Source organism: Gymnogyps californianus, chromosome 4, assembly GCF_018139145.2.
Source record: "Gymnogyps californianus isolate 813 chromosome 4, ASM1813914v2, whole genome shotgun sequence".
Lineage (NCBI taxonomy): Eukaryota > Metazoa > Chordata > Aves > Accipitriformes > Cathartidae > Gymnogyps > Gymnogyps californianus.
Window position 1 is genome coordinate 36,920,349 of NC_059474.1, and position 273,234 is coordinate 37,193,582.

The 273,234-nt window shown below is 43.4% G+C and overlaps 4 protein-coding genes across 6 annotated transcripts; 2 read left to right on the forward strand and 2 right to left on the reverse strand.

The window, feature by feature from the left end:
* The first annotated feature begins 13,330 nt into the window (after nt 1-13,330).
* On the forward strand, nt 13,331-45,160 carry ENPP6 (ectonucleotide pyrophosphatase/phosphodiesterase 6). Its single transcript, XM_050896127.1, has 8 exons — nt 13,331-13,681; nt 24,845-25,024; nt 31,256-31,367; nt 35,807-35,948; nt 36,968-37,147; nt 40,143-40,280; nt 43,954-44,077; nt 44,902-45,160. Exons 1-8 carry the CDS (start codon nt 13,426-13,428, stop codon nt 45,123-45,125), a joined length of 1,356 nt encoding a protein of 451 aa, XP_050752084.1. The 5' UTR covers nt 13,331-13,425; the 3' UTR covers nt 45,126-45,160.
* Nucleotides 45,161-65,471: 20,311 nt separating this feature from the next.
* STOX2 (storkhead box 2) lies at nt 65,472-210,365 on the reverse strand. 2 transcript variants are annotated; one of them, XM_050895825.1, is made up of 4 exons: nt 209,990-210,365; nt 80,299-80,451; nt 70,833-73,098; nt 65,472-66,257 (listed from the first exon to the last, which is right to left on the reverse strand). In XM_050895825.1, the coding sequence occupies exons 1-4, from the start codon at nt 210,363-210,365 to the stop codon at nt 66,062-66,064; spliced, it is 2,991 nt and encodes a 996-aa protein (XP_050751782.1). In that variant the 3' UTR covers nt 65,472-66,061. The 2 variants fall into 2 exon arrangements, with proteins under 2 accessions (XP_050751782.1, XP_050751783.1); XM_050895826.1 differs by lacking the exon at nt 209,990-210,365 and adding an exon at nt 134,579-134,835.
* An 18,755-nt stretch (nt 210,366-229,120) lies between these two features.
* Nucleotides 229,121-258,501, reverse strand: TRAPPC11 (trafficking protein particle complex subunit 11). Its single transcript, XM_050896236.1, has 29 exons — nt 258,224-258,501; nt 257,044-257,213; nt 256,538-256,608; nt 255,565-255,679; nt 250,129-250,228; nt 249,296-249,369; nt 248,375-248,471; nt 247,413-247,546; nt 246,921-247,068; nt 245,963-246,056; nt 244,520-244,599; nt 244,351-244,429; nt 244,201-244,255; nt 242,602-242,747; nt 241,414-241,475; nt 241,180-241,312; nt 240,420-240,550; nt 239,761-239,916; nt 239,045-239,232; nt 238,221-238,369; nt 236,555-236,676; nt 235,768-235,887; nt 235,359-235,424; nt 235,101-235,257; nt 233,926-234,034; nt 233,120-233,211; nt 232,084-232,217; nt 231,531-231,698; nt 229,121-230,092 (listed from the first exon to the last, which is right to left on the reverse strand). The coding sequence occupies exons 1-29, from the start codon at nt 258,425-258,427 to the stop codon at nt 230,048-230,050; spliced, it is 3,399 nt and encodes a 1,132-aa protein (XP_050752193.1). The 5' UTR covers nt 258,428-258,501; the 3' UTR covers nt 229,121-230,047.
* A 577-nt stretch (nt 258,502-259,078) lies between these two features.
* RWDD4 (RWD domain containing 4) lies at nt 259,079-267,174 on the forward strand. 2 transcript variants are annotated; one of them, XM_050896053.1, is made up of 8 exons: nt 259,079-259,128; nt 259,486-259,566; nt 262,562-262,671; nt 262,782-262,926; nt 263,697-263,811; nt 264,795-264,844; nt 265,014-265,016; nt 266,158-267,174. In XM_050896053.1, exons 1-8 carry the CDS (start codon nt 259,105-259,107, stop codon nt 266,188-266,190), a joined length of 561 nt encoding a protein of 186 aa, XP_050752010.1. In that variant the 5' UTR covers nt 259,079-259,104; the 3' UTR covers nt 266,191-267,174. The 2 variants fall into 2 exon arrangements, with proteins under 2 accessions (XP_050752010.1, XP_050752009.1); XM_050896052.1 differs by lacking the exon at nt 266,158-267,174 and having other exon boundaries at nt 265,014-265,962.
* Nucleotides 267,175-273,234: the final 6,060 nt, after the last annotated feature.

Genomic DNA, 273,234 nt, shown 5'->3' on the forward strand with positions numbered 1-273,234 from the left:
TTTTGTCTAAAGCCGTAGAAACGGGCTTCAGGCTTACAAATACGTGAAAGAAGAGGAAAATGTGTTCACGCTCTACTTTTCCGGCATAACAGGGAGGGTGTCTAGTGCAAGAGGGCTCCCTAAGCGCTGTTGGTCAAAGCCAGTGGTGTTTACACAGGAGTTGGCTTTTTGGCACTCTGAAAGGGCGCAGATGGAATCAGGGAGCAGATCTTATCGTGGTGACACCACAGGCACCCTGCCATTGAAGTTTCGAGCTCAGGAAGTTCCCTGCTACTGCTTAACCTTTAAATACCCAGTCTTTCCTTTCAGATTCCCCATCAAATAGGCATTTCAGACAACCAGGGAGTTCATACTTAAGCTCAGATGGTGCAGGGCATCTTGTCCAAGCAGAAAAGATTTGTTCTGTACACACACTTGAACTGCAGAAAGTACATGGGGATAATTTATATAACTTTGAACCATTTAAGGACAAAGTATTTCCTCGTATTGTTTTAGCTATAGTATATTGTACTTCATGCAGTGTTCAAATATATACATGTCTGCATTTATGGCCACTGTTTATATTTGATACAGTCCCTCTCTTTTTCTTCATGACCACATTAATGATATTCTTTGCTGCCTTCATGTCACATGCAATCCCCTTCCCCAATATAAAACCAAAATAGCAGAGAGTTGATCTTGGCACATAGAAATGGCCACTGCAAACAAACGCCTGAAGAGGAACGAGCCCTACACCAACTGCTTAGTTGTTGAAAGCATCCATTATCAACAGACCTCCCCCTGGTTCAGCCCCGATGCTAAGGGGTACATTACTATGACGGTGGATCCCCTGGGGAGAAACGGGTCTGACATAGCATGAACAACATACATCAAGGGTAATATCAAGGCCTTGGGGTTTCATAATACTCTTCCGTTATACCAAGGCCATCTTAGCAGTCGAAGAATTAGAGCCAAAAGCCTTCTTCCTGAGGAGCTCTCGTGCCAGACAGCTGCTGCTGGAGGTGCCCACTTGGGCAAACACTGCCTCTGTCACGGTGTCGTGATTTAACCCCAGTCAGCAACTAAGCACCACGCAGCCGTTTCCCCCTCCCCCTCCCAGTGGGGTGAGGAGGAGGAAAGGAAAGAAAAAAAAAGTAAAACTCGTGGGTTGAGATAAGAACAGTTTAATAACTAAAGTAAAATATAATACTAACAATAGTAATAATGAAATATAATAATAATAGTAATGAAAAGGAATACAACAAAAAAAGGAAGGGGTGGGGGGAAGAAAAAAAACCAGTGATGCACAATGCAATTGGTCACCACCCGCTGACAGATGCTCAGTTAGTTCCCGAGCCGCCATCCGCCCCTCCCGGCCAACTCCCCCCAGTTTATATACTGGGCATGACGTTCCATGGTATGGAATAGCCCTTTGGCTAGTTCAGGTCAGCTGCCCCGGCTATGCTCCCTCCCAGCTTCTTGCACACCTGCTTGCTGGCAGAGCATGGGAACTGAGAAGTCCTTGGCTTAAGATAAGCACTACTTAGCAACAACTAAAACATCAGAGTGTTATCAACTTTATTCTCACACTGAATCCAAAACCCAGCACTGTACTAGCTACTAAGAAGAAAGTTAACTCTGTCCCAGCCGAAACCAGGACACACGGCAAACCACAGCAGAAGGGGCTATTCTGAAAGCACACCTCAACTATAAAATTCAGTGCGTTGGCTCAAAAGAGGAAGACAAAAACCGCTTCTCTGTTACAATGTATGCTTTTAGAGCAATTGCTATAAAACACTACTGGTTTCGTATTTCATAAAACCGTATAATGCTTTTGTTTTGAGGAAAGGGATACTAACAGCTGCACAAGGGCCACATAAAACACAACAGCTTTGGCTGAGTAATCATGAGTTTCTGCCTATGGGCGATCCAGAATGAAACTTCGTTCAGTAACTGCCGCTTCTCTTCTTCAGAAGAGCTTTCCTGAGCTCTTCTGATCAGTATCCCGTGGATGAAGTTGCTCAGCCCAGTGTTTCAGCTGCTGGGAGATGGTGACTTGCTCCCAGGGCGCTTTTGACTCTTGCCTGTTGGCTGGTGGCAGCGATGCTGTTGTGTGAGGGACCCCCTGCATGGATAGTTTCTAAGGAAACCATCCCACGCTGGGGTATGAGCCGCCTTTCCCCTCCAGTTTCCCATGTTCGGCTTCAGATGTGCTCAAAGCGCTGTCACTAGGAAAGTGTTTAATGGCTCATGCAACGTATCTTTAATTACTATTCATCCAGTTACTTCCTGACAGATGCTCATGTCATACGTTTTAAAATAACACGCTTGTAATTCATCTTCAGGAAGTATTGGTCCAATTTTCCACTCACACGTTACTCCTGTGGCATATTCCACCATGGCAGCAGGGCTATCACTGGCGAGGACTGAATGAGTGGGGGGCGGTGCCCGACCCCACGGCACTCCCAAGGGATGTGCCTGACCCCCATGCAATACTAATTCCCAAGTGAGAACAGAAATTGGAAATCACCTTCCCAGTCGCCATGGAGGCAGAACCATGAAGGATGCTGGAGATGCTGGGCACGAGAGACCGCCTGGGGAATGGTGCGGTGACCAGCAAGGGGCAGCGGGAGCCGCTGGCACATCAGATGAGAGGAGACCGTGTCAGGGAGACCCGAGCTGGTGTCACCCACAGTGACACTGACCCTTTTCCCCAGGGAAAAGAGCGGGTAACTCCAGTGCTGTGCACAAAGCATGCAGAGCGGCTGGGCACAGGCGGTGCTTCCACAGCAGAGCACCATCTCCTGGATTTGGGCCTCGCACCCAGGTGTGGGGACCACGGTATGTCTCCAGTCCAGCTGAGGTGGGGGCAGTAACATTTGGACGCAGTTTGGGATGCCCCATTAAAGCACCTTGTAAATCCCTGCCTGCAGTACTGGAAATATTCCCGTTTGCCCTGAGATTCTGCTGCCTCCGAGCGGGTGCAACCATTTCCAGCATGTGGAGGGAACTGCAGCTGTGCAGGAGTATAGCAAAATAAGCCAAACTCCAAACAAGTGGAGCAAACAGGCTCTTAACCTTATTTCTTGGGAAAAAAAGATACCAGTTTTCAAATGTTTCTTGCACCTGCTAAATGCATTACCAGCAGTGTTGTATCTCAAATAGGCAGTCGTGATGAAATAAAAATAGCTTCTTTGTGGTGATCTGGTGTGCTTGTGACAGCCATTCAGGAGATGATTTACTGCTCTGTGCTGGAAGCTGGACAGCCACACTCAGTGCTCATATGGCATGACGTTGCTCTCCATCGTTTCCAAACTTCCTTGAAAGAGCTAAGTACTTTGCCACCTATTTTCTCTTTTAAAAAACTATCAGAGTGGGGTTTTGCACATGTTGGCCATGCCAAGGAAAATAAGTCCTTACTGGGAACTGGAGGCAGCGGGCCATTGGCCCTGGAGGTTATTACATGGTGTCCAGTTCCAGCAGCTGACAGCACTGTAGGAAATTTCAGAGTTTTTTTTGCTGCCACGCAGTGGATTAGCACATCAGCGTAATGTCGGGAGGGAAAACATAGAAACTACGACCCGTGTGCTATTAAAACAGATTAAGTGGAGAGCTTTACTGGCGTCAGGCTGCCCTGGGGGACTGGTGCTGGAGGAACAGCCTATGCTTTCCACTTCGGGGCCACCAGCTGCCTCTGCTCTGCCTATGTGGCCTCGGCCACGCTTTCCCACTCCGCTTCATGGGGCGTAGCCAGGGACATGCCAAACAGGATGCAGTCCAGAGCCTGGTACCGCAGCCCTGGTCAGCCCTGGCCTGGGGTGAACAAGAAGCAATTTTTTCAAATAGGTTTGGACTCAAAAAAATGTAGGGGAGCCACGGCTACTTCTGACGTGGTACCACGAGAGGAGACAGTGGTGGCCTCCAGCACTTGCAGGGGCAGCCCGCGCTTCCCTGGAAACAAGGTGAAAGTGAATTTGGGGAAGCATGAACTTCTCCGCAGAGCGAAGCCCCCAGCTACAAGGCCTGGGATCAGACCTTGGTTTTGGTCAGTCAGGCAGCAAAGGTTTCGTATTCAGTGAAGGATAACCACCACTTTGCCATGCCTTTCCATGGTGGCTGCTGAGGGTGAATGGCACATCATCTTGTCAAGATGTATGTGCTGTTTTCATGTGCTATTTGTTTTGGTGCTAAAAGAGGAATGATGAAAGAGGAAAGTTTTTACTGGTTAGCCTGAGCAGTGGGAAGGGCACGTTTCCACCTACCTCTCTCTGTTGGTGGTCAACATGGTGCCTTCCAGCCCACCACCACTCCTCCCTGCCCCGTGTCGGCCTCAGGTCCCCCAGTGTAGCTACAGGAGGCAGTATGGGAAAACAAGCCCCTGAAGTGATTTGGGTTCATGACAACCTTCATTGCCCCCTGAAAGGGTGATTGATCAGGCAGCTGAGGTCGGAGGAGTCCCAGAAGAAAATCATCTCCTGAGGGAAGGATCTTGAAGCCAGAAAGAAAGCAAAGCACTGTGGGTTCTGAGACCCACTGGGAAGATGGTTGCCCAAGAAGGAGCAAGCCTTCCTACTGTTTATTTCTCTTCATTTCAGGTGATCAGAGCTTTGTTTAGCTTCTTCTCAAAGAAAACCAGAGAGCCACGCAAAACTACCTACATCCTTAACTCCTCTGAGTCATTCCGGCTAAAGGGAACAACTCAAGATCAGCGCACTGCAGTGGCCGGCTGCTCAGGCTAAAGGGCGACAGCATACAAGTACAGCCGTGCTTGACACATGCTCTCCCTTTGCTTGTTTGCCAGCGTACAGATGGGCTGAGCCGGGCTAGAGGAAAAGCTGTGCTGCCAGAAGATGTGCAAACAGCGGCACAGGCAGGATCCCCTCCGCTGGTCTCTCCGCAGGCAGGAGACGGCCCCAACAGTTCAGAGCCATTCACAGAGCAAGGGGAAAAGGAGAGCACAGGTCCTCCAGGTTCCCAGCTTCTCCTGGCAGCACGAAAGGGAGCAGGGAGCTTTAGGTATTTCTAGGAAAGGTGGGGTCGGTTGCAAACATATTGACTTGAGGATGTCCATAGGAAGAGAAGAGCATTTTTATGTTGGCTAAAGCTGGAGCATTAAAGAGAAGCCTCCACACTGGGGACAGATTTCAGGGAAAACAGAAGTATGATTTCACTTGAGTGTATGATAAGCTGCTTGAACAGAGAGGAGCAAGATGTCAAATGATGGATTGTCTCCACTACTGGAATTGGAAGATGTGATTATAAATCTCAGGACTGTGGCAGAAGAGCAGTGATCTAAAGCCACTAAGTTGAGGCAACTCAGAAAGAGGATACGGACCTGGCATAGTGAATTCAAAGCAGACTGAAGTCACTATGCCACGTCCTCATCCCACTGAAGTCCTGCTGAAGTCTGCTTTGGGTTGCATTAAGTCAGAGATAAAGGGGACAGGAATCAAGGCAATTTATCTCAGACAGAGACCTGTGAAGTACCCAGATGGAAAAATCAGATCCGGTCCCCCCAGGGCCGAGGGCTGTCCTAGCTCCTGTCCTTAGATGAAAGATTCCTGCAGTCACTGAGACCGGCTCAAGCCATAAGCGACACATTAGGATTTCATAACCTGAGCACTCAGCTAGTGAGAGAAAGTAATGCTGACCCTGATGTAAAGATATGACCTTGCCCTCCTATAGGGAAGGATGTCACCGATGGTATTTAGACAGGGATGGGACCTTACCTGTAAGAAAATCTGATGCAGATCCAGCTTTGCTTGAGAAGTTGTAGCCTGCTGATGGAGAAACACCCAAAGCTGGGAAACAGATATTGTGTAAATATTGCTCTACCCAGAGCACGGGTTGGGTTGTAAAACAGCTGTCTCTTCTCTGTGGGAGCAAACTCTCCAGAGGTGACTCAGCAGTCAGCGGGATGAGAACCAGACACTCATTGTTTCTGCACAATGGGCAAAGCCGAGATTTTAATGTGTGTCCTCCAGGTGAGGACTTCAACCTCCAGCATAGCCTTACTGATAAATGAGATACGGTAACTAAAAGCCGGGATTGATGACATCAAAAATATGAAAGCCAAAATGAACAAAGTGCAGTGGCACATGACAAAAGCAACGGCAACTGTAGGCAGCAAGTTGGGAACTCTGCAATACAGGGCATGCTCGCTGCAGGCAGCCTGGCAGAAGCTAGCCTTTGGGGCCTAATTATAAACATTCTCAGGTTAGCTTAAATAACTACTGTCAGAATAAAGGCCTTTTTCTTCATTAGGTCATGCTGCAAGCCCAACTCCCACAGTCCTTAAGCACTGATGTCAGAAGTTAAAGCTGAACTCTGTATAACCTCCAGGCTATAAAGGATGCCAAATGCAAAATATTTGGGAGTTTTAAAATGACATTTTATGCTAGCCCTGGATAGTTTACTTTGTACCTATACTAAGTTCAAGCCAACGTTGTAAGTCTCTTTTGTGCTCCATGTAGAAGTGTAGCAGAAAGATCAAACATAGAATATTATTTTATTCTTGGAAAGTAGGCACATGGGCACTGACTCGCCAGATATTTAGCCTCTCAAATTACCCTCATTTAATGGGAAAATCTGAAATCCGAATACTTTGCTGAAATAGGTCTACATTTGGCTAGCACTAGATGACTATAAGATTGTGCAAGATCGTTAGACTTTAAGCTCATACCTTCATCTTTTAAGGCTGCTGCTCAAGCAAGGTAATAAACTGGCAGAAACTGCTGTACCAGGCGCTGGTGGATGTGCAGAATACCCTGTTGTTCTCTTGGAGGAGCCACTGGCATATGAATGGATGTGTTGAGCTCAATGTCCCGAGGAACATGTTAGTGTCACGGCACAGCAGGATTAGAAACACCTACTTTATTTTGCTGATTATGGCTTTATTTTTTATACTAAATAAATTAACTTGGTCAACTTGCTTAGCTTGCCAAGTTTCCGTCCCCACCCACACCATTGCACGTTGACCCCTGTTTCTAGAATAGCAGTAAAATCCTTCACCACAGTCCCCCACCATACAGGGAAACGACCAGACAGCAGAGATGAAGCAGAAAACTCAGTATCCAGTTACTTAGGACTATCTGGTTTTGCCATCTAGCAAACTTGACTAGGTGATTTTGACAGAGAAATGCATTGCGCAAGGTTTCCTCAATGAGGTAAAAACTCCTGCATTACAGGACACCGGCATCCAGGCAAGCACGGTCTTGGGCTAATTAAGTAATAACGTTGCAGGGACATGAGTTAGAAACGTTGGGGAGGTACTGAAGGTGGAGATCGGTTGATATCCAAGCAAAACTCAAATCTTTTGGAAGGAGTGAAGACTGGTTTCAGTCCAAGACAATGATACCCTCTCCCTGAGCCAGACGGTCCTGTGCTCAGGCCAACACACCACAGGGTGAGGGAGGAGGTGGTCTTCTGCCGCATGCAGCCATGAGATGCCATCACCTGGTGCAGGCTTCCCAGTCTTTCCTGACATGAGCTCCTACATATCTTCCAGTGGCAGACACTCACTGCATAGTGAGTTTAAGCCCACTGGTGATTAGCTTATTTTTCTTAATTGCCTTCACAACCACTAGGAAGTAATTCATAAACCTCCGTGGCTCTGCAGGGTTCAGGTTAGAATTGTTACTCCAACCCACATTAGCTATATGAAACGTGCTTTTCCTTAGGGCAATCTTTTGGGGGTTTATTCCACGTGATGTTTGCAGCCTCCTTCCCACCTCAGCCCTGCAGATGTGCAGCCTCTCCTGCTGGGCAGCAGCAGCTGGCAGATTTAGGGCATCGCTGACCATGTTCAGTCCCGTTGGAGTCACGTCACTCCCTGCTGCCATCCCCCCAACCCTTTTCTTCTCTCCTTCACTATGAATGTCCGCTGCAGTAGTTCAGAGAATTTGTGTGTTTTTGAACAGGGGAGAATGAGCTGCAATTACTGTCCAAGAAAAACCATTAAGAGAAGATGCTCTTGGAGGCCTGTGTGCTGGTCATATAACAGCTGGGTTAAGAGAGGTACTAAGCAAAACACTTAAAAGGTTCTCCCACTGAATAAATACTCTTGTTCTTCACCCTCCGTAAGAACACAAAATGCTAGGATGGCTGGAGCCAGTGCTCTTTGTGTTTCCCAGCCCCAGGTGCACTTTTTTCCTGTGAATTTGTCCCACTGATGCTTTTAACAGTCACGGTCTTCAGGGACAAGGCGTTGCACACCTGAATGGCACTTTGGTGAGAAGAGCCACCTCCTTTGTTCGTTCTGAACCTGATTTAGTTTCATTTAATGGAAGCACAACCTGTTCCCCAAGGGGAACATTGTTGGGGAGCATTCACAGGGAAGGGCAGTGCCGGCGATGATGCACCAAGCCCATGCGGTTCCTTGCAAAGAAACTGGGAGCCACTGAGGGAACTCCACAGGTTCGTTAAGTTTCTTCATCTCCACTAGATTTTTCTCAAATAGAAAAGTTATTAATATGACTTGTGACTGTTGCAGTGGAGGATGGAGTAAGAGATCTGGAGAGCTGCTCTCCAAACATCACAATTGCCTGGACTGAGACACTTCAAAGAACATTTAACCAGCCCCTGGCTGTCCATCAGGGCCACCACTGTCCCACTTTGATGTACTCATTATCCAGCATGTGGATGCTTCCAGTAAGGCAAGTCTCATACCAGCCAGGTAGGTTAGAGGAAAACTGTGCCTCAAGAAGCTGTGAAAGATCACTGCTTTTCTCCAGGAAATCTGGAGTTTCTAGCTTTGAAATTCTCTGTAGCTAACAAGTGTGTGACTTTATCATATACATCTGTACATGACTGACAGCAAAAGCAACCCATTTGCTATGTCTTGAATTCCTCATGACTGAACTACTGCACACCAAAAGATCGCAGAAATAACTGACTTTACGCTAAATGTCGTCTAGGAAGATCTGATGGAGCAGCAGATGCCTTGCCTAATGTGCCCCTCCATGCAGAAGCATTGGTGAGAATGCACAGTGCAGGAGCAAAGAAGCTGATATTAAACTTCTGCAGCCAATGACTTCTACCAAGGTAAGCCCTTCTGTCAGCTCAGAAGGCAGATACATGCGTTGCCAGAGGTCTTCAGTGGAAGTCAGCAGAGGGGCTGGTACCAACTGTGAAGTTTTCAGCTTGGGTTTGGTCGGGAGAAGAGGAAGAAGGACCTCAGTCGAGCAGAGTTCTGACCTTAAAACTTCAGACTGGCACAAATCCTCTTCCTCTTCTTCAAAGAAATGCAAGCAGCTTATCATTCCCCTCAAGGCTGTTATGTCTGGAGGTGGCCATGCCTTCTTCTCTAATGAGAGAAAAGAAACAACCAAACAAGTCAGTCAGGCTGTGTTGGCCCAAAGTGTTTAACTGCTGTTGTGTACGAAGGAGAACAGGAACTGAAGAGGAATTACAAGCTGACAATGAGTCATGTTATGCCTTCTTGTCTTTCTTCCAGAAGAGAAAGAAGGACAAGTTTCCCCTTTAGGTTCTCTAATTCACTGGGGAAAAGGGAAACCATGTTTTACTTTTAGCAGCTTTCATTCTTGCGTGTGCTCCTGGACCTAAGGGCACAGATAGAGCTGCGCTGCCGGGGAGGCTGGCACATCTGACAAGCCAGACTGAATCATCAGTGTGAGCCCAGAGAATTTTCTTTCATTTCTGTTGTCGTGCTCGTGATTTCTGTGGGACCAAAAAAAAAAAAAACCAAAACATTCAAGGACACTGGAGGCAGTTTGCCAAAAATGGAAACCTGCTTTTTGCCAAGAGGATTTCCTGAGCAATCTAAGTGGTTGAGGATATTGTCTCAAACAATGTTTGGATCAGTGGGGTATCTCCTCATGCACAAATTGGGCTGAGGGAATTTCTTTCCTTTATGCATGCTTCTTCCTAAACCTGGTCTTACAGCTAACTAGTGAGGACTGTTGTCCCTGGACACCAGCTCAGGCTCTGATAGCTTTTGTAAGAGCATTTGTATCAAAATATTGTTGTGCTGGAGTCTCCAAGGCCATCTGGGGCTTTGTGCAGACAGGGTGCTTACAAATGAATGTGAACCAAAGCAAATCAACATTGCTTGGCAGGGATGAAATGTATTGCTAGGGTCTGTCTCTGCCAAGCTAGACTGTTTGGCTTCAGTCCCACTCTTCGGGGGGATTGTCTGTCAAAACACAATTTGGTATTGTAAGGCATCATGGTTACATGGCTCACTACTCCTTTAACCCCTCTCAGGCCTTACGCTCTTGTTATTTGTTGAGTGGAAACCTGTGAATCTCCAACTCCTAAAGCAGACCTTGGGCTCTAGTACCTTGCACCAATTGTCTCTCGTGCCACTGTGTTGGTTCAGGTAGAGCTTTCCCTTAGGAGCTGTCAACCAGTAGATTGCAACCCTCTTGAAAAGAAGGCATTATTTCTTAATGCCATGAAAGGATAAGAAGACATATCTTTGTACCATCTCATGATGGAAGCCTGGCTTCTTGGCCTAACCACTTCAGAAACCCGGTCATCCTTTCAAGGTGGGAGTCCAGCTTGGACACTTGATTGACTCTCCTTGATTATCCCATCCCTTCATGAGCGGCAGCTGCTGCTTCTGCAGAGCCTTGCTGGCAAGCCCAGAGGCCACCCATTAGAGGACAAGCCAAGACATCAGTGTGAATGTCCTCATGGGTTTGCCAAGAGGTGTATAATCAAATTGCCCTCCCCACTTCTGGACATGTTTCTGAGTTCATTCAACGTAAGTATGGACATAGTAAATTACCACAGTGGCTTGGCCAAGACACGACACTACAGGCAGCTCCAAGCCCATTGCATACAGTTTTTCCTGTAGTGAAAATCCTCAGTAAGCACTGGTAGAAGTGCTGTCTCTGAGCACAGGTTCTGCAGGGCCACCTCTCGTCCTGGAAGCCCGGCAATGGGCAGCAGGAGGAGGATGTGCATATTCCCTTCAGGAGGCAGGTGAAGAGGCAGATCCTCAGCTGAGACCCTGCCGAGCCTGGAGATGGCCGAGAAGAGCGGTGGATCTCCATAGGTATGACACACGGCACGTGCCGTCCCGCAGGCAGGCAGCTGCCCACACCACTGCCCAGGCCGTCACGTCGTCCGCCAGTCTGTCATGCAGCTGCAGCCTCGTCCCCGGCGGGCCGGGCAGCAGCAGCCTTGCACAGGCTGGGACGCTGGTGAAACGCAGCCTGGCTGCCCGGGTCACGCAGCCTTGTGGCTTTCCCCTCGCGCTGCAGGATTTGGGTGTTTTCCTTCGAAGTTCAGGCTAGAGCATGCCGGTACTGCCCAGCTCTCCCAGGTGATGTCTGCTCCAGGGGCTGGGCTGGGGGTTTGGGACCTGTTATTGTCCCAGCAGACTGGGGACCGCAGTCCATCTGTCCTTCCCCTGGGCAGGGGGCTGTATGGATGGCCCCAGGGCTCAGCTGTCTCTGACCCGAGGTGCAGCACAGCTGTGTGACCCTGGGTTGGTTTTGCTGAGAAAACTGCTGCTGCACTGCAAGAAAATACGTGAACTGAAGCCAGGCAAGATAAGAAAAGTCAAAACATAGGCAGAATGAACGTTGTCGAGATGATGATAGCTAGCAACGCAAAGCTCCAAAAGTAAATGCTATGTGAAAAGGGATAAACCCCTGAAGGGCTGGTTCAGTCGCTATCTTGCTCTAAAGATCCCTGGGCTGGAGCTTAGAAATGCTCTGAGTCCTTGGCTCAGGTGTAACTCTGATGTGAGGGTACGTCCCAAGCGCTGGGCTCCGAGATGGGGGACGGAAAAAGGGGCATATGAAAAAAAAAGGAAGGAAAAGAGTGGCTGGGCAAGTCGTAGAGAGGGAGATGTCCACGAGGAGTGCATTTAGTCCACTGGCAGGGAGGAAGTGACTGAGAAGGTGAACACGAGCATAGCCAGCTGAAGAGCCTGAGCAACCCTGCTCAACTGCAGGCTCCCCCTCCGTCCTGTTCCACCTCCCTTGAACGACTCCCTCCTAGAGAAAATCCCAGCACCCCTTCGCCTGGCAGGGCATCTTCTTTCTTGAGCGGGAAGCCCCATGGGAGAAGGGCAGGGACAGCACCTCTCCAGCCGTGTCCCGGGAGCGGTGACCTGCAGACAGCTGCTCTGGCTCATGGGCACCAGCAGCCCGTACAAAGCTGTGCAAAAGGCAAGCCAGGACATGAGGGGGTTTTGCACAGGGGTAAATAAGCATTTGGGGCAAGGGAGGCTGAAAGCCGTCTTGCTGAGCTTGCGTCAGCCCGGTGTTTGGTAAGAGGCGACTAGACATGCTGGATGTGCAATTGGGAGCTTTCTAAGTAGCAAACAGAGGTTCAGACATCCATGTCGGGGTGGCGGCCAGCTGTTGCAACCTTCCCCAGGTGTAAACATCTGCAAGGGGCCATTCCCACGATCAGTGAGACAATGCTATGAACTTCTTTTATTTGGGAAAAACAAACACAATTCAAGTAAAGTGAGTTAATATGTAATTATAGTGTACAACAGGCGCTGGCACTGCATTAGAGGTATAGTTAGGCTCCTGTGGCTAGCAGGAGAAGAAGCTGGTGGTGACTCGTGACTAAACTGTGAACAATTTTTCATTTTTAATATGAAATTTGGCACCACCCAGCTCTTAGTATCTTAATAATATCAACCACCAGAAAATAAATGTGTAATTTATTCTGTCTGATGCTGAAAGCTAGGTTTTTCTACTAGTGCATCAGGAGCTGGATTAGTGCCACGGCAGCACAGAGCAAATGGAGAGGACAGGGTCCTTTGCAGGGACACGGGTCCATGTAGAGGTGAGCTTGCTCAGCCGGTGCTCTGCCGTACAGCCGTGCCATCGAAATGCCGGACCTCTACTCACATACTCCACCTCGCGCACTGGGGAGATGCTTTGCCTTAATCTCAGTCGGAGTTTCTATCACAAGCCACTGCCAGAAAGATAAGAAGAAAGTGCACGTTCACGTGGCTGGAGACGTAACGCTCTCTTTTAAAGAAAGCGGCCCCACTCTGTTGAGACCTCTGCAAGCCGGAGCCCCAGCGCGGAGCTGGGCTGGCCGGCGGGAGGGCTCTGCTCTCGGGAGCGCGGCTGGGCGCTGCGCTCCCTCCTCGCCGGGGGCCAGCGGGCAGCGTTCCCTCGCTCGCCCTCCTTCGGGCGGGTCTGTGGAGCGGCCTGACAGGCTCCGCTTACTTTCGCACCCTGTTTTCCCCGTCGCTGCGAAGCATTTTTTCTGTCGCTGGGAAGTACCGAGCTCTTCCCTCCGCTCGAGGTTAATCATCTGCTCGCAATTAACCTGTGACCCTCCCACGCCCGCGGCGCGCCCGGGGCAGCGCTGTAGCTTTAACGCGGGCGGTGGCAGCGGGAGGGAGGACAGCAGTGCCAGGTCCGGCCCCGAAGCTGCTGCGGATCCCTCGCTGCTGCCCGGCCCCGGCCCCGGCCCCCGGCCCCGGCCCTGGCAGCGCTGCCCGCCATGGGGAGCCGCAGCCTCCTCGCCGCTCTCCTCGCCGCTGCCCTCGCTTCCCTCCTGCCGCTCCCCGCCGCCCCCTCGGCCCACCGCAAGCTCCTGGTGTTCCTGCTCGACGGCTTTCGCTTCGACTACATCGATGACAGTGAGCTGGAGGGTCTGCCGGGCTTTCGGGACATTGTGAACATGGGGGTGAAGGTGGATTACATGACACCGGACTTCCCCAGCCTCTCCTACCCAAATTACTACACGCTGATGACAGGTGAGTACTTGCATTTCTGTGCTGTGATGCTCCTCGGAGCTGCCAGCTCCCCGTGCCGAAGTGGAGAGCAGCTCCCCGTGACTTTTTCCTCCAAAGACAACGTAAAAATAACACAAGTCGTGCTTTTAGCTGGGAGTTCAAAAGCGCTGTGGCATTACAGCTCAGTATTGCGTGTCTAACACCTGCTCTCAACTTGGAAACGCCGCTTGGAGCTGATTTTTGAAGTTCCCCTTTGCTTTCCCACGGTGCTGCTGGGTCCCTACCCGCTGCCACCGCAGCAGCATGGCCATCCAGGGCTCCCTGGTGGGAGCACTGATGGGGGCTACTGGATATAGAACATAAAAATGAGTGGGAAATACACAGAAAATGAATACAGAGCCTGCTCAGACCCTTTCCAGTTAATAAAAAGGCGTGTAAACTGAGGGTGGATAAGATAAGAACTTATTTTCAGTCAGCAGGTCTGTTTTGGCAAGTTTAGCATTAAATTTCTTTTTACACTTAACAGACTTTCTGCTTTCACAGGTCCCTATCTTAACTTTGCCCTAAGTCCTCATATCTGTAATAATCTGAAATAGCCAAATAGAAAAACATTAAGGATTTTTGCTTTTGCTCCCCTACAGTTTTTCTGAATGCCCAGGAGAGGCTTTCAGAATATTGAGAGGATGAGCAGAGTGACTCATGATTACAGTGACCCTAGGAAGGTGCACAGAGTACAGCTGGGCCATTTCCATCAGAGAGAAACACCCTGGAAACAACAGTTAGGTAAAAAAGAAACAAACAGAAAAGTTTTTCTGGAGTTTCCAATTGGATTTTTCTCCGGAGTTATTTAACAAACAAGACCTTCCACCTAATGAGGAGGAGTGAGAAAATCTGTCCTCTCCTGAGATATGTGGCATCTTCTGCTGTCCTTGGAACAATACAATGCCCAGCAGTCCATATACCGCTTGCTGGGAAAGCAAATAGATGCCATTGTAAGACAAAAATCTGACATCAGTTGTGCCCAGCTTGTTTTGAAACCGCTTAACCCCTTCCTCCCTCTCTCTCAAGAGAAATGCCTTTCTCTTGCTCATCTCTGAACAGAGAAGAGTACAAAACTGCGCCAGTTTTTTTCATTACTTGGTGCAAATGCATGAATGCAGAGCAAATGTCATGACTGAAAATAGAGGTATCATTCCACTCCAGACCATGTTCTTTAGGTGTATGTAGGCAAACCGGCTTAACACTTCATGTGTGCAAAAACCCTTTGGATGGAGTTGTTAAAGAGAAGAGGGAAAGCGACTGCTTTCACTCCTTCCCACATTTAATCATCACTCCTAATAAGTGTGTATGCATGGAGTGAAGTCTATAATCAGCCTTTCGAGGAGTTTTGAAAACATCCTATTTTGTACTCACAAAGAAGGAGTTTTGTTTTAGATCATGAAACACCACTACTAGACTCTTCACATTTTTAGGATACCAGAGTTTCTATACCCCAGCCTGAAGCAATGAGACAATCTATGAGATCGAGCTCAACTCTTCTTGCAAGCCTCCTGGCCTTCAGGATATCTCAATGCAAATACAACTTAACTGCAAATAACAATTCACCTTCATAACACATGAGTCACAGCAGCGTTAAATAGGTCAGGAACCAACCGAGGACCAAGTTCAGGTGATGAACATGCCCAAAGGAAGATCCAAGACTGCACTTGAGCCCTCAGGGTGTTGGTGTACCTCGTGGCTGTGTCCTGACATGACAGCAGGGTAAATCCCATGGCTGCACTGTTCTTACTCCCAATGCCATGGTGTAGCCTTCACAGAAAGGTGATGTCACATTTTAGGTGATGGTGGGGTTAGGAGCATGGGGCACGTGGCAGACGTAGCATGGGGCACGTGGCAGACGTAGCATTAGCTGTGTTCAGCATGTGCATGTTCGATTCGGAAAGCTGGGACAGCTTTTGGAAAAAATGTGGCCTGGCAGGGTGACAGGAGCATCACACTGTAGCAACCTGCTTAGGGACGGGCAAGTTACTGTCTCCCCATTGCTGCTGTACGGGCACGGGAAAGCTTACATCGCATCTCACCGTTCATGTATCTCCGCTGCGGGGGGGCGGCTGTAACTGGTTTTGCTTCTGTTTGCAACTGGGATGTGTGGGACTTAAAGGTTGCCACAGTTTCTTCTGGGAAATCAGGGACTACAAGGAAAGGCTGTTCTTCACGTCTTGTCCTGAACTGCCACATCATGAGCTGTTAAGAAACTCACATTTTAACCTCCAAATTGTCGTATTTTAGCATTTGTGAGTGCAGTTTCATGGTATATTGGCTTTTTTCAGCTAAATCAGCTTAAAAAATTTCTGGCCCCACCTGCACACTCTCACCCCTGACTTGTTCATTATATCCCACCACTTTTCGGATAAACATTCCTGTCCCTTCCTTATCTGCTCGTTCACAAGGTCTTGTGGCCCCGCATCCATTCAGGAGCATACACGGCTGCCAGGTCTAGGCCAGCGTGTGCATGAAAATGCTGTGGTTGGGATGTATTTCTCTCTTGCCTCTATCCATTTGTGTGAGCATGGCCTTTCCTTTCTGCATACCATCCTTCACCCAGCATCTGCACAAGCTTCATGACTCTGGAGCAGGGTAGTTACTACAGGGGATGTTCTCCCTCATTTCAGTGGCTTTGGAGGAGAACAGTGGGCTCTGCTCATCGGACACCATCACCATTGGGACAGGCCGGTCCCCTCAAATCTGAACTCACCTCCTCCTCCTGCAGGCAGAGGTTATGGAGGTCAGCAGCATCTGCCCCACCACATCTCAGTGCAGATGCCAAACTGCACCCGTCAGCCCTGCCAGAAGGTAGCTTTCCTCTGCAATGGGCAACTAGGAAGCGATAGCACGCAGCATAGCCACCTGATTATCTGCAGGATCTTTTAGTCATTATATTTTACTTTACTGATGTTTTCAAGAGGGCAGCCTGACTGAATTTAATATTCGCAAGAAATAGCAAGTTTACTGAGCTTTTCAAGCTATAACCAAATAGATGCAACCATAACTGATGATCAAGAGCCATGGATTTAAAAACAACTAACTAATGTGTGTTAATGATGTGAAGCATACCCTGTTTTGCTGAGACTAGGTGCTAGGCGAAGCACAGACAGGGTGGGAGGAATGGGGCCCAGCCTAGGTAAACAAAACAGATGAATTTTGGAAGGGAAGCGAGGGGAAGGAGGTGACTTGCCCGTGGTCACGCAGTGCTGCAGGGCGATGGCAGAGCTCTCCGTGGCAGAGCCCCTTCCTACTTAAATCTGCTGCTGCTGCTGTTAACCTACGACAAAATATTTGCTGGAGCTTCCCGGAGTGACACAGAAAGCCTCAGCCCAAAGCCCGGGGCCTGCCTAGAGGTATTTTCGCTTCCTCCACGTCTACAGCAATTATGAGAAAGAAAAGCAGAGCATAGAAACAAGAGGAATGTGAATGGTTTGTCTTCACGTAGTCACTGAGTGATTCAGAGCACGGGGAAGGGCTCCCATCTCCCTGCGAGCCAGGGCACTGCATCATGACCCTCTTCCCCGGGGCATCCCCCCGCAGGCACCCGGGCTCCCCGCTGCACCCACCATGTGGTCCTGGGTCACATTGTCCTCCTCCAGCTCCCCTCGCTCAGCAGTGGTAGCACCCAGTGTAAAGACACTGGGTGTCACAGCTGCCACCCAGCACCCTGCAGGGTCTCCCACCAGGGACGGGCTGGGGTGGCACTCACAGGTCAACAGGAAGGCAAAGCACCACCCTGAATTAGCTGAAAGACAAATGCTATTTGCTTGAAGAAGCACCAAACATCAGCAAGTCATTGCTGGAGAAAAGGCATCTCGCTGACACACAACTGGAGAAGTTATTTTGTTACAAAAATCTGGTGGTGGGCAAGGTAGCCCAAGGATGTACCAGCTTAAAATCCTACTCTTTGAAAAGCAATCTTCTCTAACAACTTCATTCATGCCACCTTTCTCAGTTTTGGCTTCCACAGTGGTGTAAAGACTGATTCTTGAGCGATTGGGTTGTTTTCTGAGCTGCCAGGCTGAGTCCTACCTGGTGTCCTAGCTCTCCATGCTCCAGTTAGGATATTGGAGTTGTTGACCTAAAAGGCGTGACATAAAATGGTGAATTAGGTAAAAGGAGCTGTTGCTGCTGACACGTGTGTTTGAGAGAGCTTTGCAGGGCTCGACGTGGGCTTGGCAAGGGAGGGAAGAAGGAGTCCAAATACGTGTATCCCAAAAGGCTCACTTAAACACACCATGTGGTGTTTGTTTTGCAAAGAAAGGAATTAAGAGCACGAGCCACCTCAGGATTTTATCCTGTGGGGAGTTTTTAATTTTTCCCTTTCCCTGCTGTGGCCTGGCTCTGCAGGGAGCTCTCACACCAAGCTAAATGGAAAGTGTGAGGTCTCCCCCATAACGGCTGCAAGCATGAGTTATTGCTTCAGAGCCCTTCGTGCCAGATCTCTCAAGAAAAGCTGCTCACGCTGAGGGGTTTGGGTCTTCCTCACCCGCCAACCCGCAGGCGTTGGGGGGGTGCTGGGGGACCTCCTGCACCCCAGCTCCCCTGAAGCCCCCCCAGCTCAGGGCATGCAGGGGCCCCTCACATTTCCAGCCCCAGCCAGCATAAACACGGGCGGACGGTATCACATCTGAGCTGGAAACCCAGGGAGGATTTCTTTTCCAAGATCCTAACAACAAATGAGGTCTTTTCTGGCAGGTCCTCCACGAGGATGTGCCAGCCTCCCGGTCAGCTGTGCAGCCCCACATCCAAGAGCCGTATTTCTCTTGGCCTCCATGGGAAGCGGAGGGAGTCCCTGCTCGCAGAGGTGGGTGGGAGGGGGGCTGCTCAGAGAGAAGCCAGTGAGGGGCCTCCATGTCCCTCTTTGGACAGGACCTGATCTTAAATACTTGACAGAGAGGCTGCAAGGTCCCATGAAGCTTGCAGGATGGAGGAGGAGGTTGAACAGAGGACGTTTCAGTCTCCTGCACCCAAGGTGAGGGCTGTGGTCTTTGCAGGGCTGTCCCACACTTGCCGTAACTCAGTGACGGCACGTTTGGGGCTTCTCTAAAATACAGGGGTGGTGCGTGGTGTTTTCCCAGCTGCTGTGGCTCAGCCCTGCATGTGCCATCGCCTTCTCCTCTGCACGGCAGGAGGGAGAGGGAGAACACGGCAGAGGTCCCAGGGATGGGTGACGGTCAGGGTCTGCTCTGCCAGACTGAAGGTTTCACCCATCTTCCACATTTCTACTGTCCTTCGTCCACTCCTCACTCTCAGTGTTGGCATACTTGACTGCTGAGGGCCTTTGGTGGATGATGTTGCTGTCTGATAAACAGCCAGTCTGCTTCTGTTTTCCCCTGAGCACAGCAAATCTCTACGTACACCACACCCCATTTATTCCATGTTTTCTGGGAGCAAATATCCTTTGGGCTCCCACCCCTGGAGTCCTCTGGAGTCTGGCTGATGTGTACACGTACTAGTACATTGATTGTTTGCTGTGAGAGGTCTCCAGGTTTACAGCACAGCACTGTAAAAACAGTGCTAAACACACTCTCCGTCCACTCGGTACCCAGAGGAAGCCCCAGCTGGTGATGGCTCTAGCGGATGCTTCTTTTCTGCTGCCCAGTTAACGGTATCCAGACTCCAGCCTGGTGCAGGAAAGGATGCTGACAATTTCTGTTTAGCGGTTAAGCAAGTTTTTAACTACATAAACAATACCTGCATATTGTCTGAGGCATAAAAAATGGAGGGATAGGAGTACGACAGGGAAATTTATTATCGGTACACGTGAACTGAAACTATCTCAACTTCACTGTCCAGGCTGAGAAAAAAGCCAGAAGGACACAAAGAGCATGATGAGTGACAAGGGGATAGGATTTTTTCTTTTTTCTCCTCTTTTAAACACCACAGATGCCAGCAGCACCAAAGATTTAAAAGATTCTGTTCATGACATACAGTTTTTAAATCAGTAGTCTCTTCTTTTTCTTGGATTCAGTAGCTTTCCATTCCTAAAATTGTATGTTGGGAAGCAAAAGAGCATGAAGAAGTCTGTGGTAATACTATTAAATGGCAGGGAAGGGGTACTATCCTAGCAAGGACAGGCTGGAGAAGAGAGTGGGAACCGGGAGGGTTTTTCATTTTCACATTCTTCATCTTGCTTTGTTTACTTGCCGCCTGCAGAAAGGCTGCAATGCCAAGTGCCAAGATTTTTCTCTTTCACACATACACAAAATGTTGTAAAAATCTGTGTTTGCTTTCTACCAGTTAAAAAAATGGAAACACTTTCGAAGTGGAGAACAGAAAGTTTTCTCTAACACAAGTTCATATGCTACAAATTGGAGCACAGAGTTTTTTCCTTCTTAGTAGCTACAACCTCACAGCTCACAACTAATATGCCTGCTACCAGCTATCAGCAGCAGTAAGCGGACATTCACGTATCAAGGTATTTCTTTGCGCAGAGCTGAAGTCACAGCTGATGAACAGAAAACTGCCAGAGGCTCGTACCCTCTCTAATGGTGCAGGCAGCAGCTTTGCCCATCGTTTTGTTCAGGCCCTCTGTAGTGCTTGGAGCTGCGGTGCCCTCGAGCCGTACCTAGCTGTGGGTGGTCAGGGGTCCCAGCGTCGTCCCTCAGCCCACTGCTGCCACTCAGTTCAGGAGACCAAGCGACAGCTTGGAGCACCTACTCTCCGGGGACAGAAGACCTGCCTTCCCGCGCAAGCAAGCATCTGCAAAGCCTAAGCTGGATGCTTTGGAAGCAATTTTCATGCTCCCCAGCCCTGGCCCCATTATGAAAGCATTGAATTAAGAGTTTCACGCTCTTATTAAATGAATCCCCTTCAGGAAAAAAAAAATAGTGCTGTGTATAGCAGAGATTTTTCTGTGTCTTTTGATGTGATCCTACTTGGATTGCAAAGTCTTGCCTCACATAGGCTAAGGTGTTTCTGCTTTGGATCTGTCTGGTATTGGAGGTCATAAAAAATTGGAAGGACTTTGCCAGCAAGCTCTTCTGGGAAGATAAATTATCTGTGCACATCTTGCAGGTACTGTGTTTGCTTGGGGGCCTGCAGATGGCAGGGCCACTTTGCCCAGACCAGCACTCTCCACCCTGATTTCTCATGAGCCCTGGTCTTCTCCAGGCCACTTAAGGTTTAGCATATGGGTTTTGTTTTTTCCCTGTGGTCCTTCTTTTCAAAGCAGGGCAGATGAGACCCAGCAGGGGAAGAGCAGAGCAGGGCATATATCAAAGCAGGCAGAGCTGAGCCCTTCAGGATGCTCTGCTCACAGCAGGCTGGGCTCAGTCCTTGGGGACGGCAACACCACGATATCAGCTCCAGAGCGGGAATATGGTGCTGGTGACTTTGAAGTCCTGCTCTCTTCCTCCTCATGGCAGGCAGCGTGAGCAGAGCATTTCCCAGGGCAAGTCATCCAGCCTGTCTCCAGGGGGATTTGAAGTGGGGTGAGGAGCTGATAAATGAGCAGGTCTGGGTCAGCATTTAGGCGACTCTTCAAGCAAGGGAATAGTGGAGGAAAGACATTGTGGGGAGGGAAGGAAGGGGAGAAAGGGAACTGCGTGTCTCACTTGGGCTGTTAAAACCCACTTACTTTACATGTGCGCAACTGTTTGCATGGAGGAACTTAACTCTTCCCCAGCCTATATAGCCCCACAGCAGCCTGTGCTTGCATCTGCCCTCCTGGCTCTTGTCACTTCCCAGGAAGTGGGGACGTCATGCTGGGACATGGGAGGAAAGGTCTCACCGTAGTGGCAAGGCATGCATGTAATATTACATAGTACAGTACATTTAGCTGAATGCATGTACTTATGTTCGTCATCACGTGGATACCGCGTGGGTACAGATTATGGTACCTTTGCTGCATTGGCTAATATACGCACCGTGGGTTCTCTGATAAATCTGATTTGCTCAGTGCAGAGATGGTTTACCTCTGTTTTGTTGCCCGATGCACCAGGTATAGCATTGCGCATCTGCCACACGCTGCCTCTCTTAAAAAAAAGATCACTGAGCATCTCAGAAGAGCATTTTCTCTTGTAGATTCAGACGCAGGTGGTCTCTGTATGATATATTGTGCCTACTGGTGATCCTACGCGCTGTTCCTGCAGTCAGTGAAAGACCACCAGAGAAAGAAGAGGTCATTCCTGTAGCAAATGCTACAGGAGCACACGCTGTGGTTTCCAGATCTCACCTACGGTCAATGTAGGGTGCACAGCGCTCAGCATTACTGTGCTGTTGTTGTGGGTGGCCAAGTGGCTGCATGTTTTGTTGGTTTTTTTTTAATTTCATCTTTGTTTTGCATAGATTCATTTGAATGCTGACAAAAGTGCCTGGAGACATGGGAATGTGCTTTAGACAAAGCCAATGCTGTAAGAAGTGTAGTGTCCAAGTAAGCTGTAGCACACAGACTTGCAAATGCTTTTGCTGGCTCTCTTCCAGAAGGATACAGCAGTTATCATATTCCTGGGAACTATACCCTCTTTGTTTTCCTCTGCTGCTTGAGGAAGGGGTGCTTTTTACTACAATTGCAGTGAGTTTAAATAATTACATCTCTATGCTGAAATTGCTTTTTGCCCTGTTTCTACTTTTGAAACTCTTAAGATAATGTTTGATTACAGAGGAAAGCTGCAGTAATGGAAGCAACAATAAATTCAACGTGTTATGGTGACTGTCTAACACTAGGTTGCTATTTTGATAATCATTAAAAAGATCACCAAAGGTCATTTTCTCAGGCTGGAGAAAATAAGTTACAACAGGGGATATAAAGAAGCGGGGTTGTACAGGTGACCAAAAAGAAATTTCAGATGTGACCTTAATTCTGTGTACAAGTGTCTTTGGAGGGGCAAAAATGCCAGCTATTGCAGGGCTTTTTAATCTAGTGAGCAAGGCACAGAATAGCCATGGTTGAAGACTAACAAAGGTCAAAAATAAAATTAGAGACGAGGCATACTTTTTGAACAGTGTTTACTGATGATAAATATTGGGATGAGCAACCCAAGGAAGAGATTGTTTAGTTGGTTATTGATGTCTTCCAAGGAGGTCCGGGGTCTTTCTGGGACACAGGCTTCAGGCAAGCAGACGTGAATGGCTCCAGGCAGCATTAAATGGTCATGTCTTTTGGTCTGTCTGCTCATCTGATCTTCCCTTCTGGCCCTGTGAACCGGGGATGTCTGCAATGAAAATTGATGCCTTATAGTCTTCTAGGCCTCTTTTTCAATGTAAAAAAAGAGAGTTGGAGTCCACAGAAGAATGAACTTATCTGATGTGGAGATCAGAAGAATACTGCCTCTGTATTAGTGCACACAGTTAATTAAACTTCCCAACAACGCTATAAAGAACAATCTCCGTTCTGTTCCTTAAAGAGGTGGGCAAACTGACAGCAGACCTTAAATCCTATAGGGAGCTCACATCAGTAGCGGCTAGAGCTCATTGTTTCTATATGAAGACTACACTATACATCACATAAATACATAACCTAACAGCTTCAGCACCAACCTGCAGGTTTCCCAGGCTGGCACCAGTTGCCTGCCTGCAGGTTAGCAGGTTGATATATGCTCAGGAGTACATGGACTTCAAGAAGCTGAAGAGATGGGCTTGTCCTCTAAGTAGAAAGGCTGTGTTTTCGATGCATTATAGGGACTTCCTTCTAGCTCTTTTGAGACTCACAGCGAAGAAAGCACTTAGCAGCCTAAAGAGGACAGATTACTGCCCATCCAATCCACCAGTTCTGCTATATTAAACCTGTTTGGTTTAATATGGTAAATAGTGACTGCCACAAACTGGGACTGCTTTTCTCCTCTGGGGAGGAGGAAATGTTCTGCATAATTGAAATACTTCGTAGTAGGGAAGGAGAGTTCAAAATCCATTTCAAGGTCACATGTGCCCAAAGTATACAGAGTCCTCTGCTCACAGTGATGCCTTTTCAAAACAAGCATACCAAGGTTATTTCAGTTCTAATCACCACGCTCAGTCTCACAATAATCAAAGCCTGTTATCTGGATCCTTGCAATATCGTGACTCACCAGCTTATGATGACAGTGTCTCACACATGCATCAGTTGTTTCTTTTTAAGATATGGAAATCATGAACTCCCAGTACAACTCGATCTTCAACATTTCTTTTCCCATTTTTGTTAATTCACTTGCAGATTAACTCTTAAAATACAGTATCTTCTCTTCTGACAATGACAAGAAGTGAAAGACATCTCTCGGCTATTATATACTAGTTTCTTGTAATATAAAGTTGCCCAAGGGCCCCCAAGATGCAGTAAGAGGGCTGAAAATGTCTGATGAAATGATTTCTGTCCCCACAACCAAGAACAAAGTGTGTTCATTAAAAAAAAAAACCCACTAACAATAACGGAAAATAAAAGTAATATATAAAGGTTTTAGCCTAGTTTTTGCTTGTTTGCAGAAAAACAATGTGCCCTATGGAAAAAGGAGAGGGGAAATGCAAGTTTCCCAAACTTTATTCTATGTTTCCAGATCGTGCTCTTATCCCTTGCCGTTCACAGATTGCTTCCCGCAGCCCTCTGGGTCTGTGCGCTGGTGGGTACCTTAAAATGGCCTCAGACTTGGAAGATGTTGCATGTGTAGGAGCCAGGCATCAGCCAAACATGTGGCACCTGCGCGGGCTGCCGCTGCCGTGGTTTGTGTGTGTGGAACTGAGTATGGCATGTTGAGGAGGCCACGGGGTGCAGGATTTGTTTCTTCTGGCCTCAGCTGTCTAAAAGTTGGCTGTCTGAAGCTAAGCGAATGATGTGATCTTTCTCTACCATTAACAGAGAGCAATATGCACCGCGAGAGGATAACTCCTCCCAGATACCTTAGATGCCTATCTTAGGATGGCATGAATTGCTTTCTAGAGGTGCATTGACTGTGAAGGGAACACAGGTGGCTGACAAGCTTCAGCAACTAACTTTTAGGTGGCTGAACTGGGGGATAGAGCGAGCTACCTAGAGGACCTCAACAAAAGGTAACAGAGTCAAGAATATCATATGAGTGGTTGCAAGGTAAGAGGCCCCTGAGTTCAAATCGGGGCTTTTCAGCTGTTTTGCTGGATGATCCAGTGGTAGCAGTGGTGGTGCTGGTGGCATCCTTCTGCTGGAGAACACCAATCTGATTGTGCTGGTTTTTTTCTCCACCCCTGAAGGTCGCCACTGTGAAGTCCATCAGATGATTGGAAACTACATGTGGGACCAAAAGACAAATGTATCTTTTGATATTGGCGTGACTAAAGAAAGCCTGCTGCCTCTCTGGTGGAATGGATCGGAGCCTTTGTGGGTCACCATGATGAAAGAAAAAAAGAACGTTTCCATGTACTACTGGCCAGGTTAGTATGTAAAAAATTGCTACCATCTTAATGGTGCATCTTCACATTTAAGCATTCCATACGCTGTAGGACAGCTCTTTAATACAGTTCTGAAATACAGACAAGAATTATGAGTGCTTTACTAACCACTCATAGAAATGAATTATCTTTTCTTAGGCCATGACAATTTGCATATGCTTAGAAAGGAAATGACTGAAGTGTCACTGGAGGTAGCTTTCCACCAAATGTTACCTTTAGGGGGGCGCTGGCTTGCAGAGCATCCTCTCCTCCACCAACTGCTCATTCCTCTTGCCCACCTGTAGCTTCTGCTGTGCTGAATGGTTGCTCCATGAATGGTTCATGGAGCAACACTGTAGACCATGTCACCGATCCACGTTAAACAGTAACCATCCTCCCCCAATGCTTATTTGGTTTTAACCTGGAAATTAGTAGCTGAGAGCTGAAGACGATCTACTCTGCGGGGACAGCAAAATCCAGCTGAAAGCAAAGCATCCTTTGGTGAGCTGGAGTGACCACTCTTGCCCTCCTTCATCATTAACTAACTCAGCTGAGGTCCCAGTTGCTCTGAGTCTGAGCCATTCATTTGGAGGGACTTGGCCTTTCCATTCCTCATTTGTTGGATATTGGACCACTGAAATCACTAGGGATGTATAATAACAAGTCTTTTTTAACAAATAGTAGTATACCCTTAGGGTGTCCATTTCAGGACCCACATGAAAATAAATGTTCCAGCTGTGCAGCCAAACCAAATCCCTTGCAAGGTACCCAGCTTCTCAACTTTTTGACCTTTTACCTCTGCTACCTAAGCAGTATGCAAATATCCTCGTATGTGTAACTACAGGCCAGAGGACCACATGTTAGAAGAGCTGTGCTGAATACAGCCAGTGCCAGTGGGTAGGGCAGTGGCAGCTGACTCACGCCGCGGGCTCCCGGCCAGCTCGTTTTCTGCATCCCAGCGCACGTGTGCCCGGACACAGTCTTTCCTTGCAGTGTGGCTAATGGCATCCCAGAAAAAAGGCCACAGTTCTCAGGAAAGGGGAAGAAAGAGTGAACCAAGATGAAAAACATTGAAAAGCCATCCAGACTGTTTCTACAGTACTGAAGAGCAAAAAGATCTGAGGGTGACAATATTGCCTTATGGACTCAAAGGCAGTCCAAGGGACTGGAATTGCAGACTAGATATAATGGTTTGGATCAGCCCTCAAAAAACCGCTGCTTCTTATTGGAGATCACCCAAGTGACCTAACAGCAATGCACATAGTAGGATATAGAAATTATACAAGAATGTGGAAATTCTTCTAAAGATTTACAAAAAGACCTGTTTCTATAGACTATTCATTTTTAACTACTAATGTAACTGCACTGAATAGGTATAATTATGTACTGAATAGATGTAACGGTCTACAGAGAGCTACTGAAATCCAAAAGAATAGTATCACTTTCCGTTAAATGCCTTTGGACTTTACCTAGCTCCTTCATGTTGCCCTTTGAGCAGAGTCTCCCGGGGAGAAGACATATGAGGTGCATATGTATGTATGCCTGTATACATATCTATACCCTTCACACTTATCTACTATTTCCAGTGGAAAATTGCAAGGAACAATAAAGCCTCCCTTTTCCCAGTGCTTATGCTGCCAGGTGTATGCATTGACTCTCTTAAGACACAGAGGGGGATTTTTTTGCGTGGATCTGGTATTTTAGCTGTGGACTGTGACATGTACATCTGTCATTATTTATCTATCTGTGACAGATGACCTTCTGCAAAGTCATCAGTGCCTCAGTTCAGCAAATGCTTAAGCACGTGCTTATATTAAGGGTGTTCATGGTCTCAAAGGACACATTGGCTGTACAGGGTCAGGCACAGGGCAGGAAGCGAGGTGAAACATAGAACTATTGAACTAAAACACAGGGCAGATGGGCTGCAGTAGGAGTCCAGGTGTAACTGGAGTAAATAGAAGTCACCCCAAATGCAATAGTATTTATTACCTTCTCCCTATATGATTTTTTGGAACTGTTTTCTGGTTCCATAGTAGGGATGTAATCCTTTCTAAAAATTCTAGATCTATTATTTTAAAGCTTTAATTCTTAACAAGGCATTTGACTGGGGAGCGATGTCAAACAAATGAAAGAAAAAATAAGGGTTTAGTAACCAAGGTGGGTAGAGGTCCCACAGACATTTGCACTGCATATGACGTGCTATTAGTGACGAACTTTCCAGCCTGAGGATATACTGCTGCTTAGTAATGAATCTTGCAAATCTGATAAAGATCCGAACAGGAAAAGTTTGGGAAACTCTTAACAGAAACAGCAATGTACAGTCAAATTCATCACATCTTTGTTCTGGAAGATGCTATTTTCTCTCTAGCCAGCGGTGAAGACAAATGAGACCGATCAAACGTAGCAGAAACGCATTGTGAATGCCAGCAAGCTGATTCCCAGGGTTAACTTACACCACTGCCATTTCCTCCTCAGAGCCAGTTCCAAGCTTTGCAAAGTCTGAACCCAAAATCTGCCGCTTCGTATTCTTCCCTATGTTCCTCTCCCATGCGTAGTTAGTGCTTAAAGGAAGAAAATCCAGACCCCAGCAAACAGGGACACAGAGCAGGAGGGCTATCGGGTGCGAACACGCATCCATCACAGCTTTATCTGTGAGCCCAACATAAACACAGCAAAGACAACTCATGGGCAGAATTCATCTGGGCTCTCCTGCCTCTAGAAGTGGAGGAGTCAAAATACCACCGTGCCGGGGGTCCCAACCGCCTCTTCTGCCAAAATATAAGCACTTGGCTTGTAGGGGCATCTTTCTCCTTTCTTCACGATGTTTATTAGGCAGTTTTCTGCTCTTCAAGCCATTCCTGGGGAGAAAGTCATGTATCCTCTGACTGTTTGATCGCTAAGTAAAACACAACAGCTAACACCATACGTGGGGTGAAATGCGCAGCCTCAGGCCCAGGTTGCCTCCCTGAAGCACTGCTGCTCCAGCGGATGGAGAAGCCCCAGAGGAGTGCGAGAGCGTCCCGGTGGTACCACCAAAGTCAAAGCTTTATAGCGCTCCTCACGCTCAGCCCGGTGGGTGATGTCACCCCAGACCCTCAAACTCCTTCATTTTCTGGCAGCCTATGCAACTGCTTCAGCTGAAGTGAAGTGACGTCTTTTCTAAACACTGAAATGAGAGAAAGGGGAAAAAAAAAGACTCTAAACCCAAGTTTTTGCCATTTAAACACAACATTTACCAGACCGTGGAGCTAGCCTGGAAAGTTTTCAAAACCTTCTGTTATGACATGAAGTGTCCGACTGTTAAATCAATGTTTAGAAATGCAATTTAAAGCTGGCAGAGGTTCAGGTCTCCATGTCAGATAGATAAAGAGGAGCCTATATATCACTGTGAAAGAAGTCCTTATTCCTGCTCCAGTAGTTCAGGTTTTTAAATAAAGGTTTAGCGTAATACAAAACTACGCGGAAAGGTGTCTAACATTACATCTTAGTAAATACAGCTCATCTATTTGTAGTTTAACCAAGAAAAACTTAACATTCCCTTTGTCTGGCTCCAAATCTTTTTAAATTTCCTTTCTCGTAATATTTAAATGAGAAAATTTACCATCTGTCCTGGCCTCTACCAAAATGAAATTTAAATATTAAAGGGTCTTCATGGCCAGTATTTTGGAATTGTAACAAGCCTTAACATCAAAAATCCAATTTTAAGTTCTGTTCATCACAGAGGCTAAAAAAAAAAAAAAAGAAAAAGGAAGCTCTTGGTATCTAAGCAGCCTGAATTTTCAGTGTTACTGCCAATGAAGTACACACTTGAAGACCGATACTTAGTGGCCAAAATGATTTCTAATTGTTGCTTCCTCTGTAGTCTTTTATGTCATGCTCATCACTTGACAATCTAGAAATAGCAAAGATATCTCAGCAACTAAAATATCCCAGATCCCCAGGAGGTTAATGCTTCCAGTTAAAATTATCTTGTGAGTAATTCAGAGGAATGTTATCTGAGAAAATTATAATCTGATGTCAGTATCTGAAGAGGAAAAAAGAGGCAAATTCATCGTATTAGTCATTGGCTATGAGCAATCATCCACCCGAGCTAAAATACTAGGCGTTTCTAACACGTTTCCAAACGCGTCCTTAAATTCTTGCCTGGCTTTGGAGCCAATCTTTTCGCAGACTCAAGCGTCAGAGGAGAAATTGGCTCTGAAGTTCCAGTTCAGTCCTGAAATACTAGAAAAGCCCGCAGAGGACTACTGCATCACCTCTAGCACACAAGATAGCTGAAATCCCATGTTTTGCTGCTGGTAGCACCCAGGACATCATGCAAATGATGCAAAAGACTGAAGCTGCAGCTTCCTGGAGATGACTTCAGGTCATTCATGGAATACATTTTTTTGATGATTTGGTTAGGTTGCAGCTGGGACCTGTCTCAGTTGCACAACGTAATTTCTTAAAGGTGCTGTGTACAGATGTATAGAAGTTTTACTGTGGGACGGTATGGAGAGTCAGTTCTTATCAAGTAATCTGCAGGCCGTTCATCCAGGTTGCAGATTACTTTCATGGTGGAGAGATAAACACTAAAGTATCTCCATGCAGAAAGGGGAGGATTCAGTCATATGTTTGGGGCAACAGGAGAAGAACAAAAAGTGAGCACCATCACACACTGCCACAATTTTTATAAAAACAAATATTAGATAGAGGTTCAAAATGATGTAAATATGTTTTTACAGAAAAGTAAACTAGTTGACTACATTTTCTGTTTATTATTGCAAATAATTAATTCTTACAAACAATTAATCATAATAGATGGGGTTCCTTGAAACACACAAAGAATGTGGAGACCTGGGAGCCGCTACCATGGACCACTGGGTGAAGAGACTGAATCTGTCATGTGTGCTAGGCCTCTTTAACTTTTGGAAAGGGTAACCTCCATCTGACTTATCTGGCTTTCTGTGAAGATTTTTAAAAATTTCCTAAGCTTAAATACTTAAGTTTTTCTAACCTTTCATGGTACTCCTGAGAAGTCATGATCAGAAGCCTCTTAGCCAGCTTAGCCTGCAAGCGGTGTGCTTTTCCCTGTGTCACAGTACTGCACCTCAGTGATGTGAGCTCATTTGGGCTGAGATGCAAGACACTGACAAATTCTCTTTACTGAGTGTCCCAGTAAGCAAACCACTGTAAATCATCTCTGAAAGTAGCTCTGCTTGCTCTAGTGCCCTCTCTGTACTTACACCTCCTGTGCAACCTTCTTCCCCCCCAAGCAAAGAGTCATCTTATGACAGTCCTTAATGCCTATTCCTTTCATCCCGAAAGAGAAGTAAAGGGACCCAAATGTAGGCAGATTCAGGCCATGCCTTAGAGTTGCCTTTTTGACCTGACTGTATTGCTGCATACAGAGGCCATTTTGCAAAAGATCTCTTTTTTTTTTTTTTCCTTCTGCCCCAGGAATACACCAGAAAATGCCTAACTGTGATGGGAGGACTCCGGGGCTCTCAAAAGATAATTTGCATGAATACAGTGTTTCTGAAAGCACACTTCTTTTAAATATTAATGTTATTCAGCAGCATAGTAACTGGAGAGCAAAAGGGCAAAAAAACCCACAAAAACATGTTTTTATGTGTTCAGGGCCATGTTCTCCTGTAGGATTTGTTGCCATAAATTTCTGGGCCACAAAACAGACTGTATTTTGCAAGGAAGACTGCAAGTTACCAAGAGAGTTAATTGGTTTATACTGTTTTAATAAGACCTCCTGGGAAACAGATTTAATAGTGGAGTGTCAGTATCACATAATAAAATATGGTTTATAGAGGATATTATGACGTAAGATACAGCGTGTCTAACTGGAAAGTATTTGCTGAATTTTCAGGGAACAATATCTAAATCTTTTATGTTGGAAGCCTGGAAAGGAGGCTCTGTGGCTGCAGTAGTTAAAATGAAAACAAGCTAGCAATTTAGGTGGAAACCGTCTGCCGTGAGGGAATCAAGAGTTTTATTGTGGGAAGGTCGCACAGAGACCTTCCTTTTAGAGAGGGAAATAAAAGGATCCAATGTACGGTTTGCTACAAGCACTTGTCAAACCAACCTCTCTCCCCTTTTCACTTCCCAACCACAAGGTTTCCTGGAGGGAAGGTGTAAGGTAAGTAATGTCACAGGGAATTTATAAACCTGAACTTGGACCCCACGGTGTGGGGTCTGTGATCAAGGCGAAACAGCAGAGCTTACCACATTTTTTGCTTGTAGGTTGCGAGGTCGAAATCCTTGGAGTCAGACCAAGTTATTGCCGCGAGTACTTCAGCGTCCCAACAGACAAAAACTTTGCAGATGCCATCAGTGATGCTCTTGAGTCTTTGCGGTACGTCACTAGAGTTCTGCAGTGTGGGATTTCCTCTCTCAAGGATGAGTATTTGGGTTTACTATCAGCCTTGCTCTAGGGAAATTTTCAGGATTGGCTCCCAGGTAGGAAGATGGGGGCTGAGACTGCTTTATAGTACTGTCATAGAAACATGACCATAACAGAAATAGGCCCTTACATTAAGATCGGAGGGAAAGATGTGCTCCTCTTTTCATGTATAGGTTACAACACAGAGGAGACATCCTGACTTACTATTTTTAATTTGCTGTTTCAAAAAACTTGAAGATCAGTCTGTGAGTATCTGTTCACTGACCTGCAAGAGCAGACTTTGAAATGCTTGGATTTAGAGAGAGCTCCTGGGAATCTGGGAATTCTGAAATTCAGCTCCAGTCACTTGTTTACGAGACCGATGCTTTGGCTCCTTCTGCATTTTAGAACATCTCAGGCACAATGATTTTGGAGCGGGCATTCATTTTGTGCAAATATGAAAACAGAATAGAACAGAACAGAACAGAATAGAACAGAATAGTTCAATTCAGTTGGAAGGGACCTACAACGATCATCTAGCCCAACTGGTGGGAATGATGGGAATATACCTCTCAGACAACTCCTAGGAAAAACTTGCTCTACACCCAGCTTTCCAGTTCCACCGTCTCTCATCCAAACATTAACAAGGGACAACTCCACATAGGTTGTAAAATCAGGGAAGATTGCACTGCCATGTGCGGAGCCAATGCCTTACCTTACCTATAACTAAGCTTCCTCTTTTAAAACCTTGTTGGTTCCATAATTTATCCAATCCTAGGATACATTTCTACTTTACTACTTGTGAACTGCCATAGCGATTTGAATCTGAAGTTTCATATTCAGGTACTGAATGTTGATTGTCCTTGAAATTAAGGCTCCAAAATGATGAGAGCGTTGCTGGAGATGTTGCTCCCGGTTGCACACTGGGCCCTGCTGCACAGATGCTCACAAATCACAGTGTTGTTTACAGCATGGGGCTTAGAGAGAAGCTGTCTCGGAACATGTGAGACATTTGATCCTGAAATGATTTAGCTTAGATTTTAAGAAAGTTATCTGCATGTGACATGAGGAGGTTATATGTGCCATAGGAGTCTTTCTGGAGCTTCTGCGACACTTTTAACTCAGGGAATAAAAAAGAGAATGGAAAACTGAATACAGACACCAGCTCTGACTTCTGGTGGAAACCCAGAATTACCATAGAAAGCTTTTTGGTCGGGTATCATTTGGGGATGGGTCAAGATACGCTTGAAGCTTCCTGCCTGGTTTCTATGAAGCAAGGTGCATAAGGCTGCTCAGGACGGTTTGCAGCTTTGTAATTGTGAACATGATTAAAAGCAAGGCACAAACTGTTAAAAGCTCCAGCCCTTCAAGCTGCTCTTTTGGGTAGCTGGAGCCCATTGAAAACGTTTCAATAGCTAATTCACCCAGAGTCACAAAGCTGCTTGCTGCTGCCTTCGGTGGAAAAGAAGAAAAGGGCAGGGACACGACAGTGTCGGTGGGGCAGCTCGCAAGAGGTGAAAGCTGGTGATTTGAAGAAAAGAGCAAATCCCTGCCATCACGATGTCTGCCATAAACACCACCTACAGCCTGCTGAAGAGCCCAAATCCTACAGATCGTCCTGGAGCTGCAGGAGGTCTGGTCTCTGGTGTCCATTTACATACCATCCCTCTTGAATTTCTGCCTGGGTTTCTTTTCTTTAAACTAAAAGTGCCCTGTCTGCAGGAAGGCAGGAAAGAGGAAAAAGGAACGATCGTCAATAAAATTAATAATCAGTTGTGGGTGTGAATACTGCAGGGACTTACAGTAAGAAAGGAGCGTAGAGGACGAACAGATTAAAAATCAGGTAGGTTTTCCATATCCTTTCTCTCATTCATCCTCTTTGTTTAGTCCTTTAAAATTTAGCGAACAATCTCAGTGCTGCTGGGCCAGCCCATAAGACGTAAAGCCTCTGAAATGCCTTTATTGTAGGCATATTCATTTAGCAGGAGTTAGCATCTCTGAGTAGAACAGTCTTGAGCTGCGTTTTATTGTCATCTACATCTTCAAAGGCTGGCAAATCCGGCATATTTCATTTCCACACCCCAACTAATTGAAAAAGGCCATTAGGCTGAGCCTGGCACTAGCTGTATGTGGGAAAACAGCCTGTGGCAGTGGCAAGGGCAGTCTGTCGCCTGGAGCAGTGCCTTGCTCAGTTGCCCTAATGGCAGGTATCAGTAGTTAATGAACTGCACTTATGCTCCCACCATTAGCAAACCTTACAGGGACTTCAGAGTAGAGAGAGTAAGCCCTTTATTGTGGCATGGTGGCCTAGGGGTTAACTTGAGTTTGGGCACCGGAACGTCCTGAGCCATCTTAACTTCACCAGGGTCAAAGGAAGTTTTATCAATGCCCTCTGCAAGGGCAGGGGTACCTAACTCATCAAGGACCCACTGAGCAACTCTTGCAACCAAAGGAAACCATCCTTCAGGAATATTCTCCAGTCTCTTCAAACAGGTGCTTTGAGACCATTATTTAGACCAAAAATATTCAAAACTAAGTCAAGCACCCTTTTTTGGCAAGTAAAACTAAAACCTCCCTTATGTCTTTTCCACAACTATAATTTAAGGGCTGTTGTAATCTACCTACTTTCCTGGACAGGTGTCATGAAGTTTGCATGGTACTTGCAAAGTGTGCTGATAAAATATAAAACCCTTTTTTGGTATTGCCATTGATGCCGTCCAGCTTTCTTCAGCAAGCTTTCCTTAGCCATTTCTTTTGAAAGTTACTGGTGATGGGAGAAGACAGGACTCGCACAGTTAGAAAGACAGATTACTTCTCCCATGGAAGCCATGATCAGAGATGCCTAGTTTTCTTAGGAAAACAGGCAAAAAATGGAAACAAAGTCAAACTCAATCTTACAAGCTCTGGATGTGCTGTACCCAGTCCTGCAAACTCCTAAGCATGCCCCATAACTGGAGCTTGTCCCATTGAAGTCATGTGCAAAGTTGAACATTCATCCTTACAGCACTGAGCCCTCACTGAGAAATCTCACCAGAGCCTAAATAAGACCACTTGGTTTATGCAATAAATCTCTTTCTTAGCTTCTATGATGTTGATCAGAATGATCCTTTAGTTACAGGTGAGAAGACACAAAGCAGTCTAAGTAGCTAATACAGGCACTGCAGCAGAAGAAAACAGTTTCAATAGGTTCAGTGAGTGTGTATGCAATATAGAAATTACAGGGTTAAATTTTAGAAATGAATTTATGCCTAATACAGATGGAAAGTAATGCTTAAAATGAAACTGGGGGGAGGGAAGGGCTGCTTCATTTGAATGATTTTAAAATCATGAAGAGTGAGAAAGAACACTGTTGTGCAGGGCCAGCGGTGGAGAAATTCCCACCCCAGTAGAGACCTTGAGCTTCCTACAGGACTGCTCCTCTGAGGCCTTCAGCAAACTTACAAATGCAAATGACAGACCCTAATTCAGTTCCCTCACCTCTGATTTTTTATCTTCTGTCTCACTCATTACACCAGACTACTCGAGTGTCTTTAATCAGAGAAGCTGGACCTGTCAGGACATCACACAAAGTCTTTTTGTAGGGATCTTGATCTGGATGAGGGCATGTATTATGGATGACACACCCTGTCATATATTAAGTACAGTAGAAGAAGACTGGGTTTGAACTTCATGAGCATAGATTTGCGATTTTATCCACACGACTGCTCTCAGGGAGCTTTACAGTGAATTGTAAAGTGGTCATGAAAATGTAATTAAGCACTGATGTATGTGCAATCCCCACTAATTAGGCTCAGGGCATTCAGTGCAGAAACATGTGATCAGCTGAACTTGTGCAACTCTGAGATTACCTTAGTTTTCCTTTGGTCATATTCCTGAATAAAAACCCCATCTAAAATCTCACCTCAGTTCATACCACTCGGGATTTTGCAAGAGCACGTCCTGAGTTGACCTCGGTGGTTTGGAAGACCTCACACAGGAGAAAGCGAGAAGTGCCAAACTTTAATTAAAGCACATTTAACTGGTAATTCCCACAATACTTTTAATAAGGGCATTCAGCACAGAAATCAGTATTTCTTCTGGGTCTTTCTTTGCCATTAAAGGAAAAGCTTCCTTCCTAATTCAAAGAGGTAGTAGAGGGCTGCCAGGCCAGCCTGTGTTTGCACATGGCAGTCTCTACCTGGCACCTCTGATGGGAATCTCAAGCAAACCCAGGTGACTCTGGGCATGAGTAACAAGCCCAGCCATGTGACAGCAGGTAGGAAAGCCCAGGCTGGAAGCAGAAAATGTTCCTCTGTGGTTTTGTGGCTCTGCATGCTGATGAGGGCAATAACGCCAACAGCCAGGAGGGGAAGGTGCCCGGGTGGTCCCCATGTGCATCAGCCTCTCACTCCTTCCCCTCCTCCCACCTCCAGCAACGGCAGTGCTGAAATGGCTGCGGTGTACTACGAGCGCATTGACGTGGAAGGCCACCACTATGGCCCTTCATCCCAGCAGCGGAAGAACGCTTTGAAGGAGGTGGACAAAGCCTTGAGCAACATGATCACGCTCATCAAGGTGAGTGGCGTGCGAAAACACAGCTCCTGGGTGTGTTTGGAAAAGGCTTTTAAAACTGCTCTTTGTGGCACTGCTGAGAGCTTATTTAATGCCTGTTAATTGGGTGCATTGGCTGTAAACTTTTATTTCCTGAGAAACAGAGGCTACCAAGATCACATGGAAGTCAAGGCACCATTCCCCTGATTTTTATTTTCGTTGATGGCATTATAATCCTCCTAGTGGATTATTATACCGATAGCCCCAGGAAGCCATAAACCAATATACGTGTTGCTCTGTTTATAACTTGTGTTGCCAACTGGGCTTTATAGTAGGCGAACAAATCAAAAGTGCTCGCTTCCTAAGGTTTGTGGAATAAGACAATTAACTTTTATAGCTGTTTTTATGGCGCCATTCAGAACTCTGTACTTTAAATTTGTTTTAAAAAACATTATCTAAATGATTTTGCAGTGAGAAAAGGAGGATACCAGGCTTTTGGGTAAATGTCAATTCTATGAATATTTCTGACAATGATAAATGCACATTGGAGTTTTTTATGTGTTTCAGTGAGGAGAGGAGTATGTATTTCCAATTTCACTAAATTATAAAAGCTCTAATGCTAAGTGCCTGTGTTTGGGAGGGGAAGAAAGAAACACTGCTGCCACAGGTGGTACCATGACAGTGTTGCTCTTCCCCAGCCATTTTGGCCTAGAGATGAAGAACAGTTGGATAAAATCCTGTCTAAGACAAACTGGGACAACTGGTTTGTGGGACTGGGATGTAGCGTCTAGTTATTTAGCAGGTGGGTAGATTTATTTTGGCAAATCTCTCTTTGGTGCTAACCTCTCAGACTCTTCCAGGGCAGCAAGAGTGGACGTCCACCATTATGGGCGGTGGCAAAGCACACTGCAGGGCGTTTGCGACCGTGCTCCTTCTGGCCAACTTCCACTAAATCAGTGGAGGTCAAATGGGAATTTGACTTGCCAGCAGGCAAAGCAAAACCGTTTCCCAGCTGTAACGGCTGTCATGCACTCACTTCACAGAGCATGGGCCTTCAGCATGACGTCAATGTCCTCCTCTTCTCCGATCATGGGATGACAGACATCTCTTGGGCAGACAAAGTGATTGAGCTGAAAAACTATATTAATATGAGTGATACCATACAAATGAAGGACCGAGGTCCTGTTGTGAGCCTCTGGCCAGCTCCAGAGAAGCACGCGGAGGTAAGTACAGCTTATTCGTATTTATCTAGTTTTGTGTTTCCTTGGTTTTTATGACAATTGTGTCTTCTGTTTGCTTGTAACATCCAAATCCTGCTCTCAGAGATGTGTCTAAATACTGCTCTAAGAGATGTGTCTAAAAATCAGCCTGAGGCTCTTATCGGGAGTCAGACTTGGATCCTGTGACACTCTTGTGATGCTGGTTTCTGAAGGAAAGTCACACCAGGCAAATTAAAAAGCATGAGCTTTCACCATTATTTGGCACAGATGCATGCTTTCAAACCCCACCACTATGTGCTTCTGATAAATAGCTAAAATATTTTAGCTCAAAATCCATTTTTAGGATTTTATATATATATTAATCAATTTATTGACACTCTAGCTGGAATTTTCAAATGATCTGGAGCAGGTCGGGCATTCATATTCCAGTAAACTCCAACAGAGTTTGAGGAATTACCTCCATTTGACCAGAATTACAAAAAATAATTCTTTTTACAATGTTCTCCTTTGAAGAATTTTGATGAATAAGCATGTTGGATTGAATCAATCATAAAAGCCCAAGGCTAGAACTGCAGGATTTTGAGAGACAAATTAAAACAATACAGAAAAAAATTTGGAAACCACTTGAAAAGAATGAAAATGCAGCATCTGTAACTAATAGACTAGTACATTATAGTTTAACCAGAAACCAATGCTTGAGAAGTCATTATTGCCGTCCTCAGAATATAGATGAGTGGATGGACAAAATGGGCAATCCATGCTCCAAGTGAATAATTTTGTTTTCTGTATTATATTTCAGCCAGTTCCAGTATATTGTAGCTTGTGCAATTTTTTTTTTTAAGAGAATATTTGCTAATTTTTGCACCCAAACAGGCTCTCCAGGAATTGTACAGCTGTGATATTGTGAACATTTAAAATTAGTGCCAGAATTGAAAGTTGTCTTAGAGGCATGCGTAAGCAATCCACTCAAAGTTCCTGCAGGGGATCACAGCATTTATAGATGTTCTCCTTGGCCTTAACTCAGAGATCCCTATTTCTGTAGGCCAGACTTTCAAACAAGGGCAAGTATAAGTTGCAACTTCAGGCAGACATGGGGCTTCATCTGACGAAGCTCTTAAGCACATGCTTCTCTCTCATTAAACAGCCTAATATCCCTAAGGAGAATAAAGTACAATGCCTCGCACCATGGTTTTGTTTTCTTCCTTCATTTCTATTTAGGACTTCTTACTGGAGTGCTGCTTTTTTAAGTGAAATAAAGTTGATATTCTGTTTCCCAATAGCCAGATTCCTCTATTCGTAATTCACTTTAAAGAGCTGTGTTTAGGAATTAGATTGTATCATAGCATAGTGGTTATCACCTTTAAGAGTTATCCCATTTTGAAGCACCAGAATTACTGGTGAAACACGAGGACCACTTGCTAGTCCAGGTCATGGTGGGAGGGTCTGGCTGAGTCGCACCATCACACCCTGGTGCCGTCCTTATGGCAACTGCCTATCAATGTAAACCTCTTGCAGACATATACACACAAGGGGGACTTAGCTAAAAGTGAGGAGGACTTTTAATAGTGAAGGACCTTTCATTCTTTGCAGAATCGAGCTATTTATTCCTGAAGATTATTTATATTTAAGCAAAAGAGCAATATACATTCTGGGGACTCCAATAACCGCCTTCTTTGTGGCATATGAACATCTTCTTTAGGCATTTAAAATATTTGTCTGAATAATTTGGGGTTTAACCACATTTGTGTGATTATATTCCACAGTATGATTAATATTAGTAAACCACTTGTACAGCATTGTGCAGCTTCAAAGCCACAGGCATTGTCTGATTAATCTCACGGCATCCTTATGAAGCAGATGATAACTAAGCACTATCAATCCCTTTGATAGGCATTGACTGGTTAAGTGTAAGAAACACAGGTGAGGTGACATTAATGGTTCACTCGAGCATGAAGAGGGCATGAGTGGCAGAGGCCAAAGGCAATATCCCTTTTCCGCATCTGTACCCAGTCCATATGGTGCCTTTGAGCATCTTTCACCACTTATCTTACTGTCTCCTGTGATGGTTTGGCTTCTGCTGGTCTGTCTCTGTAGGCTGATATACTCATGTCGTGGTTTAACCCCAGCCAGCAGCTAAGCACCACGCAGCCACTTCCCCCTCCCCCCTCCCAGTGGGGTGGGGAGGAGGAAAAAAAAAAAGGTAAAACTTGTGCGTTAAGATGAGAGCAGCTTAATAACTAATAAATAAAATATACTACTAACTAATAATAATAATAATAATATAATAATAATAATAATAATAATTGTAATGAAAAGGAATATAACCAAAAAAAGAGAGAAATAAAACCCAAGAAAAAAACCAGTGATGCACAATGCAATTGCTCACCACCCGCTGACCGATGCCCGAGCAGCGATCTGCGCCTCCCGGCCAACTCCCCCATTTATACACTGGGCATGACGTTCCGTGGTAGGGAATACCCCTTTGGCTAGTTCAGGTCAGCTGCCCCGGCTATGCTCCCTCCCAGCTTCTTGTGCACCTGCTTGCTGGCAGAGCATGGGAAACTGAAAAGTCCTTGGCTTAAGATAAGTGCTACTTAGCAACAGCTAAATCATCAGTGTGTTATCAACATTATTCTCACACTAAATCCAAAACACAGCACTGTATCAGCTACTAAGAAGAAAATTAACTCCATCCCAGCCGAAACCAGGACAACTCACATGCATACATTTGTGAGTGCATGTATTATAAATAAATATAATACATGAACTCATGCATTCCTATGTGTTTATGATCCAAGTTTTCAGAATCTCCTAAACCACATAAGCAGGTTTTGCATAGCCGTCATCTTTGGACTGGCAAAGTCCCAGTTTCAATGTGCTGATGATTAGCCATTAAAGGGGATTAGCCGTTTTACAAATTCAGGTGTTTCCATGTACCTATAGGTACGTATACGCTCTTTACAGCCATATGGTGTCCTAACATCTGTTTTCTTTGCAGATATATAAAAAATTGAAAGCTGTGGAACACATGCACGTTTATAACATACAAGATATTCCAGACAGGTTTTTCTACAAAAAAGGAAAATTTGTGTCTCCTCTAACTCTCGTGGCTGAGAAAGGATGGTTCATAGTAGAGGTAAAGTATAGAAGCAAAATACTTAGACATGAATGTGAAAAGGTGCAATATATGAAAACAATAAGAAAAATGTACAATTCTATGCTGGGCGCTGAGTTAAAGTGTTACCTCATTTACTTGGGCTGACTACAAAACTAATGTCAAATATTGCTGTGTGCTTAAAAGAGCCTAAAGGCATGGCAGCTATGCTGAAGGTGGACAAAGGTAACTAGTCAAGACAGTTCTTTTTTCTGCATTGTCATAAAGCAGGAGGAGTTTTTCTATTTCCCATTCCAGTTCTGTTGCTTTACTCCTCTTCCCCCTGCCCATCTACCTTCATCTCAGACACAAAAAGAATGTTTCCATTTCAAGACCTTACTATTCCTCCCTTCAGCAGTACTTTGTGGCAACTTTTCCTTCTGCCTGGCTTCCCACCCACCAGACTCTGCCCTAAAAATGCCCCGTTTCTCCCAAGCCCTCTGGTCTCAAAAGGGTCAGACTGGGGGTTTACTCCTCAGAGATACCCAGTGCACACACTGAAGTCTGAGAGCTTGTTAATCAGAGAATCAATTAGACTTGCACATGAAGAGATTTTTCACACCAATTTATTTTGTTCCTATAAATTGTTGTTGTTGTTGTTGTTATTTTGCACTTGTATCGCTACTGAGCATCTCCACATTACAGATATTAACTGCACCTCACCACAGCTCAGAGGGTGAGGCAACTTACATATCTTCTAAGTGGGTAAACTCAGGAGCAGTACTAAGTGATTTGCCCAAGGCCATACATTAAGTCACTAAGCTGGCAACAGAACCAAGGAGTCTTGGTTTTTTTCAGTGTCCCAGGATAGTCATTGCCCATCATTGCCTTGCAGATTATTGTAACTCAGTTGAGCATCTTCTTTCATGACCCTCAGAGCTACTGCTCACCAGGCTTTGCTCAGGACGGTCCACACCACCACATTTCTCAATAGCCAACCTGACTTTAGCATAATAATTTCTACAGCTGAATAAAAATGCGCCTCTAAAAAAACCCAATTGCTTTTGAGTATGGATGGGTGAGCACCACATTTCTGGTTAAAAAAAAATATTAAAAAGCCAGAGTTAAGATTCAGACACATAAAGTAGGAATCTGAAACATTTTTGCCAAAATGATTTTAAAAAATTACAACTAAACTCTTTTGTACAGAAGTTCAATGCAGAACATTTTTACATATTCTGTAAAAAAAAAAAGGCACTTTAAAAAAATCATTGAAACTCTGACAAACCTTAATAACAGTGCAGCAAACACTGCTGCTATGGTAATTATTTCTGTCTCTCTGCCCATTCCTTCCCATTGTTTCTGATTTTCAAGAATGTCCTCTCATTAATGCTGTCAGATTTTCCTTCTCCTCGGTACATTTTCATTATCTGTGAATAGGATGTGAAAATGAAAGTTTCCTGTCATATTTTTAAAGCAATAATTGAGCCTTCTATTATACGTCCTGCCCAAACCACTGAAGAGAGGATGTTCAGCTCTTCCCTATCATGCTTACGGGGTATTTTAACTCTCTGTTGGCTAGTGGATAGCTATAAGCTGTTTGAAAAAGGGTTTTGTTTTTTGGGTTTGGTTTGGGTTTTTTTGAGAGTCAAAGAGGATGTATCTGGAAAGTTGGTTTTTTTCCCAGCAAGGAGCATAGGAACAAAAGCCCGTTCACATTTCAGTTAAAGTGGGATGAGGAGGGATTTCACTCACCTCCGGCTGTATCGAAGCTGGTCTACTAATATTATCTTGTTCCCTCCACATCCCATAAGGTCCCCATCCTTTGAATAGAATTTCCCCCAGCTGCTCTCTTGCGTGCAACAACGGCATTAGCCCTCAGGGCTGCATGCTCACCCTGTACCCATCCCAGTGTACTTTCCCAAGTTCTAGGGAACAATTGCTGTACAGCTTCTAACCATATACGTGCAGGGAGAAGTCCATTGTCGGCAGTCCCAGACATGCCTGCTTCATCTTTGAGGAGCAGTGCTAGCCCAGGCTTAGGCTGAGCATGAAAAATTAATGTGTTGGTTGAGTCCTCTGTCCCATTTGGGCTTGCCAAGGCAGGCACGTCGGGGTGCTGCCGGCGCCCTGGCCCCAAAGAAGCCCCAGGGCTTTGTGGGGTTTGCTGTAAGGCAGAGCCTGATGCTCTAGAAGGGCAGTGCTGAGATGCTTGCACAGCCCTTTCCCTCAAGCTACTGCTGTTAACGGCTCCGTTTCACGAGCTCTCACTTCAGCTGCAGTTGTGAAAGAAAGTAGTATGTTTTCTGACCCAACTAGCAGCAAAAATAATGGAAATGACTGTGCCTTTGACTGCACATATAGCTGCAAGTAGGTGTCTCCTGGTGTCTGGGTGGCTGATGGAAAGGCACACTACCCCCTGCGTTTGACATTGCTGGGGAAGCAGCTGAGTCCATGACATCTGACAGGACCGTGGAGGGGTGTAGCTTTGGCAATGTCATGATACTGCCAAAGAAACACTGCAAATTAGATGTGACTTGGCTTGTCTGGAGCTGATGCTAACAAATGCTGTACTGGTTGCCTAATGGTGAGCAGCCCAGTGACAATTAGTCCCCGGGAACCACAGTGAGCAGAGCCACAGCGTAAGGAGGTGCTATGGTAGGAAGAGGGCAAGGAGTCTATTTTCTCCTTGGCTTGCTCTGAGCGCTGTCAGTGAAATAGATGGGGACAAGGAAAGAGATTTAATTTGTCAGCTAAAATTGTTTAATTATCTGGTACATCTGCTGACTATTACATATGAAGAAATGCAAGGGATACTCCAGGGGTTCCCCTGGAAAGCAGTCGGAAGAGCTACACCTCATAGCCATAATCATTGCCTTCCTCAGTGTTCTTGCACATGGTCAATTTTCTTCTTGAGCAGAGGAGGAAAACAAAAATCAGACAAAATAAATGTTTGTAAAAGGAAAGGGATCGTCGGTCAGTCTGCTTCACCATCTGCAGGGGTTGCAGCACCACTTGCCCAGGGTGGGAATGTGGAAGACTCTGTTGGGGTATCTTCTGTGCTCCTGTGACAGAGTGTGAAGCCCAGACCTGGCCGCTTTAGGCAACTGTAGCTCCTTCTCTGTAACCAGCGGAGAAATTAATACCAGGGGTCTAACGAACTGTCAGCTGATGCTCTTTGTCTAAGTGAAATTCCTGCCATAGTTCTGGAGTGTCACGTCTGCTGCCATCCCTAGGGAGCATGGGACAAGAGAAACTCACGGAGAGGGTTGGTCCAGCATTTTGAGCAGCCCCTAGGGACTGCTGCTCCTGAGAGGGCCAGGATATGGCACTATTGTAGGTAGTCTGGTAAGAGTTGTTAATATGGAGCAGGAGAAAGTAAGGAAGGAATTTAAAAGTACAACTTAAGTCCAATATGGGCCAGGAAAAACTAGAATTATGATGACAAATTATTAAAGCATGGATGCTCACAGCAGAAATTTAGATGAGTGAGAGGCAGAAAGTTGTCCTCCCCGCTCAGCTGGGAGATGGCTACTCGCTGAGATGACAAAGCTGGGGGTCACCCCTCCTGGTGATGAGCCCCTGTGCAGCTGATGGCACAGCGCGGGGGCCTGATAGGGTGGGACCATACACGGAGACACAGCATGGCACACCGTGGCACCCCACGCACAGCCCGGCAGGCGGGCACTAACCACGCTCTGCTGTTGTCGCCCAGAGCAGGGACAAGCTGCCCTTCTGGGAGAACGGGACGGGGAGGAAGGAGGCCTGGCAGAACGGCTGGCATGGCTACGACAACGAGCTCATGGACATGAGGGCCTTCTTCCTCGCGTACGGACCAGGTACAATGCCGCCGTCCCCGGTGTGCTGCTCCCCCCGCAGCCCCATGGCCCCTGCCCCAGCATCCCTGCAGCCCCTGGCACGTCAGGACCCTGATGTGGCACTCTGCGATGACCAAAAATTAGAAATAGATGGCAGGATTTCCTCACTATGGCTGGATGCCGGGAAGGTTTCTAGCTCTATATCTGTTTTATAGCTGGTGAAACAGGGCAGAGAGATGTGAAGGGATTTGGTCAGCCCCATTCCGACGTACCAGCGCAGTAACTCTATCCTTTGCCCTATTTTCCTAAATTTTGGCCTGAATTTTTAATCCTATTTGAAATGCATGAATTCTCCTTTTTTTTGGTGGATTTGGACTCACTAATGCAGAGCACTTTCTTTGGGAAGGTTGCAGCATACCTCACCCACCTGTCCGATGGGCAGATGCGAAACCCCTCGTTTCCACTTCTTCAGGCCCTGTAAACACTGCTGAGCACCAGGCTGCAACTGCAGACAGGAGCAAAAGCAAAGCAGAATGTGCAATACAATTATTTCAGGCTATTAAATCTACCAAGCACACACAGTAAAGTAGCTCCTGTACTTAATAATTTTTTATTTTTTTAGTTTTTAGAATAAAATTGGACTAGAAGTAAAAATAATGAATAAAAACGTTTAAAATGTTTTTTGCTGAGCTATGTTGTAAATTGTATAGCATGCCACATCCCAGCCTGCTGGGTAAGTCCCAGGAAAGGCAGAGGAACCCTTGCCCCGCAGCGCCCTGTGTTTCAGGAGCTGAGCTCCAAGCCGTACAACACCAGCTCCTCTCTTTTGCCTGTTTTCCCTGCAGATTTCCGATCCAACTTCCGAGCGCCTCCCATCAGATCTGTGGATGTTTACAACATCATGTGCAGCCTGGCAGGAATACAGCCGTTGCCCAACAATGGCTCCTGGTCCAGGGTGGAGTGCATGCTCCGAAACACGGCCCCCTTGGCACCGCTCCCCTGGTGTGGCAGCTGCGCCCTGGCGCTAGCGCTGCTCTCCCTGTTTGCCGAGCAGATCTCCTTACTGTGATCCCCGAACAATGTCGGTCAGTGTCACCAGCAACTCCATCCTTCTCTTTTTTTTTTTTTTTTTTAAGTTCTTAATTTGAATAATAGCTTCATTAATAGAGTGCTGTCCCCCACTCCTCCGTCGTGCTTCACCAGGCGTGAATCTGACCCATCCTGCATTTACAGCGGTTATAACACAAAGCCAGGTTTTGTGCTGCTCCAAACACAGCCAGGGAAGTCCATGTCGCTACTCTAGATTTACAGCACTGGCAATGAGAGCAGAATCCCAGCCGGCTATCCGCAAAATTTTCTGGTGGGTGCATGTGGAGATCTCCGAGCATCAAATGCATCTTACGCCAGCATCTTTAACTGAGAAGGTCAACCTGGCTCCCGGTACTGAGAAGCTCAGGGGTGGAGATAGACCTCTGTGCATTTAACTGGGTTCTTTCCGATTCACTCCTTCACCTCCAGCTCCATCACCAGCAGAGCCTCACCTTCTCCTTACAGTGCCTTACAAGCCCCGTCTATGCCAACCCGTTCTTCAAAGAGCCAAGTGCTTTGCTGAGTGATCATAATGCCGAGAGAGGTGGATCGGCGGGAAAGCAGTGAGAGCATCCTACTTCTCCCATCCTTTCCTTCTTCATTTTCCCCAAAGTGAGCCCTGGCCCTGCACGCCTCCAGGGTCGGGCTTTCCTCACGGACCACAGCGGGGGGGAGGGCTGGGAAAGGGGAGAGCGACAGAAATCCTCCACTTCAAAAACAGGAGGAAAGTGAAAAGGCATCTGGACACACGGATCAGGAGAAAGTAGGATGAGGAAGCCTGGCATTTAACAGCCTCTCTGCTTTTCCTGGTGAAGATAATATCATGCTCAGGTTTTGGGGTTTTGTACCCAATTGCATTTCTGAAGGTTTTTCAACACTGATTTTCTACCAGCTCTTGCTCTCTACACCCCTGCCCGGTGAGCAGCACATTCCCCTTATTCTGCAGCATGGAGAGAGGTCTACACTGATGGATCTCCCACCCTCTCAGTTAATCCTAGCTAATATTTCCACCACAGGCTATCAAGCCCAAACAAAGTTGTAACGGTAAAGTTAAATAGCAGGAGAGGATAGAGCTGTTGTCAGAGGTGCCTTCGGGAGTGCTCAGCGCTTTGTCTGGTGTACCTCTGAACCAGGAGCTTTCAGTGACAAACTGCCTTTGGAAGGATTTAGGTCCCTCCCCATGCAAAATAAACCTCTAGGACTTACTATTCCTATGGATCCAGAGTCAAGCATGATCCGGGTATGTGTGGTACATTGAGTTTCAGGGTGAATGATTACACCGTGGAAAAAAAAAACCAAACACCAAATTAAACTTGACAAAAGACTTCTGTAATAGCCGTAAAGATTTATGTAATGTGTTTTTAAAGCTCAAGTGAACCATCAAATCAATTGGGAAAAAAAAGGGAGAAAATCAGTCTTTGTTATTAGACTGTTGAGTATAAAAGGCAATTTAGTGCTTTCAAAGCATTTGCAGTAGCTATAAAACAAGCACCTATTGTTCAGAGTTCCCTGTTGCTCTTTAATGGACCAGGCTCAATGAATTCACTGGAGCACATTTTTAAAGTGAAAAAAATATCAGTATACAAGATAACCAAATGACTATATTACCAAGTTTTGTTTGAAAATCGACAGTATAGATACAGTCAGTGCCTGCTAATCCCTCCACAGCCTGCCATTTTAACTCTGACAGTGAACAGAACCCAAGGTCCTCTTACAGAAGAAAAGACCCTAAAAGTATAAGGGTATATTCAGCTTCTCAATTATACAAGCAGAAATTGGAAATAACAAATCGGGTTCATTGAGTTGTACCAGGGATGGGCCATGACACATGAAATGGACATTGATCCTTGTGAGTACTTTGTGTAACTCATTTTTGTCAGTGTCCACATGCAAATACTGCAGAGTAAATCTTCTAATTGCAGTATGATTTGTTTGACCTTAATGCAAGCATTGTGTGTATGGCAATACAAACATATTTGATCTGTAAAAGGGAAATTTGACGGTAGGCCTACAAGAAGCTTATTAGCTTCAGGAGAACTACAGCTGATTATTTTTTGAGACGTGCATCTTTCTTCCTCAGAAATGTTGTACCTCTGAATCAGTTCACATTCTCATTCAAAAATCAAGTGTCTTGACTCTCGCCTGTTTTTCTGTATACTATGCAACGGAGGTGGGTGTATTTTAAAACCTATTTCTGAATGGTGTTTTTATACAATGACTGATTGTGAATGAGTGAATAATTCTAAGAATGGTGTTAGAAAAAAAATATGCATCTTTTTGTAAATATTGTAAGATTTGGGGGGAAAAAAACCCAACCCACCCCTGCAACACCTTGCCTTTCTTGTTTGATTGCTGCATCAAAGTGTGATAAACAGTGTTTGAAGCTTGTACTGATTAATCATCAGAAAGATGAATGATAACATTGTTTAGAAATGGCAAAGTTGTCAGCATGTAAATTAGGGACATTAAATACATCACACGAGATACTGTAGCTTGTATATGCAGTCCTTTTTTCCAGATGTATTTCAATATTTAACTTTTTGAACATCCATCCAGGGACATGTAATCCACACTAGCAAATGGACATGACAAACCATTTTGCTCTCCTTAAGAAGAGAAGTGAGCCCTGGATGCTCTCTCCAGACCCACTTCTGCAAGCCCACCATGTTACCATCACATCAGCTGCTTGCACAGAAGTCAGGTGCATTGTCACTGGTACCAGGGTTCAGTTGGTTCGGGCTTTCCGGAGCCCTCACGGTACACCCTACTTCCCAGCATGGGACAGTGCAAATGGCAACGAGACCTCAACAACCAACACCAAGGGCCTCAAGGACAAGGGGCTCTACTCTCGCTTTAAGCTCCACAAACCAACAACAATGTTCATGGAAGAGACTGATTTAATAGAAATAAGTCTCCAAACCTACACAGTGGAATTTATCTTGTTTTCCTTACATTAACTGACCGCAGGGGCAGGGAGGGGATGATGGAGGAGAAGCAGTGCAGGTATACCAATGAGTCCTTCAATTCACAGCAGGACTCCCTTTGAACTGGCAGCACCGCCAAGGTCTGCCCAGAGATGCTCCCCTCATGTCCCATGAACATGGGTCCCGCAAACAGGAGGGTGCTGAGGGACTGCTTACATGGGGACAGCACGGGAATCAGTCTCAGTCAGCTCCCTGTGGCAGTGCCAAAGATGGCAATTTCCCACCTAAATAAGCTGAGCCTTTTTTTAATCAATGAGCTTGGCGGCCGTGTAAATGGCACAGCTGGCCAGGGCTCGGCGGATGCGTCCGCCAGCATCCCTTGGGATGCAGCCCACATAGGCTGCAGCCTCATGGAGACACTTTCCCATCGGCCCAGATGTTGGCCAGAGCCCCCTGCAAGCACCGGGACTTCACAACTAAGGGGTGAATTAAAAGATTTTGTGCTGCTGGCCACCTTCCTTGTCTCCTAACTGCTCAGTAGAAGTCAAAACATCTGTCAGACATTAAACTCTACACCTCAGGGGGAGATGCAGAGTGAATGAGCTCTGGGCACTGCGAAGTGAAAGGCATTGGAAAAGCTCCATGTAACATTTCCCCCTCCTCCTCTTCCCTGTAAGGCTGTGGCAGAGAGGGCAGGCGGCTGCAAATCCAATGGGAATTTTTTAAGAAAACATGGCCTAATGAAGGGAAAAGTTTGAAACCCTCCATTTTAGCATAATGAGTCTTTAATAGCTGTTTGGAAAGACAACTTTCACCTACATGGAAAAACGTTTTTTGTGTAGGTACTGAAACACATTTATGGTTAAGGGAAGGTTATTGAGGAGTGCTCAAAACTAAGAACATGTCAGAATTACAGTTGACTGGACACTGTAATTCTCAAGCTTCATACAGAATATAGCTGTACAGATTATTCTGACAAAATTCGAATCATATGGAAGTCGCCATGGACTTGCAAACTGGTATAACATTATCCCAAATCTGGCAAGTCTGTATCAACGACACCGTTTCCGCTCTACCAGCCCAATTTCATCAGCAAATCAAAGCGAGCTGCCAGCAGACCTGCCCTGGTCTCTCCCTAACCTTGCCTGGCGTCTGTTTGATGGCGCTCCCCCCCCCCCCCCCCGCCCGGTACGAGGCGAACGCCTCGAAGCCACACCACCACACCGCAAGGCCGCCTTTTTCCACGGCCTCCACCGGTTTCCTGGCTGGCTGGGAAGTGTCGCCCACGGGGCGTGCAGATAAGTTCCCGCTCCGGGCTGGAAGACATCCATCAGCGGCAGCACTGAAGGAACAGCACTTCCTCTGCCGGCCGGGCGGGCTGAGGAGAGGAGGTGGCAGCCCGGCCCCCGTGGGGGAAAGGCCCTACGGGGCCTGGAAGGGGAGATCGCCCCACACGCCGCTTGTACGGCCTTGTTGGCCCCTTTTTTCGGGTCGACCGCCCGCAAGGCGGCGGCTGCAAAGGCTGCGGCCCCCTAAATCGCGGCGGGGCTTGCCAGGGCAGGAGCCCCCGTTTAGGAGGGCGGGGGGGGGGGGGGGCTGTCGGCGGGGACCCCGCAGGCGACCCCAGCCCCGGCCCCGGCGTGCCCGGCCCGGCACGCCCCCTGCCGGCCGCCCGGCGCGGCACAGGCAGCCGCGGGGTCTGGGGGCGCCCACCGCGACCACCCTCCGCTTCGGAGCAGAGGAGGGGAGACAAACGCAGCCTTTCTGCAAAAAAACAAACAAAAAAAAAACCGGGGGGATTTAAGTAGGCAGGGCTGAGGTGGAAGAAATCAGTAAATTTTAGGCAGGAGGGTTGCAGCGAGCAAAGTAAGAATTGGGACTTTTCTTTCATTCTGTTTCTCATTGCAGTTTTTTTCTCCCCTTTAATTCTCTTTCCGTTACCCTTTACGGCTGATTCCTCCTCCCGCACCACCGAGCGCCCCCCCCCAAACCTGCTACCTCCGTGTAGTTTCCTAAGTGAGCCTCCTGCCTGCTTCCACCCTAATTTCAATAGGAAGACAAGCGGCCTCAGAGAGGTGTGGTGTTTACGTGGCCCTTAATGATCGTTGACAGGAATCAGCTGGATGTACTTCCAAATACAGAGGACTTGGGCTGCATCTAGAGCTGCTTTTGTTGTTATTAAAGCCTGATCCCACTAGTGGGAACAAAATATGTATGCAAAAGAGGGGAGCAGAGGGCGGCAGGGATGAGCGACACAGCTCCTTGCTCCTTGCTTCGTTACTCGTTCTCACTCGCAGCTTCGCTCTAGGTTAAACGTGGCACCCTCTGGTTCAGCAGCCCCAGCAGCGCTGCTCAGGAGGACTCTGAGCCTTCATCAGCGCAGTGGGACTCTGATTAAAGCAATAAAAGACAGCAAGGAAACAGTGAGGAGGGCTGAGGAGAGTGGGCTGAGGCAGGGGAGACGTGGTGTGCACCTCCTGCGCCAGCAAGGATCAGGGCTTAGCTGAGCTCTGGGGAGCTTGTTTCGTTCCTCCCTTGGCTGCAGCAAACAAGGCATTTTAATAGCAGGATTGTGGCAGCCTTCGAGAGCAAGGGGCACTGGTGTGTGCACAGGAGCTGCCCCTGTGTTCCACACTGAGGGGTCACAGGCAGCCGGCCCCTAAACGTCAGCATCCTCTGCCGGGACCGTATAGGCATCTCATACATGACTGATTTTCTGTGATTGCAGGAGTGGACACTGGCGGCTCTTTAGCAGCCTTCTGTTGTTCTCAAGACATTAATAATACGTTAAAACATTACTCAGCACTTCATATATATCACTTGGTGAATATTAATTAATCCTCAAAATTGGCTGGAGACACTGGCATTGCTTCCTTGCCAGATAGAGAAAGGGAGGCTGAAGCAGCACCAGCCATTGCAAAGGCTGAGGAGCGCAGGCAGGGCTTACAGGGGATCAGTCACAATCCCCGCCGAACGCCTGGCCGACCTGCCACTTGCACCAGGCTGCCTCTGTGCGAGGGCTCCCAGCCATGTAAGTGTATATAATCGAGCCACGTGTCCATAACAGGCAGTTTTAGCCTTTCTTCAGTGGTCCAATGTGCTGCTCATCCTATGGCACTAAAACAACCAGTGCATTGGCAATCACTGTTTTGTGCTCCCCTACTCAGGGTGGTTTTGCCCCAGTCGGCCATGGCAAAGTGACTCAGGAGGGGCCTGCTTCTGATTTCTGAGAGGAGCCTCCCACCCTCTGCATGACCCCTGGGCAGAAGGAGGCTCTGGTAAATTCAAAATTAATTTTTTAAAAGTGCTTATTTGCCTGCCATCCATCCATCCATCCATCCATCTGTAAATCTCTCTCTCCCTTGCTACTCCTTCTGCGTCTTCCCCATAATGGTGGGACTTTTGGGGGCAAAAGTGTTTGTTTCTGTGTTTGCCAGAGTAGGTAGCACCGTGGTTTTCAGCTTGCAGCTCACTGATTGTCCCCAAGGATCTGAGGGGTGGGAGAGGGGTAACCCATGTTGGGTGGGAGAGGGGTAACCCCAGCCAGCCATGTCTCGTACCTCGCACACATCTTGGCTGAGAAGACGCTGTAAGAGAGGGGGAAAGCACCCCTTGCCCAGCCATGGAGGGCTTCTCCAAGCATGGATATAATAAGGAAATCACTTTGGGCTTAAAAATAAGGTTTTAAAGCAGCCTTCCCATAGCAGCTGTGAAGGAGGACAAAAAAAAGCTTAATATTTTTTAAGGTGGAGTTCAAGCAGTTTATGAGCTGGATTATACAACCTGCGTGCTTACACTGCTGCAGGGGCTGGATGGGATGACCTGGAACATCCCCTCCTGCCCTAATCTCAAATGTTTCCTTATAAGAACAGTTTTGACAAAGAAAAATAACTTTTTTCTTTCCCTCTAAACAGAACAAACTTGAGAGAGCCCCAAGCTTGCTTTGCATTTCATACAGCCTCTTTCTGCAAGAACAAATGGGATGAACGAACGCAAGTCCCACTGACAAGAAGATATTTAATATCCATGATGTGGGGAGCTTTCCAGCAAAAGACAGACTCTGTTTTATGCAGAAATAGCTGAATGCAGCCTGTAAAGGCCCAGCAATTAATCACACATTTGAAGAAATACAACACAGTCATAGAGGCTGAATTTTAAATGCTTGCTGCTCCAGTTTGGACAGTGACAAATTAAGGCCCATACAAAAGCAGGTGTGGCTCTTGAAGAAGCCCTCTGAGGGCAATTAAAAATGGGAAACCAGCTGGTAAGTGTGCAGATGTGACAGCTAGAACAGCTTAAGAAATGAATACAAAGGAGGAGGATGGAGGAATTAATAGTGTAGGAGCTTAGGCGAATGAAACAGGACCTGCTCTCCGAAGGAGGTTGCTCCATGGCGGGTGAAGTGCCTCGTCACGTGGGGTGGGCAAAGCTGTGACAGCCACGTGTCCCCGCTGCCCTGGAGAGCTGCCCTGTGCCTGCCACAGACGGGGTCCAAACAAAACCCCCACCAAAGGACCCCACAAACCGCAGGAGCTGCTGCCTCGCATGTCCCACGGCTTCCCCCGGTGCCCAGGGGAGAGCTGCGGTCGGGGATGTCTGAAGCCGATGGCCTGAGCACCTCCGAAAATGCCTGCTGTACCCTGTGATGGAAAAGGCAAGGGGCTGAGATCAAGGGTGGGTTTTCCCAAATCGGCTCCAACGAGAGCCAGGTCTGCTCCGATCCAACAGGCAATATCCAGCCAGGTTTCACATACAGTGCTTCATCATTCCCAATCAGTTCACTGTCTCCAGTGTTTGCGGGTCTGAATCAGTCAAGAAAACAGTTATTTTTCCCATTGAAAACACATAAAATAATTCAGATACATGTCAAATTATGAAGGATTTGCAATTTGCCATAAGGGTTACCATTTAGGAACTGTTAGCGGATTTGTAAATAGTGCCATGAAAACAAACTATGAATCGGTACAAGCCAGAGCTCCTCATCCCGTTTGGAAAAGGATGCCACCATGATTGTCATCGCAATTTCTCCGTGCTGTTCCTCCCACATTTACTCCTACCCTGCCTCTCTCCACACAACCAGCGGGTGTGAGGTGTCACTGGGACAGCATTTTGTAGCAATTACCTTCGACCAAAGTGCAGGCTGGGGGACTGGTCCCATTTGCCTCATCAAAGTCCGTTCTTCCGAAGTAATTTGTTGATACAAATCTCTTTCCCGCCATGAATTATATGGACTATTTCTCAAAAAAAGCTGTCAACACAGATCACTATAGATGACTTGTTTGGTTTTTCTACCCCCTTGTCCATAGGAAAGGACTGCTTCCGCTAACGTTAAGCTTTGGCATACAATAATCCTTCCTGGAAGCTGAGCACAACAGTGCTTCATTTGAGGCTGCCGATAGCATGGCAGAGTGGACAATGTCTTTATCAGTTTCAACCTCTAAATAAAAAGAAAAAAAATCTCTAGTGAAGAGCTGCTCAGCCCCTTGCCTGTCTCTGTGAAGCTGAGTATTTAAGCCACTTCTTTCTTGAAAAAAAATCTTATTTTCATTGGCCTTATTTCTAGCATGGTGTTGATGAAGCATCGGAAATTTTCTATGCAAGAGGAGTTCTCTTTCTGCATTCACCCCCCCACTAGCCTTGCTGTTTGTCACCAGCATGGGTAGTGACAGCCCTAACAGTGCCGTCCTAGCCAGCATGCCAAATAATAAAGCAGGTAGGGAGCTTCACCACGGGAAATAGCCATTCACAGTGCCTCTATGCTTGGCCATAGGTAGTCATTGCAGCATGGAGACCCTGTTTGGCCTAACAGCTTTCATATAAAAAAATGCATCCTAAGACTGAATAATTTCTCTTATAATGAGCTTGGCATCCAGGGCCTCGGCCAGGGAGGAGGGCCCCAGCTGGCCAGTAACAAACCCGGCCTCAAAAAGCAGTCCCTGCCAAAAATCCTGCAAGGCTGGGAAAAAGGAGGCAACCAGAGAGATCCATGAATGCAGCCCGAGGCTGTACTGAGCACACGAACAGCAGCTGCAGGGCACACACAGTCTCAGCCAGTGCTTTTCTTCTGTTTGAAGGGACAGGAATGGGCTAATTTGTAGCTGGCAGTAGGTAACCAAAGAGAAGATATAAGATGAATCTTACATAATGATCTGAAACTGTTCTGCATCCCCCTTCCAGTTCCCCATGACAACCACGGCTAGAAAGAGAGATGCCTCCGAGTGACGTTTAAAAGGTTTCATATACCAGTGTGGTAAATAGAGCCAGCGCCAAAACTTCCCTGCCTCCGAGAAGGGGCACGAGGAGAAGCAATTGCTTGTTGCTTATCCATCTCCCTCCCATAATCTGTTGTGTCTGGAGACTGCTGCCACGTGCAAACATCTGGGATGCATCACGGACCTTCTCCTGCTGGAGAGAGGAGATGGTTTTTTGGACGCAAACTAAGCTTGGAGGCGCTCTGCAGCCTTTGGAAGGGAACAAACAGCAAGTTATTGCACGTACGACAGGAATGGAGGGGAAGAAGGGAGAAGGTTTTATTCCAAGACAAATGTGGGAGCCCTGAGGGTGAGCAAAACCTTCACGAGCAGAAACCTCCCGCGCACACGGGGAGGGGGAAGGCTGATGGGTTGAGACAAGCAATTATGACTTGTGTTTTAGGGGGCTGCCTGAGAGGAGGGAAATACTGCAAGGAGCACCAAGCACCTCGCCGGTTTTGCAAGCTGTGCCTAGTTCCTGCCTAGAGGGTGAAGGATGGCAAGTTGTTCTTCAGGCCAGGAGTTAACCAGGAGTAAGGAGGGCCATTGCGTTCAGGCAGCAGAGAGGAGGAGCACCTGTGGCAGCGCTGCCAGGCAGGCCCTGCCGGGATCCCTCTCCATCCCTTCCTGCAGGGCCTCTTCCCGGATCCCACTCTGCCTGCAAATGGGGCACCTCCGGGGGAGCCAGCCCCCGCTGTCCTCAGCGGCTGCGCTGCATCCCGGCTCCTGCGCTGCATCCCGGCTCCTGGCTGGGCATCGCTCAGGGACACCACATCCTTACAGCACAACCACAGACACATGTCAGAATATTCCAGTATCGGTTGCTCATTATTTTAGGTCTGCATAAACCATGAAGGCAGGCACATGTTGTTCCCCACCTCAGCTGGCTTTTGGGAGTCCAGGATCCTTTGACCTCCATGTAAAGTGAAGATTTTTTTCTTCTGTCTTGGGTTGACACCTTTCTTCCCAAACTGCTGGTCCCAACAGTGACTCTCTTGCTACTGAAGTACACCCTCACGTTCCTCTGCCCTCTTGGAGTTTTCCTCTTTGTTTTAGTGAAATCTCTCAAGTTTTTAAGCCCTGATACTCTGATTCCCTTGTTCTCCTTCTCAGGAAAAGCATCCACCCGCCTTCTCTTCCCCTCAAATTGCAGAGACCCCAATCTGGAAGAAATCTGGGCAGAAGCTGGTCACCTGCTGACCCATCTGTTCATGGAGACCCATGCCAGGGCTGCACCACTGTCTGCATTATCCATGGCACAAGGCAGCAGTCAAGAGACACAGAATTCACACACTACATGTCAGTATAGTCTAGAGATTATTTTCTTCTTTTTCACCAAAAAATAAATGCCAACCATCTTCCTTTTTAGCCTGATGTGGGACTAACTCAGTCGCTCTGCTCTGTCTTGAGACTGAAGCTGGTGGTCTCAACTGGCTGGACCTGATAATTAGTTAGCCCTGCTACTAATCCGGTGTCAAAAAGGCAGCTTCCTTCTCAGCAACATCCCAAGCAGCTCATTTTTAGAAAGACAAACAGTTCCGAAATCTGCAATGGTCTAAATATTTTAAGGCAATAGTCTTTTATTAGTTTCTAGTTCAAGGAAAGTCCACTCATCTCCAGGCGAACATTTTAAATGCAGCAAAAGAGCTTTTCAAAACTGTTTGTCATGCTGTAAGGCTTTCATTTTCTGGGATTTTTTTTTTTTTTTTATTTCTGTCTTCAAAAATAAGTGGGTTTCTCATTTTGTTTTTTCCGTACAAGCTGTGATTTGGTGAAACTGTTATCTGCTGTCTAACAGCAAAGCATGAGAAATACTGTCTCTCCATACTGGATTATATGTAATAATAAAACCGTAACAGGCAAAGGCTCTACCTTGAAGGAGGAAAAATAAATATATTGGCTGCCTTAGGTCTGAGGACTCTCGAGTTTCTTCATCATGAATGAGTAATAAATCTCCAGGGTCCACTGGCGACTACTTACAAATAAAACACCACGGTTGGAAGATAAGATGACTTCCTTCAGAAGTAAGGGGGGAGGAGAAGATGGGATGCTAGTAGTGCCCGTCCTGCCGGGGAGGGCTCCTGCGGGGCTGCCAGCCTGCTGGGTGCAGGAGCCAAGGGACGGCAGAGCAACAACAGAGCTGAGGAGCTTTTTGGGCTTCCTCTCCTACTGTGTGGGCTGGCCGTGTCCTTCCCCTCTGTGGGACAAGGCAGGCGGCCTGGGCTCTGATCGGGGTCCCTCTGTGGGCTTTGCACCTCTGTTCCTTGGGCTGGGTACCGGGGTGGCCTTGTGCGCTTGCACCACGATGGACAAAGTGGCCCCTGCCCCTCTCCCCGTGGTGCCTCCCGACTGATGCTTCTGCCATAGACTTCGGCTGACAGCGAGACCTCTGCCTCAACCCAAAGTTTCCTGGGAAGTTTCAGGCAAGGTGCCTCAGCACTCCTTTAGAAGAAAAGAAATAAATATACTGCATTGTCTAGGTTAAAAAAAAAAAGTGGTTACTGTTTTACTGAGAAACTCTGCCAGGGCCATGCCTTAGATGAAGGTTACAGCTGGCCTGGTTACAAGCATCTGAAAATGATCACCAGCTTGTGTCCAGCAGAAGCATGTGAAACTGCAGCAGCTGGATGCTAAATAGGACTTCTCTGGCAGGTTCACTTGGGGCCCGAGCCAGAGGCAAGCTCTAAACTGGACAGAGAAAAGCCTCTCCCCCCATGGCCTCCCCGTGCTGGAGGCGAGCGGCAGCAAGGGGCTGGGGCCCCGCGGCTCACCAGGGAGGGAGCCGAGGCTGGGGGTTTGGTTCAAGGCGACTGGGGTGGGCTGGGCAACCGGCTGCAAGGAGCAGCAGTGCGGAGGGAGGAGGGGGGCCTCGCCACGGAGGCAGGGGCAGCATTCACCTGCCGTACCCAGAAAGGCAAATGCCCTTCTCTGCTGTCCCCATCCCGGTCACTGCCCACAATCCTAAGGCACACCCAGCTCTGAGGTTTGCACTTCTGAGTCCTCAAGTTTGCAACTTTGATGGCTGCTCCTGGCAGTCACTGCCCAGTGGTATGTGTGTAGTGGTGTGCATGTGGTGGAGACCACAGCTACGTAGCGATGGCAGGCTCCAGGTACATGGGTCACGGGATGTGGTTTGCATTCAGATCCCTTCGATGCGCAAGCTGCCCTGCAAAACCAATTGCCTAGGTCCTTGTTTTCAAAAAAACCCAGCTAATAGGACCCAAAAGGCCTGCAGTGCCGTGGCTGTGCTCCTGATGCGCATCCTCTGGCGCCGAAGTTTCATCAGCAAGCGGTGCAGCCCGCATGCGCGGAGACTGCTCTGCAATAGGAACTGCAGCACAGCGAGCATGAGCAACCAGGAGAGCCCTTGCCAGAGCACAGTCCCGCTCGGAGCTGGCACTGTGCTGGCACTGGTGTACCCTTTCACTTCTGCACGAGGAAAGCCTACACACGTGGGAGAGGCCGCTGGCTCCCGCTTGTTTTCTCACTACTGGTGCAAAGTCTGAATGCATTGCAAGCTGCTACTTTTGCAGCTTCCTGCCAGCCTGACCCTCTTTGGCACTTATTAGACAACCAGTACAATTTCACCAGTGACAAGCAGAGGGACAAGAGGAGAGAGATGCAAAGAACTCAAAACAAAAGGCTCCAGGTTTCCCTAAGCAAGCAAGCAAGCACAGTACAGAACTATTTTAGTGTATGCACAGACATGCTGGTAGATTTATTTACTGTGTTTGCTTACTTTCAAATAGCTGGCAGCATAGGGTTAGGTTTTCTGTGCTTATTAGGATGAGAGATAAGATGTAAAAAAAAAAGTACTTGGGATTTCCCACTCCCAGTCCCCATTCATCACTTCTGTGACAGTTGGGCTAAAAATACTTTGTTAAACATGAGGACCTAAAGGCGTAGAAGGAAGTTGCTTACAAATGGAAGCTCAGGCATCTCAACACAAAACCACTGGCGGCTATCGAAGTCCCAGCATCTTTGACTCTGCTACAAAACCCTTCTCCCCTCATGTACCAGCTGCGGTGAACGGGAATGTCGGAGCAGTGGGCTCCCTCCTTGCAGTTCAGGAAAGGCTGGTAAGATAAGGCCATTTTCCTCGTAGCCATTCTGAGAAGCACAGCTGGATATTTTTATAATTGCTTTTCTAAGCATTACCGGGGGCCTTGCTTGGTGCCCTGAGGAAGACAAACGTGACCTGTTGTTCTAACGCTGTTCAGGGTTTTGGGTCTCCTCTTTGAGCCCTCAAAGCACAGAGATGCTGGGCAGAAAAGCACGTAGTCAAAAAAAGGAGCAGCAGTCAAAAGGAGGAAGAAAACAGAAGGGACTAAAAGCGGGGGCATATTTACACTCCTCAACTTTTTTAAAATCAGAAACCTGCAACAGCATGGCTTGAAGGGAAGTGCTGACAGCAACGCCTATCCTGAAGCAGCTGAGGAAGAGCTTTTCTTCTCCGAGGTCTTCCTGATAAGCGGGGAGAGCGAAAAAGAGAAAGTAATGGAAAAGTGGGGAAACGGCACTATAGGATTAGGATGACACTTTGAGAGAAGAGGGTGAGAAAAGGGGCAGAGGACATCTCATGTCAAGTAATGTGTGGAAAAAAAAACCCCAACCTGAAGGAGAATAAATGTCAAAAAGGAGCAGAAGAGGAGGGGACTCTTGAGAGATGGAAAAAAAGATAAAATGGAAGAAGGACATTATAGAAAATAAGTTGGGAGGAAAAAAACAGACTCTAAAGAAACAGTTGAGAGGCTGATGGAGGGAAAGTCTGGAGAGAAGGAGAACTGTCAAAAATGTTATCTTATAGATGTAAGATATCTGTAGATATAGAGGGATGGAAATCTGCTGTTTTGATTCTGTGCTCTCAGCAGAAAGGCACGATCTAACAGCAAGAGAATAGTTCTTCAGCCAAGCAGTGGCCCTAGACGTTTAAGTATGTTATACGCCACGTTTCACCAAAAAGATGTCACTTGCTTAAGATCTTCAGTTTACCCGAGTATAAAGAGAATTCAAGCCAGGTTTCTAAGCAAGTTTTAAAGTGCAAGGTGCAATGGGTTTGGACAATACTAGTTTCTTTCTAGATAACCATCAGCCTAATCTATAGCCTAAAATACGAGCCCACCATCAGGACAGAAACAGAAACAAAGCTCTCTGTGAGGGGGAAACAGTGCTTGCAAACTTCTCCAGCAATACTGAGAAGACCTTGAAAGTCTGATTCTGACCACCATCCAAAATTGTCTTTGCCTGTGCAAGGCACTACGTCAGTGCTGGCATAAAGCCCTAACCAAACCCTGCCTGGCTTTGGCTTCCCCCCCCCCCCCCCCCCCCCCCAGCGTAATTCAAAATTCACAATTTCAAGGAGATGGATTACAAAGGGAGGAGATGGATGAAGGGTAACCAACAAAGACTACAAATAGCATGGTAGTAGTATGTGCCACTAGCAGGTGACAAGCCAAGGCGCTTATGACAGCACCTACTTCCAATAGATGCTGCTTTGTTTTTTATCTTGTAAATCTGGAAATACTCATAGCTGACCTTGGCAAACAGCAGTTCTCAAGGCAAAACTCTGGCAAAGCTCCTGGAGCCTAAACCTTCTCAAAACCTTCTTCCAGGTGGTGGCAGAGGGCAGGAAAATGGCACCTGCATGTTACATTGTCTACTTGGGCCTTTCCAATCAGCTGTTCTCACAGTGTGGAAAAAAAAAAGGGAATATTTTTTTGAAGAATGTGAAAAAACCTCCTTGCTAAAGCCCTTTCTCTTGGATGTGTGCACCAGGTCCTCCTTTGGCTCATGGAGAGGAGAGGAAAAGAGGGACCTGACACCTGTTGCTCTTGGCATCAGGATGCCCTAATGGACTTCTTATTTCCTGGAGCTCGGGTGCACCTCAGCTGGGCGCTCACGTGTTCAGTGGGCATCACACTCCCCCTGCACCCATCACCTTCACGTCCAGTCCAAACCAGGATGTTTCAAAATCAGTGAATTTTCTCCCTTGCGCTCTGACTAGAATGGCTCAGAGACCTTTTACGAAGCATACACAAGCACAGCAAGCTGTTATGACCCTTGTTTATCTGAGATTTCTGGTTTGTTGTGCAAGGTTTCCTAAGTGAAGGAGAGAAAGAGCGGGTTAAATGGAAATGTAAGTATTTTCTCTAAAAAACACCGATGGGTGCAAATAATCCACTTAAAACATATAACCAAATGTTATTTAATATCTTAAAAAGTAACACAATCCAAAATGGATATTTCACACAACACTACATAAACAACATGAACACAATATTACCATATGGAGGGACTTTCAAATATAGACTTACAAAAATCCCTGTCCTTTTTTTTCCTTTAAATTATTATACTAAGCATGACAAGTAATCATCATTTACAATATGGTACACTGACACAATAAAAACCATGTTACAAATGTGCTGTTATAAATCAGTAACGTTAGGGAAGACATTTCATGAACTGCAATTATTTCATATGAAATACTATACAATATAAACAGAACATCCATCTTGGATGACCTTTACAGCAACCAGAGACCAAGTAATTTTTAAATTTTTTTTCAGTGCAAACACATTTATACAAGGCAGTCTTGGCTGCAAAACTCCCTTCTAACATACAGTAAGTCCCACTTGCATTTATTAACTCATTTAAACCTAATGCAACAGCCACATTCAGTCACTCACAGAAAATTACCTGCAGAATTACGATCCCTTTCAACTTAAGTCTCCTCCACATACAAAAGTAACATCTGTGCCAATTACTCCAAGGGCCCTTTCATACTGCTGGGTGGGTATCCTTCAGGTGGCTCTAACCGCTATACAACACGAGGGCAGTGTACCGCACGGAAAATCGCCCTTCCGAGGTGGGAAACGCTTGGTGGCTGTCACAGTATCCCAGCTGGGTGGCCGTGCGTTTCACCAGGGATTCAACCCAGGCTGCCCTTCCAGAGCCAGGTGCGTGCGTGTGGCCTTCTGCTCCTTCTCTGCATTTAGTGTCTCGGGGCGGGGGGAGGAACACGGAAACCCTCAGCTCAGAACTGAGCTTCAATGGAGTTAACGACCCATTCCCATCTCCGTCAGATCCGCGGGAGATCAGGGGAGTTACGCCAGATTTACACCCGCATAACTGAAACCAACGTTTAGAGCGCCGCTATAAAAGAAGCGTGATAGTCTCGTTTTCTTCTAGCACCAGCGTGGCTTTCGGTGGGTCCACTGCATGCTTCTCATGCAGTAACGATGCACTTTACTTATGCTGGGGGGAACATTTTAGATATATACTTTTTTTTTTAAAGAATTTCGTAAAAAATAGAACTTTTCTCTCTAATACTGTACAGTTTTCTTCAGAAGAGCAAAGAGAATTGTAAACTGTGGGTGTGACACCAGATTAGGAGTGCTATTTGCTTTCTCAGCACAACAGTTTGAAGAATTGTGTTGGGAAAAGCTCTGCGAAATGTATTTGAAAAACAAATTTTTAATTAACTGTTTCTAAACCACCGCTGGCAGTACTCAGATGGCTGAAAACTTGGTTGGTTTTGGCGCTGCTAACCCAAGAGTCTCTGCAGGACCACAAAGCAGTTTCTCTCTTACTTAAACAAACTGAATGCATCAAAAGAATAACTTCAGAGTATAAACATGAAACGCTTTGGTTAACTATTAAACTTATTCCAATAACTTTAAGAAAGCAACTGGTTAACAAATTAGCCTGCAGACTCTTAGCCTTTGTTTTTTCCAATGTGCCTGGACATAAAGCAGGGTCAGTGAACTCTGCCCACCTCACAGGCTCGCGAGGCTTAGCTGGTACCATGTCAAGTGCTTTGAGGCCCTCGGGCGAAAAGGCGTGATTTAAGTGCAAAGTATTATCCGTGTTTACGATGGCCTCTGAATACTGGTTTGCTTGTTCTCTTTTCTAAAAACGACCACTGCTGGCAAGCAATTAGGCCATGGTTTTCATTAAAATATTTGTTTTCCAATACATTTTGCTTTTTAAAGTTGAGTGAACATTGTTTCGCATATAATGGACATTTTACAGTGGTGCAAGGAGTCCAATGGCTAATGATTTCTTATAATTTTTAACTGAAATACTTAAAACGGCAAGATTAGCTCAACTGCTGATTGTATATTACTTTGCATCAGGATAATGGTACTAGGTTTGCTGAAACAGGTGTTCATAAATCGGGATTTGTATATAAATGTGATCTGCTTAGGTTCAACTGCCACTTTCTTCCTTTGGTTTTTGGAAAAATCTTTCTTCTCTCTTGAAAGGTGGCTTGTTGCAGCTGGCTACTTTTCAAAAGCCAGCTTCATTCTTCTTGGAAACTCGCCCACGTTCTCTGAACAATAGGCACATACCTCGAGTGGGGACCCTAATACTGCTCCCAGAGAAGTCAATTAAAGGCTGTTGGTAATTTCTATAGGAGCAAGTGTTTCAGATGCACACAATCTAAAGAACAGAGTGCGTATCATTAAAGGAAGAACTGTTTTAACACCCTTGCCAGTTCAGAGAAACGATGACCTGATATGTTGACAAAGATGGAGGCAGAATAGGGCCCAAAGTATTTGAAGGCTGCCAAGAAAATACCCAGAGTGTCTTCTGTTAAACCCCAAATTGTCAATCATATTTCACAGACTGTAGATGTTCCTAATTTGCTAAATTACAAATACATTTTCAAGTTCTACCAGGCAGAAATTTTAGCAGTAACTGGGGAGAGGATGGAAGGTTTCAGCCTCCCTTTCACTTTTATCCCAATTACACAGCCTTGTCAAAGTCTTTAAGTGACTCATCTGAAAGCCAGATTTTTAATATTGTACAAGGAAATTGTGGCAATGGAAACATGATGACTTCATACGCAAGCATTGACACACAAGAGAACGCCATGACCTAATGCTTCAACGTTTTTAACCTTGCTTTGTACAATACACTTTTCATGTTGCTGCATTTCATCAAATTCATGGAGGTAGTTATATGTGTAAAAAAAATTACCATAAAAGTAACATGTTGTATTATAATAATACATATTAAGTGTGCAAAATGCCGACAGATTTGTGTTGACCCTTTACAGTTGAACACAACACAGATTCAACCTAATCTAACTCTGTAAACCTTTAAATTGATACATTAGAAGAAGAACAATAGATAAGCAACCATGTAATACAAGGCTATGATTTCATCAAAGGATTAGGGTGACATAAAGCACTCAAGCTCCACTCTTGTGGTTTTGTTACCAGAACCTCAAGATGGAATTTCCTTATATTCCATTGTTGATTTTAAAAGGAAAAAAAAAAAAATTCAAGATTAGAACGTTTCTATTTGAAACTTCTGTTTACATTCCATATTCCAAGAGTCACATTAATATTGGTACAATGCCATGTCAACATTAATATGACATTTATGTTGTCTGCTGGTCTCTGGGAACTTTAGAAAATAACATACTATACAGTTTATAGGTATGTACTATCATATTTTGTTGCAATTATGTCTTCTGTACAACCAGCTGCCTGCATAAATTCTGATTAGTTTATGACAAACAAATACTTCCCCCAAAGGTGAAATCTGTTTTTGCTGTTCACATTTTAATACTGCCATTAGTACTTCAGATCATCACTGTAAATTTTTTTACTGTTTCGACATTTTTATTTACTGAATTGATACATACTACTGATGTCAGAGCTCATCTCGGAAACAAAATCACAGTCAGTCACTGCATAGTATATGACAATTCCCCACAAAACCTCTGACTCTACAGTTCGCATGGAATAAGTACGGCTGGAGTTACATATTGAATAAAAAGATGCATCATGCAAAGCATTATATGGTAATTAGAGCACATCTTGGAAGGTATGATAAGGCAGAAGGCTAAAGGCCAAGTGACTTTGACAACCAACCAAAAGCACAATAATTTCCTTTATGTGCACGAAAGGTCTTATTGCTCCTATGAAATGGAAATTATACACTGAAACCAAGGAAAACAGATCTGTGCATTGACTGGGTGTTCTTGACAGAACTGGAAACTGATTGTGTCCAGTTAGAAAGCCGTTTTATACGTAAATGAACTATATCCAACTGTGTAACCTAAGGCTGAATCTTCAGTAAAGACTTCTGATGACAATAGAGAACATGAGTGAAGCTCAAATGACTTTGTGTACAGAGTAATACATGTCACCAGAACCTGATGAAAATACTGGGTTTTAATATGTACAGTTGGGTTTCATACCTGCGTACTACAAGAGCTAGACAATGTGAACGTCCCTTTTCTATGCAACAATTTGGGCCGTTGAACATCTTAGTATCTTTGTTATTCTTCCACCAATTCAGCCGTTCTGATAAAAAAAAAAGTTAAATTTGAAGTCAGTTTGTTGCACTACCAGGTTGCATGAGTAACAGAGCAGAATGTGACCCTATACCTAAAAATTACTCTTGGAGTTTAACTATCCTTAGAAGTTACTCTGCAGTAATTAGCATAATTCTAATTACTTTGGAGTAACAGTTTAGGGGAGAGCAATTAGGATATACCATACCTACAGAATTCAGATTTCTACTGCCAACCATGTGGACACATTTAATTTCTAGAAACTAGATATGTCCATAAAATGCTAAATTGCAAATCACATCCACTGAATAAAAAGGCCAGAAGTTTATAATTCTCTAAATTTTGTTCTCTGATAATCACTACAATGTATGCTATTTTCAATAGCCTAATTTAGGCACTCTATTTAATAAGCTACATAAAATAGATTTATGTCCTTCCACTAGAAAGAAATCAATTCTTCAGGCCATACTTGTCATTTATATCATAAAGAATATTTTTGTTCCAAGAAATTAGTTATCCTGATTCCTATATTAATGGCAAGTTACAAAACCAGAAGTGACACAAGAGTTAGATTATCTTTTTTAAATACTTGATTTATACTGAAGACATTTGTTATATTTTGTGTCACTCCATGTTGTGGCTCCATGACAGTTATAACTTTCCCTTCCCTCCCCACTCCTCCCTCCAGGCAAAGGCCCACCTCCTCATTTGTGACTATGGAAGGTCAAGTAGCAAGTCTCAGTAAGTAAACATCTCTCATACTTTTGAAACACAAAAGGAGAAGCCGCCTCCCTTCCCACCCTCCATACTTAGAAAAAAACCAAACCAAAACAAAACTCAAACCTCTTTTTACTCGCTTAAACGGGTATTTGCAAAATTGTGTCACAAAAATGCACAGTGAAAATGACTGATTAGTATTAATAATTCACAGATAGAGCTGAGGTCATCACTTGTCATGTTTGGCATTGTTTTTCCTCATGGTGATCCTGGCTGGTTACTTTCAGCAGTGGCTCAGTTTTTGAAGTAAAAAACGATCAACTCTGCAGCAGAGTTTAGCCTCTGACCAGGGGCATCACACATCTGTGGCATTTCTTTAAATGAAGTTGGCAACTGCATGGACATTGAAAATGCAGATTACACTTACAGTGTCTAGACTTTCATATATGTGCTCAGTTACAATTAAGTGAAGCAAAAAGTGTACATATTATCCCTACTGCTATTCTGTTGCTACAGAGCCGCAAATGTGAAAAGCAATACCTCGAAATAAAGATTTCTTTGTTGCCCCTAGTCTACATAGCAGCACAGTTTAAGTAAACACTAAAACTGTGGTTGAGATGCTTTTTTAATTTTTCCCCAAAGATGTAAACATCAGTCCCAGTGTCGTAAACTTTGCTGTATAGGATGAGACAGAAGATCTGAGGCAGGATGACTATCAGACACTAGTGACAGAAGCTTGCAGGCAGTTAGCAGGTTTCTGCAGTTTCTCAGCTTCACTTGTCGGTGGGTCTGCAGTGGCTCGGAAGTTGAATGTTGGGCCTGCGCCACCATGTGCAGGGCTCAGAGCAGGGTTCTGACGTCTGTTGCTTTCAACAATACTTGAAGTGTTGGATGCCAGGCTCTCACGAGTACTAGAACGGAAAAGAAATATATATACACACTCATATATGACATGCCTATATATTTATCCACCAGACAGGAAAGGAGAATAGAGTGTTTTATAATAGGCTTCCTGTGTTTGTATGTAATGTCACATCAATGAACCATCTCATTTTGACGGTACACATATGTTGCTCCAAAACGGATTCCAGAGGTACTCAGCAGTCATCATACTGTAACACAGATATAGTACTAAGCAGAGCTGAAGCTGTCACACAAACTGTAAGCTGAACCAGTATCAAGCATCTGGATTTTTCACCCAAGGAAATAGCTTCCATCTTGCACATGGAACATAGTGATTTTCTTTCCTGACTGGTGCATTTTTGTACAAAGTAACTTCATCAAATCAGCTCTGTGACTAGGCAGAGCTAGGAGAGCAATCATGTAACGCAGCTTCCTCTCGTTTCCTCTTCTACCTATGTCTTTGTACACAAAATATTAACTAAAAATGCTACTTTACATTAAACCCACAATGCTTCTGAACACAACACTTCAATTTTGCTTTGCAGCTGAGACAATTGCAACTTACAAGACGCTGAGAAATCTTAACTGCCTGGTCTGTCATCATGCCCTAAACAACAATTAGTGCTGCTATTTCATTCCTAAAATGGACAACATTCCTTTAGTTCTAACCTATCGTTTACCGACAGGAGTGACAGGACACTTGGCACTTTTAAAGACTAAGCCTTTTAATGATACATCTAATTATGAATGCAGAGGAGCCTGCGTTTTAGTCTACAGCTTTTAAATGCTCAGCCAAGATATGCTAAGGCTAGTTTTACCACTTCTACTCTTTTTGTTCTCTTTCTGCTCTTAATAATTTTTGATCTCCAAATAATGTGTTCCTGTGCAGAGAGAGATTTGGTTTTCAAATAGCCATGTGGCCCCTGGTTATGTATCCTTCACCTATATCCCTACTTCTTTGCAAAATGACATCACCACTTGCTATGGAGATGTTTACAGAGTACATTTAGAGGACTGAATGGGTTTGTTAAATAAGTACTAGAAGCAAAGATACTAATGACAGAGTTTCATAGTCAGTTTAAAGTCAACCTAAATTTACCTGCTACTGAAAGGGGCAGCTCTTGCCTGCCTTGTGTGGACCTGACCCTGCCACATGTTCCTGCTGCTTCCCTGATGCTGAGCCTTGCAGCCAGCCAGATCAGGGACCGCTCTCAGTTAAATACTAGCCCTAAGAAAAAAAAAAAAAAAAAAAAAGATTAGTGCTAGCATCAGGGGAAGAGTAGGACTGCACAGCTTTGGATGTGGCAGGGGAGAGATGTGTCAGTGCATGGCATAGGGGAAGGAAGAAACACCTTGTTTAGTTGCAGGGCAGATTTAAATCATCTTAAACTGACTGAATCTGGAATATCAATGATGCTTTTAGGAAAACTCCCATAGATCTTTTAAATTGATAAAAATGGTACTGACCATCGTCTGCCAATTATCGCCTTACTGTCAGTAGTTCCAAACAGCTATGATGGGTGACGCACATAGTAAGAGATCTCTGTGAGCTGCAATGATGTATGGTGCACTTCTGTTGCTCATTTTTTGATTCCTCTCCCTCTGCTTTTTAATGAAAATAGATGCAACCTTTGTTTTTCAGAGATCATTCAGTATTGTATCATTCTTTATGGGACCACCAATTCCAGATCTTCAAACATTTTCAATTCTGATATTACAAACTGACTATTACAACACGTATACACAAAGATTGCAGTGAGAATTTTGCATGCAGAGTAATGCCAAAATTAGCTCTTTCTTTAGGTGACAAAAGAGCAGCAGCATTATATAAGCTCTAAAAATAAAGGAATAAAATTGACAGCTAACATTTACTATATACAACTTGCATAAAAGCAATGAACAAAATACTGCGAGGCTGTTTTCCCAATGATGATATGTTCACGAATTTCGCACACAAAATACTTTTGAAGTCAAATGACCATTGCAAATCTCTTTAACTACATCCTGTTTGGTTTTTTTTTAAAGGCCCTTTTTTCAACTTGTGACACTTTAAAAATATACTTTTTCTTTCACAGTGTGGAATTGGTAATTTTGATTCCCCGAGCAACATTGCACACTTCAGTTTAAACGAAAAGATATCACCACACCTCAGGAAATCAAGAGTTACAACATCGGTGGAGGCTAGAAGAGTATACCTGAGGAATATCACTACATGCACGTCCTGTTCTCATGCCCTTCCCTAGGCATCTGCTAATGGATCTAGGTGAATCTTACCAGATGGATGCTGGATGGCTTTTTTGTATTTCCTGGAAAAGGGCTGTGGAGTACATTTTTTGTTATAAGGTAGGAAAGTAATAACAGCATGGTAATTATAGCCAAAGGGCTGAATTCACCCTCAGCTCAATTTATTTTTATAGACTTATACCGAGGAGTGGCCAAAACTCAGCAAAATCATCCAATTTAATTATCTTGATGCAAAGCTCATGAAAAAGCGTTTGAAATATCCAGACTATATGCTGGTCTTACAAAACAAATACAGGAGAAAACCCTACAGAATGTTGCCTTTTTTTTTTTTCCTTAAAGCTTACTTTATGTGGCCTTGCCAAAAAAAGACATTTGTTAATAAGTAAACAGTAAAATAAAAAAAAAGGGATATGTGGAACAAAATCATTATTAAAAGCTGCTTATCTGTTTCCCTTTTGAGCTAAACAAAGTGGTATAGCAGCACTAAATCCAGTATGCTCGCCATGTTCTGTTCTCTTGCTAGCTAAGCTTAAGATTAACATCAACAGAAATTTTAGCTTTTGTGTAAATAATTAGGGAAGGAAATGTCTGCCTTTGCATTAAGCAGAAATGCAAGCCTGATATTCAGCTAGCATACAGCTAGCAAAATTGTAGTCTAAGAACTGATTTTTATCCAGTTGACATCCTATCCTGGAGGTGAAATGCACTCTGCGGAGTGAGACAGGCTGAGCTAGAAGCAAACACCAGCATCTACTCCCCTACAAGAACTGACTGCAAGTATAGTACTTCAACTAAAAGAAGAGATTACATTTAAAAAAGAACAGTGCAAATAGCCTCATACAACAGTTGTATGTGAGAAAGATGCCAAGCATCTGCAGAACAATCAGTACCAGTACCAGGAACAAATGCAAAACCTTCTTAAGTTTCTTTTTTAAGCTGCACTCAGTGTAAGTGGTACAATTTACCCAAATTATTTTTCAAATTTTTTACTCAGAGAAGTTATACATATGTTAAAAGCCTGCTCTAGTTTGGTAATCACTACATGCTGCAGCAGGTCCAATAATTGCTGCCTTGTCATTAACATCAAGTGGGAGTAGCCATCAAATCCAAAGGAATTTATTCCAGAGTGACATGAATTTAACTGAAAATGAAATTTAGTCCCGTGTAGAAGCAGGAAATCCTTCACATGCCTTTCTAAGAGCCTTCGCTATAGATTTAAAAAAATATGTAATTCTGAGAAATAAGAACACTTTTTACAGGGGGGAAAAAACCAACCAACCAAAAACAAAAAAAAAAAAAAAAACATTTTCTTTCACCTAATACAAATCCAGTCTTGGAGGTTTTATTTTTAAACACAGGCAATAAATAATTTAAGCTTAAGTAAGACACTATAAGAGAACTACTATTGTAAATTATTTCTGTGTTCTTGGAGTCATTGTTCTGAACTCTGATGGGTTGCTATCCAGGGCAAACAAAACCAGTCAAGCTCCATTCCAGCAGGGACCTAGGACTGTCAAAGGTCAGAGAGAGAAGGAAGGCGGCTCGAGTGAAGGATTCTTAACCTGGAAATGAACTTGTGAAATCTCCAGGGCAGGGAACACACCAGCAACTCTCTCCTCCCTACGCCTCTAAGACTACTAGCACACTGAGACTTCCATGATGTCTGAGATCCCTGGAATGGAAATGACTAACCAGCACCACCACACGCAAACGTCTGGACTCTTTTCCCAAGTATCTTAGGCAAGGCACTTCTCTCTCTGCTGATGCAGCGCTGGGTCACCTCTGAAGTTCAAATATCCTGAGCACTTTCAGCCTTGTGGGGCGAGTGGCTGTTCCAGTCTCACCAGTTTGGAATGATGATAGATACACTTCCAAAATTTTTGCAGAAAACAAACAAAAAAGCCCAAACCCAAAACAATTATTTGGTTTTTTTTGTCTGAGCCAAAAATTATGCCACCTAGTCATGTCTAGTCTTCCGATTAGTCTTGTTGATGGTATCTTAGAGGGAAAGGGAAGAGGGGGAGTATGCAGGAGCTCATCCCTTCTATTCTAAATGCAAACACAAGTTTAATACAGAAAAAAAAAGATACAGGGAGGTTTTCAGCAAACAGAAAATGAACTAATACAGAGTCAATGCCGCAAATGGTCATTGGTTGCTTACGGTATGGTGGGAAACCCACATATCTGAACAGCAGATTCCAGAGCTGTAGAAAACACTGTCTGAAAACGTGTGAAATTGTTTAATACAGCCCTATGTTCTGTCACCAGTATCACACACACATATAACTATAAACGGAACTTTCTAGTCTGTAAAGCTGCAATGAATGTGACAGTCCTACCGTGGAGAGTTGAACCCGCTGTCCACAGTAATGCTGCTGCTGTCCATGCTGTCCAGGCGGGCTGAGTGGGTGGCTCTCTGGTTGTTGCTATTTTCTGTTTCCTTCGGGGTAAGAAGAGTAAGATTCTTCTCAAACTTTCGCTGCAGATCCCTCTCCTTTTCTCTCTCTAGGAGCCACTGCATTGTACCAACATCATCCCTGTTCTTTTCTTCCTCAGCATTTTTGTTGGTTCCTTCCTCTGAGTCGTCGTCATCAGATACGTTGTAGTAGTCAAAGGAGGCCTCCTGGTTCCCAGTTGTCTCTTGCTGTCTCTGTGAAACGGGCATGACTTGTGTGACTGAGGTTACTATCGCTTGTTCAAGTTTCTCACATCTGACTGGCAATGTGTCAGAGGGGGTCTTTTGATGGGGCTTTAGCAGGGGTGTGCTAGACTTATGGTAACTATTCACAGAGAGAGTGTTGTGCAGAGGTTTAAAGAGTGTATCCTTGCTAAATATTTCTTTCCTTTTATCAAGGCTGCTTGATTCAGCGCTATGGTGTTGAACCAGCCGCCCGTTTGCGATCACCTCTGGAGTTTGGCCAGCAACTGCTGAACCACTGCTTGGGCCCTTTGGGGACTCCTCTTTGTGCACCCCTGGCTCCCTAGCAGTATGTTGAGACTGTCTTTCTGTGGGAGTCATCTTTTTGAGCCCATCTGTCCCTGTCAGTGTATCATGATCCTCTTTATTCTTTCCCAGTGGTGATGGAGCAGTAAGCACAGTCTCACTGGATGTGTTGCACTGAAAATAGTCATCGACTGCAGATTTTGTTGTGCAGGAGTTGAGCTCGCTATATGATGGCAAATTCTCTGTAGGCTTGCTTTGTTCCAATAGGCTACAAGAACTGGGGATTTCTACGCTGCCGCCAGCTATTTCAGAGATGCAAGTCTCTTTGTAGCTTGCAGATGAAATCAGAGCCCTTTGATGACTAAGCGACTGAGATGGCCTTAAGGTACTATCGTCAATGTAAGTTTGGCTAGTTGTTTGGTCATCTGGGCTACAGCCTTCACCTATATCTTCAGGTGTGCCTAAAGTAGCTGAGCCCAGAGGTCCCTTGGAGTTATCCATAGATCTAGACCTTTCTTTAGCCTTACTGGACCGCTCATTCCTCGATCTTCTATCCTGTGTATGGCTGTGGCTCCGATGCACCTTGGAGTGGGAGCTTCCCCTGGAAGGTTCAGGGAAAGGCATTTCAGTTCTTCTTTTGGCCAGCTCACCAGACACATCCCACTCTGGTGTCATGGGAAAGTGAGATTCAATCATGTTAGGATTGCTGTGCATTATAAAATTATCTCCCTTGTGTTCTATTATAAAACAGCCTTCCCGTGGGGATCGAGTCAAGGGATCATAGAAGTCATACTCCCTTTCAGCAGGTATATCCAAGTGAGAGCCATCTGATGGGTCTCCTTTGGACACCCGAGTCTTGCTGTGTGACCTCGATTTCCCATGAGACTTTCTGTGATTCCTGCTCTTTTTACTTCGTCCACTGTGGTGAGCTGAAGATCCTGCTTTGCTTCGTTGAGCTTTTTCTTCTTCAAGTTTCTTCATTAGTGCAGTGTGCCTCATGACATTTTCCACAGTCAAGTCTGGGTTAATGCGCCTGATAATCTCCATTTCTACCTCTCTAGGTATAGTGGTAGGGGTGTCCTCGTCCCTTAGCGGCCACTCCTCTGGAGGAAACTGGGCAGAGAAATTTGCCAACTGTTTTGTCTTGTCCTTCTTAAAACTTAATCGGAATAATTTGAGTCCAAATTTCTTAGACTGCTTTTCTACATCCTTAGGCTTCGTGAGTGTCTCAGCTTTATAAGAAAAATTGACAGTACTTTTACTTTTCTCAGTAGGTGGGACCTGACATAATGAAGGAGGACAGTATGAGTCTTTACAGTCTTTTGCTGATTTCCTCTGTAGGGTAGATGCATGCATGCTGTGCATGTCTTCTCTGCAACAATGGCAGGAGTCGCAGTGGTTTTTGGGTAGTGTTCGGTCCCTGACACATCCCGAGGCGGAGGGAGTTATAGTTCCTTGTTGCGGAGAGGTACATTGAGACCTGTCAGGTATCCTCTCATCCAAATGGTACCATTTACTGTTAGTTCTTATGAGAGATGGTGTTATAAAGTAAGTCTGCGGGGTTACAATGAAATAACCATCCGGAGTTGGGTATATTTTCCTCTCCCGTACAAGCATATTCAAGGTATGTCGAAGGATTTCTGGACTGGGTGTTGGAACTCCTAGAAATGACAGTAAATGCATATCAGGGAGTGCATAAAACCATGCAGGACTCTCTGGCTCCCCCCTCCCCAACAAAAAGCTGTTTTTTCCAATGTGCAAGCTGGAATATGCTGAACAAACAACTCCAGTAAAGCACTTTGTTAGGCATTCTCTTGTCTGTTTGTTTTTCCACTTATCTCCTACACTTCAGACATATCAATTATTAATTAAATAGAAAGGAGGCCATTAATAGTGTTAAAAAAAAAAAAAGAGAGAACTTCTAGTCACTTCCATTGCGCAGGTGACCTTAAGCTACAAGATGGAATCACTGGAAATCAAAGGGTGTCAGGGGAAACATTTCACTTTTATTCTTCTTCCAACTAAATATTTATATCCCAGTTCACCAGAACTATTTATTATAATGTCCAGTCATGTATAAAACAGCGGTTATTTGTTACTTTGGATGCCTAAGTTGTTTTTCCACAGAAGAATACTACACAGAAAAAAAAGCATTCCCCTGAACAGCCCCTTTATCACAAACTTGATTGAACTGACTTGCTCTCCCATTAAAACATGTTTCCACTACATCAGCTGCTCCAAAAAAGACATGCCTTGAATGATACAGTTCATCTTACCCAAACAGATTTTTCCACTATGCTGGAAGTTACAGATTTAGCTCCTAAAAATTGGCTTCTCAGAGTTCCCTACCTTTCATGTGAGATGTGAGGGACATTACCTAAGTGCATATATCACATACTGAGAGAGCGACAGGTATGACAACCCTGCATCAATGCCACATTAGCCACATGGTAGACTTGGCATTGTGAGCCTGGTCCTTCCCACTACCAGTACTTCTGCGGGGTTCAGTGGTGCAGGACCAAGTCTTCAATACTTTATTAGATAAAATACCAAGTTAGCGTGCTGTGCATAGGAATAAGTTCCATCTAGAGCTAAGGAAACAAGAGATTTAGTTCACAAGCTAGTTTAAAAAAAAAATCTATTTATGCTGAATAAGAAATAAAAACCCTTCAAAATTTTCAGTGGAAAAAGCTACCTTCAATCAATACATTTTGTTGAACTAAAATGCATTTTAATTTTAACTTAATGCTGGGTACTGACCTGGTTTACATTTTTAGAACTAGAGAAATTTTTTTCAAAAGTTCAGATGGTCTATTTTAAAGTAAAAAAGTTAATATTATTTACTCTGGGTCTTAGTTTTCTTTTCAACAAAACTAATTTAGAAAAAAAAATAGAATCAGAGAGTAACTTAGGTTGGAAGGGACCTCATGAAGTCATCTGGTCAACACCCCTACTCGTAGCCAGGCCAACTTAGATCAGGTTGGTCAGGGCCTTGTCAAGTCAAACTCTGACTATCTTCAAGAACAGAAATTCCATGGAATCATGTATGCAAAAACATTTCAACAAAGTATATGCTTTTTACAAAAATACTTCATGGAAAAATCTCAACCGGGTGTACCTGCCACAAACACAGTATCTTCAGTAGCACATAGTGTCTGGTCACCAACTCTTTTCCCACATGTCAAAGGCTGGAGCCTGCAAGCTCACTGATCTCCTTGTGTTAGCAAACATGAGGATGATAGCAAGGGCTCTGGCACTATGACCAACACCCCATCAAAAGATTAGCAACAAGAAATAGAGAACTAATTCCTTAACTCACCCTCTTCCTTCCTACTGGGTTGCAGGCAACATAGTAAGTATTCTTATGTCTGGCTTTGAATGTTGTTTGAATTTAGAGACATGACCATGTTGTTTGAATTTAGAGACATGACCATACTGCTCACATCCAGTAATATCTGTAACTAAAAATCTTACAATGGAAACAGCAAAGTGTTAGGAATAACGTGGACTCATGAGTGAAAGCAGTTACAACAGAGAAGGTGCCAGGAAGAAGTACATGGGGACAGTAAATATATTTTATGCACAGTCCACAGAGCTGAAAGATTGGGGCCGATCCAGACACAGAAGTAAAAGAGGTAAAGAAAGGATATAATTTAACTGAATAAATGAGACTGAAAACTGGAAAGAATACGCAAATGAAATGGAGAATCAGGAACGTGCATTTTCCCCCCTTTTCATGTGGGCGTCCACAATTTATGTGATAATCCTAGAGAGAGTAACGCAGACCCCCAGAATTGCTGGATGAGCAAACATGCCAGAAGTAGCAATGGATGGGAAAAGCTGAAATCCAGAGAGCCAGGAGAAAAAAGGACTACCCCTCCCTAGCCCAGAGTCCTGAATCTCTCTGGACTGAACTGAACAATATGCCGAGCTTCCTCTGGATTGCGAGGCAGTGGCAATTGGAGAGCAGGCTACCCTCCCCATGAGCTTTCAGTAAAGCACAGGAACATGAAGAGTGATTTCAACTCCCATAACAACCAGTGGTCATCATCTAACCTCTTCTTTCCTGCGGTGGAGCTGCTATGTCTGCTTGGGTAACACCACCCCTTTTACATTATGCCTTGCATCACCACAAGAAGTGGATGACCCCGAACTCAAGCTCATGTGCTTCTCCATCCTGTGCTGAAAATGCACTGCAGGGTCCAATCCTGGTCCAACTGAGATGCACCTGCTGTGCAGCAGCCAATCTCTCTTCCTGCGTCTACATAAACAACCTGACCGATCCATTGCATTTTCCAGGAGCTTACACATAAATACCTCAACACATACCTACCTTTGTCTGCGAGAACTTGGTTCTTCATCCTTATTTTACTTAAAGACTGTTTTTAACATACTGTTTCAAAAACATCAGAACAAAAATAAAAGAGAGGAAAACATTCTCCTGGGAGTTTACAGAAAAGTTAGGGAAAGAGATTGAAATGGATCTTCTGATGTTTTACACTAACTTAGGCAAGAATGCACTGCAAATACATGATAAAATTAATAATATGTATTTTTCACCCAGTAAACCATAATGACTACAATGTGTTGGGTAAATGAATCTCTAAACACTGGATGCACAGTAGTTACATTAATTGACTAAGTCCTGTGAATAGAGAATGTGCAGATAAACACCAAGGGGAAAAAAAAAATAAAAAAATTAGTGTGCCTGGGCAGTCAATGATGCTGTAAAGTTAATCGTGTCAGCCTTCTCTCTGGAGTTGGAGACTATCACTTTTATCACTCCCAGCATACAGTACATCCCTGTGGTTCACTAAGCCAGCAGTGACGATGGCAGATGCAGATCTTCAGAGCTCAGCACTGCCAGCTAATGCTAGCTATGGGTTTTCTTCAGATCTCTTTCAGGTACTTACAAAAGCAGAAACAGACCCAAAGTTGAATTAGGCTTTCCTGCGTGGTGGACAGGAGCAATGACACTACTCTGGCTCCCACTGTTGCTATTTTAAATATAGATTTCCTGGCTTTCTCAAGACTTTTCTCTTTACAGCAACCTGCCCACATCATGCCTATATGTAACCTACCCCACTGCATTCAGAAGTCTCCTTATGGTCTCCCTTCCTCCATTAAATAGGAACAAGTGGAAAAAAACCAGTAGTTTAGAGACTCTAGCATATAAAATATTGCATGACAGCAGTGGTGTTATTTAAGATTATGTAGTAGTTTAATAATTCAAAAGCAGAAACTGTCTGGACACTGAATCATCAGACATGTACATTTTCTGCATCTCAAGAGAGTCTAGTATGCCATCCACTGAGCTTCCAGACAGAAGATTATGTCGTGTTTGCTGCTCACAAAGAACACTGACCTAGAGTGAACTCAGTTAATGTAAGACACTTATTTTAAGTGCTACATATACATTTCACATATTTAAAGAGTGAACAGTTATGAAGGTGAACATCAGAGGAATTTGCCAGCTTTCAGAAAACTGTTTGCTTCAGAAGCAACCTAGACCAATACATACGTATTTCCTACACTGAAATTTTGAACACCTTAAAATGATTTTAATAAGTACGTGAACAAAATTGGGGAAAAAAAAAAAAAGAAGAAAAAATTCCTTACTAAAGGCAGCATAGACTAAGGCTTGATGTTTTCTTCAGCCAGGTTCATACAGATAAGAGGGTCTGGCTGCCAAACACAGGAACAGAGGTTACATTCTTAGCTCCTTATACTGGATTTCAAAGATTTACATTTAATGTATGGGATTTAAACCATGGTCAATAAATTATAAAGTAGCGTTGTACAAACATCTCATTGTTTAATTCTAAGTTAGAATAATGGGAGCATGTGCAGCAGGAGCCCTCTTGCTTTTTTAAAAACCTGACAAACAACAAAAGTCACAAATAAGATGTGCATTATCATTACAAACTTTTTCAATAAAATAAATTCATGAAAAATGCATCTGAAGTAGTATTTAAATGGTGTTAAATCTGCTAAAATGATTTTCTCCTGAGCTGATGCTAAGGCTTAACAAGGGATAAAAGAAATACTCTGATTGGCTCATGAAATACTAGTTAAGGATGTGGAGTGGTTGCTATGTGATGTTATAAATAATTAGCATACCTTATTTCAGATAGAGCCATGGCCCAGATTTATGCCTGCACAATGGCTCAGCAAACTAGAGGGCTAGACTACAACTGTAAGATCCGGCACTGAGGAAAGAGGTTTATTATTCTTAGGCAGTTTGAGAATAGCATCTGGGGTCTTAGGAAATTTATACATGCCATGAAACACACTGAAGCATCTGTTCATTAAAACACAAACAACACAGGCAGACAAGTGCTGCTACAGGGTGAGATACAGAGAGGTTACGTGACAATGACAGATACATGTACACTGGTAATGCTCTCCTCTCTCTCAGAGCATCAGCACCTAATTAGGAAAAATAAACTATCAGAATATGGGAGGACATCAGATATTTTAAAATAGCCACAGTGAATAAAAGGGCTCAAAAAGCCACAGCTGATTTATGAGACAGTTTGGGCAGACAAGTGAAAAATATCGCTCAGCACAAGGAGAGGTTCTGTTTATTGGAAAGGACAAAATTTTTGGATAATCCTCATACATGGATTGGACAACAAAGGGTGGGTTTCTGCCCCCCCCCCCCCCCCCCAATAATTTTCTTTACATGTTGGGAAGTGAGGTAGGAAAAACAAGGCTCTCCTTTTTTTAATCTCAGACTTGAGAAATGCACATGTTTATGGCTAGTGGAAAAAAAAAAAAGAGGCAGCAGGAGACCGTGTGCTAACTTGCCTCAGGCTTCTTCTGAGCAGAATCTACAAAATAATCCAGCCTGTTGAATTATTTTTGATGTATGATTCTGTCTAGCAAGAATAGCACAACACACCGAGTCAACTGATAATCATGCTCCCAGGAAACCCAAGGGATGCCACCAATAAATTAGCATTTCCACCATGCAATAATGTTTATATAAAAATATTGATAGAATCATTGGAAAAATACTTGCAATCTATGGAACTCTTCTAGTACATAGCTATATAGAAAATGTGACTTGAAAAAAAAACATCAAAATGAATTAAACTGGAATTACAATTGTGAACTTTGCCTTCTTTGCATTCTATCCCTTACAACTTTTATCACTATTTTCAAAATCAGCCAAGTATACCGAAAAAAATCCCTGATAAACAAAACCACAAATTGGGACAGAAAGCTAGTATTTACAAAATATACTTGCAGTAATTTTTTCCAAAGTGCAATTACTAAATGTCAGACAGAATTGTTTATTGCAAACACAGCTCTCAATCCAGAATTATATTTTAAAATCTCGGAACTTAGTACCAGTTACAGCAAAAGCCATGTAACCTTCAAGGCTTTAAGTAACTCTTGCTCTGAAATGTAAACAAGAAAATTCAAGACATCAAAATACGGCTATGGTTAGGCTGCCTAGATGAAGCAGATGCATCAGTAGTTTTCCTACTGAAGCATTTTTAATTAGCTACTTTTTACAGCTGTAAAAGAGGTAGAATACAGAAGTTTCTCAACTAGTTTAGAGAATTGTAAACTCAGGCACAGAACAGTTAAACATCTTGACCAGGATCATCCAAAGCACAAGTGAAAACGTTGTGCTCTCCTGAGCAGTAAACCTCTGCCCAATGCTTTTACACCACACTCTTAGATGTCTCTACAAGATGCATTTTGCACGATTCACCATCTCCAGATACAGACTGCCAGTAGGGAAGCAGCATATTCAAGAGTACATTCTTAATACAGATTTCCTTTTTCTGATCTTACAGTATCTTTAATCTAAGACATTTTCATTTTACCATTTAATAAATATTATCAAATGCTGAGAAGAATACCTTCTGAACAGTACCCCAGCATTTATGAACACAGCAAGTGTATCTATGGCTCTCCAAACCTTTTAGTCATGGAGAGAGTTGTCAAGTTAAAAAAAAAAAATGGTTTTTCAAGCAAGGGCAATACAGAAGCAAAAGCCAGAACTGTGTCCAACAAGGGTCTGAAAACCCCTGTAAACCAGGCTGACAACCTCCTTTCATTTTAAATATAACCTCTCCCTGAAGCAGGCACATCATCATCATTGGACTCCATTACTTGCATCAGGCCACACCAGTTTTGAGAGCCTGTCCTAGGTGGAGGAAGACACGCAGTATGTGGGAAACCTGCTCTTTAAGAGAGAATGCTCTACACAGAGACCTCCATGAGGTTATCTCTATGGAGATTGGACAATGACACTTGAATTGGTTGAATGATGTCAACAGAGCTCTTAGGAGTTAGCTTAAAACTGGCTTGAAAGCCACAAGGTGGAATAAGTCTGCTCTGGCTACGACACACGCTTTGTTCTCTGTAACTACTAAAGTAGTCCTAAACTCTTTTGACTATGATAATAAAGAAGGTTATTTTGTGAGAAAAATCACAAACAAGCTTATTCTGATACCAGTCTGAAAAAAGAAACAAGCCAATGCAGTTTGCTGTTTAGTACCTCAAGTAATTTTTAATATTTACATAAAGTCAGGAATTAACCCTGCAAAATGCATCTCACATGAATGGCCCTGTCAAAAAGAACTCAACTCTCTGTATGTTTAAGAATAAAGAAAAGGTTATAAGATTAGGACCCAAAGCCTCCTTTTACTTTTGGGTAGCATCTCAGGATTAATCAATATTCCCATGCAGAAGAGTGAAGAAAAACAGACTACCAAACACTGAAACTCCCCCTTTTAAGGAAGGCAAAAAGATAAGCAACCTTTTGGGCAGGGATTGGGGATTCAACTGCCCTTTTACAGACATGCGCCCATCTGACCAATGATTTATTAATGTCCAGTTACCTGGGAAGCAGGTTGTTAGGTGCTCCATTAGTGCTTCTTGTGTGACTTGTTTTCGGGCAGAGTTCATTGCTGAGATGGCCAGGCAAAGGATTTCCCCAAGTGGAATAAACTGTGACTGACTGATGGGAGACATGCTGATGGGTGATACATCACCTGTAAAAAGACAACAGATGTGCAGTGAAGCATTTTGTTGAAAAATCTGCTCATAGAACAAGGATGTAGAGATACAATCGGAGAAGATTCGCACAGCGCTGTAGTCTTTGTACTGAGCTGGGGATAAAACTCTTACAATGGAGAACCATCCAACAGCTTATTTCAAAACTTAGACATGGTGAACTTCGGAAAATGGGAGATATACACTATGCAGACATAGTTTTTCTCAAAGGGTGCAACAGACAGATTCAGAAAAATGCCAACAAATTAGCACTTACAGTTGCAAAACCTCATGCTTGGATATCCTACTAGATAACTGCACAATCAAAATAGTTGCATGTATTTCTCTGGACATAAAAGGGGAGATTTCACTCCCCTTTCAAAGGCTAGTGGTATGGATCACCCACCATTTCCACTTGATAGAATATTTTTTCTTAATAGTAACAAAGATCAGAAAAAAATGTTGCTAAGTTAATGAACAACTTCTTCACTCAGCTGATAAAGCACAGAACACTCTTTACAGGCACAAAAGCATCAAACACCTTAAGACTGATACCCTGAATAAATCTCTCCTAGATCTACATGTCAAATGTCTTTGTACGGACTACATATTTTTTAGAAGAGAAGTTTTGATGGTTCCAGGATGGCCTGAAAATTAACTTGGTTGTAACTTTTCTCATGTTGTCTTTAAAAATAATTCATTAACTCATACTTAAAAAAATCACTGAAAGATCTTCAAAATGAAAGTTATAGGAGAAATTATGATTTGATAATACTAGCATGACTACACGAATACACATATACATGTGCATTTTAACATACTTTATATAAATACAGAAACGCTTTTAGATTCTGCTCTGTACCTCCTCTTGAAGTGGCAACGGTTCCCCAGTGATCTCAAATAGAGGGAAGCAGCAGGCTAAAAGATTTCCTTTGCCAGTGGAAAAGGAATAATAAAGAGTAACAGACAGAACAACGGGTGCTTGACTACGAATCCTTTTCTGGCCACAGGTCAGTCAACAGCCAGGGATTAAGGTTTACCTAAATGGCTCTGAAATCTCAGGAAAATCACCCTATTTCTATTGTCACAGAGCAATACCTTGTGATCAAATCAGGAATCAAATTACTGGAAATTAATTCAAATTCAAACTTTCCTCCACAATTTAGAGGATCTAATATTTGCCCTATTAATTCTATATTCCTATTATGTCTACTAAACAGGAACAGCAGTTTCTAAAACTGATTATCAAAATGCATTTAATCTTGCATTATACTCAGCACTTTGGAAGAAAAAAAGAATTGGTGGGAGTAGCAAATTGCATAACTGCTTCAGTGAGACTTATGAGCAACATTTTTCAATACACCAGCTCTGCAATCTGTTGTACAACAGTGACACACATTACCCAAGACACAACAATGATTTAAAATACACATTTGTGCTATGCTGTCTCCTGATTGCTTCTGCTTAATCAGGCCTGACCAGATCAATGCCGCAATCCCAACACAGCAGCATTCCTCCAGCTTCAACACAGTGTACCCCAAGATCCTCCTCATTCTTATCTGACCACAGAGTGACGACCTTAAAATATAACCTTTTCTGGACATTTTTTATTCATATACACCTGAAAAGTTCCTGCCACATGCTTTACAGACAATGGCAATCAAGAAGATCATAGGCAGCTTACAGGGAAACGTGAGAGATATGCTTTCACATGACCTGGGAGCAAACACCATTTGTCCCCTCATCTGAGAATGGATAAAGGACATCACAGTTGTTATATTTACTAATAATTATACCTGCTGTCAGCTTAAACTTGTTCATAGACGAATCTTTGTAATCGGACACTTAAGTTTACCAACTTTGATCAATAGTCACCATGCACTTTGTGTAGGGGATCAGTTTATTTAATGATTAGTTTCATGTCTAAAAAGCATCAGAATTATGATAAGAATTAGGCAGATTTAGCTAAGCAATTTAAGAAATTACCATCTTTCACACAGAGGTTATCTGTGTCATGGGTATCCTTGTGAGCACTACTAAGTTCAGCTCAGTGCAATGTCAAACAGATTGGCATATATTGCCCTCATTTGAGGTTTAACATTATAGGTTCAAATGGGCTCTGTGGGTAGCTTTAAGGGCATCCAGGTGAAGGGCAGTAACTTCCTGAATTGATTTATCTAGATCATCAAAGACCTGGCAATTTCTTAAATCAAAGCACCATGGCAAGCATATCCCTGTGCCTACTCCCAGCCATGTACTCACACTGCCACCTACGCAGGCTCCAGGATGGGAGAGCGGGAGGAAGACCTCTTTCTTTCCCTTACACCCGGACCGATCCACTCACAGCTAACTAGAACGATATTTAGGATGTAAGGAATGGGCCTTAATACCATCATCAGCTTTCTGAAGTGGGAAAGGGACCTGGGGAGGGTTATACATGAAGCCTAGCAAGTGCTGCTAATTTATGTAGGTTTGTTCTGCAGCCTCCCAGCTGCCCCCAGAGAGATGCTTGGACAAGAACTCAAACCAGTTACTCTGCTCACCTCCGGGAGCAGCCCATCCCTCTCCCCTGAATGCCAAGAGCCTACAGAGATCCACCTCTGGGATCACTCCCAGTCGGGACTTGTTAACTTAAAACTGGCTAAGTACAAGTTAAGAAATAATAAAGTTTGCCTGGATTTTAGTAACCTTGCACTTTGCACAACCTTTCCTTTCAAAGCAGACCTCTAGCATGGAATTGCTTTTCTAGGTTAGTGTGCAGAAAACATTCGGTCTGCATATTTGACCCCTGCCAGTTGGGCTCTTGTCAACAGGAACAAGCCAAAAGGATCCACTGAAATGCTAACTATACTTCACATAACTCATCAATATAAAACATTCAGTATCAGTTCCTTAACATTAACACAATCTCTAGCAAAGCATGCTATAGTTAGTATGCCAGGGTAACATACATCCTGCTTGCAAATATTTGGGAGCTTAACAACCATTTAATTAACTATAAAGACTACTATAATCATCCATAAAATCATAATTTAAAAGGCTTTAAATGCAATAGAAATGGCCAAACATTGGTTTATGTTAGAGCCTTTCTTTCTGTGTTGTAAGGGACTACTGCCAGTTAAGCCTTATTCTTTTCCACTGAGTGCTTTTCAACCTTCTTCATTATGACAAGGGAACTCTTGTTTCACCTCTGTTGTGCCAGAATTACCTCCACAGCTTGTTGTCCATAACTGTCTGCTGGAGATAATTACTGGCTCTTGGTTTAAAAAGGCTAGCACACATCTGTAAAACTTTGAGCAGACCTAGTGATAGAAAGCCAAAACCCCCTCACTCAGGGAGGCTCTAATTTGCCAAGTTTTATCTTAACTATCCTGTGGTTCTGGGAAATTACAAGCACTCTGTGGTTATAGTTAAGTCAACAAACTTCTCTGATGCACAACAACAGAAAATATCTTGTGTCTACAATTTAATACATTAACATCAATTACATGCATAAATACTGTTTAGCCTGTTGAACAGAAGGTTTACTACAACTTGTTTAGGAAAGATCTGCTTAAAAAAAAAAATCAAATATGCTTTTCCTAATTTTTTTTTTGAAGACCACATCACTTACATAAAACATCTAGCATATGGCTCCTGTTAGCTCTGACTGATGCTTGTCTCAAGCAGCTTTCTTTTGATATCAAATTACTATCCTTAACTTTCATATGTTTATGTTCCCAGTTAAATGAAAACTGGAGCTCAGAAAGCAGTTTTCACCAGCTGACTGCATGTTTTGTTTAAATATGATATATATATATAGTTTTAGCTCTGTTCCTGCAGTGTCTTTCCAAACTTTTCTCTAAAGAATTTAAAAAAAAAAAAAAGTTTTCCAGACTTCTTGTTTTAAGTGGCACTTAATTTTCAAAAATGTCTAAGCACATAACAAACAATGAATGGGATTTGTCCTCATTTATGCCTTGGCGATTCGTAGCACTGCCCTGTGGGAAAAAAATAATTGTTACTTAGAACAAAAGATTATGCAGCACATTAACACTTAGCTCTTACATAGCACATTTCTTCAGTGGATTTCAAAACATTCCAAAAAACTCGGTAACCATAACTATCCTTAACATACAGATGAGGAAGTGATGGTCTGTAACAGAGCTGGGAATGAAAATTCACACATCCTGAACCCATACCAGCCAGAACCTTTCCCGTGCCAGCTTATCTATTGTCTCTGTTCTCTGAAAGTCTGGGTACCACCATCTTGGGAGAAAATGAGGTAGACTACATTCTGCACCATGTATCAGCAATTAAACTATCAACTACGTACTGATGACAGAATTTTATTAGTGATTCTGCTGCTGGAAAGAAGTGACCTGGAAGTCAAACTCGCTGTCTCATGAAGTTTGCATGAAGATTGTTTGAAAAATCACCTCTTGACTTATAAATGGAATCAATTCAGTACAGCCATTGTGAAGGAAAATTAAGGAAATTACAGTGCAAAGCCACACTATATTAGAATTTATACACACTATTTCCCTGTAATGTGGAATAGACCCTCTGATTACACTCTGTATCCTGTAAAATATAGGAAGCCAAAGCCCAGTTTCTCTTCTCCATCCAGCCTCTCAACACCTTTTTAAAGTGTTTCCTACAGATCAAGACAAACTTTAAACATGATTTTTAGCCTGGTTTCCACAGGAAATGAGGCTTGTACAATCACAGTCTGTGTGTGTGCATGTGCCAGAGAGGTCGAGCCTTACTAGACAACAGAGATTCTAAACCGACTGTTTCCTATGCATGCTCCATCTGCACAGAGCTTCAGGCATAGCCACCTCCCACTAGACAGGAGAGAATCCAGTCAAAAAACACTTGTCAAGGGAAATCTGACTTCACTACTTTTGCTGCTTACAGAACTACGTTATTAATCAGAAAACATCAAACTAGAGTACAGTAACTTCATGGCACCTCATGATTATAGTGGTGATTGCAACAGAAATCCCCTACAAAAATTTTTTTGCCAACAGCTTGTTCTGGTCAACACTCACCTATGATTTCACTCTGGGAAGAACTACAGAAAGGTCCTTTTCAAACAAAAGGTAGCTAACAAAACCAAAACTACTGGTAATGGGCAAAAAGAGGGCTCTTCAGCCTAGAATATTATCACTTTTTTTCAAGAATACCGTAAGTGAAAAGCCTCTTCTAGAAAAAGCACATTTTCAGATTTACTTAAAGAAGGGACAGATGCTGAAGAAGTTACATGTCTGGCCTGGGTTCCACGTTACTCCTTTTTCCCCCAAACCCCAACGTGACTGAATCACTCTAATTATAGAGTACTTACATAGATGTAGCAAACAAAACCTTTCTTATGTGAACTCACAACAATGATATATAATTGCCATTTTAAGCCAGACAATGTTTCCATCTGATTAAACAACAGGAGGGAACAGGAAGAATATGCAGGTTTCTGTGGTACTACCCAGATTACTCTGAAATACCTTGGATCTGCACTAGCACACTAATACAGAAAAGAACACATTTTACTGGCAAAATCTGAAATAAAGAAAATTAGAAGGTGTATTGCTTGCGCTGTTCTCAGCCATAGCTAAATCCTCCTTTTAAATCACATTTCCTGGAGCGTTTTATGAACAAAGCTGCAGGTTGTGTTTACTAGACAGTTACACATATCAGAGGACTGATAACAATAAGAAAAAAATACATTAAAGATTTGTCCATTTACTCCTGTTTAAGAGCAGCTTAAACAAAGGCTCAACAAATGCAGTAACACACATTTGCTAACCAGCAAGCTCCTTCTGCACCTCTGAAATGCATGCACACCAAAACATACCTTCCCTTGCAGACACAGATCATGAATGCTTCAAGAATGTGACCTGGCAATGTGACCACTCCAATTCTAGCCAGCCTGAAGAAAACACAGCAACCTTAGTAACGACTAACCATATGACAAACACTTGCCTCTGAACAAAGTCCTAGTCGCTTGCCAGTTATTAACTTCAACTATGTAAATTGATCTTTTTAATTGTTTGGACCCAGCTAAAATCATGATCTCCAGGTTCACCAAGTGGCACTAACTTTCAGAAACAGGTGCTAAATTGTCCACAGCCAGCAGACTTGTCTTACATGCATTCATCCTGTGTATTTCCTGTGATTTAAATCTCCTTTTCTCTGTTCATGTCCTGTGGCCAGCTGCCTCCTGATCCAAAGTGATATCCCAGCACGTGTTACAACTGTGATCATAAAAAGTTTCTGCTGGAGCAAGGAACTTTCCCAGAGGATTCAGTTGAGGAGATTTTGGTGGTGTTGCTTATCCTGGGAAGAAGGAGGGTGGGACTGTGTTTTTTTTAATATATTGTGTGCTTTAGAATGTGTTTCCTCAAACAGTATTTTTCAAATGCATCTTTTAATAAACGTCCATGTCTATATTCCTGGCACACAATATGTTAAAAAAGGGGGACTTACCTGAACCCCTATGGTCTGGTTCCATGCTCCAGTACAGTATCCAGAGTAGCTGTGATGTAACAACAATGTGCATATTGGGGCTTTATATCACTGTGGAAGCTGGCTGGCTGCAGCATAGGTCAGTGCCACAGGACCTGAAAGAAGAAAAACAAAGCATGCTTTTAGGCAGTAATATGCTGAACACCCACCTCTTAAAGCAAGAAACAGGGGCTTCCATAAAATAAAAAATGATGCAGTATCTATGCAGGTCCACTGAAAGGAATGCTATTTCACACAATTCTCACATAAGCACGATAAATAAATGGTTAAGAAATGACAGGGGAGGTGGAGGTAATGAATCTAAAAGGGACTACAAATATAACTCCCACACAGTGTTTTGAAAACATCTCTCTCCTTTTGCCCTATTTCCATGGAATGGCTGGAATCACGTTCTGACACCACCCCCTGTTCCGAAGGCACTCACAGTCTTTGCAAAGCACCTCTCCACTGCAGTGCCTCAGGATTCTGCAGTGTCACTCCTCTTCTCCCTGGCTCTCTGCAAAGTGAAGTCATAGGAATGGATCAGCCAACCTGACTTCTCACTACCCTGCCCAGAATCCTTTGTGAACTGAAATGAGTCATCGCTCTGAAAAAATCCACGGCGCAACGTTCCAGGTTTCTCCCTACGTCTGCACTGGCTTCTTTGTCTTTGAAAAGAAGTGCCTCTGCTTCTGGAACGGTGCCCAGCTGCATTGTACAGGATAACAAGCCAGCCTCCTCATTAAGTGGACAAGAAAGCTATTTACATGCATTAGCAAAGACAAGTTAAAGCTTTAACTCTCTAGTCAAGACAAAAAATTTACCCCTAACATATCTTCCTGATGTAATACACAACCCCCAATACATAAAAACACAAATGCACAGACATACACGCGCGCGCGCACACACACTTACACAGAGTAATATTTTCTTAAATTATTCACTATTTACCATGACACTTACCAGTTTTCACTCTATTGATTAAAAAGAAAGATTTACTCCTCTGTCAGTCCTGAAGAATGCTGCAGACCTGCACATAACAAACAGCTCTGCTGTACACCGGATTAAAGTTGTACTGCTGCAAACTGTTTATCAAAAAATTAGAAGCAGTGGACAAGTTCTTGCAAGCTCATTTTTCATCATCCCATTCACCATTTGGGCTCACAACAAAGTGAGCCCTGAAACCACGCCAGACAGAAAATGTCAAACTGCTCCAAGTGCTGAGAGCCAGCGGAGCTGCTTCAGCTTCTGCTGCTACTGACAAAGAAGGTAATGCTCAGAACGAGGTCACTGTGTCAGGATCTCACTCCCAGTGCTAGGTTTTCCTTTGCTTGGTGAGGATATGCTAAGCTAAAGCATCAGGAAAACACAGAAGAAGAGGTAGGAATAGTGTGTGATAAGACAGATGCTGCTGTTTTGGAGAAACATTTGTAGTTGTTTGGGGATTTTCTTTTAAGAGAAGGAAACATTTAAAATTGTCTTTACTGCAAAAGAACTATTTCTAGTCGTGGTCTAGCCGTCAAAAGACGACCGATATGCAGAAACAGAGGGGCAAACAAAAAAAAGGAGTGCTGCCATGAGGCACTTCTTTAAAGGTTTCTGTATCCTAAGCACTCTGAAATAGTTTGAAGCATAGTAGGCACATAATCCATAAAATCCTGAAACACAGCACTTCAGGACTCACCTCTGCTGTGCTGGAATAGGCAGTTCTCTTAGGTTCTCCCCTAAATGAACACACCAGGTGTTTAGGACTGAATGAAATACAAAGGTCACCACCTCCCTATGTTGCAAGCCCTAGCCTTACAACTACCGTGACAGTGGAAGAGTCAAACCCAGCCTAAAATAGGTCTACGTAAGTCTTTCAAGAGGACAAGTAAATAGCTGGGTTACACAACTAACAAACATCACTTTTGTTTACAGGTCTATGGCAATCGTTATGCAGCAAAGCCGTATTACAAACAGGCTACTTCACAAGTGTAAGCTAAGCTGCGTGCTTTGCTACACCTGTAGTTACACAGTAGCCAAGATCTCAACGTTAAAAGCTGGGCTTTTGCTATACACACAGTCATCAATTTCTGTGTTCCCTGAAAGGCCTCATTCCAGGAAATCTTCCTTCAACTTTACAGGAGTTTTGGCTTCCCTGGGGCTGCAGGATCAGCCGCAAAGCCTCTAATGAATCCAACTTGGCATTTGCAATGTTTGGGTCCCCCAGGATCATCCTGCGGAAACTCTGGTTGTTTGTCTGCTAAGCCCACACCCACTTTACAGCAACGAAACTCATTCCAAGAAGAAAAATTTCTGTGGGCTTAGAAGTGAATTACAACAGGCACCTACAGAAAGAAAAAACGACAGCTCCAATCTGCTTTTCCTTTGCACCAGACAACATTCATGCAAAGCTAAATAGCTGATCTTGTGTGTGCAGTACTGTTTTCACACATATGCACAAGTTCTTGCAGCAGTAGTCACACTACTATCACCAAAGTTAAAATATTGGCAGAAGAAAGATAAAGGTAATACCACAACCCAAATACCCTTTCTCTCTAACAAATTTCTCTAGCACTTGAACCCAAATTACATACTCAGGACCAGCTTGAATATGAACAGACTAATACAACCGCAAGCTCTTTGAGTGAGACAATTCCTCTTGCACATGTGACACCCTAGAGACACCTAGAATGCACTGAGCATGCACGTGTATCTAGGGTGCACATACATCTCGTGTGCACATGCACTTAGGCATGCCTTTACTCAAATTCATCAGCTCACAGCACCATTGCACAGCCCTTTAATCAGTATTAAGAACAGCAAGAAGTGCCTGATACCTCACGCATGGCAGAGAGCAAAAGTGAAAGGAGAGACCAGCAGTGGGGAAAACGTAAATGAGAACATTTAGAAGAGCTGAAGTTGAGGGATAAACCAGTGCTGCCATCATCAGTGATGTTACTGCAGCGTGACCTCACAGGAGGAAGGCCCAGCCAAAATACTACATGCACTTCCCAATCAAGGCAGCTACTCTGTTCCTTGATCTCACATCTCCCCCCAGCACATGACAGAAGTTGGTACTGAAACAAAAGCTGCCTTACTGACAGTGTACTGCACGAATATACCATATACTTCTCTCTGTATAACTCCATGCATGCACGTGCATCCCAATAGACCAGTACCAAATACAGCGTAGCATGAGATCGATCTCCATCATACACTGAGAAAGCAGATGATGTAAAGATCCCATTTTCTTCCTTTGCACATGCATTGTGTTGGAGTTGAACACAGACTCCTTTGTCAAACTCCACATGAGCTTGCACGCAACCTTGAGCCCTCCTGAGCCAGGGCCTGGGATTCCCTTGCTTTGCCACAGCCCCTTCACCATCACCAGAGGGAAACTCAAGAAGAGATAAGGAATATGCTCAAACGGGGGGGGGGCAGAGAACAAAAAAGATTAAAAAAGAACATCGCCAAAAGATGCCAAGAAGGTTGTCAAGAGCATGAGAAAATTCAGACTAACCTGTACCAGTTTCAGTGGATCCCGACTTTCAGAGGCTAAAATCAGCCATCAGCACTCAGCATTCGTAGTCTGTAGCTGCAGAGACTATGGTCATCTACCATTATGATTACTTCTATAAGAACCAACTTCACAAAGCAGGAAGCACCCAAACACCGGACTGTGAACACAACCCATAAACCCTGTGGCCCCAGAAGAAACCACACTAAGGAACATCAGAAAGATACAAACTTACACTTACATTTCTTTAGGAAATCTCTTCATACTAAAAATTTTGGCATATTAGTGCTCCACTAATAACAACTTACTTGCAGTATGCTAAGTTCCACTTGGCTTACCTGAACAAATCTCCTGTTTCTTTAAGAAATCACTTAAGAAAACACAAGAGGGAACATGATCAGGGTATTAACTTCAGCAATATCCCAACAAGTAGTGCCCATCTGTTTTTGCGCTAATGTCGTCTAGGAGCTGAAATACTCTCTTTTTTTTCCCTCCTGCTGCTTACGCCCCAATGTATTTGCAGAGAACACACCTCCCCTCCTTCAGATCTCATTCCACTGGCTTTAAAAAAGGCACACTCTTAGTGTTCTTTCGTATGTCTGCCCCTCCTGTCCCTTTAATGTTTCTAGTGGACTTCTACATTTACTCTAACTTACATAACTTTCCTTTAAAAAGCAACAACCAGAATTCTGCACCATATTGTAGTGCTGCAGCTAACCTCTCACCTGCGTCAGGTACAAGGAAACTGAAATTTCCATACTTTTAGTGGAAATACCCTGCCCTATATATAAAAAGAACGAAACTTGCTTTTTTCACAGCTGTACTACATTGGTGGTTCACTGTCACCCCACAACTGAACAACCGGTTCCAGATATCTTTTTTTATGCTGCCTGCAACTAATGACTTTGAAGCAAACATTCCTGGGTTTGACTCCCAAGACCATGATCTTGCCCATTACACTTTAACAGCTCACTCTGTGGATATGATTAAGGATGTTCGACCATCCAATTCTTCTTATTTGTTATCCATCTTTTAAGCATCTCCACTTTATCACATGCTGAAGAGAGTCACAAAAACGAAAATGAAAAACAAACAATACTTTAAATGTTACCTAATGCAGAACAGAACCATAACCCCATGCCACACTTGCTAATACAACAACCCTGTAAACAGCATTTGAATAAACCCATCAAGTCTTAACAGGAAAAAAAAAAAGCAACCCACAAAACTATCTCCCCCAAAAGCCCAGTAGGTAAAACAATCGTCTTTTTAGAATTCGACTACTAAAAGAAGCTTCTTTAAATTATAGCTCACTAGAAAGTATGTGATATTTTAAACCATGCAGATGAATTCTCTAACACATTTTGTAGCTAGGACCATGGGACAGGAGGGGAGGAGGGTTTGGGTTTTTTTTTTTTTGCATAGAAACCTGTTACTATTAAATTAATTCGATTAATGTTAGAGCTATATTGTCATCGACCACACCATCACCCCACACCCTCAAAAACAAAGCCTGCCTGTTTTCTGGCAGCAAACAGTAAATGCAAGGAAAGATAGAAGCATTAAAAAAATCTGACACTAGAGGAGATTTGGCAAGAGAGAGTGAGCACATGAGAAACAAAAGGAAAAAAACGTACAATGATAAACCTAGATGTTTTCTTTCAGGGTGGAAATTTTATAAAGGCAGAGAAAAATATTCCTTTACAAACAATCCTGAAAGCACAGAACACAGCTGTTGAAACATAACAATCAGCCTGTCTTAGCCACATGTTCTTCACTATCCTCTTCAGTTTAGGCAGAATACATTTTCAGTGCAGCTGGGGATGCTGCAGCAAATATTCAGCAAGAGTCTCGTCAGCAGCTAAAATTCTTTAAAGGTGAAGGGATGATCAGCAATACAACCCATATTGTATTGGAGAGATAGTGCACCCTCTCTCATTTATATTGACTGCTGTAACTATGGAAGGATTTTCATCCCAAAGATGACACTGCGGTGGTTACAGCTTTTCAAATAGTGATGACTGGCAGATAACTTCAGGTTAAAATAAGAACCTGCAACACTGAACACAAGTCCCATGGTACTGCGGCAGACTTTAACAGCCCAGTTCTTCCTGGTTAGAAGAGAACTGACGAAAAGGCCAGGCATGGAATCAATTAAAATAGTGCCGAAGTGGTTTTAAAAAGAAAAGGTTAGACACTCCAAAGAGTTAGCAGTTGAGAGTCTACTGGGTCATAGTTTTCCCTGTGGTAGAAAGCAGAGTTTTCACTATGGATGGAGTACATCTAAGAAGATGTACTTTAATGCTTATGAAATCAAAATGTCTTACACCCTAATACATGAAGTAGCTATACTAGGATATTCTGCCCCTATGCTCTGCCTGCATGGGGTAGATGCAGTGGCCCCTGTTTCCCACAATGGCTCAAAATACTTTCAAATTCTGTCCTTTGGTCTCCCCTGCATGGCGATCAGCTGTGAGGATGGGAACACGAGAAAAGCCATGGCACAACAGTTCAGCAACTCACTAAATCTGCTGCCTCTCTCATGCTGGTCAAGCATCTTAGAGGAAGCATTAGAAAACCAACTACACACATTGCCACCAGTGCATACTGTATCTTAAAGGGAAATGCTCTTGTTTCAGACAGAAACAGTTCTTTTGAGATCCTCAAGGACTGGCAGGTTTTCATTTTTTCTCCCAATTAGCATGACTGTCAGCAAATGCAGCAATCAAAAACTACCTCCCCAAAAAAATGACAGTACCTGGAACCAGGGGTTCCTGCAATTAAACAACTCACTAAATTAAATATTTCCTCCTGTCCAATTCATGTGGGTTTTGCTTCTTACTTTTATTGAGCACTTGTTTTGTTACAGGAAGCAGTAAACCAAAACCTACAACAGGCATTTTACTACTATTACAAGAGTAACACATCCCTACCTCCTGCTCTTTTCTTTTTTAAGTGAAATTTCAGGAATCTGAAAATCTCCCTGTACATGAGCCATAAAACCGAACACAGTATCCAAAACAAGCAGGAAATTATCAATTTCACAGAGAGCGCTCTCTTGCGTGACTTCTTACATATCTCCTAATTTACAGTCTTGTGTTTAGACTTCTAATTACCAGCCCCCCACCCATCTAACACATTCTCCACTGACTCCAGCAATGTGCAGACCGTGCCCCTAAAAAAAGTATGAAACCTAACATATTTGAGCACAAATTTTTCAGTGTTCACTGCATTGCCTTACACTATGTTGCTGATGTCACTATTTTGCAGAATTGCTCAGCTGTTTTACTCAGCTGTCGCTAGTGCCTTCTGAAGTGCTCCTCAGTAGTCTTAATGAACCTGAACAACTGTGAACTGACAGATAGGGTTACTGCTTCATTATCCAGTCCATCCTTCAGATTTCTAATATAGCTATTAAAACCCAAACATTTGGTATTGATCCCTGCTGCACAGAACACTGTTAACCCTTTCCAGGGACCAGAACTGGCTGTTCTTTTTTCTCCTCTGTATTCTAAACTGAGCTTGACAGGACTTTTCTCTTGGACTTTCACCAAGCGTTTATAAAGCACTAGAGCATGGAAGAGTCCTTGTGCTCCCCAAGTGTCACTATGACCCAGTTTTCTGAAAGATGAAAGCACATAAGAATAGTTGTGTCTTTGCCCTCTTATTCAGTATAGAGACCTAAACTAGAATATCAAGACTAGATTCCTGAGACGATCTCAGGAGCTGATGATGATCTCAACTTACATTGAACTAAACCAAAAGGCTAGCAAAAGGAGAGATCTGGGATAATTTCTTGAACAAATTTGGCAAGTAACCACTAGACACAGAGAAAATCATATAACAAGATTTTGAGATCAAAGCATAGGGGATGTATAAATCCAAGCTCTGAATGACTACATTTTATGCCATAGCAAGATAACATTTTCTTAACAAACATTAAAACAACAACAACAAAAAGTCTTTCCTTATCTTGTCATTATGTTGTCATTCCTTATTCTGGACCATAAGAAAAAAGGGCTTAAAGTTACCACCACATTCTTTCAAGGAGCTTCACAGGCAGTACTTTAACTCACCCAGACCTTATGGGCCCAAGGGCACATGACTCCTATTTAGAAGGGTAAGAAGTGTCTCTGTCAGAGCTGGAGCTGGACAAGGCTCTCTACTTCAAAAGCATTTCAGATAATCAGTAAACACTGCATTGCACATGGTGAAGGGGATGGTGCATGCCCCTCTCCTCACCTGGCCACCCTCTTTGGGAGGCTGGAACTGCTGCACAGACCAGCCCTTGGAAACGCCTACAGGGGATGTAAGTAGCCCTAAGAGCATTTTTTGAAACCTCTGCTGTTCCTCCTGCCTGTTTGGTAGCTACAAGTTTTAGTCTTAAAGAGCTCATGTAGAGGCTACTTAAAGAAAAACCTAGGCTATAAAGATTGAATTAGCAGCAGCAGAAAATTGGGCAGAAAAACAAGAAACAATATAAGAAAAAACACAGGAAAGGTTAAAAGGAAATGTGAGGAAAAAGATGATTTTTGTTTGATTCCTAAAGCAGGCGATGCAGCATATGTGATGTTAATGATGAAAGAAGACTTGTTAAAAGAATCCAAATGCTTAGCAGGGCTAAACGGAAACAGGAATAATAACCAAATGGTAAGAAATAAAATTAGTACCTCCAGCTGTAGGAAGGCTGGGAAACTATAAGGGTCTATAGGATTGCTGGAATAAGCAAAGTGGGAACGGCTGAGTGTATCAGTGAAGAAAAAAGTGAACAAAAGGACAGTTGTTTTGTGAAGGCCGATCTGCATGTGCTCTGCATCCACTCGGTGCTTGCCTTTGTTTTGTTTTCTAGGCTGACCTTCACCCCATGCCACACAAAGGACTCAATGAAAGCCTCCGTTCAAAGTCTCAATTAAAAGCCTGAAAGAACAAACGCTGCAGCCCAAAGCCTGAGCCCAAGAGCCAATGACCCAGCAGAGGGAGCACCCCCGGCAGCTCAGGCATGAGCCAGAGCGCCTGGCTCTGGCCGAGGGAACCTGCATCTTACAGTGGCTTTGAATGAGCCCTGCCAGTGTTCGGAACAGGCAGAATAGCTAAAAAGAAACATCTAGCTTGCTCTCCAAAGGGTTGCCCCTAAGCTTTTATGATGAAAGATCAAAGCTAGGGGAAGGATGGGAGCTTACAGGACAGTAAAGAAAGTTGAAAGTAAATTAGTAGTGTGGATGCTAATAAGGCACACATGCAACATCACTCCACTCAGGGAGCATGCTAATGGTTTGGGCAGTTTGAACCAAAACATGTGAAAGCAGTTAAGCATGTCATCACCAATACTGTCTTTAGAAGTGTTCTGCTGCTTTATGAGGGGCTCTTCAAAACACAGATGCACATGTAGTTTCATAGAAAGAAGGTGTAATCCACAAGAACTTGAAAATGCGAGGCTGCCCAAGTGCATCCTGCATGCCAGGTGTGGTCTGCAGAGCCTCTGCATGAGGCTTGCCATTTTTTTCTTTAAATTGTGGTGTTTTATTTTAATTCTGGTACTACATTTAATTGAGGTATTGCAACGTAGATTTGTTACGCAGCATCCAGTTCGGTACACTCTCTGAATACAGTTTGGGGAACATCTGTGTAACAGGGATAAGATGGAAACTGACCTCAGGGCTTTGGTCTAAAAGACTAATTTACTGCCAGAATTATCTTGGTGTAATTATACCTATGTAAATCCCCATTTATTCTGGAATAAGAGCAGTTTTTTAACCTGATTTAGCTTATACAACTTCCAAAAGTTGTATCAATGGGAGCAGTTATACATGCATAATCCTGCTAAATTCCTCTGCATGACCTTTCATATCACGCATAAAAAAGTGAAAATTAAAAATGGAATAACCAATAGTAAAAATAAAATACTAATTTTATTAGAGGCAAGAATGTGTCTTCCTGTTGTTCAATCATATGCTCCCTAATGTATTCAAAAAGTAAATGTTAAAATAAAGGAATTACCCTTTTCTTTTACTAATATTTTTTCCTGGGTTCCGATAGCTTCACTCTTGAAGAGCAGATAACTATTGATATTTAGAGTTGCAAGCACTATTTCTCTAAAAACTTCCTGTTACGGTCAAAGGCAGAGATATTAAAGGAGCCAAATTTGGTTCCTATTGCCATATGTTCTAATAGTCACAGCTTGAGTTTCAAAACTGATGTAGATTTGCACTTCCCTTTATCTCCATTGAGTGCTGCTGTACTCTCAGTACTTCTGAAAATCAGGAGTTACTGAGGAGCTTAATTTTAGGCACTCATTTCTGGAACCTGGCATAAAAGCTCAGACTCAAACATGAAAAGAATCCATGCACATAAGCTATCTGGGAATATCTGAAAGTCTCAGACACAATGCCTAAAGTTATGCATCTCCTTCATACTACCATTTATAAAGAGCAGCCTAAAAGTCTACTTTAGGGCATAAAAGTTTGAATGCGATTTACACGTCTTTTGCCTTGCTCCTGACAAACTTTTTTTGATGGAAGTTTTGATGTAATTAGTGCTTCCAAGAAACGTTTTGGGTTTGCAAAACGATATTCTTAAGATGAAGAAAAGAGGGATACAGAGTAAGGAGTTCTTGGTTTTAGAGAAAATAATTCCAGCATTCAGAGTTATTTCCTCATGATATCTTTGGAGACTGGGGATGCAAAAGCCTTGTGTAACTTCCCCATGACGTTTTCCTCCTGATAACATAACTTCTTTCAAGAGCAGGAGTAACCTTGCCAAACATAATCACCACAAATTTTTCCCTCATACGCAGCCTCTGACTGTATCATTCATCACCTACGCAGACAGACATTATGCAAGCCTGTTTGCCAGATGCTGCTCCTTAGGAAGTGCTTGCAGAACACCAGAAGTACATAAACTCTCCCTCAGGCCTCCAGAGAGTGGGCCATCTCCTTCAACTATGGCTTCCACCAACAGTGAAGTCACAGAGCTGGCTTTGTGATATCACAGCATTCTCCATAGCAACAGCCTATGAGGTCACAAATAAAGGATTACCACTTTGCTGCAGGATTAAGGGAACTAAGAAGCTGGTCTGTCAGGAAGATGAGTTTTACTTCAAATAATGGGAATTAGGAGAATGCTGAAAATAAATGGGTTGTAAATTGTCGTTGTCTAGCATGCACCCTTTTTTCAATAATACTGTAAAGTAAGATATCGCTTTCTTTGACAGCTCCCAAGTAACTGAGTGAACTGCAGGCTGCCTCTTGAGCTATTACATGGGAGATGAATCCTGAAAGAACTTCCGTATCTTTTGACTCCTCAGTCATTTGATTTTGCAAGTGCAGACAGCAGTCAGACCACTCTCCCCAAATTGTCTGCTGGTTAGTTTATTCACAGATGTTCAAAGCTAGCAGTAAGTTCCAGAAAGGGACCAAAAAAAGAAATAGAAAAGGAAGTCTGGAAACATCTTGCCTTAGCCCACCTTACTTTTTAGGCAAGGACTTGTGAAGATGATTCCAAACTGGGAGTCTATGTTCCTAAGAAAGACGGAAAAAAATATGCATTGTAAGTTACAGTGCTTTAAATACTTGTTTAAAATGCAACAAACAGTGATTATTTAGAAGAACCTTCCCTGAAAAATATACTTGCAGTCACAGGAATCTTTACGACAAAGATTACTGTTAGAATAAAACATTTGTACTAATAATTTCATTACACTCTTAGTGGTTCATTTTTTTCAACAATACCTGGTTTACTCCCCAATGAATGCCCCGTTTAAAAGTTTTGTAAAATACAGAATTCCAGAACCTGTCTGAAACTATTCCAAAACCTTTATCTCCCCACTTTCCCACCATGGAACAAATCAAGAATAGCACAAATACAATCACCTGATGAATGTTTCCTGGCCCCTCAAGGAACCACTGAGGCTTCCACGCAACTATCCAGAGCACAAATTAAAAGTTAATTTGGTTTCAGCTTTTAAAGGGAGTTATAGTCCATCAGGGGAGGGGGGAATGAAAGGAAGGATGATACCAGGTGAGAACAGACTTACTAAATTATTCACAGAAATCCTATGCTCCATGCATGCTTGCACATGAAAACACTTTTCCCATATTTTTTAAGTAATTGCCCACTTTTCCAGATGCCTGACAACTCAGGCTGCCTGATGTTCAGAAACTAGCTACTGCATGCGTATAGACTCATCTCACATGTGCAGCAGGTCCAACACATCAGGTGTACTATGCATGCATAATTTATCTGTCAGGGACCGTCCCAGATTTTAAGATTAAGATCTAAAAATCCTAACACAGACGGGTTTGTAATTTGCAACCTGAGCTGCGATGCAACCGGAAAGCAGTTGTACAGTGTGAGAGCACCTTGCAACTTCAGGAAAATTTTGAGTAAGGGTCTACTTGCAGCTTACTGGAGCTGGAAGAAGAGACTTCCAGTATTATGAGCGTAGGCACTAATACCAATTTCCATTCTACGACTGGAAGAAAACATTGGACAACTTTGCAGTAGCTGATCAAGACTTCACCTGGAGTCTCACGCACCAGTCTGGAAAATTTCGATCTCTATTTTGCAGCTGGACGACTGTTAAAAACGTTGAGAAGAAATAACATAGGCAGACTGATAAGATGTTTCACAGTGTTTTAAATATGCTTTGAAATTTTGTAACCTATTTAAAAACGTTATTTGCTTCTTTGCCCTCCAGCACTAGCAATAAAGAATCTCAAAGGAAGTGCTTAGATATACCAGATTTACTCGCTTTGCCACTAACATCTGCAGCTTTCTAGGCCTGTAAATAACGGCCTATAAGACACTACTGCCTTCAAACGAACCGTATGCTTACACCAGAGCCGGGTTTGACCCGGACCGTCTCTTTAAACCTGCACTGAAGTGAAACACACCACCTAGAACGTAGTTTTACAGCAGAACGGTAGTTTTCTAGCGGCCCGCTACAGCACAATGCACGTTCAACCGCCAACACACCCCGTGCTAATCCCGGACACAAAGGGCAAGGCACCATCCACGCTTCCCGGGGCGGGGGGAAGAGCAGCCCCGCCGGTAAAACCGGCCCGCCCGCCCGCCGCACCAACCGACACCCGTGCGCGAGCGAGGGTGGGCGCGCCGCGCAGCCACCCACCGCCCCGCACTGCCGCTGCTGACCAATCTTTTATCGTGCAGCAAAGCAGGTAATCGACTCAAACGGGGAAGAAACGCTCCCCGGTCCGGCCCTGCCCGGCCCGGCGGCCTCCCGGCGACGCGGTACCTCACCGGCGGTACCTCACCAGCGGCACCCCCCGGCGGCGCTGAGGCGCGGCCGCCCCGCCCCCATCCCGGCATGCCCCGCGCGGGGGCACGGCAGCCCATCGCCATGGCAACGCGTGGCGGCAACGTCCAGGGCCTGACCCCAACATCTCCCTTTCCAAATCTTTAAGGAAAGCTGGCAACGTTTCAGGGCCCCCAAAACAAGGAAGAAAAGCAATATTCACCTAATGCGAAGATGCGACTTTAGCCCCACCTTTGCACTACACATTTTCACATTTTCAACCAAAACCAGGGGCAGTGTTTTCCTTCAGCCAGGGTCACCCATGCTGCCGCCATTTTCAATGTGGGAGCAGTCCCCACAGGACACGCACCTCTGTGTGCTGCTGCTGCCTCAGGAACCGCCTGGGTCTCAGCCAGGTGGAGCTCAGAAACAAAAATAAAAAAGTTTTTTGTTGATTGGTTTCTTTGGGCTTGGGGTTGTGGGGTTACTTTGTGTTTTCGTTTGAGGTTGGGGATTTTACATGGTGGTAAAGCAGATTTCCATCCAGTTCCTGTATCAGCACTCCGTCCTCATGAGACACCTTCCCACCTGAAGCAAGGGTGTGGCAGGGGCTTGGTACTCCAAAAAAGCAGTAAAGGCATGAAAACCCCTTTGCCTCCCCGAGGGCGGTGGCGTGACAGGACGTGTGCTGCTGACGCCAGAAGTAAATCTCAGTCACCACAACTAAATCCACCCCCTTCTTCAAAAGGCTAAACCCTTCAAGTATTCTATGCAACTTCTTAACTCAACATGGCTTCACAATTGATCCAAGGTTTTTGTTGGTTTGTTTTTAAAGTTTAAGAAGGTAAAACAAAGGACCACAGCAAAATACTCTCCTCTGGCTGCTACTGAGGTAGAATCTAAACTTGTACAGAAACTCAGGCCCATTTTCCACCTTTTTAAAAAGAAGTTATCATCTAAAAAGACAACCATAAAGGAAATGTTTTTGCACAAGAAGGGTAGAAAGACTCGCTACCTCTATCTTGAACAGATGCAGGAAGTTCTATGACCCAAACATGCTTTGTAAAAATAGTGACCAGCACACATGCTGAAAACCAAAGCTGTAGAGCAAACGTGAAAGCTAAAACAAACCACATTCTCCATCTCTCTTGGTTCTCCTTATAAAATGATGTCTGACTATATAGTCTTAAAAAAAAAACAAAACATCAAAAGCAAGGAGGAAAATTAGTTTATAAAGGCAAACCACAGGGTAACAAAAGGTGCCTGCTGTGGATCCTGAGGATGAATTTGAACTTTGCTCTGAATCTGGGCCGAAGGCTTTCTTCACAAATGTAATGGGCATCTTGGTTTTTAGGGCTGGTGTGTCTCATTGTCCATAGGCATCAGTGACACGTACAGCCTAACCACACCAAGCTCATGGATGTTTAGGAGAAAGCTAAAGCAGTATTTGTGTCACAGTAACTCAGTGTTTGGGATGCAGCTGATGCAAGCCCTAGTAAGACACGGGAGGTCTGCAGCATGCTGTGGTCAAGAATCAGCACCATGACCTCATCCTCCTCCAGCGCTCAGGCACGAGGGAAGCTGAGATCGGACTACCAGCCTATTAACCACTGATTCAGCCTGAATTTCAATGTTCTTCCCTTTATGAGCTCACTCATCATTTGAATTACTTGAGGAAGCTGCACAAATGCTTTTATTCCAGACTTTGACATGCAACCCATTACTGGAGCTGGCTAACTTGAAAGAAATGGAAACTTTCTGCTTGAGCAATGGAAAAAAAGATCAAGAAGGTAACGCAGCAGAGTAATACCAATTTTGAAAGACAACTGCCACCACTCTAAGCAAGACTGAGAACTGCTGCATGGCAGCACAAGTGCTAGGATCTCCCTCACCCTGCAACTACACACCAGAAACGCACACACAATCCACAAGACCACTGGCACAGCCCTTTCATACTAAACAAATAGCTGAAAGAGTGGGGGGAAAAAAACAACAACAACAAAAAAACCCCACAAAACAAACACCCCTCTGTAAGTCCAATTTCCCCATACCAGGCAGTGTAAGAAAGCAACAGTAGGCAATTCCTACGATCATGCAACCCCTGGCATACAGGAAATCCCAGGCCAAGGCTCAGCACAGAAGCTACAAGCCAAGACAGTGCAAAGGTTTTTAAAAAGGCATACCACCATATTGTGTCCAAAGCATTTTCTTGCCTATACTTCAATTTCCCATAGTATTGCTTTGGCTTCTCTGTTTGCCATTAATCTTTGAGACCTTTAAATGCTGGCAATCGTCTTTCCTTCACTAATGCCACTGAAACCCATCACTTCCTCTACAAGTCAGGTATGAGGAAATGGTTCTTTAGCGGGTGACATCAGCAGTGTCTGGCATTTTACAAGATCTGGAAGAAGACCGGCCCTGCCCCAAGGAGTTCACAGCCTAGTTCAGACAGAGCCAGCATGTTTCAGATACAATCTATGAGGCCATGGAAGCATGAGATCACTTCCTCCTTGTGATCTTCAGCTTTACATACTTACCAATTACTTGTATTTAAAAGGTTCCTTTGAAAAAAAAAAAAAGAAAAAAAAGGCTCATAATGATTTTATCAGTTTTGGTATTTGGCTTTAGGACCAACCATGTACCTTCAGTTATTAAACATTCATGATTTCCTTTTTCCTCAAGTACAGGAGGAAGAACCTGGCAAACAACCAGGGAGGACAAGATGACTGACAATAAATAGCTTACAGCTCCACTAGCAACTGCTCAACCAAATTGCACAATCCGTAGAAGATATGCCACGACTATTAGCTTAAGGATGATAAGTTTACAATCAAAAGCCATCATTTCTATTGGCATCTCATTTGTATTTAAAGAAAATAAGGAAAAATCTGGTGCTCACATATTTCTGCAGTATCTGAAAGCAAAGGACTCCTTAGCTTTCTCCACATAGTTTCTGTTAACTGGAAGCCTGGAATGATCTAACTACTACCTCCACATACAGGATTTGCCCAGACACTAAAATTCTGGATTTTTGCTGGAAGCTTACAGATGTTTTTGCTCTTTACTCCTTCACTGCTAAAAAGGAAAGATTATGGCAAAGATTAAACTAGGCTAGGCACTCAATTTGTTCCAACTTCCCACTTCTCTCCGATGCAGGTTCAAAAATGTCAACCTGAACTGAACTAACAGATGATCATCTAGCAAATTAATTACAGCAAGAACCAAATTTGAGGCCCTGCACTGACCAGTAAGAACTCCAGGAGATCCTCAAACAGCACACCTGGATTCTTCCAGCCACCAGGAAAAGCTCCAGGACAGGTCCAGCACACTTAATTCCTACAGGCTAATCGTCAGGATTCCCTAAACGGCACCAGGAAAACAGCTTTGATTCAAAAGCAAGGGGTGGTCGAGATGACAGAAAGCTACCTGACACATTTGTGGTGCATTCAGTGCTGTGACTGTAAATGACGGAAATGTGCCTGCGTCAGCTTCATGCTACCCATGTGGGGTAACTCCCTAACCATTCAAACAGTTTTTACAGTCTGTGTTGAACACTGTGGTGCAGCAGTCACACTGCTTATGTTAATAGAGCTGACTAGGTCAGAGTTAGCTCTGGCCTGCCTATACAAAATGAAGACATGCTTACAGCCCCTAGTACTCAGCATATCCTAGACATATGTTCAGCCTTTTTAGACTTTTTTTTTTTTTTTAATTTTGAAATCTAAGCATCTGGAAAACCTTACTGAATAGTTTATGCAAAATGGTCTCTCCCATGCCAGATATCTTCCATTTATAACAGAGAGACAGGGTTAAACAGGCAATAAAACATACATACCCATATTGCCCTTGAAACACTCATGTCAGATGCATACATTAGAAATTATATACTCTTGTCTGTGCTTAAAATCTTACTAGGAAATCAGGTGCTTTTAATATGCAAAACATCTAAGCTGGCAGTGGAACTAGAACCAAACTCCCTTCAACAGCTCTGGAGAAAGCAAAGCTGAGCTGCACGCTCAAAATCAGCTCACAGCACACAACCCTTGTTCAGCCATGCTGCCAACAGGTACATTTGGGTAAGTCTCAAAAAGACCAAACCATCCCAGCCCGACCTACAGCGGAAAACAAAACCATTGATAACAACTATTTTCAGCTAGATCCTCTAGACTAATACTGAAAATGCTGTTGACTGGATGTCATCACTGCTACTTCAGATGGCATGAGGAATCCATCACTACGCTGGTGGTATTTTGTGGCATTTCTCCTTTGTTCGTAGGAATCTGGAAGCCCTTACACAGACAAGTCATTGTTTGCCAAAGCATTCATCGATGCCTAACTGCACAATAGAGCTAACCAATCTAAAGGCTAACCATTGCTCTCCTCATCCATCCCAGGACAGCCAGCATTTATGGTTGATCCTCCCCCATGAGTGAGTTTAGGGAGCTAACCCAGCGGAAGGCTAGTCCTGCCAAAGAAACCTGAATATTTGATGCCAAACCCTGACTGGGTGCCCTGGGTGACAGAGGAGGCCATGCCTCAGAGCAAAGTAGGAGGCAGTAGCCCACAGGCAATGCAGGTATGGAGAAGCAGGACCTCCAGTTCTGGGGGCCACTAGTTATATGTAAGAACTGTTCCGTTATCATGAAACTGCATTGTAATATGGCCACTCACCACAAAAATGACTGACACAGTCACCACCCTGACAACAAGTCCACGTGACAGCTGAAATTTTCAAAGGGCTTTAAAAAGGTTTACTAAATTCCGTCTGTTTTGATGGCATCTGGGTTCAGGTCTATCAGCACTGGTGTTATCTACAAAGGGCAAGTTTTGCAAAAGCAAGCATAGTTTGTCATATCCAATAGACCATCAAGACTTGAACAAAGTAAGGACACATAGCTGGAATAAACAAGGATATAAGTAGCAAGTGCACATTCCAAGAATGTGTTTAAAAATAGTGCTGTTCTGACAGAGACAGCATGTACCCATTTTCATCGGTAGTACCAAGGATCTGTTAAAAACCATCACCAGCAATAACTGAGTTTCCCAAGGAATATGGTCTATTAGACATCAGATACCGACCATTCTAGTGGAAAATAACAGGCAGGAGAAGATGGACAGAATCCTGCATTTCTCCACCCACTGCGGGAGTACCTCCCCAAAACACAGATGACAGTCAGAAAGAATGGCTTCACATGAACAACATCCTACTGTGCAGAATACAATTCCACTAATATTAAAATGTATCAGAAAACCATACCAATATTGTGAAATATTAATTTTGGAAAGAGGGAGAAATATTTTGACAAATGTCAGAACTTCCTGTTACTGCATTCCTACATGAAGTGTTTCTTTCTCTCCCTTCAAATTAGTTTGTTCTGAAAGGCTGCATTAGGTAGAGCAATATTCAAAACATTTAAGCAGTCAAATTTGAAACAAAACAGTCTGATCCTGCTGGAAGTAAGTATTTCACCTGATCTAAAAATACTGGGTTTAGGATTTTCTTCCACGTGGAATTTGACTACTTTGGAGCTCTGTTTCAAATCAGAAAACAATTTCCTTAGAATCCAAAAACCTCCACAAAATAGAGCTTCTGTCTACTAGTCAACCATATGTAAGCCTCAAGTTTTATAACACTAGTTTCAACATATGTCCTTACAAGAATATCCAGTATCATGTATTTCCTCATCCGAAATTTGAGAATCTTAACACATTAGTTTCAAATGAAAACTTTCATTCAGTATGGGCAGGATTTGAACTTGAAGCCTTTTTGCCTTGTTCTGCATCTCAATCCCTGTTTTGTTAGTTTATCTTGTGAATGCAATACTTGATTGATTTGCATGTGTTTATAAATATGTATGTACAACTCAGAGCAGGAAAGCAGCAACACCATTACATCAGCCTCAACACCTGCACCACGTTGACTGAAGCAGAGAAGACAGTCATTGTTTCCTCCTTATTAACATCTAACTTCCCAGCCTTACAAACTCTTTACTTCTCTGCCAATAACAGAAACCATGTTGATTCTATTTGACTTGTAATTTCCACTGTGACTGGAGAGGCAGGTCTTAAAGAAAAAAAAAAAAAAAAAGCAGTGAAAATATCTAACAAATATTCTCACAATTTTTATAATGACATTTGCCCCAAGTGCCCATTTGTGTGGAAAATGTTTAAATTGTTCCATTTAAAAAAGTCTACAGTCCTAAGGGAGCTTTTAGAGTTATATACAAAACATTTTCATGCAGATTGAGGGCATTAAGCACTTCATGCATGCATGGCAAAAAAAAAAAAAAGAGCAAGAGCTTGAAGAAATGTTTCAAAAAGAAAGCAGGAATATTTTAAGTCTGAGACAAAGATCTTGTCCATCACACTCACAGAGAAAACAAACTGAAAAGAAACCAAAAGGAAACAGCTGATAAACTACAGAACAGATTCTTTCCAAAGACTTAGTCAGCATCTAATGTAAATGACTGTCACAATAATTCTAACCTGAAATGTAAACCTTAAAACACACCTCATTTTGCACCACGGAAGTTTACCACTCCTTATGCAAAGCTATGCATTTAGGCAGAACAGACAGTAAGGATCCAAGACAGCCAATGCTGTGGGAGACACTCCCCATGCGTCACCCAGAAAACAGCATTGTTTCAGCAAACAGAAAATTCAGACAGGAACTGAGACCAAGACTGCTGGCCACGACAGCAGTGGGGCAATGGCACAGCCTTCTAACAGGAACAGTAGGGACAAAATCTGGTTTTAAAATGGATCTAGAGCCATTTGTGAAAAGGTTTAACAGTCATCTGCAGCAGTATCAAGAGATGGCACTCAAAGACCCCAAACACATCTGTCTTCAGATTCAGGCTGCTACCAGAAGGCAGCTGTGGGAACAGTGTTAGCTGGAGAAGCATCTGAATACCTGGAAGACAGGCTACAAAGGAGCAAGCATTAAGACAAAACCCTGCGGGGCAGCAGGACTGCTTTGGAAATGTTTATTTTTAATTTCAAATCTTGATTCTGAAGTGATAAAGCCAAGCCCCAAGCAAAAGAACCAGAACAACGATGTTGTCTAGAGTATGATTTCATCCTCCCCACCTTGCAAGTTGCTTATCAGCTCAGAAGGACACTGTCAAGCTTAGCAGCCCAGGCTTGCTGCTGGAAGAATGTGGAGGTAGCAGGGTTTTTCAGGTCAGGCCAGGACCTGGTACAAGGCTGCAGATTAAGCAACTTGAGTGAGGCAGGAGTCTCAGGAGCAGACAATTTGCTCCTGGGAATAAGATTTGGAGTGCCTAACCAAGCATTTCTGTAGGAAGGGGCTGCCAGCCCTCAGTTTGTTCCTACTTTGATGTTCAAGGGATCAGAAAGGGTAACCTTTCTGTAAGTGAACAAATCATACTAAGAAAACATTCTGTGTCACCAGTTTCTAATGCATACAAAAAATACTCTGGAAAAACAAGTTTTGGTTGCTGCATGGCAAAAACTCCAAGACTGTTTTAAAGATCTGCTGTGGTTTTGCCTTAAAGCTCATCAACACTCAAAGCCCATGAAAAGCTGGCATTTTCTCAGTGCTAGCGAACATACCAATAGCAATAATAAACAAGCATTGTGAAAAGAGGATCTAACTGGTGGACAGGTTCTTGAAACCTGGACACAACATTCAGGCATTTGTCTGTCATCTCTGTGATCTTATGCCTGAGCTCTGTGGCCAAGAATATAGATTATTTGCAAGTCTTTCTACTGTCTCTTATTGGAGCCCAGATCCTTAATAGCATCATTTAATATTAAATATCTATTACCAAGATGTAAATGAGAAAGTCCTATGACATTCTTATTGCCTCTCACAAAGATGAGCACCTAACACCAGCTGTTTTAAATGGAAATTTAATGATGGATAGTGTCTCACAAAACAAGGCAGACATACCACTGGGAATGTCCCCATGCCTCTGCTGAATTGGATGCATCATTCTGGTAACAGTCAGGGCTATTCATTAACCAGCTATTAGCTGAAAAAAATAAAATGTCCATTAAAAAGTAGCACCAACTTTTTGAAAGTGCAATAAACTAAGACACAGCTAAACTTTAAAAGGCAGAAAAGGATTTTAGCTGGAAACTTCATCCTGAACTTCTACTTTACCTAACTGGATCTCATACCTTGTAGAGAGCTGCCACAAAAATCCAGGTAGAGTCTGAGCATGTGGAAAGGAAGGAAGGGGAAAAAAAAAAAAGAAAAAGAAAGAGAAAATTATGATCTTTCAGGAATACCATGGATGAAGCCATGCAGCCTCTTCAGAAGAGAATCCCTCATCTTGGGAGTTAATTTTGTGCTGCCTTCTATTACAAAACCAAAGGATGCACACAAAACTGTATGGGTGAAAGTGATTTAAAATGTGTTTCTAATTATGCTTGAATGAGGAGCTGCGTGTGGAGTTATTCACACAAACTATTTCCGTTTGTTAAAGCCATTATCCTGATTCTCTGACTAATCCCCCTGCACCCCTTAAAAAGCAAAAAATAAAACAAAAAAAACCCCCCAAAATCAAAAAGACAGAGAACAATTTAAATGTTTTAATGTGACAAATGCCAGACTCCAAAACACGTAAATGTGCTCAAACAATGCACTTAAGACTCTCATCCCAGTACCTTACCTCTTCAAATAAACCTCCTGAGCTCATTCAAAATGCAAGCACTTTAAATGTGCAAACACAGAAAGAACTTTCCAGCTCTCGTAAGAAGATAATGAATCACAAAGTTAACTTTTTGCTTTCAAGATGACTCTCAATCGTTGCTTCAGTGATTTTGCTTTCAGCCTCACCCTGTCCCGATCCTGGCGTGTTCTGCTCCAGAACACACACAGAGATCAGAAAGGCTTTGCTTAAGATTCAGAAAGAAGATAAAAAGTACGGGTGATTAGAAGCATACTCTATCCTGCCTGAAAAGATGGTGGGGAGGGCTGATGGTGATGAGGGGGAGCAAAAGAGCACACATGATATAATGAGAAAAGGGAAACACTCTTCCAGAATGAGATGGGGGGGGGGGCCAGTGGCAGGAAGACATCTAAAGAATTATGAAGGGGGGAAAAAAAAAACCCGAGACAAACAGCCAGTTTTTAAATTCCTGAGAGAAAAAAATGTCTACAGCATTAGGGAAATGGATGCAATTTTTAAAAACTTAAGCTAGAAGACAAAAAAAAGATTTAAAGGAGAAACTGAGAGGGAGATATCTATCCTGAGGGGGGGTCCCAGTAGATGCTGACACCACCCGTTATGAAGCCCTGGCATTTAAAGGGGAAGATGTCTGGAAAACGCTTTTCCTCCAAAGAAAAACTGGACAAGTCTATGATGGGGGGGAGACCTATAGGCAAGCAAACAACATCAGCACAATGGTCCCGTTGGCTACCCAGACCAAAGAGACAAAACTAACAAGCTCGTTACCTGACCACGGGAAATGAAGGGATGGCCCTTTCGGGATGACGCATGAAAACCACAGCAGAAACCCTAGGCTGGCCTGCATCGCTAAACAGGCTGAGCATCCTGAACACATTTTCCAAGCATCTATTTGGATACAGGCCTGGGCTGCTGGCCTGCGGGATGGCAGGACTGGAAGCAGGGTAGAATCCACAGCCTCCAAATGCTGCTCAGCACTTCCAATCACGGGACAACCTGGTGCAGAGAGGAAGGATTTCTACCCAGGTTACCGCAGAAGTCAGAATACCTTCCAGGCAGCAGCACCCTCACTTCAACCCCACAACCTGCTATCCAAAATTGATTCCCAAGAACTCTTTTTTGGGTTGGGGCTTTTTTGGGGGGTTTTGGTGGGGTTATTTATTTATTTATATTTATTTTTTGGTTCACTCTCCATTCTCAGGATGTAATTAAGGTTCAAAGTGAAGAAAGAAGGGGAACCAGCTCTGTGTCAGCAATTAGCTCAACATCCTGTTAATATCCACCCATAATCTCTCCCAGTCTAGGCATGTATCACCTGAGAACTCTTCATTAAGAAGCTCAAGACAGTTTATGAGACCCCAGGTAGATTAATTTTCCAGTGGTTGCCTCCGTGGGTTACCACTCTCCATTTCTTGTTATACATTTAGTTACACAGGCAACAAATAACATCTCCTGTGAATACATAACCAGGTGTTATACTTTACCTCCATGAACCCTATCCTCCGCATACCAGGGCCTGTACCCCCGACATGAGGAATATAAGCTTAGTTAGAAATGAGAAGCCCTGTCTTCCCATGAACTAGGACATCCCTTATTTTACATATTTAAAGCACAATACAACTGAGTACAAGCAGCTAGAATGACCTCAAAAGTTTTATTAATTTTTTTTCCTTCCAGTTCTTTTGCTTGTTAACAAATGGGGTTAGTTTCACAGTCTATGGGTGTCAATGCTCAGAAAAAAAAGAAAAGATCAGCAAGTTATAGTCACACCTTTTAACGAGTTCTCAAAGTTCCTTAAAACCCCATAAAACAAGTATCACTTATGTCTCCATCACCTAGCACAGTGATCCATATTGAACATGTGCCACAACAGCATATGCACACCATTTCCCTTACAACACTTGCTCAGTCAAGTCAAGCTGACATGCGAGAATATGGCACCCCACATTTCCATTTTTTCCCTTTTCCCAGCTTCAGTGATGACAGGTAGCAGGTCTGCAACCCAGCTTTGTCTTGAACATCCCCCAGGCAAACATTACTGAGTCTAGCCTTGCAGACGTTGTGGAGGACTTCACTAGCCACTGTGGTAAGACAATTCTGGCTATTCTGGTAGCCACAGTGATTTGGAGGCAAGCCGGCAATTCCCAATTTTGCCTTCTGCTTTCCCAATGTCTTGGGAAAACAGAAATTAACGTCAAATCAGTAGAGAGAGGTGACCTAAATGCTAAAAAAACCTACTACATCCTTGCTGCTGACAGGACTATTCATTTCAGAATGGAGGGGCTCTGTCTATCTTACCAACAGTTTTCTCCATTTATATACATACTCCCTAACAAACACACAGGTTCTCATTGTCAGACAATGGTTGAATGACAGAAGGTTAAGAATCACTCCTATCTTTTTTTTTCTTGTTGATATTTTTTAAACAAAAATCAATTTAGTTTATGCATCATTTATGGAGGTTGTTTTTAAATCAGCTGTTCTGCACATAACTACAAGGATAGGGAAGGTAATGGCTCTGCTGCAAAAAAGGGAATAAAAGCTCCCACAGGATGATTTATTCCACACTCCCCAAATTCCAAAGTGAAGTCTCTCTTGCAAACTATAGTTAATAATCTGGATTCTTCTTTGCTGCATTATTATTTCACTGACAGAATCTACTGGCAGTATAAAATGTCAGATAATATTTTACTCTGCATATATTTTGCATCTCACTTCTCGGACTACATTGTTTAGAGCCTAAGGCTTCAAGGCATTTACAGTCCTTTATTTTCTGTGCCCAGCACAATGGGTACCCAATTGCAATACAAATAATTACAATAAGTATAAATTCGCATTTTCTCTTCAGCTGCACACCGGGCATGTGAACTTCGGTGAAGTCTCTGTGCTTGTAGAGCCAAGACTTGAATTTCTGGTCATGGGCAGGTCACTGTCAATAGAAAGGGAGAGCTGGGTTGGGTTGGGATGGGATGGGGAAGAGAGGAAGGGTCAAGTCCAAGACTTACCCAGCAGAGGTCAGGCTAAACCAAAATTTCACCATCATTATGGGTCCTAAGAAATTGTCTCCTTAGGTCCTTCCTACCGTTTCCCCTCAGAATCAACCAACAAGTATTTTAACAATGCAACAGATAACTTCTCACAGTAACTCGTAGGTATTTAAAACAGCAAAGGCTCAAGTTTGTTGGCCAAAATACTCTTGAAAAAGACTGAGACAAAAGTATCTGACACCAAATATTTGAAGACCTCAATATTATCATTGGGCAAAAACGTATTAATTCAATGAAATAAGAATGAAAATCCATGGTAGCAATATCAACAAAACATTGCACTTGATCTCCAAGAATATTTCAACTGAATTTTGCTCAGAGACATGAAGCATAGTAAATGCTTATAAAAATATGTATTCTTATGAGTATTCATGACAGTGTTCACAGGGAAATCACGAAGGGTCTCAGAGTTTGGGAGTCATCTGTCCACAGAAACAAAACAAAACCATCACGTATGTGATTTACCCCGTAGCACAAAAAGCAAGCAAACAAGAGACAGAAAACACTTAAAGCAAGACTCATGGAGATAAAGTAAGCATGCATAATGTGCTCATATCCACGACAAAGAATCTATATAGGCCCCCACAGCTTTCACTTGCAAATGTAAAAACACTACAAAAATCTAACAAAGCAGATGCAGACAGTGTTCAGTACCACAGTACGCTGCATTGAAATAAACTAAATGGTACAGAACAAAAAAAGCACAGAAAAGTTTTAAAAAGTGCAGAATCAAATATGTCTGTGTATTTGTGATATATACACATATATTCAAACATGCATCACTTGTTGAATAAACTTTTCTTCTACAGACAACATAAGTGTTGGGGGGGAGATTCAGAGCAGGTGAGAAAGACTTTAGCACAGGTAAGATGTTCAGTACCATTTCTTATGACAGCTAATACTAGAATGTTGCAGACAAAGCTAATTACGCCCTGAACATTGTTTACATCAAGGGGTTTGACACATCATCCAACACTAAGTATGCCAACCTGCAATATTGCATTTCACAGGGGAAGACATCAGAGCTGTTACGCAGCCACTACCTTAGGTACGTAAGGAAGCGAAGCACCTTAAGTTTGACTTGGGCAGAGTGGGTGGGCAGGGGGTTGTTTGATTTATGTTTAAAATATATAAATTTACAATCCAGGACACTTTTCTTGTTGCAGCACAGACGTCTAGCACACTAGGTTATGCTCTGGTCTCCTCTCGTTGCTGCCTACCAGAGAATGCCAAGCCTGGCGAAGGCAACTATGAATCCCCTTTGGGCTTCCCCTCCTTGCCCTGCTCTGTGGTCTCAGTAGGGTTTGATTACAACCGTCTCCCTGAAGCTCCACAGCATGCAGAAGTCTTATCCAGGAATATACCTTCTTTTTTTCCCAACAGTCACCCTACTTAGGGGCCGTGCACTGTCCTCTAAAGGCATCCCTAAGATTGCTTTCCAGTCTCTACACTGAGGACAGTCCTCCTCCAGGCAGATCAGGGGCTTAAAGAGCTGCCCCTCTGTTCCTCTTGCTCCACTTTAAGTGGACATGTGCAGTCTAAATGTTCTCAATGACTATATTTAAAGCACAACTATAACTGGCTTGCAACCTGCCTGTATTGATATTTACGCTTTGATGGAGGGTTGCTTTCAAGTCTTGGCTGTGCAGAAAGTTGAAAAGTACCCACTTCAAGGAAAATGTATAATGCAATACAAAGTTCCAAAATCACTGCTGCATTATTACAGGGCACACAAATAGTTTTATCCATATAACACATGCATATAACACATGCACAAGCCTTTCAGCTCTGAGTAAGAAAATAAAACATGGTCATGTAAAAGATACTGCAAGGATGCCAGAAATGGTTCTTTCCTAAACGGAACCCACACCATACGCAGCTTCTTTAGCATGCAACTCCTGGGAGCACAGAAATGACTACATGTGAAATCCTAGACAAGTAACTTACAAACTGTTACATTTATTAGTTCAGCAACAATTTCAACTGAGGCTGAAATGAAATACAAAATGCACTGTGGAATGACTAGTAAATACTACTGTTACCCTTTAAATACCTCTTCTGCAAAGCAAGAATCAATTACAGTGATTGCAAAAGCTGGAGCAGTCTCCCTCATGACCCAAAAACCATCTACTAGAACTTGGGATGAAGTCAAAAGGGAGATACAATTCACGACATGAAAACAAGACAGACACCACCACTGCTCCTCCAGACACAGCCCATTCATCTGGGCGCCCAGCAGACAATTTTGCTTCTGTCTGCTATGCCAGCCACCCTCGTTCCATCTCCCGGCTAGTGATGAATCACTCTTCAGTGCAGCGATTCATCCAAGGCAAACCTTGGAAACAGAAAGACACTGTGGGAATCCTATGCTTCGCTTTTTAAGTGCTTTCCTCTACTGGTGAAACTGAAAGTAGTAAAGCCACGTGGTATCACAAGATCGTATTTCTGACTGCTGAAAGATATCCAAGACCTTGTGGTAAAGAGAAAAAAAACCCCAACCCGTTATGCATCTTCATATTAACTACTTAGTTGCCACTGAATACTTATCACATCATATGTATAGTTCAATGAAAGTTTCTTCGATGGAAGAGAAACGCTTTTCAAAACCAAACCTACAACAAACATGTCGTACAAGCAACACTCTGTTCTGCGACGATGTGTGCTGATATCCCAGCTCAGCCCTGGCTGCACTTTGCCAGCCACAGAGCTGCCTCCTTATATTCTGCTTTTCCAGTGTGGAATTCATTGCACTGCTGCTATCACCATTTTGTCATCTTCCTCCATGCTCTTTTTGACAGCTCTTGTTAAAAACCAGACAAAATGTAAGCTTGGTTTAGACAGGCAAATTACCTCACTTGTATGAAGGCAATCACCAAGCCTGCCTCAGTAAATTAAATTTACAACAATAATAAAATAATGAGAACCATTCTCATGGGCACATCTGAAATTTGGTGCTAGCTATGAGATGCAGCCCTGGCTAACTCTAGCACAGGTCCACCTCAGGAGGCAAAATGCACAGGATTTGAGAACATTTATTTTTCCTTCTGCTTTGTTCATTCTTGATAATGTCACTACATGCTTTCTTGGGTTATTCCATCAATTGGACACAAAACGGCACAAAAAATGAGAACAATGATACAGAAGTATTAGGTAATCAACAAAATCAGTATTTTTGCAATTAAAGCAAGAAATGGCATAAAACAAGCCTAGATTAACAAAATGCACTTCTAGGTAAGATCATTAATGACAAAAACGGGTAGTCCTTGAATTAGAGGTGCAGTTTATTTTAGCATGGGCTTCAAGCTTTTGCTTAAGGCCAGTGAGATTTGCATGTACTATTCCCCAACTAAATTAACAGAATTTACTTTAATTTAAAAATCATTGTTTGTGCACAAATATTCAGCTCCACTTGAGAGGAACAGCTTGTATTCACGAGGAAGAGGTTGGAATATAATCACCTGAGATCCCTTCCAATCTGAATTTTCCTATGATCTTGACCCTCCAGGTGTTCAGACGGATGCCAATTTGTACAGGCTACTGGGATGACTGGAGACAGGGTCTGGAATCCAAGACCTGCACACTCCTATTGAAAATATGTATCAGTTCTCATGCTAAACTTCTGATGCATGTCATGCAACAGTCAACAGCAATCAGTATCGGGTCTCAAATCTGCAAACTCCCATATACCTGTATCCTGTGACTCGTACCATCACCTTAGATGTGTTAGCAACAGCAGTTCAATTAACCAAAAGTGCAGAATCTGGGCCTTAATCCTATCAACTTACGTATATTTTGAAAAGAATATTTATAATGAAAACTCAACAGTCAAATCTAAGTAGAGTTCTTGTTATCTTTCCTAATGCATCTTTAGATTTTGCTGATGATGCTATGGGTTTTGTACATGTGTGGGATTTTCTCCTTTGTTTTGCTGGCAGGACCAAGGAAGTCCCAGGGCTGAGACTGGTGGAGAGGCAGTGTTCCCAAGGACTGTACAACAGAGCAGTGTTTCCTAAAGTAGGTTATGTGAAGGACGAGCAGAAAGGCACAAGAGGGAGGGGTGACCGTGGAAAATATGGATGATGTCATCCTTAGGACAAGCAGATCTTTGAAAATATATGGCAGTGATTTGTTTTCTAGTGGGAGTTATGCTTCCAAAAGTTGGGGAAAATGCAGACCTATCCCAGTGTTCCCTTGTTTAACTGAATCCTTTTAACCAACTAGTTCGGGAAATGTGGACAACCTGGTTATCAATGGCCACGTGCTTAGCCTTTGTCTTAAGCCTATGCCCAGATGACCCATTTTGCACATTTCAACCAAGAATAAAGTGACCTCATTTTCAAAAGTGCTGAGCACCAGCTGTTCCTATTGTGTTCACAAGCAGCACTATAGGTTCCTGTTTTCAAATTCTTGACCTCAAAAGAATTTTGAGGCAGCAAAGTGATTACATGTTCTTCCACTTGCCATATGCCTATTTATTTTAGTTCAAATACAAGTGTCTGACTAAACTACTTTAAAATACTGAATGCTGTGAATTAGAACAAGTACTCTTGCCACTGGAATGTTAAGTGCAACATAAGTGAGCCACGTGATTTAAAAAAAAAAAAATATTTTTTTTGCACAGAAGAGTGATAGACTGAAGGTCATAGTATTTCAACCTTAACTCTTAGTTTCTTTTTTCTTTTCCTTTTTTTTAATGAATGGCTTAAGAATGGGGGAAAGGTAGCATCCCAGATCATTTAACACCTGAATTTATATTTCTGGGATGAAGTTTCTTTGCTACGTGCTATATAAAGTTAAGACAACAAATTCAAGATCATTTTACTACAGTTGTCAGCTAGTGACTTTTACACAACAAATATGTATTTGCCTCTAGTTTTAAACTGTTACTTCAACATACCACTATCATCTTGGAAGCCAAAATATCACATTGCTTGTGCAAAAAATAAACAGTTACCTTCTCTCTCCCCAAACTCTAAGGCTTCAGAGCAGCAAAAACAACAAAACAACTTACCCACAAATAACAAAACAAGCCATGCCAATTATCAGTGCACAACATTTGGTTTTGATCTTTAAATTAAGCTGTTTTTTAAATAAAAGGTAGCAAGAAAAACTCAAAATATATCCAATTTGCTACGACTTCTTGTTGCATTTTTACTGAGAAGATGCTCTGATTTGCATTAAGCTTGGCCTGAATGCACTGTATAGATCCCAGTAAGACATCCTGACTAGGTGTGAGCGAAGTACCACTACTTTTGGGCGCAAGTAAATGTATCCGTATAGAGACAACACATATATACACGCCACCTAGTAATAAAAAAATCATAAATATTCTCTCTCCAATTACAGTATTTTAATATTCACAGTAAGTAACTTGAAGAGCAATTGCTAGTACCCCAAAATCCAATAGGTCTTGATACCTTGCTTATATTGAATAGTCAGAGCTCTGTTTTGATTCCCTGGAAAAACAAACCTGGTCTTGCTTCCTGAAACCTTCAAAGTCTCATACTTCAAGCTCTGCCTACACGGTATGATAGCAGAAAGCAAAGCTGTGGGAAGGAACCTTTCCTGAAAGCAGGGTCATCAGTTGGGGGCAGAGACCCCAGAAGAGGTGAGGGTGAAAGAAAAGCAGGAGGGTCTCAGGGTGAAGGCCAGGAGCAAAAACGTCTTGCTGCTGCACAGATGGACTCTCATCTGAGAGAACCAGAGGTAAAGCAGATGTGCTGCTAGCTCAGAATCAGCAGCTTAATCTGGTTTTCTGAAATTCTCCTCATACTTGCTGACATTTTACAGGTCAAACTTCCTACAAATGTCACAGGAAACTATCTGAAAGTTGCTGGCAAAGTGCAGAGGAAGAGGTAAAAGCTTTATTTTGGAAATAACTCAGAATAGTTCATTCTGCCTGCCATTCACTGTCAGGACACCAATGGTCCTGGGATGTTTGAAGGTGTTTCAGAGGACATTTTAAGATATCAATAAAGGAAAGAAATAAAAACACAGTCTCTTTCTCTTGGTGACACAATCTAAAATACAACTTGTTTTCTTGGCGTGAGGAAGGTTTGTCAGTGACATCTGGAGAAAAAAATGGCTATAAATCCTGCAAAAACACAGTTTATAATCCCTTCACACATCAGTACTTTCACCTTCAGAGTTCCTCAGCTATTTCTCCACTCTCACTTGTCTGGCTGCTCCTCTAAGTACCACAACTCAGCTCCCTCCAGGCAGACTCAACTCCCCTTTGTAAAACTGATGCTAAGCTGTTTCTCTCAAGAGCCAGGGCATGATCAAAATTTCTAAAATGTCATAGTGGACCTGACGTCCACTTGACCAATGCCTGGAGAGGCAAGGCTAGAAGGGCAGTAAAAAAATCACAACATGGAAGCTGGCAAAGTACTGCTAAACATGAAAGGCAGCATTAAGAAGCTACGGACCAGCGCTTAAATACCACCAAGTTGCTGGGTTCTCTCTCTCTTTGGCTACAAAGTACCACCTGCTTCTTTGGCTTCACTGGTCCCAACACGGAGTAAAATTCAGGAATTCTGACACTGAACTTTCTACTTATTCCCAACTGCAACGTGGGGAGTGAAAGGGAAGAGTGAAGAGACTGAGAAGTAAGGGAAGGGAAAAAAAAAAGTGAACCTTTGATTAGTCAAGATGAGAAGCATAGGAACTTCAGGAGTGCTAGATGTGAAATCAAAAAGAAACCACTTAAAAGCATGTGCACTTACTGTTAAGACCATAAAAACCACACCTCCACTTGTACCGTACTGCTGATACTTTGAGAACCACCACAAAGCACATCCCACCTTTGACCTCCAAAGCCAGACCGCAGTATTTCCGAGGTTTGCTCTACTGGTGAGCCACACAGCATTTGGTAATGTCACATGCAGAGCTGGCTGGTCTTGTTTGATGAACTATCCTAAGAAAACCTATAAAGCCAATATTCATTTGTTCCCTAATGTTATTCCTCCATGTAAACTATAGCTGCAATCACAATGGAGACATCATTGCAAACAAGAGATGATACTGTCTTCTGTAATCACGGAAGTGATGACAAGCAACGTAAGATTCCAACTTTTGTGGTTCACACGCTAAAAGAAAAAAATCTCTGCCATTTTAAACTATACAGCAAACATGAACTTCTTATCTGAACACAAGCAGGTTATGGCTTTTGCTCTTCACAGAACAAAACCAATACAACGAACCCGCGTGTACCAAGAAAGATCTGAGCATAACTATGATTTCTAGATCTCTAAAAACAAGCCATGCCTTGATATAGTCTCAGTGCTGCTCTGAGCTGGTTTCAGGCAGCTTTTACAGGTATACAACACAGCAGGAGCCATGAGACATCCAACATATTAGCTTACACTATTCCCATCCATTCACAAACATTTGGTCAGAAAGACTTGGTGGCAGGCCATCAGCTCCTTCTGTACCACCCTGCCCCTGACCATGGGAACAGCAACCCCGCTGTCATCAGAGCCCTTTGTGGCTGTGAAAGAGGTGACAAGAGGGGGGCACAGGATTTACACTCATATAATATAAATACTTCTATACAAAAGACTTCCAAAAATGGTGAAGTTGAGATGCAAATGCTAAAGAGAAGGTTTAAATGCAACTACGAACGTCAGCTCTTTGCAATTAAACTCATTAGACTTCGGCCTTTTCCTTCTGACTACATTATTTTTGTGTCTTCAAAGATAAAAGTAGTCAGGCCAAAAAAAATACCCAAAATGCTCACACATAGAACCCAGCTGCTTAGCATATTTCATTACCACACTGACTTCAAAAATACTGAGCAATTGAAACCTGCAAGCCACTTGGCTTTAGCTAGAGATTAAGTGCCTGAGATAAGAGAGGTATAATTGTTCAATGTAATACCGTAGCATGTTTTATATAAACGTTTGCTAACACTGCACTTCATATACTTCATTTCAGAGTTGTGAAATGCTGCTGAATGTTCCAACTTTATTTGTGGTCCGTTCCTTTAATATTTACACATGCAGGGTTCCCCTTGATGCTGAATTAAATAAATTATCCTACCTCCAAAGTAGAAAGGGGCACTTATGCTTTGCAACAAAGAGCATAGCCTACAGGTTTCTAGCAGTTACCCAGCTTATTCCTCTCCACTGCTGAAGAGGCAGGGGGAAAATCTTAAAAGAATTTGTTAGTGAAGAGCTCTGAAATTGGGATTAACAAGACAAACCTTTGGCTCTTAATAAAATGCTTTGGGTTTAACCATATTTTCTCTATAATTTAACTATTAAGTAAATTAAATATTCTGAAGTTAGGGCCCCCATATATTTCTAGGAGACATGTTTGTAGACTTTTTGGGGTGTCTGGTTTCATGATGGAACGCATGGTGTGACACTGCTTGCTCTCTCAGTCCTGCACTGTCAGTTTTTTCACATTGTAACTCTTGGACAGTATCAAACAAATTTGACAGAGCGCAAGCAGTCTCAAAGGTCTTATATATGTCCCCACAAATTTTGGTGACCCATCACAAGGTGTACTGAGGAAAGACTGAAGCCAAAGCTCAGCCATACAAAGAACCATCAGAGTACCCACAAGGGAGAGAAGCTCTATGAAAGAAAGTGATGGGAAAACACAGCTCACAAAAACTTCCTGGCCTTCTTCGCTTTAATAGTTAGTTGTGAATAACTACCAGGGAAAGTCCTGCAGCCTCCACGCAGAGAAATCTCCCTTTGAACACTTGAGTTTTCTGCCTGCTTCACTCTTGCTTCACTTAAATATGAGCCTCTGGTCCAACTCCCTGTCCTCCAAACTGTCGGTAAAATCAAGGGGAGGGACGGTCATATTGCAGTGACAGCGAGGTGCAACTCAGGATCACAGGAGGGAAAGGCAAACTCTATGGTGTCACACCATAGCACGTTTCAGCAAGGCATGACATCTTACCACAAAATCTGGCACCTTGCCCTGATTTTAGGATCGTCTGCAAGTAATACTCAGCAATAACCTCTTTAGGCTCCAGTTCTTCCCCTTCCCTCACCTACATGCTTTTGCTGCAAGTGCCCCAGGGTCTTCTCCTTCGCCTCCACCTGAGCACCAAGAGCTCTAGGTCCCCTTTTGCCCCTTGTGCAAGCAGGGGATCACCAGCCTACATGCACATACAAGACCAGACTGAGACCACCACTGTCACAGTAGTAACACCGTTCATTTCGGTGACACTACTGCAAAGATACGGTATTACTCAATGTGAGCGCTAATATCTCCCTTTAAACCAGACAGTTAGGAATAAACCAACACCACTAACGAACAGAGGACTAAAGTGTGCTGATTTTCATACTGCAAATGGTCCTTGGTCTTCCCTGACCATCAAGTGAAGTCCAATTTTGTTGCCTGGTGCTCTGTCTAAAGAAACTATTCTACCGTTGCCAGCAATGGACTCAAAGGCCTTGCTTTTGCTCTCACGCTACAATAAACTAGCAACAACTCAGTTAAAAATCAATAGAATTGCACTGGTATACAAAGAAGAATCTGACCCCATGGTCTATCAGGTCATTTTCAATGATCCTACAATTAGAGAAGCCAAATTAAACATTTAACATTTGACCTTTGCTGTTGCTTCTAGATTAGCTAATACAGATTAAAAGCACATACTTTTTTCAAGAGTTCACAAAATAAAGGTTTTAGGTCTTGTAAGGGACATTTGGTATGTTCTTATTGTGCGCTAGAATTTAAAATGCTAAATTTTTTAATATGTAATAGTAACTTCAGACTCTAAAATCATCTACTTTGTAGTTACTCTGATTAAGCACCCACTAGATGGTCAGATTAGATCACGGACTGGAGTGGACAAAAATCAATCTCCTGTGAGAATCTCAGTGCTACAACAGTGGTTAACAACACTTCTGCAGATGAAACAAGGAGTCACAGATTCAAAGACTGCTGAGAGTGAATTCTTAATTTTTTTTAAACTGGTCTATTACTAAAATTTCATCACTTTTTAATAATTTTTACTGTTTTGCATCCTATGTTTTCTACCATTCGCATTGTTGTTACGATGTGTATATTTTAGTCTTGCTAGGAAACACATCTGCAACATCAATTACAATTACTAACAGCATGCACACCTAAATTAAACACCTGCGGACGTACACAAACCATAAACAAAATACACTCACACTGGTATACAATATAGTCTCCTCAAATAGAATATATGAAATGGATGTGCTCTGATGCTATATTAACAAGTGGAATATAAAAACTTCAGCAGAAGGGTGGAGATTAAAGACAGCAGTCTTAAAAAGAACATAAGTATAAAGTAAAATTATATATAACCTATATATTATGCCACTCAGCACGTGCAGTAAAATTATTTTGCATGTACACAGCAAAAAGATGATTCCCAGGAGCGTCACTGAATGTGCATACAGCGTCCCTTGGGAGGGCTGGACCGCGTGCGGCACACACACAGCATCACTGGAAGAACCACCACATGCAGCCGTCTCCATCCACATTTACACAGCACACCTGAAATCTATTTCAGAAAACATATTTCTATGATGGTGGTCTATGAACTAACACAGCTTGGGGACATAAGTTTGATCGACGCTTTGGCAGCTCTGGAGAGAGATGATGGCGACCGGACAGGTATTCAGCTCTACGCTCTGCCACGGTTTTCAAAGGCAGCCTGTTTGCCAAGCACATGGATGGGGTCAGTTCAGGCCCAGATGCAAATCCAGATATGTGGATTTTGAAACCTGCACAGTCCAATTTACCAGCCTTCAGAGATGTTCAATGTTTGGCTCCTGTGAAAACCAACGCTTTCACTGAGACACCCAACGTGTCACAAGCTCAGGAAGCCATGCTGGAAAGTTATGGCCTTTAGCTATTAGCTGAACAATTACCTCTCAACCAGGATTAATCTTGTGAGCCAGCCAATGCCTCCAAAATAAGGAAAGGGGATACGTTGGAGACATGAAACATTAGGATCCACTTCTGCAGTATTTTCTCAGGACAACTCTGTCTTGAAACAGCAGTTCTGCCTTCTTAATAAGCGGAAGACTTGGAAACGACTAATGTCTTGGCACCAGATCCTGCCTGCAATGTGAATCAGGAGTTGACATTTTTGGAATGTCGAGAGTTTGATATAACAAGAAACTCCTGCTTAATGCAAGCCTTTCATCTAGGCATGTGTCACCTTCAAGATGAGACGGCTCACGATGCCCAGAATTCAGAGGGGAAGGAAAGGCAGGAACTAAGGGAATAAAACTAAATGAAAGACGGAATAAGTGGAATTACAGAAATATTAACAAATGCTTCTTTCATGACTTCAGAAGAGAATGTGTGATGACGTGAATACTATTAATATCCCAGTTAGAGGAATCTGGAATTTCTGTGTGTTCTATTTGGAGAGAGAGGATTGATGTTGCCTCTTGACCTAACAGCTGATCTGCTGCTCTTCCACCACCAAAAACACCAAGAGCCTCTAAACCTTCTTCACATGTGCGTATATTCCTCATTACCGAGAAATGCTGCAAAACAGGACAGGATGAGACCTAATGCAAGTTTAGTACTGATAATGCACACAACTTGGGTCTGCCACAGGGCAGCTCCTTGTATACCAGGTGAGCAGCTGTCACTCCCCTAATATTCCCACAGGTACCACAGAATATAGCTGCAAGAGAAACTTGTTGAGGATTGCTAAACAAACCGTATTGCCTGAACCAGCTGGAGGTGGGGAAGCATGCCAGGGGAAGCACCACACACACTCCTCTCTTCTTCCACTTCCCTGGGCACCTGTTTGTGGTCACAGTTGGACACAGCAGAGCGGGCAAGACAGACCTGGGTCTTAACTGGCACGGCCACTCTTGGGTTCTCACTTCTGGTAAAAAAAGGAAAATTTTCCACACTCCTTCCAGGTCTTGCTGGAAAACCATCATCCAAAACTGTCACTGCATGGCAATGTATACCAGAGCAGTTTTTAGATTTTTTTGCTCCTTGCTGCTCCCCCATAACAAAATAGCCCTCCCAACGTTATGCACAGCAATGACGTACACACATCCGTTTAGGAGTACAAAACACAGCTCAAATGCTCTGATGTGAAAAGCTGGGTTTGAAGTTAATTTGCCACCAGAGATAAAATGACACTTCCCAAGAACAGCTGCACCACCAGACAATTTTGCCACACCTAGTATTGACAGAGCTTGGTTTGACACCAATCTATGAGTAAAATCCAACATTAACATAATTGTGTATGCTTTCTCATTGCTTGAAATACACCACCCTATTCAACTGCCCCATCAACTAGTGAATGAATTATGATGACACAGGCAGGTAAAGCTTTTTTCCTCAACTTTTTTAACTTACCTTTTCATGATTTAACTCTAAATGCAAGCTACAGTGAAACACTTCATTTTACTTAGTACATTTCTTGTAGATGTGAAAAAGGGAACACTGTTAGGATAAAAAGGGGTAACGATGAAAAACTGAGTGCACTGTACTGCTGCGTGCCTATTGCTCTATTTGGAACAATCAGCACTGGGATGAAAACTGAATGAGATTATCATCTGATAGGCAGAAAAAAGTTTTATCAATTATTAGCCTTTGAAATGAGCTCAGACACACGCAAGTGAAGGAGCAATGGTACTGATTTAAATCCAGTGAGTTAAACGACTTAAACTGAAATGTAAAGGGGAGCTGGGGAAGCATACTTCTCATGGCCAGGACGCAAGAACACAAGCCTGCTCTGACAGAACAGCAACTCTGCCCACAACTCCTCTTTTTGTTCGCTGCCATGACACCCGCCCTTGTTTCTGGTAAGCCTGCCCCAGTTTCTCTAGCTGTCCAATCTATGGCCCTTATTGAAAGGCAGACTTCAATTAAAAGGGAGCATTACTCAGCAGTTACAGCTATGCCCTCCTCAGCCTTTCCAATTCCCTGATGTAGGCAAAGAATAGGTGCAAGAGAGACGGGTACGTGCATCATTCAGGGAAGTAGCACGGCTGGGAATTAAGGTTTCCTACCTGAACAGTCAATCAAAAATTTGTGCACTTTTCCCACTAAAGGACAGAATCGGACCCTTGGGTACTTAGCGTGCATGTATAACCATGAGCACACACGCACAGAACACAGGTTTGCAACATACAAAATTTAATAAACGTACATAAACTATGCTTTACTGTGCTGCATAGGGCAATATGGCAGACCATGTATCTGATGAAAAGTTATTGCACATGGGTCTAAAATAAACAATACCTTACATAGCTACTTCACCCTCTTGTGAAAAGAGGTAGTTAAAACAGTGGTTTTCAAAATGAGGTTTCCAAAACGTGCCTGAATTTTACACTCATGGTTACTGGAGAATATTTCTGCAATTAAAATAATTATACAGACTGAACCTAAGATTGACTCAAAGGAAAACACCTCGTGATTTTAGTAAAAAAAAAAGTTCCGCAAAATGTTTCATTTAGAGATGGTTATATCTCCTTCCAGAGAAGTTCTAAAAAGTTGTTCAGAAACTGAGACTTCATTAGAGCTGGCTGGAAAAAAAATGCAGAAAACCATTTTTTGCTTCTGTGTTCTGTGAAAATATTCCAGCTGGATCCATTCTTATGTAGACATCCCATGCAAATATGATTTCAAGATTTCACTCCTGAAATTCAATGCCTATGGAAGGACTTGTCCCATACGGAAGCCCGAATGATTTTCACTGAGCTCTGGTCTCACAGTACTTCCATACAATGATCCTATTGACTAAGTGTATACATATATACCACTCCCCATAATTTCCCTAAGATTTTTCATAACTTCCATCACAAACCAATATAACATGTACAACTGTAAAACATTTGTATCTAAAGAGCAAGAAAGTAACTACATCCATCCACAATGAAAGCAGAGACTAAAGACCTAGGAACGTCTTAGAAACCCCTAAATATTCCCCAAAGGTGGATTTCCTTTGTTCATAATTTTGGACTGGACTAGTGCAAAGGGAGGGAATCAGCACGTGAACTAACAGCGGTGAGCTGTGCTGCTCCCACCTGTGATCCCGTCCCTGCGTCAGAAAACCTGCCCTGAAGTTAACACCAGAGGCTGAGGGACCACTTGGGCCTTGGGTGAACTTCCCGTGGCCAGTGGTATCTGCCTTCTGTCTCTCAAGAGGTTTGCTGCAGACATGCCCAATTTACATGTGGGGGTTGCAGCTATTTCAAACGTAATGTTAAAGCCAATAAATCCTTTCCTCTGAAGTTTTTGTTCCCTTTACTCACCCAGCCAGACAAGCAGCATTTACACCTAAAAGCACACAAATCTTAAGAAAACCTTGTAAAAAATATTTCCGCTTCACCCTGTTTAAAAAAATATTTAGTTTAAGGCTTACGTGTAGTAAAACCAGGTCACTGTATGATCCAATGTAAGTTCTCAGGAGAGCAGAATTTAGAACATCCTATGAAAATGAAGAATGGTACTTTGCTCTAAAACGCTGTGAAAATTTAAGAGGCAAATTTAAGTACCACAATGAAATTTAGTACAGCATCTTTACTGGCTTATAAGATAAACGGTCCAATTTATGGCATTTAAAAAGTTATCACATTTGGCGAGAAGTTCATCTTTGAAACTAGGTCACAGGTCGTCAACAGGAAATTCATAGGAAATTATGGAGGAAATTAAAAGAACACAAATGGGCAAGAAAACTAGTTTATATAATCTAGGTTCTCCCAGCACAGCTTCCTGTGTTATGATGAACTCAGCTTTCAGACTGTACTTTGTCTTTTCCAGGCCACATTAAGTAAGTATTTCTGAATTGTCTATTATACTCTTCGGGCCTCAAAATGTTGAGGTCAAATTCACTACAAAGGGCCATTCATTTTTTTTTCTTTAAACAATACAGCTAGGAAAGAAAATAGTAGCTGGAAAAGGTGTTTTGAGATCACTAAATGCAGATTTCCACTCGCTATCGGCACCTCAAGAACGGGTGTGCGAGATGCTTCATGGACACGCTGAGCACAGTACCCAAACTGAAGAAGAGATTCTCGTATTGCTTCAGTTCCACCATCCCAGCCAAACTGCAGCTGCATTCTCCATCACGTTTGGGAAGATGACGATTAGTGTCCAGGAGTCTATTCTACTCTACTGTTAGACATACTTTTCAAAATAAAACCCCTGGTTAGTAAGGCATAAGGAAGAGAGAGGGCTACAGTTCATCTAGGCTATCTGGACAATTTCTGTAAAGAAAAACTGCTAAACAGAAGCAGTTACTGCTTAATCGTTTCAGCTGAAAGCTAAAGCGTGCAATGTACTGCCTAGCCACCAATACCTCTAATGGATCACACAGAAACAAAAGTTAGGAGTAACTTTACAAGACAGATACAAAATGGAAGACTTACAAGATGCCTCTGCTGTCTCTCTTCTTGCTACTTTCATTAAATAAAAAGACCAAGTATAAATATGATCAACTTCTCATTCATTCTTTCTCACAATACCCGAAATCCATGTGCAATATGCAGGCCATCCCTACCCTCAAGAATCATAGGTCCACATAAAAGCCCACAAATTAAAAGCAGTTCCTCAAATAAATTGTTCATTCTTCCTCTTTTGTCTTCTGCTTTCACACCCTATCAGATCCAATAAAACCATCGAGATCTGTTTTTTCAACACCACAACTTGAAATTTCTAATAAACTGTGCATTTGCAGCTATCTCCTGCAGATAGCATTTCCCACTGAAGTAACAAGAACCACTCGTATGCTTTTAAAAATATAGGAATCACATCATCTACAATTTGATGAAAAACAGAACTATCTTTGGGTTGTGAGCAGTTGGTTGACAAGGTAGAAGTGATAACAGTACTGAATAACAATCATTCCGCATCATTTACTGCTGGTATTATAAACAGGCTTTCTTTTTCAGCTTGCAGGAAGGCGAGATGGAAAATTCTTATGAACACTGTGGCTTCCAAAGGTTGGTCTGAATGCAGGATTTCGCTTGCAGAATGAGGACTGGTCTGTTCACACTGAATAGACTTATTTTTGGATCTTCATTCTTACCCACCGTTACCAATTCAAGGCCTGGGTTGAGATAGGACCTTTTTGTGATTGGCAATATTACAGTACAAAATAAAGGAGAGAGTTCTCCTACTGAACAGATTACAATCTAAGTGTAGGGAACTGCAGAAACAGTTAAAGCGCCCAGGAAAACGAAGATGACCACTGACACAACTGGGAACACCTCCCTCACCTCCTGACTTTCAAACCCAGTGACTTTAATCTCTCTTTGGAGGAAGGAAAAGGGAAACTTGCTATCCTTTTTATAATGAATTCAAGCCTGTTGAAAATCAAGTTTTCTTGTTTCAGTTACCTTTTGCAGACTGCTTAAAAGCTGCCAGTAGAGCCCAGGGCTCTGTCTAAACTAGACTGCTCTACCCACTCCATCATGCCGCACGCTCAAATATGCTTCCTGTAAAGCCCGGTCTTCCTTTTTTCTTCCCCCCCCTCACCCCGCCCCAAGCAAGATAATTCCAGCACCTATATCTTATCCAAGAGTGAGATACAAAACAGCATCAGTAGAGCAGCCAACTCGATAAATGTGCTGAAAAAAAGCAAGCCAGTAGGTATAAACAACTTTCATACACTTCCCCCCCCCCCATAGAAAAGAAGACCTACAACTGAAAGCGTTCTGGTTAGGTTCAGGCATTCAGGTCTCAGTTTCAATGGTTACTACTCCTTCTCCTTTTTCTGGTGAAAATTAAACCCAGAATTGGCAGAATTGCATGAAGTATTCATTACATACTTCTTACAAAGGGCAACCCATATTCCTAGGCTCAGATTTACATCTACTCCACCAAAACCATCAAATATCCCATTTTGATAATTTGATGGTAGCTTTATAATTTAAAATAATGTAATGTATCACGCTTTTCAAGGAAAAAACCCACAATTAATATTGCACTATTTAGCAATTCTTACACAAGTTCTAAATAAGCTGACAATTTTTGATCATGGCTTTAATACCGTCTGGCCTCTTCCAACCAGGTAAAAGCACGCTCAGAAGGAGCCAAGAGTAATTGTATCTGAAAATTTTTTTCAGCACTGCTTTACTTGAATCATGGCCCAGAGTTTAGGTGATAGGATGTTGATTCGGTTTTAATGCTGTTCACAGAGATATTCTAAAACCTGCTACGGGTTATGAAGCAGTCACACTAAAGAAGCTCCCCAGAACACTGAAAAGAAACCCCCAATTTTTTGAGGACTTCTACATTGTGTTTAGCAAAATATCATCCTTTTAGTCTTCATACCTGATTGTACTTATACCTCTTTAAACTGTGCAAAGAATGTTACAAAGATGGTAGTTTACTCTGGGATGAACTCTCCTGCATACAAATGAAGGTCTATTGTTGCTCACAGCTGAGCAGGTCACTGGGCTAAACCAAGGTGATCTGCAAAATCCTCACATTTCAGCCTCCTCCAACAAGTAATGCATTTTGCAAAGATGTGGCTGCTATTCAATTCCAAAATGGCAAGATATTCAACACCCTTTGGGTTTATCAAATGTTGCCAACAAAGACAGAGTATAACTTCCACACTTGTGAAAGACTGGGAGCTATTTGTGATGAATTGGTACTGTGTTTGTTCTGAACCCTTGTCTATTCTTGAAAGAGGAGCTTCCTTTATCTTCAGCAGGCTATCATGATGTCTAGCGTGCATATAACAAATTACTTCAACCACAGGACTACTGGAAAACTCACCTAGAAACGTATTCAGATTCAGACTGACACCTCTGCGCAAACGCCAATGAGACGACACCCTTTGGTGACCTGATCCTGGAGCACCTCTGTGCACCCCGACCTGGCCAAAGGTCCAAGCAAACCAGCATAGAACACAGGGACTTTGAGTGCAAGCAGCGACAGAGGCTGGGGAGGAAAAATAACCTGAAACTTAGCCCTGCAGGGATGAGTGCTTTTAACTGAGACAGAAACATTAACAGGTCTAGGTAAGCTAGGCACACACAGAGACTTCTGTTTCTTTCTTATATTCATACCTCTTTGATTTTACTTCTAATGCCATGAACAAAAAAGGCACTCTGGATCCCCTTGCTCATAGGTCACAGCAGCCAGGAAGACCAACAGGTACTCAAACGCAGTTTGGTCAGCTGAATGCACAAGTACACAGGACACTGTCCACAGCTTGGTCTAAAAGTGAAGTCATGGATATGCAGAAAATATCTTGGTATCTGGGGAAAGGACCAGGCGTGGAGACAGTGGTGTAACACACAGGCATGGGCACAGCCCTGTGAGTTAATACTGCACAGGCAACCGCAGGAGTGAGAACCAGGATTCTCCAGAAGGAAGAGAGAGAAGATTGTCTTTTGTACTCTTTCAGGCAAGAAACCAGGGGGAAAAACAAGACGAGCTAGAAACTACGCAAAAGTGACTGGTCCATGAACCTGGACCAAGTCTGTGGTCTGAAGACAGTGCACACTTAGACCCTCTCCCCAGACCAGGATGCAGTGAAAAGTTCGTATTTCTCTGTCAAGGTAAGTGGATGCCACAGAGGCCAAAAGGGACTGGAAGGCACACCGAGCCCAGGAGCAACTTCCCAAGCAATAAAGCAAGCATAGCCCCTGAAGTAATTGACCGGAGTGACCCACTTGGGGTTCACCAGGTCAGCACAGGCTGAAGCAAAGGAGACGGAGCAGGAGCCAAGAGGCAAAGCTAGCCCTGCTAGCCATTGACACCTAAACACTCTCAGTTTTTACTATCCCATTAATGGGTCCGGTCTAAGACAGCCTAAAACTACTCAGAATTCAGGGAGGCAAAGAGATCACATTACTGTTAAGCAGGTGAATTGGAAGGTGTTTCTTAATACCACACTGAGAGAAAAAGAAGGTGATGCAATACTGATTATTCCATTAAATATTAATTACAATACAGCTACTTTCAAGCTAGAACATATTCCTTTAGATAACTGAATTAAAGGACAGGAGAACTGAACGAAGTTCAGGGCTTTGCATGCATCTGTCATTTCTCAGTTACGTTAAACTGAGTTCTTCAGATCATGCATGGTTATCTCCTAATACTAATTTTTATTAGAGTTAGAGGTTCAAGCTAAAAAAAAAAAAAAAAAGAAAGAAAGAAAAATACTCAGGACTCTCAAATTTGCTCAGATGACTCCCAAGATCCTTCTTACTGTTCAAGGAGGCTGAAGTGGCAGTCCTAGACCTTCCATCAAACATCCTTGAAACAGAGAATGAAGATATCTTTTCCTCCTACAAATTTTAATTTGCACGCAGATACCATCAGTTGGATAGCAGTGTTACATACTTCTCTCCTTTCCCATCTGCTTCAACTTGGTAATCAAACTCCAGTAACAGTAGGGCAACACCGAGACTGAATTTTACCCTTCAACTTTGGAGCACTGAAATGTCTGCAAGGAAATTTTATAGCAAAGAGCAACAAAGTAATTGCAAATTTTTCAGAAGGTAACCTTCAAATAAGCATGCTCTGGAATTAGTTTTTACCGTTGTAGAAAGCTCCTCAGACATTCCTTCGCGCTGTGTGTGCTAGACTGTTACCCTACACCACCCCCATCTCAAACTGACACATTACCTCCAACACCAAGACCTTCAATTAAAGCAGCTCAAGAAAGGCTGCAGAAAAAATTATTTCCTTCCAGAGCGCTACTCAGTTCTGGTAACATTTAACGGCTGGGTCAACCACAGGGTGCAGTTCCTCCCTCCGCTAAAACAAAATCCAGGATTTGCCTTTGTTATTTAGAAGGGAAAAAAAGCAAGAAGCTTCCAACGTTTCAAAAGTTATACATATTATTTCGTGTGACTGTTTGGAGCCCTCCTAAGTTTCAGTAAGTTTTATCCTGCTTGGCAGTTTCATGCGATTTCTTTATTTTCTCTTCAATTAAGCAGCAATCTATCAAAAACTTCAAGTATATTTCCCCTTTTTCAGTAAGGTGTATGAATGTTATTGGATTCAAACTTTTCAACATCTCTTTTCATGCAAGGTCAAAGCTCTACATTGTTGTAGTTTTCTTTTTCAGTGTTTTTTCTCCAAGTCAGTCCTCCACTGGGAAATTAATATTCCGCATGAACAATGAACTCCTTGCATGGCCTTTGAACCTAGCGGTTGCTAGGAGGCCTAAAGAAACCCTGGAGTACAGCCGATTTAATAGCATGTATCAAGAGATTATTCAGCAGTAAAAATGTGTGATTTTCTAAATTCCCTGCTTTTTTTCCTCCTTACTTCCATCTCCCTTCATCTGTCAAACAATCTTTAAATTTCAGATGAATTGCATCTGCATCAATTTTCTATAATTATGGGCAGTTTGTTCCCCAAGCATTGAAAATGTGACTGCCAGCCACCAATGCTGCTTCTAATCAAGCAAATATCAAACTGGTCCTTACTCAGTTTTACTGAAAAGGCTGCTTAAAATCTGGTATGCTTCACCACTCTAGCATGAGGTTTTCACTTCCATTATAAACATGGTTCTGCTTAGAGACTGTATTTTCCGCAAATAAAACACCACAGCACTGACTGCAACACCATTATTCAGTACTTCTCTGCGCTGAAAGAAATATCTATACGATTCTCCATACCCCATTCAGGCATACTTCAATATTAACATCTCAAGCTTTTTAGCATCCTACTGAAGGCCGTTTGACTGTCTGCTTTTTCGTATTTCCCTAAGCAGAGTAGTTGAGGCAAAACCCCAAGGTTTCTTTCCCACCCTCCACCCCCATGCCAAACAATGCGGCATTTAATTAAAAGAGAACCACAACAATGATAATGGTGATGAGGTTAAATGGTTGGATAAACAGAATGCAGCCCTCTGAAAAGCCCATGTGTTTCGGGACGCTTTCCCCCCTGCAACATTCTGGTTGACAAAGAATGTATTTGTATTCCTGATCCCCACAACTTTTATGCCAGAGGACTTCCTATAGATTTCCTGCAAGGAAGAGAGTTTCCTTCAAATAGTGAAAAGTGTTTAGATACAGTAGCCATTCCTCCCAAAACTAATATTTGGAAAGGCAGGGGATAAGGATCCTTTAAAAATAAATGAATGTGGAAACTATCCATCAAGAGAGAACAATTGCATTTCCAGCTAAAAGCCTACTAAGTTGTTGTTGAGGGTCTTTTTAAAAAAAAACCAAAAAAAACCCCAAAATCAAGCATTTGCTGATTTTAATTTTCAATGTATTCTCCCTCCAACAACTTTAGCAAATTACTCAAACTAAACATGACATTTGTTCTTCAGTTGTTGCAACTGAAATCAACGTGCTGCATATTCATCAACACGGTATTCTGGGGGTCTGGAGATTACTTTAAAACATTTACAGCAGATTACAAATCTAAGTCGTCGTCCCCGCCCAAGGACACAGGTATCTGCCAAAAAATGCAGGGTGACACATCTGATTCTGCAGATCACTGGTGTTTGACTGTCTGGTTGGATTGTACCAATCTTGCCAAGATAAAGCTTTTACAGAGCCAGACTGCTTCCCTGAAGAATTAAAAACAAGCAAAAACCCACACTGCTTGGCACAAAATGCTCATGTGAGCTCCTTCTCTTTTAAATACGGGCTTCCACGCTGAAAGAAAGGCCTTAAAGTACCGACTTCAACAGAACTGACACAGTGTATCTTACAGTAGGAATATCAGGACGTTCAGGCAGAACAACAAAAATCTTCGCAGTATGGACAGATTTGGCTTTCCAGCCGCTTTCACATCCTGCAGCACGAACGAAACAAAACAACCCCTCCACCACCACCACCATTCTTCTCTTCTTCAGCTGTTCAAGCATAAATTATCCTTGTCATTTCCTCTCAATATGTGGCTTCCCAGGAAAGGGAAAAATCAGAGCGGCTATTGCCAAAATAGCACAATATTCTTACACGGGCAGACTTTTCAATAAAATGTATATTATTTCCCTGTGCTCGAGCGTTAAAGAAAGAACAGTCACGAGACATTTTTAAAACATGAGAAACCAATCTTGACTAAAGAGATATGTTTATTAGGGCCAGAGATAGGAAAGTCAGCATATAACTGACAACCACAATCTTTGGCTCAACCTTTGCAGCAGAAATGGGGGGGGACAGGGCACAGGGCTGGAAACATTTTCAGAAACGCATAATAAATACCTTCATTTTCTCCCTCTCCCTCTTTTTCTCCTTTAAAGGAATCTGCCTACTCAACCTAAATTGAGCCTCAGAAGGAAAACGTGCCTTCATGATAAACTGGAATTTGCCATCATAGTAATGAAACGTTATGTCCAATTATCACAATAAGCAGGCAGCAGAACAACAAAGGACGTTTCCAGGATTTTCTGCCCCCAGCCCCCTCCCCATCAGCATTTTCCCAAGTCTTCTTTCAGGTGTTTATGAAATGTTTGAATTCCAAGGCCATTAAGATGCATTTCAGGATGGAGCAGCTTCCATTAACAGTACTGAAGCTTTCCGAAATCACACCAGCACTCCGTCGGAGGCCAAGCCGATGCTTGCCTTTCCCTGTGCTGTTTTTTGTTTTGTTTGCGCTCTCTCTTTCCCATGCACAAACATGTTGGTGCAGTGTCCATTATTTCCCTACAGCCTCCCTTGAAAGCAATCAACAAACAAATAAACATGCACGTTTGTGTTCCCCCACATACACAGGTCTGGTCTCCTTCTACACCTCAAATAACAAACACAAATGTGTTTACAGTCATTTTCACCAAAGCATGCTTTGCCATTGCAAACATGCAGCTGCAACCCTGAGAGCCTGTAATAAGGCGAGAGCATTTGCAATCACTGGTGACCCTCTTCCCTTCCAGAATGGAAAAGCATGAAAGCCCAATGAGTTAACTAGAGTTAACTGCATTTAAAGGGGAACGTGTGGGGCAGCAGTAAATATCCAGCACATGCTTTTACGCACAAAAGGAGCAAAGGGCTCCATGCTCTGTGCACCCAGTCATTTTTATTCTGCCCTTCCACAACAGAGAGGCACGACCGTTTCTCTCGTACATTTATTTCACTCGACTAATAGATTTTAAACACCATATTGCAAGGGCCCCGCTGTGAATCTTGCAGAGGTACAAAATGGAGGATGTATGCTTTTTTTTTTTTTGCATTATTCATAACAACTTAGGCTCCCGGTCGCAGTCTCCCTTCCATACCCACCAATACAGCCTCCCCGGCCAGACATACATCCCGCACCAGCCTCGCGCACACAAATTATGTTACAAACCTGATGTCATGTAGCCCCGTGATGCCTGGGAAATAAAAGCTGGTGGGAAGTGTTTGTGCAGCCGGTAGTCCTTCTCGCTGCGGGACCTCATGCGGTCTGAGGCCCGGTCGGAGAAGTCGGAGCTAGGCCAGGCCCGCCGCAAGGTCGTACTCCGCGTCTTCTTCATCCTGAGGATGCCCGAGCCTAATCCTCCCGCCGCAGCATGGGTCAGGCCTTGCGGCTCGCCGGATGCGCGCTGCCTGGCATCAGCCTAGCGCGGGTACCGCGGGGGCGCAACCTGCGCGCATCTCGCCGCTACCTCTTCTAGGGCGCCAGCCGCAGGTCCCGTCCTTTTTTTTTTTTTTTTCCCCTCGAATGATCCAATTTTACACACGTCCCACAATGCATTACACTTCATTTGCAATCGGTCCGGCTTACAGCTCCCAGATTCGCGTGGAGGAAAGGCACGTTATGTGGCTTCTCAGGCAAAAAACGAGGGGGGGGGGGGGGAGCTGAGGGGGAAGGGGGGGTCGGGGACGAGAGATGTGCAGCGTGGGAGCTCGGGGGTCCCGAACAATGGCCCGATTCAGCCCGGCCGTGCTTAGCCAACTGTGAGCCGCGACACAAAAGGCCCAAACAAACGAGGAAAACCCCGCGGCCGCCGGCTGCGACCCCGACCGCGGCGCGCCCGGCGCTGGGGAGGCGGCGGCAGCTCCCGGCGCGGCGGTAGGAGCAGCGGGAGGAGGAGAGGAGGAGGAGGGAAGAAGGAGGAGGAGGAGGAGGAGAAGGAGGAGGAGGGAGGGCCCACAGGCGCCTCTCCCGGCCGCGGGACCGGCGGAAGCAGCCGCGACCCCCCCCGCCGCCGCCCCCCTCAGGCCCGCGGCGCCCGGGCAGCTGGCAGCGGCCCGCAGCCCCCGGCAGCGTCGCGCCTCGCCATGGCCGACCCCGACCCCCGCCCGCCTGTCCCCGGGGTTGGTCCGCCGCCGGCTCCGCGCTAGGGGCGGCCGGCGCGGGGGGCGAGGCCACCGGGGAGGCCGCTGGCCGCACCGCCCGCCTGCCCGGCCCGCCCGCCGCCCTGCCTCCGCCCCGCCGCGCCGCGAGCAGCTGCTGCTGGAGCGCCGGGCGCCGCGCCGCCGCCCGGGCTCATGCTAGTCCCGGCGCGGCCTGCGGGTCCCGCCGGGCTCCGCCGGGCTCCGCGCTCCCCCGTGCGGCGCCGGCCAGGGCTCAGGCCGGCTCGCAGGCATCCGCGTACAAAGCCCCGTGCACCGCGGGGGACCCGGCCCCCTCCCGTCCGCGCCCGCTCCGCCTCCTTTCCGTCCTTCCGTCCTTCCTTCCTGGCCCTGGCTCTTGCGGGGGAGCGCCGGGCCGGGCCGGGCCGGGGGGAGGCGGGCGCCGAGCGCGGTGCGCAGCGCCGGGCACCCCGCACCGCCCGGGCTCTGGGCGCCGCCCGCGGCAGCCAATGGGGAGGGGGCAGGGGCGCGCGCCGCCCCGAGCGGCGGGAAGGAGCGGAAGGGCCGGGCGGCCGTGGCGGCGAGTCCCGAAGGGCCTCGTCTCCCGGCCCCGTCGGGCACCGCTCCCGTCCCGGGCCAGCCTCGGGGCGAAACGATACAGCGGAGGGAAGGGGGACGGGAGGGGTTTGTATCCCCGGGGCACCCCTGCGTGGAGCCGGCGGGGTTCACCCGCGCATCCTCCCTCAGCGGCGCCTTCTCTCCCCCTCGGCGCCTGAAGAGCCACCGCTTCCCGGCTCTCCCCAGGAGGGCCTGGTCAGCCACACCACCACGTTAGACAAACACGGCACCCCACAAGGATATCCAGGACACCCGGCCTACCCGCCTTGCCAGTGGGAAGGAGGTCACCCACCCTCTCACCCCAGTGGCGCATGCGTCTACACCCAGGGCGCCATCTTGAACTGGGCCAGGCCGCCAGGAAAGCGGCGTTTTATAAACTCTGGTTAACCAAAACTGCACGAAGAGACTCGGTTCCTCCACCACGAGGCAGCTTTGAGCACACTTGATGTCAGGTGGTGCCAGCATTACCAGTGGAGACAACTGCAATGCAGGGATTTGAATAATAAATTCAATAAATTACTTATATTTACATTTTTGTAATTATTTAACCTTTCTTACAGTGGGTTGTGTCACATTTCTAAGAGCATGGAAAACTGGAGGACTGTAATTTTGTCAGTAATTGAAAATTTTCAATAGTGGTGAACCAGTGAAGGGATGACCATCGGTGAATGAGTTGAACATCAAAGCCAGCGGACCTTGAGACATTATCCCTCTACTGCCTTGCTGCGCAGCTTTGGGTTAATCACTTCAGTACCCACCTCAGCTCGCCTGGCTATACTACTGTGGGCAGAACACCCCAAAGAATGATTCAGGGTTTCATCTGCAGCCATCCCTTTCACACGAGTAGAAATTATGTGAATGAAACCCAGCAAGAAAGTTGAAAATTAAATACTATGGGGTCTTTTCTCATTCAGCCTCATCTCCTTCCAACTGTGTGAAAAGCCATCAAGAATGACATGTTTCCATTGATACTTTGTATACTAGTAGCAACAGGAAAAAGTAAGATGAGCAAAAAAAATGGCCTAGAGCTCCACTAATAAAAAAATAAGACATTTTCCATCATGCAACTTACTCATCTAGCAATTTGCTCATCAACCTATGCAAAGCTTATAATAGAGCATGTCTTCACCCTCAGACCAGAAAAACCGTATGGAGAACTCCTAGAATCGTTCAACTTCTCTCATCGAAGGCTGAGGTTGGGATAGACTGGTTAGCACTACCTAGCTAAATCAAATCTAAAAAACCTACCTGTTGTACCAGATGTAAAAGCAAATTAAATTCTAGCCAGGAGCATAAACTCTTATTCCACTGTCTGAAAGTTGAATGAACAATGGCTGTGCATTTCCAGCTGTCAAGAAGTGGCTGAATATAGCTGGCCAGCTAACTTCAACCTACAGCTGAACTAAACTCAACCTTTCTCCTAGTCTAGACACAGCCCTAGATATCAATCTGTTGCATTAAAAAAGACATGAGACAAGAGACAAATAGGAATAAGCAATGAGGAGGAAAAATGAGGTCAAGAAGTAGAAAGACAGAACAAAGCGGGGGGGGGGGGGGGGGGGGGAACAAACAAGACCACAGTGATCCTTACGCTGGCTTTCTGCATCATTATTCCCAACTAAAAATATTTGAGTCTAGTTTCAGAGCTATTCTAACAAGTATCAAATCAAAAACCAGGGGATAGCTCGGCAACTGTCAGATAAAGCACACATATCCCAATTCTTTTCGAGCACTTTGCTGTGCACTAATGAACCAGTGACAGCACACAGAAGTCTTTCAAGTAGTTTTAATTTATTTAATTTGTACACTTGCAGGAATTGTCATGAGAGTAATACAGTACATACGATTAACACGTGGTATCTTCTACTTATCAGTTGTAGGAATCAGACTGGTTCATACTTTTGGGCACAGATAACAGGATGCATTTTCATTGTGTGATAATTTTAAGCAAATAATAATTTGCTCCTACAACTATGAAAAGTTATTTCATATTAAAATAGGGGGAGGCGGGAATGAGAGGAATACGCAATCCATCTGGCAAGGTCAACATTCCTTCGCAAATGTGGGGAGATTTGTTTAAAAGCAATTTTGGAGGCCTCCTCTCAGTACTGAGACGTTATTCCTGTGGTCAGCTAAAACTTGTATTCAGCCTTCTCACAGTTACCTTGTTCGGTTTCAGCTTAAAGTTTTCTGACATGGTATCTGAAAGAGTTCTTCTGTTTGAAGAGAGGAATTCAGAGCAAGTTTCCTCCTGCTCTTGCATTGTTTGAAGTCAAGTGTTGTTACTGGGATGAATCAAATATATAATTAAAGACCAAGTTTAAGTTTTGGCTATTTTCTTTGGAAAAAGAGCTAGAACTGTGAGTGTAATAGATTTTTTGCTGCGGTGGCCAAACTGAAATAAAATAATTTTCTTCGTATGAACTGAAAGCTAAAATTTGAGGGCTTTACAAACTGAAATAAAATAATTTTCTTCATATGAACTGAAAGCTAAAATTTGAGGGCTTTAAAAAAAAAAACCACAAGATTTTATTCTTAGACATTTTAAATTACTTTTTTTTTTTAATAAAAGAAAATAAATGTCTGGATTCATATGGCTATGTTAGAGCAGGGTAGGGAAAGAAGAGTTCCCAGCCACAAATGGCTGTCCTGCTTGGTGAACAATAGTACAGTACCCTTATAAGCACAGTCTGAAATAAATAAAAATATGCTGTTTAATCCGACAGTTCCAACAGGAACAGGGAGGACCAATTTTCTTTGGCGGAAACCACTGGGAAATTCTGCTTTAATTTACAAATATTTTTGCCTACCTGTTACACATTGGTAAAGTTTTGCCTAACTGTAAAAAGAAATATGGAAATAGTCTGATGGAGCTTGCTAGGAATAAGGAAAAATACTTCTTCCAAGCAGGAACTGAACTGATGGGAATCTGATCACTTGCTATCGATGATGAAGAGGAAAAGGAGATGGTTTCAAAGCTTTTCGCCTTTTTTTTTTTTTATTCACCCCTAGCTTTTTTTTTTTTTTCTAAGGGAAAGCATTGATTCAGAAGCTTTTTGTTGAGAATCAGATAAAGCATTATTTTTATCATTTGGTGTTTAAAGTCCAACAGGTACCATCTCTTTCTTGAATTACTAGAGGGAGAGGTGAGGCTTGGATGAATAGACCATAGAGATCTTGGGAAAGAAGTCTGAACTAAACCAAAAATAGGCATCCTGCCTCCCTCTTAATCTAACGATTCCTTATCAGGAATTGGCAACATAATAGTAGCCATTTCAAAAGCACTGATTTAACATTATGAATTTCAAAAAAGAAGCTTAGGTACATGTAAGACATTACAAAGGATTCTTATGTGTTCAAGCTTTCAATCACAGCCCTGCTTCAGCCCAAATTCATAGGGAACCTGAAGGCTTTTGGAGAAGCAATTCAAATTCTTAGCTTCTGAAAACCTTCTGTGTTATCTTTTAAAAAGTGAGAAAACAAATATTACTAAGGATATCTATTGCATTTGATCTTCATAAACACTCACGTATTAGTTGCTAAGCAGGTCTGTTCCCATTTTATAGATGGAAAAGGGCAAAAAGAAAAGGACATAACTGGCCCAGCAGAGTGCAGGAAATCAGTGGCAAATACACTGTTAAAACTCAAGGGTCCCAGCTTCCATTTCATAGGCTTATTTTTCCTCAATTGAAAAATAATAATTATGTAGCACAGTACAATATGGTGAGCTGTATATATATATATTTCTCTGCATGTGTGTGTGCATGCGTGCTTGTGCACGTGTGCATATATGGTAATTGCTCTCATGTAATGTGGTATTTCAAGTTTCAGTTGGGGCTACTTCTTTTTTCCTCCCTGTGACAAACAAGTTTCCATAGGGGAGAGCAGCAGGCTTCAGTAGCAGGGTGGGCTCATGTTACCGCCTCAGCTTGACTGGCTTGGGGACTGACTGCATGAGGTTTTCAAATGAAATAAGCATGCAAACCAAACACTAAAATAAAAATGGCAAAATAATGGGACACGCAAGGAGGAAAGCAATCCCCCTCTTTGCTAAGACCTCTAAAACCATCGTCTCTCAAACTATGCATTCAAAGCCTGAGTTCTCCCTTACCCTGTCACTACCTTGCCTGTTGCACATAGTCAACTGGCTGCCTTGCAGGGAGGAAATTAAAAGGGCTTCACTTTATTACTGTCAGCCGAGCTGGTGTCTGACAAGCACCCAACACCACCAGAAGAACCAATACCGTCAAGATGCCGAGTGCTCGGCACAAAACCTTGTGGCTTCACTCTCTGCAGGTCTATGATAAGGGTCCTTTCCCAGTCCCCAGCTTCAGAAACAAAGACTACGAATAGCGTTGGTATTACTGGGACACAGGGGAGACTTTGCCCTAAGGAAGGCCACAGTCACCGGCAGCCAGGTAAAACAGGGAGCAGAGGGTCATTCTGTGGCCTATGAAAGCAAAACCATCAAATTCTGTCACTTTTTAAAAGGTGGAGATAGGATGCTGCAAGATGCTGGGACGGAAATGCAGGGCCTATGAAAGTGGGAGAGCAGAAAGGAATAAATAGAAAATAAAGAGGGGAAAAAAAAGCCTGTAGTACAAGCAGTTGAAAAGCAGTAAAGCAGAGGAGAGGGAAGGAAAGTTGAGTGCAGGAAGAGGTTGGAAAAATGTAATTAAGAACTTGGGAAAAACACCAAACTCAGGTATAACGTCACAGGCCTTGGCAATATATGGTTTTATTAGATCTACAGCTCTGCATAATAGCCTTCCTGAGAAAGTACATTACCTGCATTTCTAATATTAATAAATCCATGAAGGGAGAAAATTGTCCACTGAATAAACTCACCGTTTTCATGCATGGATTCTTGCGTCTCTGTATTAACAAATGTGCAGAACTCAGGCTCTGAAAAAGATCTTTTTGTGCAATCCCTTACTGGTTAAGGAGGTCTGGCAACGGGCTGCAACTGTCCTGGGCTGTAGGAAGCACTGCTTTTCCCTTCCAGGTCTTTGTAATCAGATATGCTGGCAAGAACAAACCAGAAAACTCATGATGCAGCACATCCTCTTTCACAGCAGCCCTTAGACTTCTGATACTGACACTATTGATTTGTCACCTCTCACTAGTACTTGTTGTTACTCAAATATGCAAGAGAAGCCAAGTACTTGTAATCTCTGCTTGTGGTCCAAGTCACAAAATAAGGCAGCCTCTTGTGATGGATGTATTGGCAAGGGAACAGTTGGGCTTGCTCAGACAACCCTCTCTCCTTGAAGAGAGCATTTGAGAAACTCCACCAAAAAGGGAAAGAAAAAATCCCAAGGGCAAAGGTGTAAGTGAAAAAACTTCCAAATATAAAAAAAGGAAAATGTTTCAGAGCTTATCACAAGCAAGTCTTAAGTCTAACTCCAGAACGCTATCAGGTTGTGTTATACTATGGTAGTAATCCTGGCTTAATTACAGCACCTCCTAAACCAGTTTCGGATCATATTTCTCTCACTGTTATGCTTTGGGAATGTGTGATGACAGGAATGCAATACTGCTGCTGCACACATGCTGTAGCTCACCGATTCATTTTTCTGTGTGCTGGCTTATGCGCTGTGGTATTTATTTTAACTTGCATGACTTTTAAGAAAAACCTGCCTCCGTTATGAGAAGAAAGGCTCCCCTGTTTTTTTTTCCATGCCAGACCTTCTGATTGCATTTGTGCTTCCTCTGCACAGAAGACAATTGATGCAGAAGGGTTTTAAATCTGGGTACCCAAGACTACCTAAAAACATACCAGCGTACCAAAAGGAACACAGGCTGTAGGATACAGCCTTCGCTTTGATGCATGCTTTTCCTCTCCTATTACCACTGACTTAAAGCCATTTAGTTAAAATGGATGGAAGCTGGGCTTGTAACTCCTCGGTGTACAAAACTAACTGGAGAGGGAGGCAAGCCGTGAATCCTGCACAGATTTTCACACAATCAAGCATTTATTAAACCTCTCACATATAATAGAATTCAAAAACTTAGAGAAGTGGAGTTACAGCAACTCGATTCATTCACTGGCTGCTCTTCCAAGGGATATAGTAGTAAAAGATGTGCCAAAAATGTTGGCCTCAACTTTCTTGTTTTCCACTGGTGTCACATATCATTAGTACCCTGGTATTTAAGTAACATACTGATATATGGGGGCCAGCTGTACTGTAAGTTAGAAAGACAGCCTATCCTTCTGCTTCGGGAGTTGAAAAAATAGAGAGCGAGAAGTAAGTAGCCAATGTAGATCCCACCAGCAGTAAAAGCCATTACAGATTATGTTTTTAAAGACTAATTCACACATCTTCCCATTGCTCCACAGAGCCTGTGTTTCTGCTTTATGCTTGTGTAACACCTCATGAGATTGCAAAGACGGCACCAAGCATGAGCAGGCCTTGGGCTCTGGTGAAGCTCCTGAATGTTACAGCAACACAAACAACAAGCAGATTCTGTGTGTCAGGTAGGTACCTTTAAAGGAAAAATCCATTGAGAAAGGAAAGAAAGCCCTTGGCTATAGCAAGTGGGCACTGTTTTGCATGCTGCATGGCTATTATTTATCAGTATATTAATTTTAAACTCTAAATTCTTGTCTAGAAGAATTACTTGCCATATACAAAACTGAACAAAGCACCACAGGCACGTTTGCAAACGGGACAATGAACATATTTGATGGGCAGTCCTAAAAACCGAAGCAGCATACCAAGGCAACTAAATCCCAGCAGCTGCTGTAACTCTACAGAGCATTTGCTGAACAACCCAGTACTAAGCTCCCTCTCAAAATTCTTGCTTATACAGCTGTGCAATATAGTGAGTATATTTTATAGATGTATATATATAGCATGTATAACAGGCAGAGATCTTAAAAACGTTAGAAAAGTTGGGAGGCCTGAAAATAGGCTACTCCACCCTTTGTAAACAACCTCATGTCATGAATTTACTTCCGTATGTGCATGAAGCTCTACCTATATTAAATAGGCTTTCAAAATAGTCATTTAGCACTGAAAATGTATGGTTCCCACCCATCAGTTTGAAGAGAATGCAAGCAAGAGACAAACCCAAGAATGAAAAAGCACTGATTCATCACCTCACAGAAAAGTAATTCAATTACTTCTTGGATATTTTATTATAGTCTTAGATTCAGAGGCTGTCTCATTGGCATATACTAGTATTTGGGCAGGAAAAAGCTCTAGAGAGGAGTCATAAACACAGACAGAAATTAAGTGACTCAACCCATGCCTGACCCAAAGGCTTCTGGAAAATCAGTGCAAAACTATCAGCCTGCATGTTCTCTGGACCAGGCTGCAGTGTTGCAGAGTCAGTTTATTCCCGTGAAGGTGGTACTCTTTAGTCATTGGTTTTCAGTGGGACCGTGGAGCTTCTCTGTTCTCTTCAGATGCCGCAGTAGCACCCGTCAGAAGGAAGACTCCACTCCTGGGACAGCCACCCTGCCTATTCCTGGTTACCACAGCTTGTTGCCACCCTTGGCTTGGCTTTTGAAGCTCTGACGTTACCCACCTGTGTGCACCCAGAGACAATTTCCCATTGCCCTGTTCAGAGGAAGGTTTATGCAGGCACCGCTTGCATTTGCCTCTCTGTAGAAGCTGTTCTGAGCATTTCTCCTGAGTGCAGAGATTTTTGTATTCTAGTAGAGGAACAAGAAAAAACATTTTATAGCACTGGGTCTCAAACTTCTCCCATCACCTTGTAAGAAAGTTAAATTCTTCAGCTGGGGACTAGTCCAACAAAGTAATTTTTATCTTACTAAGTGACGCCCTACATAACAGTGCAATCTGTTAAAGCAAATGTATCAACCACAGGGAGCTCTACTACTTTTTTCTATATATCCTTCTACATTACTGGGTGGCTGTCAGTTGCTTTGTTATTAATTAATTTGTTTTTAAATACAAAGAGGGACTTAAATCCAGCAGAGCACTGTTACCTCCCAGATTTTCTGAAGGTCAGTGCAAGTTCTTTAACTCTTCTGTGGAGCTAAGCAGAAGGGAGCAGCACCCAAAACCTCACCTTAGCGAAATGCTTCTAACATAGCACTTGAGTGTCACACGATATAAGAGCAGTCTCTGGTGTGAATTTTTCAACCGACAACTTTCCTATCAGTGTCAAGGCTGAGAATAAGTGAAACATGTAGATGTTATGAAGAAAAACATCCCTTATTACAAAGGAATATCATTGCAATAGCCAAATTGAAATAGTGAAATTAAGAAACGTAAACTAAAATCAAATTAGAAAAATAAAGAAAAAATCTCCTCTCTAATTCTGAAAAGCATACTCCTCACTCCCACCACAAAAGCGTACTTACATCCTCTAAAGCATATGAATGGCACTGGCATAGGATAAGGTTTCTTTCAAAACGCTTTTCATATTATAATGAATTTTTTATAAGGCACAGAGAACCCCTTATACTTAATATTTCTGGAAATCTAAAAAGATCTTTTTGAAACGAAGCAAACATCTTAAGTGAGACAATTTTTACATTTCCTAGCATTAGAATTCTATGTGAAAGAATAATGTACAAAATGAAGAGCTAGAAAGTCTTTAGTCTTCATTAAAACTGATCACTATTGAGCTGAACTCAATACCTACACAATCCAACTGTAGTAAATCTTACTAGTTATGGTGTTCATCTCAGCAACTCTTGCAAGGAGTCACCATGTTTCCATACATAAAAATTTCAAGTGCTCTTTACCCCCAGCTATTCCAGGAATCAAATACTCAGGACAAACATTTCTTAGGTTCTAACAGAAAGTAAAAGAAACTCCATATGCAAGTGCTCAGAGACTTGCCTTTGATCTTTTTCTTGACAGGGGAGATGTTCGGTAACCTTTCCATCTCTCAGATAGTGTAAGGTAGATCAGGCAATCTGCCTTCACAACTGGCAGATTTCAGATTTGTCAGAGCATGATGCTAGTGCCAAATTGTTTCTGTCTTCCTTCCTCTCCAAAGATGGATCTTACTATTATCCCAGCTGATGGAACCAAGATGAAATAAACACAGACATCCACGACTGAAACAATGATAGACTATCCGAGAAGGCATTTAAGTGCTCTCAGTCGTCCATGGAGTAAAAAGGTACAAAACCAAGTACTTCTTTTTATTGCCCACATCCCTGTGTCATTGCTGTGGTACTTAAAAAAACACAAACCCCATGGATTCCTACCCACCACATAGTAATTACTGAAATAACAAAGAATTGGAAAAAAGTATTTCCAAAGCCTGATGCTATTACTGAGCTGCCAATGAAAAAACTCTCACTAACACCCCTTAAGTCTATCCTCCTGCACTCCTAATCTGAACACAAAAGGTTGGGTTTAAACACCCACCCCCTCCACCCTGAGATTAAAACTGCCTGCAGTTTTCAGCTTCAGGCCAGCAATGGCAATACTTTAAATCCTTGGCTACTGGCTTCATGAAGACACAGCCTACAGACAGTCCCTCAAAGTTCTTTGAAATGTTAAATACAAAGCAGGAGGAGGTCATAAAGGAAATATTCCTTATAAAAGGAATGGATATCATATGCAGGCTTTTCAAATACATTTCTCAGTTGCTTTGCTTTCAGCCACCATATTCTCAATCCTGCATTGTCTGAAGCTTTTGAAATAAAATTCAGGAATGAAATGAAGCACACAAATTAGTGCTGTAAACAGCTGCCAATATATGCATGTGCTACCTTTTAGCTCTCATAAATCTCTCCAATGTATATTGCACCCTACTTCTTATCTGGAAAGACTAATTATTTACCTAGTAAATGGTCCTACAGCAATTATCAAAAACCCAGCCACTTAAAAGTAACATATAGGTTTTATTGCATAATCTTCTGTAGCATCTGCCCAATTATTTCAATAGAAGCCAGTGTGGTTCCCTGCTGCACTGGAAATCCAACTATCTTTCTGCCAAGAGCCTTCCAGCGCACACAAAAGGAAAGGATTGTGAGACCTGTTTTCTCGCCTCTTATCCCATAAACTAACAAGCCTTGTCTCCACTTCCATTTTTCTCAACAAATACAGGTAATTACTGTGGTGGGTTGACCCTGGCTAGATGCCAGGTGCCCACCAAAGCCGCTCTATCACTCCCCCTCCTCAACTGGACAGGGGAGAGAAAATATAATGAAAGGCTCATGGGTCGAGATAAGGACAGGGAGATCACTCAGCAAGTACTGTCACGGGCAAAACAGACTCGACTTGGGGGAAAAATTAGTTTAATTTACTACCAGTCAAATCAGAGTAGGATAATAAGAAATAAAACCAACTCTTAAAAACACCTTCCCCCCACCCCTCCCTTCTTCCCGGGCTCAACTTTACTCCCGAATTTTCTACCTCCTCCCCCCAAGCTGCGCAGAGGGACGGGGAATGGGGGCTGCAGTCAGTTCATCACACATTGTTTCTGCCGCTCCTTCCTCCTCAGGGGGAGGAGGACTCACACTCTTCCCCTGCTCCAGCGTGGGGTCCCTCCCACGGGAGACAGTCCTCCACGAACTTCTCCAACGTGAGTCCTTCCCACAGGCTACAGTTCTTCACGAACTGCTCCAGCATGGGTCCCTTCCACAGGGTGCAGTCTTTCAGGAACAGACTGCTCCAGCGTGGGTCCCACGGGGTCACAAGTCCTGCCAGCAAACCTGCTCCAGCGTGGGCTCCTCTCTCCACGGGGCCACAGGTCCTGCCAGGAGCCTGCTCCAGCGTGGGCTTCCCACGGGGTCACAGCCTCCTTTGGGCACATCCACCTGCTCCAGCGTGGGGTCCTCCATGGGCTGCAGGTGGATATCTGCTCCACCATGGACCTCCATGGGCTGCAGGGGGACAGCCTGCCTCACCATGGTCTTCACCATGGGCTGCAGGGGAATCTCTGCTCTGGCGCCTAGAGCACCTCCTCCCCCTCCTTCTTCACTGACCTTGGTGTCTGCAGAGTTGTTCCTCTCACACATTCTCACTCCTCTCTCTCTCTGCAACTGCTACTCCCCTGTAACTTCTTTTCCCTTTCTTAAATATGTTATCCCAGAGGCACTGCCACCGTTGCTGATGGGCTTGGCCTTGGCCAGCGGTGGGTCTGTCTTGGAGCCCACTGGCATTGACTGAACCGGACATGGAGGAAGCTTCTAGCAGCTTCTCACAGAAGCAACCCCTATAGCTCCCCCGCTACCAAAACCTTGCCACGCAAACCCAATACAATTACCCAGGAGGATGGGATTTTCAAGGTAGGTTAAAAAAGAAAAAAAAAAAAAAAAAAGAAAAAAATCAGTTTAGCATACCAGCTTTGCCAAGAAGTACTGTCAGTTTAAACTATGAGAGAGTTGCTTGCAGAATAGGGGAGCAGGCAAACACAATGGTGCCCTGCCACTGACATAGGCCCCAGCTGGAAGTGATGAGCTTTGTGGTTCAAAACTGTTGGTAGGTGGTCAAGTTTTCCTATCCACTTGCATTCCCCTGGAGGTAAACAGGGTGGTAGGAGTTTTATTTCTGGCCCCTGCCCCACCCTGAACATTCAATGCCTCTCCTTCCTCATTTGGGTATCTTAAATTCAATGAAAAATGAGCTTCACATTCATTTTGAAGAACTTGTGTTTGGTTTGCTTGTCTTGCAAGGTCTTGCGAGCCAAGTCCATACTAACTTCTGGCTAGATGCTCCATCAGACATCCACAGAAACATCCCTGTCCAGATTTACAGATTGTGTAGTTGAGGAGGAACGTAACCAGCTGCCACAGTGATGTCCGCAGTCTGGGGAGCCTTTGGACTTAAGTCCCATGAAAGGTACCAAGAGTTAAAAACCCCTTTAATTAGATGAAGTGGTTAATAGAAGCAAGCGCTCCAGCCAGCAGTGAATGCGTGGTTAAATCACTGGTGATCCTGAAGAACCAAGCTACTGCATTTTGAAGTTATTCAAGCTGTTTAATGTTGGGTTATTTGCAAATTAGTGTAGCCCAGCCCACAGAAACTGCCATTGCTGTGACTACATGCATGTTTAACAAGCTGCTGTCCTCTGCTTCTAGACATAAGTACATTATTTGGGTACCTTCACAGGAGGGAAAGCCTGTTCACAGAAATGTTTCAGCTACAGAAAAGGACTGAAAGGTTGTAGCAAGCTCAGGAACATCACATGCTTTTGGCAAGGTGGGATGGAGGAGGATGAAAGGCAAAGGAGGGTAAGCAAAAGAATTATCGTTCCTCGACAATTAAACAAGCACAGAAACTATGATTACAGATCACAGACATCTTTTATAACATGCCAAACTAGCAAACAGAAGAACATGCCTCAATAATTCAGTCGCACAGGCAGTATTGGCTCTCCACAGTTTGAAAGAAGACGGGGGTCTTCTGAAACAGAGGCCCTGCCCTGACCCCCTGCTTTAGGCCAGTGAAGTGGTACAAAGCCTTTGAAGTACACTGGAGAACAGGCACTGCTGGATGTAGCCCTGGCAGGCAAAAACGCTCCTCATAGTCAATCCTCACTCTTCATGGCAGGAATCAACGCAAGATACATAATGATCTCTGCCTGTCTTTTGGACTCCTTACCCCTATAAAACAAGCAAGAACAAACTCCAGATAGTTGTAACCCGCACCTAGGCTTCAGCACAGTGTGCAGCTAAAGAAGTGTCCCTAGAGGAACCCTGGTAGGTAGGTAGTTATTGTTAGAGGAGATCAGGTCCATATAATTTCCTAGGAGTCAGAAGCAATGATTCACAGACAGAGTTCAGGCTTGCCTTGACTCACACTGCTTGCAATATCAACTACAGTCAGCCAGCCTGGTTTGTCCAAGAGAAAAAAAAAAATAATTCAGTATGAAACAAAACTACTAGTACTCTCTGTCCTTAACTAAAGTAACCAACCACCCATTAGTTGCAAAAGAATATTGATGATTCAATATTAATATATTTTTTAAAAAATCACATATTTCTGATGAGTAAGACTTCTTGACAATTTTAATGAGACATATACCACTAACATTATAAAAGTATGATTTTTTTTTCATAACTGTATGCTATCAACAACTCATTTAAATATTTAGTTCTACTTCTTGTTTTGGTGTAACCAGTTAGAGAAGTTTCCAACACATTTTACTTTTTCCCTATTTAAAGGAAAAAAACCAAACAAACCAAACAAGAACACTGATCTCTGAGCACATGACTACAATAACACAGATTCTTCTTTTAGCAAGTTGAGATGTTGAGCAGGCCACTTCAAAAGTGGTAAGATCTTGATTTGGAGGGTGTCTGAACAGATTCCTGTTTATCTGTACCCTTTAGAAAACTGCATTCTCCCTGATTGCTACGCCTTGAAAATCAGCGCAAAGCCTGGTGATTTCAGAACAAACAGACCAAGGGAAGACATGGCTAGAAACACAAATTTCACCATATCCATCTTCTAATAACAGTATTCCACCACCCTTGGAACAATTAGGTAAGAAATTCAAACCTTCTAACTCATAAAATAATGTTTAAGAAAAGAGACCTGAGCTTAACAACTGTGAGAAAATTCAGTGTTCAAAACTAAGAACAAATTCAGAAAACTTTCGGACCACCTTTGCCCTCTCAAAGAAAAAAAAGGTGACACTACACACCTTTAATGGAAAGAACTGCACAAGTCCTTTCCAAAACAGGATGCATAGCTTTAGAGTCAGTTATGGAGATGTATCCAGCAACATGAATACAAATTACTACAGGTACAACAAGCAGGAACATCTCCCAAGTGATGGAGGCAAGTTATCAGGTACTGAATGCTCCTAAAGAAACTTAATTATGTTTACCCATGTTTGAACTTATTCCTGCATAAGCTAGGGTTCCATGTTTACCAAAAAGGGTAATTACTGGTTTTAGATTAAAAATAAACTAGATTAAAAATAATTTAGATTAAAAATAGTTATTCTGACAAGCTGGAGAAATCATGTTCATAATTCATGTATGAGCTCATTGTCTGCTTGACTTTTTTGGAAGTCAGCTTTTTCTTGGATATCATGATCTTCATGGTCAGAAACAAAACATAATCACCCATCATTCCCAAGCATGCGACAACTGAATTATCTGAAGATGGCAAGCTGAAGCTCTCTGGGATACATTTTCGTATCCAAAAAGCAGGCAAGGAAAACAATGTCACAGAGAGAAGCAGATGGCCAATGAGTTATCACTCTCGGTCTGATGACTTATGTGGGCTGAACTTGTTTATTTACTCACATATTTGCAAAAAAGAAACTTTCCTTATGTTAGCAGCAGCTATATTATATATTATGTATATATTATATATACAGTACATACTGCTACCTACACACAACATCAAGGGATCAAGTATATACCCTGAAATTACCATGTGTTCTCCTACAATGACAGAAGTCACAGTTGACCCTTCCCAGGGCCGGGGAGTTAAGTGACTGGTATGTCTAACACCACAGCTCAAGAAAGGGTTAAAAGGGGATCACAGAGTTACAGCTACCCTGCTCACTGGCTTGGAGACAGGACAGAAGTAGCTCAGGTCCTCCAGGGCAGGGAAGTGAGCCTGTAATTACTGGCTATACCCTTTAGCTACCCAGGAACCGCTACCTCTGCCTGTTCACTTCCCGCTGTCAATGCAACCCCCGTGCTAACCCTGCATGATGCATGATGCAACCGCCGTCATATGGTTGGGAAGCAAAAAGCACTGTCTGTGTGTCAGCGAGCCCTGTCACATGAACCATTCTTGAAAATACAGATTCTTCCTAGATCATCTCACCCCCTCTTTAGGATTGTTCTCATTATCTTCTCTTTAATTGTTCTCATTATCTTCTGGGCACAGAAAAATAATGCAGCTGTTCTAAGCACATAAAATCCAATTATGTATAAATACAGTGTTCAGAAAAGAATTAAAATATTTCAGCTGACAAATTAGCTGCTGAAAATCAGGAAAGAAAGGTCAGTGTGTGACCATTTAACCCCCTGAAAATCACAGAAAGTATTTTCTGTCTGCAGTTACAGTAATGCTACTGCCCTCAGCTCCAGTTAACAACCAGCCTTACAATTGTAAAGGCTATTATTGGTAACCACCTCCTAGCCTGTGTTTTCTGGACAAAGAATTTTTACATTATTTTCCCACCAGCAAAAGTTTCACTGTGTTCTTGTACTGCAACTAAAGTGAGTAAAGGATTAAAAGTAGTCAGTGTAATTTTATGTACTGGCAAGAGTCCTCGAAGTAGAGCAAGACATTTTTTGGTAGATTCTTTGAATTACCAGGATGTAAATGTGATGCAGGATGTGCTTATCGGCACCCTCACAGACCGGTATGTGCTGAAAAGATCCATGCAGGATGGCTGCATGGATCAGCTGGTTATGGATCAGATTCTCTTCACATTTTCACATCCATAGGTATATTACTGTGGGGATGGACAGGGGAGCCTCTCTGAATAAACTACTGAGCTCCAAACAACTCCTCCTGCAACAAGTACCCCTGCAGTCCCAAGGACTTCAGCGGGACCACAGGTGCAGCAGATCCCACAGCAGCAGTCCGGAGACTGAAGCCCTAAAGAAGGAAGCAGGTACGGTGCGGGAAAGCCGGGCTCCGAGCAGGAACGCTCACATCTGACCCATCAACATCTGGTGCAAGACAGCCCGGCGCTCTATCTGGTGCAGCATCTGAGCCTTTGTGCCAGTGTAGAGAAGTCTACCCCCATCCTTCCACCCACTCCGTGGTGTAGGAAGTGTTACACAGACAGACTCATGAACACCATCTGCTTAACTGTAGCATTTGACTCCCTTCCTCCAGCATATAATAGTCTGAGATGGTCTAAGTGCACTAATACAATCCTACATTTTCCATTTCTATATGTCGTGAAAAAAAAACCAAAGTCAAAGTATACTTTTCATCTCCCACAACATTGTTCTTAGTTTTCTAACTGAATTTGCTTGCACTGTTTCTTTAAAAAAAAAAAAAAAAAGGAGAAAGAAATTCTGTGGGACCATGAAGTTTAACTAGAAGAAACTCTTACTTCAATAAAAATTAACAGGCATAAATCTGCACAATACTGACATCTGTACAGGAACATAGAGTCTACAGAGGAAACAACTTTTTTTTTTTGTGGCATCTTTATTCATTCTACTATGAAGAAAGAACACTAAATTTCATACCTTAATGCAAATACAATGAAGATTTCAATCCAGACCAGGAAAAAACCCCTTCTTTCTAAATATGTGAAATCACCAGCCATCTTTTTCCTATTCACATCCACATTTTAAAATGAAAAGAAAAAAAGAAAAAAAAAAATTTCCAAGTACTTGGTTTGTCATGTCAGGGGGGTTTATTAATCCCACACGACAGTGTGGTCTATTAATTATAGAATATACTACTTACAGCATTTCTGTAGCTTGGAATACAAGTAACTGAAATAGCCTCCCAGCTCTCTGGGAGATATGAGAGCTAGTTAGACAGAGGCACACAATATAATACTCTCCATTTTTAAAAGCTATCCAGTGATTTCACTTGCCTCATCTTTCATAGTGAAAAGGATGATGTTTTTAAATTTATTTTTCACAGAAGTCCAAAGTCCCACAACTGCAAATGTGGCCACTTGGCTCTCACTGGGCTTCAGCATCTTGGGAAAAAACAAGGAGAAAATCAGTTCCCACAGGCTCCAACTGAGAGTCCTAAAGGGGAACACCCCAGTGTGCTGCTTGCTCTCCAGAGCGTCCCAGGCAGCTCGCCCAGCACCACGCAGGGAGCAGTTAGAAACAGCACTCGCATCTCCTAGTGCCAACCCTGCATCCTAACAAGAGATCAAAAAGATGTTCCTCATGTGTGTATTATCTGTGGGCTATATGTCAGCCTTCCCTAAACTAACAAGCATAGACAGAAGGACAAGGTAGCTTTTGAGACGCACAGATACAAATGATCCCAATCTTTCATTTATCTTTAATGCTAAACTATTTGTACAATGTCCTCTGAAAAAATAATTAAAAGGATTTTTTTTTTTTTTGCCCAACTTTACAATAGAACAGTTTTGTTTGACATGGGGAAGAATGGCATAGGAAAAAAGGAACGTACTTTAACGTAGCAGTGATTTAAGGCAGGAAGAAGAATGAAGGCTGCTCACAGGGCTCATTACCACACCAAAACCTTTCGCCTGTAAGAGGAAGCCCCACCAGCCCCAGGCTTATGCTGCGATCAGCTTACATCTGAAAACTCGTTCTGCCCCACCTCAGCCCAGTTCCCAGCGGGCATGGCTGCGTGCTTCTAGACCATCCCACCAGTCCCACCACCGGCACTTTCTGCTCAGAGCTAGAAAGAAGGGGAAAGCAGAAGCATTTGAAATACTGATGCTTATCTGAAACCGTATACGCAAATAAGCAAAAGGGCCAACTCCAAGCAAGGGGGTTGTTTATGATTCTCATAAGACACAGCAGTTGCCAAACTAAGAAAAATATGAAACTGTTAAATGAAACACAAAAGGATGACCCAGTTCGACACTGACTGAGTATTTGCATGTGGACAGGACTGGCTTGTTTGGGATGATTAAAGCAATGCAGATCAAACCTCGGAGCGTGTACTTCTGAGCACTCTCCCAAGCCCGGGCAGGCCAGCTGGCCGCAGCAAAACCCAGCCAAAGGAAAAGCTGTTCCTCCAGAGGCTGGCAAAAATATGGCACGCACCACCCACCAGAAGCTAGTGCCTGCTTGCTCCAGGCATCCACAGCATCTTGGTACCCCCTGGCATTTCCCCACCCTGCTCTGCGCCCAGCTCTCCCTGGCAGACGCAGGGAAGACGAGCCCTGCTCGGGCAGAGGAATGTCCCACCAGCAGGCTGGTGCGCCTCACCTTCCTGCGGAAAGCCCTGCATGAGCCGCAGCTGCGATGAGGTGGGCTCCCCCCGCTCAGAAAAACCCGTCGGTTCAGGGTTAGGAAGATTACACTGCGACTAAACGAAAGACTCCCTTCAAAGACATCGAGCCGTGCCTTTGATGCTGGCGATCCTCTGCTGAACGGAGATGCAGCGAGTGCGGGACGTGCAGCTGTAACTCCCTGCCAGGACTGGCTGCCTTTCTGCTAGAACGCAAGACTGGACTTACTACTGTGGTCACAGGACTCCTGCAATGAATGCACATTAATTTAGTCCAGAATTCTACGTTTTGGTCATCTGAATAGCAGATAGCATTTGTAACCTGCTCAAATACCTTGACTCTCAGGATAAGACATTAAAGAAAGCAACTATTCAACTTACTCTTCTAACATCCTGCAAACTGGAGATCTATCAGTGGAACCGACAGAATACGGGAGGTCAGGGGGAGGAAATATGAATATCGCAATTATTCAGTTCATACCATTTTAGTAAGCTATTCAACAAAAAAAATATGAGAAGGTAGCATTTGAAAACATTTGGAGAAACACATTCTTAAGTGAGGCTTAAAAGCCATCTGAATAAATACAGCAGAAATCTTCCACGGGCGTGGGTTTATAACTATGATTTATATTCTGATAGCCAAGCAATGAATGCAGTTTGTCAGGCACCTGAAACTGCTTTACATTTATGATTCATTTGCACAAGAACTGCTTTCAACAGCTTCATTTTTTTTAATTTGAATTATAAGACCATTAAAATAGAAGAAAGGCCCCAGCAATCCCCAATACACATCTAGCCCAATATTCAGCCTCCTAAAGAGGCCAGCAGTGCACAGCTAGGGAAGAATAAGGCGGCATTCATACCTCCCCCTAATAATCTCTGTGTCTCTCCTCATTTTCAGCTCAAGGGATTTCCTGTGCCTGCTGTGATTCCTCTATCGAGTAGTCTCCGTGAGACCTCTCTGCCAAAGGCTTGCCCAGTCTCCCTGTCAGCCTACATAAACTTTTTGCACCCACAGCATCGTCCAGCCAGAAGTCCTGCAGGTTACTCCCTCTGGCATGAAGATTCATCTCCTCTCTCTTTTGAGCCCAGCTCTCTTCATTTTTATTTCCCCCCAAAATTATTTTGGCCATGACAAGCAGTACCTGGATGAGCAACAACTTTAAAGTGTATCACATGATGCATTATGGCTAGAAGCTGAAGCATCATGTCATTGCACCGTATAATTATGTTGTCTTTATATACTAGCACAGATTTATACAACATTATTGACCTTGCCTGATCTGATGGGATAGTGGCTACCGGGCACTTCAAACAGTTTTATTTTTTGAGGATAGCATCGCTCTCAATACAGAAAGAATTCAGCAGTGGCATTATTGAATACTGGAATTTATAACCAAGGTTGCATGCACAAACATGCATGACAAAGGCTGACCACAATATGCTCTTTCTTCAGAGAAGAAACAGTTCACCTCCTCATCTCTTACCGTGAAGAATGTTTTCATCCCTGACGTGTTGTATTTAAAGACAATGAACTCTTGCCTTATTTTAATTTATTTTTGAACCAGGCAAGTTGAATGTACTCAAGAGATGGTAGTGATATAAACTACTTTTTAGTGTAGGGTTATGAAACTTGTAATGAACCATCCCACACACTTTTTATATCAGACAGCTTCCAGAAAAGTTATTTTAGATTATTTCTGTGTTGAAAAGTGGTTATGGCATTGTGCAAAATATCCTGCCTGTAGAAATCATCAAAATACTTCAGTCTCCAATCTTGCAGTAGTTGCTCTAGGTTGGCAAATTCTTCAAACTCTAACCCTGTTTTTCTAGGAATTCACCTACATCATCATTGCAGGATGAGGAATCTGTCTAGCTCTTCCCCAGTTTCATCACAATTGTGCCTGGAAACTTATGAGGAGTCATAGTGACAGGGATGACTGCAGACGAACTAAGAAAATGAGTATAACATTTCATTTTTTTTCAAAACATGTAAAGCTGCCCTTGGATAGGCCATCTCTCTAGATTTTAGGAAGACACAATGGAAAGAATCTGACAAAGGCACGCAAAAAAGTACTAGACTGTAACTGAGACACACGAAGTATTCTTAAGGCAGCTCTCTGGCTAATGAAGAAAAAAAATGCGGAATTTTGCTGTACTTCAACAGCTAAGCACCACCTAGTGCCCCCTGCTGCACACAGAGGTAACAGGCGAAGCACCACTGAACAATGACATCATTTGGTATTAAACAACATGATATGTTGTATGTATGACAGATATTTATTTCCTTAATTACGCATGTTTTCTAAAAATACTGATAAATTATGCAAACATCTTCAGTACCAGCTTAGAGCAGATGTTTTTTTACACTCTCTCTTCCCATCTAGTATCCTGCGTTCTGTCTGTGAGCAAGCTGTCAACTCGCCTCCCACATCTACATAGTGGGAAATTCATGCTGAGAGTGAGCCGAGATGCTGGGCGGCTGGGTGGGGGGAGCGTACAGCACTCTCAGCATGGGATTTAACCATGAGACACTCATGACGGCTAAACAGCTCAGTGGGACATGGTCTACACACTGCCCTCACTGCTCCTCCTAAATGCAAGTGAGCTGGAAGTGCCCATCTCTCCCTACTCTCAGCTAAAAGACACAAAACAAAGACAAACAAACATAAGGGAAGGTCAAACCTCTGATGTAATTTGCAACTTCCAAATAACTGTGCATTAACAGTCTATAAAAGGTCCTTCACGCACAACATGAAAGAGGTAAACACAGACTGGAGGAACCACGAGCCCGAAGAGGATTTATTGATTGCCAGACAGAACCGAGGAGGTCTCCTAATGTGGCATACAAATATTTAATCCGATTCTGAAATCTTATCTGCTGCCTTTAAGAAGATTAACAGAAATTCTCTTGCAGCAGACTATGAATTCTGATCCATTTCATGAATTAAGAATATTTTCCAGAAACAAAGCTTGTGCATTTTAACTAGTTTATTAGTGTTCTACTCAAAATCAAATTCAAAGTCGATCAAGACTAAAACATGTTGAAGGAAGTTAGGATCATTAGAAAAAATGTTATTTGCATGCATATATGTCGCATGAAACAGGCATGTCACATGCATGCATAGACATGAAAACATAAGGTATCTTATTTTACATGAGACATGAAACATTCAAGGTCTCCACACTGTTCTTGAACAAAAAACTGGCATGAAGATGTTATGGTAGAAAAGTTCTTTCTAAAAAAAAAAAAAAGTTTTCCCAAACTGATAATCTCTGCTCTAGCCTGGAATGAAAGGAGATATTCCAGAGAAGAGGGAAGAATTCATACATACGTCTTTTTTTCTGTCTTACATAGACTGAGTACAAGGCAGACAGCTAATATTATCGCTGTGCTTGGTTCTGCCCTATGAATCTATGTAGCTGGCCAAGTTTCAGGCTTCTCCTTCGTTTTTCCTTTAAATAAAGTGACAAGGAAAGAGAAGTACAGCCAGCCGGCTTGCTGCGGCTGGCTTCCCTCCCCCGGAAGAAAGCGAGGGAGCTGTCCTTCCCATTTCTTTCATTTCTGCCCATAAGCTAAGCTGGCAATGTGCCAGATAGCCCAGTCCTAAGTTTTCCATATGTTTTTTCCTAGAAATCCGTGGGCTCCAGTAGGGTCTATCTGAAGTAAGAAGAGCACGGTAGGCGCTACAGTGGAGGAGGGGGAAGACCTCTGCCATCTCTCCATCCTTCTGCGAGTCCCCCCGGACAATCCAAAGTGAGACGAGCTGCTTGGGGCTCTGCTCCATGGTCACGAGCCACCCCAGCCAGCTCGTCCTGCAGCCCTGCTGAACGCACGGCATCTCTGCTGGGCTACGGGAATAACACGACGGTGATGCCAAATATCCATTTAAAGCAGGGCTGAGAAGCATCATACGTCAGGCAACCCTCAAGCATTTGGCAGGTCTGCTTTAGATCTGTGTTGGCTGGTTGAATTCAGCCTGTTCCTGTTTAAAACGAGCTAACCTGCATTTCATCACTAAGCAGTGCTTCAGCTGGGAGCGGTCAGCACGATGAAACCAACCCAGCAGCATATATACCGACACTCCTGCTTTTTTCTCAATAGTCAATTCATAATGAAGCTACCAGGCATCAGCTGAACATTATCTCTGCGCTATTAGCCCCAGGGCTTTTACCTGAGATGTAAACTAAGTCAAATAACCTTCCATTTGTCATGAGCCAGGAGTATGCACGCAGTTGCAGCACCTCACATAACTCAGTCTGAGCCTTTAATCTAGACAAGACCTTGATCCAAGGGCAACCCAAATCAGTCCTCAAGTACAGCGCTGCGTGGGCTTCTCCTTGCTACCCGAGAAGGTAATGTAATGCACCACTTGTACATGTGAATGCCTGCATTTTTCCTGTAGTCAATGAAAAATTTTAATTATATTTTCATGATGAAAAAGTCCAAAGGACACTGCTCTTTTAAAGCTCTGTGTTAATTCTTTATATTATCTAGAGCAGAAATACCTCTCTTTCACACAGAACGGTACAGGATCACAAAAACATGGGGCCGTTGCCTTCCAAGCCCACGGGAACCCCACACACCAGAACCATCCTCTCCAGCAGGGCCCAACGAGTACTTCACAACCATTACTTTTGCACATAATAACCACAGTCATTAAATGAGTCTCCCCTACAGCAAAAAGAAAGTGTTTAACAAGGATCTTTGCATAATTTCAGGTAAAGCATGTTAGTTTCCAGCTCTCCCCGTATCTTCTTAGGAAGATACCCAGTTGGTGAGAAGACATATGAACACCTGAGGCAATGCAATAATGCCGCAAGTGCATTGCCATAGGACACCCTTCCTAGTAGAACAGCCCAGATTCAAGTGGCCCTCACTGTATTTTCCCTCATACACCTACTGTGTCGCTCGTATGAAGCGGGAGTCCTGGCGAAAAACACGATATGTGGTCATATATTCTCTCCTGGTCTCAGCTGTAAAATGGCAACAGTAACACATCCTTCCCTAAAGGGCTTCTGTGATCAGAGAGACAGAAAACTGTCATATATGTTCTGGTACAGCGATAGCGAGGTCCAAACACATACCCCAAAAGAGTCTTTGTCCATCATAACCCAGAGACAGGAGAGCATCAAAACTTAAGGTTGTACCAGAAATTGTAAATCTGCCTTTTCTTAAGCTGAGAGTGGTTGCCTTCAGAGCTTCTAACTTTAGGTTTCAGCACATAAATTCCTAAGGTATCTTAAGGAAAACAGAAAGGCTGCTAATTACATGCATATGTGCGCCCTACACTATACGTGTACAACCCTAAATATCTGCTTTCTTACATTGTGGAAAGCTATTATTCCAGAACATACTGCCCTGATGGGCCTCATTACTGAAGGCTAATCTCGTGTTGCCTCTACCGCTACTGCCACCAAGAGTACTTTGTGCCAAGTTTACAGACTTTAAAAGTTCTTCTTCTTTTTTTTCATCTTAAGCCAAAACACTAATTTTCTGAGCAATATACTCAGTAATATATATGCAGAATACTTGTTGGCATCAGCAGCTACTACATGACACTCATCAAAAACTTAAACCATACCAAAAAAATCTTCAGATTACACAGGTTACATTGGACGTTGCCTGTTGAACTTGATCCTGAACTTCAGCACACATGTTCTCCTCTTGAGCAACATCAGATGATAGGGAAAGGCTGTGGTTACTCTGGGAGGCAGCAGGAACAAGAGAGAGCTGCATCCCCAGCACTAAATGCAGGGCCTGGAGGGTGCTCCTGGGCAACTCCCAGCTGGAAGATGAGAGACTCCTTTATCACCTGGTGCCCTTCGGCAAGGTACTCGGCGTATATGCTGGGTGCTGGGAAGCTCTCCTTCATCTCGCAATTTCCTAGGCAATCCCAGAGCCATTCTGGCTGCTGCTGCTTTGAAGGCTGTGTGGTCAGACAAGAGTACATATTTTCTGGCACACCTAAAGTTTTCTCAAGGGATGTCGGCCATGGTAAGAAAATTTTCGCTTTCTAGCTCTCTCTTGGTAAGAGCAGAACTTCCTGAGTCAAAGAAAAGATGCTGCCCTAAGCAAAAGGCAATATATATGCAGCTGCAAACAAAACCAGTTTTAGAGTTCCTCTCCCCCACCTCCTGCTTCCCCTAAAAAAAGGAAAAAAAAAAATTCGTTCATAACGCAATGCATTTGGTGGCCTAAATATAGGTGTTACCAGATTCCCCACTGACACAAAGAGGTCATAACTTGAGAAGGTGAGAAAATGACTTAAGCTTCCATAAGAAAAATCGACCTGGAACAATCAACCTGAGAATGGCACCAGGACGATGTCCCAGAAAGCTCATTTCCAAGACAAGCTTCTACTGGGAGAAGTTTAGCAGTTCAGGACTGCTGAGAGTAACTTCTCACATTTACACCTGACACAATGAATTCATTTGGACACACAATACTCTCAGAACCCATCTGAAAAAACAACTGCTTTTTGCTACCATGTTCTTACATCATTTCCTAACCTCCTTATACAGATGCTAGGAGTAACATGCCACCATATCCAGTATTATTGGCATCTGCCTCCAGTACAGAGAAAGGAAAACTTTGTTACGCACTTGCAAACCCATTGAGCTCCTTTGAGAAACATCCTTGCCTTCCAGGATGCTGCCTGCTTCTCACACTGATACCTAATTACCACACACCACTCCTGATCGTCTTTACAGGTTTTTTGATACACTTAAAAATGCTTTCAACTATAATCAGTGTTTTTAACACTTTTTTTCTTAAATGTGAGAAGTAAAACACCATACTGTGTTCTGTCCTTCAATAAAATTGCCTACACAGCTACTTTTGACCTATGAGTGCTTGTTCTTCCTCCCAATTTTCTCTGCAAACCCACGCACACAAGACAAACTTAGATTACTTGATTTTTTTTTTTTTTATTAGCCGTCTGCTGGACCTGTATTAGTGCAGATAAACACATGAAAAAGTTACAAACTGAAGAAAGAGAGGCATATAAATGGGCTTTTACTAACCTTTTGCCAGAGTGGGGAAGCTGAAACGCCTTGCGAAGGTCGAGCCAAAGGGGACCAAACCAGGCAGCAAATTTGCTCCCGTCGGCTGGTGAGCAAGTGAGCAAGCAGGGAGAGCTGGTGGCTGGGAGGGGAGGAGGAGCGTACCAGGGCAGATGAGTGGTTAGCTACGAAATTAGAGAATAAGCAGCTAGGAATTGCAAATAACTGCACGCCGTCTGGGAAGTGGAGAGGAAGAGACATTTTCTGCCAAACTGCCCTGAACTGTCAAACATCTGCATTTTTCACTCTGCAAGGGTCTCTGCCCCCCCTCCTCCACCAGCCTTCCCTGTGTGCCAGCAGAAGGCTTCTCCGCAGCACCTGCAGACCACGGCTTTTCACTGGGAACGCCAGCTCAGTTATCAGGAAAGCACAGGGAGCTGGCGTGTGTGCATACACCTGGAAAGGAGTGCTTGAGAGCCGCAGTCGCTCCTGAGCACCACTCACTCCTGAAAACCTTCCTCTGCAGGGAGTGCCCTCTGCACCAGCTTCAAGTCTTTTTATGGTCAAGGTAGTTGCAATGTTGCCAAAATGCTGAGACTGCCGAAGCTGCTTTGATGGCCTAAGAACGTCTCCAAAAGCCTGAAGCAAGGGAGACATGATTAGTCTCCGTAATAAAATTTCCAAATACTCCTCTGGTGAGGAAGTGTCAACGAACAAAAAACAAACCACAATCTCTGACCTACACCTTTGCTACCCAATTTTCTGCTAGAAGATACCTCTGATGATTGTTAACACCCTAAAACTTATAATTATGAAGCTGAATGCATTTTTATCATGGATGGATGGTTGTTGGTGAAGCAACTTTTAAAAGCAAAACGACTAGAGACCTTTCACCACCAGAATCTCAGATGTCATTTGAAAAGCCACGAGGATTCGGATTCAAACCTGATCAAGGTTGTGCTGAAGCCAAAACAGCAAAGACCTTAATTTTCCAGTCAACCCTCATATAGGAGAAGAGACCGTGGGGGTTGCCAGTGGGGACAACAAACTCCTCATAGTTCTCAAAACATTTCTGGTTTAATATAATCAAAATCTTGTGAGAATAAGCAGCTATTATTTACAGCATTTTTGACCAAAATCTTGCAGGATGCGCTCACAAGATTTCAGTGGCACTGAAGCAGATTAATCATAGTCTAACCCCCAGCCCACATGAAACTAATACCTCCTCATACCATCTCTGAGTAAAATTAATAGCCTTACAGCACCCCATCCTATTCTGACTGCTCTTTTTGTTCATGTCTCCACTCATAGAAGTAATACTTAATCCTCTTTTTAAGCAGACTGTTTCTGCCTTGTTTTCTGTAATCATCATTTACCGCAAAATATATTACAAGGGAACAGGTCATAGCATCACCATGCCTCACTGCCTTCTCCAGCAGCGTCCTCTGCCCTGCATTGTACATGAATCCTTGCTTAGTGGTTAGCATTAAGCTTCCATGTTAGTGACTAGCCTATAGCTCTGAGAGTCTTCAGTGCCTTGCCCAGGTTTAGCAAATAATTATGCCTTTAGTGTTTCTGCTTTAGTTGATCCTAAGACTCGAGTTCTTCTCTCCTAGCAGAAATGCAAATACATATTAAAGTAAAATGCATCTTTTCCATTACAATTTCTAGTCGTGCAGTCTTCTACTGGTTGGTTCCACGTATTTCTGTTTCCTAGGCTCTTTGTAGCTGACACTCCTCTTTAGACACCTATAGTTCTATAGCACGGGAACACCAAATTTATTTCTACACCCCTCTCAGACAACTTTTTGATGGCAGAAATGTTACACGCAGTTTGGCACACCTTCAGTCTGCAGCACATCTATTGTGTGGATATTAAGGGGGACTTTGCTTTCTAGTCCAGTCAAACCAACACATTTAAATGAGTAAAGGGAAGGAAAAAAAAAAAAAAGAGGAATAGTTCTATAACATAATTGCATACTTATAAATAGCATGCTTTCCATGTGTGTCAGATATCAAATAGCTTAATGACAACTGATAACTGGCTGATTTCTGCAATCTGCCATCAGCTGCTATTTTCAAGAGAACACGAGCTATTCCTAATACCGCAGTACAACTCCACTTAGTCGTGTAGGAAGCCTACATTTTTCAACCAGATGGCAGGTATGTACTATTTTAACAAAAACCCTGTTTTAAGAACAGCGGTCGATATAATGACAGTGCTTGACAAGCCAAGAGGCATACGAAAGTAGATAACTATATAATACCATTTAGTATTGCCCTTTAAAAAAATAACATACTTATGAACGGCAACAGATGGGCCAGGCAATCAGGCTGCATGACCTTATTTACTGGGGAAAAAAAAGTGTTTTGTTTGTTTTTTTAATTAAACTTCAGCCTTTATTTCCAAAATATACTTTGTAAAACTTGGATGTGATTTTTCTCATGCATGTATCAAGCCAAAAAGCCTCTGCTCCCTGAGTCAAGCAGGGACAAGAGCTGTTCGGCTGCATTGTAGCATGATTAATCCACACAACTGCATTAACACCCAATAGAGGGAAAAAGCAACCTCTAGAATACAGGTTTGATATGATACAAATAACTTGTTGTTAAAGATCTCTGTCATTAGAGCAATGTCTACCAATTAGCAAATAAATTATTTACACCAGTATTTCTATTGCAGCAGAAGACATTATCCTGTTCTGTTTTGCTGCCATCTCTTAAACAGCAACAGCAAACAGTAGCTGTGAAATCCAGTTTACATCTCACAGGAGCAAAATAACTCCATGGTTTTAATAGGCAGGAATTCAGAATTGCCTTAGCCTGGACACATTTTCTTGTCTTTCCCTGCCTTGGTAACAAACATCAGCCCCTTTTCAGATCTGACCCACTGCAGCCTCATATTGCTGCCTCTGCCACAGGACACGGTTTGCCCCTCCATACTTACATTACGTCTGGGATCCTCTCTTCAAATACAAACAGAGAATCAAGAGGAGAAGTAGACTCTGGGTGACTGAGCAGCACACTGAAACACCCCAGGTGATCACCGCGGCTTCTCCACTCTTCTGTGTCAGAGACTTCCCTTGTATTCAAAGCTAATTCTAGTGGAGAAGATACGATGTCCTACCAGTCAAACACACTGAGCCTTTGGATCCTCTAAAGCCCTACCAAAGCATTTAGGAGTGGCTGTCTGTATATTTACTTTTGCCTTTTTTTGGATGTATGCCTATGCGAGAAGGAAGCAAACTCTTTTTATATTTCACATCCATTCACACTGCATTTTCAGGGTGTTGCTAAAAGAAAAAAAAAAATCCCAAGCTAGTTCAGCTCCAAATGGCCAACCACACAATCATTTATTTTCCTCTGGTTATACTGACTGGGTTATTTTCCCACACGCTCCTGATGTGGTGAATGACTTGTTTGAGCAAGCAAGATAGTGCTTGAGGCAGCAGATTAGAAAATGCAAATGTGGAGGGAGTCCAATAGGCACGTCCTGGGCTGCGTCCTGCCCGGCAAGGCTTGGCTTTCCATCCCCAGCTGAGGCTTCGGGAGGTGCCCACCTCTCTGAAGGCTTATGCTAGGCATCTCGGACACCGAGTGAGGTGCCACAATGTCCCCATGCCCCAACCCTGTGTCTGAAGGCAAACAGCAAGAATGACTTCTGCCAATGGCAGACACCAAGGCTCAGCCCTGCTATTAACCGCAGTGACAGCTACCACATCAGCAATCCAGGGCAGACTATTTCAGCCAGGACAGACGTATAGCTTACCGGGGAGAAAGGAGGACAGCCCGGGAGCACCACAGTCCCTACTCCATCACTTAGATGTGACTGTGGCAAAAAGGTCAGGGAAAACCAGGGACAGAAGGGGTTGGACTGGTTCTCGCCCCCCGATCGGCAGGATGGCTTTGCTTGCCCCACACCTACCCCCAAAAGAGGACAAAGCAGGTCCTCATCCCTCGCACCCACCTCTTCATGGCAGAGAGCACCATGTAGGAGAAGTGTCCCAGGCTTGCGGGGTCACTGCTTACGCTGCCTCCTAAACAAAAAGAGTCTCAGGAACATCTTCTACAGAGCGAGAGATGTCTCATGTCTCATCTACGAGAGAATGACGGCACATATTTACCTCTGACCACCTCTGACTGCTCTAAGTGCTAGGTGGTAATGAACAGCAAATTACCAAGAGTGTCCTGGAACAGGTCTCCCAGCAGGGCTGTGCTATCCACGTCCCTGGAGGTTTTCAAAGACCTGACCAGATCAAGCCCTGAGCAACCTGGTCTGATCTCACAGCTGGCCCTGTCCTGAGCGGGAGGTTGGACCAGAGACCTCCTGAGGTCCCTTCCTACCCAACTTCTTCTGGGATCCTCTTCTGTTTGATCTTCTTACTCAAACCAACGCGCTGCTAACCATTTACTATCCAGGCCAGCAAGTTCTCACAAGCCCAGCACTCTCGCAAGGATTTTGGGGCCAATTCACTACAAAGGCACAGCAAGGCACCCTCCTCCAGCCAGGAAGGTCTCCGGACCACCATTCTCCTAACGGCCCCCACTGAAGAGCTCCTAACACATACAGGGTTGGGAGTCAAGTAGTGCAGAGATAAACAATGTCTCAGCTATAAAGAAGGATTTTCTAGATTTCTCTGTAAGCTTTTACTTTTACTACTTTCTCTGTAAGCTTTTACTGCTCAGTTTACTTTTTTTGCATTGAAAGAAAATCTGTATGGATCTAGCAAGAATAAAGACATCGCTTTTTTAGTATTTAGAATAACTGAAAATTTGTGTCACATTAAAATCTTAACTGGAATTGGGAGTGAATTTTACAAGTGGCAATAATGAAACAATGCTGAGAAGGAGCACCCTGACACCTCTTTTCACAGGCTCTTCACTTGAAATTGCAATTATAGTGATCTAGGTATGAAGACAATTCTGACACTAAAAAAAAAAGTTGTAATAAAAGAAAACGCTGTTTTCAGTTTGCAGGGAGATCCTGAATCACAGGTATGCCTGAACCACGGAGTACACCCTGGCGCCTGGCAGGATGGGTCTGTCAGCTGCACCACACAGTCCTCCCCAGGCTACTGGCTCATGCGGTACTCAAGAGCACGGCCGAGATGCCCGGGGCCACATCCCACCGCTCAGCAGCACAGAGTGGTGTGATATCTTCTTGTGGGCAGGAGCACGGTTAGGGGCAATGGCGAGGTAGGAACAAAAGCTAGTCCTGCTGCAAAGACACCCCAAGAGTTGCGGCACCTCACAATGCCAAGTCAGTCTGGCTTCCTTCCACCTGACTCATGCCCACGTATCAACACAGCTGGCGCATGGCTGTGCAGGGAGGGAAGCCACGTTTCTCCCCTAAGGGAAACCTTGATTCACGCTAGAAGGTATACCAGTTTGGATCTCAGGAGCGGTATCTGCCCGTTCTCGCTGACACCAAGGTTATTTAACGCCCTCCCAGCGCCCAACCCAATAGCCTCGGCAGTTTGGGCACATCACGCCTGAGCAGCAGTGGTCCCATGAGGGGCAGAGGGATTTATGGACAGAGGGATGTACCTCAGATGTTCAAAGTCCCCAGATCCCATTTAAAGTTTCACAGCAGGAGAGGAAAGGGAAAAAGTAAAGAAGAAAAAATAATTTTAAAAAAATAAAATAGATGTGTCCACAGAAACCTGAAACACAGACAGACAGTAGCCCTGTTATCATTGCTGCAGCTCATTTAAAGACAGTACTTTTCCACACTGCAGTCACATTTCCAGTTCCTTTGCAGACCTACCTGGAGGGACCGAATAATTTGCATCTCTCTTTTCCCAACATTCCACATATTATTTGCATTTATCGTGAAAGGGTGGAGAATAATAGTGCTTAGTGCAAGAAACAAATAAATTTAAAAAACAAATCAGTCAGCGCTGCCAGTCAGACAGATGCAAAAGTTGACAAAATACAGCCTTTCATTATTTTTTCATTCCAACCAATGCACAAAATACATGAAATATAAAAGAATGCCTCACATAGATTTTTTCCAGCTGAATGGAGCTTTGACAGTCAAGAACACTGCATTTTTCACATAATAAAATGTGATTTTCCATCAATTGTACCAGTAATGAAAATGTAGCATACAGTACAATCCCTTGAAAGCCAAGAAGTTGAAGCCAAGGGTGAGGCTGAAAGTTGCAAAACAGGGAGCCTCAAGGGAAGAGAAGCAGGGGATAGAGGAGAACTGGTCCTCCGCCATTCATTTACTTTTCTACCAATGCCCCCCCAAAAAGGGGTCCCCCTCCTCCCGCTCCTGGTGTTCAATGGGAGGGGCAGGCAGAGCAAAACCATCCATCTGGTTCCCATCACAGGAAAGACTGCCTAGGCTAGCTCCTGCCAAAGCCTGTCATTAGCAATCAGAATGAGAGAGAGCATGAGAAAACACAGCACAGCTAAGACAACAAACTTAATACTTTTAATACGTTAATCATAACAACGGTACTCAATTTTGTTCTTTATAAAAATAGCACAGGAGTCAGATGGGTCATCCCGGTAGCCTCATTTTATCAGAGAAATTAATGTAACAGGCAACGCAAATGCTATTTTCTTCTGCCACGGTATATCCATCAGCACCTATTAGAAGCATCTACAGGAGTGAAATATGGCAAGGAAGGATAATTTGATTAAGCGGGTGCAAAACCTTGCTACCCATTAATATACTTTGTCTCCTTTTAGCTGCAGCATAATAGACACGGCATTTAAACCCTGATGCAGCCGCTATAATCCAAGATCTAGTATTTTATGAAAGCTTGGAGAGATGACCATCAAACTGCCCATGTTCTCTTGCCGCAGAAGTTCAGCACAACCCTTCCCACCTCCCCTAGCCTTGCAGCCAGGCAGAGCAATGCCAGCATTTCCACAATTTCCACAAAGAAACTGCCCTTCTTGCATGTCATCCTTTAAGATCTAGTTTATCACTCTTTCATTTCAGGTGACCAGGAAAAAAAACCAACAAAAACCAAACCCAGATCCAAGTGGTCTCTAGCAATACCTCCCACGGCTGCTGCCATGGGGAGTGAAGACCTGCAGGGGTATTAGGACCCTGTACTGCTGGACGCTGCATGCAGATGAAAGTAGTGTTGCCAGCTGGATTTTTCAGCCACAACTTTTCCCCCCCTCAGGAATATAATCACACACCCCCCTCATTACTGAATAAGAGTGTCTGTTAATTACTTATCTGAATTCATTAAATCTGACTGGGCTCAAAGTGATATGCCAGTAGGGAACAGAAAGAGGTAGCAAGTTCTAATCCTTTGCTATTCTCCAAACCTGCTTCAAGCCTCAAACCAGACCCCACAGGCAACACAGACTCCTTGTTCAGAGTGTTTGTCCAGCTCTCTATGAGCCACTTTTCCCCCCCATCACTTCAACAAGAGCTGCCCCTGCTCCACTGGCTCAATCCCGCCATCCTGGAAGAGCGCATCGGAGCACTTTGGGATCTCCAGGAGAGCAACGTGAGATCAGCTCTGCATCACGATGCCTCCCTTGAGCTCCTTGCACCAGCGTAACAGCAACATCACAACCGACACCTGCACAGCAGCAATCAAAGCTGCCGAGTTTCTTTCTGAAGACCTCCCCTCCTTCCAGTCCCCTGTACTGGGAGCAGGGGACAGAGATGGAAAATGGGGAAGAAACCTCCTTCGGGAAGAATTACCATGTGTCTGCCTAAGGATGACATGGCTCCAACTCCCTCAGGACTGTCCCCATGCACATCACTGTCACCTGGCTTGCCTCTCTCAAGCTTCCTCCTTTTGTCAGGCTGTTCCCACGCAGATCTAAGAATATCCAGAACAGATGAGTGAATACGAATAACAGCTCTTTCTTCCTCCTTTCAGGAAACTATTTCCCCATTTGTTGCTCTCATCTCCCTGCTGCGGTATTTAGCTCCAAACGTTAATGACCCATTTAAGAAGGGGAAAGCTCTTCTAGGAGTGACTTGCCCTGGGCTATTCCTTGGGCAGCTCAGAAGTGAATCTCATCACTTATACCCTCTTCAGTGGAAGAGGAACATTCCCAGGACCAAAGGAAAGCACAGCTAGACACAGAGATGGAAAGAGAGGGGAGATTTTCTTTGTCTCGATCTCTCTCCACGTTTTGCTGTGTTTATTATCCTAGTGCTTTAGAAAGTACACATCACTGGGAGATCAGAGCCGAGCTCCAGCCCAAGTCTGCTCTGACTTGCTGTCAGATAATTAATGAGGACCTTTTCAAAATGTCTTTTTTCTTCCCCTTTGTGGGACGGGGGCATTTATGTCTCAGGCTGCTACGCTGAAGCTAACACAAGCCTCCAAAGGGCCAGACAGGCATCGGTGCCACAGCCTGGGACAGGACCACAGGAGAGAGCAAGGAGGCAGCACTGCTGCAGGAACCTGGCTAACGTCAGTCCTTATCCCCAACCTGGCTGTGCTCCATCACACCTCCTGCCCTTCATTCCTGCTGTCTTGGCTTGACACTGCACGCTCACCTGCAGGTTGGTAAAAGGCTGCGTGCCAGCTTGACTCCTTCAGGTTGCTCGCTGGATCCCGGGGACCATTCCCCCTCCCAGGAACGAGGTGCACAACCGTGGGACACAAGAAGGAACCAGCCACAGGGCACTGCATGTCCAAGACAGCTGGAGAGCAGGACGAGATGGAGAATGAGCACAGACAGCTCTGTGAAAAGCTGGACAAGCAGCTTTGAAGGAAGAGATATGGTAGAAACAGAAGTTGGCCCCTAAAAAAGGAAAAAGAACAAAAAAGGCTACGGAAGAGCAACCCAGCTGCTGAAGACCAAGCAGTTAGGATGGGAGAAAAAACAACCAGGCTACTGCAGATGCATGAGAGTTCAATTTCTCTCCTAGATCTCCCATCATAAGAAGAAGATGGAAAAGGGTGTGTCAAAACCCTCAGGAACCAGAGCTAGTAGAAATGTATCTTTCTTTTATCCCTTAAAAGTCATGGATCGAGAAGGCCTTACCTCCTTTTCACCATTCTTCTCATCTCTGAAACAGTTTCCTGCTGTCTTTCCACTCTGAAAACTTTTACTTTAAAATAGCAGAAGATACTGCGTATAGGAAGCCAGCCTGTTGTTTAGACACAGTTGTTCAAACCCAAACAATATAAAGAGGAAAAAGAGCGGGGGGGGGGAAGAAACAGGCAGATGGTGGTGAGCTGCGCAGACAGGCATTGCAGCCCGAGCGTTATTGCAACATGCTGAAGCACGGTTTGTCAGAACTTCTAACTCCCTAGTTTTTACAAGCTTAAAAATGCAAATACAAAGTCTCACTGTGAGGCAGAAAGTTGGGAGCTCAAGTTTCAGCTCAAAACTACATTCCTAGTGCTGTTGTACTTAAGATTACAAAAATAATGCATCTATATTGAAAAATCTGATTTGGTGTGCCTCTAAACTAAAAAAAAAAAAAATACCATTTTGGAGAGGTAAAAAAGGGAAGAACAGTATAAAAAGTGCTTTTCATCAGTTGAGCATGTAAGTTTGTTTTTAAGTGATTACATACATATCATTTTCACAAAAGTGTTCACCCAAAATTCAATAAAGCTTCTGAATGTGAAGGAGTACCACAATACTGTTGGGTTACCCTACATTTGAAGAACAGCTTTGAACAGTTTTTAAATGCATAATGCTTGCTATTATATACACTATATACACTATACTTAACAGGATAGTGCCCAACAACTGTAAAAATATATCCAGGGATATTCACATTAGAAAAAAAGAGTACATCCCTTCCCTTTCACTTGAAATTACTGCAAGCCCTGATGGGGCAGGCTGCAAGGAGAGGGCAAGCACCCAGCGACACCTTCCCTGAACACACCAAGGATGCAGGCTCCGCTCTCCGCACCCTCCCCAGAGCTCAGCTGCCATCCCTGCATCTCAAACTATGTCAGGGCAGCTGAGCTGTGATGAACTATCCTCGTTAACGGTGAACTTCTTTGTTTTGATGAGGTAAATGAATAACTATGTTTGCTCCCTAAGTGGACTATAAATCAGCAAGGCATTTAGCCACTTAGCTTAGCGCTGTCAAATATACTTTGCAATGGCCAAACACAATCCGTCTGATAAATTTATGCAGCTGAAGTTTTCAGACCACCAGTAATTTCTGCCTTAAAACCCTCACAACTGAGAAGCAAGATAAGAAAGACAAGGCAAAAAAGAAGAAAACAGGGAATAATATAAGTACCAGTGACATAAAGTGGCACAGATTTCCCAGAGAATGTGACAAGTGGAGGCAGAATAAAATAATCTAGAGCTAAAAAGGCAGCGCACGGCAATACTTTCAACTTAGCGTTTCTGCGATCTCGCGTTGCGTGTCAGCAGAAAGACCGGTGCTCACAGATAAACGGTGCAAAACGTGGGATCTATTGAGGCCGAGCCGCAGACCAGATTTGGAAAGGGATCTGCCTCGGTCGCCCGCTGGGGCGGGACAGGCGCCCATCGCCGCTGTTTCAGCTCAGCTCGACTCGCGTGGGGCTTGTCTGGGGGACCGCCGCGGGGGGCCGGTGCCAAAGAGCCCACAAAAACAGGGAGCCACGACGCATCGCCTCGCTCCTCCCTTCTGCTGAGAAAATTTTAACCTTAAAAAAAAAAAAAACCAACAAAAAAAACCCCAACCAAAAAAAAAAAACCCAGGGATCTGACTGCGGGAGCCCTTCTCCTCGTCCCGCCCAGCGAGCGGAGCCCGGCGGGGCGGCGGCTGTGGCGAGGGAAGCGGATGCAGCCAGGGCCGCGCCGGCCCCGCCGCCATCCCCGCGCCTGGAGGGGCCTCTAGCGGCACCCGCCGCCGCCCGGCCCCGCGCCCCCAGCCCCTCCGCCGCGCCGGGGGGCTCCCCGCCGGCGCCCCCCTCCCCACCCACCCCAACAGCAGCAGCTCCACCCGATTTCTGCTTTGTAAGCGGTATCGCTCCCAGCCGTCGCCTTCCCTGCGCCAGCGGCCCGGCAGCTTTTAACCGAGCACCAAGGACGTAAGAGCTGTCGCTGCGGGCTTTTTGAGCGACGCACGTCATCCGTATCCACCCGTGCAGGGAAGCGCATCCACAAGGTCCCCACGCACCCCACGGACTTCGCTTTCCAGAACTGGCCCCCGGAGTTGGTGAAAACGCAACTGCAAAACCAGGCGGTGCCGGCGAGGATGCCGATCAACCTGCGGGTGCCACCCAAGCTGCCGACACCGGCCCTGGGACCACTGGACACCAGCTTTCTTCCACAGCCTGCCTGCCATGGGCTCGCCATCTGTGCCCCCCTGCTCCCCGCCCATGGATGGCCCAACCCTTGACCACTGGAAGAGGCACCCCAACAACTGGAGGGCCAGCATGCTTGCAGTGAGCAGGCTCCAGTCAGCACAGAAGACTTTATTTTATTTTATTTTATTTTATTTTATTTATTCCATTCCAGTTTCCTGCAACAAATTCTGGATTTGCAACACGATCTCGGTCAAGTCATGCAGTCTGTCAATGTTCGCCCATCAATTTGGGAAAGAGGGATAACGGCGAGGCTGAAGGCTAGGATGACTTCAGAGCTGTATTTGCTGCATCACAGATAACTACCACACTTGCCCTCCCAGTGCTCCCCCATGGGGATGCAATTAGGCAGGCAGCAGTCAACTGCTTATGAAAACATTTGCTGCGGCAGAATTTCCCACTAACACCAAGTTTAGCACAATCACAGTGGAGTCCCTTTTTACTCCCATTTAGAAGTGGAATACCAAAAGGAGTGCAAGCTTAGGCCACGCTGCATTTCACTCCCCTCCGCAGCCCATGTTTATGGGTAATGTCACTAAATCAGATTGTGCAGGTGGGAAGGGACCTTGGGAAGTCTCCAGCCTCCTGCTCACAGCAGGGCCAACCCTGACTTCACGTGAGGTTGCGCAGGGCTTGGTCCAGTTGGGCCTTGAAAACCTCCGAGGACAGAGCTCCTAGAGCCCTCTGGGCAATTTGTCAATGCTTAATTATCCTCATGGAGATTTTCTTTTTTTAATATTTTTACCAGAAAATCCCATTTCAGTTTGCAGCCATTGTCCGTTGGAGCCTGGCTCCATCTTTTCATTAACTTCCCCATAGGTAGGAGCAGGCTGCTGTAAGGTCCCCACCAAAGCCACCTCCTTTCCAGGCTGTACAAGCCCCTGTCCCTCAGCTTCTTCCATAGCTTGTGCTCCAGGCCCCTGGCCATCAGAACACCCAGTAATTTGACTGTTTTACATGATACGCTACTCATATTTTATAAAAACTAACACAAATGCTAAAACACCTGTGAAGCCACAGGTCAAAGATTCGATAGTTCTCTACCAAAACAGCAACAAACTTAGCAGCTATGCATTTGCTTAAAGGAAAGGCAGACAGCAAAGATCATCTATGGTTTAAAAAAGGGGCAAGTCTCCTTCAAGGCAGCAGAGGGAACCTACTTACCATTTTTCACATGCCTCACTGTGAAATAGACATGAATATACTTAACTCCTTGAAAACTTAATGACTTCAATATGAGTCATGCTCCAAAATGCCAGAGTGCTTTATACCAAAAGAGTCCTCTGATTCACATACCAAACAGGAGTATAATGATCGTTTGATGCAGGTAAATTATTTGTAGCAAGACAGAGGTCATATTAGAAAAATACACGCTGCAGTCCAAGAGACTGTGCTCAGTGCCCAGCACTTGGGGAAAACTAGAAGAATGATTAGCACCTTCGTATACGTTGATGGGAATGGCAACAATTAAATATTACGAGGCCTGAGTAAAACTCCCAGGTGAAGGAAGCACGGGAGGCACATCTGGCCAGCCTGGGAGGTTACTCTGGCAGCGGCCCTCCTCCTCTGCTACAGCCACAAGCCACAGCCCTGGGCAGAGCTGCTAAGAAGTGCCAGCCAGAGTGAGCACTGCACCCAAGCCCAGCTCACGTACACATTCAGGTGCCCTGGCAAGTCATTGCTGTATACATAGGAAATTCAGCCTCTGTGCAAAATGACTTCAGCACCCCAGTGAGCTGACACTGTCAAGAGCTGCTGCGCAAAAGCAGGGACAAACACAGCACCCTGGCTCAGGGACACCGAATAAAACTCACAGATCAGTTGCCTTTCTGCAATCCGGGAAGACGACACCAAAACCACCCAGCCAGACTGGTTAGCTGGCTACTCTGCTCCTCCGCATCGGAATCAGGATTTCCAACTTGCTCCCCAAGCGAGCTGGAAAGATGAGTTGTCACCATTTCAGAGCTGCACCAAGACATGATGAAATCACCGGCAAGGCTCCCATCGACTCAGGTAAACTCAACCGCACACCCTGACAGGCTCCAAAGAAACTTGACAAAGACAAAAATTAATACCACTACTATTTTGGATGCAAAAAAAAAAAGCTATTTCTTGTTCTTTTTCCTTACATTTCTGGGGACATCATTTGGAAGCTTATCTTCAACTAGCAGCTAATCACTTATTTTTTTCCCATTGGTTATGTTTCAAAGGGAAAAGCATCACACTAATTCAGAACAAGGAGGTATCAGAACAGTCAGTGGGCTGTGCAGGCTGTCCGTGAGCTACAAAGCTATTGATCTGGAAGACACACATCTTTCTCCTTTCAGCTGTGATCGATCGCTATTTTTCAAACTAACAAATGCAGAAAGTCTCCATTACCATTCAGCATGCCAAAGCATACTCGAACTGCTCCGACACGTTACGCTGGAATTAAAACAAAGAGTTATTTCTGGTTTGTTTTATTTCCTTGCTAATGTGGCGACTGTTTTAGGATCCTTTGCCGAGAGCAGCTACCCTTTACTGAGAGCTACTAAAGTTAACATCAAAAGCAGTTGTGTCCTGGGCCAGACCAATGCCAGGGATCAGGTGGAAGCTGCAGGACTGACAAGTGCTGCGCACGGTGCCCGGCACCGACGTGCTGTTTAAAGCATGGATGAGGTAGTATAGATTCTGTACTAACCAGAAGTGAATTAAAACTGTTAATATATCTGCGGGGTTGCTTGCTGAACAAGCTAGGCTTCCCCAGGTTTTAGAGGCTGCTGGTCAGCTACTTTCTCCTTGGCTACCCAGTGGGGTGTATAGAGATTAATAGCTGCGCCTATCAGCAGCAGGTCACTGCTAAAGTGGTGTTAACCACTACCTATCTATCTCTGTTCCCGAGACCCTTAAGGGAGAAGTCAGCTAAGCATAAAGCAAGGTTACAAACCAGGAGCGCGTGAGATGGATGCTGTGGCTGTGTCCTGGGACTGTGGGAGTGAGCTGCAGTGCTGGAAAGCAGCGGGGAGCCCTCCTCCCTCTGGCTCCGGCTCCGGGGGTCTCTGCAGCCCAGCGTCACACAGCTTGGATGGCAAATACACCTCGCTGATCCTCTGCCACCCCTGCAGCTCTGCGCATCTTGGGGTGCTTTGCGAAGGAGGGCATGAGGCACCAATGCCTTGCCAGCCTTGGAGGGAACGAGCAAGAGGTAACGAATTCAGCGTCAAGGGCAGCAGCAGGGCTGGGGCGAGCAAAGATGAGTCCCACCCTGTGTGCAAGAGGCTACCAAAAGGCTTTGCGAACAACCCACTGCACCATGGCAGGGAGAGGGTCTGGACATGAACGCCACGGGATCAACAGAGAGACTCCCGCCGGCTTGAGCATGTTCATAGCATGAGAGGCGTCACAGCACCCTGCCGGAGCCAGGACCCAGCTACAAAGGGCTGGCAACCAGGGTACTAATTCATAATGCATCCGTAAACACCTTTATTTTTCTGGAGCTACATCAAGGTCTGGAAGCAGAAAAAACAGTTACTCCAAACCAAAACTTGGCACAGTGGCCCCGCTTGTGATTATTTAAGAGCCAACACATTCCCGGGACAGTTAATAGCACCATGCTCTGCTTAGAAAGGAAGACTCCACAGAAACAAAAGTGGAATAAACAGAGAGGCAGCAGTACCACAAAACCACCAAAGTTACAGTTAGAGAGGATTGCAAACGGGTCAGGGGTCAATGACACACAGCTTTTGCAAAGACCACCAAAGCACGGACTTACAGGATATCATGGGCACAGCTTGAGAGGCAGCTATTTCTCTCTGCTCAGCAGCTGCGAGGCTTCAGATGGAGACTCTGCCCAGCCTCGGAAATAACCCTTTCAGAAAAAGGCAGGCACATTTGGGATAGAGTCCAAGAAGCAAGCAACAAGAGCGAAAAGACATTTGGAAACACGACCTATAGGTAAAAGCTCAGAAGATTAAGAGAAGGTTACAGAGGTGGTGAATACATCCTGACAATATACAGTCCTGAGACCAGATAATTGTACGAAAAGGACGGTCATCAGTTGTTCTACTGCATGAAGAAAAACAAAACCCTACTCTACACCTAATAAGTTTTGAGGGTATTATGAAAATCTTTCTGACTACATGGAAAGTGAAGGCCTGGCACAGGATTTGTTGACGGGTTGTGAAATCACCCTCATCCGAGGTTTTGAAGATAAACATCTATCCTTCTTGGGGGCAAGGAGATGGATTAGAAGATATCTTGAAGTCCCTTCTGGCCCTGAATTTCTAAAAGTACTCCAGTTCCATTGGTATGCCCTTTCTTGTCAGTAGGCTCTGATTATTAGCCTTTAAAAAAAAACACAAAAAACTTGTCTTTCATTTAGTTCTGTGATGCCAATTCTTATTTTCTCCCTTCTTTCTTTATTATTTTATTGAGTCATTAAACCATACCTCTGTATCAAACCTCAGTGAACAGAACTTCTTGTGTTCATAGATGTAACGAACATGGTGGATACAGAAAACAACAGCCCTGCCAGCTTTATAACAAAATACATTCAATTACTCCATGGCAGCATACCCTTGAGTCTTGCACAATACCCGCAGATACTGGCTTATCAAAAATAAATAGAGAATTTCGCTGAGCAGCGGAAAGAAAGTCAGAGGTGAGGGGCAGCAGTAGATAATTGAAAGATTTAAAACAAATATGTAATCATCAGATCTGTTTCCTGTTTCCAGAGGTAAAGGAATTTCCTGTTTCCAGAGCTGGCTATTTAAAGAAAATCCTGACAACAGAGGGTTTGGGGTTGGGTTTTTTCCCTAATAATGCCAAATAAAATAAATTAATAGGGCCAGTGTTCCTGAGCGCATTCTTTGGAGAGGAGTGGCAGGTCGTTTGCGAGCCATGCAGATCACCAGGCCGTCAGCTGCCTCGGTGGCTGGGCTCAGCCGCAGCACCCAGCAATGGAGGATGAGGAGGAGGAGGAAGGCTTAGCAAGCACCTGCAGCCTCTGCACGAGGGCTCTGCCATCAGCCTCTTCTTTCAGCCCATGCCATAAATACTGAGGTCAATCCAGACTGACGAGTAGGTACATGGAAACAGCAAAGGGGCCCTACAGCCAGCTCCGAATCTCAGCTGCTGCAATTACTCGGCAAAATACCCAAAGACTTCTTTTCTCCAAGCATGAAGCTGGATGCTTTTCATTCCAGCTGCTTTTACAGATTAGTCAGTCAGGGAGAAAAAATAAAAAGAAATCCTAGATTGCTCACTTCTGGAGTATTTCTGTCAGGTTGTCATTTTAGTAGTTTTTATCTCTGCTCCAGGGCAGTTCAAACAGGTAAAAAAAAAAAGGGAGGGGGGGAATATCTCTTCAGTTCACAATAGCAGTTGAAAGTATGCAAACTGCTTTAGTGTAACATTTAGCAAGGCACTATAGAGAGAGAACCGCTTGCTCACTTTCAAAGCAATTGAAAGGTACAGCCCTGCTGATAACTGCAGGAGAGCTCTGACCTCCTCTCTATAAAAAAAAAGGTTTGAAATTGGAAGTACACCTGTGGTGTACACTGTGCATTTTGAAAACTTGAATGTTTCATAAACTTTACATAGTTAGAATTGCTTCCTTTTTTTTTTTAAAGAAAAAGTTACATTTGCAGGTTTTCAGCACTTAAGAAGCAAAAATCTATCCAGGTCAGTCCTGAGGAAGAAAAAGCTGCATGGCCGTTTGTACTGTATTGCAGCAGGATTTCACAGTGATTTGCAAAGGAAAACCAAACTGATTGGGTTGCAGAGGGGTTAGCTGGGCCCAGGACTTTCATGCAGGAGATCATGAAGGTAGAGGGAAGCTGGTGCTGCCTTTGTGATGGGACAGACCTAGCTGGTGTGACACCCACCACTCTGCTCAGCTCACACGTGCACAGGCTTGTGGCTAGGGACCCTTCCAGGGTGGTAGAAAAAAACATACACAATAAGGTATTTCTAGTGATGAAAGCAAGGCAGCCCATGACCAGCCTTCTCCTTCCTGCCCTCCGGGGGCCCGCTTTGTTCTTCCATACCTAAAATGACACGGGGCTCATAGCTGCACAGTCCTAGCCTTCATCAAGGAGCCTTAAGCAAAAATGTTAGTGGTCTGCAATCATCCTAATATAGAAGTAGAGAGCAGAGCCTGAGAAGTTCCACCAGTCTTCATAACACAAGAGCTTCCTGATGCTCCTCTTATTCCTGACTCCTCAGGAACACATAGACTTACCCATCTGCCAGTTATGCAAAGCACGTTTAAGCAGGCACGAATTTGGGGGAAAGGAAGGGAGTTGGACAGGATTGCCACTAACCACCCTTCAGCTCCCTTGCATCACTCCCATGATTAAGGGAACTGGAAGGATTTGTTATGGGGAAATGTGAGGGGTGTCCAAACCCAAACAGGGGAGCAGAAGGCAAAGACAAATGGGTAGAGGAGAGGGGCTAACGCTTTCTCTATCTACCACTTCACATGATGCAGGGCTACACGTAGTGCTGGTTTGACAATGGTCGCTTTGGATGGGAGCAATATTCAAAAAATGTTGCTTCAGATTTTTGCAATATTGAAATTAAACATTATTTTGTTATTGATAGTATCTTGGCTGTGAAATATTTGGGGCATTTGAGTTAATGCACAGACAAGGGTCAAAGGTATTGAAAGACCAGATTTCCTGCCATTTTGCATGGAGAAACAGATGCTGAATGGAAACACGCCTGCTCACCCCAGCTGCCAAAACCCAAACTGCCTATTGCAAAAACCTGGTCCATTTTTCCTGGACCCTTTTGCACCTGTTTCCTGGTAGGTAATGACAGTCAGCAGCAGCAGCAGGGAAACAGCAGTGTTTAAGGGTCACGGTGATAGCACTACCCATACGAACCAGTGCAAAATCTGTACTCCAGATCCATTCCCACAGGGGATGCTTTTACCCCATCGCACTCCCACTTTGTGCACCAACGAAACCCATCCTTGGCATGAGCAGTCTGCAAGAGATGGCCTTCCTGCGGCCAGCACCAAGGAGGGCTCGCGTGAAGATCAGCAAAATGGTGTTGTGGCAACACTGGCTTGCTGAGCTTGCTCAGAGGTGGTCCGTCCACATGATGGTCTACCTGAGAGGCTGCCCCAGGCAGCCCCGAACATGGAAGCTCCTGGGTTGACGTGAAACCCTCTTTCCAACATCCTCGACAGCCCAACGCTTTTTCTGGGCTGGACTTTCAGAGAAGGCCAGGCACAACCAGGCTAAGGAGACCCAGAAAGGTCTACAGGAACTTTTCACAGTGGCATTTGATTTTCTTTCTGCAAGTTAAGAGACCTTCTTGCAGCCAGTAGCTATCACAGGGCTTGGCCAGAGTTGTAAAGACATTGTGTCCATCCAACCACGCAGAAACTGCGACCATTATTGCATGCATTTCACAGAGACTATGGTGTTTGCCACGATGCCGTAGGACTCCCAGCGTGCAACCACAGCAGCATTCCCGGGATCTCAGGGCCTGAAAAGGCGGCGAGCTTGGGACATGTTCAAACAGCTCCAAACCATTACAGATGCTAAAAGGCAAATTCTCACCTCCTCGCTCACTCTCCCCGTAGAGGAATACCGAGCTGGCCGCATCGAGCCCCTGACAGCATCGCCAAGAGCCACGTGAGATGTTTCCTACCAGAGAAGGATCAAAGCTGCCTCTTGAACGAGTGTCCCTCAGAAACAGAGCAGACATTGAAACGAGCCTGCAGAATCATGCCCAAAAGTCAGGATAAGACATCACAAGTAGCAGTAAGTTATTCGGTGACCTGAAGCACCAAGACCTGCAGTCATTCAGGAAGTCTGGAAGAAGCCAAAATTAGCTCTGATTTCAAAAGCAGCACAGCAAGTGCAAGCTTGACAGCAAGCACTCTGCAACTCCTGACCTTCGGAAAAAATTGGAAAAGGTATTAAGCAGGGAAAAAAAATAAAAATAAAATAAATTTAAAAAAACAGTACATGCCTAGACTGCATCTACCCTACCATTTTACAGTTGAGCACTTCCCAACATACCTCTCCCATGAGGTGGAGGTGGCTGGCAGGGCCAAGAAAGGAGGGCTCCCAAGGCCAGCTGTAATGACCTAAGTGACACAACTAATGAGAGCAGGGATCAGTAAGCCTTGCATACACACTCACCGTCATCACTGCCAACACCAGCAGGAAGCATCTGCCAAGAAAAATCTGATCTAGACCACAGCAAGGCATGGAGCTGCCTATCATCTGGGGAGTGTAGCGACTGATGCTTCCAGTTCCGTTTCTCACTCACTCCACCAGACTACGACACCTTGCTTCATTGTGAGAAACGTATGCAGAGGAACCAGACGTGATGTTTTCTTTTCAACGTCAAATAATAGACAGGAGCAAGTTTCTCCACTTATTGGCATATAAACTGTCCCCCACACAATGCAAATGAGGACATCAGGTATTAAATTGAGGGCTTGCTGAATGGGAGTTTTTAAGTGTGGGATGCTGCAGGGTTTTCCTCCCTCACCGTGTACAACTAATGGCCTGGATCCTGCATATTTCTGGCTTTCTGCACTGTGATTTAATGCTACAGTGACTTCAGTCTGAATTAGTAAGACAGCTTGCACAACAAGAAAGTATTTAATTAATATTTAAAAACAAGTTCTGGGTTTAGGTATCAAGCATAACTGGAAAAAAAAAATCGTGTGTAGGCTAGGTGCTTGAAAAAGTTGTTGCGAGATATTCTAACACCATTCCTGCAAAAACTTTGTTATCATCATGAATGACTTGGTGCACAAATAATTCTCCAAACCTAGGTATCTGCAGACCATACACATTAGCAGAATCTAGATCAAAGTTATTCAGGCCATTCAGATAAACAAGCAATTGCTTATGGCATAAAAACCAAGTACAGGATCACTTTCCCCTTGTTCTTTTACAGCTAAACCAATTTCATTATATGTACTTAAATTTTTAAGTGCTGTTGAGATACCATTTACATTTAATAATTTCCATTTCACATAGAAGCTGTGGAGGTCAATCAGCTGGAAGAGACAACAGCAGTGATACAGAGCGGGAGGAGGGAAGAACGCGGTTTACACATGCAGAAAAGATAATACCATCAGCATCATCTCCACACAACAGGAAAGCAAAACAGCAATGAAACTGGAAAAGGAGAAAAGCAGGGGGGGAAAAGCAAATAGTATCAGGTAGGTCACACTATGCAGGAAAATGGCTAGACTGAAACTAGCTCGCAGACATCAGGAATACTCTGATACTGAGACTTTTTTCAGACCACATCAATGAATTTATATTTCACCTACCTAAAAGAGAAATCAAGGCTTTCCATTTTATCTGAAGGACATAACTTTGTTACTAGAAGATACCACTATTGGCATAAACTGGATAAGCACAATGAAATCAAATAAAAGACTCGAGGCAACAGGACAAAGCCATAAAAGAGAGAGTGAAGATTTCATCAGCTGCTGGATGGCAAAGCATCTTAGGGCTTTTAAAAGTTAGGGGCACTTTGAACTATTTATACTTAATATTCATTTTACCTAACTGCACACTCATATTTATATCTACGCAAACCTTTTGGACCACTATCAGCTCCCCAAACTTTTCATGCAGTAACGTGCGACTCTGCAATCAGATTTCTCCTTGAAGACATTATAAAAATTACGTGACTTTGAAGATCAGCTCCAAACCCCTTAAAATGACCTCATTGATTGCCTGCCGCTTTCAGGCTGAGCAGCCTTAGAGTCAGGAGGCTGAGGAATCACTAATAACAACAGGTCTTGCATCTTGAAACTGTCTCCTCCTACATGCAGTTTCTACAGTGAGACCAGGACACAGCGTATACTCCTTAAATCCAAGGCATAAGCCTTTGCCTATAGGCTTGGTACGGTTGGTGTAACGCTACAGCACAAGACAATTCTCTGTGCAATTGCTCCATATTACACTTTTTTCTAAGCTACTGGCTTATTTGCAGGGTTTAAACATTTACTTTTAAATGGGAAGATTTAAAATATACATATAATATCTAATATACATACAATATCTATGCCTCTCCTCAGAAGATCACAACACATCTGGATAGCACACACATTACTATCAGCCCTCCAGGGACTGGTTTAGACTGACTCCAAAATTTCAAAGTCCCTTCCAAAGCAGATTACTCCTGTGCTAAATTTAATCCTGTAAAAAGTAGTAAAAACGTGCTATCCATGTTTACAGAGTGTGTCTTAGGACACCAAATCTGAAAGGTCATTCATCAGTGATTCGTTAGGGAAAGAGAAATTAGTATTCCTATCCCCTGTGACCCTGCTCCCATACCACTCAGGGAAATGGGGGCTCCAATATGCCTTGACCCAACCCCACACAGCAGCTTCTCAGCGCTGATGGACGTGGACTTCACCACATACCTATCACAACAGTTTACATGGCTTAGCTGGTTTGACTCACTTCTCTTTTGAAATATTAATACAGCTTCAAATTACCTAGGAAGCAGCACTGCCCATGTATTCAGGCTCCCTGGTCAGAAGAGGAAAATTTTGCTTTATTCAGGTTCGAAGCATGCTTTCTCCCCCGCAAGTTTTCACTCCCTTCTCACCCTTACCCTTTGAAGTGGCCGGCTGGCTAATGCCAGCCATATTTGCCAGTGTTGTAGGTCATGGCCCAACTGGGCAGACTAGCACCACTGCCAGGGTGCTGCCCAGATAGACGTGGGAAGCCCAGGTTTCCCAATCACGGGTGTTCCCATTGCATGGTCAGACAAATTGAGTACAAGTAATAGGCCCAATAATTAAATAGCAAGCTTATATTTGTTCCTTTTCATCTGTATGCTCCAAACACATTAAAAGAGAAGAAGCGTATTATTATTGCTGTTTGCAGTGCGGGGAAACTGAGGCACGGAGAGATGAATTTCCCTACAAGGTTCACATAGTGGGTTGAAACAAAGCTTGGGAGGGGACCTGTTAGCACAAGTTTGAACCTAAATAGCAAAGAAAATGAAGTTATTATCTGCATTCCATCGACTGCTGTACCATATGGTTAGACGTGGGCACGAGTCCAAGCTAAGCACCCAAATGACTCCTTCAGCTCTAATGCAACAAACAAAACCCAAAACTCGCATCCTCATATTAATCAGAGTAATCCTTTAAGCTTTGCCTGCGTTTCTGGTGACACTATGTTATGAGGATCTATGCTGAAAATTTAACAAAGGATAAACCCAGCAGATGAGCACAGTCTCTAACACTACACATACATGATCCCGTCTTCCCAAACCTCTCAGCTTCTGACAGGAGGGTTTTTTTTATATGACTACAGGCTCTTTCCATTCCTGGTAAGATGGTATTTTAAAGTATGTTTTAACAAAGCTCTTGCTAAGAGCACCTTCGTTCCTGATTACATCTCCAGCACGTGTCAGGAAGATACTGCACACGCTAATTACTCTCTAGCAAAATCAGAGATTCTGAGATTTAATAATTCAGTGTCTGCGATACAAGAACTAGCAAGTCTTTTATTATTACATATTGTACAGTTTACCAAATAGAAGAAAAAGGAAATGAAAATCAGATATAAACTGTTTTTATTTCCTTTGAAAACTGCTTTGTTCTCCTGCCTCACTGCTTGTAGTATATGACCTCATGTACACCAAGAAATGGGGAAGATGAACCAGGGGACAAAGGACAGGAGAGGGAAGCCTTCACCTGGGTGCCCTGTGCTGACGGGCTGGATATGCAGAGATTTTTTGTATGTTTAAAATGATACTTCCTTAGGTTTCTGCTCTCAAATCTAGGATCAAGCCATCCTGGATTGCAAACTCTGCCCTCTGCCCTCAGAGACCTGTCAGGGGGCCTCCAAGGAGAAGCAGGGAGAAAACAAAGGATGATACCATGATTGCTTCAATGACTCTGAAATCAGACAAGCATGTCCAAGCCAGAGTGAATGCAGCAATGCTACTTCATGCCTCACATCCAGGGGCTTTTCCTCCTCTGTATTTTAATGGTTCAGGCATTTAACCCAAGAAACAGAGGTGACAACGTTCACTATGCATCTAGGGGGGGAAAAAGCAGGTACATTGACAAAAGGCTGTTTCTCCAAGAAAGTCTACTTTCTTTTTCTGCCCTCCATAAATCCACAGACACTCCTGCAATTAATTTCCAAAGTGCAATTTTTTTTTGTTACAAAGGTCAGTATAAGAATTTAACCTCACTGACAGGCAATGTCGTGCTGGGGATGAATTCACCAGAGTTGTTAATAAATATTTCAGTACCGAATAGGATGCTGTGCATTTCCCAGGACAGACTGAAATGTGGAAGCACCCTTATCTAGAAGGGTGCCTGCCTGCCTTAGACCACAGGAGAACTAAGGGAACAACGAAAACAGAGCAGTTATTGCGAGGCTGGGCGTTGACAGGGGGCGGGAGATGCTGAAGAAAAGGCATCTCCATGCAAATGTTATGAAGGTATTCAAAGGAGGCAACCACCGAGGGTATTTCAATATGGCAAAAGTAAGGCCCGGCCAACCCAGAAAGACGCTGCCGACACGCACGACTGAGTCCTTCCTCACCACCTTGATGGGGAAGGGTAACATAGGGAATGATACCTGGGTCAGCAGATGGGAGGAAAATTAGGCAGAGCCCGGAGCAGCTGAAGGAGGCAAGTCAAGAGGCAGCGACAGCAAAGATCCAGCGCAGGTGATCCGACGGTTGCACAGGCTAAAGACCTGAGGGAAATAGGGATGCTGTATATGTACGCGTGTGTGCGTGCGTGCCTGCATCAGGTAAGCCAGCAGGAAGGAGGTCTCAGCGATGACGGCGAGAGGTAATTACAGCCTGCGAAGGTCTGAGCTCGTAAAGACTGAATTAGATTTCCTCGAAAGTTTGTAGCCAAAGATTGCGCACGTAGTCCGGACGCATGGGATGAGCAAGAGGCAGAGACTGAAGAACTACTCGCTACGTGCCAAAATGGGATGGGACAGGCAAAAATCGTGGAGGGATTAAGAAAGGATGTTTGGGAGGGAGGGTAAGGAGATGGCTCATACCACCAGTAAGCTACACAGAGACGAACGTCACGAGAAAGGCAATGAAAGGCTAAATGGAAAGAGATGAACAAGGGAGAGCCGGTGAGCAATATGGAAACAGTAGCTGAGACCCAGGAGCAGGCTGGTGTACAGCAGACAAGGGGCCTGACTAATCAGAGAGCCAACAGGAACGTGCAGGACAGCCCAAAAAAGGGGCAGCGAGAACTGAACCAAGGAGGTGCCTGCAGGACAGTCAGAGACGTCAAAGAAGATCAGGGGATAAGAAAAGAGTCGAAAGCAAAGCAGCCAAACACGGATGGTGAAAGGTACTGACCTGACCAAGAAAGAGTCTTGAGACAGAAAAGATGTGAAGGTAAATCAGAGTTCAAGGAGGAAAGTTTCCTCATGCCCAAGAGAAAGAATATAGGGAAGACAGAAGGAAAAAAAGCAAAATTTTTATATAGTGTTAATACCAGAACCCCAAACAGAAGTAGCCCACAGGCACAAGAAGTCAGGAGTTTATATACGTGTTTTGCCTTCTGCCTGACCCTGAAATACTTCAAACCAAACATACACATTTTGCAGGGTACATTTAAACTCTGCTCACCTTCCCACCTCTCTGCAGAGGGAAACCAAAGGCTGCCAAGATCCCTTTTACTTCATGATTTCCTTTCTCATTGCACCACGAGGCTGAACCAGCACAGTGACGAGCTTCAGAAAGGTCTGTGTTTATTTCCGTACGCCATGTAGGGCGCAGTCCAGCCAGAACAACAACGACAATTGTTTCCTACAATTATTACCACATTTCACACCCTTTCCTCTGGGTTATGAGAAGCAGCACCCTTTCCTTGACAACAGCTACAGCCAGTTTCCTTCCTCACCAGAGACCTGCAGGTGTTCAGCGTCTTTCTGGGTTTGTCACTACTGTCCCAGCCCCCTTCCCCCTCACTAAAGAAACGGGGTTTCATTTTCTACCAGAAACAACTCGGTCCACAATTTCACTTGAAGAAAAGAATTCACTTGGCACTTGTTAAAATAATTTAAAAAACCATTTCAAAAATCTCCTTTACACCATTATTGCCCCATTCAGAGGCAAACTTTGGTTCTTCTCTAAATCGTTACTAATTTCTGACAGAAGGCCACATCTGGCCCATCACAAGTAATCACAAGGTTAGGTGTAGCAAAGGGCACGGTTCTCCTGCATGCCTTTGGCAAGGAAGGCTTTGGTTTAGCTTCCTCATCACTTCAGGATGCTACAACATTTACCACTCCCTTGATGACACTACCAGTTACTTTTAAAAGGATGGTTATTTTACCCCTACAAATAAACTTCCATCATTTCAAATGCAGTAATTTAGACAGAAGGGATTTCCCAACCTCTTAATGCCATTTTGCACTTGCTTAGCATCCTCTATCCGTAGATCTTCCAAGGATGTATAAACAGGGAGCCAGAGAGCACCAGCCATTTTCAAGAACTCTCCATCGACGTCCCTGTCAAATTCACTCCAAGGGAAAGCCATAACAATAGAAAGGCATGCAACAAAGACTTCAACTTTATTTTAATTTTGTAGATGAAGAAGGCTGAAACAAGACATGGTTCGTTTCCCTGACGCCTGAAGAGTCAGTCACAGCTCACAAGGAAAGCTGTGGATTGTGTGAGATCCTAAAACAAAATACTTCAAACCAAGTAGACACACTTTGCAGGTCACATTTAAACTCCACACACGTTCTCACCTCTCTGTAGGGGAAAATAAATAGTTTTATAGGAGGAAAATGCTTTATCTCAGTTAGACAGAAACACCCCATACATTGATGGGGGTGATTTGAGGAGAGCTATGCAGAAGTTTGCACTGTAAATTGGATGTTTTGGGACCAGAAATCTCCTTTTTCAGTATAAAGGTAGTCTGATAGCTAGAAGACATTTACAGGCACCATCTTTGCCAGACATTTCCCATCCACAGGCCCAAACACATCCCACCTTGGATCCGGCTCCAGCTCCAGCTTCCTGACCCACCTCCTCTCCAGGTAACACACTTTTAATTATAACTGAGATAAAATAGCTAAACGGCCACTAGCAGGCTAATAATGACAACACACCTACGTTCCTAATTTCAGAAGATTACATCAAGCATTCCTTGTCGAGCTGAAACTGCTCACACGACTGCAGGGGGAAGACGGCGGCAAGCTCAGCTCTTAACCAAAATTTGTGTATTTTGCAGGAGAGAAAAAGCAGGAGGAAGGTCCTGTATCACCTTTAAACGAGGTCATGGGAGCAAAATATGGCTATTTCTTAGCCTTCTTTACCTGTCAGATAGGTCTAAAATGCAGCCCAGGTTGACAGCAGCACTTAACCATCCTGCATTCTTCACCAAGATAATTATGCCCGTAATAGCTGAACCTCTGCTCTGCACTGCGTCAAAGGGTTTTACATTTTGTAATGTAAACTCGGGAAATGGCTTAGAGCAAAATGAGTTAGGCTTTACCAGTCAGCCAGCAAGACGCATATATCTTCGCTTCCACAAGGCAACTAATAAGCTGGAAAAAGACAGAAGTGAGAGAGAGGGCAAAAACAGTATGTTTATATAGATCGATGCAAGCAAAGATGCACTTTGCTAGACTGCTGCCCTGTAATAAAAAATCTCACCCAAAGCAAAGATAAAGGCCCTATTTTATAAAGCTCTGACACTATTTTAGAAGCAGAGGGTGAGTATCCATAATGCCAACAGAACCACACAGGGATAAATCCTCCAAAATACTTGGCAAAGCAACCCTACATGATGGCAAGGAAAGCCACTGGATTCCACGCTAATACATCCTACCTCATCTGAGCTTTTTAATGGGGAAGAAAAGTTTGGAGGGAAAGGAGACTGGGAACCCAAAATCCAGTGATAAAACCCAGCTCCTCAAGAAGCCACTCCTTGCCTACTCTGTTCAAGTTTTGATCATTAAATACTCTATATTCAATATTACATTAAACTTACAAATTATTTCTAAATCTTCAAGACAGAGAGTCTTTTTGACATTCTGCTTACATGAAGGCCAAAGCACTGAAACCCCAGCCACATCGAGGCACACAGCTGCCACCACAGCACAATATACACACATACACTTACAAGACCCAGAGGATGACTTACATCGGCTTTCCTCTCCAAATGAATGTATAACCCAACTGTTCTTTTCATTTTTACTATTTCTGTCCAATTCCTTTCTTTCTATTCTCTCGTCCCTCTCTTCTCCATAACAGTGAGTTAACACTAGACACGTCCCATACAGAGATGCTGTCTCTCTGCCACCGATCTGGCTGGCTGGGCCAGGACTAAGCTCTGACATTAGGATTCGCTTCCAAAAGTTATAGTTTTCTTAAGCCTGAAGGCCTGATTCCCTTGCATGCGGTTACAGCATAAATCCTCCTTAATATACAATCCTACTTTGCTTTTGCAGGTATCAGTGCAATAAATGCTCTGTCAAAAATCTGGTTTCGTGCACTGCCCAGCAGACTGATGCATAAGGGAGTGGTTATCCCAAAGCACCCCCTGGGATTTAAAACCTTCTCCTAGGGCGCGGCATTTCACAAGGCACGTTGCCGCTGTAGGACATGGTCTGGCTGAGCCACACTAGCAGATGCAAGAAAAGAAACAAGGGCGTGATTTTGAGAATAATATTCAATCATGCTGAAGCCACCACACCAAGGAAAAGCTATTGCAAAGGACTAATTTTTCAAAAATTTCTTCTTTCTCCTCAGCCTACCACACCAACATCAGCAAGCCTTGTTCCTAACCTGTCATCAGCCTGTCTTCCACGCAAGCACAGCGGCTAAGGGCGCAGTCCCTAACACGCTCAGCTTCCCCTCTCACTACCCTGACAAATTACCAAGACACTACGTGGGCTGGACCTTACGCCCCGATCTGCGGGAGCAAGCCCTTGTTCCATCCCCACTGCTCCTGGCATTTTTGCCATGTTAAGGATGTGCACGGCTCAGCTGTTTGTTTTCTTTAGGGCTGGCAAAGCAAAGCAATTCTTGGGGACATCCCGTTATAGCTCGTGTCAACACAAGGTAAATCGCAGGAGCGTGCTGACGAGCTCTTCGTTCAGCTTGTTGCATCCCGTGAAACCACTCCTCGAGCAGATCTGTGCAGAGAAAGATTTCCAATTAACTACTTCTCAAACCCCCACATAAGACGGTGTAAGAAAGGCCTCTCTCAAGCGAGCATCTTGCTTCTTGGTGTTCCCTACATTATTTATAGAGGGCCCAGCTACTGCTGTCCTTCCTACTACCTGTTATGTATAGCCCTATACAATAAACCAAAATTGGGCAATCATTCTCATTGGCGGACCCAACCTTAAGGAATGATACCAACAGAAAGAAAGCCCACTACGACTGTTTCATGCCATGTTATTTGCCACACTGAATTATTCCACCAGGAACATTAAAAAAAACCCAAAAAACCCAAAAAACCAAAAAAACCCCCCAAACAAAACCTAAGCTACAATCAGAAATGAGCAAAAATCCTAAATGAGACCCTATGTGAGACCCTATGTTCCACAAGAGTTCAACAGGTATATTTTTACTTGTCAAATAGTTTCACACTGCACAGGTAGCATTAATTTTTTTTTCTTTTATTGGAGGTATTAATGAACTATGTTATCTTTGTTCTGCTCATGCTGTTCAAAAGAGGTGACAAAAGAATTCTCCCCACCTACCTAGATTACATGTTATCCCAAATGTTTGTACTTCATGGTCACGCTATGGAAAATATTCACATGAGTAATCACACCAAAGTCATTATAACTACCCCTATGAAGGAACATCTAATCTCCTCTTCGGGCATTTGCAGAGATCAGGACCCAAAAACTGCTAATGTGCTGCACTCTGTTTGTTCCAAGCTCAGCATTTTTAAGTAAAACAGTCCATTTTTAAATGAATACTGTAGTAAATATCTCCTTTTGTAACGAGCCCCTGACAGCAAGAACCCCTGGCTTCACACAGGTCCTTACAACTCTATAATAAGCTCTTGGGAGGTCCCCAGGTTTTTCTTTCAGCGACGGGGGCAAATTCCACAGACTCACTTTTCTGGTCATTGAAGCAAATTATCAGATGAAGAAAATGATGTGTCTGTAAAAGTAGAAGGAAGATCATATAATAGGCGGCATACCAGTGCGCTGACCCCCTTCAACCCACGATGGAGAATTCAAACACAGCATTTCCAGGCTGGGATCTTCCGCTTAATGCACCCCGTGCTTTGGCTTTCAGCAAGAAGGGCTCCCTGTCTCCAGTGCCTGCTGCCCACCTTCTCAGCCAAGTCAAACACTGGATGGCAAACTCATTGCTCTGAGACCACAGGCAAGGTACTTCCCCCTGGCCCTTGGGACTGGGCGACCACTGGCGCTACACGGAGCAGAAATGGGAGCATCTCCACGCGTGACTTCCCCTGTGAACTCTTCTGGGAGCCACCTGTGGCTGCAGAAACCTGCTCCGCGTTAGTCACAGGGGGAGCCAGGCAAGGTCTGGCAGCACACAAAGAAGTTCTTCTGTATGCCAGATTTTTCTTCTGTGAATGTATCTATTTACTTTTGAACAGAAAAGCTTTCAGGTTTTGGGGGGAAAGGTTGTTTTGTTGGGGTTTTTTTGGTTTGGTTTGGTTGTTTTGGTTTTTTTTAAGAGAAATCTTTCATATACGATACAGAGGATGCTAAAAGATTAAAACATGACTTTCTCATTGTTTTATTATGTTTTCTGAAAAAGTAGCTCTTTTGTTTGTTTCAGTCTTACCTCCTAGTAATTTAATTTCATGCTCCCAAATCCTTACATCAGAAAAGACAGAAAAACATCATTGCTCTACTTATATTCTCCACAGGACTCATAATTCAGTCAGCTTCCACAATATAGCTGCTCCATGCTTTGGAGCACTCTTGTTACCTTTCCTTGCATCTTTTCTAGTTCTCTGGCTTTTTTCATGCCTCTCCCGCCCTGGGTTTTTCCAACTTGGGGAAACAGACTTCACACAGTATTCAACATACCTATGCACTACAGCGGTTACACACTGGTATCTTATCATCTTCAGTTTTATTTTCTATTTCTTAAGCCATAAGTTTACAGAAGAAAAAAAAAATCATACCTTAAGTTTGAAACAAACTCGTAAAACACTGTAAGTTTCAAAAAAATCAAATAGGATGCCTAAGGTTCTGCCTTTCTTTCTGCAATTTTCTGTTTACCTTTCTGTTATCAACTTGAGTATGTTTCTCAAATGTTTTTCTATCCTTTATACAGACACTGCCTGAGTACTTGGGCTGCTGCCTAAAGAAGGCTGAGCAAAAAACCTTTGGTCCAGTTGTCTTCTCAGCCAGAATAAATAAACAAGAACTCCTCCAGTGGAAAAGCTGTGACCTTCAAAAAAAAAACCCCAACTGTAGTTAGGAAGGTAATTCACACCCTTGCATTTAAACATACCTAACAAACATGTTCTTAAAAGGAACAAAGATATTTTAATTGCGTTTGTTGTGCATCTGCATTCTCAGCGTTGTCCAGTCATCAGCACGAACTCTGGTCATGAGTGCCGGGAGCATGGGATGCCCAGCGCCGTCACCATAAACAATAATACACACGCTGACACCCAACACAAACATGGGATGGGAAAGGAAGAGGGATTTCATTTAAATGAGTGGCAAATGGACTGAGAGAAGGAAATACAAACTGCACCAACAATAATCCTTTCAACACAACATCTGTATTTTCCCCTCCCTGTTTATGATGTACAGTAATAAATTTCAGAAACTTCCAAAGAAATAGGATGATGCTTTTACTCTCTAGGAGTCAGGAGCTAACAGTGTGAGATAGCTTGCCCAGACACTACTAGCTAGTCAGAAAGAAAGGGGGAAAAAAAAAAAAAGAAAAAAAAAAGGATAGGAGTCTATTCTTTGATCAAGTCACTAAAGGTATCTAACAAAGCCAAAGAATAGACTCCTATCTAACAAAGCCAAAGAATAGACTCCTATCTAATAAAGTCAGGCATGCCCTTACCAATGTATTAGTCAGACAGGCAGCTCTGGATTCTACATTTAGAAAATCTTGCATGTAATTGCCTGGACTTGCAAATGCCACTATATCATATTTCTAGCAATGCTTTGGGCAGCAAATTTTGTATGAGTTATACCATCAGGAAAGGCATATAATCTTGCTCAACTGGCAGTAAGCTTTGCTTACACACACACACACACTTCTGAACTGTTTAAATGTAAAGCAGAATAACTAGAACACATGAGCAGAGAATTGCTTGATTTTATCCCACTGTATCTTCTACAATTCACCTGAAATCAGCCACTTATGGTACTGAAAAGAAAGCTAAAGTTTGTCCAGAAGATAATAGAAAAATGTACTCACTCTTGCTAGCAACTAAATAACATGAATATTCAACTTTACCAGCAGCCTTCATAGTTAGCCTGGAATAACAGTAAAAAGTGTGACCTCCCCTCTTTACTGAGTCCAGGGTGAATTTGGCTCCAGCACTTACAGAACAGTTTTACCCAACTGTCATTATTCATGTTATCTTCATAACCATGATGAAAGCTGTAAATTGTTTCTGAAAGAGCACTCTCATTTCTGGAGACTGAGAAAGTATTTCCTGGCTGGACCCTCAGAAGCTGATCTGTTAATAATTCAACAGCAAAACGTATTTTCTTGGGCAAGAAGAGAGGAAATGGCTAATAGAAGAAAGAATAAGACAAATTGCAAAGTCTATGTTTTCATATATTCTTTCTCTCCTGTGTTCCTCTTAGCTTGAGGCATCTCTAGTTCTCATTTCACTAGAAACACAATCTAACTCCTACTGTCAGCGGAAAATTCCCTCTGATGGAAATAAAAGTTGGATCTTTTATGTAAGATGGGATGGGAAGCTCTATAGTTACCAAGTTTGCCTCCACCAGGGTTTAGGTAACAGCTCCTAAAAGCACAAGGGTCATCCATCTACTTGGCTTTGTCCTTTAACTAGTCCCTTTCCAGATCCGCTGTGGTGTAGACACCCAAATCTGCTGACTAGCCACACTGAACACAACCAGGCTTACCCTGCATCAGGAGCAGATTAACAGATCTGTTGTATTAGGAATTGTAGTAGATGGGCCAAAAAGCTTACACACTTTGTATGTTTTCTGTGGTTTTAGTGACATCACGGTCTATGCAAAAATACAAAACTAGGGTTTCTTTTTTTTTTTTGAATCTTTTATTCAGAAGATGAATTCTCTGCGAGTCAAGGAAGCACGTATTTTCGTAGCCCAGAGGGTATCCATCAGGCTGCAGAAACACTGAAATTAAAGTGTGAATGGTCAATGTCTCCTCCTCCCCTCTATTCACTGAGACCAACTTCAAGGCCCGCAGCCTCCATTAAGTGCTTTCTGCCAAAAGGCTGAGATAAGAATGAAAGGAAGGAGATAAGAAGAAAGGAAAGAAGAAAGGAAGGAGATAAGAAGGAAATGCTCACTAACAAGAGTAGTTTGTGAGTCTAAAGCCAGACTGAAAACATGATTTAATGAGCTGAGTAAAAAGACTGTGGTTGCACAAGGAGCAGGTCAACTGCAGACAGAAAAGTCACAAAAGAAGTGGGAAAATGAGGTTATGAGAGAAAGAAAGAGCACTTGGTTAATTTGGTTTTTGTAACTTCCATTCACCAAGTCATTACAACCTCATTTCTCAGCATTTAAAATTAAAGAAAGAGCAGGCTTACTGGACATTTCAAAAGGTCTACCACAATTATGTAAAGCAGCTATTGCTGGGTTTCTGGCAAAAAAAAATTTAAACCATGGATTAAGTGGTTGGGAAAAAAAAGTCTTTCCCAAGAACAAGCAGTGCGGTAAGAAGAGATCCTTCTTTAAAAAGCTGCTGGCAACTATGGCTCTGTCGATCACCTTAAGGATCTGTCAAAACAGTCAAACACGGCTGAGGCAGGCCAACATTTTGTGGAGGGTTTTGTCCTTTTTTTCGTTTTGTTTTTTTTAAAGACCAAGCACATTGCAACCGAAGGCACCAGCTACCTAATCTTGTTCATGGCTGTGCATTCAAGAAGGTATCCCATTTGCCTCAAAAAAACCCGTGTCCAAACAGCGTGGGTGGAAGAGCCAGCCAGCCGGCGCGGTGTGCTCCTGGGTCTCCCATTATGCAGAGCAACCGGAGGCAGGAGGACCAGGGGAACCTGTTATGCAGGAGCCAGAGTTACAAAAGGACCTGTCCACAGCAAAACATGCAGGAAATGTGGAAATCATCCACGAGATCCACCAGAGCTGCTGTTAGCTGCTGCTGTCTTCAACCGGGTGTTACGGGTTAGATGATCGGAGCAACCTGGCCCAATGTCATGGCTGTGAGCCGGAGGTTGGACCAGAGACCTCTGGAGGTCCCTTCCCACCCAAATTACCTTATGATCCCGCAAATATCTGTTTACAGACTACAATGCAGAGAAGATAAGGCTGCAGGTCCACAGCAATTTATCCTGATCTCTCTTTTCCTCCCCCCTCACCCCAGGTTAGGTTTTTGCCTTTGAGCTGGCTCACTGTGGGCTTCTGTGTTGGAGCAAAAGGGAGAGCAAAGGCTGGGAGACCTTCATGGTGCTGACCCACACCAGCTCAAACCACTGTGGCAGTGCAGATACAGAGGGAAGTTCAGTTCCTGCTAAAAATGGTAAGGAGGGACTACACTCCTGTAGTCAAACATCTGAAAACAAACCTGTGCCTTCCTCAACGAAGAGGAAACAGAGATAAAAAAGGCAAGTTAGGGACAACACTGGTAAAGATTGACTGAAGCACTTTCCATATTGTGCTGGTTTTGGCTGGGATAGAGTTAATTTTCTTCACAGTAGCTAGTATGGGGCTATGTTTTGGATTTGTGCTGGAAACAGTGTTGATAATACAGGGATGTTTTCATTATTGCTGAGCAATGCTTACACAGAGTCAAGGCCTTTGCTGCTTCTCACCCCACCCCACCAGCGAGTAGGCTGGGGGTGCACAAGAAGTTGGGAGGGGACACAGCCAGGACAGCTGACCCCAACTGACCAAAGGGGTATTCCAGACCATATGACGTCATGCTCAGCATATAAAGCTGGGGGAAGAAGAAGGAAGGGGGGGATGTTCGGAGTGATGGCGTTTGTCTTCCCAAGTATCCATTATGTGTGACGGAGCCCTGCTTTCCTGGAGATGGCTGAACACCTGCCTGCTGATGGGAAGTGGTGAATGAATTCCTTGTTTTGCTTTGCTTGCATGTGTGGCTTTTGTGTTACCTATTAAACTGTCTTTATCTCAACCCAGGAGTTTTCTCACTTTTACTCTTCTGATTCTCTCCCCCATCCCACCGAGAGGGAGTGAGTGAGCAAGTGGCTGTGTGGTGCTTAGCTGCTGGCTGTGGTTAAACCACAACACATATCTACCCTATTAGGTCCCAGCAGATGGTTCTCAACCCCGTTGTTCCCACGCTGTTCGGCACCATGCCTTGCCTTAACCATCTCATGTTTTTAAGGGTCAAAAACATGCCGTTTACAAAATGCATGGTCTGACTTCAAAGCAAAATAGCACCATATCCATTCCAAGAGCCAACTTTTGAAGGCTGAGCCCCAGCTAGCACCAAATGCAGCCAGTGACATTTCTGGAGCCATCAGGAGAGACAAGATGTCTCCAAGGAAGGTGGAGATTGCAGAAGCAGCTAGAGCAGAGCCAACAGAAGAACGACGATGCCGCAAGCAGCGGGGTGGCAGGTAGGCTGGGAAGGGACAGGCTGTTATCGACACTTCATCAGGCTGGTGTGATCATGGCACAAAGCCACCAGTGGAGAGGAAGACAAGAGCTTGCATGCTGGCGCAAGCTTTTAAGCGGAGAGATAGCATTGAGAAGAGGTCAGTCACGGATAAAGGTAAAAGCCACACTTACTAAGTTCACAGAAAAAGAAATTCAAAAGGCAGGAAGCGAAAAGCCCTGAGGAATTCACTGCAACATCTCAGTTTGTAAAGGAGGGTTACAGTATCCCAATGCTGCAGTGTAGCCTAGATAAGCCTGAGCTAGGTTTAATCTAGGGACTTAAGTCACTTACTGCAGCAGCTCATCACAGGCTGCCTGAGCAGCAAGGGAAGTTAGCCACTGCTGAAAACCATAATTATTGCTGGAGTTGAAGAATGCAAACCATACCTGAGATGGCTAGCTCAAAACTAGCTCAGGTACATTTATGTTCAGTGGCAACACATGCAGGAAAAATCAAGGAGCCTAACAATGAAACAAAGCTTGGTCATCTTGCAAAAGCACTGAGACCTATGGTTTCAGGAAGGGAAAAGAAAACCCCACAAGATACCACTTCCCTCTCCACCCTTGCTTTTCCAGGATGAGAGTAGGTCAGTTCCCCAGATGTACTTCTGGGCGTTGCCACAGAGAGAAGAGAACCAGACAGTACTGACAAACATGCTTCAGTAGAAGACGCAGAGTTGCCTTGAGATGCAAATCTCATCTTTTCTTACCATAATTAGGAAAGAACAAGCCTGCGAGAAGTCATATACAGTACTAAATCCTACAGGTAACATCACAAAAGAATCATTATTTTGCAGTTTAGTGAAGGAAACACCATATAAACCATTACAGGCTCTAGTTCCCTTCTGCAACATTCTATGCAATCACTGCTGGTGTTTTCACAGCATATACCAAGAGTGCAAGACCACAGGCCAGGACAGTATGACATGCCTACTGTTATGTCTATGGACCCGATAGGCCCTGCACTCATTTTCTTAGTGAATAACCAGAGCAAATAAAGTAAGGATAGTCATTTATGAGGTATTACGTGTTTGTGGCTCCAGATTCAAGCCAAACATATCTAATGTGATTGCAAACTCACCATAGCTCTACTAAAGCTTTCAAAAGACTTAGGCATGCAACTCATTCATGAAGCAGGCTGAGGGGTGCCACAACATGTAATTACTACAGCCCAAGAGGTGGGAAAATAGGTAAAGCAAATCCAGGCAGGTTTTGAGCAAGAATTCTTTGCCTGGTTGCCTATTTACAGATTACCTCTCATTCACAAGTAACCTTGTATGTGAGTATAATTATCTAGGGGTTTGCACTGCAAGAGCACCTACGGACCTCAGCCCCGCGTCAGCGCCGCAGTGCCCAGCACAACATCAATCTGACAGAGCCACCAAGTTCTCTGCCCCAAAGCACTTGTGCTGTCAAACACAAGACAAGGAGCAACGTTTGGACGAAACTTTCCAGCAGGCAGCCCTCAAAGTGCCAGCCATCCCTGTACATGGTTAGGCAGGCTGCTCCCAAAGTCACCACCGCAGGTGTCCTCAGAGCAAAGAGGAGAAGGGGAAAAGGTGCAGAGCGAGCACTGAGGTTCAGGGTAGCTGCCATAGATGACGAATTGTGAACTATGAGAAAGGAAGATTTGATGAAGTCTGCAGCACGCTGGTAGGGGAGCACAAGCTTCAGCTGCACAGGTACCTGCACACTCAGATGTTAAATGCTGGGCTTGGTGAGGTCAGTGGTTTTCAACTTGGGGTCTGCAGAACCCCAAGTGATCTGTGAACTCCTTTGCAAAAGGTCTACAGAAAGATAAAAGTGAAAAGCGCCGCTCATATTTGCTGTATTTCCACTGCAAACTCAGCCATCTGCAAACTAAAGAAAGCTGAGGACCAGTACACTGCGGGTTATTACTCTCCAGGACAGGAGGCAACGTACATGATTCAAAGCAATGGAAAATCCTCAGGAATTGGAAATGGGTGCACAAGCCACTGAGCAAAAGTGTTCACCAGCATGGAAACAAGAAAAAAATTGAAATAGCATGTCCCAGTTGTTCAACATTTTCCTAGCTAGTGGGAAAAAAGTTCTGTCAAAATTATTTCCTTTTTACCCCGTCACTCATCACAAAAATCAGCTCTGAAGTCTGCAGCTCACTTTCTTCCATCTCACAAGATGATTGGTGTCTAGTGGCTCCCAACAGACAGGACATGTTTTGGCCTCTCTCTCAACACAAACATTGAAGAGATTGGAAAGACGGCACTGGGATTAATTTAAGTAACCACTGAAACCTGAAGCCCAACAATTATCTGAGCAGAAAAATTAAAAAGACTCACGCGCTGGCACACAGATAAATCTGCTTTCCCTCTTTAAGATCAAATATGTCACTGAATGAGACTAGTTATTGACAGAGAAAAGCAGAACAATGATAAATGTAGTGATTCTGACAATAAAACATTTTACAGCCATACTGCACTTGAAAGGTAGCCAAGAAGCAAGTCCCTACAGACCTTCCAACAGCTATTTGGCATCAGCTTCACCGAGGAGCTCTAGCTGTACACCTCTAACAAAGACAAACTAGCAATCAGAAAATACCTTGGAAACAAAACCAAAGAACTTGAATTAATAAGAAATCTATAAACTGAAGGCTACAAGCTACTGCCATAAATAAAAAATGACAAGATGATAGCCACTAATTCCTACCCAAGGAAAGAAACTAGAATGACTGTAGGTCAAGCTGCCTACTTTTTGTGACTTCATCTTTATTGACAAAGTATTAATTAAGACTTCCTCTTCATACTTTTATTGAAGAAGTATATTAAGACTTCCTCTTCGTACTTTTCCTGAAGGCACCTACAGATCCTGGATGAACTCTTCTGCTGTTTATTTTTCAGACTATTGTACACATCAAAAATAAAAATGCCAAGAATACTAGTCCTGATTTTGCAAGCTTAATTCTCAAAGGGTTCCCGGCTTAGATGACCCACTCTGGGATTAACCAGGAAGAAATTCCTCTGGCAAATCTCTTAACAGTCAGGCAAATACAAGAACCTACAACATGCCTATATTTAAAAATGTGAGTCCTCCCACCAAAGTCAGACTTAACTTGCTACATGCACACATGGGCATCTGCGTCTTGTTGAATCAAGACCACTCAAAGTAATGGGAAACCTCTGTCCATACAGCACTTAAAACATTATATACACCCTCACACACATGTCTGTATGAAGGAACTCCAGCTAAAAATCGCCCTAAGCTTCTACCATGGAATGCTTAAGCACACAAAATTTCTTTGAGAAACACTGCAAAGCGTCATAGCCCTACGAGTCCTATGTTCTTCCATCCCCACCTTGCAGGCACCTCCCAATCTGCTGAAAGACGGAGATGATACCATGTAGCTAGACCTCCTAAGAAAATGCATTAAGTACTACTAAAGTCTCCGCTTTCGATAAAACAGAGCAGACCTGACACCTATCAGACTTGCTTCCCTACCACGTGAAGCACTACATTGAAGATTATCTATTCATATCACTAAAAACCTGGCTGGCCTCCCTTCTCTTTCGGTCTCCCACTCCTTCCAGAGGTTCATATTCATAAAGGAGGCTTCTCTACAAGGCTGACGTCTGGTCTGAAGATGCCTGTTCGAAAAACATACTTGTTTCTAGAGCATCTAAGATTGCAGAGCCTGGAAGTTATTATTTTCCTGCTCCCTGTTTACCCACTGTTTACCCTTTCATGACTGTTCTTCTCCACAGCTTCTCACAAAACTAACATTTTCCTCTTTAGCTGCATAGGATTTTTCAATCAGTAACACCTAGAAGGTATTTCTTTTCAACCAAAAGGATAATTGTGACAAATTAGCAATGACGGCAGGAAAGCTCAGTGTCCTCAAAACATTTTTCAACCCCACTTCAGAAACAGTGGGTGAATGTGCCCCTTCAAACTCTCTTTTCTCAAATTAAACTAGGGAGCAAATTCCCACTCTTTTATTTATTTTTTGAATAACCCCTCCTGCTACTAATGTCTACTATGTTAGATACTGTCTTTGCTTTAAATTTGACCTTAAAATCCTGTTTTTCAACTGGTTACACCGCCTTGTGAACATGCAGCTAATTAGGACATCCCTACAGCCCAGGCAAGTTGCTGACTTCTCACAGCCAGACCAGGGCCACACACAAAGCGACACCGGGCACCTGAGAATCTCTGTTCAGGCTCATCCGACTGTCCACAATTTGCTCCTCCTTTGACTTAAACAGCCATATAAACACCAAGTATGTGACAGTCCACCAGGACCTCCTTCCTCTACTCTCCTTCCCAGTGCTGTGGACGTTTCATCCTCTTCTTTGGGCTCTCAAGATTGCCTGCATCAGCCTGGACCACCCTGCTGGACAGGGGCCATTTGCAAAGCCTCACCGGGAGGCTCCTGCTAGCAGACAAGCTGAGCAGACGGAAACCTTTGCACGGGTGCTGACCTACTTCTGGCTTCAGAAGCTAGAGCATCTCGACAGCACCCTCGGATTAAGCAAGGTGTACGGGTTTCCCTGAGCAGAGACAGTGGAGACAAAGGAGGCCCTTCAGGGAAACCCGAAGAAAACACTCGCCTTGCTCTTAATGCCAGCTATTGTTATTTCATCTGTCAATGAAGAGAGAACTTGTCTGGGCACTAACCCTGCAATACGCGCAAGCAGGAGAGCAAACATTTAATGCCGGTCTGCCTGAGCGCGAGGCAAGGGCAGAGTCCACTCCCACATGAGCTGAGGAATGGCTGGAAGGTTCGAGGGCAGGCTGAGCACTATTGGCAGCCAAATAACACACCAAGAATCCTTTGACTAAAACACCCCCACTAAAAGAAAAGAAAAAAAAAACAAACCCAAAACCCCCAAAAAACCAAAACCCCATGCCCAAACCAAAAAAAAAAAAACCCACCAAACATACAGAAGTTCACTGCAGCATCACATGGAGCTTACCAGACTTCAGCTACCTCTCTAGAATTTGAACACAATAAATTAACAGGCAGTGATAAATCCCATTTATGTTGGGTTGATCTCTTTGGGAAGAGACATCGGTAATGAACTGCATGCATTGCTACTGGCACAGTTGCAGGGCTCTATAAGCTCATGGACCCAAGGATACAGGTAAGACAAGGTAAGTAGACACGATATATTTATTAGGCTATGAAGTCTTCCTCGCAACGACCTGGAGAAAGGCTGATGCATCCAGAAACCTATCTATTTCTTACATATTCTTTGCATATAGAAAGATATCCATGGATATTATGACCAAAATGGAAAATACAACTACAGTCTGAAAGAGTGAATATGAATTTGTCTGTCTTCTTAAGCTAAAAGTTTCACTAGACTTGGTATAGGCTTTTTTTAAAGGAAAAAAAAAAGTGCCCATTTTTAAAAAAGAAATACTCATTTTATAGCCCCACAATAATACCTAAGACTGCTGCCAAATCTCAAACACACTGGCAGCACCCAGCTTCTTCTAATGCTAATAATACCTTGCAAGTTTTACAGCTCCAGTGTTAAACATGGTCCTTGCAGTCTTGCTCCTTCTTGAGAGCCTCTGAACACCCAGTGAGAGCATACATTACTGCACACGCAACTTCAAGGCAGCAGATAAGCAGGAGTTACTGGAGCTGCGGTTACCGGTGAGGATGGACACAGCAATGCACTGCCCCGCTACCAATGCGGGGATCGAGCCACTGCTCAACCACAGTCCAGCCCCCTCCCAAAACACACCTTTCTTCCCCTTCTGCCAGCACCAGGAGGAAGGAATCAGCCTCCCCCGCGGCCAGCCTAGTCCTGCTGGCCACTGCGTTTTAGGCCATGTTATTGGGAAAGCCACTGGGACTTGTCACCTTCCAAAAGCCCCTCTCCACTCTTTCGGTGGGATTCCCCATACCGGGGCCAGCAATGGGCCTTTTGGCATCCTCACTCTCCTCCATAGGCAAGCATGAGCCAGCATATGTGCCTTCTGAAGCACTAACAGCTAGCAAAAACTGCTTTAAAACTAAAACTTCATGAAGGTACCCAAACCACACTCTTCAGATAGAAACATTTTTCACTGTCACAGTGTATAGATTTTGTAAAGAACCAAGTTTGGAGTTCTTTCCTAGAGTTTAAGTGAATTGGCTTGCCTTTCTAAAACAGCAATCTTTGATACACGTGTATATCCCTTCATTAATCATCTGATAGTGGAATTCAAGGTTAAACTAAAAGGCTGCTGTATTTTACTCAGACTTCTGCTGTTTTGGTGTCCCATCCCATCCCCCCATGGAAGAAGAACAACGAAGTCTCATACTACTTGGGTTAGAAGTATATCCAGCTCCAGAAAACACACTACAGAAGTCATTATACTGTGCAACTTTAAGTGCACAGTTGTCCTGGTTTCGGCTGGGATAGAGCTAATTTTCTCTATCTACAGGACAACAGTATAGTAACTTTCGTTCGTAAGAAAACCAAAAATAGGCCTAATAACTGCCGACAGCAATATTACACCATCGCTTTTCTGCTTCAGGAAAAAAGCGACTAGAAGAACCACTGTTCAGATTCCCTGGGTAGTTACCGACCTTTGAATGCATGCTCTATTGCTATTGTGGCTCAGAACAGAAGCACGATTAAAAAAAGGAGCCATGAAGACCTTCTCAAATGTCAACAAGAAAGCACTTCATTTCATCAAAATATACATGTTTGTACATTCTTAACATTCAGATATTTCTCGTCACAGGCCTCAGGTGAAATCTCAGGTCATAAACTGAGGGATCAAGTACACCGGACAGAAGAAAGCACGTTTACATATTAGGTGAAGGGATTTTATTCCAAGAAGAACATAATATCCTTAAAAACCTGTCCAGATCTGGCCCACCCAGGGAACAGTTTTGATATTGGAAACTGGAGACTGCAATAACATTCCCAGCAGTCAACATCATTAGAAAATAATCAAAACATTTATGCTTTCGTATTTAAAACAAAGAAACAAAGTTTGGAGAGAGCTTGAATTTTCAGAACCCTGTTAAATTTCTGCTACTGCCGAAAATGACTCTTAAGAAGTTCCTCCCATCCTTACGTTTCACAGCCACAGTTTCTGCAGGGGAAACCACCATCTGGTTGCAGCTTTTATTTTCTCCAAACACTTCAGCCTTTCCTTGACTACCAAGAAAAGAGGAGCCTGGCCATCACGTGTTTGCCGAAGCCGAGGGAAGGTGTGACGTTGCTCAGAAGGCAGCTTTGGATGCCAAGAGTCTTGGAGGACACCCGATCCGTCTGGGTTGCATCTTTTCTGCTACTCTCTCTAAATGGATGTCTCGAATGCAGATGAGAACGTGGTAAAGCTTTGGCATGCCCTACCTGGGGGACAAGCTGTAATTCTCCTGGCCAGCAGAAAGGAGGACAGGTTCACCATCCGGATGAATGGCCCAGGGCAACAGCACCAGAATAGCTGCGAGAGAGCGCAAACTTCGTTACCATTCCCTTTACAAAGGAGCCGAATCAAAAACCTGCCACTCAAGGCCACGGAGCAGTGTTTTCATACATGGCTGACCCTTCCTATAGCATCTCTGCACTAAATGCATATTTCTCCAGGAATCAAAACAAACTCATTTCAAGCTAAATTTTAAGCTGTGGCAACATGTGTAGAAGGTCTGAACTTAGTCTACTAAAATCATTACAATTTGATAAATAAAATATTAAGCAACGTGCCTCTAACTGGCAAATTAAAGACAGGACAAACTTGGGAACACATTACTGAGTTTTCGTGCCACAAAACCGTGAAGAGGTGTGGGCGGGATGGGGGTGTCTGTGGCTGGTGGCCCCACGGCCATCCCTTGCCATGGCCCCCGGGCACCCCATCCACCTCAGCCTTTTTAAAACCAAAAATGACTATGTACAAAAGAAGAGTGGGACAGACGGAAAGGTGATTTAGCGAGCGGCCCGGCAGCACGCGTGATGCTGGCAGCTCAGGAGCCCATTTAAGCGCTGGGAATAACACCTGACAAGGGCTTCATTCAGTGCACACCCGCTGCGCCGCTCCCCGGCAAAGACAAGGGCCCTTTGAGGAGGGAAAGGAGGAGCGTTTAATTAAAGACCAGACCCTCATGCGCAGACAAAGAGATGGAGCGAGCGAGGGCCCTGGTGCCACTTCCGCTTCGGCAGAGCCCCGCGGCCGAGGGCTGCTCTCGGCCACCGCTGTTCCCTTACAGCATCGCTTCTTTATACGGAGTGTACGCTTAACTTGCAAGGCTGGATGACTTATTTGCCACCGGGAAGGACTCTACTATACAATGGCACTCTTTGTGGGAGGGAAGGAGGTGGGGAAACAGTACTAGCTGGCCATTAACCTTATAAATCCTTCACTTGAGTTGCACAATGAATACCAAGCGTCAGTGTATTTGACTTTGCTTCTTCAAGAGAAGCTGCTTCGAGTGAAAAAAAGAAGAAGAAATGAAATTTAATAGGTCATATCTTTCCTTCCTGTGTGTTTTTTATTTTCACAATACATTTTAGACAACCTGCATTAGTCTTGCAGACCATCCACAGCTTTCTTTAAAGAGCAAGAAGCATTTCTGACTCCAAGATTTCACTCCCAAAACACAAGCACAAACGACATACTGAGAAATCAGGCCCTTCATATACAGTCCATACTCATTTAGCTCTTGCCTCTCTCTTCCCAGTCTCTAAAAGCTGCTTTTACAAAGTAGATTAAAGGCCCAACTCAGCACTTCTGAACAGCAAAGTTCTCTGCTCAAAGTTGGGAATGAATTCATAAGCACCTCTGCCAGGCCATCAGCTTAAGTTTACCTTCTTTTTTATTTTTTTAGGCTGCAATAACCACCTCACAGATACAAAAAGTGCTTAGTGGATCTCTAACTGGCTCTAAGTTGGGGTGGGAGAGGAGGAGAAAAAAATTGTAGTTTAAATCCCCTGAAGTTCCCATGGTAATACCATGAGACATACAAAAGGTGTAGATGAGTGTGTGGTAAACTCCTCCTTGGAGGTTTTATTACTATGAAACCTAATGCTCCCTCACTGAAAAGAAATTTTCATGATATAAAGGAGATAATTGGGAGGAAAAAAGACAATTCACGTTTTATGACTGGCTGTAGATGAATAACATTTAGTGTCCAACAGTCTACACTGCACCATAATCATCCACTAATGACTGGAAAACTCACTGTGAAAATTACTGAACCTAAACTGGTGGGGTGTTAATTTAATTTTTGGTGGCAAGAGAGAACACGGCAGGGAGAGAAAAGAAAGGGAGCACTTAGCTCCAGCTCCCAGCGTGGCAAAAAAAGTTTCCGCCCCTACGCCTGGCCGAGCAGGAACAATGCACAACAGCCTGGCCCTGCCGACTTCGCTGAATTATAACTCCTGCTAGTTAGTTTAATTATTGCACATACACTTCTTGAAAACTCCATTTGAACATCAGCTTCTAATTGGAGAAATTACTCTGGGCATGACCGAAGGGTTGTTATAAAGTTTGGTCACTTCTTTTCAAGCAATCGTTACAAAAGGGCACGGCCCTTCCACGAAGCGTATGAAAACCTCTCAAAGATGCCCATTGTCCAAGACACAGAAATCACGAGCAAGAGATACAGAAGGAAGTCTCAGCTTGGAACACAAAAGGCGATGAAGACACAAAAATGAGGTGGAGCATCCTGCTACACCAGCAGCGCCTTGCATAGAAGAGCTGAAAGGGGAAAAAAAAAAATTCAGCTTCCAGGATGACAAATATTAGTGGGTGCAAATGGAAGGTGTGTCAAAGACAGAAATCTTATTAAAATAATAATGCTCATTAAAGACTTAAGTTGCAAAAGCCTTGCAAAGTTACAAGAAAGCTTCAAATCACTCTTACCAAAGACAAATTTCATCACGGGACCTACAGGTTTGCATAAGGTTTCCTTGACCCTCTAAATCAGCATATTTAGCATGTGCTGGTTTGGGGGTTTTGTTTATTCAAAGACTGCTTATGGTTCCCAAAGCTTCACCTTCAGCCAACTTAAAGACCTAGATACACCCACCAATTTCCTAATACCCAGGTAACTCTGATCACTGCAAAAATGGACGCTGAGCAAGCTTTTATGGCATAACCATTCAGTTTAAGAAAACTGCCAAAGAAGTACGTTTTAAAGTCACACATGGAACACTTCATCCCCTGTATCCTCAAGCCCCAAGCTATCGGCGCTAAAGCAACTTTCTGATGTGCTTCATATTCCTGCCCTATTTTGTGGTAGGGTCTAATTTTACAATTCAAGAGTTGAATCTCCGGACACTGGAATCTCACATGGATTTTAATCCATTTACTTTCTGGCTGAGATACACCTGCACCAAGCATACTAGGACTGTCCAGTCCCTGTTAACTACAGATTACACTTTCATGAACTTTTCATTATCAGGCCAGGGTGACTGAAACGTGAAAAGACTATCCAGTGACGAGTCTCCTCCTGGTTTACATTTTGCAATCCCAGCAGCAGAAAACATGCTATGCATTAGAGGTTTAGTATTCCCTCCTCCTCACCAGCTACTTTTTCCTCCAGTTATTATCTCTGTGGCCATCACAACCCACTACTCATCAGATCAGCCAAGGCTCCGGACCGCAACAAACAAGAAACATCAGCAACACCAGCAGAGGTTTGAAAGTGAGGCTGCAGTCGTAATTTCTGGCTCACGTTAGCACTTAACAATGCAGGTGAAGGGAAGCATTGTCCAAGGCTCTCCGGTACCTGTGCATGGAGGTCATGCAAACGAGAAGACGAGGCATTTCTGTCCCTTGCCCCCTGCCAGGCAGCAGTGGGAGGTCGGGATGCTCTCCCCACACTGCTTTGGGGCAGGCAGCTCATCCTCCAGCTACCCGGTCCCAGCCGGGCTCCAGGGGCAGGTGGGGCAGAAAGCCGCCCCCACCTTTCTGCAAGCAGCCAGCCAGCCAGCCAAGAGAAAAGGCAAGAACCGACACCACGGCCTGCTACAGCATTGCCCGGGTACCCCAATGGCCCTGGGGTGCAGAGAAGACCCTCCCGGGTCAGCCCCATGCACCCCCTCACTGCTACGCCCGGCCATGGCAACCCCCTATTCCCACCACAGCACGGGGGCGACGGGCTGGGCCAGAGCAGCAGAAAAACAGCAGCTTCACCTTCATCAAAAATACCATGCCACTTCTTCCCCTTGACCCCATCAGTTATTTATTAACAGTAGTAAAATATTACTGTTCCTCACCTCCCAACCAGGCAGGTTTTCCTCTCAGCCCAAGATACCCACTTCTCTTTTTTACAAGCTGAAAAGCATGGAGACTTTTTCTTTTTGTCTGTAGGTGTAGTGTTCACTGCTTTAATGCTGCAAAGTGGAGAATAAAGTGTGAGAGAGCTCCTAAGTAAGTCACGGCCATTTACACATTAGGCACATAATTATGTTGAAAATACAATTACACACATTTAAGCAGATGCTCATGCCCACAGGCCAGGCCCATTACTTTGACTCTTCTTTAACTACCTAACTTTACAGTAAGTGCAAGTTGAATCTACTTAGATACAAGGTGGGTGTGGAAAAAAGGCAGTGAAAAAAACTTTAAAAAAAAAATTAAAAATCAATGTTCCCATCTCATTTACCACAGCTAAGGACACTGCACAACAGGTAAGACTCCAGCAGGTCCCTGCTCTTCTTTCACAGCCTTTAATCAAATACTGAGAGGCATTTTCTATTTTTAAAGTCAAATTAAAACTTTTGGCTCCAGTCTTTTGTAAATTCACAGCAAAGATAACCCCCCAAGGAATGCATACTATTTACACACCAGTGAGCTTACTTATTAACGCGAACTTCTAGCAAAAGTTGTGTTTCCGTATTTTAAAACGGGCCACAAAGCCCTGTTTACATTCCATGTCTGGCTTCAGTAACGTCAAGGTCAGAGCTCACCCTTCAATAGTCCTCCTGTGCAGTGGGCTGAGGAATGTCGCCCGATGGGTAAGGTCCAGGGACACCCCAAAAATCAAACACTGACCCTTACACTCCATCAGGCGACGGTGCCCATTCCTCCTCGGTCCAGCTGGAGCCAAAAAGCCCACATGAGCTACGCTGAGCAGCTGGCACTAAGAACTGCCCGCATCTCTACGCTTACCACCACACTTTGTTCCAAAAGTAAAAGCATAAGCATTTAGCAGCCTTGGGTGGAAAGCACATGCAGGTTTTCTCCCCGTGTTTGCTGGCCATGAACAGCAGTTCCATCCAAACCTCTGCCACAATGCAGGTCCACTACCTGTCTATCAACTTTTTACCCTCCTCTAAATATTGGTGGAATGCAGAAAACTTTTCCATCACCAGAATAGGATTTACCACCTGTTCTCCAACACTGGTTTGTTGTCAGAGGTTCAGAGGGAATTTCTCTACGATGAGGAAAAAAAGGTCCATCAACTCATTTTTAAATGGGCAACTTGTCCTGAGCTTTCCCGTCAGCACAAAGAAATGGTAATATTTGAGTAAGTCTGATGGGGAAATGGTGAGTGACAGAGAAGTGCCTGAAAACTGTGCGAGAGGCAAGACTGCAGATGACAGAAGTGATCAGATTCTGTACTGCCTGTTCCAGAAGGACAGCGACAGCTAAAAACATTCAAAACCAAGATTAAAAAAGGAAACTGAGACACACCAAACATTCATGCTCCATTCTTTGTGGGAACTCTACACAGCCAATTTTTTAAAAGAAATGCATGGGAGCATCCTGTTTTAAGGATCTGAAACTCCCAGCGCAGAGAGCGCATCTCTAGCTCTGTGACCTGTTCCAGGTGCCTGCTGCATAAGACACAGATGATAGCAGCTGTACATAAGGAAAAGACAGTTTGCTTCACCATCACCACTATGGCAGCCGTGGGAAGCAACAAGACCTTGACAGCAATAAAACACATCCTCACAATTTTTCTTCTCTCCATAAGAGAAGCTGCATGTTTCAAGCTGTGAAGGCTGCAAGTTACTTGAAATCCTAATGAAAACTTCAAGTCTGTTGCTCTTCACGACTCTCCAATATACACACCAAATAGCCACAGCTTTATTTCGGGGGCGGGGGGTGGTGTGTGTGTCAACATAAGTGCTGCAAAAATTTTTGCTGTCCATACTAAGATTTTTTTCTTCCCCCTGAAGAAAATTCAGGAAGAGATGTGCTCCTTCCTAGGCCGCACTGCACGCAGGCGGGACTCCCTTGGGGGATCACACCGTAACTTGAATCTTCAGCCCACCGTGGCATGACAGACTTGCCATTTACTGCTCCAAAAGCCACTTGCCTTGCACCACAAAAACCCATACGTTCCTCATGTCCTACTACTACTTCTTGCCATGGAAGACACCTTCACAGCAACACTGTGACACAAGTTCGAGCTACCAAGTAGATCCAAATATGAAGTGAAATATTGGTTTAGTAAGCCTAGAAATGCTAAAATGAACTTTTAAAATTTCTAATGCTAGAAATTATTATTTTTAATGAACTGATTATAACTCTAATTAAAAGCTTGCACTCTTTGTAAATGTTAGCAGTTGTTCCCGAATTGTGTAAAGGTCTCGTAGCTCAGGAGGGTGCGGGATCCCCCTGTAGTGAAACGCCTGAGACAAGCATGCCCGAGGAGCGAGCCGCGGAAGCCGGCCCGCAGGAGGACAGCCAGCATTTCACCCTGCAAGGGGTACGTTCCAAAATTTACAACCTACGGTTTTAACCTCGCCCGCTGAAGGAAACGAGGGAACGCACCTCTCCAACCCGACCCTACAGCTCTCGCCTGTAGCTCTTCTGGCGAGCCCCAATTACTTGCAGCGCATCCTTGCAACGCCGCCGGTCCTGTCCCGGCTCACCCCTTTCGCGCCCACCCACTTTTCGGGGCGCAAATCCCGCGGTGGAGAGGGGCCCCCCTTTCCACCCCCAGCCCCTGACCCCGCCGGGCCCCGGCGGCGGGCTCTCCGGGGGCAGCTCCGCGGGGCCGCCGCCCCGCTCGCCCCGCCGCCGCACCCCCCGGCTGGGGCGGAGAGCCCCCCCGCGCCCCGCCGGCCCCGGCGGCACCTACCCAGGCACTTGATGTGGAAACCGCTGGGGGGCTTGAGGGAGCGGCGCGCCCAGCCCTGCCGCAGCACCTCCAGGTGCTCCTCCTTGCCCTGCACCAGCAGCACCTGCTCGTCGATCCAGCCCAGGAAGAAGGTCTCGGCCACCGCCGCCGTGGCCCGCCGGTCCCAGAAGTGCTGCATGTTCTCCCGCTTGAAGTCCGCGAAGATCTCGTAGCCGATGCGGTGGCGGCCCAGCTCCGCCGCCGGCCCCGCACCGCCGCCGCCCCCACCGCCGCCGCCGCCGCCGCCGCCCCCCGGCCGCCCCCCGGCCGCGACGCCCAGGACGATGGCCAGGGAGTGCGGGGCGATCTGCAGGCACCGCTCCGCCCTGCGCGGCATGGCCGCTCACCGCCCGCGGCCGGGCATGGGCACGGGCACGGGCATGGGCACAGGCATGCCTTCCCACGGCAGCGCTGCCTCCCGCGGCCGGCTGTCCGCGCTCCGCACCGCTCCGCCCCGCCACGGCACGGCCCGGCCCGGCCCGGGCCGCTCCGCCCCCGGCACACCCACGGCACGGCGCGGCGCGGCGCGGCGCGGTACGGTCCGGCACCTCGGGCGAGGCGGGGACGTTATCCCGCGGGTGGCGGTCCCTCAGCGGGGAGCGGCCGCCGCCTCCCGGCCGGGAAGCCCGCACCCCACCGCACCCCACCGCCCGCCTCCCTGCCCTACCCGGGCACCAACCCCAGAAACGAAACGAGCCCGCTGCGTGTCCCGGTTGGTGATGTAGGCTTCCCGGCACCCCTCGGTTTCGGGAGACCTCAGCCTTCCCTTCCCCGTGTGAAACACAGGGGCATCCCCCAGCCACTTCCAGATTATCCCAGCAAGTCTCACGGTCGTTATATTTGTGCTTCTTCCAGTGGTTACACAGCTGGAGGTAAAATACCTAGCGAGCAGCACTGACCCCACTGTGTCCAAACGTCCATAACCTGCTTCTTCACCAGTAATAATCCTGTGTCGCTTTGTGTCTTAGGGGTACTGAAATCTGACAGTGATGGAGCCAGTGCAAGGTTCACTCCTGACTTCAGTGGCTTTTTTCCAGCAGTTTAATATTTTGCCTCCTCTGTCCTCCAGGTCACTGGCTGCCTGTGAGGCTCGAGGGAGAGCTCAGCAAAAATGGGCAAGGCGTGAGCAGAAATGGAGGGACCCAGGTCCTTCCCGGCAGAGCCTGGCCTGGGGCATGTGTGGAGGCGGTAGGTGGCTGCTGAGCTGTAGGCGCTGCCAACAAGGTGCCAGTTACGCTTGTCAGAAGGCAGATTTAGGGACCTCACTAACATCTTCCGAAGAAACCCTCAAACCCACAGCAAAGCCAAGTCTTTCTTTGCTGAAAAAGGGGCTTGAGTTCCTGAATTGGCTGTGGCCGTTGGACACCTTGGCGCTGTGCGGACCTCAGGGGTCGTGCGGGTGGCTCCAGCGGCACCCTCGCCTCGCCCCGGCGAGCGGGGCACTGCGGCACTGGGGAAATGGGCAGCAAAGCGTGGGAATGCACCGGAAAGGTGAAGGACACAAGGAAGAAAACTGTGCTGTAGAGAAAAGGGGCAAGAGCAGAGGCAGAGGAGAGGGGAGTGAGAGAAGAGGCAGCGGCCACTCTGCTGGGCAGTGGTTTAAGAGCTGCAGCTGAGGAGGCTACAGCCACCACACTCTGCGCTGTGCACAAGCTACGGTGTTTTACGTGTTGCTCCTGAATTCACTCACATCAACATCCCTTGACTCTTTTGGCCCCCTTAAACTATCACCTGTTCAGTTCTAACTTCATTCAAATCCTGTGGCACTCTCCATCTAGTTTCATCCATTTGCTGCTCTGGGGCACAGTATAACAGTCAGGCTCCTCTGATATGCCCATTCCCTACTTTTTAGGTTTCATCCAGTGCTGTCTAGGCACTGTACCGAGGAACGTCAAATTTACCAGCATCCCAAAGAGTTTTACGAGGAGGCAAGCTGTACGAAACCAATTCTACTAAAGGGAAAATTAGAGGTAAAGTAAATTGTCCAGGATCACAGTGAGTCACTTTGAGCCAGGAGCAGAGCCTGTTAATGCTGGCTCGCAAGTCTCTAACCCCTTCCCAAATATCCAGCACAGCAAGATCTCGAGATGCCCCTCGCCTCAGCCAGCAATAGTTTTGATGGTGCTGCTGTCAGTATTTCAAAGGAGCACTTTCACATTGTCACTCAGCCCTAAGCTTTGCAAGAGGACCCCCTGACATCCTCATTGTCCTCCAAACTGCTTCCCAAAGTTCACTTGAGCCATTGATTGCCTGTTAACAGAGCTAGTCTTAGTGTGTTGAAACTACTGTCATGATCTTGTCACACTCGTGTTATTCTTACCTTATGCCTTCCTCCTCTCTGCATTGTATCAACCTTTTATCTTGCCCGTCATACTTGCATTTCAGTTCTCCTGGGCAGGGCTCACCTTTGTGTTGCCTTTGTGTGGAGCATATCACATTGACATCTCAACTGCTGATCAGAGTCACCGGGTAACTTAAGGGCTTGGATGGGTTTTCAGTTTTTATGCCTACCTGCAAGAACAAAGGAGCCAAATTAAGCCTTTTGACTGTTCTTAGGTTTCTGCACTAGATATGTACCAAGCGCTTGGATGTGGGGCCCCACATTTTGCCTACAGCCCCCAAATCCCAAGTGCTAGCCAAATCTATGATCATTCTGCTGCCTCTGGAAAAAGCTCATGTTCAGCGCAGCATGCCTGGCAGCCTTCGGTCACGGCATCAGCGTTGCTCTCTCCATTAGCTGAGCTCCTTTTCCTTTCAGTACTAATTTCTGAAGCAATTGGTGTGGCGAAACGTGCCACGCAGTCGTTTTCCTCCCCTTGCAAACGATTTGCAGTAACACTTGCGGGCTGTCAACATCTTCCTTATCCCTGGCTTGTTCTCCTGTAAAGGCTAGTCCTCAGCCTGCTAATCCTCTCCCACCCTACTTTCATCACCTCTTCCCTCGCGCTGCTTCACGCCTCTCCCCTGCGCTCACAGGCTGGCCCTCCCTCTCGCCCTCCATCAGCACGCTACCCCTCTCCACAGCTTGCACACATGTAACGTCGCACACAAGTATAATGGTAAGGTAACAAAAGCAAGTACGCTATAATTTGTCCAAAACAAGTTGGACGGAGCACAGTGCTCATGGCACAAATCAAAATACACCAGGCAGTAGGGGTTAGGCGCTGTTGCCGTAAAAGCCAGTGCCAGGATTGCCTGAGCGGGACCTCGGGGCCCCAGTTAAGAGAATCCTCTTGTTTCAAGGGCCTGGGGAAAGGCTGTGGACAACAAGTATGTACTGACTAAACTGTTTGTCATTCATTATTCCCCCTTTTTTCCCCATCTCATTACTGATTCAAACAATTTTTTTGCCTCAGAATTTTGGGGGTTTTGGTTTATTTTGGTTTATTTACATTTTTTCCTTGCTGGTTTGGGGTTGAACAGCATCTCCTTCCTTTTCATTCACTCTCACTTCAAGGGACTTCTTCCAAGCAGTCAAAACCTATAGCCAGACTAAAGCCGATCTGGTATTTGCCGGTAGAAATACAAGCAAGAAGACAGCCTACAATCTTCTTATGGCCAAGTAATGAAAGCAGGTGAAGTGGAACTCCTAAGTGCCTCTGAAGTGTTTGGAAAGGCAGAAGTTTACCTTGCTAGCGGGGCGAAACCCCTGAAGATTTAGACACATCTCTTTGAAATGCCTCAGCAGTGGCAGGAGGTCTTCAGCAAATGGTGTTGTTTATTCTAGGTAGGAGCAGAAAGCCAAACAAACCTGACAGAGCTGTGTTCTCCGGCTGTCTGTACCGATCCAGAGCTCAGGTGTGGTACCTCTGCCTGCTGCAAATGTCGTCTTATTAAAAACTCTCTGGGAAAAGAGCATTCCCCCACAATTCATCCAAGGCCACCAAATGGAAAAGAAAGTCTGGGATGAACTATATATATTTAATGGTGGTTGTGCATCCTTGATTTGTACACAGTCAGGCAAGTTACACAATTTCGCAGCCTATGCAGTATGTCAGCAAGTGATCTGCTTCAGATGCAGTATTCAGACAGTAAGTCAGCAAGTGCCTTACTCAGGATTGCTTCTGTGAGAGGTTTTGAAAGAGTGTTTCCTATCGGAAAACTGTTTTTTTAATCTCTCTAGTGGTTTTATACAAGAAGAAATGATACCTTCTCTCCTTACTGTCCTTCCAGTGTTGTTACCTGGCAAGAGAGTCCTGCACACTTCCCAGTCGAGTCGCCTCATTCCTGGGAAGAAGCTGCTTTTACTGTTACATGGGTTTTTGGGTGGTTGAAGTGTGTTTGGCAAGAAACTGCCAGCTACAGGATGGGTTTTTAAGATATTTCTGTCAGGGCTTTGTTGGAACATACCTGCCTCTGTTCTTATATGGAAGGCTGACTGAAGCTGGAGACTCACACTGGCGGCCCAGTGATGCAGAGCTCAGTGCGACTGTCATCTTCAGATACGGCACTTACTGCAGCCCTAACGAGACCGGAGCTTACAGACCTCGATAATAAATTTTGAGAAGACTTGCCCCCTCCTCCTGCCCCGGTTGAGAGCTACATAAGCCTGGCCAGACTTGCTCAGACATGGAGTCGATGTAAACTGGCTCTGGTTTCTGGCTTTGCCGCTGCGGATGTGCCGGTAGGAGAAGGGCCAGGAGCAGGTATGCCGGTAACACACAGGCCTGATGCTTTTCTTGTCATACCCTGAAAAAACCCAGGAGCAATCTCAGAAGAGTGAATGCAACAGAGATCATGAACAGTGATGGCAACTCGCATCTAAGAAAAGCAAGATGGTGGAAGGGGCGTGCTAGTAGTTGTGCCTTAAAACTCTTCCCAGAAGCATGGCAGCCTTTGTAGGTAAACATAGCCCTACATTTGCCTAGTCTGCATCACATGAAGACACTGATTTGCCACCAAGGATTCCTAAAACAGCACCTTGTTTAGCTTTACCCTTTTGTTTTGGTAACCAGTTTTTGTAATACGGGGATAATAATACTCCTCACGTTTGTAAAGTCCCTTGAGACTTGCTATTAAAAATCATCCCGGGAACGGCTGTTTGACAATCTCTGCTCTGGTAACAGCCAAGTATTTCTGCACTCAGTCCTGTCCTGCCATCCTCCATCAAGAAGCCCTGCTCAGAAGTCCTTGCTCAGGCAGAGTTCCCAGTGAAATCCATGGGAGTTTCCCACGTGAGGAGTGATGAGCTAGGTCCAAACTAAACACCCAACTAATAAGCAGTGTAGGAAACAGCTGACTGCATCATTTTTAAGCTCTGAGCTTTTACCTGACTGTCATGGTTTAACCCCAGCCAGCAACTAAGCACCACGCAGCCGCTCGCTCACTGCTTCCCCTCCCAGTGGGATGGGGAGGAGAATCGGGAAAAAAGGTGAAACTCATGGGCTGAAATAAGAATGGTTTAATAACTAAAGTAAAACATAATATTAACAATAATAATGAAATATAATAATAATAATAGTAATGAAAATGAATATACCCAAAAAAAGGAAAAAAAAAAGAAAAAAAAGAAATAAAACTCGACATACTGGGCATGACGTTCCCTGGTATGGGATACCCCTTTGGCTAGTTTGGGTCAGCTGCCCCGGCTATGCTCCCTCCCAGCTTCTTGTACACGTGCTTGCTGGCAGAGCACGGGAAACCAAAAAGTCCTTAACTTAGGATAAGCGCTACTTAGCAACAACTAAAACATCAGCATGTTATCAACACTATTCTCACACTAATTCCAAAACACAGCACTGTACCAGCTACTAAGAAGAAAATTAACTCTATCCCAGCTGAAACCAGGACACTGACTCAGACTTGCTGGCATCAAGAAGGATCCCAGGGGCAGGATGCGACCCGAGGGAGGAGAGGAGATGCCTGGTTATGGCAGGCGTGCCCATCTTCCTCTTCAGGAAAATCTTTGGCAACAGTATTAAATCTTTGCAATGAGGTGACTACCGCTTGGGTAGGTGAGCCAGTAGGTAGACAATTATCTATTGTCTGCTTAACAATAGCCTACACATACTGGGGAAGTTACGCTGACCAGGAGAAAAATCACCTCCCAGCAGACATGGAAAACAAGTTCCCACTTTACTCACAGGACACGAATAATACAAGGTACACGTCTCCCACATTCAAACTCAGGTGCCTATGTTTAGATAGATAAATAATACTGCACTAAAACCCCTGGATTGGAAAGCCCTTTAATTTTATTTATTTATGAAGTTGCAAAGAGGGAAACAAGACTTACGGATGTTCTGAAGCCAAAAACCTGGTAAACAGCTCATCACAGCGGTGCAGGTAAATGGGGCCAGAATAGATTCCCTGCATGGGAAGTTCTTGACTGTAAATTAATAAGGAGGGAAGAGAAGGATATGTTTATATCTTAACCCTCTAAATATATTTCTCCAGAGCAGAGAAATTTTTACGTGCCTTCCAACCTATAATTGTGTCTTATCTGCTATGATACTGATGGTTGCTTTTGGCCAGATTACAGCCAGACACTAAGGGGGGGGCTTAGACGATGTATTTGACAGAGACAGGATTTTATTTCAAACTTTGCAGTTGTGCTCTACTGAAGCCATAAAGGACTCAATACTTGCAGGTAACATGCAATTTTAACTATGGAAATGGCACACCAGTTTGCCTGAAATATCTACTTGTCGCGTTGCCGTGCAAGAACCACTGAAAACACATTCAGGCAGCTCAGGCACTGATACACCAAAAGAACTAGGTTTTGTTTTTACGATTCCCCTACCAGTAATGGAAAGAAATTGTGAATGAAATGGCCATTAATTTTCATGAGCACTCTGGAAGAAAGAGCAATAAAATCTATTTCTGTGCCCTGTTTCATATTTCCTTTCACAGCCTGTGGCCTGAAGCATGGGGGCTCTGCTGACTCCTGACCCAGCCAAGCAAAGGCGTGAGGCTGATCCCTGGTGGTTCTCACACCGCCGAGTTAATGACTCCAAAGTCAGCCCAAGGAGATCAGAAGGTCTCCACCAGCCTTGGCATTTTAATCTGAAATTTTGCTGCTTTGAATAGATGTGTTTTCCTCCTACTGCCCCTTCTCATGTAGTGCAAGGCAAGTCCTGTGAATAAGTGCTGGAGGCAGTGCAAAGCTGCACTCAGGAGAACAAAATTGCAGTGAAATACGTATACCCTTAAGAATATGCAAATGTAAATGGCTTACATAGGCAAAGCAAGGTAAAGGGAAATCCTTGTTCATGTAACATGCATAGCCGAGAGCTCCAACCTCCACTGGCTCCATTTTCCTGTAGGGACCCCATCAGACTGGGGACCGAAAGGAGAGCATGGTGACCTGTGACCCTGCACTTTAATTCGGGAAGTATATTCTGTGCCTAAGCAAGAAGGCGAGGTAGGCAGAGCTGACCACTTCTAAATGAACAACTAAATGAACTCTTCCACCTTCCAGAAGAAGAATTTAAGCAGGGGCTGCTATTGCAATACCCACCAGCGGAAAAAAAAAAGAAAAAAAATTTGAAAAATAAAAAAAAAATTAAGAAAAGAGGATTCTGTGTGACAAGCCACTCTGCAGGCAGGGTGATCAGCGCACGGGGTGCAGGAACCAGAGCTGGGCATGGGCTTTGTGAGCAGCCTTGGCTCTGCCCTGGCAGCGGAGCTGTTGGTGATGAGTAGGTGTCAGTCTCAGCTGAACAGCTCTGATGTGGGCTTGAAAAGGGCAGGAATACCATGTCTCTAACCAAAACTGGAGCTATAAAATACTGCATTGGTGGGAACCATACAGTCCATCTCTGCAGGCAGAGGGACCTTCACTTGGTGCCCCCAGGCATGGGGGGAGCTGGCACGGGGCACTGGAGGGACTAGCTGATGCATATTGACTTCTCGGAGACCCTCTTGGTGGCACAGATCTGAGGAGTCTTTCCCAGATCATAGGATGGGGAAGATCCACGGTCATTTGGCATGCCAATTTTTGGATGACAGCACCTCCTTTCTGACTGGGGAAAAGGAAAGCGACTGGTGTTGCTGGTTTTGGGTAAAAGCCCTTTGAGATTTTGCCTTGCCTTTCAGGCAGGCAGGCACCCATACTGATACGCAGCAGAGGGATAAAGTAAATCAAGATACAAGGTGGCTCCACCTGTGCCAAGACATTCTTGCTTTTCCTGCCAGAAAGTACACGCTGGCTGGCAGGCTCGGTCTCTGTAACCGGCCGGTGACATATTTCCACTTTCTGTGCACTGATCCACTGACCACGACTCAGTTCAGAAAATGCGAGCCAGGCTTACGGCCTTCTTCTGGGCTCCCCTAAACCAAGGGCATGTCTTTCCAACTCCCAGAGCTTTGCAGGAAGAGGATTTCTGCACTCAAGCAAGGAAGAATGCCTGTGGGAAGGGGGACTAACCACTATCACAGTCTTTGCATGTAGGGCAAGGCTGGATATAGCAAAGGAGGTTGGATAACATGCCCGCCTCGGGTTTTAATTCACTGCTCCTGCTTGCCTCTTCTCCAGCCACTGACATTCTACCAGTGTGCATTTAACACATCTGCATCTTTTCTTGATCAGGATACCAGTTTCTGGTGTTTCTTTGCTTGATACAGGTGCCTCTGGAAAAGAACAACACAGCCCTGAGAAAGAAACTACCATCATGGGATTTTTTTTCTTTTTTTCCTTTTTACAGAAATTTCTTATCCAGTTTGCTCTGTTCAATAACCTTCTCTCTTTTCACTTCACTTCAGGCCTTAAGTTTCTTGCCCTCAATGAGCTATTTCGGTCAAAGCCATGCTTGGTTTACAAATATGAAAGTAACAGGCACCTTACAGCTGCCTACAATAAACAATTATTACTTTTAAAAACAGCCCGATACCCGTTACGGTGTGGTGTGAATCATCCCCTTTTGCTCTTTGAACTGGTGAGGGGCGGTGGAATAGCCCAGTGAATGCTCATGTGTGCGGGGAGGGAGGTAACAGCCACCTTCTCCAGCAGGACCGGCTGCAGCTCTTCCAGCACTGGTTTTGTACCTGTCGGGCGAGTGCCAAGAACTGGCGCACATTAAGATTATGGTGTCTGCCAGCCATCGGCTAGCTGCTCCGCTCCTCCATCATTTTCCTTTCACTCAGAGCAAAGAGAGAAATATGAAGGTTGATGGGCTAGATGCTCACTTTCAGGTCCCCTTTGGCAATGCGGAGTTGGTGAAAGGGGTGGTGGGGTGGGTGTAAGAGAATTTATTCCTGATTTAATAGCCCTTCATTATAGCTAAGCTTTCTGTGTAAATGGCAATTTGGCTCCCATCTCCTGAACACTGCTCCCTTGCACTAGACTTTTTATAATAGCCGTAATTACAGATGCAAGCTCTGCTTTTATTTTACGGGAGCTGAGGTAAACCTGCCCGATGTCACAACCGGCGATCCTCAAGTACAGCCAAGTCCGTGAGGCAGCGTCTCCGAACGGCGGGATTTGATGTGTGAGTCACAGCAAAGTGCTGCTGGTTTCCTCGCTAGCCCTGCCTGCTCTCGGGACTGATCTCTCTCGCAGGTATTTTCGGCAGCCATCCTGCTGCTCTCCTGCCTCTTCCCTTTGCCTCAGCTTGTCAGGATTAGACAGTTTAACCGATGACCCCAGTTGTCATCAATCTCAATATTGAATGCACTGAGATAATACAGGCAATTCTCTGCTCTGTGAAGACAGGCATTTATGAAGTATTTGTGAAACCATTTTAGCTAAAGAAGACAGACAGCTCTATTTTGTGCCTAATATTGCCTGACAGGTGTGGACACACCCTGGGATAACTCTCTTGTCATCCTGACTAAAAGGTCAAGAGTCTACATTTGATGGAGAGAATCGCCTTTGGCACTCCGACAGAAAAATGAAAATACAGCAGCATCCAGAAAAAAAACAACAAACCCCTTTGTAAACCAGGTGTGCCAGATTTAACATTTCCCAGAGCTTAATTCCTTTTAAATTTTGTAGCTCCTCTTTGAAGATTTTCCACGGACCCAACACCAGGCTAAACCAGAAAGTTTAGCTTTTGTTCTTCTCTTAGCCATTATCGGCTTATTGTTTTAAACATCTCGGGCAAGGTGAGCAGTGGCTATCTCTCCACTATGCTCCTCTTTTCTTCTTTCCTCCCCATCCAGCACCACCCAGCCTCCCTTCTCTCTCCCTCGTTCATTTTCATGCTTTCCCTAGGGATCTCCATGCAACGTCACCCTGTGTTTCCCTGCCGTCCCCAGCGCGCAGCAGAGCTCAGCTATGGAAGCAGAGAGCAGGGGCTGGCCTCGGTCACGGCAGCGGCACTGCTGTGACCCCACCATGGCTCCTGAGGGAAATCCTGGCCCCACCAGGATGCGGAGGGTGGGCTCAGACAGAAAGTTCACCAAGAGCTCAAGAGCTCAGTAGCGGGGCTGTAAGACGTACCAGGGAATAGTCTGAGCTCTCCTGGGTTATTTCTTGGGATGGTGCAAATTTCAGCAGCTAAATCTGAGTCCACTTCATTGGCAAATGTCAGATCCGGGAGAAAACATCATTTCCTCCTAAAGTAGTAAAGATGACTCTTACAAACGAATTTTGTCTTGATTTTCATGGAAATTAGGTTGTCTATTTGTTTATAAAAAATGGACACATTACTGCTTCATATTTGTGCAGAAGATAGTTACATAATAATAGCCAAGAATCAGATAATTTCTTTGCAAGAAAGAGGTGGGAATGAGTAATTTTTACCATGGGCTTTATGGGAGGAGCTTTGCCAGGGTATGTGGTAGATTTAGAAAAAAACTACTTAGGCTTTTCCTTCTCTTTGCTGTAGGAAATGCTGCAAGTTACAGAACCTAACAGCCAGCTTTTGTACTCCCGCTTCCCCGCACTGAAAGAGCACATTCAGAGATGCTGCAGCTATCGACCGTGGTCAGGCCATACTTGACCTTGTGGTCCGTTTTGAGGCCAATCTACTGTTGCTTTCAAAGGGTGGAGGGCTTCGGGTGCTTCATACCGACACAGGCATGAGGGAGTCATGCGTTTATTGGAAGAGGGGAGGAAGGAGGAAACCTCAGGGTTTCCTTACTTCGTTTTCAGCTCACGCTGCCTCGTTGTATGAAGCGCTCGATGCGGTGCACCTGGGAAGACCCCCGTGGAGATCAGAGCTGGACGTAACCCTGCTCCAACTGGCCGGCGGCTGTGGCAATCCCGCTTCAGCAGGTGCCACCAGACGGTGCTGTACGGAGGGGAGCAGGAGCAGTTGGGTTGACTGCTGCTAATCTGAGCCTCAATGGCTTCTGTTTTCAAACTCGTGATCTTTTTGACATGCAGAGCAATGTGCATGGAGTCTGTGGGCACCTGCGGGCCTCTGGCAGCGAGTCCTGTGTCTTGCCCCACACCCTTAGCCGTGGGTAGCCTCGGGGGAAACCTGAAAGCACAGAGTACAGCTGACAGCAGAGCACGAACAGGCGCACCTGGCACTTACTGAAAACCAAGGGTGGAAGAAGTTCAGCTGACAACGTTGGGGTAATGAGGGACCTGCCGGACCTGCTGCTCCACCAACGCTGGTTTAGGTGGCCCTTGGAGCTTGGCCTCCATTCCAACATCTTGCCCTTCTCCAGAGCCAGATGAGGAGAAGGAGAGGAAGGAGGTGGCAGCCAGGCCAGGGTAGAGAGGGGATGGCTGGGTCATCCCTCTTCCTGGGGGTCAAAGCCCTGAGCAAGACTTCTTCAGGCCCCAAAGCGGGCAGCAGTACTTCACAGCTGGGGGTCCTCACTCGTCCCGGTCTGCAGTGCCTCAGGGTCCCTTGCCCAGTCCACTTTCCATGGCCTGTCACGTTTTTCTTTCACACTATTTAGCCATTGCAGCCCCCAGCATTCAGGTTTTCCCATAGTGCTGCATTAATCTTTCAACAGATCTGGTCCTTTATCTGCCGTTTAAGAAGATTTATGAACATTTTACTGCTCTTACTTTACAATAATGTCCTTGTTTGCCCTGGCTGAGCTGAGGTGTGATTATTTTCACTTGATCCCTCTGCAAACCTGGGAGAGACGTGTCCATTTCTGCCTGGGAGCACAGCAGATCCCCCCCCAGCTTCCATGGTGGCATGCCCACCAGGCGAGGAGCAGCAGTATTTTTTACCTTGGGCATTTTCCACCTTGTGTCCAGCCCTGGACTGGGCTGTGGCCGTGGCTGGGTGCCTCGGCAGTACAGGTGTATTCCTGATGTGCATGAAGCCTTGCCGAGGGCTGGCGGGGCAGAGCATCTTGCCTGGTTTTAACCAGGAAGTTTTAACCAAGTGTCATTAACCCAAAAAGAACTGGGAGCTTCCTAGAAAGTCATTTCTCTGAGGTTTAGTGGAGTCCAAGGGGAAAAGCCCATCCTTTGGGGTTTTTTTTACCAGGAAAAAAATCACCATACTTCAGAAACTGCAGCGTGGGCCGTAGCTGCCCCAGGAACTTGTGCTTGGGGAGCACCCAGCAGCTCGCTCCTGAGCAGGCAGGAGCACAGTCTTCCTTCCAGTCTGTGGGTACGGGGTAGGGGAAACTCCAGGAGATCCAGATCCTGATTTGCAGGAGATGGCCATCAGTTTTACAACCTAAGAAGGCAGGTTACTTGCAGTAAAGCCATACAGCAGAGTTCAAAAAGCCAGCATTTGTTGATCTCCTCATATGGATAAATTAATAAAACATCAAATTAATTTACCTAGAAATAGGACAGCAATCGCAAGCCAAAGTTCACCACAATGATTTGCATTACAGTAACAAACATGAAGCTTAATCATATCTGTACATCTCTAGTTCCCTATAGAAAATACTATGCCCTCTCCTCATCATGGATAGCTCATAACTGATAGTACTTGTAAGTAAGGCTGGTTTTCCCCTAGCAATGAAATCCCAGGTAAATCCCACGTGCTCTGCTCGGCAGTGCACGTTTCATCCCACAGGGTAACCCTGGCACAAAGAGCATCATGCCAGATTCCCCCAGGTGCAAATGGGCACAGCTCCTTTCCAGCCAGTGGAGCAACACCAGGTTGCTCCTGCAAAGAGCACAGCCTCTTAGGGACATGTAACTAACATAGGAAATAGAAAAACATTTCTGTTAGAATTACCCGTGTACTCAGTATTACCCAGCTGAGGGGGATAACAGCATTCCTATCTCACTACCTGAAAACTCCTTCACTGAATCCATTAATCATTCTTATCAGCATCCCCTTCGTTCCTGGGCTATAAGCGTATTTGAACTAAAAACTTCTCAAGTCCAAATCCACTCCGAGTGATGAGTATCTTCAAGGTTATAAATTAACGCAGGCAATTGCTACGTTACCTACATAAAAGTCTTCAGTGGAGGAGCAGTGACCCTGAGAGAGAGAGACTTTATTAAAAGATAACCTTTGTCTGATCTCTCTGCAACCTCCTAGCCAGGTAAACGTCTCATAAACAGACTATTTTGTAGCAGATGATAGAGAAAAACTAGCATCTTCCTTGTTACAAAGAGGCAGGTAGTTGAAAACTGGACTAAAATATCTTTATTTTGCTTTTTAGCTTCCTAATGTTGGCCCACAGAAAAACCATCATACGGAAAACCAAACAGTAAGCATTTTAATATTTTCAAGTGCATTTCTAATTTCCTTCCCTCTGTGATTATCATATATGTTTTGATATTTATTACAGCTGTTTGCTTTGTCACTTGTGGACTATCTTGAGAGAGCACAGCTCTTACAGCCAAGGGGAATCTGTTACTGAGCACGTATGTCCGGGTACCACGCTTCCAGGAGATGTTAAGGTGGGATTCCCTGATGTCAGTAACAAAACAGAGGATGTGTGTGTATATATATGTGTACACACACGTGTGTGTGTATACATATATGCTTATGCCAAGCTTATAGCTGGTGACTCTGGGAGGGACAGGGTACTGGCTGCTGTGAAGCAGCTCCATGGTTTTTCTTACTTTTTAGGGCTGAAGCAGGCACTTTGAACACCCCCGGCTGAGGCTGCAAGTCAGCCACCCCTACTTCTCCTGCTCACAAAAACAGGTGGCAAGAAGATTTCTGAGATGGCATGATGAAATCAAACAGTGAAGAAAAATCAGGCTAAGTTCATCCCGTACTGCAGGCTAATGGAATATCCTCTATGTGGGACAGGGAACTGAAATACAAGGGGTTTTATCCTCATTTGGGTATTCATTGCTGTTTTACTGGAATTTTTTTATTTCACTGGCATACATAGGTGTGTGTACATATACATGTATGTATATATAAAAGCTACATAATGAGAACCATCCGGATTCAATATATTACATATAATTACTTACTAAAATAGTTTGGGAAAGGAATAATTTAAATACTGGTTCGCAAAAAAAGTATTCAAGTGTAGAAAGCCAAATATTTTTAAAAGTTAAAGCTTTTCCTTTAACTACTTTAAAATATTCAAAAACCCCGAAGTAATTGCTAAAGAGTGCAGATAAGACAGAAAAGCTAAACATTTGCATGCAAAATGTTTTACAGGGAGGAAGTATGTGCATGCTCTAAAGTAGCAATACTGTTAGAGGATGAACAGTTAAACTTTCAGAAAGAATCATTGAAATCTCAGCCTGAAGGTCAGCTTCGAATGTCCCAAAGGAATCAGATACTTCTTAGCAACTCCTAAATGCAGGCAAAAAAATGCCAGCTACATGTTTTCATTTACTTTCCAGGGAGAAATTTTTGACTCCCAGATCTCCCCATCCCACTGGCAAGTTCAGACTATGGTAACTAGGACGCATAGTTAACATAGTTTTGCATTGATACAACACATCCTATAAGCATAGCTATACAAACTTGATTGCCTTTGCACAATATCATGTTCCCCAGCAAATTATCTACAGATCTGGCAAGGAAATTTGACATAGTTTTCTTGAAAAAACTAGAATAAAATATTTACATTCTGTTCAGGTGAGGGAATTTATACTGTTTTGAATAAATCTTTGGGGTACTTTAAAATTCTGTCTAAATACATAAATGCCTGGGTTTAGTTATCCAACACTTGCCATCTCTTTGGAAGTAAGAAAAATGGCAACACTAAGAAATGTAGAGTTTTGCTTTCCTAAAGTCTGATTCATTTCCATTAGTATTTGCAACATATATTCCTTCCTCACCTCCCCCAAAATTAAAACTGTTTCTGTAAGGCTCGCAAAGACAAAGGACAAACAAGATTAATTGAGCTTATTCTTTTTCATTTAGCTTATCATGCTCAAGTCTACCTAACGTAACACCCTGCAACGTGAAACGGTCTTGCATTTTGTAAAGTTTCACTGGCAATGAGACAACAAGGCAAAGAACGTGAAGCCTCCTGCAGTAAAAGGCGAGGAAGGTTGGTTACTTCTAACCTGAGGGGCTTTAAGATATATGACCAACTATGCGTACACCAAGGTGGGAGGCTTTCCAAGCTCTAGATGACACTTCTTGGGGTGCGAAAGAAGAGGTGATTCAGAAACTGGATAAAAAGGGACCGGAGCTCTTTTAGACAAATTGTCTAGAAGAGTCAGAATTGCTTTCTCCCAGAAGGACTTTGAAATAGAGGAGAAAGAGTGAGCAACCATCTTTTAAATGCCGACATGAGCATGCACGTGAGTAACACACTGTAAAGAAGTTGCAGTTAATTGGTAGGTAACCATCCTTTCTCCTGTGAGCTGCTGTCCCTACGCCTAGTCACCCTGCAGGGGACACTGAGCAGTCTCCACCAGCCTCCGTGGAGTAAATGAAGATGAGTTTCAGAGCTGCGTTAAGATTGGGAACTTCTGAGTCCTGCACCATGCCTAGGTATTTCCACAGCGGGAGAGTGCATATGCACATTCCCACACGGGGCAACGCCAAGCAGTATTCCCTCCTACACCAGTGGCTGAGGGAGCTCTCTCAGAGCAGGCTTTTATCACAGAAATCCACGGGCACAATCTCACAGCAGGTCCTAATGCAATCTGCTGTAGAAACAAAGGTAAGGGTTTTCCCAGGAGTGCTTTGCCCTGAACAAGCAGAAAGCTAAGGCCTGTCTGGCATCCAAGGTGCAAAGGACATTTCAGCCATAGAGTTCTGGGGTCCAGGAAAGGCAGCAGACCAATTAGTTCCCTGACTAATTGCAAAAATCAGAGCTCATTCTAGAGGAAACTTGCAGAACTTTTTGAGAAAAAGTGTATCAGGAAATACAATAACATGAGGGAAATCAAGCAGAAGGTGACAGTGATCTCTGGAAGCAAGTACCTATCTGCACAGGCAAGCAAGCGAGCAGGAAAACACACTGCCTGCATTTGAAGGCAACCTTTGAGCAATCTTGAGAAGTGGGGACCTCGCTCCTGCTGAGCCCTCTCTGCCAGCAAGGGGAAGGGCAGTCAGTCACGTTCTGCACGGATGGCATCCTTGCCAGTAGACAGAGATTGCTGATATCTGAGAAGCGGAGCAGAACAGCTGGGGTAAGTTTTGACCAGTTAGCATATCTCAGGACCAGTCTGTATCTATATTATCTGAAGTCACCTCTGTTTTTTTGCAGAGCACGCAGAGCTGTAGCCCAGCATACTAGCCCTCAAATTTAGCAGGATTAAAACAGGTCCCAGGTGACACTTAACACTTCCACTAGGTTTGTCCATCCCTCATTTAAAAAAAAAAAAAATCTAGGGTTTACTTTAGCAGAAACCTCACAGCAGTTGAAACTATTTTTCCCCTTATCTAGTTTTATCAGACTACAGTACCCAGAACCATGCCTGCAGAGAGCTCTAAAGAACCAATTCTCTAAAATTATTTTACACGTTACATAAACTTATTTTCTGAACCTTCTTTAAGCACAATGGCTAATTCGGATATGTCCTAATTTTTGTTGACTACACAACTCGTTTTCAGCAGCACTTTACAGCTATTCAACAACCATGTTCCTGGTGAGGTAAGAAGTGTTATAATCATGAACTCCTTTACAACCCAGTCTGGTGGGGCAATGGGACAAACCTACTAGGCTAGAGAAGCTGCCTCAGTACCCCATGGAGCAAACATCTGTCAGGGCACACCTGATACCCTGAAAGCTGAGAGGTGCAAAGCAATCGGCATAGTCATCCCGAGTCCGAGAAAGCTGAACACACTTAGTCACAAGTCCTGCACAGGTCTCCATCCTGCACTTCAGTTAACCAGGTAAAATGCCTAGTACTTGGAATAGAGCAGAGATTACTACTCTTAGCCCTCTCAGTCTCCTGTCAAAAGCATCCCTGAAGGAGGGATTAAAAAAAAAAAAAAAAAAAAGGATACCCACGTTCACTGTTGCTCTCCTTTAGCCTAACTTCTTCACTGAAAAGATATGAAGGAGCAGGAGCTCATTGTTTCTCGGACAAGGAAGCAGCACAGCACATTTAAGGAATGAGGTGCTTTTGAGATATTTTTTTTTCTTCTTCCTACTCTACACACAGCAACCTCAAACCTGAAGGAGAGTCCTAGCAGAAGTATTCTTACCTAAAGACTTCCAATCTCCCAAGCGAAGGCAGAGAAAGTGTGAAGAGAAACATCTTGTTCATTAGGACATGCAAAAAGGAAGCTGGTAGAACCTCCAAAACCTCTGTGTAACTCAACAATCTGAGAAGACACTGTGCAAGACCCTAAAAATTGATCAAGAGTTAAAAATCTTTCTTTTAGGCCTTCACTTTTCCTGAACTTATAACTAGAGTTCAGTGGTCAGAAGCAATGAAGAAGGGATAGAGTACCTTTCTTTGCTCCAGACTTCACTGTAGGCCAGGAGATCTGAGGTGATGGGACATGTTCTTCCCCCTCTCACGCACTTGGTAGCATAAAAGAGGAGGAAATGATATTGCTAGGGCTAAGTCTCCAGCTCAGTAGCAGTCTGAACATGTTGATCTCAAACTTTTTTCCCTGAAAGCTATTTTTAAACTAGTCTAAGAGTAGCTTCTCTTTTCTTTGATGCTTAATTAGTTCCAATTAAAATAGACTACATTTAAGTAGTATACGTTGAAGTTTGAATGGTGCTCATCAAAATACAGTAAATGATTAAAAACTGCACTTACACTGAAATATATGTGCCCTTTTTTTTTTTCTCCTCAAGACTTCCAAAGGGATTTGGTTTATGAATCACAAACATTCCCCTCAGCATTAGAGTCTTATGAGTCAGGAAGATAGTCATCATTAATCACTTCTCAAGCATTTTTAACAAGGTGGTTCCTGCTTGCTGCATGTTTTCATTCACATCAGTCATTTACATAGCATAAAAGGTGTGCCTAGCACTTTACAGACAACTAAGACAAAAATCTTTGCTTTGTAGCATTTACAGCTACAGTAAGATCACACAAGAAAAGATTCTCTCTGCAAATGAAAAAAAGAATAGAAATTACAACTATGACAAAGTAGCAAGTAATTTTTTTCCCATAGCATGAGATAAGTTTGCTTTTCTGTGTTTCTGTATTATTTTTATACAGTTCCTACTTTTACTACTCATCATTTTAACTAGAAACCTATTTACACAATTCACTTAAGCCTTTAATATCATCGTAACCACAAAAGCATTTTATGCCCTCCCCTTTCTCAAAGGAATGCAAATCACTATTTTGCTGTTCGACTGTTTCGGGGCGGCGGGGGGGGGGGGGAAGCACCCCAGTTCTCCACCAAACACTTACACCACTTGCATCAACATGTCCTTTAAGAAGCAATAGCAGAGGTGCTAGGGTTGCTGTAATCCAAGTGGCTACTTAAAAGAAAAAAAAAATCTGGAAGTGAAATACGTTTTCCACTCTTAAAAAAAAAAAAAGATATAAGATACCTATTCCATGACTGCCACTTAGTTCATGATATTTAAGCAAAGAATAAGGAAAGTTTCATTTGTTCTTCCCCAGCACGGTTTGTCAGTTGTCTTCTTTTCCTCCTCTATACACTGAAAAAAACCTCACAACTACATCTGCACTCCATGGAAAAGCTATATATGCTCATGCATATTTTTTCAGGACTGCCAATTAGCCTACAGTCCTTTCACTGGTAAGGAATGTTTACATGCTTCTCTAATGCTTTTCTCCAAGTATTACAGCTGTTATTTTGGACTTCAGTGCCATAAATGAATGTATCAGCCCACAAGACAGACGAGAGTTATGAAACAACAGCTGTGAAAACAATGCAATTAAGGACACAGTTTCAGAAGTACTCTGTTACAAGCTGTTTATTAGAACTTCACTTTGACAATAAATAAGGTATTTCCCAAGCAATCAAAACGTAATTATTTAGAAAGTTACACAACTGAAGTTTTCACAATGCATTTTTTTTTATATACATGATTTACTGTATTTTAAACACCAGTTCATCCAGAGCTGTACAACAGTAGGATGTCCATTTTTTAAATTCACACAGCAGGAGACTACCAAGACATATCTTTAACCTGGAAGCTGTGTGTGTAAAAATAATCCAAAACCATATCAGCTTCAGGTTGGATAGTCCAACTGTTACGAAGGAATCTCTCTGTTCATTAGACTAGCTGCTGAATTCAAATTTGGATGTATGGCTTACCCAGGAGAGATAGTGCCTTTTAGATTGATGGTTTTAAAGAACTAGTAAGCCGCTCAATTCCAACAGTACAATGTAACCATTTGTAGTTTACTGTGCTATTGCACACCCTGTTCTGCCCTCAACACAAGTGGCACAGAACAGGCTTCTGTAAAGGATGATCATTTTCAATGTTGTAAATCTCGAATAGTAAGTACAAACTTTGCACTTCAGCTTACTGTTACTTATGAAAACATCTTTCAGTTTTGGTCAAATGAATTAGCATTTCTTCACTTAAATACTCAAGACATTTAATATGCCTTAATAATATTTTTAAGAGTTTGACATTCAAAGTTAACTTCAAAAGAATGTTCCTGTTAAATAAAGCACCAAGTTTTCCCCATATGTTTATTCCTTAAAGAAAGTCTATGAAAGACTAGGTTTTTTCTAAAACATTAGTTCTGCTATGAGTTGTAATTTAAAAATAAAATTTAATTCTTATGGTTTGATCAAAGCCATGTTTCCAAAGTGAGTTTTAGGTATTCTGTGCAACATCCCATTTTCTTTAAGTGCAGAGATACAGGTCTCAAAGTTACGCAGCTGCAATCGAGTTATCATCTGCTTGACGACCCTGAGGCTTTAAGAAAATAAAGACAGAGAATTAAAAACAAACAAACAAACAAAACCCACAAAAGACTAAGGCTGTTATGAAACTCACTTTGCAATACATTGTGTTGATCAATGTAGCTCTAGTACACACGTGTAGCATTAAGCCTAGCCTTACTTCTAATGATTTCCAATAGTAGAACAAACACAGAGGACATCCAACTGAAATTTCAGTTTGGCCTAGTGAGTACTTGGTAGAGGCCTCAGCTCCTCAGCTGCCCTGTTAAATGCCAGGAGCATCTCTATACACATTTGGACAGCTTAGCACAAGGCCTGGCTGATCAGAGTTCTGAATATATCAGCTTTTTATACTGCAGTAAATTATCAATGCATAAAACAGGAACGAGACTGACAGTTTCTGGAAGGAATTTTAAGCAGAATCACTAGAGATGGGAGAGAGCAAGGAAGAAGTTTTAAAGCAGAAAAAGCATCCTTACAATAAGGTTTTTTGAGGTCCTGACAACTCCAAAGCAAAAGCAAAGAACTCTGAAGCCTGAGAGATTCCACAGGAGCATTAAGAACACCATGCTTTTGAGGAAAAAAGCCTTTTGTACTGACTTAGAAGGACATCTTGACAGCCAATCTAGAAGAGTCACTGATTGACAGCATATGTAAAAAGTAAGTTCTGCCTATCTCTTTTGGCTAAAACAAAATTGAAAGAATGCCAGGCCTGTTTCCTGGAAACAGGATTACAGATGTCTGAACAAGTCCATCTCAAGTCATATAAACAAACTCTTCAGGCTGCTTGCTTGCTAAGAATCTGACTAAAAAGTGAATACAATATTCTGGAGACAGCAGCAGTGGAACGAGAAAGCATTGTTTTGGGCAACTGGATTTAAATGATTCTTAAAAAGTCAAAAGAAACCTGTGATCTATTTTTCATTACATGATTGAATTGTCTTCTGTTGTACCACTTGAAAAAAAATCTAGACTGAGTGATTCACTGAGAGGATCTGGTTTTAGAAGTTTTTTAGGGAGGTGTGGGATGCTACAGTGTTTCTGAACCTAGTCATATGGGCTGCTCAAGCACTTTTTTTCAGGAGTGCTACAAATTATGGTATTAAAGTATTTCATTACATTTAGCTCATTCCATTGTACTCAAAATACAGACAACTTTAAAACTCATTTTACAGAGTCAGACATGGAATAACAGGGACAGGCTAAGCACATTCAGCTAGTTCATTTAATTGTAACCAAATACCTGTTGCACTTAAACAGATTTCCTAAGGATTTTGGTTGACGACACCAATGCACAACCCAAGACTTTTCAAAGCAGGTAACTGTTACAAGCTGGCCATTTTAATCTGCTTAGAAACACTTAGCTTTGAACAGAGCTGGGGTGGTAGTCCCCAAAAACTGAGCAGCCCCACAGGGAGTCTTTAAACACAAGGCACTTCTCACAGTCTTACCTTTACAAAAATGTGTGTTGGTATGAATCGTCTGAGCAACTGATTAGTGAAGTTTGGGAATCGCAGCAAGTTAACGTGAAGAGAAGGTAACTGCTGATATCCAGCCATCAGAGGATAGAAGTTATATAACATTTCCTGCTGCGTGCCAGGAAGGATTCTTAATCGGATCTTAAAAAAAGAAAAGAAAAAAGCCACAAACATAGATAAGTTCTCTGACCAAAAGCAGTCCTCTGTTTACGTTCTATTTATACACTGTTTACTTTCTGAAGTTGGAAAGAATGCAACTACTGTCCTATTCTAGTTAAACTATTACTTCTATACTGAAACACCATGTTACCCATAAACAACATGACAAACGGCTCCTTGTCAGGCTTCTATTTAGCCCTTCTTTAAACGGAGTCTGCATCCATGCGTTCTTCCAGACAGAATTTACCATACTTTAAACGTCTAAAAAACAACAAGTGTGTCCTCTCTGCACATCAGTGTAAGTCTAATCAATGTATTCTTCACTACCAGATAAGCCAGCAGGATCAGTAGATGTGACAATTTGTACCTGTTTAAGGCCAGAGAACATGAAGGCATCACTGGGTTCCACTGACACCTCCACATCCTGGACTAAGTTGGTTTTATTTCGCAGGTGATATCTGACAGGTAGGGATTCTCGGACTCGACCAAATGATGGCAGATCTTCAGAAAGAAAGAAAGTAATCTCAAATACACAATACATTTCAAAGTTCCATACATAAAAAATACGTCTATCGCAAAGAGCAGTGAAAAGTTTGAGGGGGGGAAAAAAAAAAGACACAGTAACTAGGCATCTAAAGCATTTCTGGCAAGATTTTTCAGAAAAAAAGATTAAAGAACAGAACACAACTTCATTATAACTTTTCAATAACACTTATTCAACATCTAGTTACAAAACTCCCAACCGCTAATGCTGTCCAGGAATGCTAACTAGGAAGTCACTTTGGTAGCTGCTGGGTATCTTCAGCTTACCAAAACCTTATCAGATACTGTCAGGAAGCTCCTTCAAAATATAACAGGAAAGGATGGCGGAAGAATCTCAGTACAAATGAAACTGAACTGAGCAAAACATAGGAATTCTGTGTGTTCAGTGAGCTCTCCACTCCCCCTCTGCTCTTGTGCAGGTGAAGTGCTAGAAGAGAAACAGTTCACCTGCCCACAAGCAGCTCCAGTTCTCCAGGCTGTTTCTTTCCTGGGATGCAGCCAGGGCGTGGGTGGATGGAACAATGCTTGCCATAGGCGTCTAGAGAAACCTACTGGGAAGGCAGCATCAGCAGAGGTAACTCTGGCCTCTGTGCTGCCACGAAACACAGGTCAATCCACCGACAGCTTTTAAGAGAATGCATTTGTGTAACTACCTTCCAGCTCTTCCCTTGAGCTGAAGGGGGGAGAGGGGCAAGGCTTGAGGCAGTCTAAGCCATGATACAGTTTCTTTAACTAGCTCCATAATATCCAGCATCAGTTTTCTGTCTTTTGCTACAGTAAATGCAAGCTCTGGATGCTGTAAAGCTTTGGTAGTCCTAAAAATTCCAATTGGGACATACATATTGCCAAATTAGTATTACCTGCATTAACATGGAGGGGAATGCTCTCTACAATCACATGCGGTAGAGTGATGACTGTACTAACAACAGGTACACTTTCCACAGGTGAACTTCTGCAGGGAAGTCAAACATAGACCATGTTGAAAGTTATACAACATAAAGTATCAAGTGAGTACACCAAAAGAACATCACTTATATGTGACTAAACTAAAATTAGTATAATTTCAGTGGTGGAAAGAAAAAAATCCAAATCCTTACATTGGATTGTTTGAAGCGAGCAAAAAAAGTGCCATAGCATGGAGATAAAATAGCAAGTAAGAACACTAAACAGCTCTAAAACTAAATAAAAGCAAACTAGAGGATAGAGATACCTCAACATTTGTCTTTGAAAACTCAGTGAATACATAAACTCACAATCCAGTGTGGGAAAAGTTTTCCCATTAAAAAAGTTTGTTTGTTTCTACTATCGCAAAACTATTCCTTTGACTTGGCTTCTCAAGCGAAGTATTTCATGACTGGAGAAAACAGGGATTGGAAGGTGACAAAACAGCTGTGTAATTGACCTAAGATCTTACAAAGATAGATAGATTCATGGAATGTTAAAACCATAACCACATAGTATTTATCTCTTAAGTGAAATATGTATTTATTCAAAGTCTAACAAGCTAAGCAGTAATCAGCAAGGTCCAAAGTCTAGACAGTGCTTGCTACAGGAAGATCCAAAACCAAAAAAGCCAAAAAACCCACCCCAAAAAACCCAGCTCACCATCATCCCTAAAAATAAGCCAACTTATTTCCTCTCCCCATCCAGGCCAAGAGATACTTACCTCTTCCAGGAAATGATATAACATCCAGTTGCCACTCCACTAGCATTAGAAACTGGAGGACATCGAAGGCAAAAGCACTCACTGGCACTCTCACCTGTCTGTAAAACAACTATCAGCAAGATTTTGTTTAAAATCAAAGTGTGATCATTACTGCAGAAGCCACCAAGTCTAAAAATTCAATATGACACAAACACAAGTGTTCAGCCAGACAGGCCTTTGAATTGCTTTGCAAACTATACCTACATAATATATAAATTCAATAAAGATTGTGAAGTATCCCAATATATAAAAGTGACATATACAAATATATGACAGTTTACTTTCTGAACAGCATTATGAGATCTTTCATGCACACACAGAACAAGTCATTGCAAATTTATTCATGCACAAAAAAAGGCAAAATAATGCCAATTCAAATTCTATACTTCTCCCACAGCAAATTCCAAGACATCAGCTTAAGATGTCTCTCATGTTGTAAAATGAAAATGAACACAGACATTTTCTCCTCTCCCATCTGAATGGACGAGAGGTGGGAAAGGGAAGGGCAGGAACACAAGAAAAATCTACTGGCTTTGAGTTTTCACTTTTTTTATTTGACTTTAAAGCTAACATACTGAACTCTTAAAGGTTGAGATGTGTAAGATAATTTTTTTTACATTTAAGTAATAAGTTACTAAATTGTGTTAGTATTAAAAAAGATGCTTACTTCTAATTGTTCTAGCCTACCCTGTCTAGCTTCACATTTTTCAGTTTCATGACTGCAATCATGGCCATGGATCACTTTAGCCTTTGGATGCTGCCTCTATCATATGGTAAAGTGTTTGCATTCCAGAAAGTATACGTAGTCCATAAACACTGGAAATACAGTATCTTTTCGTATGGATTATCTAAGAAGTTGCATATCAGAAGTACTTTCAGGTACTTTCCCTTATGTCTGTTATATTTAGAATTTTGGTTACTAGCTACCATTCAAGTCTATTTACTTGATCCAGTGAAGCAGAACTACATTTTGAAGCATACTGCTGTATGTGTTCTGGCAAGCAACTAGAGTATTAAGCAGCCTTCTTCTATTTAGAGTTTGATAAGCAGATGCTGCTTAGAATGTCCCCCTTTCTTACTCCCAACTTATGTAAAAAGTATCCTCCTGACAGAGAGCATAATCTAAGAAAACTTACCATTCTCCACATAAGATTCCAGTTGATCTACTGGGGTCATGGAGGCTGACAGCTGTAGCTGGCTGGTTACAATAGTGAGAGGCCAAGGAGAGGCACTCAGGATGTCCGTCATCAGTAAAAATGGTATATCTGCAAATACTCTGTCCAAGTGCTCCAACTGTCAAGACAGACACAAGCTCTGGCTATTTCTAATTAAACAGGGTGCGACTACTGAAAGTAGTGTGATTCCAAAATATCAACAACTTTTCAAACACGTACCTTTGTGGAGACAAATTTGACAGCAACATCAAAAGGAAATACTGTTTCTATGGTTACCGTTTCATCCTGATGAAAGGGGTGGGAAGAAGAGGGGAAAAAAAGGTATATTCAGTTTCAGACCTGGCTATTGATGTCAAAGGTTACTAATGTAAAGTTACTTTTAATCATCATTTTAACCAAGTCCTCCCCAGAGCAGAATGTATCTTCAAGAATAAATATAGAAAACTTTTCTTCTGATTATACTTATGAAACTGCTCACCCTAAATTGGGCTACCATACTGCTGATTTAGCATTTTTTCTATCTACTAGAAAGGCTTCTAAGAGACTTGCAATTACAGCCCTTAGAATGAGACTATTTCTTGCATTTCATGAATGTATTTCCAGCAATTGCTGCATCTTTACATCCTACCCGGTGACACTTGCAGAGGATTTCTTTCCCCTCAACGATAGTGTTGACTAAGTAAGAAACGTAAACCAGAAACATTCTTGCACCAACTGTTCCACAACGAATGTATATTGGTTTTTCCAGCTGCAAAATAAAGGAGAAAGTATGAGCCAAGCTTTACCTAAATTACATTAATTAGGCCTAGAGCTGTCCAAAACTTGTTAATCATCTTATTTGGTCCGAGAGGGCAATAGTAGAATGGGTATTATTTTGACCATAAAAAATCTCCTACAATACATGATCTTAATCATGCAGTGATTTTAATCAGAGTAGCACAGCTCCAGTTGCTTCGCTACTGATGCTCATCTGTTACTTAACAGTACGAGAAAAGAACCATTACTGTGTAATATATGATATACCCAACTTCTAATTTACTAGTCACAATTTCAATTTGGTGCCACATCTGTATATTTGATCCTCTACCGTGCTGAATCACACTTGCTGACTATTATTATCTACTGTCCATTAGGCAGTGCATTTAATTAACAGCTGAGATTAGTCTCCTTATTTTATTTATCTCCCAGCTGTATCATCAATCTCAGAATACACCTTATTCCCAAATGTAGTCCAAAAGGGGATCTAGCTAAAGAAATACTAAACTACAAGTAAATGACAGGTAAAATATGCCATAAGTATTTCATTTACCAGTTCAGATATCTAAAAGTAAACACAAGTCCTTCTATGAGAGTCTTTTATTAGTTGATCCCCATTTTCTTAAGTGTGATATAAAAAGAAGGTTTTAAGCCTTCACCTTTTCCCCTGGTTGCAAGTCTCCTATGGGGATATCAGGAAGCAGTGCAGGAAAGGAGTCATCACATGCATCTGTTCCATGAAGAGTCACCTGAGTTTTCTGAGTCAGGTTGGCATCTTGCCCTAGGATTAAAAACAGTCTTCATATCCACACAGGCTTACATCACTGAAGCATGAAAGCAATAACTAAAAATAATAAGATATTCATTTCAAAAAGCAATGCATGAGGAATTAACATTGTTCATTTGGTTGAGGGAATCTTCCAAAGTACCAGCAGAGGGTAGATTTGACAACGCTAAGTTTTCTAAGTTGGAGGGTTCACATCCTGCAAGGTTTGTTTCATCTATTTAGGCCAGAAAAAAATTTTTTAAAAAAATCTCAAAATCAGAAATCATATCTAGATGTTCTCCACCATATACAAAACACAACATGATTATGTGATCCAATTTTTTCTTGGTACTGTATAAGAAGTCAAAAGGAAGTTTCACTGTTCTGTGATTATTCTGTTTTCAAGAGCATGGCTTAATGGTTTTACACCTTTTTAAAATTCTTCTTCCAAATCTGTGTTGAAAATACGTAAAACCAAATGCATAGATGTTAAATGACACCATTCTTCAGTTGGAGGTTGACTAGAATAATGGCATTACTGCAATCACGTAGAATAATTTTTAAAGCAAAACAAGCCACATCTTGCCAAAGAGTTGCAACTGTGGAAAAATATATCACCTTCCCTATAAATGAAGTGTCAAGTTTCAATTGTTCTTTTAACGTAATCAGCAAGCCCACACTGACCTCGCATATCACATGTTAAGAGTCAAGATCAAGGGGGGGGCACGGATCAAGACCAACTATTAAACACTGCTTTAGGAGCCAAGCCCAAACATCCAATTAAATAAGTTTAAAGAACACTCCACTGACTTTAATGAACCATACAACTGTATAGGGAATGTGGTTCTATTTCAGAGTACACAGCACATATTGCATCCTATGTGCTAGTGGCTTAAAAATATTTTTGCCTTTTAGGATAATTGCTACAAATAGGCATACTGAGTATAACATTTGGACTTCACATATTGAAAACTGTCAGCAATAACTACATACAGCTAACTAGGACTTAGACCTACAATATTTGCATTTTTTCCTTTTCATTTGAAGGAATACTGTCTCATTTCTCCACTGCTCCCCAAGTTTCAAGTGGTTTAAAAACTAGACCACATTGTCCAGGGTGGGGAAAAAAAGCAAGGGTGGGTGTGGGAGAAAACCCACAAAGACTACAGTTAGAAAACATTTATCTAGCACTATCTAATGCTTTCATCTCAGCAAGAAAAAGATCTATCTCTTGGGAAAAAAAAATTTAGTTATGAGCAAATTAAATAAAACACTAGGAAGGAATACAAAAGCTTCCATGTTTTCTTTCAAACTTATAAAGACTTATTGTTTGAAAATACCGACGTAAACACCACTGACAAGCAGTGGTTGAGATAACCATAACTGAATGAGTCTGCTAGCTCTTGTTCTTACCACTAGTATCTCATCATTCCCAACCTTCACTTTGGTTTGGCTCTTAATTACTGCAGGATAGCCATTTACTGTATTTCTCTGCATTGCATCAAGAACAAGGAGTCAATTAGGAGACTGCTGGATTAAAAGAAAATAACCCCAAATACCTGGCTTTAAACCTGCTGTAAGCTTAACATCTTTGGCCACTGTCTCCTCATGTGACTGGACTGTCACAATCAAACAATACATTTCATTAGTCAGGGCAGGAGGTTCATGACGGAGCTGAACAGAAATGTTTGGCACTCTAGAAATAATCCTTTAAGAGAAAAGACTCGGTTATTGTATGTTTCTTAAATAACAACTTTTTAAGCCTAGTTTAAAGGAGATTAAAGCAGCCTATTGTTTAAGAGAGTTCTGACAACTGGTGGCCTATTCAACTAGGAGATGCGAGATTCCCGAAAAGCAACACAATGGGAACAACTCTATAAAAAGTTTGGAAACTCAGTAACAAGAATTAATGGTTCAGATGTTCTGCCAGGAAAGAAAAAAGCACCCCCACCAACAGCATTTAATTCTTTCGAATACATCTAAATTAGTGTTAGACTATTTATTAATAATTATTTTCCAATACAGTTTTTTAGGGATTCTTTCTTTGTGTGATGGCTTTTGTAACAGAACAATAACACCTCCTAGTTTGCAGAAAAAGTCTGGGAAATGTCTCCCTAGCAAAGTTAGGTGAAGGGGAGAACTTGCATACTTGGTATGCTCAGAGATCAATGCAAGCTTTTTCTGTACTTCTAGCTATGTGGAGCCACAAAAGTCCTAAAGAATTAAGATAGGTACTATCTTATCCCCAGTTATGTAGAGACATACTAAAAAGCTCATATTAAAGAATTGCCAAGAGTCTTTCTTCTTCTTTTAGGAAGAGTGATCAGGACTTCGCAGGAGACTCACAATGATACGTTATATATATCTTCAAGTTTTTACTCACATAGTGCTTGCCTGAATAGTCAAACTGTCCCAGTGCACTTCATTATCTGGAAGCTTAGGTCTTCGCCTGAAGGAACGTGCTGCCTGCAATGCTTCTTGAGATGAAGCGGCATCTCCACCTCCTCCACGCCAGTTCAGAATCACACATCGGCCAGATTCACTTCCCAGGATCAAATCCACAGAGGTGATCTGACAGACACAAATTTAAACACGTACTGATAACTTTGTCTTCAGATCACCTACTGTAAGAATATAGTTTTCCAACATATACAGAAACAATAAAGATGTGTATCACCAAAAAGCTTCTGGCAACTTTGCAGACTGAAGACACATCACCACTCCAGGATTTCATTTAGTGAAACAGTGGTGGGAAAAGTATCCGTGCTCACGTGTGTGCAGTGTAGTATTTTGTAGTTTCCTACCCTCCCATAGTGCTGTACCACCCCTCCCCCCTTTTTTAATGTATTGTACATATTAAAAAAAACCAAAAACAACCAAAAACCAAACTTGAAGCAATAGTTAAGTTTTTGGGATTTTTTTTTTGTTTGTTTTGGCATTGTCAATAAAATTTTACTCTCATTTTTGGTACTTAGTTTCAAGAATTCAAACATTTGGAACTGCAGTGACATTAGTAACTGGTGCCAGATTAGAGGCAGCTTTGTAGTTTTGAGTTCTTTGTAAGCATCAGTAAGAAAGGTGTAAAACAAATTGACAAACCTCAATCTTCTTTCCTACATCCTCAGTTTTTGCAACAAATTTGAAAGTGAACTTTCTTGTTTTGCCAGGAACTAAGCACATTGTTCCCTGCGACGACTGTTCTAGAATATCACTTTTTTGATAGGCTTCTTCTACCACACAGTATTGGTTATAATCCTACAATGGAGGAGTGGGGAAAAATGTTGATAAATCCAGACTTAAGCCATCTTTAGAGAGTAACAGTAGCATGGTAAATATTAAAGCTCTGTGTTACTGGATCAAACCATATGGGTTCTTGCTACTTTTCACACTACTGAAGTTCGACTTAGCAAGTAATTACAATGCAATTCTTTGACACAAGATACCCATTATATTAATGTAACTTCATGGAAGAACACGAAGAGAAATAAGACATTAAAATGATCCTTCTGCGACTTTAGAGAGCTTCATAGAAAAACAAAGTAATCAAATTGCATTTGGGAGTTTTATCACAGTATCAATATACTTGTCAAAAGTCATAGGTAATGCAAAAAGAAAAAACACCTTTCCAACTTAAGTATTAAAATAATTTTTGGAGAAGAACTTTTGAATTTTTTTATGCTTAAAAACACTAATAGATATTATTCCATTCTTATGATAAGTTTCTATCACTCGGTCAGAGATAGATAGAACATAGTTACCTGATTATTGAAACTGATGCAGAGCTTAGAAAACCTGATAGGATGAGGACAATCAGCTCTCAAGTATACATCAAACTGCACAGGAACATCAACATGAAAACTAGGAGCAAGAAATTTTGCTTTGCACTGCACTGGAATTAAAAAAAAAAAAAAAGGAAAAAAGGAAAAAAAGAAACAAGAAGTAGATGTTAAACACAAACTACAACATTAAATTCCCGAAGCACACTCTTGAAATCATTGTGGTAAGGATCGTTCTGTATATACTCTTAAAACTTTGGTTTGTATGTAAGTGGGGCAAATTTGGCTACTAACACTGTCACAGAAAGCCACTTTCCAGCACTTGGCCAAAACCTTTGCAGAGGAGAGGCAGACGTCCAGCAGGGAAAAAAATCAATCCTGTACACTTAGAGACACTTCTTTTGTAGTTAACACTCACTCATGCCCCCTTTATACAAGGAGTATTACTTTGCACACATTCTGCCCTCTTTCTTCAGAATTCTACTTCAAAGCACACCATAGTGGCAGAAGTCTTTCAAAAAGCAAGGGATTCTTCTTTAATAATCCATATCAGAGATAAAAGATCACTGGCTTCTCTCATGATTTATCTTACTGATTTAGATGAAGAACAGAGCAGTGCTGAAACAAGAGTTTCAATGCTGCTGGCTTTAATACACACTTTATATTTTTTCCTAATTAGTTATTTTCAAGATATAACTACATTGAAATTTATAATCTGGTGTAAATTTGCTTTCTTACTTACCAAATGGTATAAAATCTTGGACTTCTATTGTAAAAACATTACTGCCTGACAAGGAAACACGGTCAGCCCACAATTTTTGTGATGCTTTCACAGCAGCAGCGTCACAATCAGGTTCAGGATCAGGGCTTTCATTCTGTATCCAGATAGAAGATTACAAATAACAATACAAGAAGGTTACCAAACACTGACCACTCTTAAGATTATTTAAAAGGGTAATAGAGTTTTGCCACCTACCATTAGAACTTTTATCAGATTTTTTTCTATTCGAGATTTCTGATCTTCTTTAAGAGTAGATGCTAGCAAACACAACAAAATCAAAGATTACAAGACAGAAGCAACTCCTCTTACTTTTTTTTTTTTAAAAACCTAAAAATAAATCTTTTCTTTAGATTGCATCTTTCACCAAACACATTCTGGGGGGAAAAAATTCTAACACCCATCTACCAGTAACGAAGGATTCATTCAGTTTTCAGAACTGCCCCTATTCTATGTGTTTCCTCTTACTTCCACTGGAACCAAGTAAAGTATTTTTTAGTTAGACAAGCATTTCATAATTTATTGGAGGAAAACCCCAAGAGAATAATGCCTATACCTTCTTGATATTTATGTTTAAAAATGGAAGAAACGGTAGAAAAGTCTGGAACATGCAAAGAGGCAAGCTCAGATAATATTAGAAACAACAACTAGAGAAGGTGACAGGAAGAAAAAAGGACAGATTAAAATAAGCACTCTTCTCTTGAAGATGAAGAAAGGTGAGTTTGTCTCATTGGCTACTCTTCAATACAAAGCAGACTAGCCTGGCTACCTAACAGAAGACGCAAACCCATTTTTACCACACCTACCCTAATAGTAGTATTAGTTAGCAATTTAGGCCACAAAAGGATTATTTCTGCAATGTCAAGTAACAGACATACGAAGCAGAGTGCTTGCATTATTACTGTGCAGCCACCCTATGTCACATTTTTTCCCTAAAGCATACCACATGCATATTTCATCAGCAGAGTTCTAGTAAAAAGTCTGAGAGAAGCACATTTGGGATTTTAAAGTCCAGAAAAATGGTGCCAGCTTTGTTACTTACTAGGAAAAATGTTTTTCCCCTTTAGCTATATTACAGTTCTTCCCCCATCCCAAAGCTCAGGAAGTTTCTGTTACATTATTTGAACAGTCTCAAACGAAGCTCTGTGCCTCAGATATCCTGATACAGTCTACTTGAATGCAATGAATTTTATAATAGAAGCACAAGAAAATTCAACTTCCAGCATACAAGAGAAGGTAGTAAAAATTCAGCACAGGTATACGGTTATTTTGTAGTCAAATCATTTGAAGTACTGTAAGCACTGTGTGATAATGATTTGTCAGACTTTCAAATACATGTACTTTAATTTTTTCTGTATAGGCTGAGTATATTTCTTAAAAGAATACCTCTACCCAGTAGCTCTAAAGAGTACATTATATAATCTTTTAGCTGGGCCATCAGATATGAACATTTGAGAGCTGTCGTCAATATGGAAGTGAGAAGAGTACACCATCCTTCACTGCGATATTCACACATAACATAATCCAAGAGCCTGCAACACAGTAAAATTGAGAGAAAAGACAAGTTATACACACCAATATTTTTTGGAAGCTCGCATTTATTTGGTATCATTAATACAAAATTCATCTTCACTAATACAAATGCTAGATTAAAGTTAAGTCTAGTGTTTACACTTGGCAATGATTTATTGAAAACAGCATGAAATTATTGTAAAGAAACACATTTATTCCATGAATTCTATTTCAGGCTAGAACAATTTTCACAAGAGAACAACAGGAAAACTCACCTGTCTTCACATAAAGAACTAGCAAAACAGCAACTGGACAGAAGAGTCTTAGTCCAGCATTGCATTAAAAATATGCTTTACTATTGAGTATGCACTAAGTTTTAAGAAAAACAAACCAAAACCCCACAATAAAGTCCCCTTCCAAACTGAAGAATTTTAATGTTCCTTAAGCTGAGATGTTTCTTCTCCCTCCTACCTCCTGTCCCCTGCTCCTTTCAAGGGTTTCAAAGATCTACAAACAACTCATGCATCAATCTTTATCAGACAAAACTGCACACCTTAATATGGTTTTAATACTAAGCAATGTCTGCTATTACTAGGAAAGCAGAGAAGTGAATTTTTTTTAAACTCTGTTCAACTGTTCAAGACGAGTTTCTGCCTACTTCAGAAAAATCTACCTAAACATAAATAAGAAATGCTTGTTTGTATAAAAATTAGGCTTGATACAAATTGATCTGCTTATCCTAGCCTATCTTCTCCTCCATGTAGCTTCCAGTCAGCTAGTAACAACAGTAAACACATCTCTCCTACCTCAAACATACTCCCTTTACAACATGTGATCTTTGAAACCTAATTAATGAAAACATTGTGGGACTCCTACTTAACATGACCTTGACACTGTTCCCCTTAAAAATACAAAGTTAAGAAACTAAGCATAAGACATCCTTCAGAAAAAATGATAGCTGTACCTCAGCCCTAAGCTTTCCTAGCTCTGTAGTCATTAATAGCAGAAAGCTACACCAATAAAAATAATTCCTTTTGCTAATCCTCTGGTATATAAACAAAAATTAAATTCAGCTACATTTCCTTTTTTTTAAATTTTGTAACAATGAAGTCTGTAATTAAATGTAACTACATTCTCATTGCAGTAGCAGGCAAGTTTCAGAAATCACTTCTGGGGGAGAGAGAGACACAGCATTCAATCAGTGAGCTAGAAATAAATAATATTTGCCGAATAAGGCAAATCCCCACAACAGTTTACAGCAGGAAGTTCTTCTACTCTAATAACTGACTCATCATATCTGTTTTGCTTTCTTTAATATAAGTGGAGTTCGTAGACTCCAAAGCTTGTGCTTCAATCAAATCCAGGTACAACGAGCATCTTAGATGAGCTTCCAGCATTATTCCATATTAATAAGACATGGGGTCTTAGTGAGAAGACTATCATGTGAAAGAAGCAATCATGGATGGTACTCACTTCAAAGCTTTGGCATAATCTTTAGCGTAGTAGTATTCTTCTCCCATCTGAACCACTGATTTAAAAAAAAAAAAAAAAAATGTTCCAGACCAATACCGAAAGTCTTTGCAAAATTAATTTAAAAAAATGCATCTGATTATCTATACTCACTCAAATGGCTTTTCATTCTTGGACATTTGTATTTCTTGAACTGCGCGACAGCATTACTCAACAAAGTGATTATTAGCTCCTAACAGATAAAACCATTACTGATATCATTATATATGCAAACATTATCCTAATGTTAGAAAACAGACTTTTTTTGTAGAATAAAACTTACTGAGTGAAGGACATTTTTCTCTTTCAACTGTAGGGATAAAATCCCCATCTTCTCCTTTTCAGGATCAGAAAGATCAAAGCCTGCATAAGACAATGAAAAATCCATGAAATTGGAATTTTGTCCAGACCCAAAGGGAACTATTTACGTGGTGAGCTATATGCAATGCAAGCTCCAACTCAGGCACACTCAAACTGTTAAACATTCTTTTGCCTAGGAGACAGATACATCGCCTTAAGAACTCATCCATCCTCCGTGTTCTAGAAGGGAAGTTCTGAAACAAACATCTTGCCCTTTCTTTAAAAGAAGTTATCTGAAGCTACCCAAAAATAGCAAACCACAGTAAGACGACCTAGTCTTTAGACTGCATCTATTAACATTTAAAGCATGTATGTTAAGACAAATTTGTAGCCCTTTTCCCATCTGATCTCAAGTAAGGATTCAAGCTTATGTTTCTCTAGCAGTAGAGAAAGCCAACATACAAAAAACTGTATAGGGCTTTAAAAGACTATAAACTCTTGCTGGAACCAAAAAACCTGAATATATTAACACGTAAAGTTTCTCTTCATCTTAAACTGTTTAACCTTGGCAGTAGATTCTAACTAATTTTAAAACAGTAACACTTAAAGATAAAAGAGGTTAGACAGCACTGTATTTACAGTAAATGAAATAAAGTCTTTAAAAGAGGGTAGTGATAAAGTGGCAAAGCCCAAAGAATATGCAGAGAATAAAGAACAGGAGACCAAAAGGAGAGGGAGAAAGGGAAGTAACCACAGTCAACAATGAAGATCTCTGAACTGCATGTGTATTCATACATAGCTCAAAGCTGTACGTTCAAAGTCTGAATTTCTGGGAAAACATCCTCCTTAATAGGAAAACCACAAATTCCTTTCTTAGATTAAAATCTAGTCATTGTATCCTCTCAATCCATTCTGAAATCCAGAAAGCTTTTTCAGAAAAAAAAGTCATGAGCTCCTGTCTACAGTTGACAAGATACAGTACGGATGGCAGGATGAATTTATAACAATCGCATTCAGGGACATCGTTACTTTGCTGTATCCAGTTCTTCAACTTGTCTTCCCAAGAGTGCATTTCACTGCAGTCAAGCATTCTGCAGCACACTGATTACAAGTAGCTTAGGCAGCAATAGAAACAAAGCAGCAGCAGCAGAGCTTCAGTATGGCCTATGCAACTTTGCTGAAGACCTGATCCTGCATAAGCCTGAGGTTCCTTTTTCTATTTGTTATAGAGATCAAACACACTTCCTGTGCTTCCAGCTGACACCTGTTCAAGTCATACTATCAACTAACAAGAGAGTGAAGTCCCAGCCCTGCATCTGTCTCAGTGGAAAAGGGATTACGTGCTGATGCCCACTAAGTCAGCTGGCAGGATCAGCAGCTAAAGAAGTCTGTCTGAACTCCACAGATACAAGACACAGAAACGTACTTAATATTCCCTGCCGCCATGGTCTTTGCCCATAGAAGTCAAGCACTCCAGTTTGCGTTTCCAGGGGATCCGGATTGGGATATATCACAGAGGACTGTAAATTCAGCAAATATAGTCATAAAAAAGGGTTCATGTTTCATTTTAAAGCATTCAAAGTGATTTGATGCTCCAATACACACACACATACAAGAAGAAATTTGCTTTAAAACATATAACCGTTTCAGCCACCTGTATAAAAATAGTACTTCAGGAAACCCAAACATTTAAATACTTCTCATTCAGTCTGACATCCTACTTCATTCACCTTCATTTGTCTGAAATACTGTTAAATAATAACTGGGTAATCCTTTTTAAAACTAGTTCCTAACAAGATAATCCGAGAACAACAAATAAATATCACCAATAGGAACGAAGACATTTTTAAATAATCGGGACATGTCAGCTGGAAAGTAGCTACATATAACTAGCATGTATGTTTAATTGACTGCAGAGATCGATTTTCCATGCAACACTTTCTGCCAGGCAAGTGCCAAAAAACCCCAAAACAACAACAATCACCCCCACCACCCCACCCCCCACACTCTAATACTAATGCTCTTGTTTCTCTGCTTCCTGTAATTCACCAGATACAGCGCATGTATAGAGAAATATACTGGAAAAACAAAACAGTAAGTTTTCAAGTATCCAGAGATGTAGAAAGTACACTATTTTTTATAAGTATTTTAAAAACATGTCAGAATTATTTGTAATAAAATAAACACTAACACATTTGTTCTGGAGTAACTTTTCCAACACGTAACAAATACTTGTAATGTTAGTAAGCATCAGAAAAACACATATTCTTTCCTTGAATTTCATTTGCACATATTACAGATTATTCTACTACCATTTGAGACTAAAACATTAGCTAATTTACTATCCGGTTACTTGCAAATCACTTTTTCCCCTCCCAACTTACATCATGGTTACAAAGCATACTTGCTAGTTGTTTCCGTTCCTGTGCATAGTAGGCTGCCTGCTGGTAATAGAAACCTGGATTCTGAGTTTGAATTGCTGTCAATCCCAGCTTAATTGCTTCATCAAACAAGTCACCAAAAGCCTGAAACCTATTAAAAAAAGTTAATAACCAAGATTATGTACAGAACAGCAATTTGAACTGAAAGGTACACTTCAATTCAAAGTTCTGGTTAGTCTTAAGACACATGATACTTCTCTGAACTTTTGTATCTAAGTTCTATGGCTGCATTTGTGTCATACCCTGTTCATTCCCAGAGAAAACTGGTCAATAATCAATGCAAAACAGAATACCAGCATACAGTTTTTACGATCTAGTGTATCTCTTCCTTAGATAAAGAGCTCAGAATTTGTATCTTGCCTAGACAAGTAAAACAGTGAACTTCACAAGGTTACATAAGAACTAAAACAGAAACATTACTAAGCAAAAACATACTGTTTAGACATCCAGGCAGCATGCTCAAAAGCCAGTTCTGCACTTCCTATTTTTTTCTTGCACAAGTCAATATGTTTCCTGAACTGAGCAATTGCATCCAGTGGAGTATTATGCTGAAAACAGAGGCGACAGATCTAGAAGAAATCAAAATAAGAGGAAAAATAACTGTGTTAGGCTGCTAAGGATTAGCTTTAAAAAACCCAAAAAACACCACTCACAAAAACACCCCAAATTTTACACATTTCCGAAGAGCTCAAATAGCATAGAAAACAGAGGGAGAAAGACAGATGTAAACCATAATGTACTACACACCTGAAACCACGCAGTCCTCTATTTCATCTAATGTTATTTTTCTTCCCCTTCTCCCTCAAGTCATGGAAGAGTGCATAACTCACAGCCAAATTCAAGATGGAACTGCAGAGCCACTAGGAATATCATTATCTTTGAAGCCTACAGTCTGCAAACGGAATTTCATGGAGTCCAACTCCAGGATTGTTGTAAATGGTGGGATAGTTTTCTTTTACCTAAAAGCCCTCAAAATACCACAAAAGTATGGTCTGAATCTTAAAGAGTTACTTTCCTCCTCTTAACAAGCAGTAACTGAACTATACTGGATTAAGCTTTGCAAGACGACAAAAATATTCCAGGAACAAGCAACCCTTGTTTTCACTCCCCCTGCACAGTGAGAGTTAAAGAGTCTAGTCTTTCAGATGACTGCATCTCAAATGAACTCCAATCCTTCAAGATACTCCCAAACTTCAGCTAAGGATCTTTCTTTTGTGTGGAATTCAGAAGTCTTTGCAAGTCTGACTGTAACTGGTATTCCACTGATAGCTGTTTCTAATCCATCTCCATAAAAGCAATATAAAATGGAACTTTTAAACTTTTACACATTAAAGATGCATTGACTTTTTTTTTTTTTTTAAGTAAAGGTTGTCAAAGGTTAGAAGTACACTTGTTACCTTGTAGTTTATAAATCCTGCCATGGTCTTGATTTCCAGCATGTTTGTTTCATGAGCCCTCAATTCATGCACAAGATTATAGGCAGTTCTGTAATTTCTAAGCAGGAATACTTAAATTAGAGCTAAATCATACAAGATAATAAAATTTAAGAACAGGATTGTTGACAGAGAAAACAGTCTTCCAATCAGAGTGTTCTTCCCAGTGAAAAACTCACCCCTTACATACATGTGTCCTGGTTTCAGCTGGGATACAGTTAATTTTCTTCCTAGCAGCTGGTATAACGTTGTGCTTAGTATGAGAATAATGTTGATAACACACTGATGTTTTCAGTTGTTGCTAAGTAGTGTTTATACTAAGTCAAGGATTTTTCAGCTTCTCATGCCCAGCCAGCAAGAAGGCTGGAGGGGCACAAGAAGCTGGGAGGGGATACAGCCAGAACAGCTGACCCAAACTGGCCAAAGGAATATTCCATACCATATGACATCATGTCCAGTACATAAAGTGGGGAGAGTTGGCCGGGAGGGGCGGATCGCTGCTCAGGGACTGGCTGAGCAGTCAGCCAGCAGGTGGTGAGCAATTGCATTGTGCATCACTTGTCTTTCTTGGGTTGTATTTCACTCTCTTTTTGTTATCTTCCTTTTCATTACATTTATTATTATTGTTACATTTTATTGTTTATTTCTATTATTAAACTGTTCTTATCTCAACCCACGTGTTTTACTTGTTTTCAATTCTTCTCCCCATCCCACCAGGGTGGAGGGGAGGAGTGAGTGAGTGGCTGCATGGTGCTCAGTTGCTAGCTGGGGTTAAACCACAACAACATGTTTAAATAATTTTGCATTCAGGAAAATATTTATCATAGTCTATGGCTTAGCAGTAATTTGGGGTAGAGGGGTGGGGGAAGATTACATGAGTCTTACTTTAGAGCGTTCTGCGTATCCTGTTTCAGCTCACTGAAGAATGCTATTTTGAACTGGTGTCTAACAAATAAGAGCTGCAAAACACAACCAGCGTACATCATTCACAAACATCCGAACATACCTGTTACCTACAAAGCAGATACAGGTGATAATTTCAGAAGTTTACATAATATAGCAGTTGACTTGAAAAACTGACTATGCAACTGTTTCCTACTAGTTCTCTCGACCACCATGATGCAGCAGTGATCTTTCAGCAGATTTAATCTATTCCAAGCCTTTTACCATGGAACAGGGGAGAGGCTTTGTAACACCCCAAAATCTCTACACCAACAGTATCGATTGTCAGTTCAGAGCTCACCACTTGGATCTTAGCTTCCAAGAGAGGGAAGCTGGCAATCACAACAGAACACTGTGTGTCTGAGCACATATTTAACAATTTGAAAAGCAAAAGTTAAAAAGCCAAATCAAGTGCAACTAAGTTTGAAATGTCTAAGGGAAGCACTTCCCGCAACTTGTTAAGATACTACATCCAAACAGATTAAACCATACAGATAATGAAAAACTTCTTTTTTTTTTAATCAGACAACTTAATTTTTGGGCTGCAACTCTTCCTCTAAGGAAGATGTGAGGAAGACAAACATAAGAACAAAACCAATCAAAATCAAAGTTTAAGTTGCAGAAAATAAAACCAGATTTACTTTCTATACTGAGAGAAGGCATCTCAAGTTGGAAGGGTGGGGGGATAAAAACGTTTACATTACAAACAACCCTTATTTTCATGTTTTAACATGCAATATAACTTGCATAGTATTTAAAAAATAGGGTAACATTACCTGATGAGTGGTTTTGTTCAAGAACTCCTTATGAGATTTAACTCTTCGTATTTCTGTATAATAGTAAGTCTGTGCATGCTCATAGAAAGCATTTTCCAACCTGCAACAAAGTTGCTTGTAAGTTTCACTAAGTTTCTCCCACATACAAAGAAATTCTGAAGTCCTTCAGAATAAGTTACTCTTAATCATGCTTATTTTAGGGTTGGCAAAATAGCTTGAGGTATTACTAAACTGTTCTGGAAGTTACCACACAGGGTAAGAGTCTGCAGACAAAAACCCTGCAGACAAAAACCCTTCACACAAAACCTTACAGAGGGGTAGCACAAAGTAGAACAAGTAGGTTTGAGAGCTTTATATACTGATTTCTCATACAACAATCTCTAGTATTTAATGTAAGAAAGCCTGAGGACAAGCTGTTCGGATTTTGCAAGGCAACAGAAAGTGGAAAGATGCCTCAGCCAAAGCAAGCAAACCTTGCTGAGGCTCCTGGGCTAAGTCTGAACAGGTCAAGATCTTCTTTGCTGGACTGTGTGGGGAGGAGTGGGAAGGAAAAAATAGCAGCAAATAAAGTTATGAGGGCACAGACTAGGTTTCATCATTCTGTTCAAACATCAACAGCTACCTGGGTTGCAGAGGTAAGAGTCAAACTTGTGTTTGCAAGATAAATAGCCCAATGGCAAGTCACAGGTGGAGAAGAGAAAGACTAAGAGTCCCAGAACCCTGAATGCAGTATGAGGCTGAGGAGGATCTAAGAAGCATATGTTGTATGATCAAATTATAAGGAATAAAATCAACTAGAACAAGACCAGAATCCAGGAGACTAATACATTCAATAGCACCGACGCACACAGGAAATAAAGGATGAAGTACCAGTTCTGTGATTTGGCCAAGAAGTGATCACTTCAGACTTTGACTAAGGCAGATCACAACTTGTGTTCTGCTTGCCATGCAACAGAGAGGATGGTGATGAAAACAATGGGACAGACCAATGGACAGCAATTGTTAACTATGAATTCAGTCACAAAAGGAAGACAAGACAAATTAAGTCTACCTATTATACTTATTTTAGCATTATACTGTGGCTGTATAAGAAAAGACAAGCCAGTCTGAGGGGTAAAAAAAAAATTATTCTCTTTCACTACTATGAAATCTCAATTAAAAATGTCAAAGCAAAAAGATTAATACCAGGAATTCTAACATGATTATGTGCGCAAACATTTTTTTTTTTTAAATGTGCATGAAGAGCTATTAATACTTAATGATGTAGCCTTATCTTCACAAACTTGGAGACAGTTGCAAATCTCATATCAAAATGCAACTATATGCAGTTTGCAAAGGCTTACACTAGTTAACATGCAGTAAACATTCCCTCTTTAGCACTGAGCAAAACATGAAAAACTAGAAGTAATTGTTACTTTATTTTGATCAATTCTAGTAGCTGTTTGGGAGCAGCATGGATACAACAACAGCATCAATTTATGTTGAGAACTTTACTGTTTTTATATATAAATACGGGGGTGAGAGAAGGAAGAATTAATCTCTCAGACCATGACCCCTCCTCTCCCTGAGCATATCTGGAAAAATTAAAACTAAATTTTAATAAACCATGCTTTGCCTTAGTTTTAGCCCTTCTTTTTAGGTCTACACAAGACTGTCTTCCTTTCCCTGTTCTGTTTTTTAAAGGCTTTCATCATTTATTTAAAGCTGTATTCCCTGTAAATATTAAAACAGAAAGCACAAGAAATGTAAAAAATGACAAAGACATAATATTTGCAACCAGATAAATGCCACTTCGCATAAATAGAAAGAGAGATACCTATATAGCCAGGAAGTGGGGGAAAAAAAAGCAAAGACCTGCTAATACAGAGTTACACCTAAGAAAACATTTGTAGGGAAAATGATTTAGAACCAGCAGGGCCAAAACCACTGTAGAGGTAGAAAAGCCCACTTTGCCTCTACCTGACTTGAGGAAGTAAATGTCTTGGGATATCTAATAATGTTTCTTCAAAAGTGACAACTCTGACAGTCATTACTCAACCTCACAAAGGGGAGCTGTGTGGAATTCATCAGGTTGCAGAATAACCTGAAGAATTCCAGCAAACAGGTAAAACATTCACTGCTGCTCTACGACAAGTGTGCCACATAGCAGTCATCCCAACCTATGAACTCTCTCAACATCTCCATTAGAATCATAGAATCATTTAGGTTGGAAAAGACCTTGAAGATCATCGAGTCCAACTGTTAACCTAGCACTGCCAAGTCCACCACTAAACCATGTCCCTAAGCACCACATCCACACATCTTTTAAATACCTCCAGGGATGGTGACTCAACCACTTCCCTGGGCAGCCTCTTCTAATGCTTAATAACCCTTTTGGTGAAGAAATTTTTCCTAATATCCAATCTAAACCTCCCGTGGCACAACTTGAGGCCATTTCCTCTCGTCCTACCACTTGTTACTTGGGAAAAGAGACTGACACCCACCTCACTACAACCTCCTCTCAGGCAGAGAGCTATAAGGTGTCCCCTGAGCCTCCTTTTCTCCAGGCTAAACAACCCCAGTTCCCTCAGCCGCTCCTCATAAGACTTGTGCTCTAGACCCTTCACCAGCTTCGTTGCTCTTCTTTGGACACGCTTCAGCACCTCAATGTCTTTCTTGTAGTGAGGGGCCCAAAACTGAACACTGTATTCGAGGTGCAGCCTCACCAGTGCTGAGTACAGGGGGACAATCACTTCCCTAGTCCTGCTGGCCACACTATTTCTGATACAAGCCAGGATGCTATCGGCCTTCTTGGCCACCTGGGCACGCTGCCAGCTCATATTCAGCCGCCTGTCGACCAACACCCCCAGGTCCTTTTCCACCAAGCAGCTTTCCAGCCACTCTTCCCCAAGCCTGTAGCGTCGCATGGGGTTGTTGTGACCCAAGTGCAGGACGCGGTACTTAGCCTTGTTGAACCTCATACAATTGGCCTTGGCCCATCAATCCAGCCCATCCAGATCCCTCTATAGAGCCTTCCCTCAAGCATATCAATACTCCCGCCCTGCTTGGTGTCTTCTGCAAACTTACTGAGGGTGCGCTCAATCCCCTCGTCCAGATCATTGATAAAGATATTAAAACAGAACTGGCCCCAATACTGAGCCCTTGGGAACACCACTTGTGACCGGCCACCTGCTGGATTTAACTCCATTCACCACAACTCTTTGGGCTCGGCCATCCAGCCAGTTTTTTACCCAGAGTACGCCCATCCAAGCCATGAGCAGCCAGTTTCTCCAGGAGAATACTGGGGGAAACGGTGTCAAAAGCTTTACTAAAATCTAGGTAGAAAATATCCACAGCCTTTCCCTCATCCACTAAGTGAGTCACTTTGTCATAGAAGGAGATCAGGTTAGTCAAGCAGGACCTGCCTTTCATAAACCCATGCTGACTGGGCCTGAGCACCTGGTTGTCCTGTACGTGCCACGTGATGGCACTCAAGATGATCTACTCCATAACCTTCCCTGGCACCGAGGTCAGACTGACAGGCCTGTAGTTCCCCAGATCCTCCTTCCGGCCCTTCTTGTAGATGGGGGTCATGTTTGCTAACTTCCAGTCAACTGGGACCTCCTCGGTCAGCCAGGACTGCCAATAAACAATGGAAAGTGGCTTGGTGAGCACTTCTGCCAGCTCCTTCAGTACCCTTGGGCGGATCCCATCCGGCCCCATAGACTTGTGTGTGTCTAAGTGATGTAGCAGGTCACTAACCATTTCCCCTTGGATTATGGGGGCTTCATTCTGCTCCCGGTCCCTGTCTTCCAGCTCAGGGGGCTGGGTACCCACAGAACAACTGGTCTTACTATTAAAGACTGAGGCAAAGAAGGCATTAAGTACCTCAGCCTTTTCCTCATCCTTTGTTACTATGTTTCCCCCCACATCCAATAGAGGATGGAGGTTCTCCTTAGCCCTCCTTTTGTTGCTAATGTATTTATAGAAACATTTTTTTATTGTCTTTTACAGCAGTAGCAAGATGAAGTTCTAGCTGGGCTTTGGCCTTTCTGATTTTCTCCCTGCATAACTTCACGACATCCTTGTAGTCCTCCTGAGTTGCCCGCCCCTTCTTCCAAAGCTCATAAACTCTCCTTTTTTCTTCCTGAGTTCCAGCCATAGCTCTCTGTTCAGCCAGGCCGGTCTTCTTCCCCACCAGCTTGTCTTTTGGCACATGGGGATGGCCTGCTCCTGCGCCTTTAAGATTTCCTTCTTAAAGAACGTCCAGCCTTCCTGGACTCCTTTGCCTTTGAGGACTGCCTCCAAAGGGACTCTCTCAACCAGTCTCCTAAACAGGCCAAAATCTGCCCTCCAGAAGTCCAAGGCAGCAGTTCTACTGACCCCCCTCCTTACTTCTCCAAGAATCAAAAACTCTATCATTTCATGATTGCTATGCCCGAGACAGCCTCCAAGCATCACATCACCCACAAGTCCTTCTCTGTTCATGAAAAACAGGTCCAGCGGGGCACCTTCCCTAGTTGGCTCACTCGCCAGCTGTGTCAGGATGTTATCTTCCACATGCTCCAGGAACCTCCTAGACTGTTTCCTCTCTGCTGTATTGTATTTCCAGCAGACATCTGGTAAGTTGAAGTCCCCCACAACAACAAGGACTAACGATTGTGAGACTTCTCCCAGCTGTTTATAGAATATTTCATCTGCCTCTTCATCCAGGTTGGGTGGTCTATAACAGACTCCCACCATGGTATCTGCCTTGTTGGCCTTCCCCCTGATTCCTACCCATAAACACTCAACCCTATTGTCACCATCATTAAGCTCTAGACAATCAAAACACTCCCTAACACACAGGGCTACCCCACCACCTCTCCTTCCTTGCCTATCCTTTCTGCAGAGTTTATAGCCATCCATTGCAGCACTCCAGTTGTGCAAGTCAACCCACCATGTTTCCGTGATGGCAACTACATCACAGTTTTCCAGCTGCGCAATGGCTTCCAGCTCCTCCTGTTTGTTGCCCATGCTGTGTGCATTGGTGTAGATGCACTTCAGCTGGGCTATTGATCCCACCACCTTTTTGGGGGGAGAAGCCCTAATTCCTACATGACCATTCTCAGGCACTTCCATGGTTTCTAACACATCAATAACCCATGCGTCTTTGTTGCTGCATGGATCTCCATCCCCTACCTCCACTGAGACGGCAGGCCGAAGGACCTCGCTAGCACACTGTCCCTCAAACACTGGCGTGCTGCCCCCAGGCTCATCTGTAGTGAGCCTGGTTTTATCCCTTTCCTCCTTCAAATCCAGTTTAAAGCTCCTTCAATGAGCCTTGCTAACTCCTGTGCAGAGATCCTTTTCTGCCTTTGAGACAGGTATACCCCGTCTGTTGCCAGCAGGCCTGGTGTCATGTAAACCGACCCATGATCAGCAAACAGAGCAAAACAGTGTTTTACAGTCACTTACCTTATAATATAACCAACAAGATGATCAGTGTGTGGAAGTACAAAGAGGGATTTTCCAGAAAGGTCACAAGCGTTACATAAAGCTGCTGCCCTCTCTGACGCGATAACATCTTCCCCTAATGAAGTCAAGGAAAGCGCAAGTAAGCAGTACGCAGTGCTGCAACGTCAAACTAACTCTCAAAGCTTGACCAGTACAAGGTATGGAAAAATCTAATACAGATAAAACTAAGACCACATTCTTCCTTACTTCTTTCAGAGTACTACGTGCTTCATCCAGCAGAACACATTGCAGAAACCTTCTAGGAGTGGCTTAGCTAGCAACAACCTACAAGTATGACGTAAGTTTTTCATCTGTCTCACAGAATTAAATCTCCCGTGTCTTGAGAAATACAACAGTATCCAGAAAAGACAAACATACATAGCAGGTAGAGAAAAAACAAAAACAAAAAACAGTTTGCCAGACACTAGAAAGTATGCAGCTACAGCTGAAGCAGCAGGATTACAGAAACATATGGTTAAAATGTATCACATTTCACAGCTCCACTTGACTCCAAAATTTTATTGATTACAACTGAGTTAAGCTAAAAGGCTTTTGTAGGTACCAAATACCCTTCCTCTAAGTTCTCATTGCTTTTACAGCTTTTCTTGATCTCAAGCAAGGTTTAAAATGCAACTTGCTTACAAGAAGGCATGTGATGTGTATTACACTAGCAAACCATTTTTGATACTGTGTGTCAAAAGATGGACCTGGACTTAAAAGAAAGACATTAAAGATAAAAGTATCAAATGTTTAGGGTCAACTGCCCTGAACACTCTTCCGATCTGTACACCTTCTTGCAGCCACAATGCATTTAATGTATGTAGATGACATTAGATTAAGAACTGCAGATAATGTGACAAATGAAAGTCAGCTCAGTCTGTCAGGCCTTCTGAAAAATGAGATCACCACAACTATGCACAGAGTTTTCTAGTACCTGGAGGTAACGGTGTTTTTTTCTGAATCAAGACCACAGCAACTTTCGTGTTTCTTCCCTGCAAACTTTGCCTAAAATAAAAACAACACGGCACAGCGTCAAGGTTTCACTTCTTATTTCTGAATAATCAGAACAAAATGAGATTTCAGTCTAGATGTAAGCATTGAAAGAATGTTATATAGCAAAAAAACCCCAAACACAACAATATGCTGCATCATCCACAGAATGCTGTGTTCCCTTTTCTGCTCAGACGGGACAGAATAATTGTGTTGAGTTTAGCAAGCAAAACTTCAGGGGCTGTTTTTACTTAAGTAACTTTTACAAATAAACCATTAAAAAAAAGTTTCTTTACTGTCAGTTGTATGTTAAAAAGCAAAGTTCAAGTAGTCCTTAATTTGTGTCTAAGAACAAAAAACATTTATATGTTTTAGAATGCAAAAAGGATTCTGCAATTCACACTTACCATTAGCTTGTAGTACATTATGAACCAAGTGAAAACACTCTACCTGACAATTTCAACTCGAGTAGCACATTCCGACTGTTTCTCTTTCCATTGTGGCTCATCCCAGTCTAGTTCATAGAACACCACCACAAGTGCTGGAACCAAATTCAGGTGTTTGTTCATCCAACCAGTCTTCAGGATTCCTTTTGGAATATACCATTCATAGGATGTCCTCTGAAAATATTGAGGTTATTAAAGCAAGCTACCAAATCCATTTACAGGCATTTATAGCAGGAGAAAGGGAATTGCCTCTACATTCTTGTCACTTGAGAATATGTTTGTCATCTTTCCTGTATCATTCTTGCCTTCAAGCCTTTGCTTCCTATCGAGTAAGACACACCCCTTGTTACCTGGCATCAGGGCCCGATGTCTGAGATATCAGCAACAAAGGACAACAGATTCCAGGCAGACAGGAGAAAAAGGTCAAGCTCAGAAGCATGTTTCACACACTTTCACGAAATATTAGGCTCATTTTAAAAGGGGGCTCTCAAATGGAGCCAGGAGAAACCAGTTTGGAGTCTTGTTCTTCACCAGTATCACAGAATTATGTAGTTTTCCAAGGGTTAAACCCATTGACATTGCTTCTTAACTGCCATTGCAACGCAGAAAGTAAAGCAGAGATATTCTTTCTGCTGCATTTCACTTAGTTAAAGGCTTTATATTTTTTCAGGATACACTCATTTCAAATAGCTAGTTTCTCCAGAGTTAAACTTTGGGTTTCATTAAAGCTCAAATTTTACAAGCATACCTTAATGGTGAGTAAATGAACAGCAAGTACTTTAAAAAGTAAATCATATTGGCTTTCTCTGCTTCTGGCTTATGAGCCAAGGCACCCTGGTTTCCTATGCATCCATAGTACTCCCTCACAATGCCCTTGGCTTCCCCTTAGCCCTGGCAATTTTTCTCAGGCTTCAAGCTCCCACGCTTCCCCTCCAACAGCGGGGGAAGAGACAGCAGAAGTCCGGCTGAGCGTTAAGCAGTGCGAGTGCTGCTCAGCTGCCTGCAAACCAGGCAGATCAGCCCAGCCCCTTGCTACGGCCCTTCCCCTTAGGGAGCCGCCAACTCCCGCATCCCCCCCACCCCGGGCCTGCCGCTAGCTTTTGCTACACGGGCAGAGGCTCGAACCCCGTGAGGGGCCGGGCCCGCCAGGACGGGGAGCAGCCGGGGCACACGCCGCTCGCTACCTTCGTCCTGCACTTGGGGTACTCGTGGTCACCGGGGAGCACTTTGAAGGAGATGGGGACGCGGTCGGCTCTCCGGTTGGCGCAGAAGGCATCCCACACGGCCCGGTGCACGGCGTTGTACACCACGTCCAAGCCGGTGAGGGTGACAAACGCCATGGGCCGGCAGCACAGCTCCACCGGGAAGTCCCACTGCGTCGGGGTCATCCTGCGCCCGGGCAGGCGGCCTGCGAGACGGCAGGAGGGCGGCTCTCAGGAGGGCGGCTCTCAGCACGGCGCCTTTGCGGCCCAGGCCGGCCGTTCCTCCCCGGCCCGCCCCGGCTGCAGGAGCTCCCCGCTACGGCGCCGGGCCCGGGCCCGTCCCCCGCCGGGGCGCCGCTCACTGCCGCGGGCTGGAGCTCGGCGCCGGGCAGCGCCAGCCGGGAGCGGCCGCGGGTCACGGGAGGCGTCGCGGGCAGGGCGAGGGAGGGCCGCTACCTCAGGAAGCGAGCGCCGGGCATCGGAAGGGCAGCAGAAGCGACCAATCGGCGCCTCCGCTCCACCGCCGGGCCAGTCAGGGAGCGCCCGCGAAGGTACGTCACTGGCGAAGGAGCCAGTTAGCTAAAGAAGGAAGAGAGGGGAGACTAGCGGAGCCGGCCAATGGAAAGACAGGGAGGAGGTGACGACGGGAAGGGGGGGACCAATAGCAGCGAGCGACTGGGTGACCCGTGCTGCCCTCAGGGGAGGTGTGTCCGTCGGGCGGGGCCGCTCGGGCCTCCCCGTGCGACACCGGCGGGGCTGCGCCGCGCCGCGCCAGCCAGGCCCGCCCAGCCCCGGCGGCGGTGAGGGGGCGGGAGGGAGGGAAGGGGGGGTCTCCGCGCGCTGTCTCCCCCGCAGCGCGCGCCATGGCGGCCAACGAGGACCAGGAGGTGAGTCCCGGGCCCTGCCCGCGCGAGGCGGGGAGGCCGTGAGGCGCCGCTGCCTGAGGGAGAGCCGGCCCAGGAGACTCCCCCGCAGCGGACCCGAGGCCGGGAGGGAGCCTCCGTGTGGGGAGAGGGGCCTTGGAGGGGGTCAGCCCGGGTGGCGGGGAGCGGGAGGGAAGAGCCGGCCGCTTGAGCGGGCGAGGAGGCGGGGAGGAGGGAGCCGGGCGGCGTGGGGCTGGGTGGACCGGGGGGAGGGCGGGAAACCGGCGGGGCCGTGCACAGCTTCGCAAACCGACCGCGGTTGGGTGCGAGCTTCGTGTTCGGGCTGAAATCGGTAACCCCCTTCTCTGCCCCTTGCTGCAGATGGAGCTGGAAGCGCTGCGCTCTATCTACGAGGGAGATCTGTGCTTCAGGGAGCTTAGCCCGGTTTCCTTCCAGTACAGGGTACGGCAAGGTGAAGGTCTGCAATTCGCTGCAGCGCAGGCTTCGCGTTGGAGTTACTCTGCTGTCTTGTAGTTGACGTACAAGGGTTTCTCTAAAACAGATGGGTATTCGATGTGCAGTAAAGGCTATATCTGTAGGCCGTTGTTTCAGGATCTTTGGTACGATAGTGCTTGATAGCACAATGCTTCGTGTTTAGGAACCTGCTCCCAGTGTGGGTTTATTATCCCTTAGCTAGGCATCCTACTTACACATCTATGTACTGCACAGCTAGAACTGTCAAACTGGCTGAAGGAGCCAGCATGCTGAGTAATGCTTAAACTAGCTGGTCAGAAATGTCACTTATAGAGACTTTTATATGTGAAGCTCTAAACCTTCCTTATTGCTCAGTTACAAGGTTCTAGTCTCTTGTCCAGAGGTAGTTGACATGCCTTGTCTACCTGCTAAAGAGAAAATCCACAAAATGCTTTGGGCATGTGCACTGATACGATCTGCTCAGGAGAGACATACAGGGAGTGCTGAGCTTGAGATACGCAGTTAGATTCTGGCATGAAATTCTTGCCAGCTTTCTCAAATTTAAAGACCTGGAAGTTCATCTAGGCATGGACTGAGGCAGATCTTTGGACAGCCAGAGAACTTTAGCGATGAAAAGAAGGGAAACTTCTGAAAATACCATATTCCTGTAATGGGGAGGAGGCGTATAAAATAACTTTTTTGTGACTTCTCAAGTGACTTCAGAATAACATCAGTAATTGTAATGAGATAAGTCGATTTAATTAATAGCACTTGAATCCCATCCATGTAAGTGCAGCCTTCCTTCACTGATAGGATCGTTATTAGTAAATTTAATTTCCTCAAAAGAGCAAATGTGACATGCCTACAAGTCTACAGTGTATTATTCTGCATTTTACTAGCTTTGCTCATTGCTAATTTTTATTAGATGAAAAATAATTGTCAAAAGTTAGAACTCAATTTAAATTCTGTAAAACTTAGTATCAGACAAAGGCAATCATGCATCTTTCCCATGAAGAAGAATTTGTATTATGAGAAGGCATAGTGCAAGTAAGTGTACAAGAAGGTGGAAAGAATTAGTATGCCATTTTTCTTAGTCTCATTTCTCTTGCACATGTCTCACACAAAATACAGCTGTTTTGTAATCAGGTAAGGCTACCCAATTCTTAGCTTGCACTGGCAAGAAGGAGCATGGTCACGCAGCTTTCTGTATGGATTTGCTCAGTGTGCAGATAGTGTTTTCTTGCGTGTCCTGGTTTCGGCTGGGATAGAGTTAATTTTCTTCTTAGTAGCTGGTACAGGGCTGTGTTTTGGATTTAGTGTGAGAATGATGTTGATAACACTCTGATGTTTCAGTTGTTGCTAAGTAGCGCTTATCTTAAGCCAAGGACTTTTCAGTTTCCCATGCTCTGCCAGCAAGCAGGTGTGCAAGAAGCTGGGAGGGAGCATAGCCGGGGCAGCTGACCTGAACTAGCCAAAGGGGTATTCCATACCATGGACCATCATGCCCAGTATATAAACTGGGGGGAGTTGGCCGGGAGGGGCAGATCACTGCTCTGGCATCGGGCAGCGGGTGGTGAGCAATTGTGGCATCGCTTGTCTTTTATTGGGTGTTATTTCTTTTTTTGTTATATTCCTTTTCATTACAATTATTATTATTAGTAGTAGTAGTGTATTTTATTTTACTTTAGTTATTAAACTGTTCTTAACCCACAAGTTTTACTTTTTTTTTCCTCCTCCCCACCCCACTGGGAGGGGGGAGGGGGAAGCGGCTGCGTGGTGCTTAGCTGCTGGCTGGGGTTAAACCACGACACTGAGAGAAGAACTCTGTAAACCGTACCACCAGTTCTCTTCTTGGCAGCGGTGGGAACTGGACTGCAACACGGTCGATGTCTTGATAAATGTTGCAGATTCCTGATTTATTTATCATTTATTTATTTCACCTCTAAACCAGATGCTTCTGAATGTCAGTCCGCTCTGCTGAAATAAACACTGTAAATAAAAAAGCACCAACTTTTTTTCTTTTCTTTCTTTTTTTTTTTTTTAATTTTGAAGTACAGTAGCCTTACCTTGATCAGGACTTTTTTTCTGGCTACACTTCATTCCACATAATTTGATGAAGCCAGATTTTGCCTATTCTAAAATGAGGGAAATAAGGGAGAATTTTCATGTGGTTTTAGAATATGGATTTAACCAACTTTGTTGCACTAGTCTTCCAAATCCTTGTGTGAAACAGTTATTTCTGTTTCTATAGTATACCTCTGGTAGCACCTGTACTAGTTTTAAATTTAAAAAAAGTATTTGTTTTTTATTTAATTTAACATAATTGTAAAGATTGTGTTTGTAATTGAGTTCACTAATTGTGTTTCATGTGCATGATTATTTGTATTAAAGTGTGCCATTTTTAATGTTATGCTTTTTTATCCAGTCTCATTCTACTGATTTCTTAAATCTTGTACTACTCATTCTTTCTTATAGTGAAATAAAATACCTGTAGGGATGAGACATAAATATTGAAATTCTTATCTATTATTTTTGCTATCTTAGGTCACTAGTTTATTGTTGTCTTTATTTCAATGCTGTCTTGTGGTTTGTTTTGATATTGCTCTGAGCTTAGATGCGTGGAGGGGGAAGAAGACTTCATCTTTTCTGTTCTCATATATGATTGTATAATATTTGGCTTGCAGATGCTACAAAGTAGCTTTAAAACCAAGCGATTAAAAAAAAAACCATAAAGACAGCTTTGAATGTTTCTGCTGCTTTTCCTAGGATGAAAACTGCAGGGTAGAGGTTGATATTGTTGTCATAAATTTAATACTCTTTCTAGACAACAGTTTTATTTTCTACCTGATAACTTTATGAAAATAGTTGTTATCTTAAGGAATTTGGATAGTCTTAAAGAAGTGAAAGACTTGCATATTGGCATTGTAATCGTTAGTAAGTGACTGGAAGCTGCTGATTTATCAAGTTTTTCTTTTCCCTTCAGATAGGTGAAAGTGGAGATCCCAAAGCCTTTCTAATAGAAGTTTCTTGGCCGGAAACATATCCACAAACAGCACCAGTCATATCAATGGATGCTTTCTTCAACAACACAATGTAAGTATTTATGAAAGCTTCACTCCCTAGCCTTATATATGGGGGCTTTTTGGTTGACAAGTTTTTCTTCATCTGTCTAGATTGTAGTTGAGTTCTATGGTTTCTTCTAGATCTTCAGCTATTAAACAAAGTATATTGGATAAGTTAATGGTAGAAGTTGAAGCGAATCTTGGAACTGCTATGACATACACACTTTTTGAATATGCCAAAGATAATAAAGAGTTGTTCATGGAAAATCAGCCTGTTAACACTGTGGTAAGTAGATAAATTCAGATTTAACCTCTGGCTTTTAAAACTGCAAAAAATGGTTGTTACAACTCTAAATACTTCATAGCTCTGCCTTTAAGTTGTTAATCAGTATATTGGGTATACATGTTAGTGGCTAGACAGTGACACACAGAGTACGGTGCCACAATGCTCTGTGGTTGTAATTGTTATATTTAATTGTTATTTTGCTGTTATATCAAAATGTTTGTGGGCTGCAGTTCTGTCCCACGGAGTAACATAAAAATGGAGACTTGGAGCAGAAGCAAAACTAAAGAGAGCTGAAACGGAAATTAAAGACATCTGCTGGGGGTGGCAAATTACTGCAACCTTCCTGAGATGCAGTGGATTGCATAAGTGCACCTCCAGCGTCTTCAGTCAGTCAGGCTGGGTCTGTTTGTGGCTTCTGTGTTGTGTAAGGACATTAGTGGTCATTGTGGTGCTGCAGATTTGCTTTGAGGAAGAAGGAATGGCTTCCATGTTTGGGAAGTCTGAATCCCTTCAGACTAAATCACACTCCATGATTAAATTTAAAAAGTGTAAGAGGTGCCCTTTGCAACTCTGAAAGGGAATAATTCCAGTCCCCAACACATGTTTTTTAAAACTGCAATCATGATTATGTGTTGATAAAAGCTGCAGACTGCTGACAGCATTCTTCTTTCTGACAGTCAAGATATTTCAGTATGTCAGGTTCAGTAATCACACACAGAGGTATCTGTGGAACTAACATGCAAAATATTAACCATTTTTATCCTTCTCAGACTTCAGTAAGCAATAGTATTACAATTGGAACTCCTGATGTGCCAGCAAGTAAGAAGAAAGATAAAAAGGAGCAGTTATCCAAAACCCAGAAACGAAAACTAGCCGATAAAACAGGTTTGTTCACAATAATATTGTTTTGTTTGAGCAGTATGAGAATCCAAATTTTATAGCAGTGACATCTTGCTAGAGTCAGAATCAGTAGTCATTTGTTTATAAGGTTAACTACTTTAAGTCTGTGGTCTCTGTTTTGCTTGTTTTAGATGAATTATTCTTGCCTGAGATGTTAGTTCTGGCCAAAGCAACTTTCTATCGAGTAAGGATTTCAAGATGTTATTGGTTTTGTTTTATTTTTTTATTTCAATTTGTGACAAAAGTGAAATTTTCGAAAAATACTTGTGGGAGGAGAGCATTTGGGACTTCTAAAAATGCGCTTTCAATGAAAGACGTGGTTTGTTGATGGGCCCTCGTAAATAATTCACAGTATTAAATATGTAATTTCTAAATGAAAGTATTTGTTTTGGAACCCGAAATAAAACATTTAATTTAGTTTGTATCCTCAAAATAGAGGTGCTTCTGCAGATACTTTATGCTTTCAATGAAAGGTAGATTTTTGATTGAAAAGCGTTCAGTATTTCAGCTGATCCTGCTGACGACTTTCATGTGTTCAACCTTAATTTTTAATAATGATCTGGATAATACTATCCTATTGCAGCAATAAGTTGTACCCTGTGATAGCAATTTCTGCATATAATTTGCCTAACCTAATGTATAATTGGCATATTAAGTGTTGACCATATAAAGGAAAAGCTGCGTAAAATTTTGTTCTTTGACAGAATGCATCATGGCTGGTCAGCCCAGCTCATGTTGGAGTTGCCTTGTAAATTAAATGTCAGATGGACTGAGGTATTTTTATTTAAACAGAATTACTTTGAAGAACAAGATGTGTTTAAGACATTAATATATCTGGTTTTGTCCTCATGGCTTTGTAGTGGAGAAATGAAGGGGTTTGGATCTTTAGAATTTTGTGTGTTGATTTTAAAGAAAGATAAAGATTCCCCTTAGCTTGTGTGTTGAAAATAAAACCTCTTGTGCTGCAGATAACAAAGGGGAGCTTCCGCGAGGATGGAACTGGGTGGACGTAATTAAGGTAACGTGACTGTATTATATGCAGTATTATGAAAATACTGCGTATGTACATTAAAAATAATTTGTACTTGTATATGAAGAAAGCTAATCTGATTTTTTTTTTCTTGCTTTTCTTCCTAACTTTGTTTGGATTTGACTGTGGTGTCCGATTCATTTCTATATGCGTCCAGCATGTAAGTATTTTCAAGTTATCTTTTTTTAATGTTAAAAAGATTTGCAAGAAATAGTAAAAACTGTTGCTCATTTTGGATTCTAATTTACATATTTCTCAAATGCTTTAAAATGCTTAGTCCTGAATATTAGAGTCAGAACGACTTTGATTCCTCTTTGAACATTGTTGGTTTAGTATTTCTTTTTTATTTATTAAGCGATTAGATTTTAATTTTATGATGAGAGAGCTTTGCTAGCCAAATGCACTGCAAATATTCTGTCTTCATATGGCAACAAGATGTAAAATAAAGTTAGTGGTGCTGCCAGGTTCTGGAGGGCAATGGATAAGTAAGCAGAAAAAGGGAGCTGTCCCAAGTGGAAGCACCTTGCTGTCTCCTGCAAGCGTGCAGAGCATTCTCTGCCGCAGCTCCTCCAGTGAATAATTCTTTTCTACTTGCTCCCTCAGCACTGATTTCTTCCACCCTCTTGTCTTTGCTGATTCAGTGGAAATCAGTATAGCTGCTTGACAATTTTGAAAACAAACTATTTTATTTTACGCAACTATAAGTAATTCTCGGTGTTAAGACCTAACATCGGTTCCAGTTGTTAAATAAGAGCAACTAAATGATGATGGTGGTTTTGGGCAGAGTCCTTCTGAATTAAAAGTGGCTGTTTGTAGTGGATGTCTTAGATTCCAGATAGATTTCACAATAGATGCACTACATTTAATAATTATAAACTTAGCTTTAAAAAGTGAGAAATAGTAAGCTAATGTCTCTTTTTGTATTGTGTAAATTTCTATATGGGAATTCTCTCAGAGATGTGTGGAGATACTTTTTCCATTACTTCATCTTTTTTGTTTTGGAGAGCTGGTAACGGAGTCTTCAAATTAAATAGAAACAGTACCCTGAGATTTTTCTGGGGTTTTGTGTTGTTTTTTTAAAATCAACTTTCACGTTCAGGAAATAAGCTCATTTAGTGTTTAAGCTAAAGAAATAATTTTTTATGCTTTTCAGTCTCTTGGTACAGTAGCAAAATCAGTCTGTATTATTAATTAAATATACATATGTTCTATGTAAGATGGAGATAATGTTGTTCTTGTTTCCTAATAAATGGAATGGCAGTCTAAACTTTGAATACTTTCTTTTTGTGTCTCTTTTATAGTTAAGCAAAACTGGTTCTAAAGATGATGAATAAAGGACTTTGGTACAAGGAAACTCCACCTTTTAATACAGTGCAATTTTGGGTCACCATCTTTTTCTTAATAACTTTCATATTTGTTGAAGTAAACATTTTATAAAGCTCAATTTCCTAACTCGCAAACCTAATCATACAAGTTTATCTAGAGACTATGTGGTCTTCTTTGGAAAAAAAAACAAACTTGCCTTAAATGAAGGTTAGAATGTGACAAAGGATATAGAGAGCCAATGTGGTGAAGTGAATAGTCGTATATGCAGTGTTTATTAATTTATATTTTACTCTGTAGTAAAATCCTGTTATAGTGAACCCAATGATACTGTAAACATTTCCTGATGTTCTTATGCCAATTGAAGAAAAAAGCACTATAACAGTGATTGGTCACTTGACAGCATAATTTATCAAAATAAATTATTCCATGGAAACAAGACCTTTGTCATTTGTTTATCTAATATGAACGTAGAAGGAGAACATAAAAATTGTTACATTGCAATATAGACTAGAGCTTGTGGTCCGGTTTTCACCAGTTATTGGCTGAAATAGTAAATACTAGCGAAAGCAAGGCCAAATATTCTAGTCTGCTCAAAAATGAGTGGTTATAGCAGAAGTATGTCGTCTTTATTCTCTGCGATATCCATCTGTTAGTCTTTCTCCAGTGTGCATCTTTACAGACGGTTCGATGTCTGAGAGGAGGGAAAAGTGCTTTCTTGCACGTGTCTCAATGAGTGTTGGGATTTTGTAGCTCTTTCTTTGGAGAAATGGGCATTCCTTGGAGGGGTTTGCTGACTGAGTGGTGCGACAGTGGAAGTCAGCACTCTGCCAGATGTGTTGGGAGAACTTTTTTTTTCCCCTGCTCTGCTCTCTTGTATCAGAAAGAGAAGTCATCTTTACTATATGAATGGTTACTGACTACAAGATGCCTTAATGTCCTTTATTATTTTTGTTTGTTTTGAGATGAACTTTAATAAATGCTTATTTATCTGCTGTGGTATGTGTTTATTTTTTTTAAATTGTGTATTGCCTGCTGCACTTCTAGGGCCGAGTTTGAACGTGCAAAGGATTTTCTATTACAAAGAAAGCATTCTTAAAAATTGGTGGAAGAATTATATCTTCCCTCTTTCAGTATGTTTACATGTTCTTCAGGGTGGCTGTGTTTGTTGTTAATATGAGGGTCAGTCATCCCACTGAGAGTCATAGGAGAATATCCATTACATTCAGTACACACAGCAAGTCCGGTGTCTCTTTGAAAGAGTGCGCTCCACTGCACGTGCTAGGTACAGCATTTGGTGAGAGGGATGTTAGAGGCGCAGGCTGGATGCTCTGATCAGTGGTGCTAAGAGCCTTTGTAGCCAATAGAGGATAGTTTACGTGACTGTCATATTAGGACTTCACTTGATGGAGTGGAACTGTTTATGCTACTGTCTGTGTCAAGAGAGCTTATATGCAACATACATTAATATAGTTCTCTTAAATTCTCTTAAATTGTTTCTGTTTTACCGAAGGAGGATACACTAAATATATTGCAAAATTAGTGCTTGTCTTCGTATATATATATGTGTGTGTGTGTGTATATATATAAAAAGAAAAAAAGTTACATGAAATGTTGTGACTGCAGGTGGAGGAGAAAAAAAAGTGAACTTGTTCTATGATTTTCACTCTTCTGAAGAGACTGTGAAGAGATCTGAAAGAAATATGGTTTGTACTGCTGTCATCCAACAAGAAGCTGTAGTTTTTACTGAAACACTTGAGTTAACAATCAGTAAATGTATGTGCTTCCTCAATAAGGAAAACACTATTAATTCTTAAAGAATTCTTAATTTCAGAAAGTTGTGATTTCTTTTTTAACTCAACTAACATGTAGTAAAAGCTGGTAAAGTACACAAGGGAGGACTTTTTCCAAATGATGCAGTCTTGCCTTTGACATGAACTGGAGGCTCATGGCTGCAATCTAAGCAAGAGTGTCTGGCAGGGAGTAACACTGTGGGGAGAAGTTGCTCTGGTAGTACACGGTGAGCCTGTAACAGCAAAGGGCATTTAGCTTTAGTCTCTGCCAGCATCAGAATGGGCAGGACTTTTTCTATTCACAACATCTCCAGGGGGAATTGACTTGTCTTTGCTAGTATCCTTGGTGTATAAATCAAGTTGCCATGACAATTTATCCGAATAGATTAGTTAGGGAGGGTAGGGGAAGGACAAATAAGAACCACATCTCTTGCTTTTATAGTGTTACTGTGTGTGACGGCAAACTTGTTAACCTTGTGAAATGCTTGATTTTTCAGCTCCTGGTCTGCCTATAAATCACACGCTCTTGTGAAGATATGTGAGCAATCTCCTCTGGTTCTGTTAGTAAACGTGTTTGTTTGGAAGTCTACTTTCAAGGGAAATATTTTGCATTGGGAATTTTTGTATCGGTTCTTTGCTTCTGTGTAAATTTTGAAAGGTAATTTGTATTGTTAAACCATTTTCTGGTATGATGTGATGGTTGGAACAGGGTCATTTCAAGAATCTAGGTACTTGATATTATGGAGAGGCCTGAGCACTGACAACTGAGAGGAGGGAAAATGTAATGATTCTTATCAAGACAGGCACAACTGTAAATAGAGATCATGACTACTGAGGGAATGCTAAACACTGTTGAAAAATACACCACTGCTACCACCTTTTTTTAAGTAAAAACCCACTGGCAGTGGAAAAAAGGTGGTTTATGCTTTATTTCAGTAGGGCAAGAGTCTCTTGATTGTAGGGCTACACCACCTATTTAAATGCATGGGTTTTGCAGTAGAGCTTTGGTTGGCCTGAGAAGACAAGTGTCAATACTAGTAACAGTAAAGTAAAAGTAGCAAGTGTCCAAAATACAGGGTGATTAAAAAGGAATTTGTCAGTTTACAAAATTTTCCATACTGCACTAGTTGAAAGGGCTTTTTAAAAAAATACTTTTTATCTATAGTGTTGTTGCAGTAACCACTTGGAAATCTCATCTGATCAAGCATAGCTAACTTTTCCCTTTTTCAAATTTGTCTCTGAGAATCTTTCGCTGGGACAAGTTTGGTGCAGAAAATTGAGGTGGCAATACCAATGCTGAAATGAAGTTCAGGGTTTTTAACTGAAATTTAACTTAAAATATTTTTTCTCTTCAGTCCTTTAGTACACAATTGAATTGGTTAGTATTCCTAATGCCTTTGAAAGTTAATTTTAAGCTATACATTTTTTTTTGCTTTCAAAACTTTTCTCAGCAGGCTATCATTTTGTGGTTTGTTTGCTTGCTGTTAAGGAGGCAGGGTCCCGTCCCCCCCCCCCCCCCCCCTTTTTTTCCCCTCAGTCAGTCCTTACCGTGCCCTGGAGCGTATCGCTAGGCAGCACACTTTCCAGCCTCAACTTAGAGGAGCTATTAGCATAGGATGTATGCAGTTTTTGCTATACAATGGTTTGGTATCTCTGAAACACACTGACCTCTTCTCAAAAATCTGTCCAGCTCTTTCTGTTGTTGATACAGGTATTTGAAGAATAAAAAAAAAAAAGTATGGCAGTGGCACAAGAACTGTCACTATCGCATTGGTATTTTATACTTTATTTTGGATGAAACTTCAAGGAAGTCTTCAGTTGTATTTGCATGATGTTAAATACAAGTTCATTCAGTGCTGTTAGTACCAAGAGCAAAGATGCTCCATTGCACTGTAATGTATTGAATCCCAGGGAATAATGCAGACTGCCTTTAAGTAGGTTGGGTGGAGGGGTGACAGCTGTGATTCATCAGCAGTGTGTACCTGGCATGTCCTGCTTACCCCCTTGGTCAGCCTGGCACAGCTGACGCTGAAATCAAGGCTGCTAATGTCTGCAGTACCGCTGCAACTGGTTGTACGTGGGGTGGATAGATAAAGCATGCCCAACTGATGAGCAGTTAGATTTTAGTGAGTAAAAGAACAGCACGAAAAAAGCCAGCATTTCTTCTTATAGGACCTTTGGTAGATGTGCAAATGTAGGGAGACAAGACTCCTTTCATCTGAGGCAATACAAGTGGTTTTGGGTTATACTGTGAACTTCGTGCTGTGAAAATTGTTGAACTGGTCTGAACCAGAAATAGTTCCCCTTTGGAAACTATTTCCTTCAACTATGTTTTGTGACTTATAGTATGGCACCCTAAGCACTTGTAGTTAACAGCAGAATGAAGGGGGAGGAAATGTTCATTCAACAGAGAAAATACCAGAAGTGTGAGAATTCTGGGTGGATTGGAGGAGAAAGTGGAGGGGGAAAAACATCCTTGTACGCAAAACTAGAAGAGCATGGGGGATAAATCTTCATTGCTGCAGGACAATACAACAAAACAAAAGCTAAGCATATGGTTGCAGAGCTATATGTTCTGGCATGAGGTTGGGTTATGGTAAAAGACAAGAGGATTGTAGATTTTCTTTCTGTCACTGTCACCTATTCTTTCACCAACATGGATTTGGCTTCATCTCAGAATGGGGCTGCTCCATGGTTGTGAGAAGAATTTCTGTCTGACTGTTATGCTTCCTGTTTCTCTCTTTCTGAGCCCATGGAAGCAACTTCTGAAAGCCTGATGTACTCTCAGAAATAAGAAAAGACATATTGACTAGGCACTGGAAAATCACGTCAGAATATATGATGTGGGTGAAAGAAAGAATTAACTGTTTCTCTTCTCTCTCCTTCATTCAGAGCAAAGTGAGGAGTGACTCCAAATGGCTGAATTACACAAGGCATATGAGAATCTATGTCCAGACACCAGTGTCCTATGTCAGACTGAAAGTTTGTCCATCTAGTTTAAAGTTTTACATAGCTATCCCTTGGTGCTGTGTCTGAGTGTTCATGCTTGTGGTTCCTACAGTAGTATGCGTTTTAAGTATTCGTGTTTACAATACAGCAGAAATTTGAAAACTCTTACTGTGATTGCCTACTGCAAGTTGCTTATGTTGTGAGATGGGATAAGGTCACAGCAATGAGAGAGAAAGCCAAACTATAACTGCACAGCCTTAGTAGAGAGGAATGGGGTTGTGTGGGTGTCTCTGAGGGCATAATTTCTTCTGCAGTATCTTTATTACTGGTAGTGATCAGTGAAAGGGAAAAGTCAGTCTAGGATGAGTTTGGAAGATACCATTCAAGAAAAGATAATCTTTTCCTTCTCAAACAATTATCTGTTACAGTGTCACTGAGAGGCAATAAACATAAACATAGTCTTCTATGGAGTCACTCTTCAGAGCAGGATCTTACTTTAAATCAAGTAAGTGTCTCTGTCAGTAATGTATTTTATGATTTCCTGCAGGAAAAACAAACATGAAGAAAGCATTACTATCCAAAGAGCTGCTGTCTCCACTGTAGGGAACCATTTGATCTCTACTTATAGGGAAAACTATGGTTCAATTGACCTTGTGGAGAGAGATTTTATAATAGTACAGGGAAAATGTAGCAGCCCATTGATAAAAAGTACATAGCCTCTATAGATGGTTAACAGATTTGCACAGCATTAGCAGTTTTATATTTTTCTCTGAGGATCAGCACTAGAATATTACCAGGTTTTAGTTAACTGGCATACAGCATGATTATGATTTTTTTCCCCCCTCATGCCATATGTCTTTAGATGATAAAAGTACAGGATGTAGTATAGAAATTTATTTCCTAGATTAAAATAGTGCTAAAGCTACAAATCCACTCGAAGGAGATCAGTCTTACTCAGAAGTAAGAATGTGCCAAAATTAAAGCTGCCTATGTGATGTTTATATGAAAAAGAATGCATAGGAAGATTTTCTTTCTGTGACTACATGTTTTTGGGGGTTGGTTTGTGGGTTTTTTTTCCCCTGGTAGTGTCCAAGCAGATGCTTAGTGCTTTGCTTCCTAGTGTCCCTGTCAGTAGGAAAGCAGTACAAAAACCTGAGTTTTAGTATGCTCCTAAATCTGAAAAGGGAAGAAAGTTTTCACTTTGTAGAAATAAATAAAGTAACAGAACTGTCCCTGGAACAAAGTGGATGTTTGAAACAGGATGACTAGGTATAGAGGCAAATGAATTTGCTTTAATAAAACTGACTGGAACTGAGCAGCTTTAGTGCCTGTTTCAGAGTCTGTCTCCATGCAGTGGATCTGTGACATATAAATGCTTATGGATAATTTTAGGTTGACTGTATAGCTACAGTCCATGTGATTAAGCATTGCTTTCAATTAATTTGTGTTACAGAATTCAATGCAAATTCTAATGTATTGTTAATGAGCTCTGGTTCCATCCCTTTTCATTTGATGGAAGGAGAGGAGATATACTGCTTACTTCTCTGGGACAAAAGAAATCCACATGTATGCTGTCAACGAAGGCTACCTGGACTTGGTTAAGAGGCATTACAATCAGTCTGAAAGAGTTAAAAAGGTGAAGTTCTACAAGATAATTGTAGTAGCTTATATGAATGTGGATCCACTATTTTTATATATTCCTTTCTTTGTTAACTTGCTTGTTGAGATTTTTAAAATGCTCTGAGTGCAAGCATATAGTGTGTGTATGTGTCAAGTAACTGTTCAGTCAGATGAGTTCAAGAGCAGTTACCATGTCTTTCCTAATTTCATGGCATGATGAGAGTTCTCTAACTCTTCTCATGGTGCATAGCTACAGATAATATCCCTGCCCTGGTTTTCTTCCCGGCATGGGCAAAAAATGGTACTCAGCATCACTGCATGTTTCCTTCATAGCTTTTATATAGAAAGGTATATTGAGGGGGGGAGGAAGAAAAAAATTAGTAGAAACTACTGACTGGTACCGATGCCTTATACCTGGAACTAATAATTCAGCTAATCTGTGTCACATTGCATATAATATAGTGCACAAGCTACAATATGTCTCCATCCTGATTTATTTTCTCCTGTTTTAAATGTATATACTTGAGGCCTCTACTACAACCTCTGACTGGTAAAGATGGGGCAGAATCTCTTTGTGATCATCACAGTAATCTTTGTTTCACAGACACAAGCCCTACTCTGTTAGATGTTGTATCAATGAACTTGAAGCAGGGGTGGTCAGTGTCTTGCAGGATCGGGAAATGGGGAAGAAAC

Bases quoted from the DNA above. Each gene is read 5' to 3' on its own strand.
- STOX2 (XM_050895825.1), bottom strand. From the start codon at position 210,365: ATGCCGCGCAGGGCGGAGCGGTGCCTGCAGATCGCCCCGCACTCCCTG. The intron at 80,452-209,989 runs GTAGGTGCCGCC...GTCTTTTTACAG, and splicing joins TTTCCACATCAAGTGCCTGG to GTGATGTATCACCCATCAGC. The intron at 73,099-80,298 runs GTAACTGGACAT...TGTCATTTCTAG, and splicing joins CCTAACAACCTGCTTCCCAG to GAGTTCCAACACCCAGTCCA.
- RWDD4 (XM_050896052.1), top strand. From the start codon at position 259,105: ATGGCGGCCAACGAGGACCAGGAG. The intron at 259,567-262,561 runs GTACGGCAAGGT...TTTTCCCTTCAG, and splicing joins CGGTTTCCTTCCAGTACAGG to ATAGGTGAAAGTGGAGATCC. The intron at 262,927-263,696 runs GTAAGTAGATAA...TATCCTTCTCAG, and splicing joins ATCAGCCTGTTAACACTGTG to ACTTCAGTAAGCAATAGTAT.
- TRAPPC11 (XM_050896236.1), bottom strand. From the start codon at position 258,427: ATGACCCCGACGCAGTGGGACTTCCCGGTGGAGCTGTGCTGCCGGCCC. The intron at 246,057-246,920 runs GTAAGTTGGGAG...CTGAATTTACAG, and splicing joins GTATGCTTTGTAACCATGAT to TCCTCTGTGATATATCCCAA. The intron at 230,093-231,530 runs GTAAGACTGTGA...ATTTTCTTAAAG, and splicing joins CAACACACATTTTTGTAAAG to CCTCAGGGTCGTCAAGCAGA.
- ENPP6 (XM_050896127.1), top strand. From the start codon at position 13,426: ATGGGGAGCCGCAGCCTCCTCGCCGCTCTCCTCGCCGCTGCCCTCGCT. The intron at 25,025-31,255 runs GTTAGTATGTAA...TTTTGCTTGTAG, and splicing joins TTCCATGTACTACTGGCCAG to GTTGCGAGGTCGAAATCCTT. The intron at 31,368-35,806 runs GTACGTCACTAG...TCCCACCTCCAG, and splicing joins GATGCTCTTGAGTCTTTGCG to CAACGGCAGTGCTGAAATGG.